The sequence below is a fragment of the Phycodurus eques genome, chromosome 15 (genome assembly GCF_024500275.1).
Source record: "Phycodurus eques isolate BA_2022a chromosome 15, UOR_Pequ_1.1, whole genome shotgun sequence".
Classification (NCBI taxonomy): Eukaryota; Metazoa; Chordata; class Actinopteri; order Syngnathiformes; family Syngnathidae; genus Phycodurus; species Phycodurus eques.
This window is the reverse complement of record NC_084539.1, coordinates 5,881,201-6,097,307: the sequence shown is the minus strand read 5'-3', so window position 1 is coordinate 6,097,307 and position 216,107 is coordinate 5,881,201. Positions and strand designations below refer to the sequence as shown.

The 216,107-nt window shown below is 39.9% G+C and overlaps 1 protein-coding gene across 6 annotated transcripts; it reads left to right on the top strand.

Moving 5' to 3' along the window:
* The first annotated feature begins 7,305 nt into the window (after positions 1-7,305).
* Positions 7,306-205,010, top strand: LOC133413359 (transcription factor 4-like). 6 transcript variants are annotated; one of them, XM_061697633.1, is made up of 21 exons: positions 7,922-8,053; positions 8,149-8,241; positions 8,487-8,525; positions 10,786-10,858; positions 65,251-65,306; positions 65,990-66,065; positions 105,922-105,980; positions 124,465-124,591; positions 125,951-126,000; positions 170,408-170,513; positions 171,420-171,568; positions 172,732-172,882; positions 178,666-178,736; positions 178,923-179,001; positions 182,525-182,604; positions 182,924-183,133; positions 190,046-190,178; positions 193,322-193,475; positions 194,995-195,224; positions 195,665-195,806; positions 200,095-205,010. In XM_061697633.1, exons 2-21 carry the CDS (start codon positions 8,170-8,172, stop codon positions 200,141-200,143), a joined length of 2,106 nt encoding a protein of 701 aa, XP_061553617.1. In that variant the 5' UTR covers positions 7,922-8,053; positions 8,149-8,169; the 3' UTR covers positions 200,144-205,010. The 6 variants fall into 6 exon arrangements, with proteins under 6 accessions (XP_061553613.1, XP_061553617.1, XP_061553615.1 ...); XM_061697629.1 differs by having other exon boundaries at positions 7,306-8,241; positions 195,665-195,840; XM_061697631.1 differs by lacking the exons at positions 7,922-8,053; positions 8,149-8,241; positions 8,487-8,525; positions 10,786-10,858 and adding an exon at positions 35,638-35,701.
* The last annotated feature ends 11,097 nt before the right edge of the window (positions 205,011-216,107 follow it).

Genomic DNA, 216,107 nt, shown 5'->3' with positions numbered 1-216,107 from the left:
ATTATTGAATTTCAACAATACTTCAAAAATAAAATGATCTATAGCAAGCACGTATTGGCGCAGGGGGTGTCTTGTAACACACAAGGAGCAACTTTTTTTCAGGGCTTTGATGCCTTCCTCAAGGGCACCACAGCTGTGGGTGTGGACCAGAATCCTTAAGATGGCAGGCATTTTTTGGAACCACTCGGCCACAGATGCCCTTGATATTATCCAACTTTTATATGAAAGTGGCAGATAATTAGTTTCAAACAATTTTGTTTAGTATATCCATCTAAGGCCGGCAAGGTGAACGACTGGTTAGCACATCTGCCTCCCAATTTTGTGGACCGGGGTTCAAATCTGCCTGTGTGGAGTTTGCATGTTCTCCCCGTGCGTGCGTGGGTTTTCGCCGGGCACTCTGGTTTCCTCCTACATCCCAAAAACATGCATGCTAGGTTGATTGAAGACTCTAAATTGCAATCAAGGTGTGAATGTGAGTGCAAATGGTTGTTTGTTTTTATGTGCCCTGCGATTAGCTGGCGACCAATTCAGGGTGTACCCCGCCTCTTGCCCGAAGATAGCTGGGACAGGCTCCAGCATGCCCGCGACCCTTGTGAGGATAAGCGGTACAAAAAATGGATGGATGGATATCCATCTAAGAAAGACTGGGAATGGAACCCGTGCTGCCTGCATGGAAGTCAAGCGTGTTTTCCAATACTACAATGGGCAGTCAAAAAGTAATGAGTCCAATATAATTTAACCTACTTATAATTGTATTTTTTTCCACAAATTTTCACGGTTTGTAGTTTAAATACTTGTTTGAGGGTTTATTTTTTATTTTGTTTAAATTTTGTTTAAGCCTGTCCTCTTCCTGTCAGCTATGTTGGAAATGAGGTCAATGTTGGATGCCCGTCAGAAGCCCAGAGCTGTGAATGATTTTTTTTTTTTGCTGTGGAAGGGGAACCACCACTAAATATTTGCAAAAGGTTGCAAAATGTGTATGAGGAACCTGCAATAACTTACAGTGCAGTCAAAAAGTAGGTGTCCAAGAGCCTGCATTGAGGGACCTCTGTGACAAGCAAAGGTGTAGCAGACCATCTTCAGTGGTTAATCTTGGGGATAGTGATAGGGTCAAGGCATTGATCAGAGAAGTTCATAACATCACCATTGATGACATCATGTTGTGTTAGCAGTGACGACATAACCCAAACCCTTACACATTTTGTGACCTTTTGAAAATGTTTATAGGTTGTTCCCCTTCCAAAGCAAGAAATTAAATTACAACTCTCTGCTTCTGATAGGCATCCAACAATGGCTGGGAGGAAGAGCAGAGATATTAAAAAAAGTTGATCTTTAATAAACCTTCAAACAAGTATTTAAACTACAAACGTTGAAAATTTCTGAAAATGTTCTTAATTAGGCGGCACGGTGGAAGGTTGTCTGTTTGTATGTGCCCTGCGATTGGCTGGCAACCAGTTCAGGGTGTACCCCGCCTCCTGCCCGATGACAGCTGGGATAGGCTCCAGCACGCCCGCGACCATAGTGAGGAAAAGCGGCTCAGAAAATGGATGGATGGATGTTTTTAATGATTAGTCAGTTAAATTTAAATTCGGCTTATTGCTTTTTGATTGCCCCTCATACCATCAGTGAATACTTAAAGGAGCATTATTTTCTGATAATTTAAAACAGTTTCCAAATGGCTTTTGATGTGTGTGTCCTGTGTGTGACATGATTTGTCAAAATATCCGAAAGATCAAGAATTACAGCACACTTTTTTAAGCTTGTTATTTAAGCCTCCCGATATTTAGCCTGTTTTAAGGGGGCGGCCCTGTTCAATGAAAATGAGCGACTGCTCACTCCGCCCACTCTACTGCAGAATCAATGCTTTAGTTACCATGGTGAAAAGTAGGGAGCTTGAACGAGGCAAGCAGCTTCTACTTGCAGAAGAGAAGCCCAGAGAGTAGAAAAAAGTGAGTGCCCGTAAAGACATTATAGGGGATCCTCTGTTTATCTACAGACATATGACATTTCAAGGTTATGAACGGCCGCAATTAAGAGTGAGAATATGAGAGGCACAAGAAGGTATGCTCAGGTACTTCCCTTCTTACTGATCTTCACTGAAATGTTTCATATCTATGAGCTATAAGTGTTTTTCATACACATACCGAAGATACAATACAGAAACCCAGCTATTTCTACGGCTCACATTTAAACTCATGTTACCGCTAAATGAAAGACAGCCCCAAAGAGGGATTCTGCCACCACCATGCTTAACTGTTGCTATGGTGTTCTTTTGGTGATGAGGAGTGTTGTGTTTTTGTGCCAAATATATCTTTACCTTGTGGAATTATGGCCGAAAGGTTCAACTTTGGTTTTATCGGACGTGAACAAAAGCTCCAAAACGCATGTGGGAAAATGTGTTTTAGTCCTCAGGTTCTTGGTGTTAATTTTTATATCACAAAATCTTTGCATTCGAACAGGGGTGTGTAGACTTTTCATAGCCACTGTATATATTTTATATCAACCTTGAATAAGATAAGTGACAATAAGATGGATGTTGTAAAAGTCCCAAAACAAAAGTGTAAAAGTGCAAAACGTGTAACTTGGACACCTTGGGCGAGGTAACCAAGTAAATTGTCAGGGCAATCTGAGTCAATTTTAAAAGCTTGAGATTGCAGCTATGTGTGTCATTTTGTCATGGAAGCAAACCTGAAACACATTCTCCAAATACATAAGTGGACCCATGCATAACAGCTTTCCCCCCCCTTTTTTTCTTGAACAAAACTGGTATTACTCTACTAATGGACGCACAATGAACAGAACTGGAGAATGTTTTTTTTTTTATTTCTCTGTGTGTGTTCCAACAAGAAACACTGCCTAATGGTCAAACGTAATTCACTCTTCAACTTGTTGGCTTAATTGGCCCTTGATAGTCTTCACTCATTTAAATACTTTTTAATTGCATGTTCTGGTCACAGCCACATGACAGTTATATGAGGGTGTACACACTTGTGCAACCACAGTATTCTACTCGTTCAGTATGACTTCCTCCTCTCAAAAAGATTATTTTTGTTGTGGCTCTAGTGGGTATAGGCCACATTTTCTATCGCAAAAACCAGGCATTTGAACAGGGGTGTGTAGACCTTTTATATCCACTGTATGTGAGACCAAAACTAAACTGTTTTACAGTAACTTCTATCAAGGATGATTTTTAGCTGCTCAGCTGTGACCCAGATGTGACAGACATACTTTGTTCTGTGTCAGACCATAACTGTTTGTTCCTGTTCTTTGTCAAGGTTAATGTGGCACACAGACTAAACGAGGATACATTGTTTTCATGTTATATAACTCTTCGCCCTGTTCACACGTTGATAATGAATAGAAGCAATGAGAGGTTGAGTGATTTTTTTTTCTTTTTCTATTTAGCAGAATCCGTCACCAGTTACAGTATTTAGCTGAATTACATCTAAATCTATGTAATCATCTGCAAATATTTAACGTTCACGAAGTTTGTGTATTCAAGTGTTGCCGTTATAAATGAATGATTTAAAATGAGCTCTGCAGTTGTTACCCTGACAAGTATTTTAGAGGTTTGGACCACAGTTGTGGAGGTCATGTAAATTAATGTGATATACACGAAAACCTTTAAGGTTGAACACAAATTGTTCTGGTATACAAGTTTACCTCTGATTGTTTGAAATATGTTTCCCCATGCGACATCATGGAAATAAAAGTCATCTGTTCCGGGATCCAACTGAGGTCATCATAGCATCTTAGCAGTCATACAAGTGTTCAAACAGGTTAAACAAAAGGTAATGCAAAGAAAGAAGAAAGTTAACCACTCTGCTTTAACTTAAAAAAAAAAAAAAAAAAGTGGGAATTACAATGGTGGTTTTACTGCTTTATATATACTGTAAGTCTGTCACGTAACCTTTAGTGTATATTATATTTCTTTGTCTTTGTCTAAACACCCCTTGTATGGGATATTCCTTATTTTAGAATAAGTGGGAAAAAAGTGTATTTTCTAGTATTTGGGATGTAATATTGTCTCTATGGTGCCTCAGTAAACGTGAAATATAAATTCAAATTGTCCACGCATTCATGAGTTCCAAATGTTTTTCTGTCGAGAGGCATGAAATCAGGTTATTCGAATCTTATCTACGTCACAAGCAAAGATCTCCGCTTTCCCTTCCTGCTCCCGAGCTAGCGCTGTCAACACAACAAACACGTGCTCTCACAAGTGGGTCTTCTACAGGCAACAAATCAGAGGAAAAGGGGCGGTCTTAGCCAAATATGGACAAAGCAGATACAAAACTGGGTCAAACAGAAGTAGCTGTCAGAGGGGCCTTTTTCCGGACACTCGTATGACAAAACCAAGGTTTTTTATTTTTTTTATTTTTTATTTTTTAATGAAATTGACACTTTTTACTAAGTCTTTTTACTAAGTCCATGTTTGAGAGTCACTTTGTGGAGGTCTAAGTAGCCAAACTATGGGACCTTTAAATTGACAGGGATTTGATATGTTAAAATTTCTGTATGACTAGAAAAACTTAATTGCACATGTACAATGAATCAATATGGACAAAAAATGAGTTCATGTGCAGCTCCTCATTATCACTTGTCTTACATTCCTTAGTGAGTTTAATGCATTGTAAGTAGAATTATTCGTATTGTGCAGCTGCGCCACATTTTCAGAGTGTATAATTTGTCTTTACTGACAAATGGAAACAATACAACAAACAAGGACAAGGGGCCAAGATAACCCTGGGTGGCTGTGCCTCTGTTGTGAAAAGTGTAACACAAAATTGACCAATGAACTGTCATCTTTTCATTTAGAAATTTGGGATTTGGGAAGTGTAGTCTATCAGTATTCAATATTGTAAGTATTTGTCAACGCTGATTTGCACGACTTCTGAAAAGAAAAAACAAATCTCTCAGAGGACATGATTAAAATACAATTAATCCATCCAGGAGTACCAAGACTGGACCTGTCAGACCTGTGACAAAAAAATATTATAATCCGAAATGTATACTGTATGTAAATATTCTAAAGGAGCTCATGGATCTCTGCTAGGGCCTTTCAACAAGTTGACATTCCAGTTTGTTTAGGAGTAAAAGCGCATCCTTTTCACATGATAACAGATAAGACTGACTTTATGCTGCCCATTATTTTCCTGTCTGAGAAACTTGCACATGCAGAGAGTAATTTGCTGAAATAGGTCAGTCACTTTCTACCTGCAGGCTGTTGGTGATCAGGCCAGGATGACGACACCTCTTCACCCCCCACCTACTACCTAAAGTCTACACAGATTTGGTTTTGTGCAACCATTATTACCATTTTGAAGACATAAATGGAGATGATTTTGTTTGCTTCGATCAAAATTTTGGTTCAGTAAAACTAAAGGAAGATACAGTATCTGAGCCTATACAGGCTTGCTGTGAGATACTTGCGCACGCCTGCTTCCTCGCTACCGTGTGAAAAGGTTTTCTCCAAACCCTGTCAGGTCATTTCCAAACCCTGTAGAGAAAATCTTGTTCCTTAGTAAAATGTACATAAAAGTCACCATCACTCTAGCATTAATAAACACAATCAATGCTTCATTCAAAAAAACTAAACAAAAAAACCTGCAATAGTTAGAAGTGTTGGATTTGTTTGATTCATGCCCACTACCTACAATACCATTAATCATAAATAGATTAAAACATGAACCACCCATGATCTACCTGTAATTTTGGTGTTTTATTATTAGGTTTTGACCAGCAAGGAGGTTTGTGTGCAAGTGAAACCTTAAGAAATGAACCTTTTATAACCAATGGATATGGGAAGCCTCACAGCTTCATTAGACCATCACTACAAACGGACTAAACCAAAGCCTCAAACGGACTAAACATAAGTCTCAGGTTATGTATGGGTCAGGGGTGTCCAAACTGCAGGTCGTGGGCCGTTTGTGGCTGCCATCCATTTGAAACTACTATTTCATACTAAAAATAACATTTGACGTGGCCCTCATCGCCACTAAAAACATTTAAATATATATTTTTTTCTTAAAGTGGAGGGGGCAGGGTGAAAAGTATGGGTGTCGAAAAAGTGTGTGTGCGCGTGTGTGTGTGTGTGTGTATATGAGACGTGTGACACCCATATCATTCATGGGCGTCACACCCTTGGCAACTATGACAACTCCTACTAAAAATAATTATGGTTTTTGGAGTAGTGGTTCTGAAAGTTTTTACACCAAGTACCAGCGAAAAAAATATTCAGCGCGCCAAGTAACACCATAATGAGCAACATTAAAATACATTAGCTTAGTAGGCCAATGTGTTTATTAAACAACAATGAGGTTTTATTCCTAAAAACTATATCTAATATTGTAAATATATTTGGACATTATTCAGTTTGAACAATAACTGTGCTTAAATATAGAAAAGTCAAAAACTGCAATTAATGATTCCATTCAAATGTATTGCACATAAAAGTTAAATAAAAATGATAACCAAATAATGGTTTTCAAAGAAACAGTTCTTAAACATTAAATGTAAATGTTTTGAATTTAAAGTTAAATAAAACTGAATTGCATTTAGGCAGTGCTTCTTTCGTGTACCACTAGAGGGTGCTTGCATACCACTAATGGTACTCGTACCATACTTTGAAAATCACTGATATTCTAGATATGCAAAGATGCAAAGACGCTATTTTGCAACTAGAAAAATAGCAACAAATCTCTTGATAGCGCCTCGGTGAAATTCAATTTCAGAAGCAAAAATGGTTTGCTCCACTTTCTGCTTTGTGTCAACATCACATTAAGTGACTGCTTAAAAAAAATTGCCACTTTACTGCACGTTGTTTTTATTTTGATTCTGAATGTGGATCCGGTTTTCAACTGCCCCACTGAAGTGGTGGAACTATTCTGGTGGAAGACAGCCCGAAAATTCCTGAAAAATACCAACAGCTGTATTGCTGCAGCAAGCTTAACCGAAAGCTGTGATGTAGCAGTTTCTCAAAAATAACAATGATTTATTTGAAAACAATATGATATAATATAATAATATACCTCTTGTTTAATAAATGAAATTTGAAGACTTTTGCCACCTCTAATCCGGCTTGTGACCCCCATGACGGTCCATGTCAGGCATTGTGTGTAATAGCAATCACCTACATGAAAAATGTCAGGCACTGCACGAAAAGCACAAATGATTATGGTTATGGTTATGTCATTTCATTTTCTCTCAAGCAAAGAACCAAACGTGGCTGGCTCGTTTAGGTGGCCAACGAGACTTTTTGGGGGGATTTTTTTGGTTGTTGTTGCTGTTGCCCCCCTTGCAGATTGTCAGCGCGTGCCTACGGTCGCAGCAAGCAGTTCGGCGCGATGGCGTTAGACGAGGACGTAAGCTAGGTGGCCGCACCGCCACGCGAATCACAGCGACCGAGGCTGCGCTGCCGCACGCGCATGGGAACCGCGCCGAGCGCCCGGGCATCTGCAGCACCCGCAGCCGAGCGGAGGGAGCCCTCACCCGGCCACCAGAAGCACACACTCCGCCCGGACTCTTCCTCTTGACTCGCACGCACACACACGCGCGCGCGCGTGCGCACACACGCACACACGCGCGCGAAGTGAAAAGTCGTTCTCCGTGCTTCTCCCCCGGCAGGCTTGCGAAGGTGTTTTAGTCGCTTTATTTATTTATTGGAATAATTTGTTCGAGGCTGACAGTCGAACCGAGGCGCTCGAACTGCGTCTGGACGCGGCGAGCTCGGACTCTTGGCTGGAGGGCGAGAGAAAACACACACAACAAAAACAGTCCTTTCTGTCACTTCTTCTTTTTTTTCCTTTTTCTTCTTCTTCTTCTTTTTTTGGAGGGGGGGGGGGGGTGTCCAACGACTTGAAACCGGCTCCTCCGCTCGCTTCCCCGCTGAGGATGAGAGGAAATTAGACGTGTCGATCGAGGCTTTGAGCTTGTTTTACTGGATTTATTTTGGCTGTGGCGAGCGAAGACCCGGAGAGGAGCGGAGCTGCGCGTAAAAAAAAAAAAAAAAAAAAAAAAAAAAAAAAGGAGAAAAAAAAAGGAAAAAGCGAAAGAGGTCTTTCCTCCTTTCTCCTCATCGATATCGCCATCCAGATACAGTTGTATCTATCTGTCTGTCCATCTATTTCTCCGTTTGTGTCCATGTTTTAGGGCCCGTGCGATTTTGCTAAAATGCATCATCAACAGCGGATGGCAGCTTTGGGCACCGACAAGGAACTGAGTGACTTACTGGATTTCAGCGCGGTAAGAACGTTATTTATTATTGTTTGGAACAAATGAGTGTGATGATAGGAGAGGCTGGAGATAAATGAAGCACGTCCTGTTAGGCTTTCACTGTTTACATTTGAACACTTTCTTTGATCTGGACAAAGTGTGTGTTTATTTAGAGTTAACTTAAAAAGTGAGTGCATATTTGTGATGTCTTTTTTTGTTTTGTTGGGATGTGTAGATATTTGTGATGCTGCATTAGTAATTTTGTTGTCTTATAGATGCGAAACAGCGATTTGAAAATGTTCCCATCATCAATGGTAGTATATCTCATTTTAAATCCTTCTTCCCGCTTTATGTGTAGCCTTTTGCCTATGATAAAAAAAAATAATGTTTTTTGTTGTTGTTGTTGTTGTAAATTTTCAATTACAATGAGTGCCACATTCACAGTGTAGACAATCGTTCAAATGCATTAAAAAAAGAAATTAAAAAATGACTTTTTGAGCATGAACCTGCGTGTTGCACATGTCCCGCTCGTGCAGCAGTCAGTGTTGCAAGCGCAAAGTTATAATCCCGCTTTAAATGGAGCCCCCACCCCACCCCCCACCAGTTCCCTTGGAATAAAAGCCTGTGGTGTGAACTTGAGGGACAGGAAATAGTGTTCCATGCTCTCGGCCATGTTTTCTGTGCCTCTACCTCCCTCTGGGAGCAAGTTTGGTCACAAGAGGAGGAGGGGGATGAGGGGTGGGATAGATACAGCCCTCTATGAGGAATAATAAACGGATTCTCATTAATCCTGGTATGAAAAGAAGATATGTCGGATTAGAAGGTGCAAAAAAGGGCAGTGGTGCTGCATGTGCAGAAATCCTTGAACAAAAGAAAATAAATGAATTTCAAAAATTATGAAAAAAAATACATTTCAAAATTACCCCTTAATGAGCACAACAATGCAAATGTCATAAGAAAGTAATATATTTCCATAGTTTACCTTATTAAATCAGTTAAACAGGTAGATCTTCATAAAACTTCTCCAAAGAGATATTCATGCATAAAAACTATAATGGGATGCCAGACTATAGTTTCAATTTCAAAGCCGTCAAATGTAACACACACGCTGAACCGCATTGCTTGTCAATGTTAAATAAGCAGTCAGAAGACTGCTACTTCATAGAGGCTGTGGCTCAAATGTATTTTTTTTTGTGTGTGTCCTATGGGACTGTTATTGTGAGATGTTCAACATTGCAAAGTAAGTCATGAAAACAAAAACAACAATTGATGATTAATTGTAATAGGATGTGCTGCCATTATCACAAGACACTGTATCGCACAAAGGTTTATACAAGTTATTATTCAAGTGTCAGATAAATAGTCTGAAAATTACAGTCATGCATAAAATGTATTATTATTATTATTACAAATGTAAGACTGTTGTCCTGAACAATTATATTGTCAAACACAAATGTACGTGAGCACATCAGATTTAATCTTACATTTGTGCTGTATAATGCTTCACAAATTACAAATTACACCGTACACACACTTTCAGGCCTCTGCCCATTAGAATAATTGAAAATGAAAAGTTATATTTGATATTTATTTTTAGCAATGTGGGTTGTCCTCATGGTTGACTCGTCGAAAATATGAATATATGAATAAACAAGCATTTTGACCAAATAGAGCGGCAAGCCCACCAATGTTTCTCCTCCTAGGACCATTAAAGCAGGCCGGACATTAATTTATGCGATCGTAGGTCTGTGAACGCCCACCAGTGGATAAAGTACTCAAAGTGCTTCTTTTGACAAGCAATAGACCCGCTAATAAAAATAATTCATCGCAGCTCTGTGGGTCATCGAACACCGGCGCGACCTCCGTCGCGGCCCAATTGGAGGCACAATGTCAACATGTCAACGTTAATCTTATCAATGACTGTCCATATCTGTCTCATCTCATGACTTTCAATTTATAATAATAATCAGAAAATACCTCATGGTGCATGTGAAAGTTTGACGCTGAGATAGCGCTCACTCCGGCCTGATGCTCCACACAGATTATGTATTGGGGGGGTCACATGATCTGTAATATGGTAAAGGCTCATAGTCACTGGTGTAATGAGACAGCTTGTAACATAGTCAGAGTCGATTTCTGCTTCAATATGCGTGTAGCGATCACTTACTGTAGATTACCTTCAAGTCAGATATTAGACAAATTTCAAGCGTTTCATTTCTAAATACAAATAAATAAAATAACAAATCACAGAAGTAAAACTGATAGTGAACTGCAGATTAATACGTTTCAATTTCAAGTTTTAGAACAGGCAAGTAGGGTGCTCATTTGTTACCGTTGTAAACATGTAGCCCTTGTAATTCAGTTCTTGTCAGAAAAAAAAAAAAGATGTTTACTTCTTAAAAAGCAGCTGTCACCTTTACATTTTGAGGCAAGGCCTGATCCGCTTTTTCCAGCCAAATGTCTCCCCGGTGTATTGGAATGAAGCTTTTCATATGTAGCTAGAGTCATTTTCTGCGTGCTCTTATTGGAGCCTCCGTGCTCTTGGAGGTAATGTGTGCTCTATTTGTCTTGTAGATGTTTTCCCCTCCTGTTAGCAGTGGAAAGAATGGACCGACCTCCCTGGGGAGTGGACATTTCTCCGGCTCAAGTATGTCATCTTTTTTCTTTTCTTTCAATGAGCTGTATGTTTTTCTCTCAATTTAAAATGCTCCCATGCACCTGTTTACTGCTGGCTTTACTTTTGTTCTGTGTGGGTAACCACGTTCTGCATATGTAAGTTTTGGGGGAAGGATATTTCACATTGTAGTTTTTTTTTTTTTTTAATTTATACATGATATTCCACGCAACAATGTCTTCTGATTATATGCGGCCTTTAAAACCACACTTAAGGAAATACTAATAGGGTTCACGAGTGGAATTGAGCAGCTACGACTTCGGGGTCACTTGCACAATCTGATTAGATCCATACAGGAGCTTAGGATTGAATTTACAAAAATATGTGTATTACATTGTTTGCCATTGTGGTGACGCAATGCATTGTACTGAAGCTTTTCTAAAATTGTATCCACGATATTAGATAGACACTATAACTGGTCAATTCATTCTCACCTGCGCACTCAAATAAGATTCAATTCAAGCGCTTGAGTTTCAGCTTTGAATGATACTGTCACACAGCTGTTTATTATTTTATTATTGTGGTATTTTACGGTGGCGTACTGAACTGCGTCATACTTAGAAGTGTTTCTTATACTCCTTTTGTATTGGATTTTATTAGATTGTATACATTCAAATCCACTGAAAAACCACAGGCGCTTTAATTCCAGATAATTAGTATAGTACATACTAAATGTAATATGGTGATATTATGTCGCTTTTTACAATTCGAAGGATCACTTTGGTTTTCAGCTGTTCACGTTCATTCCTGAGAGAGACATCCTGTTTTTCTGATTTGGTGATGTCACTCTTTCCTGCCTGTGACTGTACAGTGGGGATTAGCTCACTGTGGTTCCATACAGTGTGGACCTTGTGGTGTCAAACTGTAGTGAAACATGCTAGCACTGAAAGTGAACATTCGGTTTACGAAGCAAAACTGCATTTTTGACTTTCGAGTCAGGCTGTGAGTTGATAAGTTTGTCAGGGAACATTGTGCGAGTGTGATTGACATTAATGAGATAATTCCAGCACAGTGTGTAATTTATTCGCTTAATCCTATTTGGCTTTTGAGTAAAAGTGGTTAATTCCTTGTCTTCCATTTATACATTTTGTCATCATGCAGTAGGTGAGTCAGGTGCACTGTAGCGCTCAAATTTTTGATGCTCCTTATGTGTGCAAGTGATACACCGTTCACAATGAGCCACTTGCTCATTCATGCTGTCACTCTGCGAGTGGCAGGCAATAAACATTCGATATGATCTCTTTATCATTTACTAATTCAGGATGTAGCCAGCATATTACCAATTGAGAGTTGCGCGTAATATGTTTAGCTTGCTTTAAACAGCTCAGACGCTGAGATCAGTCCAATAAAAGTGCTGATTGTACCTGTTCTTGAACACAGTTGCTGCCGACAATACCTCCGGAACAGCTGCTTAGATGCAGAAGAACAAGAGCTGCAGTATGCTTTACAATCAATTCCTTTCTGTACCAAAAAGTAGATCCGGTCAAATCCATATTTCTTATTTCTTACTACGGGTACTCTATCTTCCTTCTACTTTCAAAAAAAAAAAAAAAAAACTACAACAACAACAGTATAACATGCTTTAAGAATGCTTGTTCGTCAATAAAGTATGTGCCTTGCGATTTTTTGTTGTACCTTTATGAAAGACTGTTGTTGGCGTATGGAAGATGGCGAGTAAGGGAGAGAGAGGAGAGGTCATTGTTTGGAAGTAGAATCCCTGCTTATCTGGGGTTACTTCCCTTTATCTTTTACCAGCACAAGGATCATCTTGGGAGGCACTGAACTTCTGTTGCGCAAAAAAAAAAAAAAAATCGCTCATCGATGTGTACATCTTGGTGAGATTGACTATGCGTAGGCCATTTTCGTAAATTGCTACGAGTTATTTCTTGAATTGCATCATGTTTCTAGCCTGTTTATCTAAGCCCTGGCACTCTGAAGTTTCTTTGGCCACATGGTTACCTATTTAGCAGTTGCACTCGATAAACAAGCATGAAAATCTTTTGAAATGCTTCGGATGAACATGAAGGATGATGCTCATTCAACGAGAGAACACTCAAACAAAGTTACGCATGTGCACGGGATGCTTTGTGTGGGCGCTTCTAGGAAATGAGTGGCCAAGTTGAGTTTTGGTACAAAAACTAAGCGTATGTACAAAACCTGGGACAAAAGTTTGTTGAAACAAGCAGGGCAAAATAAATCGTACGAAATCTAGTGCATACGAAAACAGAGGGTCCACGGTACCTCACTAAATTTGCACAATTAAACCACGGCTTCACGAAGAGGGTGAGACGTACAATTGTTTACCTAGGATTGTATTTATATTGCTAACACATTCTCATTGTGTCTGGTCTTAAAGCATGTGAATTCATTTGCACCTGGATGCACGAAGGCAACACAACATGCTAACATCCATGCATGGATTTCTCGAGGCAGTCAGTGAGCGTATTAGGGCCTTATACAAATGTTTTCATTGATGGATTAGACATGTCTTGTACACACTGATATAAAGTATGTATATATAATATCACACACAAACACACACACACATACACATACTATATATATTTACATACACAAAAACACAAACACACATATATATATATATATATATATATATATATATATATATATATATATATATACAGATGTGTATGTGTGTGTGTGTGTGTGTGTGTGTGTGTGTGTGTGTGTGTGTGTGAGGCGGCACGGAGGACGACTGGTTAGCACATCTGCCTCATGGTTTTGAGGACCGGGGTTCAAAATCCCGGCCCCGCCTGTGTGGAGTTTGCATGTTCTCCCCGTGCCTGCGTGGGTTTTCTCCGGGCACTCCGGTTTCCTCGCACATCCCAAAAACATGTGTGGTAGGCTGATTGGAGACTGTGAATTGCTCTTAGGCGTGAATGTGTGCGCGAATGGTTGTTTGTTTCCATGTGCCCTGCGATTGGCTGGCGACCAGTTCAGGGTGTACCCCGCCTCTCGCCCGAAGATAGCTGGGATAGGCTCCAGCACGCCTGCAACCCTTGTGAGGATAATATGATATATATGTGTGGGTGTATTTTATTTTTTACAATTTGCTCCACCAATACTCAACATCAATCAGAGACTTGCAGTGTCACATGTAAGTCATAAAATGTGACATCGTAAATCAGCTAACTTGTGCTTACTGTATTGTGCATTGTTTCTTTGAGGCAATTAAAAAGCATCAAGTTATAATTTGTTCCATAAGGAGGGTTGAAAATGATTCCTGGTCTCCAAAAGTTTGCATAATCCAGTTTGTAATGCTGGTCACCTAACTTGACTTTTACCGACTTCTGTTCAATATTTAATGGTTGTTCATTTGAGATTACAGCATTTCATTTAGTTGAAATAATAAAAAAATAATAATAAAGGATTTAACATCATGTAGATAAATGTCCAATTAGGCCAATTTTCTATTAAACCTTTGTGCATAATATTTGGAACACTGTGTCAGTTGGTTGTTAAGTCAGTGAGTTAGTCTGGCAGTTGGTACAACATCAGTATGAGCCCGCTTGCAAAGGAATTTTGCGCAGAAAGTAATGAATAAACTAATCATTTTCTGAAGTATTCTTATTCGCAAATTATAGTATTGCTGGAAATTATTTACTTTACCTGCTTTAACATGACTCACTATTCTTGAAGTTAATTGCTGTAACGAGACGTACTGTATGCAGAGCACGGTGATGATTGACAACGTTATGAAGGGTTGGTTGACAGCGGTAGACAGTGGATGACTCTACTGACCACTCAAAGAAGTTTACAGTGCTATTTACATTTATAAACGGATGGCATGTATGCGAGTTGGCATGTACCCTTGTACCCTTTTTGCCCTGCACGAAACACCTTATACAATATTATATAAACCAGCCTAATTAGCGCAATGTACATGTAGCATAATGTCCTGTGCCATATTGAGGGAAGCTGAACCCGCAATCATCCGAGCAGAAGGAATCGGTGTGGTTGAAATCTTTCCTGCAGGGTTTTTGCAGACAAACTTCGAGGTCATTTCTGTTGATCCTGCTCCTGTTCCTGAGCCATTTTGTTATTTTCCTAAAAACAGCACATTGCAGACGTCCTCTTTGTTTACTGCTTGTTTGTGTGCCTTGGTGTGGTTTGCTCCCGTGCCGCACATGCAAATGTGATGCAAGACAACAAATTTGATGAGTTTGGGGGGGAAAAGGACCCAGTTTTGGTTGCATTTTCAGCAGCTGTTATGCTTTGGTTTGCTATTCGGTGTCTATCTTCACCTTGGAATTATCTTCATGCACAAAATAAAAAGCAAACACCCAGCACTGTCACATAAATTTGAAACTACACACACAAAATCACTTTTTTTCCACCCACATGTACAAGATTCATCACGCACACACATTCTGCTCACCCCTGCTGTGGCTTTCTGCAGGCCTCGGCATTTTGATGAGCCCGGCGCTGTTTGTGAATGCAGCTAATTAGAACTCTATAGACCCACACAGCCATGAGAGCAGCAGTTTCCAAAGGAAGGGATGAGGCCAGAGGCTCGGACATGCTGACACTGAACCCGGTCCTCACACTGTATGTTTAGTTCTGCCCGGCAGTCATGACTTTGGTTTAGATTTTGGACAAGTTTTAGAAAATATACTGTTAAAGATGTGCTGCTCTGTAGTTTGACCCCCTAGCATGGGGCTAAATCATTACATGAAGAGTATTTTCCTTCCGCTATCGTTTGAGTAGATCTGTTGGATTGAAATACAACAAAAGTTCAAAATATCCAAATTAGAAAATATACAAAAACCTATTCACAGCTAGTTGCTCAAAATGACATTTGCATTTCACGAGTTCTTTCTCTTATGCTCAAAGATAGCGATAAAGCCCTGACTAATAGGAAAGTAGTAATTGGTGTCAAGAAAGTATGTTCAAGTGATGCTGTACATCTCGACTGATTTATAGCAAGATCTTTGTATGTCGAGCAGGAGCTAAGTTGGCCGGGGTTATTAGCGGAAGTTACGATGAGTTTCTGCCACATGAGTATGTTTTTGCTTTGCTAGGCTATTAAAAAGCTCAAGCTGTCATTATTGCTTGACACTTGCTATTTTGATGGGTTGCGATGGTGACATACAAGCCAGCATCCTTGCAATTCAATTTCATTTTAAGGCTAATGTAAGATGAGTTTGAAATGATTAAAGTGTTTTATGCTCATTGTTGTCACATATTTTTGGTTGAAACTATTTATTAAGACAATAATAAATATTTTTGGGGGTGGGGTGGGGGGGAGTCAATTACTTGGCTCGGTCCCTATCCCCCAGGAATAGTGAGGTTTTGCTGTATTTATATTCATATTTATATTTATTGCTATGTATACAAAACAACCAAACTTAAAAAAAATGCAAACTGCTCTCAAAGTAGATCACATCATAGCATGTGCATAAAATGTATCAGACGTGCGTTCATCCAATTATTTATTACATTACTTCACCGACGAACCGTGTCTGCAGTGTTTCTGATACAGTAAGACCGCTAACTTGAGTCGGTGAATGAAATCATCTGAATGTGTTGTCGCTCCGTGAGTCCGTTAACTTGATCTGTGGACTTAGCAGCAACTAGCGGGTTTCAGTACGAAGATTCGAATCATGTGCATGGGTGATTCAGAACACAAACAGGTCTAGAGTTGTCATGATGGGGGTTTGCACTTCCTGACTGTTGTCTAGTTCCTACTTTTTAAATACAAGCACTATACAACAGTAATTGACAGCTACCAAATATATTTCCTATATATTATGCCAAAAGAACTGTGTGGAGGTGTCAGACATTTGTCATGGAAACCATATGAACAGAAATACTGAAAAACAAAGCATATAAAGCAAATGTAAGGGAACACGTCAAACAAATTTACATTATTAGATCTGTTAAAGATGTATTTTTGACACTTGCAACAAAACTATAAATATTTGTCTGGGGTTCTTACAGCTTAGTGGATGCTAAAGTCCTCATATTTTGGGAAATCAATTCACCTTTATACTGTACACAAAGTCCCACATGACATCCTCAGCCCACGGACATCAGCAAGCAGGAAGTGGATTAACTATTTTAATTATTGGGAGATTTTGCCTCGTTGTTGTTTATTTTGGGATCATCCCTGGAAAGATAATGCACACGTCAAACTCTATGTGTGTTCCTAATCTCCTCCTGGATGAAGCCGTTCAGAGAGCAGCTCCACTGTGCTTGTCACCACCGCCACTCGTCTATTTCAGGTCTTGGCTGCTTTCGGTGTAACCCCCCTCCCCACTACCCCCCACCCCCTCGCCAACACCGTTCGAACCCCTCAGATGTGCCGTTTGTTTCTCTGTCAACAGTGTTGGAAGGGGACTGAGGTGTGTGAGTGTGAAAGTGTGTAAATGAGAGATTTGAGGAGATTTCACAGAATTGTGCATATGTGTGTATGTGCCCGTGGACTAAATGAGTTGGTGGAAAAGCAGGAGGTAAAGCTGAAGGAAAGACTCAGCATGAAATACATAATAAAAAAAACAAGATGAAGGAAAGCATAAAAGAAGAACCCAAATAGATATATATGAAAGATTAAATAAATAGAAACTACACTGGATGTGAAAGCGTTTTTCCAAATGATCTCAATTGGACCTGTGTAGACAGCAGTAGCTCACTCTGAAAGGAATTTGTCTCTGTGTGTGTTCAAGGTTAAGATCCCATTGCCGATGAGGAAATATGGTAACTGAGACTGGTTGTTGGCGAGGTGCCGTTTAGCAAGCCGGACGTAAGATGAAGCAGCTCCATCACTATGACGCATCTCCGTTTTTGTGCGGTGTAATGCATGTAAAACATGTGCGGGAAAGTAGAACTAAACATACAACATTTCATGCATTTTATCCTTGGGCTGTTAAATTTGCTTCATTGCACAGAAAACGTCACATTTGGATAAGCATGCACACTTGGCAGTTGCGGTTGTCGACTGAGTAGGACACACCGCACGATCATAGTGGAACCTCTGTTTACAAACATACAAACATAATTGGCTCTTGAACGGGGTTTGTAAATTGAACATAATTTTCCCATAAGAAATATTGTAAACATGAATAATTGGTTTCAGCCTGGACCAAATTCCTATTTTAGTAAAGGATTCTTCACTTTGAGCACAATACAAAGCTATACAGTTCTGTAAATAGAACATGACAAGGTGTGATCAATCAAACATCTCATTACTAACCGAGTTAACAACATCAACAAGCGGAATTGTCCTGATTGAAATGCAACCGCCCTGCCGGCCCGCACCCAAACATTCTCACAAAAAATTCCTCTGGTGCTTTCACAGCCAGTCGGAAATCACAAAACCCCTTAACTTGAACAATCAGGTCGCTACAATTATGAAGAATAAAAACTGAAATCCACTTTACCTTGACTTCTTGGCTTGCAGGTTCTTTTCTTGACAAATAGTCTCGCCTTTTCGCAAATGCTAGTCTCGGAAATGCTCTTACCCGTTCGCCGTTTTTCATTTATCCAAACGAGGACCAGCTTTTGTTCCAGAAGTTTCTCTCGGTGCTTTTGAAGATATGTCAGCAGCAACAAAAAAACTTTGTACTTTGCAATGCGTACGCCGTTGATATAATCCTCACAAATAGTCTTTAGGTTCACAGTGAGTCCCTCCCTCTTGCCACGCTGGCTTTTCTTGTACCCAGATTGAACTACCAAAATGCAAAAATAAAGGAAGAAATCAAAGCGTAAAACACCCAAAAAGTTACACAATGATGCGCTAAGCAAGTACCGAGCCATGACCCTGAACAGGAGAAGCAGTACAAAATGGATGGATAGATGGATGGATGGATTACCTTAGAGTCGTTATACGTTTTTGGTGGGGAAATTTGGACTCATGGAGCAGATTCATTTTATTTCCATTTTATCTTTTGGGGAAAATAAATTTTTAAATCGTCCCCTGCGGTAGCATATGCTTCTTCACACATCTGCAGAGAAATTTAGGCAGCCGTAGATACAACCGCGTTGGCATGTTGGATTTTTGTTCCTTTAATTGGTATAGCTTAGTCAGTCACAGTTTACAGCTGAGAGGAATAAAAAGGGGTTTGCTTTAATAATATATCCTCTCACGTTTGATTTGATACACTTGTACCGAAACAGATAATGCATTTCAACGTGGTTAACAACGCCCCCACCGCCACCCTCTTGTCTCTATTCAGTCAAATCAGCCTCCGTTCCGCCCGTCACTCAAACTCATCCTGGATGATCGCTTTCAAAATAGACGTGGCAGGCAGAAGCCGGTTGCTCAATACCTCACCCTCCTACCTTCTCTCTTTGTCGCCGAGGCTGTTAAATTGTCTTGTTTCCCTGGCAAAAACACCCAGCCATCCTCTTAATTGAAGTACGGATTAAGAATTAATAGGCGTTTTTAGTTATAATGGCAAATATTATGAGCTCCATTTGCTTTTCAAATGCTAATAATGACTGCTAATAATGACAGAGATTTCAATGTTCATGTCTGTGGCAGGGATTTTTTATTTTAATTATTTTTTTTTTGACAAAGCTCTGGAGATTGACGTTAGCTATTGCTTCAGCAAACCGACTTACTACTGAGTTGCACTCCATATGTTTTCCCCAAAGGCACACAGCTAAGACTAGTTGGGTTCCGCTATAGTTTAGAAAAGCTTCTTTTTTGTGTTCACTTTGGTCTGTGACTCAGTTAGATGAGACTCACTTGTCACTTTTGTGTGTCCTATCCTATATGTGTCAACCAACAGTGTTTTTTGTTGCCTTCTGATGCACTCTGTAATAGACGACTAAACGTCTCCTGTCAGACAAACTGTCAGTTTATAATTGCTGGTCTTCATCATCTTTTTTTTCTGGAGTCACAAGTGCCTTTTTTAGACGCATCTGTTGGACACCTGCAGTAGGTAATCTGTCGGATTTATACGCAAGCCCGTCATTAACTGTGGAGAGTGATTAGGGATGCAAGACAGGCACCGAAATTGAGTGCATAGATGTCCATACAATTTAGTGTAAATATGTCTTGCTGATGTGTAACGTACTTCACATTTCATTTCTACACTTTTTCTGGGACGGAAATAAATGTGATAGTTTGTGCATCAGGTAATGATTCCTTTCTGTCAGAAACACATTTTCGCCATTACACTGTCAAAATAGTAATAATACGCAGTGGGAGTAAACTTCTCGATCTCCAAACTTGAATATGACATGCACCTCAAGATCGTTCATATTGTATTATTATTTCTGACTTATTGTTGCCAATAGTGAGCAGCTTGGACAATGATCAATGTTCCCAAACAACTGACCACAGGGCTACTTTGTGCATTATTTGGATTCCCATGCACGTTCCTGGCAAGACACACCCCGCTGCAACATGATTGGCTCCTGCATTGCGGGAAGGGCAGGCTATGCAGATGTAACCAGACGACCATCCAAAATGTATACAATTTGTACGAAATAAAAACAAAATTTGTTATGGTTAGGTTTAGGGCTAGGGTGGTTTAGGATGGGTTAAGTTTAGGATAAGGGTGGCTTAAGGTTAGTGGGAAACAAATTAACGCTGCCACACTTAAGTCACATACTTCTTTTCCCGTCTGGAAGCAATAGGCCGTGTTTTACCGGGATACAGCAGCGAATCATAGTGCAGCGTGGCGTGTCCTGGAGCCAGTAATATTGGAGCAGAGCATGTCCTGCCAGGAACGCACGTGGAATTCCTAGTAACGCATCAGAAAATAGGCCCACGTGCATTTAGGGTTTCGGGTTTCTGACCCGGTATGCATACTTCGTTTTTCAGTCATTTATGGAAGTGAATGGGAATTTGTTAACTACGTTGCCGAATTTGTTAACTAGGTTGTCCCTTGTTTCTATTTCAAACTTGTGCTGTCCTGGTATCCATCCATCCATCCATTTTCAACACCGTTTATCCTGGTTAGGGTCGCGGGGCGCAGGAGCCTATCCCAGCTGACTTCGGGCAAAAGGCAGACTACAACCTGAACTGGTCGCCAGTCAGTCGCAGGGCACATATAGACACGGACAACCATTCGCACTCACATTCATACCGTAACTGAGTGGGAACTGAACCCACGCTGCCCGTACCAAAGTCAGGCGAGTGTACCACTACACCATCAGTGACTTCGCTGTCCTGGTAATGTACCTTAAATTCAGTTTGTAGCTAATTTCTTTTTTTTAGCTTTTTAAAAATGGCATAATGTGTTTTTGATCTTTTATTCTGCTTAGTCACACATCCTTCTTTAATTCAACCCCTCTTGTCATCTGATAGCACACACCTCTCACTCACCCCCTTTGATATCTTTATCTTTCAAAGTATTCAGTGCAACTGCAAAGCTGCAAGGCTAGATGTCATCAGTAAACATTCTTCATCCTCCTCGCTCTGCAGCCAATATGTGACGTCATGACAGGTTTGCACCTGTTAGCTCAAAACGGAAGCAGTTGCGATAGAATTGCATTCAGTGCCTAATCACCAAGTCCTTAGAAAATAGAGACTGTCAATGTCAAACAGCTTGGTTTGTAATTACACTAGTGCTAAGCAAGACCTTGCACTGTTACTCCTGTTGGCAATGTATTGTTTTTTTTTTTACCGTACGTCCACCTTTGTACGTGTGAACTTAAATACATCTTACACCTCATCCACTGTACATCAGAAAAAAATGAAAGAAATATAAGAAATGTATTTCTTAAGATATGAGAAAAATAATTTAGCCAGAGCAGCTGACTCCTCACACTCTCTATTTTTGTGCCCCATATACAGACCTCTTTATCCTCTTCATTGTCAGAGTTCTTCTCATTCTTAGAATTCCTCTACTTCCTCTTTATCTAATTGTTTTTATTTTATCTTGTTACTTATAATTGTAAAAAGTGCTCCTCATTCAACTTCATTATTATTTTCCTTTAACCTGTCTCTTTCTTCTCTTTTTGCCTAGCAAACTGTTGCTGACTTGCAGTTGTCCTCCCAAATGTTGCCAGTTTCTTGCAGGCAACTTTTGTTTTCTAAATTTAGAAACCATATTTTGTTTTTTTGTTTTCTTTGCAAAACATCCTGTGATCATGTGATGTTTTTGTTTTTTAATTCATTTTTACTTAGTATTTCCTTCCAGCCATCAACATCAACTGTTTCTTCCTGCTCTTATTATTCTGCACTTCCTTCTTAATCTTACAACAGTTGCAGCCATTGATCTCAGAGCAGATTCTGTTTGCTTGTGTGAGGTATAGTTTAGACAGAATCTGTCTAAAATAATAATTAAAAGAAAACAAAACCAAAAATTGAAACAAAAACACAAATGAATGAAGAAAATACAACATCAGCATCAATAACAACTTCAAATTGTACAGTGTTTCCAAATATAATGTTCCAAAAAAGTCAATCATCACATAAGCTGTCTCACTATAAAGGGTAAAATGTCACAGTGGATTTTACAATTTATAAAACACGGACAAATTATTGTTGTTCTCCTTTTTTTTTTTTTTTACTTGAAAGGGATCATTGAAGTCAAGCACAGAAAATGTTCATCATTAAGTTTGAAAAAGTCTTTGAACGTAACCATTGAATATTATGCAAAATGCACTGGATTAAAGTCCTTAGAAACTGCTGGCACATAGGACATGACTCACATTCTCCAATGCCTGTTTTACCGTTTTTGAACTTAAAGTGCAAGATTAAAAAAGAAAGCTTTGTTTCTTGATGAAAATACATGTGACAACTAACCCCAAAACATTTTGCCCCAACCTACCATGTTTGTCAATGCTAACTCTATCTTAAATTTAGCTTAAAACAGAAGCCTTGATCTCTCGTCTAACAAGCACACACATATCACTGCTAGGATTTTTATCTGGGAGAAGCTTATTTTAAAATATATAAAAAATTTTTTTTTTTTACTTTGGGTTGTCCAAAAAGGTTGATGGGCGCTCATCTCAGGTCACGATGTGTGATTCTCTTCTCGGACAGGGCACGACCCTCTGACCACGTTAAGGAAGAAAACTAATACCGTAATTTCTCGTGTATAATGCGCATTTTCTACCCCCCAAAAATGTCAAAAGTCAATAGTATGCATTATACATGGGTATAGGAGAAAATGAAAGAGACTTTCAAATTTTATAAATGTATGCCGCCATCTAGAGGTTATGAAATGCTGTACACTTTCATTTCACTATTCCACCGGCCCCTAGAGGTTATGAAAAAGTTTTACACTTTCATTCGAGTATGTCACCTAGAGGTTATGAAAAAGGTGTAGACTACACTTTTATTCCAATATGACAGGTGTACATCCATCCATCCATTTTCTTTACCGCTTATCCTCAATAGGGTCGTGGGCTGCTGGAGCCTATCCCAGCAATCTACACCCTGAACCGGTCGCCAGCCAATCGCATGGCACATAGAAACAAACAACCATTTGCACTCACAGTCACACCAACGGGCAAATTAGAGTCTTCAATTGACCTACCACGCATGTTTTTGGGATGTGGGAGGAAACCGGAGTACCTGGAGAAAACCCACCCAGGCATGGGGAGAACATGCAAACTCCACACAGGCAGGGTTGGGATTTGAACCCCGGTCCTCAGAACTGTGAGGCAGATGTGCTAACCAGTCATTCACCGTGCCTCCACAGGGGTAATATGACTCCATATATGTACAATTGTGCTCATAAGTTTGCATACCCAGGCAGAATTTATTGTTGTTTTTTTTAAATACAACTGATGATTGAACAACAACCATCACTTATTTCTTTATGGTTATGTTTTGTTCAATGATAATGCTTTTCTGAAATGCTTGACAGTTTAATTTGAATCCCATTCAAATAAAATTAAATGTGTTTCGCCTGATACTTCATGTTTTCTTAAAAGTACCCACCCATCTTACAAATTCTGCCTTGGTAATCAAAAATGAGCACAACTGTGTGGTTTCTTATTTACTAAATATAGGTAGGGCTGTGAATTTCAAAGTAAGAGCAAGTAAATAAAACTAAAGTATTATGTTTTCAAATAAACTGCTTACCCAGAATAATTCTTTGAAAAAAACAAAAACAAAAAATAAAGATAATACTTCATGTTTTGATCATATGGATAGAAGCAAAATCATGGATTGTGAAAATGCATTATACATAGGTTGAAGGGTTTTCCAGAATTTTGAGGTCAACTTTGGGGGTGCGCATTATACATGGGTGAGCATTATACACAAGAAATTACATTATTCTACTTTTTTGTTGCAACTTCTGGTGGAGAAGATATTTGCAATGTGACAGCTTACCCAAGTGACGACAAGCCCCGGTCACCCCTACTGAACCAGAATTAAATGTCAAGACAATTTATTTTCTCTCAGAGGGCTCGCCAAAGCTGCATATCTTGACATGTCTGTTTTCAAAAAAGCATTTATTTCACACATTCACATAGATTGTGAAAGGGCCAAACTAAAATATTTGCAGCGAATTATACCAACAAGTAGACGAGTAGATGGAACTTTTCTGTCTCTTGCTGAAGCCAGTCCAGAGAAAAGTACAAACATCCGCCCTCTCAAGAGAAGCCTTCAAATTGTATTTCTCCTGGGGCTACCTTGGTTCAATTTCATCTAAACCACATCTGGAGAAACTACCGATGGCATAATAATCAATTAACTGATAAAGAATGATGTTGACTGTGTGGATTTAATTGTTGATTAATTGCATTTTGAAGCACTTTAGGCATAATGGAGTACATTGAGTGCAACTAGCAGATTCACTTTTGATGCAGTTGGAACAAGTTTGTTGTCTATGAAACTACTTATTGACATCACTTCTGGGAAATTGAACCACAGTACATCCATGCTAAGTCAATTTCTTGAGGCTGTTTTATTCTGCTTAATATGATACTGGAATCAAAAAAGGCATTGAATTGAGACAGAAATCAATTTGTATTCAAACATTTAATATTTCAAAATTGATTGACTTTTATTTTCCTCAATTGTGGATCAATTGTACTTCTTCAAAAATTCCCAAAACATGTATGTTAGGTTAATCAAAGAATCAAAATTTCCCATCAGTGCGAGTGTGAATGATTGTTTGTCTATTTGTATGGTATGAATGACTGGCGACCAGTCCGGGGTCTATGCCACCTCTTATCAAAGTCTGCTAGGGTAGGCTCCAGTTACCTGCAAATAATATAGCACGAACAAGCGATGTGGAAAATGGATGTAAATTTGTTACCAATGAATCCCAGCGCAGGGCACATACAGAAACATTTTTGCAAGATATTTTATTTGTTCACCTTTTAGAGTGGCAGCAACATGGAAACAGTGTTTTATGACCCCGAAAATGATCACTCAATAAGTAGAAGGCTAACCAAACCAGAACACATTAAAATGCTTACAGCTTCTGCATGTTGCGACAGACTTCATCCATAGTTGTAAAATGTTGTCGATCACCATTCACCGAACTCCCAAACACATAGACACAAACAACAAAACAGCATATTTTCCCCCTGTCCTTTCTTTTTCCCTCATTGCATTATGATGGCGACCAATTCAGGGTGTACGCCGCCTCTCGCCCACAGTCAGCTGAGATAGGCACCAGCACGCCCGTGAGTCTCGTGAGGATAAGCGGTTCGGAAAAAGGATGGATGGATGCATTGTGATGGCTGCATTCTGTGAAAATAACCAAATGAAGCAACTTTTGCTTCTCTTTATCATACAGGCAGTATTTATATAAAATATACTGAAATATGATTTAATGACATAGTAAATTTAAGGCTTTGATACTGATATTTATCATTCTACAAACATTAACTGTATATAAATATGAAGTATGCAACATCATGTCCGTTATTTTGGAATATATCATCAACATTTTTTGTTGGAATTATCCAGGAATTATCCCTTCCATCAAAAATTAATTTCCCCCACTGTTTTATGCGTTTGACATCTACTGTATGCCGTTGGTTGATTGAACGCAAAAAGGGATTAAACATCAGAAGACCAGATCACATTTCCGTGTGTTTGTGAGGTAGAAAGTTAACACGACATTCCCCAGTTTTAAAGGTCAGAGGACAAAGATGTTCAAAGTTTTCTTGATAACTCTAGAACCCGTTTACAAACCACATGTGGCATTTCAAGGTGATTATATAGCAGATATACAGCAGTTAGATCGATAAATATGATTCAGAAAGCGCCTTCTGCCAGTGTCTTGAGCTTTGGCTATGTTCGCGGAGTGCTCAATACGCATAATAAAAATCTAATTTTTCAGCTAAACTTGACAACTTGCTGGAAGTGATGTGCATGTATTACATAACATAGAAACAATGCAATACACATAACGTCATAAACTATACACATAATTTATGACGTGACAGTGGATGCAATAGCGAAGCTTGGAGTAACTGTTGTCACAAGGTTCAAGTGAATGGGAGCAGAGGATAAGCCTAAACCACAAAATATCCCTCTCTTTTAATTTTCACCCATGTCCCCTTTCAGCTCATGTTACCTACGTGTGAGTGGGCCAACAATCCAAGGCATGGCGAATTCTTCTTCACAATGATTGTAAGACCCCAAATGGAAGTATCCAAACGCAACGTTGCTATGAATGCTTGGCTGCCTCAAGTCATGAGATGCCTTGATACCGACAAGGACCAATCAGAGCAAAGCTGTTTTCCATAGTTAAAGAATCGTAGCGATCCAATTAAAGCAAAGTTTATTTACATATTGAAAAAGGAAAAGGCCAACCAGAATAGCTTGAATAAGGGCATGCTGGGCATTTCCAACCCAAATTATCTTGCAAACACAATAAAAAGACCTCAGACATTATTAGACATAACATTTACAAAATGATGACATGGGACCTTTAAATAACTTGCAGGAAGAACTTGACTTTGTCACCGCTCTACATAAGTGATTCAGTTATTTTTTCCATTGCAAACTTTTCCGCTCTTTTTGTTGCTGTTGTTGGAGTTAGCACACAGCTGTGTTTTAAGTTGTTCAGTGTTTTTGAGTGGATAGGGATATTTCCGGTTTGATTTTTTAAAACAGAAAATGTAAGTAGAAAACAGTTCTGTTTTGACAGATATTTTTTTGTAAATATAGCTATAAGAGGTATGCTAAATATAACAACATGTAGTGAATTTGGATTTTCAAACTTTATCCTGATTGGAAATGAAGTACAATGAAAAGTATCATGATGTTATGACACTTTGAAGAAAGCACATGAAAGATGAGCATGTGCTAACATTCAAGGGGTTAATTACTGTGGGATCCAACATTTTGTTGCGGGAAAAATAAGGGGAAAGCAGCATGAAATGATGTGAAAGAAGGAATGGAGAACAAATCACATGCTGTCCACAACAGGGACAGATGTGATCGTACTTGGATATTTTTAATTTGCCCAGATGCTATCTTTTACCCAACTACATTTTACAAGATTCAATGAAAATATTCTGAATTTGAAATAACTGGACAGTGATTGCCTGGCGACCAGTCCAGGGTGTACTCCGCCTCTTGGCTAGAGCCAATTGGGATGGACTCCAGCTCACCCATGACCTAATGAGGACAAGCGGTGTAGAAAATTGATGGATGAAATAAGCTACATTTCATTTCAAAGTCAGCCATGAAACAAATATTCTTATTTAGGAGTGTGTATTGCATAGCGAATCTGTTCCTTGAGTGTAGTAAATGTACTAATGTTATGTACGCTGACTTGCCAGAGACACAGTGAACCTTCACACGACAGAGACTAGCAGATGAAACCATCTGGTTCAGAGTGAGAGGTGGGACGGAGCAGGGAAGCTGCACAATGGTTTGTCCCAGCTTTTGTTTTAGTCTCAGGCTTTGGCAGCGCTGGCACCAGAGTGGCATTGCCAATTCCAATTCCCTGTGTGTGTGTGTGTGTTTGTGTTGTGCGTGTGTGTGTGTGTGAGAGAGAGAGAGATTTTCTAAGCAGGCCCCTCACCCCTTTTGCTACACACACACAAACACACACTTACGCTCATGCACACTTACTGACATACATGCACACTCACAAAGATTGTAAATTGTCTGGAACACCCCAAGTGCCATCTGGTCCTGTGATGGGGCAGACAATGTGTGTGTTTGTGTGTGTGTGTGTGTGTGTGTGTGCGTGTGTGTGAAAAGAAGCATTAAACGGAGAAAATGAGAGTATATGCATGTGTGTATACGTTTTATGGTTGTGTGTATTATGTTGTGTTGTTATTGTTCATCTGTGGACACATAGAAGAGTAAAGATACAAACAAAATCAATTGATCACATTTATCAAATAATCGCTGCCTTTTGTGAGTTCATTTGGTTTTCCTACCCTGATGATGGTCTGGTATTTAAAATGAAGTGAAAGTAGTTTATAAATTATAAGGAAAAAGTATTTTTATTTTTGGAGGGTTTTCAAGATAGTTTTGTATGCACATCAAATTGTACGTGCGTGCGTTTGTGTGTGTGTGTGTGTGTGTGTCATCGAGAGAGACACATTGATCTTCCCGCTACATTCCATTCTCTCTGGGCTCTGAATAGCAAGAAACCCTCACTATAAACATTTGTGCTATTTTCTCCTCTTCACTTCCCCCATTACGCCCATAAAACTGATCCATCGGAAAAATATCCAGTTATGTTCAAACTGTGGGTGAGTCCCGTGTTTTTGTGATTAGTATCTCATAACGTGTAACTTGCATTGATATTTTACGTGAAAATGAGCATGAATAGTCGGCAAATTTATTAAAAATAAAACAAAACAATACAGTACAATACAATACTGCACTTTTTTTAAATTAAAATGATGTAACTGTGACAGGCTTCTTTATACACTGAATAATCTATAATGTGTTGACTCCATGTTAATGAGAGCGTTCATTTAAAAATATTGATAATTTCAGTTTGGTGTAGTTTAGTATTGGCTAAAACTAGACGCTGGAACATTTACTTCCTTGTGTTTTTGCCTTTGGTTAAAACCATTTTTTAGGAAGGGATTGTTTTATTTTCAGGGGTTTTCTAGGCTTCCATCTTTTCCCCCATTTTTCTAGCCTGCTGTCTGTTGGATGGCCATCGTTTGGCAGCTCGCAGCCATTCCAAGAACCAATTATCCAATAAATGCAGCTTAATGAAGTTCTTTCCCTGCTGCTGTGGTACTGAAAGCCAGAGGTGTAGATCTTATAGATTTACAACACCTAGGCTTTAAACCAAATAATAACCATTCAAAAGAATATAACACCTACTTATGGTAAACATAAATCAAATGTCATACGCAATTCTGCTTCACTGTCATGGATTTGCAACACAAATTTTATAGTAGAAAGCTGAAAAAGACAACTCAGTACAAATGTGAGATGAAAAAAAAAAACCAAAGATCTCAAATTGATGATTTCAGGTATCAGGCATCAGCTTAAAAGTCATTAGGAAAAAGTTTGTCATTTTTATAGAATTGATCCAAAGAATTGAAGGCAAAACAGGGTTGGTAAAACATTTGTCGAGTCTATGGAATTATGCCAGCTTCGGACCAAACTGCCTGACGCAAAATGGTGACAGACAAAACTTCCTCACAAGAAACAGAAACTACACAAACAGAAGGTCACATGGTGCCAATATTCATTGAACACATGGTTACTCCACCAGCTAGCTCATTACTGTTATTGGTTTGTAAGTGTATATTCACCTGAGGATCAGGGATGTCCTATAACGTACCATTTGAAAAAACAAAAACAAAAAAACTTGCCAGTCAATATAAACTGCAGTCCCAGAATGTGCTGAAACCAGCTGCTGCGTTGTGATGTAGCTGCCCCCTGCTCCTCTGATGTGTACTATGTGAAAATTATTGGCTTGCATGGGTCACTATTTGTTTATTTCTGTGTGCGTACCACTACGGGGTGGCGTAGCACTCAATTGTAAAAATGTGTTACGAGTTAGTGGGATAACCTTAATGGACGTTCCTGACAGGCTCCCTTGAGACTGTTTAATCAGCTTCCTACCACTTCCAAACTGTTCCTATTAGTTCTTAAATAGTAGCAAACTGAGTTAAGTATCGTTAAAATAATAGTTTTCTCACACACATAAATAATTTACAATGGGTATCCATAAATGACCTAAAAACCTTATAGTACTACATATGCTCCCTGTTCAGATATAGTATGTCTGACTATGTTCTGCACTTTTGCATATTTGGTCAAATTAAGGGCAAATCACATTAAACAACAAACAAATAATCTCTGGACTTTAAGACCACTTCTTCAAATTGTCTTTGCCCAAGTTCAAATGCTGTGTTCACACCTGCCCAAACAAACCACACCAAGGGGTTGCATGAACCAGAGATCAGTTCAGCCAAACTAAACAAGACATCGGGTAAACACCCTCAGATTTTTTTAGCCTTGAAAGGTGGTTGCATGTGCATGTGACAGTCTGACACATATTTGATTGATGGCAATGTCATGCTAAAAACATGAGCTTTATTGTGTTGCAATAATAGGCTTCTGTCTAAGTTTTTCAAACGCAAGGTTGGCGTCATAAAATGACAGAACGCTTAGAGGTCATGAGATCAGTCACAACAAATTGGGGAGACGTCTTTCATCGACTGCCACCTACGTTGCTGGTGTAGTGCAGTAACTTCTGCCATGTCAGCCTGATTTACAGAAATGTTCTCGGGACCTTGGTTGCTATGTGAATGCAAAACAACAATGAGCCACAAGGACTTGGTCCCAGGAACTAGTTTTGATGTACTTGTAAAGTACATTAACAGTCAGTCACTTCAGCACCAGTTTGTGAAATGCTCCACCTTCTGCAAAATGTGAGTAAAAGTGTGTTTGAACAGTCACCGATGATTTACAGTACCTTTTTGTCCTAGATGAATCATTTTCTTATACCTTTTTGTTTTTAAAAAGCATACGTCTGAAGGTAGCTTCACTATATAAATCTTCACTATAGGGCACAGCTGTATTTTCAGGAAAACAGGCGCTCCACTCTCCATTTCCTCAATAAAGTGTTTCCTGAATGGATGTTTAACCTGTAGAGATGGACTCTTATGGTTAAGTTTTGAATTCAACATAAATGCACAAAATATAACAAAAGTAAATAATAACAGATTTAGTGGGAAAGCTAAGATAGTTATTTCATTTCTACACCTTTTTTTTCTTACCTTGTTTCACCAGATCTTCTCATGCTCCTATTTAACAATGATTCATTTTAAGTTAGATTTGGAGTAGAGAGCAAATGCCTATTTGAAGAATAAGCCTTGAGGTTAGCGCAAGGGAGAGAAGCCAGGGGAGATAGCTGCTCCACTTACAAGTAAAGACAAACATTGTCTTCACAGTGTGACAGTCAAGCTTATGACTTGTTGAGTCTCATCTGTCTGTACTGCAGTAGGGTTTGTATTAATTATCCAACAAGAAATTTCCAAATCATGGACAGCAAACAAGTATATTCCCTTTTGATGTGCACATGGCCAACAGTGACCGGTTTGTTCCAACACAGCAATGCTAACACCTATGCCCACCTGAATATTCTTGGGTGACTTGAAGAGCAACACTTTGGCTGACAAATACTTTAACTTATCTTTATGATGCAGAACCACTGCTTCAGTGACGAGGCAGTCTGAATGGGCTTGAGAAAGATCATTGTCGTCTTATTATAATACTGTATTTAAAGGTTGTATGTGCATTAATTTCTGTAGTGATGAAACTGGATCATCCGAGAGGTCGTGACTGACTTCACTCCCCTAATCCATATTCAAATAGATCGAGAGGTTTGAGTTCGATTCTTTGAAACACATTTATATGTGAAATAGTGGTCGAGTAGGGGTCCATATTTGTCGTGGTACCTTTTGCCAAGGTTAAAGTGGTCCAACTCTATTCCCAAGATCTAAAAGTCCACTTTCAAAAGTCCAAGAGCAATATCTTTAACAGTAGCCTACCACCCTAATGAGCCATTGGACCACCTAAAGGAGACAGATCATGGAAAACTGAGTGAACATATTCTGCATATGCCACATACGTACCTGTATATGGATCGGCACGCAAATTGACAAGTGTAATTTGGTGGTTTAGTGCTAAAGTGCTGGCTACATGAGAAAAATACAACTGATGCTTTGTTTCTATGGGAGTTCACAAGCGCTTGGGACTCTTCCCACTTTGGACTTTTTTTTTACACTATTAACTCAGCAAGTAGCTCCATGACTGTCATGATAACAAAAGCCATAGTGGCCCAGCAGTAGAAAGGGTGCAGGGCAGTGGCTTTTTTCACATGCGATGGGACTGCACCCTCAGAACAAACACATTTCAGCAAGGCTAAAAAAAAAAGAGTGTGAAAAGAATGCTATAAATCTTGATCCTTGTAGTATTTTGATGAAATCATGTCACAGATGTTATTAAGACACATAGGAACTGTTTTAAACTGTTAAAACCATGCAAGCACCTCCGTTAAAGTAAAATGAAGTGCTGAACGTCATTTTGCCAAACTATTGCTTAAAAGTACAATAGTATTAGTATTTTCTTGCTTTAACTAGCTGCAACTCATAAAATCTCAATTATGCAAGAAAGAGCTGACACAGTTGCTTGTGTAGGGTATTTATTAACATAGTTCCAACCATATGAAGGCGTGTGTATGTCGGAGGCTGTGAGCAGCATGTGCACAGACGGTCTCATTTGGCAGTCTGTCCGCAAGAATGCAACCTGAGACCTACACACACACACACACACACACACACACACACAGGCATTCCCATAGTTCCTCACTCTGTCTCACACACACAGATGTGAGCCTTTTGTCTGCCCTAGACCTTTTTTTTCCCCTCCTCCCCCTCAGTCGTTGCAGGTGTTCATCATGAGGCAATAAAACAAGTAGTGACTGTTCTCCGTCCTTACTGTGCTCTAGACTCATACGGCGGAGACCCAGTCCTTTTCCAGATTTACACAGCTCGTTCTAATTTGGAGCCGTGCATGGTTGTGTATGTTTAAGTATTCAAGTGTCAAAGAATAAATGTAAAAAAAGTCTCCTTGAGCGCAACCATTCAATTACTTTTTTTTTATGTGCTATGATTCTTTTGTCTTTTATACATTTGATGATACAGTATGTGGAATCCTCGTTGTAAAGTCAAACTATCCCAGTGATACCGAGATGACTTTAATGGAGAGAAAATGCATCACTGGCCATTCAAAGGCAAAGAGTTCAACATACAGTAATTGCCAATGGGGCACTTTCAACCATCCATCCATTGCTTGTCTTCGTTAGGGTCGTAGATGAGTTGGTGCCTTTTCCAGCTGACTTTGGGCAAGACACTCTGGACTGGTAGCCGTTCAATCTCAGGGCACATATACACTAGACAACCATTCACACTCACATACAGACGATGCAACAAGTTTGAGTCTTTAAGCAACAATTTAGAGTCTTCAAATACACATAGCCTACAATGCATGTTTTAGGACTGTGAGACAAAGCTTGGTAGAAACCAGAGAAAATTATAAACACACTTGGCTTCAGTTTTCAGCAACTGCTTTTGAGCAGAGACGGGCGATGAGTTTGGGACCTTGGCCTTCATTGACCTAATCCACCTCTTAACAACTCCATCACGGCGCCAAAATAACGTACAAAAACACGACACGTATAACTATGTGTGCCATTAAAGGGGCGACAGACGCATTCCCCATATTTGAGGATGAAAGCCATTATTATTAAACAAAGACGCACAATTAACTTTATCTTCCAATACATCATCTCCAAACAACTCCAAACCTGTACAGACAATACAGCAGTTTACAACCCATCTATCCATTTTTTGCACTGCTTAACCTCACTAGGGTCGCGGGCGTGCTGGAGCCCATCCCAACTGACTATGAGCAAGAGGCAGGGTATATCCTGAGTTTGTCGCCAGCCAATCGCAGGGCACACATAGACAAACAACCATTCGCACTCACATTCGCACCTACGGGCAATTGAGAGTCTTCAATTAACCTACCATGCATGTTTTTGTGATGTGGGAGGAAACCGGAGTAGCAAGAGAAAACCCACACAGACACGGGGAGAACATGCAATCTCCACAAAGTTGATGCAGTATTTGAACAAGTTTCATCAGAACTAGTGAGGCAATATGTGCTAACCAGTCACCCCCGTGCCGCCCCAGTTTACAATCAATATCTAATAACATGACAAAAAAACATCGAAACTTAAAATAAAATACATTGTACTCACCGAAGATGCTGATGGAGATGCAGCAGACCTCCTTCCCCTCTGTTTGTATAAGCTAACTCATACATGCTGCTGTGTATGTGCCCCAAAATTATTTTCTTGGTTGAAAACAAAGCACGCAGTAATGTTGGTTGACCTAGCCCCACAAAGTTGAGTTTTTTTAATTTCATTTTTTATTATTTTTTTTCAAAGTGGCCTTGAAAATGAATTTTTAATCCTGTCCAAAATTGTCCTCTTCAGTAAATAAATTCTCACGCACATATTCAGCTCAACCAATCAGAGGACTATTTTGCTGAACCAATCAGAGGGAGGAAAAAATACCAACATGACTCAGCCTGTGTGACGGCGCAGAGTGGTGAATCTAAAATCTGATTGGTTCAACCATTTCAACGGTGTGTGTGTGTGTTTGACCTGGTTGATGCCAGCACTTTGGATTCTGAAGGCCTTGGCTTAAATCTACCCATCCGTCCATCCATTTTCTGTACCACTATATCCTCACAAGGGTCGCGGGCGTGCTGGAGCCTATCCCAGCTATCTTCGGGCGAGAGTACACCCTGAACTGGTCGCCAGCCAATCATGGCTTAAATCTAATTGGGCGGAAAAAAACAATTCTACGGATAGAGCACTGTACACAACTAAAACCAGAGCAAATGCTATGAAATGAAGACAAAAGAATGTTGGGAATAAATTAATATATCCATCCATTTTCTGAGCCGCTTATCCTCACTAGGGTCGCGGGCGTGCTGGAGCCGATCCCAGCTGTCATCGGGCAGGAGGCGGGGTACACCCTGAACTGGTTGCCAGCCAATCGCAGGGCACATACAAACAGACAACCATTCGCACTCACAGTCACACCTACGGGCAATTTAAAGTCTCCAATTTATGCATGTTTTTGGGATGTGGGAGGAAACCGGAGTGCCCGGAGAAAACCCACGCAGGCACGGGGAGAACATGCAAACTCCACACAGTCGGGGCCGGGGATTGAACCCGGGTCCTCAGAACTGTGAGGCTGACGCTCTAACCAGTCGTCCACCGTGCCACCTAAATATATATATATTATAATATATATTATTTTATACATATACATATATGTTTTATAATATGACATATATTATAATAGATATTATAAATAAACAAATAATTTAATTAACTTTTAGGTCAGTGCTCTGGATGGTGTTTCGGCTAGCAGAAAAGGGTGTGAAGGCCCTCACGGCACAGGACTGGTTTTGAGTGATGTGCTTGTTTGCCTATTTTGTTTGTTAGTTAGCTGGACTAGCCATTACACAACAACAAAAACAACAAAAACAGAAAGACAGAACATTTATCTGCATCTTCATTCCAGTCTGCTTGCTATAGGGGCAATGACCCACCATAGAGCTTTGGCTAAAAAACAAAAACAAAAACAAAAAAACTTACTCTGTGTGACAGTTGGCATCTATTTTGTAATGTTCATTAACGACACATACTGACTGGAATTGTATTACCCAAGTCAGACATGTTGATGATTGTTGTCAGTGTGCAAGACTGCGTGATGTAAAAACGCTTCACCTCACCTATCTTTCAGGAGAACCAATGGTAGTCCAGTTGATGGAGAAGTCGGTGGATTATTCTGCAATGTGGGTTTCTGTCTGACCTGTAGAATTGTCCCAGGATGGCACCATCTGTATAGGTAATAAATGTGGCTAGACTGCTTGCTCGTTTCCTTATGCTTTTGGATTCATTCTTGGCCATCAGAATCATAAGAAAGCTGTCAATGGTAGCGATGAGATGCATAGAATCTTGCTGTGTATGAAATAGAAAACACTAACATAAATACGGAAATAGCAGTTATTTTTCCCATCTAAATATACAAGAGATGAATGGATGTGGTTCACAGTATATTGCCTCTTCTTTATAAGATGCTATTGTCTGGAATATTGACAGTGCTCTGAACCATCTGAAAGCTGTAATGAGATCAAGTGAATCTTCCTGCTGAGTCTTTCTGAAACAGGCATGAGGGATGAACATGAAGATAACTTACATGATTTATTCTCAAACAGTTTTCAGTCAGTTTTTCCAGAGAATTACATCATGGTTATGTGAAGTTTTTAGATTTTCTGAATCCTGGGGGCAATTCCAAGTTTTAAATCATGCTATTGTCCCTCTCCAGACATGTATTATATTATTATATTATAGTATTCCAGCTGACTTTTGGTGAAAGACACCCTACAGTCTGGACGAGTTGCCAGTTAATCACAGGCTACATAGAGATAGACAACCATTCACATTCACACCGTCACCGAGTGGGACACACTAAATGAACCACTACACCATCAATGACCTACATCCATTCCAATTGAAAATATTTTTTTCTATTGTCCATATCAGTCATGGGCCCTTAGACTCTTCATCACATTCCCCTATGCTTACATCTTCCCTCTGTGTACATAGAGCATTGGGGTTGAATATGAATACAATGCAGTTGCCAGTGTTGTACCTGAACGGGTGAACTAGTCATACTTTGGGCGAACATTTATTTAACTGAGTTAATTTCTGCCTGATGAACGCTATTGAGAATGCGCTCTTTTTGGCGTCTGGTGACTGGTTTTCGAACGAAAGGTCATTTTCATTCAAGAGGGCCAGGTTTTGTTAGGGACTTCCAGGACAAAACCAGGCTGAATTACACTAAATACTAGCCTTCATATGTTGGGGGATAAACGCTGTATTTGGCAAATGGGAGTGAATGTGTTCTTTGTTACTCCATTGTAAAAATGGATTACGAGGAAAATTATTTGCATCAGAATGCTTTTGTTAAAACTCTGTACGTTCACACTGTCAGAATATTGAATTTATTTTGTTTTTTATCATTACAATAGAGAAGATAAAATATTGTTAATATAGTCAGCCACAGCTGCGAGGAATGCAGTTGTTTTCTTTTTTCACTACCGTTCCTGTCACACTGTGTTGCATGTTTTTTTTTTTTTTTTTTTTCTTGCACATTAAGGACAAAAGCCCTTTTTTTCTGTTAATTCCTCATTTAAAAAAAAAAAAAGACCATTCAATCAAGTTTTCCTCATGTTTTTGAGATTGTTGTGTGAAAGCTGCACCTGGGTTAGTGTGGACTGAATGGGTGGCAACAATGGGGGAAATGAAATGCCAGTATTTTGGGGGTAAAAGCCTGTAGCAACATTAAAAAAAAAATTAAAACAAAGAACTAAGAACGGCTTGATTTTTGAAAAGGCGAACATAGTTCAAAATTTGGAATTATGAACTATGAACTCAACTTGTTCATTTTCGGAACGGTGACCTGAACTTTGAATTAGTTCCCGTAGAAAATGAACTTTCCCAACACTGGCAGTTGCCCATGCTGGTGAAATTAGTATGATGCCTTTAGAGTAGCTTTTCAGTCATTGGACTCAACTGTTCCATGGTCGCGTTCGTTTTTTTGTTGCTTCTTTCTTAACAAGAATCCATTTATGGGACACACTGTTGTTAGAGTTCACTTTACCAGTTTTCCCCTTGATGGCTCTCAGTGTTCCCATACAACCGATGTCACAGATGGATTCTGTGCTTTTTCCCCCCCGTTGTCCTCTTGCCAAGGTTATCACATATTGTATTTACATATACTGTAAATGCTTGAATGGACCGATTGTGACATTTTAGTGTGGTTATTTGAGCAATCTTGTTTTTCCGCTACACACTAAATTAATATTTTTTGTATACTTCATAGCCTGTTCAAGACCATCCAAAAATGATATTCATACTCTGAAGCGTGACTCCTAGGATTAGTAAGATTACTATAATTTTTCAATTAATTTAATCATCAAAGAAGATATATCTTCCCGGTGAACAACTTGTATCTCTGATTCTGTGTTAATATTAATCTCTTTTTATTGTTAATTACAAGCAGACAAACACAGATGTTGCTGTGATCTGGTATTCTCTCCTTGCCACAGGTCTTGAATGAGATTTTTTCGGTCTCCATCCAGCTGGCTCGTGCCTGATTTTGACTCATCATATAAGCAATGGAGAGTAACCAGCTGTTTCATATAGCCATATTTATCACAAGGGTTGGAATGGAGACAGCTGTAACTCAATCCAAAGCTAAACGCAAAATGAAACTCAAAGTCATATTTTACAACGCACAGTTACAGGGATGGAATCCACTTAAAGGTCAGAGGACAAAGACATTAAAAATGTTCTTGATAGCTCTAGAACACCTTTACAATCCACATCTCCCATTTCAAAGTGATTATATAGTGGTTATACAGCAGTTAAATCGATAAATATGATGCAGAATGCGTCTTATGCTTTTTGCATCCAGCGCCTTCCGGTCTTCGGCTCTATCCGGCGCTGTGACGCAACACGAGCAAAACAGCCTGTTCATTCGGCGTTGCGTGCTATTGTTCCATGCTGTTGTTCCTGTCCTTGTATATTTGTCGTCGTATGATTTAGCGATCTCCCGATGATTTCTTGTGTGCCTTTTGGTTGTACAAATGGTTCAGGCAGTGGCAAGAGTTTCTTTGGCTTTCCAAGTGATAAAGGAATATGTGACCAGTGGATAGGGAAACCCCGGTGGCTTGAGCTTCGGGTATGTTCGGGGAGGGCTCAATATGCAAAATAAAAATCTCATTTTTAGCTAAATTACAGTTGAAAACTTGCTGGAAGTTACGTGCATGTATTACATAAAATATAAACATTGCAAACAAACTGACCCCATAACATCTTTGACATCTGACCTTTAAAAGCTGCTTTTCAATTGAGTCATCTCTGACAGTTGAGTTGGTTGTCCAGCACGTGTCCTGCAGGAACCATGTGCAGCACAGTTAAGTATTAGTGTTTTATTTCTAAAGGCCGTATTGCTTTGGTTCATTTTTAGATGGGAGAATGACCCAAGAAAAGCCTATTTGCCACGTCAGGGATTTTACATCTACATTATCTATTGGGCTTCCCTCAAAGGTCTTTTAGCTTTGCTGGCTGCTTGATTACTCTGAATAAAGTCTTTATATAATATGCTACTTGTTCTGCTTTCTCATACTTGGCATGTTTGTGGGTATAAGTGGTGATCTCACATGAATGCAGTTATTGTTCACCAAGGTAATTTGCACTTACTTGTGTGCAATCGTTGTGTGTTTGTTGCAGTGTCTACACCGTGTCAAGGTTCTCTTAATGGTAAAAATGTGAAATGTGAAACACCAGGTTCTGTTCTCTGTTAATATAATGACTTCGGTTATAAAGTATGACAGCCACGCACATGCACGCACACACACACACACACACACACACGCACACACACACACATGCACACACATATACGTACACATACTCAGATACACAGATGTGTTTCTACCATTATGGAGGACATTCTATTAATTTCTTCTCTAAACAGCTGCTTAACTAAACAAAACAAAAAACGTCACCTAGCCCCCATCTTACAAGAAACATAGTATGGAAATTTCCCTCAAATTAAATCTTTTGTTAAACTATCCCAGTGATCAAGAATGACAGCACACTGTTCAGTCTCTTGATAGAGTCCTATTTAAATCATCCTGTTTGGAGGGGCGTAGTCGTGTCACAGCTCACACTGTCCCGCTCTACTGAGGGCCAACGTTGCTCTGTTCCCATCATTACCATGTTGACCGGGGATGGCGCTAGACTTGGTTGCAAGTCATTACTTGTACTCAAGTGGCAGCCTCCGAGTCTGAAGAAAAAAGTGAGCCCCCATAAAGACAGTAATTCATTGACAGTATATTCACTCGTGGAGGTGGAACTACCACACCAAGCGTTCAGTTAGTGTTGGGATCCATGCATGCGGCACATCTCGCAGACAAATCGTCTTTTCATTTGAACAGGCTCCCCTTTCTTCAACCCTATATTTAATGACTTATTCCTTCCTCATATAGAAGATTATTACCACTGATGGATCATCTGGGTTCAGTGCACAAAATGTTGGAGAACTTAACACGACGAACAGTATTTCCCACACGTGGGGGAGCTGTAGAGTGATGCAGTTAATCCTGACTTGGAATGGAAATGGAACCTGTAAAGTAAATGCAGATAAGCCCCCCCAACTCCCATAAACACTCATTGGAGAAAATGGTTCAGTCAAAACAAAATTAATGTCACAGAAATTCAAAACCTTCATAACCCAACAGTATTAAAATGTGCACACTGTGTAAAGCAATGTGATGTCAAATGAAATTTTCAAAATAAATGAATGAATGTGACTTGGGAATTACCCTGTCACTGTGGCCAACAACACACGCACTCTCACACACACACACACACACACACACACACACGCAAACACACGCACACACACTTTGTGTTCAGCTAGAGTAGCAGAGCTCCAGCATACAGCGTGCCCTGACATGTGTTATGTGGTTTTCAAAGGGGAAGCCTTCACTTCAGTGTTTGCCAGTTTGCATGTGCCTATGATGGGTGTGGATGTTTTCTTGAGATCAATGAAGATATGGAGTGTTGCGACTTTTTACATAATACACACACTCACACGCACTAGTGACGCCTGTTCTTAGTCAAGTGACACACTCTGCCCTTCTGACATCTGGTCACTGAAAGCTCTGGAGGCCTCAATTTGTGTGTGTGTGAGTGTGTGTTAGGGCATGTGTGTGCGTTCAATTTACTGTCCCTTGTTGATGTGACTGTTGCTTGGCAATTGTGATCATGCATTGAAAACATTATTAGACCACACCATTTCAATGCCTTGTACCACTATAGTATATTACCTGAAGAATACAATGAACATTATAAAAATGCAATTCATTCCATAATACTTTATGTCCTATTTGACATGCTTGAGCTTAAATGTATTCCCGTTGATTTTGGTTATTATCAAGAAAACCATAGATATCAGCGCTTAAATTAAACTCCTATCAGTTATTTTTGTTGTCATCATTATATTTTTCCAAACAAATGTCAGCAATGTTACGACCCTCAAAGTTATACTCAAGTGGATAAAAATTCTTGCAAACCACATCACTAGGTCACTACAAGTTAACTTACACACACGTTAAAAGAAATGAGATCAACAAAAGCAATAAAAACAGATCAGCAAAGACCACTCGTTGTGACCACGTGACCACCCACACAGCTGTTGGCAGCCAATGACTCGAAAAAAGTTAGATGTTGGTTATTTGTGGCAATTTTATTCATGTTTTCATCTACACGGGAATCATTGTTTTATTTTATTTTATGCTATAGAAACGCAAAATTATATTTTTAGTGAGCGTTTTACAACTACGCTCCACCCATTGCTCGGCAAAATGCCTAATTTCCATGCCGTCGTTTCATTCTACATCATTTTTTTTTTTTGGTGCGTCACCAACTAGGCCAGCACAGGAAATGAATCAGACATTCACTAAATATAAAAAAAATAAACTTTTGCTGAATACAGCAAGCTGTTAGAGGAGCTGACAGGCTTAATCAGCATTTTGTCATCTCCTCTAATATTGGCTTGGGTGAAATATTTTTTTTCTAACAAAACATTCCTGAATTCCAGCTTTAAGTAGAAAGTTGCGTCTTACAAATATTTAAAGTTAAAATTTTGAGTTTCAAACTTTCAGTGGGTGTCCTTTCAGTAGTAATGTGTACATTACTAAAAGCCGTCATATTTCTGAACATTGCTGGATATTGATTGTGTCACTAGTAGTGAAGAGGTTGGACTTTACACCAATCTGATCGGCTTAATCGGTATCGGCTTTAATGTCATAATTCAACGATCCGATCAATGACGTCATTGATCGGCTCCGCAAAAGACATTTACGCCGCATCGCTGTTTTATACAGTATATTTGAATCCAAAAGCTAGTTTATTTTTAGCCTTGTCGCGTGTCTTTTGATGTACTACCTTCAATATCTCACAGCCAATAAAGTTATTTAAAAGAAAAAGATGTCGGCATTGTGGGACAGACAACACGTAATGCCTGGATCAGGCTACAAGACAAATTAGGTCTTTCACGATTGCACTATGTCAGACTACTACAATAAAATCTTCGCATCCCGTCTTTTACGATCAAGGGGCTTTAGCTTGTCAATTCAAATGCAACCGGATACACTCGTTATCATGGGGACGACACCGCGACGCATGTGTTATAAGAACAAAATGGGGAAAAACGTGTGGTTGTGGTCACGCTTGGGAGATTACGTTCATTTAAGGATTGCTTGAGGTATATTCACGTACTTTTAATACGGCACGGCTCGCGAGCAGGCAACAAAACGTTATGTAGCCTAGCAAGCTAGTGCTAGCACTAACGTTTGTATGTAAACATGCTGGCATTATGTCGCATCTTGCTCGAAAGTTTTGGTGTGTGTGAAGTAATTGAATTAGAATAAAGTAATTGAACTACAGTAAGTTAGCACCCATTATTTCTGTCATGTTGTGATGTTGGTTTGACCTAACTGATTCGAATACATGACCTGACTCGACTAGAGAATACTTTTGAATATACTCAGAATACAGTACACAAGTATGTACAGTCAATAAACAAATCATTTCAATAGACACATTGCTCCATCTTGTGTTTTTTTTTTTTTAAACTCGCTGATCGTTTTTTTTAAAGTCGCTGATCGGTGATTGGCTCCAAAAATCCTGATCGTGCAAAGCCTAGTTGTGGTAGAAGTGAATGAATTTATGCAGCCAGCATGGTTGCTGTCTGTGTCTGTATGCGCTCTCCGATTGGGACATGTTCAACTTTCCCCACTAGCCTGAACGAAATAAACTTTTAAAAATGGATCGATCAATGGATGAATGGATGGATGGTCACCCAATAATTTGTGGACCAGGCCCTTTCGTTGGACTATAGCTGCACATTCACAACAAAAAGCAATGTTGTGGGAATTATTTATACACAATAGTGCTCATTGTAGCTATTTTAAAAATAACAGCAGGCTTTCATAGAATGGAGAAACATTTAAGTGTGAATTAATTGGATCGCTGTTGTTTACAGACACACTTTATGATTCTTATCTGTAGTGGGATGGGGAGTTTTGGGTTTGTAGCAAAACAAATTGGTCTGATGGCAAACAAAGTGTAGCAAATTATTACTGAAGATGTTTACCTGTTTTCTTAACAAGCTGCATTCTCACTCTGCTGAACAGCTTTTTCTCGGTTGATTCAAACAGACCAAATTGTCGGTGTGTTCTTAGAGTGTGTTGCATGTGTCACTCCTCTGGGACCATTACGTCATTATTATCTTCTATTTTGTATTTATAGATTCGCACATCAAAGTAAATTCAAAATAATTTACTGACTGTTATCAAAGTGTTAGCATCAGTAGTAGGGGTGGGTATTTGGGAAAATGAATTAAAATCAACTTAAATGGGCAGAAGAATTTTCTTTCTTTTGGCTTCCTCCCACACTCCAAAAACATAGATGTGAGGTTAATCGTAAAGTATAAATTGCCCATAGGTGTGATTGAGGCTCACTATTTTAAATGGATTGTTTTTTAAGTGAGACACTGCATGGATGTTCTAAACTCCTGTTTCCATTGTATTGAACAAAAAGCCGCTACCGCTATATCAATAATCATATCCTTATAATCACTAGTCCTTCCCTGCTGAAGAGGAGTAATTCCTGTAAGTAGATTTCACTTGAACATCATCAACAAAAAAATCCTACTGCAACTGACCTCTAAGTGCCTGAGAAGCTGATACTGTTCAGCTTCAATTGATTTTCGAGAACTCCCATGGGGTCTTTTGGTGGCTTTTAAAGTACTTGCTGAGCAAACGAGAAACAACTTTGTTCCGAGATCTGTCACGGGTTTCATTCTGCTGTTTGCCTGTGCACACATATAATGCACTAGAAGCAATGGAGATAGTGTAGGCAGGTGCCTGTCATTATTTTCCCGTTTGAGTTTACACCAGCTGCAACCCGCCTCTTCGAGAGGTGATGACAGAAGGCTTGGTGAGGGGAGGGATAGCGAGGAAGGCAAAAGGAAGCAGCAGAAGCAGTAGCAAGATAAAAAAGTAAATAAAAGAATAAAAGGGAAGGGCTTTGGCTGTCAGAGGGAGGAACACTGCAGGGAAGCTGACACAGAAGAGACAGAGAATGACCTGTCTAACGCTCCATTAAAATTCACAAATTAAAGCAGTATTATCTTGAAATATTTAAAGGTTAGATGAATGTTGATAATGGATCTTGGCCGCCATTAAAATGTAATTGCTCTTTGACGCAGTTAGTGGAACTTGACATGACGTGCATTTGCAGCAAACACAGTGAAGGATTTTGGGAAAGGGTGACTGGTGGGGAGGTGGCTAAAAATCCTCTTCTAGCTGACTTCGTGCGAGAGCCGCGGTACATCCTGGACTGGTCGCCAGTCAGTTGCAGGTGCCTAAAAATAAGAAAGCGAAAGCTTAGTTTTGTAATTTTATATCAGCCATTGATATCTTGCTCTCTGGGTTAAGTCCTAATTAGGCAGAACCAGAACATGATGACCTCAAAGCCTGTCTTATTGCAGAGTACCCAAGTGTGCACCAATGACTAGTTAACACAAATACTTAAAGGGCAAGATAACAATGCTCAGTAGCAATACTTCATGTTTACAGAATATTACTCTGGTTTAGGTAGCTGAACTAGAAATAGTCCAGTGACCGTATAATATCCTTAGATTATGATATTGCAGCAACACTAAAATATATTAAAGTAAACTGCAGATACACTTGAAAGGATTTGGAGTTTGACAGCATTTTCAATGGGCCGGCAATAAAAAAAAATTCTTTAAAAGAACACTGGTTTGTAGTCTGTCATGGAGGAATTTGTAACATGAGGAGTTTGCAGGGTTTTGTGAAGAGTGACAGGTCTGAGCGTGATTTTTGAATTTGAGGAGCCTCAGCAACAGGTAGAATTTTCTCTGTACCTTTGCTTTAAGGGTCTTAAGAGAACTTTTTGATCACTTATTATTTTCATATCATATAAACATACCATACAACCATACAAAACATGCTCTTTTTAATCCCTGAATGCAACATTAGTTGTGGCTTTAATTAATGTTAGGACCTTTTCTGCAGAAAAATAAAATCAACAAGTCTGGAGAAACTGAGAATTTCGGCAGGCGCTATCTCTGTGTGTGTGTCGCTATTTGTTTCTTTGTGTGTTGTGGTGCTGACTTTGTGTGGGTGTGTTTGGCTGTTTTGGCCTGTGTGTGTGTCAAGAGGGTTGTTTGTCAGTGACTCTCAAAGTGCGTGTGTGTGCATTAGTGAGTGTGTGTGGGTCCCTACAACCTTGCACCCATACAGACATGCTAACTCGTTAACGGCTTCTCACTCCTCATTTCCAGAAAAGGAGGTGCCATCCAGGTGGCAATATCCCACGATGAACCTCTTCCCAGTCTGGAATAGCGGTCGCCGTTGGTAACAACCATGTCAGGGGATGAAACAGGGAATTAACTTTTAGGCTACATAGTGGATGGACCCTTCCATTGATCTCACAATATCACCCCTTAATAATCCACAAAAAAATAATTACGTTTCTGTTATTTCATTTCAAAAATCAGAATTCTCAAAGTCCATAAAGTGTCAAGTATATAAGAATATAGGTATAAGTATGTGTTCTATGAAGATGAGCTAAGCTAAAATCCAATTTCGACTTCTTCATCGACTGCTTCAACGATTTTGCGTTTTCCCTTGTATACTGTACAGTCACTCTGTCCTTTATTCACTTGATAAAAAAAATAAATAATAATAATAATAAATTAAAAAAATCCACAGTGGTGTTATTTAATGTTTTAAACTCTTCATCGAGATCTTGATATCAGATATCTTGAAGCTAAACATGCTTATGGTATATTGTCCATCGATGATCTTTTCAAGGCGGCTCGGTGAGCGACTGGTTAGCACAAATCTGGCCTCGCCTGTGTGGAGTTTGCATGTTCTCCCCGTGCCTGCTTGGGTTTTCTCCGGGTACTGGAGTTTCCTCCCATCCATCCATCCGTCCATTCTCTACCGCTTATCCGAGGTCGGGTCACGGGGGCAGTAGCTTTAGCAGGGATGCCCAGATTTCCCTCTCCCCAGCCACTTCATCCAGCTCTTCCGGGGGGATCCCGAGGCGTTCCCAGGCCAGCCGAAGGGTGTATTCTCACCAGTGTTGTCCTGGGTCGTCTCCGGGGTCTCCTCCCGGTGCGCCGTGCCCGGAACACCTCACCAGGGAGGCCTCCAGGAGGCATCCAAATCAGAAGCCCCACCCACCTCATCTAGCTCCTCTCGATGTGGAGGAGCAGCGGCTCTACTCTGAGAACCTCCTGGATGACCGAGCTTCTCACCCTATCTCTAAGGGAGAGCCCAATCACCCTGCGAAGGAAACTCCTTTCGGCCGCTTGTATTCAGGGGTCTTGTTCTTTCGGTCACGACCCACAACTCGTGACCATAGGTGTGGGTAGGAACGTAGATCGACCGATAAATCGAGAGCTTCGCCTTTCGGTTTAGCTCCTTCTTTACCACAACGGATCGATACAAAGTCACTGCAGTTGCTGCACTGATCCGCCTGTCGATCTGCCGTTCTATTCTTCCCTCACTCGTGAACAAGACCCCAAGATACTTGAACTCCTGCACTTGGGGCAGGATCTCAAAACTGAGGCCACCAAACTGGACCCCCTCTACGCCTCAGCTGCACCGAGAAATTCTGTCCATAAAAGGTAAGAACAGAATCGGTGACAAAGGGCAGCCTTGGCGGAGTCCAACCCTCACCGGAAACGAGTCCGACTTACTGCTGGATATGCGGACCAAACTCTGATTCCGGTAGTACAGGGACTGAACAGCCCGTATCAGGGGGTTCGGTACCCCATACTCCCAAAGCACCCCCCACAGGACCCCCCGAGGGACACGGTCGAATGCCTTCTCCAAGTGCACAAAACACGTAGACTGGTTGGGCGAACTCCCATGCACCCTCGAGGACCCTGCCAAGAATGTAGCGCTGGTCCACTGTTCCACGGCCAGGACAAAAACCACACTGCTCCTCCTGAATCTGAGATTCAACTTCCTGATGGACCCTCCTCTCCAGCACCCCTAAATAGACCTTACCAGGCTGAGGAGTGTGATCCCCCTGTAATTGGAAAACACCCTCCGGTCCCCCTTCTTAAAAAGGGGGACCACCACCCCAGTGTGCCAATCCAGAGGCATTGTCCCCGATGTCCACGCGATGTTGCAGAGGCGTGTTAACCAGGGCAGCCCAACAACGAGCGAATCTCATCCACCCCCGGGGCCCTGCCACCGAGGAGCTTTTTAACCATCTCGGTGACCTCAACCCCAGATATAGGAGACCCTGCCTCAGAGAACCCAGTCTCTGCTCCCTCATGTGAAGGTGTGTCGGTGGAATTGAGGAGGTCTTCGAAGTATTCTCCCCACCGGCTCACAACGTCCCGAGTCGAGGTCAGCAGCGCCCCAACACCACTATACACAGTGTTGATGGTGCACTGCTTCCCCCTCCTGAGATTTCGGATGGTGGACCAGAATTTCCTCGAAGCCGTCCGGAAGTCTTTCTCCATGGCCTCACCGAACTCCTTCCATGCCCGGGTTTTTGCTTCAGCAACCGCCAAAGCTGCATTCGGCTTGGCCAGCCGATATAGGCCCGATAGAACTCCTTCTTCAGCTTGACGGCATCCCTCACCCTTGGTGACCACCAACGGGTTCAGAATTAGGATCTGGCTAATTTTTTAAATATATATATATATATATATATATATATATATATATATATATATAGTGTGTGTTGTTCCAGTATGTACCAGTATGGCTGGTGGATGAAGGATCCTCAATATTTTGTAACATACAGTAGAACCAGATCAAAAACTATGAATGGTTTTCAATCAGATGAGTGTGGTGACCGTGGCCAGATGAATTCACTTTAACCAAATTGAATTATTTCGATCTGGAATTCTTGTTCTGACCCCATTTAAATTGTCTGACCTCAGCAGAAGTCCTTAACCTAGACTCAATGCCAGTCCTTGACTTGTGGATGCAAACAAGTAGTTGCAGACTGAATTTGGGAGAACAGGACATCATACCTATCATCTACTATCTGGCTTTGGGTGGTTTTAGAAAGTGACATCACTGATTGAAAAGCTATCATTTGATTTGTTTTATGGTGTTTAAATAGGGATTTATTTTTTTTAGTACAGTACTTGAGTAACATTTGTTTCATTATGGAACTTTAAAGAACAATTATTAAGTTGAATTTGTTTTTGGAAGTGATTTGTTGTTTTTTCCCCCCATCTCTTTTTTCCGTGATGTGGACTCAATGAAAAATGATATTATATATAATATCATTAAAAATGATATTATATATTATGATCAAATAACAACCTCAGATTCTCCCGAGAGCCACATGATTATAGCATGTACCCCTGATTACAACCTCACTCACAAAAGATGTCACTCCATTTAATTTAAAACACAACACATTTTTGCAACCAACTGTTATGAGGTACTACTACTACTACTGCTGCTAATATTATTATTATTATTATAAGGATAATAATAATAATGATATAACATTTATACTGTATACAACTTCTTTACACCGCATGCTGTAGGTAAGAGCGAGACACTCAGTAGGAGGAAGCTGAATCTTGTTTCTTCTTTTGAGTGATTGTGTGACTGATTTCTCAGTAAATGGGTGTTAATGCTGTGATGGTTTCGCTGATCTATTATTAGCAGTACAGGCTCAAGCTGATGGAATTCACCTGAGCCCCACTCTCACTTCCTTGTCGCCTACTCGAACCAACTAATGCCTCTGCCCCCCTTCCTGCACAGGTGCATATGAATAAATGTGTGTGAGAATTGCTAGATCCCTTCCTCAAAGATTGCCTATTGATCCTGTCAGACCTGCAGCAGCTCATTTGCCCTCACATTTAGAATGCTGGAGTCTGAAACTGCTGTTTTTGTCCAAGGGGAACTCATCAGGAACACATTGGTTTGTTTTCTTGTGCAGCCATCGTGAAATGTAGTAGATGCAGCAGTAGATTGTTTAATGACCCATGCAGCACAGTAGCACTGTATCAAGCATCACTGAACTGATATCTGGATTTAATGGAAACACAAATTTGAAGCACACTTAAACTGGTTCAATTCAAGTAGATTAAAACTTTAAAACGAAACATAGATTCTAAATTTTAATTTAAAAACTTTGGCAATTAGGTAATAGATTGACATGACACATTTGAGATATCATTTATTATTTGTGTCCTATTCAAACTAAAATGTACATGTCATATCATTTCATCATGTAATCTAATTCAGTCTAAAGCCATTTAAAGTAACTGTACACCTGATTTCCATCCATGGTTGCCAGTCAATTCTTAGGACATACAGAGACAGACAAACATCCACACTTAAAGGAGCATAAAGCCCCTTTTCCATTTTACAAGTTCTACCCCCAAACAGCCTTGTTCCGCTTCTCCATTACACTTTTTCGAGGCCGAGCAGTAACAATGACATCGCTTTTCAGAAGCTCCTCCAACCTGGTTCTAAAACACAGGCCGAGGAGGGCCGTGACATTTATTTAAGTGCGGTGACTTGTCACTTGCACAATTATGGCTTATCTAAAGGCTGCCGCACACCGAGCGACGCCATCGAACCCGCCGTCGAACCCGTCTGACGCCGTCGAACCCGTCTGAACTGTTGAGTAGTGTGCGTGATTTGGCGACTCTTTTCATGAGTGGTCAATCAGTCTGCCACTGGTTTTGCCATGATTCAAAGTTTGAATCGCTGTCTTAACGTTGCCGCAGATAAGCGTTCCCTCACGAGGAAAACACATTGTATATGTAAAGCATCAAATATTGTCTTACATCCATCAACACTTAACTATATCCATTCATCCATCCATATCCATTCATCCACCCATCAAAGTCACTGCAGACGCTGCACCGATCCGCCTGTCGATCTCCCGTTCCATTCTTCCCTCACTCGTGAACAAGACCCCAAGATACTTGAACTCCTCCACTTGGGGCAGGATCTCATCCCCGACCTGGAGAGGGCATGCCACCCTTTTCCAACTGAGGACCATGGTTTCAGATTTGGAGGTGCTGATTCTCATCCCAGCCGCTTCACACTCGGCTGCGAACTGCTCCAGTGAGATTTGGAGGTCACGGTTTGATGAAGCCAACAGAACCACATCATCTGCAAAGAGCAGAGATGCAATATTGAGGCCACCAAACTGGAACCTCTTTACGCCTCAGCTGCGCCGAGAAATTCTGTCCATAAAAGTTATGAACAGAATCGGTGACAAAGGGCAGCCTTGGCGGAGTCCAAACCTCACCGGAAACAAATCCGACTTACTGCCGAATATGCGGACCAAACTCTGACTCCGGTCGTACAGAGACCGAACAGCCCGTATCAGGGGGTTCGGTACCCCATGCTCCCGAAGCACCCCCCAGAGGACCCCCCAAAGGACACGGTCGAACGCCTTCTCCAAGTGCACAAAACACATGTAGACTGGTTGGGCGAACTCCCATGCACCCTCGAGGACCCTGCCAAGAGTGTAGCGCTGGTCCACTGTTCCACGGCCAGGACAAAAACCACAGGGCTCCTCCTGAATCTGAGATTCAACTTCCTGACGGACCCTCCTCTCCAGCACCCCTAAATAGACCTTACCAGGCTGAGGAGTGTGATCCCCCTTTAGTTGGAACACACCCTCCAGTCCCCCTTCTTAAAAAGGGGGACCACCACCCCAGTGTGCCAATCCAGAGGCACTGTCCCCGATGTCAACGCGATGTTGCAGAGTCGTGTTAAACAGGACAGCCCTACAACATCCAGAGCCTTGAGGAACTCCGGGCGAATCTCATCCACCCCCGGGGCCCTGCCACCGAGGAGCTTTGTAACCACCTCGGTGACCTCAACCCCAGATATAGGAGAGCCTGCCTCAGAGAACCTAGACTCTGCTCTCTCATGGGAAGGCGTGTCAGTGGAATTGAGGAGGTCTTCGAAGTATTCTCCCCACCGGCTCACAACGTCCCAAGTCGAGGTCAGCAGGGTCAGCAGCGCCCCAACACCACTATACACAGTGTTGATGGTGCACTGCTTCCCCCTCCTGAGACGCCGAATGGTGGACCAGAATTTCCTCGAAGCCGTCCGGAGGTCTTTCTCCATGTCCTCAGCAAACTCCTCCCATGCCTGAGTTTTTGCTTCAGTGACCACCAAAGCTGCATTCCGCTTGGCCAGCCGATACCCATCAGCTGCCTCAGGTATCCCACAGGCCAACCAACGGGTTCAGAATTAGGATCTGGATATTTATATATATATATATATATATATATATATATATATATATATATATATATATATATATATATATATATATATATATATATATATATATATATATACCATGTACCACGCCTCCATTGCTGAGCCATTCCCGAACCCGTTGGTGGACACCAACGGTGAGGGATGCCGTCAAGCTGAAGGAGTCCTATCGGGCCTTTTTGGCCTGTGGGACTCCTGAGGCAGCCGATGGGTACCGGCTGGCCAAGCGAAATGCATCTTTGGTGGTCACTGAAGCAAAAACTCTGGCATGGGAGGAGTTCGGTGAGGCCATAGAGAAAGACTTCCGGACGGCTTCGAGGAAATTCTGCTCCACCATCCGGCGTCTCAGGAGGGAGAAGCAGTGCACCATCAACACTGTGTATAGTGGGGATGGGGCGCTGCTGACCTCGACTCAGGACGTTGTGAGCCGGTGGGGAGAATACTTCGATGCCTCTGCCCCCCTTCCTGCAAAGCTTGTGATTAGAATGTACACGAACGTACGTACATGGCTGAGTACATTCAAATGAATGGAGCCAGCGAACCTCCTTTCAAATATCCACACCCTCGCTTTTATTCTCACACACACCCTCTCTAGCAACCTGCTTCTTCCTTAACTATTAATCTATCTTTTAATGGTTTAAGGAGCTTTTGTTCTGTGGTCAACAGAGGATGTGGGAGCATTTTTTGTCCATATTGACAGCAGATAAAATATAGCGAGATAGAAGGAGAGACGTGACACGAGCGCGTCACCTTCGTCTTTATCCCGCCCCAATCCCTTCCACTTTTGATTGGTGCCTGTTGTAATGGAAAAGCAACGGAGGCCAGGCTAGGCTGTTCTGGAACCTGTAATGGAAAAGCGACATTACAATCAGACCGTCATGGAGGAGGAACTGAACCCACACGGCCTGCATAGACATCAAGCCAGTAAACCTCTACTATATCAACAGCTTCCATCTGATATGGCCAGTCTTATATTTTTCTCGTGAGAGCAATTTCCAAGTTGCTTCTTCCATATGGGGTGTTTGTGTTCCCCTCTAAAGGGAAATTCTGTTTACCCAAGGCTGACTCTAAAAGGGGAGACAGTCTGTTGTCTCTCATGATGAGTGATGATGATAGTGGTTGTTTGGGGGTTTTGATATAATGCAGGCTGTCGTTGATGTAGACAGTTTTATTTACAGCATATGTTATACAGTACATATTTGCTTCTATGCTTTGTGTTGCTTTTGTGTGTTTTATGTTCAATACTGCCCCCGGATAAACTTGATTAAATAACATGTAGTTTTGGCTTGATGTTTTTTACATGGGATCTCTATATTGAGGCGGCACAGTGATGTGTGTTTTGCACATCTGCCTCACAGTTCTGAGGTGCCAGGTTAAAATTCAACCTCGCCTGTGTGGAGTTTGCATTTTCTCTCCGTGCCTGCGTGGTGGAACTGGAAAGGGGTTCACTATCTAGTCATTATTTTAAAATCATTGTTTTATTTTTTAAGGTTTTTATTTTTCTTTGCTGTTGGTCGTTGGTTGGTTGTTGCTGAGTAAGAAGGGCCGTGACTTTAGGGTGGGACCACAGGACGAGCCGATAGATGGCGAACCACTCTGGCTTGCTGCTCCGTCATGTTTACATGTGACGACAGGAGAAAGAGGAAGAGAAGGTAAAGAGAGAGATGGGTGGGATAAGAGAACCTTAGGTGAGGTAGTTCTGAGCTTTTATTAAGGATGAGCAGAGTCACCATGACACTATTTAAAGGAGTCAAATTTTAAATTGGAAAAACGAATGTTGTTTTAAGGGTCCTATTTGTTCTAAACACTATTTGTAGTCATGACATTTAATCGATCAGAAAAAGACGGGACGGGACAAGGCCGACAGGCGCGTTCAACCAGGCAGTGTGACTGCTTTGTGGTAAAGTGCCATTCACTCCTTTAAGCCTTCTGGGTGCAATACTTGGCCAGTCTTTAAACTTCCAGTGAATATTTATTGATGTCAGCTACAACTTAGATTCTTGACCAATCTTTTTGAAGTTCAAGTGATTATTTTGTCAGAGGCAAAACTAATCATTTGTTCATTTTAAAAGACAAGACTTTTGAAAGACTTACATTTGAGACAATACATGCGGTCAAACCACTCCATGTTGTTTTGGGTCCAATCAGTAGGTACTTGTCTGTGCTCTAAATATGAACTGATTTTGTTCTTCTCTCTGGCAAGGCACCCATTTTATCTCATGACATACCACCTAACAACAATGTTACAAAAAGTATGAATACTGAAAGAATAATGATCTTGTCCCAAATGATTCCCAAATGCACTCACTCAGTGTGAAATCTGGGCCTTTTTAATAACACAGAGCTGATTTACTGGTAGTAGATAGCCATGACCAATTATTTTTATGAATGGCAACAGGTGGATACACAGGTTTGCTGTACCTCCTGCCATCTATTGCAAAAGCATCTGATTCTTCTGCCTGTCACTATACGCAGCTGGCTTAGATAGATGAAAAATTATGTAAAGTATTAGAAACTGATACATAATAATTTTCTGACAAATTAAGTGAGAAATTGATAATTTCCCGCTGCACCCCTGAACTCACGGCACACTTTGGTGCCACGACAATTAATAATTAAAACATATCAAATCCAAGATTATTTGTTTCAAAGCTCACTGTTTGCATGTGGAAATATACTGAATTCTGCGACAGGTGTATTACCCACAAAATGAAGATTGTTTCTATTTCTATTGAATTTGTAGGTTTCAGATGCAGAAGATATGCTTGACAAAGATGTTTATTTATGTCCTTTCGTGATTAGGCCCTTTCTCCAAGCCATGACCACTATATTTGCTGACTTTCAGCAATCAAGGTTTAATTGCCTTTTACCGGCCCTCTTGTTCACACCTTGACAGGAGCAATCTTCTTCTTTTCAGTCTTATTCAAATCAAATTATCCTTCATTTTCACAAGGACCCTTCAGAGTTTCCAAATACTAAAACCCCCAGTTTGCAGCAGTTGACAAAATGTAGGTTTACCATTCTAGACATTTGAGTATAGTAGGTTAAAAGGAAGAGAGTGGAGGAGAAGGTAGGCTGTTTTTTATTTACCCGTGTAATTAAAAGCAGATGTCAAGGTACAAATTTATGAGCTTGTTTAACGCAGCCCAACTGTTTGCCGATTTACTTTCTGCACTTGTTGAAAGACCATTTCGCATCTCCTTGTCCAACCCTTGGACTCTCTCCAGTTTGTGAAAATGTCTCTCCTCTCTCGTGGTATGATTAAGCCTTACCTCTGCTTCTGTTTGCAATACCTCGGAGCTGGCAGGTGTCTGTGTGATAGAGTTTTACAAAACCAACATATACAAATAAACTCCGTAGTGGGAAAGAAGCCTTAATTGAATTGTCAAACACAAATCTACCCAGAGACTAGATCTCTGTTTTTCTCTAACTCTCTCTCACTCGCTTGCTCGCTCTCTCTCTCTCTCTCTCTCTCTCTCTCTCTCTCTCTCTCTCTCTCTCTCTCTCAATTTAGAGTCTTCAATTAACCTACCATGCATGTTTTTGGGATGTGGGAGGAAACTGGCGTACCCGGAGAAAATCCACGCAGGTACGGGGAGAACATGCAAACTCCACACAGCTGAGGCTGGATTTGAACCCGGGAGCTCAGAACTGTGAGGCAGATGTGCTAACCAGTCGTTCAGCATGCCGCCCCAAATGAATATATTAACTATTAAATTAGTGATGCTCGAAAAAAAACCTTACATTCACATCACACCTAACATGAGCCAGTAACACTATAATTAGGACCCTTTGACTGAGTGGGTAGAGCACTCATCTAGGATTTGGAAGATTGCTGGTTCAGCTGCTCTCAAGAAGCATGTTAGGGAAGATATTGAACAGTTGCTGCTAATGTTGTGTCCCTCACTGAACATCTCAACGTGAATTGACGAATGAGTTTGGGAACAATGGTCTTTTTCTTTTTGGTTTTTCTCAATTGCTAAAACACATTTCTTGAAACCTTCACCCACTTCACCTTAAACACAAATGCAAGCTACATTCACAAAACCCCAGACCTTTCCTGCGACACCAAACTATACACCGACTCAATCAAAATGGAAAAACCCCACTGAACAATCATAACACATGTATATAAAAGTAAAATGCAATGAGCACCTGCGTTTCAGATGGCCGTTTGGCAGACACAATCCTGGGAACACTCAGTTAAAGCAGCTTTCACATGTTTGAGTAGGCAATCAAGTTTGTGCCCGTTTTTTTTTTTTGCATGTGTAAAGGCTCAGTAATTCAGGCCCGAAATGTTTTATTGTTTTTAATATTACCATATTACTTATTTCCATACTTTTTATATTCGTTAATTATCTTAGTAGGTTATCCAATAGGTTTTGTGATGTGCCAGTCTGAAAGATTTTTATTCAAAATGTGCATAAACTGGAGGTTGACCAACGTCCCATAAGAAATTGTGTTCGACTTTAGATGTTGCACTACGAAAAAATTGGATATAAGCAAATGCTACTTCTTTGTTTCGGAACATACTCATTCAAATGGTTTCTATTATCACAAGTTCTCGTGAATTATTATTCTGCATGTAACATGCTCTCAGGCAGTAGCAGAGCTACCAAATGTTACGGAACATCCATGTTTTGTTATGGAAATCACTGAACGTTGACTCATTACGGTAGTAACACTGAGTGTACTGATATTGGAAAAAAATAAATAAATCCTGCGCCTGACATTACCGTCACGTCCACATTGAACAGTTGCTTGGCGCACGCTATTTTATTATGCCCGCTGGCTGCCAAGCCACAGAGGCGAATGTTCTCTTTGCGTCCGGTATCAGCGCATTGTAAGTCACTGATAATTACCTCCATGGTAGCGAATAAGCTACACTTATTACAATGCTTCTTACAAAAGTGTCACAAAGACAGGACCAGGAGGGGATAGACGAAGATGATGTTCAAGCCATGCTTAATTGCTAAGCTATCGTCACAAGCATACGCAAAACATCGAAATAAGAGATTTGCTGAAACACTACATTTGTCACATAGGCCTGCTGGAGACGTGTTTTCGTGGTGAGTAACCAACTGTGAACAACAAAATAACCAACCAATTAATACGTGTTTAGAGATATAAATATAAATTAATACACCTCCACACAGGACGCCATGTCTGAACCGGAAATTGATTAGTACGACACGCCACACGTCACTTCAGAACGTGGGTAGGTTAAAAGTATATTATTATTATTAATAAATATTTGTAATATGAGATAAGATAACCTTTACTAATACCGCAATGGGGAAATCTGAATCGTTTCAGCCGCAATTGTGGAAATAGGAAATATATTATATAAATAGCATGCAAGAGAAGACATGTACAAGTACATTGCACAAAATAGAAACCATAACTATTGTCCACACATAAACTATCCAATTCAGTCTATCAGCAATGTTATTTGTTTGTTTGCAAAATAGAGTGCTGAGTTTTAATTTTGACGTTTGAGATCTGATTCATCCGATTTAATAGACTTGCTTTTTTTGGGGGGGGGGGGGGGGGGTGATGGAACGTCGAAATCTCATGTACTGGTACTTTGATTCAGGCTGCAACTGCGTCCGCCATTACACGGTTGATGTAATAAAAACATTACAATGACAAATATCCATCCATTTCAACACCGCTTATCCTGGTTAGGGTCGCGGGACGCTGGAGCCTATCCCAGCTGACTTCGGGCGAAATTGGACTACACCCTGAACTGGTCGCCAGTCAGTCGTAGGGCACATATAGACACGGACAACCATTCGCACTCACATTCACACCATCACTGAGTGGGAACTGAACCCACGCTGCCTGCACCAAAGTCAGGCGAGTGTACCACTACACCATCAGTGACTATGACAAATATTGAAGCTATAATTTATTAACGACTGCGATTGGCTGGCAACCAGTTCAGGGTGTACCCCGCCTCCTGCCCGATGACAGCTGGGATAGGCTCCAGCACGCCCGCGACCCGAGTGAGGAGAAGTGGCTCAGAAAATGGATGGATGGATTTATTAACGATTATGATTATGACTGTCGCAAGGTAATGTTCTTGAAAATGTTTTGAAAATATGGAAATTCAGATAAATGTGGACAAATAGATTTTGTATATGTTGGCAGCTCTGCAGTACTTTGACACTGTGCTTCCATTTGCATTGTTTTCACTTACTACTTTTAAAAGTTTGCTAACTCTGCTTCTTTTTAGTCTCCGACAATTTCGCTTTTTTTTATTTCCTTTTGTTCCTCCGGTGGTAATGGTGTGTAGAGATCTAAGCCACAGTTGGCTCGGCTTCACATGGGTTTGTGTGGGGAGACGAGGGGGGTTGTCAAAGGAATCGGCTGGGCTTCTTATTCTTCCTACACTGCAGAGAGGGGGGAAATATAGAAAGGGAACGGCCCTGCTATTATCAATATTAATCTCTCTTTTTGGAACGGCATCTGTAGGCTATGAGTATTTAAAAAAAAAACAAAAAAACAACTCTGCTGATTCAAGAAAGCCATGTTTGAACTCGCTAATCTTTTTTTCCTCTACTTTTCGTGTCACTCCCTCCCATTCTCTCTTTTCCTCTTTCACTTCACAAGCTCCTCTCTCTATTCATTTAGTGTGCCATTAACTCTCCAAGCTGTTGTTTGTTTTGCTACTTTAATGTGATTTTTTTTCCAACACAAAAGCAAGAAAACAAGCAACATAAAATAGCACAACTAAAAAAAAAAATAATGTGTAGAATATGTGTGTGTGCGTGTGTTTCTGTGATTGTGTGTGCACGTGTGCTTGCGTGCATGCGCGTGCGTGTGTGTGCGTGTGCGTGTGTGTGTGTGTGCGTGTGCGCACGTCCGTCTGTGTGTGTATGTGAGGCCATTGGCACGAAACTTACTTGGGTCCAGATGTTCTAATTATAGAACAGTTCTGCTGCCTAATGACAGGAAACACTGGCCCCTGTGTTTGTGTGTGTGTGTGTGTGTGTATTTGCGTGCGTGTGTGTGTGCATTGTAAGTGTATTTGTGTGTGGTTGTACTTTATTATCGTGTGTGTGTGTGTATAGAAAATCAAAAGACATAGTAACACATTGAATGTGCATCAGACGAATGTTAATGCATTTCTGATCATTAACCTCTTGAACCCTAACTTCCTCCTTAAATTCTACTCTAACTACGTATTTTGTTTGACAAAACATGTTTGTGGTCCTAAATGAATCAAATGCATACGCTTCGCGTTCCACTTTGACATGCAATTTGATATATTATGCACTCAATGGCCACATAAGATACATGTGCACAATTTGATGCTCAGGTTTGAGTGACTCCTTATTTATCTGCATGAGAGAAGCAAATGATAAGAAACACCTTTTCAAAATGGTATGAACTGAAATTTCAATTGAATCTATAATTTCAAACGGTGGTAGATATACTGAACTGTGTGATCACAATAACAACATGATGACTATTACACACAAAATATCTTGATAGTGTTAATAAAATAATGCAATACATAGCACAACATATAAGAAGCAGAAAGTTTGCACATACAGTATGAAGAGCCAATAATGGATTTTAGTATGTTTGTAGTACTTTTAAAGTCAGTCAGTAATTTAAGGCCTTCCTCAAATAATTTGACTTTCTTTTAAATGACATCATTGACATTTGTATCTTAAACAATTTCCTCTCACATGTATAGCTACAAGGAAACTAGCTGATGGTCATAGCTTGCTTAATTGAAAAATCAAGTTCAACTATTAATACACAAAGAGGAAGGAAAAGGAGAAAAGATGAATAAAAACACAGATGAATTGAACAAAAGGATGTCGCAGATCATTTTAGAGTGAGCAAAGATAAGAAGGCAAAGAATGACATTCTGAACTGAGCATTGCGTCATCTCATACCCCCCCACATCCCCCACACACACACGCACGCGCACGCGTGCTACGAGTGGGATTGTGGGTGTCAGACAGTTTAAGCGGCTTTAAAGAAGAAGATTCAAAGACGTAATCTGACTCTTAATTCTTACGGTCTCATCTTCTTGTGTGTTAGTGCTTGTGTGAGTGTTTGTAATAACCCAAGATAATAATGTGAATGGGATACAGTGAAAGTACAAGACGCTTCGGTGACGCTCTAAACTCAATGAAATTGTTTTTGTTTTCATCCATTCAACCATGCTTCAATATATTTTTGCTACTGTTATAAACTCTTGGTAACAGGCAGCATGAATGGCCAAATGTGGAGCAACCTCCCACAGTTTGGAGGTTCTGGGTTTGAGTCTTGGCTCTGACCATTCGTGTGTACCCCGCCTCCTGCCCAAAGTCAGCTGGGATAGGCTCAAGCTCACCCTTGACCCTAATGAGGATAAGCCGTATAATAAATGGATGGCTGGATGGCTTAGCTCTTGGTTCTACCCGTTGTTTATTCTCTTGCATCAGTGGATCACTTGCAAAAACATGTCCACCTCAAAAATAACACCTTCAAAGTCATTTTGATTGTACAGTATATTAGCCTTTCATGAGTAGAAACACATTTGTGTCTTCGGTTATGATGACATCTAGTGTAGTGGTCTCAGGCAGGTTCTTTCGACTGTGTTTAAAGCTAAAATTAAGTAAGTTAAGTAGCTCAGGTTCTTAAACTTCTTAAACCATGTTTTTTCTTCTTTCATTAAAGTGCACCAACCATAGCCAGTGTTCTACTTGCACAGCGGCCTAAACAAATCATTACCTATCATCTGACAATAGTGGAGATTATGTCGATGAATTGATCGTAAGTAGCATGTAACAGGTTATAATGATTAAGCTCTTAATAACGAGTTGCATTCAAGACTGTGAAGAAAGATCTTTTACATTTTAGAAACTTCTCATTTGTTCAAGAACATTATTGCCTAATGTCAAAATCTGGACTGAGTGTCACTTGATTTCATTTGAGTTGTCAACAATGTGTCTTAGGAATGTCACTCAATGACAGTGTACTGTACTGTACTACATGTGTGTGTGGTGGGGGATGGTCCTGGCCCATAGTTACTTATCCTTGTAGAGCTTCTGGAGAACGAACGAGAACAGTGGAGCTACACATCTCACGCAGGTGCACTCACACGCACGCACCACGTACACACGCACATACACTTGATTTTGTTTGTTTTACATGTCAAAGAGACCCTTTCATCAGTATTTCATCCGCATACCGTGTATAATTTTTCAGTTCAATATACTGATACAAACATATGCAAACACACATTACACAATTATAAGTCAGAGGTTCATCCCCGAGGTGTTGGACAGGGTTGAGACAAGGGCTCACAAGTTCTTCCACACCAAATTCATCCAACAGCACCATTATGGATCTTGGTCTGTGCTGGAAAAGAAAAGGGCTTCGGTTAATGATAATGCCCCATCCCCCAAACAAAGTTTGAAGCATACAATTATCATTAATTTCATGGTAAGAATAATGATTTTGGCCGGCACGGTGGACGACTGGTTAGCACATCTGCCTCACAGTTCTGAGGACTGGGGTTCAAATCCCGGCGCCACCTGTGTGGAGTTTGTATGTTCTCCCCGTGCCTGTTTGGGTTTTCTCCGGGCACTCCGGTTTCCTCCCATATCCCAAAAACATGCGTGCTAGGTTGATTGAAGACTCTAAATTGCCCCTAGGTGTGAATGTGAGTGTGAAAGGTTTGTTTCTATGTGCCCTGCGATTGGCTGGCGACCGGTTCAGGGTGTACCCCGCCTCGCCCCCGAAGACAGCTGGGAGAGGCTCCAGCACGCCCGTGACCCTAGTGTGGATAAAGCGGTACAGAAAATGGATGGATGGAGGGAGTAATGATTTTGGATTCAGGCAGACCTCTTGTATTCCATTCACCAATCCATCCATGTATCCCTCCATTCCGCCATCCATCCATCCATTTATTTTCTATAGCGCTTGTGCTCATTAAGGTCACGGCTGAGCTGGAGCCTAATCCCAGCTCACTTAGAAGTCAGATACTTTCTGGATTGGTCACAAGTCAATTGCAGGGCACATACCTGTACTGTACAGACAAACCTGTTGACACTCACATTCACACCGATTTCGAGTCTTCATGTTTTTGAAGACTCGACAACCCATGTTTTTTGAATGTTGAAGAAAGACTGAATGTAAAACCAAGCAAAATAAAAGCAAATTCAAATACACAGACAGCAGCAATTGCACAATGTGATGTACAGTAGTTACATAATAGCACATGGTGTGTGTGTGTGTGTGTGGGGGGGGGGGGGGGGGTTGGAAGAGCTCAAAACAAGCTAGAAACAGGTGCAGCAGTTTCCGTCGCTAACTTTTTAAATGGAAATATTGGGATGGATGAGGTGAGTTGTATTGTTTGTTGCAGGGTGCTCCAGTCGGCAGACGATTGAAAAGAAAACTGACCAAAAATGGTGCTGATTTTGGGAATGAAGAGGTTAAGGAAACAGAGAGTGTGGGTATGGTGGGATGAATGGTGAGCAGTGAGAGAAGAGAGAGAAGTGGAATCTTAGCAACAAGTGTCTTATAGATATCCAGGGACCAGAAAATGTGTTTGCATGGGTGAAGAGAGGGCCAATTAATCAAGATGTACAGTTCACAATGGTGGGTGTTACAATAAAGGGAACTTTGGTGACAAAGCAGATGGCAGCGTGGTGTACGATGTCTAGCTTTGAGCAGTTTTTTTTAAGATGATCTATGTATAGTGTTCATTTTAACGCGACGCAGTTCGGCAGAATGAGTCGATGAGGATTTATTCCAGCAAAGAGTGCCTAATATGTTTTTGACTCCAGAGAGAAGAGTGGTTCTGTTGAAGATCATACATTGAGTTTTGCTTATCATTCTAACTCAGTCATTTAATGTTGAACCATGTAATAAAACCTCCTGGATAATTACTTTGTTTGAGGGTGCGATATATGACTTGTTGTCTTTTTTTATTTATTCGAATTGTTTTTTATACATCGGATAAGAGTGAATCTGATCTGAGCTGAGAATGTGACCTCTGACCATGCACGTGCTTGTAATCGATACTGAAAATCTGCTTTCTTTCACAAGGCTATAGTTGGAACACAAATGACATACATCATTTGACAAGTAGTAATTATCCCTATGCCAACCGTCCCTCCAATCCCCAGACTCACTCACAAAGTAATTATTTTACATTCAAACATTCTCAGCAATGACATACTGTACAGTACAATGATGAAGGAGGAAAGACCAGTTTTTGTTTCCTCAGTGGAAATACACAGAACGTAGAAATGCACACACAACACACACACACAAACACACGCACGCACTAGCTAACAACATTAATAGGGGTCTGTTTTGTGTCAGGCAGGTCTTAATATGATCATTGTGCGAAACATGGAGCTGTCTGTCAGTCTAAGTTCATTAACTGATGATAGATCACCTCCAATGTGTGCGTGTGTGTGTGTGTGTGTGTGTGTGTGTGTGTGTGTGTTTACGCGCGTGCATGTATTAGCGATGGCAAGAGAGGGGAGTGAGAAAAATCTCCATTTGTGTTTTGCCATTTGTGTGTACCCCCCTCTCCGTCTCTCTAGTGTAATTTATAGCCCTCAATCGGAGGCCTTATCAGGTCCAGGACACATGGACGCCTCCTTCTTACCGCCTCCTCCTCCGCGTCTTTTAACTTCTGCACACTAACTTGTATTTCTCCCACCTCTTTTGCACTCCTCCTTCTGCTTCAATCTGCTTTCCCATCCTCTCTATTTGCCGTACTGAATGATGCTCTCTCTAATTGTAAAGCTCCCCATCCTCTTCAACATCACTTCTGCTTCTAAATCAGCTACCTCCCAACTCTCAACCTATCAAATGTCTTTTGCTGATACTGTAGAAAGACATTTGGTTAGATACCCGGTGCCAAGATACAAACTGTTTGATGTATTTGTAACGTCATACTCTCATTATTTGCCAGTTTATATTTTCAGTCATTATAAATGCATATTAGGCTAATTGAAGACTCAGAATTATGAATTTTCTTTAAACTTAAAATCCTATTAAAATGTGAATGTGTGTGTGTGTGTGTGTGTGTGTGTGTGTGTGGTTGTTTGTCTAACCCAGGGGTGCCCGGGGGTGGGCCTGTTCTCAAAAATAGCTCACCAGTGATGGGACATTGTGATTTCCTAGAAATGTTGTAGAAATTACCATTTGAAATTAAAACACTTGCAGCGATTGTGAGACCTTTGCATATTGAACGGTTATGTTTCCTGCTTTGTTAAATCGTTTTTGATATTTATCGTGAGAAATTATTAACAGATGAATATTATTAGTAAAAACATATATCGTTTGTGTGCTGGAGCCTATCCCAGCTGACTCTGGGAGAGAGGCGGAGTACACCCTGAAGTGATTGCCAGCCAATCGCAGGGCACCTATAGAAAAACAGTGGTGGCTAAAGCTAATTAGTTACCAGTAGTTAGTTTTTTTCGAAGACAAATAGAGGATTAACTAGTTGGGCATTTGTATAACATACATACATCCATCTATTTTCTACACTGCTTATCCTCACAAGGGTCGCGCGTATGCTGGCGTTTATCGGGCGAGAGGCGGGGTACACCCTGAACTGGTCGCCAGCCAATCACAGGGATAACATAGACAGACAACTCAAATTCACACCTACGGGCAATTTAGAGTCTTCAATCAACCTACCACGCATGTTTTTGGGAGGTGGCAGGAAACTGGAGTACCTGGAGTAAACCCACCCAGGCATGGGGAGAACACGCAAACTCCACGCAGGGGAGGCCGGCTTTGAACCCGGGTCCACAGAACTGTAAGGCAGATGTGACAACCAGTCACCCACACTGCCGCTCTAATAACATATAATTAAAGATAAATTGAACAAATTTGGTATAACAGAAGTGTGTATCAAACTGGTTGCCCTTCACATTCATGAGTACTCAAGAAGTCACTCTCAATTAAAAAAAACTATCTGCCTGTGATTGGCTGGTGTCAATTTGGGGTGCACCCTGCCTCTCGCTCAAATACAGCTGGGATAAAGTCAAGTTCACCACTGACCCAACAATTACAAGTCGCATAGACAATGGATAGATGTATATATATATATATATATATATATATATATATATATATATATATATATATATATATAGTATTTTTTTAGTTCATAAATACTGTAAATGGTCCTGACAAATATATATTGTGACATATGCTCATATGGCCAAACCCTTGTTTTGCAATCTACCAATACAAAGCCTGTATGAAAGATTTCTCAGTTCAGCTTGAAACAGAACGGTATTGATGTAAATGAAAATAGAGACCTACATCTCTAAAATCAAATATTTATCATCGGAAGTGAAGGACATTTTAGTTTTCCAAGGTTGTTTGCCTGGAAGTATACTCCAGCATCATTCATGTGTGGCAGTGAATCAAACCTGTGACCTCTCAGTCAAGAGATTGACCTTTTCAATGCAGTGTGATGGCAGCGGGGATTAGTGGTCTGTGCGAGGCTTAAAGGTCCATTACATTTCATAGAGACATTAAAGGCTCTGCAATCATAATCAATAATGTTTAATGACATGGAGAAAGGAGAACTGATGATTTACTCTGATGTAGTTGATTACACGCTTAGCCTGTACACAGAATGTACACACAAGGCATACATGTGGCATGTATTGTGTGCAACAATGTTGTGTGTTTAGGATAAAAGTGAAGGCGGTATATTAATTATGTGGGATTAATGTACAGATGACTGTTTGTGTGAATGAACAACAAGAACCAAATGGCATCTTCTTATTAAAAATATTGCTTAATATGTGAGTAATTCCTATTTTCAATATGTACCGGTAAGTTCGACAAAAAGCCTCCATTTATAAATGCATTTTTGTATCCAACAATCCACCCATTCATCCATCTTTATGTATCTATGTTTTTAGCTTTTCTATACAATTTTTAATTGTGTGTGTTGTTTGTTAAACTTGGTCTCTCTTTCTCTCTCGCTATGTTACAGATATGGAGGCGAGAACAAGTGCAGGGTCATGGGGGAGCGGAAGTCGTCCTTCGAAGGTAAAAAACAAAACAAAACAGATTTACTGATAACAAGTTGATTTGACTGTTGTCATTAGGGCAATATGTTCTTATTCACTGAGTAGAATAAAGTATTGTATATAGTATATTATAATTAATGGGCAAAACAGTTGAGGCACTCTAATTATATGATTGATACATCAGGAGTTGGTTGGAACCCCCCAGTTTCTCCGGAATCTTACCTCTTTGACTTACAAGAGATTTTGGAGAATTGTATTCTTCAAACCTTCTGGGAATAGCTCGAGGAAGGTCATTTTCTTTTCCAGCCAGATGTGCCCCAGTGCACATAGCAAGGGCCATGCAGATATGGTTGAATGACTTTAGCGTGGGAGAACTTGAGAGCACTGACCCTGACCGCCCATCACCCATCAAACACCTGCAGGATAAAATAGAACAAATAGTTCGATCCAAACTCATCCAGAGGAATGAACCAAAATTCCTTCAGATGCACAACAAATTTAGGATTACAATGCAAAAACATGTTGTAAAGACCATACTGTATCGCCCCACGCACAATATGGTGAATTCCTCCAAATGCCTTTTTCCATTAGTTCAAATACAATAATACAGTGCTCCTACTGTTTATTGGTAATTTACTTCTCCTACTCGTGCTGTACCAGTATAGTTGTCACTTAATCTGTCTCTTTTCTCTCTTTATCCAGAGCTATGCGGAAGGATCTCAATACATCACATCACATGACAGCCTCTCACCTCCTTACGCTAACTCCAGGCTAACAGGTACATGGCCGACTGAGTGTGAATTTGACATTGCAGGTCTTTCTTGCTTTCAATCTATACATTTTGATGATAATGAGTGCAGCTATTTAGAGAATTATTGATGTCAAATGGAGCAGTCAACTCATCAGGCCAAAGGTTTCACTCTCTCGCTGTGTGCCCCACCCCGACTCCTGCCCCGGCGTGTGGAAAATGCCATGCAGTGTGTGCTCATTTACCCATGATGCAACATGCCTCTGGCCCTCTCGCCGATGTGGCGCCAGTTGTGAGCAAATGGCCACTGACACAGATAATCTGCCTCTCATTCCCGCCTTCTCTGGCTGTCTCCCTCTGTCGATCTCTCTCTCTCTCTCTCTCTCTCTCTCTCTCTCCCCCCTTACACACTTAGAACTTAATTACCTTTGACTGGATTCATAAAATATGGAAGATGTCAGACCTCAGACATCCATTTCTCCCGTAGCTCTTTTGCGCTCATGTTTTGGTTGTGGTTTATGGTCCAGTGTTGAAAACCTACACATTTGGATAAACAGGTGTTTGTATGACTATGTTATAGTCCTCTAAAGAGGAGTGAAAGGCAATGTGTTTGTACAACAACAGCATTTAGACTGATTTAACATAACTGGTGCTGTATTAACAATCACTGGCCGCAACATTAGATCGATCTGTACAATGTAATGAGAGCCAACACTATAGCTGCATCATAAATCCTGCCTTTAAAAGTATACTTGTACTCAGTTTTGTCAAAGATATTCATGTAACATGTTTCTTTTTGTGGTTGAAGTTTACAATGGGGTACAACTGCACTGAATCATTCTGAGAGCTGTTTATTACGTATATTGTGATTACCTTATACTAATATAACACATATCCAATAGCAAAGCTAGTGTCAATATTGTGATGTTGTCAATCAAAACTGGGGACTATTATCCTGTAGTGGCAGTGTCGGCGATGGGTGGGCATTCGGTCGGCCTGGGGGAGCACATTTTAACGCTCAAGTAATGCGTGCATGCATTGCACATGTGCACCCCCTTACCCCAAGCACACACACGCACGCACACACAGACACATACACGCACGCACACTCACTTTCAACACAAAGCGTGACAAAACACGTATTCAACGGCAATGCACTGGGTGAATTAAACACATGACTTGAGTTGAGTTTTTCTCTCTGTGACCAGTGTTGCTACAGTTACCTTGAAAAAGTAACTTAGTTACTTTACTGATTACTTGATTTCAAAAGTAAGTTAGAAAAAAGTAACTTTTTAGTTACTTTCAGCAGCTGCCAAGTGACGGGAATATCACTTATCCACAGTATAAAAAAAGCATTAATTTAACCGTACCGTAATGGGTACGCTTGGTAACTCTTTTGGGGGGGCACAGTAACTACTTTTGGTGGGCATGGCCCACGCGTCGCCGCAATGATGCCAACACTGTTTTGCGTCACAGTTCATGATACACCTATACACCTTAGCAGGCGACCGGTTCAGGGTGTACCTCGCCTCCCGCCCGAAGATAGCTGGGATAGGCTCCAGCAGCCCGTGTGTCTTTTTAACGTATTATTTCACACCCTTTAAGAAATTATTGGTACAATTACATTCATGGCTGTGACTGTTAACCTCACTAAAATCAAGGCACTGCAATTACACAAATGAATGATATTGCTTCAAAGAATAAAACAATTATAAAATTATTAAAATATTCATTTATCACTGACATTCCAACAGTGCTTTATCTTGTACCTTGATGTTAAGTACGCTGTACACTATGTATAAATATTGGCTGGTTGGTGGTAGTCTCAGTTTAGGGGACTATCACTTGTGTGCTTGTTGCTTGTGTATTGTGATTTTTGATTTACCTTTAGTTATTATTGTGTGTGTGTGTGTGTGTGTGTGTCTGTGTGTGTGTGTGTGTGTTAAAAGGAACCCCTTGAAAATGAGATGATGCATCCCAAGGGGCTTTCCTTGAAAAAAATAAATACATAAACAAATAATGCCCAATATAAAATATATTTTATATAGAGAGGTGGCAGTACCAATCTTTTTTTCGCGCCACTGACCATTTTCATGTGAATACATTTTTAGTTATTTACACCATACAGATACATAAACATATTATATTATACATGCACAGTATCTATTATTTACACACCTCGGTCGTATTCTGTATTCCGACAAGTGTTGCGACATAATGATAACGAAACAGTGGCCTAAAGTGTCATGTGTTGGTGCGCATTTTCTTGCTTTTATGATGACTGAAGCTCTCATCAGCACACAGTTGCTATCTGCGACTTACTGCGTTGTACACAATAATCTTGCAATGAAGCTTCACTTATTGTCGCTGCCCGTCACTGTAAAAAACGATCTGGATAGTGGTAAATATAATCCATGAAAATCAGATCAAATTCACATTATTATTTTAGATAGGTAAAGAACACTAAAATATAGGGTACATTGTACCTACACGACGTGTTTGACAACAGTAAAACGTGATACCAAGAAAGAAAAATTTAAATCTCCGTAAAAGCCATTGGTACTACATTATGCGTCACGTGACGTGTGCATGCCACACTGATTGGCTGACGTGCCATTGGCTCGTCAGTGCATGGCTCAGGTAGTAAAATGCCCCATGGGCAGTTTTCACGTGGCTCACATTCCATCCGGTGACAATTGATCACTCTGAATCGTTGTTAGCTAGCGAATCAGCACAAAAGCAAACAAACGACAAAGAAAAAGGCACTATATGGTAAAACAAGCTTAGCTAAAGATTGATCATTACTTAGATTTGTTCCTGCTTGTATTATGAGTGTGTTGGGTAAGGTTAGCAGGCAATATGTGCATTTCTTTTCAAAAAACCCTGTCTGTGGTTTGTATGGAAAACAACAAATTCTTTCTTGAGTTCGTTAATGTCGGAACCTGTTGTGGCTGAGGGGAGGATTTCTGTGTCGCAAAGTATGTGACGTAAATGCAATGTGACCCATAACAAGTCAATGTAGAAGTTTAACCTTTTTCGGATAATCCAAATAGTATTCACAATAGGCAATATTCCAAGGCTATAATATTACACACTCAATCATTTTTGTGATAAAAATACAATAAAACAAAAAACAAATTAAGGGATTAAAACCGATCCTTCTTGGAATGTTTGAAGGAAAACATAAATACATGGTTAAGAATGCCGACACAAGAAGAAATATAAAACTTTGACGTTCACTGAAATGATCCATTGTGTGTGCGATGTGTTTTGACAGTGTTGTGATTATACTATGTAGCTGCAGCGAGGAGGAGCATGAGTTAGAAATGGAAATATTGTATTCTTCATCTCCCGCATGGGAACCTCAATTTACTTCGATAATGATAACACTAAGAGACAGAGACAGCCGCTGATGTAGAAACACACACATGCGCACACAAACATGCACAGACACACAACACACACACACACTGTTCCAACATTGCATAGAAAACATCCTCTTCACTTTCCACTTGTGACTGTTCTCTGGTTCAGCAGAATAACTTCATTGTAATATCAGATTGTCTTCAGAGTCTGTTTGCTTTTCTGTCACTCTTTTACTTACAGGGCACTCTAAAGCCAAATACATTGTCTCAGTGTCAATAAACAGACCTCTGAAGTTTTGTTAAATCAGTGATGCTATTTCATCACAAAACAAATGCAAGAGGCCTTGTCTATTTCCCTAAGTGTAGGGAAAAGGAAAAAGCATGGTTGCATGGCTATCTTGGGAATAGTCCGGCATGAAAGTGAAAAGTGTTCAAACGTGGAGTATTGACTCAAATACACAGTGGTACTTTGACTTAATAGTTTAATTCATTCCATGACCAAGCTCGTAACTCGATTTCAAAAATCAATGTTTCCCATTGAAATTAATTGAAATGACAAAACACAGGCCCCCTAAAAAAAACTGCAATTATTTTTTTTTACATGTGTTTAATGAAAAATAAATAGCGCAATATTGTAGAAGAATATAATTAAACACAATAAAAGAAAATGCAAGGAAATAAACTGGTTTTCTGAAGTGTAATGGAGCCCAAAGTCACAAAGACACGCTGTACTATTTGTGTGGATGTGTACCTTTAAGGGGTTTGGCTTAGGTAGTGGTGTCAGGAACTAGAGTAAGTCAGGTTGGCTGGTTATTTCATTGTTAGCGTCTGCTCCTTGTGAGTGCTCTCATTTTGTATTTGTTTGTTTGACTCGTTGTCCTGTTCAATAAACAACTGAAAGTGCATCGGCAACTGGGGCTCTGCTTGCCCTCAAGTGAGGGCATTACACTACCTTAATTGCTCAACTGTTTTTTTTTTTTTTTCAATTCACTCAAGCAATGTTATAAAGACACAATGTCCATATTTAGATGTCAACCTCAATACAATAAACTTGGGGTCACCGAACTTTTTGAAACTGAGCTACAGTACTTCTTGGGTACTGATTAATGTAAAGGGCTACGAATTTGATACACATTTCGGAAGTATTTTGCTCAAGTAATATTAAATTATATATCATTATCAATAATTAATGATATGGACTTACGTGAAGATACTTATCATGTTAATGATTCCTCACAGTAATTATAAACAATCATTTAACAAAGCAGGAAACAGATAAATATGAATTTGCAACATTACTTCTGCAAGTGTCTACATTTTCAAATGATCCCAAATGATCAGTGGTGAGGTATTTTTAGGGCAGGCCCAGGCCCATGTGGTCCTTGGGGCTACCTGGTGGCCGCAGACACGTAACCCCTGCAACACACAATACCACAACATAGCAAAATATAAAAGTGTCTGTAACTCATGTGACCTCCTTACAATTGCACATTACCCTACATAGGATTCTATCTCTGCAGACAGCACATCTGCCAATTCTGGTGAATTTGGTAGACTGGTCTGTACCAAGCTCTGTGTTCCAGCACAGCGAGGGTGTGTCACAGCGAGGGTGTGATAAAACTCTAAAAAAAAAATAGAATGGGACAGAATTATTTTTTTTTTTTTTCTTACAAAAGTATGTATTGGAATAACTTTAATGAGATTTTTTTCCCTCTCCTTTACTGAGTGGCTATGTAGTTGTGGAGTCAATAGTGGATCGTTAACCAATTAGTGAGAATTATGTACTTTTACTTGAACATGCTATTTATCGAAAATTCATACTTCTAAAAGAAGAGAAAAATGCTGCACGATTTAATTGACCCAACCTGTATGTGTTGTCAGAATGAACACAGCCTCTTCCCCCTGGTCTTTCTTTGCTTTACCCACTCTAACCTTGTCTATCTTTCTTAACTCGCCATCCGATTAGAGTGATGTTATGCTCTAGATAATCAGCGGAGGGATTAGTGTCATCTCAGCGGCCCGACTAGATTAATCTGCTGTTTTACACATACCACACACACCACACACACACACACACACACACACACACACACACACAGAAACCCCCAGTGATCTAGCACTAAAAACGATGTGTGTAAATGCATCAAATGATGCAACTACATAAGTGTCTTGTGATGAAGTGTTGTGAATAACTGTTTTTATGTTTTTCTTTATTATTATTATTGGGTCTTTGTGTGAATTTATGATGACAGCTACACTGGTCATTTTCAGCAGTTTGTGGGCAAGTGGGAATTTATGTGTTTTGGTTTCATAATGTATTACATACATGTGATAGCATACGATCATTATGCAGTCTTGGATGGGTATTCGCATGTACTGTATGTGTTCACCATTTCAGTTAGTTGTTGCATGAGTGTTTGTAAATGTATGCATTGACTTGTGGATGCACTTCATGTGCCTGTGTATGTGGTTTTAGTTCATATTTAAGCACCATATATGTGAACGAGCTACAGAACAGGTGCAAGCCACCCCCTAACTGCCACCGACTTTGTAAACTTGGTGGTTTCATCTTATAAACAGTTCTGTTGGGAACACATTTTTGGAAGATGTCATTATTTTATAAAATGTAAAAATACTTACGCATACACTTTTGAAGAGGATGTCTTACATGTGAAACCATTAGTTTAATTTCAGTTGAGTTTAATGCTCGTTGACACACACACACACACAAGAAAAAAAAAGAGCTCACACACACGTAAGCAGAGCTGTCAAAGGGGCACGCAAACCCTGGTGCACCTCTTAAGATGGGGGCCTGAGGATGGTGCCTTGTTCAGGGGCACCCGACAGTAGCCAAGAAGCAGACTTCCATCTCTTCAACGACTATTACCATTTTTACATTTGTCTGCAGCAGCACTCACATCGTGACCGTCCTGGCTCCAAAAGTCCAAGTCCTTAGAGATGAACTACTGCAGCCAAAAAAAAAACTGAAGTACAATATACAGTAACAAATAATTTGACTGGTGTTGTACAGATTAGTTGTTATACTTCAGTTTTGTGAGTCAATAATATGATCCCAACCTTCTCAAATATCATTGTATTATAGATGATACACAGATTATCCCGTTAATTTACCACTAGATGCCAAATATTACTTATTGTTTGTTCAAATGCAATTTTTGTGAACAGGGCATGTGTTTTATTTATATTTTTTTTATTTATCAAAGCTATTTTATTTGTTGTTCTGCATTACAATGCCAATGTTCAAAATATTATTTGAGTTAATTGTTTTTAAAAAGGATGTATTTGCATTATTATGCACTAATATCACTATTAGATTTTTAGCAGTTAGCTCCCGCATTGATGTCTAATAGCAGAACGTTTTCTTATCATTGTATGAACTAAGGCAGGGGCGGTGGAACAACATTGAAAGTGTGTGTTTGTGTTTGGGGGGGGTGGGGGGGGCACAGTAAATTTGGGGCACTATTTCCCACTCCGATGGTTCGTTTTGCCCCTCCGAAACCAATCGTCGAAGTGGGGGATCAAACATTTTCAGGGGCACTTTAGCCGCTCTGAGGGCACTTTTGGCTGCACACATTTAGACATTGGGTAAAAAAGGGGCACATGGGTAAAAAGTGTGGGGTAGATGCGGTACGTTCCCCCCAGGGCCCCGGTTCCGCTGCCTCCAAAGGTAACGTGATATGACGTCAAGCTCTTAAAACATACTTTGCTATCTGCTAGTGTATTGTAGCACGGTAGGTTGAAGTCAGCACAAAAGCCTATTTTGGTGCAAATTTGTGCTGCTTTATACGCTATACTAGTTCATACAGCAAACCTTTTGTTTACATTCTTCTAACAAATAAAAGAAGAGAGCGAAGTCACGTGGTTTGTGGTGATGCATTTTAGCCTCCTTGTAATTTCTTACTGTATAAACCTGAAGCGAACCGAGGGGACACAGACTTTAAAAAATAAAAAATAAATAAAAAATAAATAAACCATGAACTGATTACTCAGTGAAACCTCAGTTTACGAATGGCCCCGTTTATGGACTTAATCTATCAAGAAAAAAATTACCCCGGTTCAAAGAGCACTATTTTCATTTTATGAACAGTTTTGGTAAGGCCACAGAAAGCTCAGTTGTGCTTTTTTTCACACCACGTAAAGATCATTGTCTCCATGCGTCGCACATTGCAGGTTTGATCATAATTTACAGTGAAAAATTTTATAAATGGGCATCTTTTGTATCCAAGTTGTACATGGGCAAAATAAGCCATCCATCTGTTGTCTATCTATGACAAACAACACACTGGATGCCACATCGGTCAATCACAGGTCACATGTAGACACAGAAAACAATTCACATTGACTTTCACACAGTCACTGACTGGGAACCGAACCCACCTTACCTGCATGGGAGTTAGGCAAGTTAACTGCAACACCATCAGTGGCTGGCTGTAATAATGAATAAATTGCTTCATCTCCAACAATTCTGTCAGTTCTGGTGAGTAATCATGTTTTGAAGCATTTAAGGAAAAATGAAATGAACCGTAGATTCATTCAACTCATTTGTGTTCAAGAACCACCATGATGGCAGCTACTTCGATGCAGAACTCCACTTTTGCAGGCATCATTAATCTACAGATACTGGCATCCGGAGAATATTTCACAGAAGTTCTCCCATCCCATTAAAACAACGTTGCATGGATGAAGTAGGTTGGGGTGCGAATCCAGGTTCCAGCCTTCCTGTGTGGAGTTTGCATCTTCTCCCCTTGCTCGTCTGAGTTTTCCTCAGGTGTCTCGGCTTCACCCCACATTCTAAAAACGTTCATTGAAGACTAAATTGTCCGTAGGTGTCAAAGATGGTTTATATGTGCCCTACAATTGGCTGGTGACCAGTTCATTATTTATTTATTTATGTACGTGTGGACAGTGTGCACATACATTACTCACTGTCAATAGACATGAAATATCAAAAAACAAAAAACAAACATGAAAACCCCCAAAATTGGGGTGCACAACAGCTAATACAGACTCATAAAATATACAATAAATAACAAGACCAAGAACATGCAAACTCCACACAGGGGACCCGGGTCTTCAGAACTATGAGGCGGATGTGCTCACCAGTCGTCCACCGTAGTGCCAACATCCATCCATCCATCCATTATCTGAGCCGCTTTTCCTCACAAGGGTCGCGGGAGCGCTGGAGCCCATCCCAGCTATCATCGGGCAGGAGACGGGGTACACCCTGAACTGGTTGCCAGCCAATCGCAGGGCGTAGTGCCAACAGTTAATCAATTAACGTGTTTTGAAATTTCTTCTCAATAGATGATTGAAATGTAGTCAACAGCCCTTCCCAATACAAACATTTAATTTTCAAAATGGACATTATTAGTTTTATTCTATACAGTATATCTTTGTTTTCAACTTGATGTCCGTTTTGAGATAGGCCCCATTGATCATGTGGGAACCATATCTTGTTCTTCAACTGTGTTGCATATTCTCATCAGGTTTGAAGCTGAATTGGATCGTATCCCAGGTGACTTTGGGAAAGAGGCAGGTCAGATCATTAGCCTATCGCATGGCACATGTAGACAAACAGCCTTTCACCCTGATATTCACAACAATGGGCAATTTTGTCTCCAATAGACCGAACATGCATGTTTTTGGGATGAGGACGTAAGACAGAGAACCTGGAGAAAATCCACACAAACATAAGGAGAACATGCTAATCAACACAGAAAGTCCAGAGCCTAGATTCAAATCCCGATTCTCAGGACATGCTAACCACTAGTCAAGTGCACTTTCTTTCCAGTACCATTTTAAGATACATTTCCTTTATGCAAATCTGAGTCTGGCTTGCATGCTATTATTAATTAAAGTTTAACTGTGTCTGTCTAACTGTGCTTCCTGATGATTGAGCTGTTTAAAGTGTATTTCTCCTATGGGCACCTTCTCTTATAGTATAATGCGAATTTCTGGCTTTCAGATTCATCTATTTTGTCCCACACTTCAGTCAGATGCATTTCAAAGATGACTGTAAATTGTCTTAAAGGTCAAGTATCATGAATCCAGACAACAATGTTCTATAACTAACACATGAAGCAGCCTTAAAGGGCAGTGCATTGAAAAAGCCCAATCCCGCTTGTTGATGTCGACTCCATCCTCTTCCCCTTATTGTTTTGCTGAAATGCAATGAGTCAGCCGCCTGTCTCACCTCTGTGTGACCTTATTAATGAGTGTTGAGCCATGAGGCTGGACCCCTCTGCAGAGGTCACATCTGTACTACTTTATATATAGAAGTATACTTTATGTAGAACTCTCTCTCTCTCTCTCTCTCTCTCTTTCTCTCTCCACCTCTTCTATTTCATTTCACGGTGTTGCTGTCTTCCATGCAAAACTGGCTCACCTGTCTCCATCTCTACCCCATGCACCCCTTACCTCCTACCCACGGCTGGGTATGGTGGTGCCAAGGTCATCCGCCTGTCGCTCCCTGCTGAGTCTAGGTCTCTGTCCTCAGAATGGTTGAAAGGAGGTCAATGTGGTGGAAAAAATTATATATATATATATATATATATATATATATATATATATATATATATAAAATGCATATATAATGCATAGATCATTTTACACATGAAGCTCTTTGAGTCCCAGGATGCACACGTCTGGAAACAATGAGTCCCAACCTGAGAACAATGAGTCCCTGCAACTTATTATCATGGTATACAGATACAGTAATCTTACACTATATCACGGTTCTTGCTTCGCTGTCCCGCTATGTTGCAGATTTTTATTACAGTTGTTACTCTATTTTTTATACTGTTTGTTCAATATTGTTGTGTTATCCATTGCTCTTTCACTCAATATATTATGTGCCATTAATATTTAATTTTTATTTTTTAAGGACATTGTATTTTCCCAAAAATTATCATGACACACGATAGTATTGTTGACGTTTTTTATGCCACTGGTATAGTGATATTAGTGCATAATAATGCAAATACATCCTTTTTAAGAACAATTAACTCAAATAATATTTTGAACATTGGCATTGTAATGCAGGACAACAAATAAAATAGCTTTGATAAATAAAAAAATATAAATAAAACACATGCCCTTTTCACAAAAATTGCACTTGAACAAACAATAAGTAATATTTGGCATAGATTAACAGATTACACACATTATTATACTGCCAATGAAGTTTCCAGTTGGTTAAGAAAAAGTGCAAAGCAACATTAATAATAGCACAACAAGTTGATCAAAACAACCTGTTTTGATTCAAGATTTGTACTACTTTTCAAAAGTCTGCAACCTCTCTTTAAATACTACTTTATCAACATGTTCAATGGCTACATCTCTTACAATAGGGAGAACCTTATACTGTATATAATGTGAGCAACTGTATTTCACATACGCTGTGACGTTTGTATTTGCATTGCTGGGCAGAGGGTTCCATTATTGCAAGGTGACAGGAAACGGAAAATATCTCACCGTGTTTTGAAGAAATTGGGTTGGATGCTTGTGTTTAAAATAGATTTTCTTCACTTTGATGTTTTAAATTGTGTCTTTAGTCCGACTTCATACAAATTCGACATACCAACTCATTGGTCATCTGGCTTGAATCCAAAATGTTCCCACATCGTTGAGGTGGCGTTAGGCTTTGGAAATAATTGCCGCTCAACTTTCTGTAACATGCAGCTAGCGGCTCGCCGTCAGAAAACTTGCATTTGAAAAGCATGTGCACAGACACACACACCCACACGCACACAAGCATGCAGACGACCAATCAGAAGGAGGGTTGGCAGAGTCCCGCCCGCCCTTCACAATCTCTGATTGATTTAGAGACCAGATGGGTTTCATGCGTCTGCTTTCAAGTCATGGAAATGTTTTTTTCTTCCTCAAATGGCTGGGCATACAGGTGGACACTGTCCCCCTGTTTTTTTCAGCTGCACTCTTATCAAAAAAAATGCATACGTCAGATTTCCAGCACCACGTCAGAATACTCATCAATACCTTTGCATCCTCAGACGTTGAAATGATCTTACTTTTATGCGTCCCTGCTCATTTTTGTGCATCTCAGATGCGGGACGCAGATCAAACGAGCTCCCTGGAATGTGTGTATAACTTAGCTGTCCTGTCAGGTTGTACTGGCGTTGCATGTTTATTTTATTTTTGCTTGTTTATTTTATTTTATTTAATTTTACACTGCTTCCGCAAATGGAAGTTCCTCGACTTTTCTTTCCTTCTTTCATCCTCACGACAATAGTAATGCGCAGTGACTGTGTTAGGTCACTTTGATGTGATAATCAGTTTGGTAATGGTAGCGCATTACTGTAGATTACCTGTTACTTAAAGAAATTGTCATATTGCATGTTACTTATTGGCATCATTGATTAATTGACTCAGTTTTGATTGTCTCTGACTAAAACGAAGCAACCACGGTCTCACTCACACACTGTTTGGAACTTAGAGTCTTTAAGTCGCTGTAGTGTATTAAAAAGAGGCTGCGTCTCACATGGAAATTGTCAGTGTAATTGGATCTGACATCCTAATCATAGGTCTCCTCAAGGCAGCAGGGTGGCGCGCGGAAATGTAAAACACTACGTGAAAACATCAGTTGATCGCGAAGCACTTCACAGTTCCTGACCCAAGGGAGAATCTGTCCTGGAGGACAGTATTTTGGGAAGAACTGTTTTTACTTTCTTGAGGAACTGTCAGATTATATGACCTCTTTTTGAAGGGAGCAAAAAAAGGAAACACGGCACGGTGCCTGACTGGTTAGCACATCTGTCTCACAGTTTTGAGGTCGCAGATTGTCCTTGCAAATCCATAATTTTATGATAGTTGTTTAGAATCCCATTACAGTAATCAGGTGTACCTAATGAAGTGTCCAGTGAGAGTATGTAAAATGCTACTTCAATTCAACTAGGTCTCCCAATATTGGTTACATTCCTTTGTTTTACCATGTCTCCGTCCATGTGGTAACTTTAGAGATAATAAAAATGGAGCAATTTTAAAATCAATGCTTACATTGTTTAGGGTTGTGGGCGGTTCCCGATTGACTATGCAGACATGGGTTATACCCTCAACTGGTATTCACAGGTAGTCTTAATTCAAGTATTAACCAGGACCAACCCTGTTTAGCTTCCAAGATTAGACAATATCGAACATTCAAGCAAAATTATATGCAAGATAATTATTTTTGTCCATGTGTTATTCTGTTTTCATGGATGTCAAAATCATGGACTGCAGGTAAAACGTATACAGTTGTCCTGCTGTCTTATATTATTGAAGCTTCATCTAAATATGGATTAGCACATTAACTGGCATTCACAAGCCTTTCTTTTTTAAAATGTGTCTTTCCACAGACACACTCACAAATATCCCGCATGCACACACACTTGTTAAAGTGTAAAGAGGGGCATAATAAAGTGAATAGGTTGAAGATGGACTGAAACAGCCGCTGCCACACACATTGATGTATGTTTATATTTCAGCAAAGATACTGTGCCATTTATGACATGACCCGCCCAAACCTTTGACAGCTCCCAGTATGTTTAAAAGGCCCGTGGCCTTGACCGCACTGGTTTGGTGACTGTGGTGTTTCATCAGCCAACAAGTGTCTTACCAATGGTCGTATTAAAGCTAAATATGACTCCTTACAGTACCACAGTGGACACATTCATTAAGAAGGCAAAGTCAAGGGAAACTGGGAAAGTTTAGTATCATCCTCAAAGATCCTTCCATAAGTCTGAGAGCGAATTGGGAGTCCAACCAACAATTTATCAAATGATAGGTGTCCACTTGACCCCCACAGCCATGCCAGCCACAAGCCAACTCTGGTGGATAAAATCGTGATTTCAGCACAGCAACAGTGACCGATACAAACATTTTATCACGTCACATGCTTTTCAGAGAGCAAATTGAACCAATGAATGATCTTTTAGAATACAGTATCTACATAGTCTGTCTCCCCCTCTTTCTACTTTCTTTCTGTCTGTCACCCATCCAGATGAGGCCCCCCGGAGACCAAGCTTGGGTCATACATGTTATACTCTGTGTGTTTATGGGTGTGAGTTTTAGCTGCCTTCATGTGTGTATATGTGTCCTTTATCTTTATCTATGCATGTCTGTGCTGTTATGTGAGTGTACAACGTGTGTTTGTGTGTGTATGCGTGTGTGTGTCTGTGTGACAGACTGTGAAATGGTGCGTAGTAGCACCTGGGCCCTTCAGTGTTGATTGATCGGCCTGGTCATGTGGAAGAGTCCCATCTGGCCAGCCACGCTACAGTATATGTGTGTGTGCGCGTGTGTGTGTGCGTGTGGCCGAGAGAACGTGCTTGTTTGTGTGTAAGAGGTGACAGAGAAATATAGAGATGTGCAGCCCGAAACAGTATGTTTATTGTGAGCGTGAGCAGGCGAGAGAGCTGGCGAGAGAAAGAGAGAGAGAGAGAGAGAGAGAGAGAGAGAGATGGAGAGAGAGAGAGAGAGAGAGCTCTTCACTGATAAACATGGCTCCCAAAGGCCAAAGATGAACTTTATTTCATCATCTGAGCAGAGCAGAGGCTACATTTACATTGCACGCCTCAAAGGAAAATACCCTCTTTCTTTTAGTGCCTGGAATCCTTTTCTCACAGATGGATTTGTATTGCATTGTACAGTGACGCTGGTGCTCTATGTACAAATGACACCTGTACAAAGCCAGTCTCATAAAGGAAGCAGTGTCCAACATCTTTAGTCGAATTTTACACTTTTTACACTTCAATGGAACATCCCAAGGAGTTTAAAGATAAATGCTGTTTTGAGTGCAGTGTGAACCATTCCAGAGAAAAGCTGACAAATTATTTTAAAATATAAAATGAAATTGTACACCTTAGGCACAGACACACAAACATGTAAGGTGGAATAGGACAGCGTATACACTGATTGGTCCTTTTGTTGGATACCCAAGCACAATTTTATGAGGTGTACATTTATGAGAGATGTATATAAAATATAATAAAGTAATATTGAGCCTTGGCCACCAAATAAGGTTTTCATTTGCGAATGTGAAGTTGTAGGAGTAGACGGACTTGCGCAGCCTTGTTTTACACCCACTGCTACTGTATATGTATGTTATATAGCCAACCGATGCTTAAACTGTTTAAAAGCCACACAACTTAATGACTGCTCACATCAAATTGCCTTGAGTCACATTCATATATCAGATTTAGGAGCGTGTCCAAAAAGATGAAACGCTTCCTCACAGAGTCTCTTCAAGTCTGAGTTAAATGCAAGTGACAGAAATTGTAAGCTGATGAGGGAAATAAAAAGAGACGGATAGAAGAGAAGAGAAAAGGACGAGTGCAGAGGGAAATGGAGAAAGAAATCAGAAAAAAAAATCAGAAAGGAAGACAGTGTTTATTTCCTGAAATGAAGCCAACTGATAATTAATGCTCTGACATCATGGTGCTCTAATTAAGCCTGGCATTCATTAAGTAAGGAGAAGGAGGGGTGTTCGTTTGTGTGTGGTTTTTTTTTTGGAAAGGGGGATTTGTATGGTCTTTAATGATGCACTTTTTAGACAATAGACAACAACAGAAAATGGTATGAAGGAAAAACGAACACGAGTACTGCTCAGCACTTTCAGCTTATGTTGAAAGACGTTTGCATCTAAAATTTACAGTGACTACCGCTTAAACTTTCCCAACAGAACCACTCATTTTTGTTTGACAGGATCATACCGCGTTGTCATCATTTTGCCAGATTGGCTTTACCTGTGGGAGCATGATATACAGTATGTTGAGCAAGGCTGAGAAGTTAATTGTGCAACAAACAGCTGATCATCTTAATATACAACCATTGATTGAGAATAATTTTTTTTGTGCTATTTGACATGAAAGTATAAAATGTTTCAGCACGTTTATTTTGTTGTTGGATGATGTTTATTCAGAATATATAGCGGTTAAGAAAAAAGCTACAACAGTTGAACTTCAGCGTGATTCAAAGTTGCTGGTCAACATCTGATTTGTTCGTATACAAACACATTTTTCTATAGAAACACGGTGGGGGAGAATTTCTACGGTTACACATATGCCTCACAGCCAAAAGCTCTGGGTTCGAGTCCCAGCTCAGAATTTCTGCGCAGTTTCTTTGCATGTTCTGTCTTGCGTGAGTCTTTTCTGTGTACTCTGACTTTGCTACCACAGTCCAAAAACATGTCTTAAGTTCAGTGAAAACTCAAATTATTATTATTTTTTTCTTCCTATATGTGAGCTGGGATTGACTGGTGACCAGTCCAGGGCATGCCCTGCCTCTTGCCCAAATTCAGTTAGGATAGGTGCCCACATTTAGAGTTCTTCGTTGAGCTTCATCACATTATGTGTCCATTATGTGTATTTTAGTTAGAGTTCAGTTGTCTAACGTATTTCAGGTGAATAAATATAACCAATGTCCCTATCCTAAAACAGAAGTTTGAAAGCAGACAAAGTTTAAAAAGGACAAGTAGACAATAAGAAAACAAGCCCCAGAATGTAACAGGCTGTGTACAGTATCAAAGGTTGAGTTGCAGGTTAAAAAAAAGAGACAATAAGTTTATAAGCCAAGTAATAAAAAGGTATATATGAAAGTAGTTTAGGGTCCCTATCCATTTTTTTGATCAGAGGATTTTGTGATAGCTAATTATCCATGGAGGGCTAGCCATCGACAGCTGCATTCATCATCATAAAACGTAATAATTAATGGCATTCCAACAAAGAAAAATATGCAAATGAGATCCACTCATTAGCATTTTCATATTCAGATCCCATAATGCTTTTGCTGACAAGGTTGTAATTAATGAAAATTCATGTCTCTTAGCTGAGGCCTAGATTGGATCGCATTCATTCGCAATCCCCCAAACGAGGAGTGGAGAAAAACACGACGGGGATCACTGCCAAGTTTTTCGGGAGATAAGAGGGAGGGGGCGGTGGAGTCATCGAGAGTGAGAGAGGGAGACAAGTAGAGAGGTAGACAGTCAAACAGACCCAGAGAAATGGGAAGAAGAGAATAAAATGGAGAAAGAGGAAGGCAGATGGCGCGAGATGAAAGCAAGACAGGCAGTGAGAAAGTGACGGATAAACAGGGAAGCAACCAGAAAGAGAGAGTGAGAGAGCTATATGGAGGAATAAAGAAAACACAGCTACAGAAAGTCATAGAAAAGAAAGATGAGACGTAAAAACTAACAAGTCATGAAAGACGGGCTTTAAACAAGATGATATCTGTATTCACTCACCTTCAGTACACTTGCACAATCGGTGCCATCAGAGCATATTTATCGAACACCAAAATTATTCTTGTGATTGTAATTTGCTGTGCAGTGGAAGTGCACTCAATCATAATTCTGCCAGTTTTTTTGGGTATGTCCATCCATCCGTTTTCTGTACCACTTACCCTTGGGTTGGGGGTGAGCTGGAGCCCATTCCGAGCTGAGTTTGGGTAGGGGGTGGGGTACACCCTGGACTGGTTGTCAATCAATCACAGTTCACATATTGACAAACAACCATTCATACTCACGTTCACATCGAAGAACAATTCAATTTTCATTCAACTGTAACGTACTTTTTTGAACTGTACTCAGAGAAAACCCGCGCAAGCACGGGGGGAGAACCGAATTCCCTGCAGGAAGCCTGAAGGTCTTAAAATTAGGAACACCTCAGTATAATGCTGCGTTGGTCTACACAATCACAAGGTTCACCGAAAATAATAAATCAATGCATTATCTATCTGATAGTGATAATTCAAACTGATTATTATGCTCTTTGTAAAGGCTCTGTTTGCCTGTCATATTTTAAAATGACGTTATGCTTCCATAGGATTTTGAAAAAAGTGATTTGAGACTATAATCAGAATTCCATTGAGTCGGCCCAGTGCAGGGGTTTGTTAGCAAATGGTAAAACGTATGTTTTAATAATTTCTTCATTTATTTTCTTCAATGAAATAAAAATAACTGTCAAGCGTGAAAAAAAATGTCTCTAAAATTGATTTGACTTAAACCTTATGGAAAACACGAGCAGAGATGCTGCAGCTCAACTGTGAACGCGTGTGTGTCTACGTGTGTGTATGAATTTGTGTGTGTGTGTGCGTGTGAGTGTGTGTGTGTGTGGTTCTAGTACATGTTCCTGAGAAACAACAGTGTGATATCTGTGGTCCATCACTTGAACGCTGCTAATGGTGACACCTCAACCCTGTAGGAACTTGCTATCGTCTTCATCGTGTCCCCTTTGTCAAACAATCATTAACAGATTTTGAAGGATGCGATTATGTCCTTATGATTAATGATTAGCAATCATCTTAAGGAAGAAAAAAAAGATGACATATATGAAACTAATATACATTTAAATGATTTGGGAGTGCGTCTTCATGAAGGAAATAATAACAGAATCACATAAATCGTCATTTCTGAAGACACGGCAGCACTGGCTATTTAAAATGTGGGCACTTGCATTGAAGTAGCTAAAACAAGGGGTGGGCATGGTAGAGTCGTCATATTAATCCATAGGAAGAATAAAACTACAGATTACACGGTTTCGGGTTTGTTCAGGTTAAAGCCGGATAATCTCGGTAAAGTGCTATTTCATTGTGGCCTTCAACCTCCTCATAATGTCTGCTTAGCGTAGAGAAATGAATGTAATACACACACAACTCTAATGATGTGCACAGTAATGATTGCAATAATAATTACTGTCATTTAGTGACATTTAGTGAAAGTTGATCGAGCTTCATGTTCCATGCTCCTTTATCCTGAAGCAGAACGTGAAAGTCAACACAAAGATTAAAAGCTCATCCTTCCTCATCGCGTATTTTATACGTGTGGAAAAGATTACAATATATTTTTCTGAGATGAAGTCGAGTGTGAAATATAAACATTCTAATAGAGGTTTTGAAATCACAATGTGCCACGTTCAACCATAAAGTCACACTAAGCCGGCGGAGGAGTCGCCGCTGTAACGGTGTTGGAATACTGATGTGTTTTGTTGCGTTGTGCGCGCGTGTGTGTGTGTGTGTGTGAAGTGTTGGCACGAGATAGCAGTTGCCCCCTGGGCCTTGCCAATGTGGCATTGCCTCCTTTGCAGCAGTATGGCACGGTCTCAGTCTTTGTAATGAAACTAACTGTGCTGTTTGTGTGTTTGTGTGTGTGTGTGTGCGTGTGTTTGTGTGCGAGCTGTGGTATCCCAAATTTTCTAACCATTTGATCTTATGAACGAACCTAGTCCTGCACTTGGAATTGAAAATGCACAGCGTGTGTGTATGTACTGTGTGTGTGTGTGTGTGTGTGTGTGTGTGTGCGCGTGCGTGCGTGCGTCCGTGCGTGTGCCCAAGTGTGTGTGAGTGTCTCCGAGCGTTTGTGTGTTGGATTGATCTTGACTAAAGTCTTTTTTTACAACAGTTTTGGAAATTAAACAGTTCTTCCTGTCCTTTGTTTTGGTCTTTCCTATACTTGTGCTCATTCATTTCCTCCAGTTGGCTTTCTTCTCTTGCATTGAACCATATATCCTCATATTATTACTCCGTTCCTTCCTTCCTTCCTTCCTTCCTTCCTTTGTCACCCACACTTTCCTTCTTTTTTCATACTTCCGTGCAACCTCCTTGTCTTTGGTGTTTTGTTTACATCACTTTCTTCCCCTCACGCCATTTTGTTTACCACCTCTTCAACACTGCAGTCATCTTCTGTATATTTCTTCTACATTTGTAGATTATGACAATTATCCCCAAATATGTTTCTTATGCCTCTAATGTTGTAGAGATTCAGTTCACCACTGTGATGACATGTGACTTCTCTTTCTGGCATTTCTGTTCAGACTTGTATGCTGTACTTCATATCAAATTAGTATTACATATGAGCTATTTAGCGAAAAATATTTTTTTGAGCATTAAATCTACTACTCTATCGTGTGTGTGTGTTCAAGTGTGTGCTTTTGAAGCTGTCCCGTTTGTGGTTTTGTCTAAACTGAATGTGTCTGTTTTGTCTGCACAGATGTTTCCTGCTGGAGGCTTTTAGGTAACAGCCTTAACAACCGCGTGCGTGTCTGTCTGTGTGTGTGTGAGTGTGTGTGTGTGTGTGCGCGTGTGTGTGTCTGTGTGTTTGAAAAAAAGACAACAAACAAAAAAACACCGCACTTTGCTGCATATTGCACCGTTCTGTTTATTCTGTCCACAATGGCTGGTTTGAATTCATTGACAGGTCCTGACTGGCCTGATTGCCTGCAGATTTTTGCCACGAGGCAACCTTACTCCAAATGCAGGGGTCCGGTCGTCTCAGAAAAATAAAAGCTACCAGTACCTCCCAAACTGAGAAATCTCACCTTAACACTATGGGCTCTATTTTGCAGACAGCGGATCTGCGGCGGGGCGCAAAAACCGCCGTATCCTGATTTCTGTGCAAGCACAAGACTCGCTGAGCAGAAGGTCGTTCTGAACTCCTGGCTGCTAAGACCACGTCTAAATCTTGACGCAGCTGGTCTAACGCGATTTTGGTGAATTTGATCGGGGCACAGGCGGGCAGATGCGCAAGCTCCACGGGCATGGTGGTGGATGTCAGACGTCATCCATTCATAAATATGTGAACAGCGGGCACATGAACAGTGGGCATATTATTATTGTTATTATATTTTTTTAAATCATCCCACTGGCAGGCACTAGGGGAGCACACGAATAATTGGGGGTTGAAGGGGCAGTCTCCAAATGCCCACTTCACGGAACACATTTGTGATTTTCCCCCATCATGCACCCGTGAAGTTCTGCTTGCAGTTCAGTGTAAACGTATTTTGTGCGCTTCGACCTCCCAAACTGGAGCAATTAAGTTTCTTCTTCCGCCATGTCAAAGGCTGTCAGTAAACCGCTACATTTAAAGGGAATGAGGGGAGCTGCTTTGATTGGTCAGGATTGAAGTCAGCTGTGATGACTTCCACAGCACCACGACTGTCCCTCATTTTGATGCGTCGTGGTGCGCTGGTGCACAAAATTACCAACACCGGGCCAAACCCGCCTCCACGCAGAGTTACGCCATCTCCACGTCCCTCCACAACATAGAGCCTTATATGTACTGAAAATGATTACTTCAATTTCTTTTTAAGTTTACTGTTCAAAAGATTTAAAGAAATATTAAGATGTTCTTCTTTAATTAAAAAGCTAAAGTTTTGTGAACTTTAGGCTACAACAGAGCAGAAACTGTATCAGCCAAATTGGAACAGGGGAATAAGCATTTTGGACAGCAGAGTTTTAATTGAATTAAGGCATGTAATCCATTTTCATTTTGTGTCTTCGTTTTATTCAGCTCATCTCTAAACTCTGTCCGGAGTTTGCTTACGTCTCTCTCTCTCTCTCTCTCTCTCGCTCTCTCTCTCTCTCTCGCTCTTTCTCGCTCTCTCAGTACCATATGGCGTACCATGGTACATTTAGCTTGTCACTGATAATGGATGGCCATGGAAGCCCAGTTTTGCTTTAAGCGCTAGCTTGCTGCTTGCCGTCTCAACGTACGTGCGTGTATGTGTGTGTTATATGATGGCTGCCGATGCTCTCGACTGTGGGATGAGGAATCATGAAGCAAAAGCAATACAAAAATTCCCTCACACGTGCTGTGTGTCACTCTGCTCACTTTTGAGTGGGCACTCCATTCACTTATTTCATGGAAGTATAGAGAGATAGAGATATTTTCTGGCTTATATTTTTAGTTCAGACATGTATTAACATTTTCATTCATCATTGGATAGATATTTGTACAATAACATCTATTGCACTTACTCTCTCTCAATATATTATGTTTCAGCCTGCCATGATAGGACATTTTTAAGGACGATATATTTTTCCAAAAACTATCAGGATAAACGTTAGTTGATGTTAATGTTGATGTTTTTTGGTTTTTTTTATTTTTTATTTTTTATATCCCACTGATATGATATTATAGAGCATAATAATTCAAGTACACCCTTTTTAAGACAATTCACTTTCAATTCTAAAGAGCATTGAACAATGGCATTGTAATGTAGAACAATAAATAAAATATCTTAAATAAATTTAAAACATATAAATAAATCAGACTCTGGCTCTGTCCGCAAAAATTGCATTTAAACTAATTTTAAACATTTGGCACATAGGTATAGACTCAATAACCCACTAAAGAGGCCCAAACTATTTATTAAAGCCTTCCAAATTTGAATGAATAAAAACCACACCATGTATGACTTGGAAAGCATAAATCATATTTAAAATAAGGCCCACTCTCAAGATGCTGGACTGCGATGTAAGAAGACCTTTACCCGTCAAGCCAAAGACACTGAAAATGAGCTCGCTGAAGTCAACTACGACCTGAATATGGATAACGTGTGCCGCTGTGGTTATGGTTTAGAAACAGTTAACTTATGTGTTTGTGTGTGTGTGTGTGTGAGTGTGTGTGTGCGTGTGTATGCGTGCGTTATGTGTGAAACACAACTCTAAGCGCTGACATTTTAACGATGTCGCCGCGGTACAGTGAGCTTTTTAGCTCAAGTCCTTAGCCCGCTAGCTCGTGAGCTCACCTGCTAGCGAATGTAATCAACAGTTAACTTTCCCTTAAGAGAGAAAGAGAGAGAGATAGCTACAGTATATATATGATTTTAAAACATTAAAAAATATATCACCAGTTTCTTCCCTTTATCTCTGTGTGTGTGTGTGTGAGAGATCAGTGATCGAATCCAAGACTCGTCCACTGGTAGAATTGTTTTGTTTTTCACTGGATATCCCTTTCTCATCATTATCACAAACAAATAAAGCACAATTGGAAAAGGAGAACGAACGCCTCCTCCCAAACGAAGGAGAACGAACGCCTCCTCTAGCTCTTTCTGTGTCCCACAAGACATGACATACACATTGTTGGTCGGAGGGAGTCACAGTGCTTGTAATCAAAGAAAACTAGTCTTGCAGTGGTTGTCCGAAAAAATATCAAATAAAATTAAAAATAATCATATCAATGTTCTCGATCAAAACGTAGTTTCTGACTGGGGCTTTTCTGTGTGGAGTTTGCCTGTGCTTGCATGAACTATGACCCCAGTCCACAAACGTATTTTAGGTTCAGTGGAGACTCGTAAATTGCCCACGTGGATGTGAGTTTAAATGGTTATCTGACTTTATATGTTGGCCCTGTGATTGTGTCAGCTGCTAAATTCCATTACTTGCTTCATTAGATTGATTTAATATATATTTCTAGTCGTTTTTAACTGTATCATGGAGAAAGGAGACTCGGTATATATAATATATAAAAAAAAAAAAACATTGCAAAATGAGACTTTTAATTTCTTTGATAAATAGTGAATACTCCGACAACATGATATAAATACATTTTTAAAATATTCTTTAAAAATGCTGACGCATCAGTTAGTGATTGTGTGTGTTGTTAGTGAAATCAGAATTCAGTCACTGCCAAAACATTTGGTCTTGACTGTACTGTAGTAGGCAGAACGGTGGTCGACTGTCCTCGCAGATCTGAGGACCCGGTTCAAATCCGCCCCTGTGTTCTCCCCATGCCCGCGTGGGTTTTCTCCGGGTACTCCGGTTTCCTCCCACATCCCAGAAACATGAATAGTACGTTAATTGAAGACTCTAAATTGCCCGTAGGTGTCAAAGTGAGTGTGAATGGTCGTTTGTCAATATGTGCCCTACGATTGGCTGGTGACCAGTCCAGGGTGTACCCGGCCTCTCGTCCAGAGTCAGCTGGGATAGGCTCCAGCTGGCCAACGACCCTAGTGAGGAGAAACGGGACGGAAAATGGATGGAGGTTCTGTACTAGTTTGTAATTTGATGAAAAGTCCAACACAATATTCTCAGTCTACACAGATTACATATCACTAAAAGATATTATACATGGTCAGAATAGACAGAAAACAACATTATTTTTATTATCAGACCATTCTAAACTGTTATATTACACTTCTATAGTTAGTTCCCAGCCATCATCCAGGCTAATTATATAGAGGAAAAAAATAGGAACATAAATATAATTGTGGTATGGCACAGGACTCTGAAAACATTACATCAGGCCTGCATACTTCTAACCAAAAATGTTTGTGAAATGCTCTGTTTTTCTATGCAGTGATGTCAAGCATGGTTTATTCGGTATGTCCAAAATAGAAGTTGTATTTTGCTCCTAAAAGCAGGATGTTGGGAATGCGATGATTGGGATCTAAAGTGACTTGTCACAGCCAAGTCATATAAAGTTGACACTGTCATGGTGGTCATTGCATGCAAGATGACCTGCCTCTTGTTTTGCATTTCTTTATTTTGAAAGCCTTTTTTACTTCATTCCTCCTCCATCCACTCTCACTCTGCTCACTGCTAGTTTGTCCGCCGCTGTTGTTTCCTCCTTTCATCGTTCTCTGCTCTTTCCCTCCAGCTGTGTTCTCCTTTTTCTCTCCAGCTGTTACAACCAATCACCTGCTCCCCCTCACACACACATACACACGCACACACACACACACACACACACACACGCACACACACACAACCACTATTAATTATAGATTATGTGGTATGAGTGCCAATAGATGAGACTAAACAAAAATGAAAATTACACACACACAAAAAAAAATACATTTCTTCTTTTTCATATTGTCGCTTTTGCTGCTTTCTGACTTTATATATAATACATTTTGTCTTAGTGATAAATGCATTTTGTTCATGCCATTTAAAGTTCACACTGAGGCCTACCACTGAACTTAGGTAGAAAGGGTCTGAGTGATGAGAAAAGAAAACTAAACAGAGCAATCAGGCTGACTTAGTTGCATGCAATGTTTCACTCCGAATCACTGCCTTTATGTCCTGACCGTTAGTTTCCATGGCAGCAGACGGGAGTAAAATGGTTCCCATGCATCCAGGGCAGTGCCATGGCAGTTGTTGGCACAGTCTGAATGGAACTGTGGGTGACCGGTTTAATTCCCGATTTATGTCTGTATAGGTTGAGAGAGCGGAGTGACACGATCAGGGAGTTCAGCTACTGCTAGACCAATGACAACATTTCTCCCTCTGTGAGAAAATAAAATGATTAATTTCACAGCTTCGTTCATGTTTGAACCAATAGCTGACTTCTTCAACAATTAGTAAAGCTCTAATTTGCTCCTAACTTATAATAAGGTACCTAGAGCGGCTCCAACTACCGGAGACACATTCCTTGTGTGTTTTTTGGACATACTTGGCAAATAAAGATGATTCTGATTCTGATTCTGATTCTCAACTCACCCATCTGCCGTGTCAAAAAATGTTGCAACTGTGCATTTATTTGCATGACATTCTTGTTCTCCTCGTCTCAGTCAAAACATTTCTGTAATACTCTAATCAGCGTACATTTTGGTTGTGACGGGTTAGGATAGGAATGTGTCCCCGCAGGTCACAACCAATGTATACTTTGACGAAGAAGTTTTATCAAGCTCATTACACTGTCACGTCAGCCCTGTGTCCTGCCATTGTTGTTCTGGACGTTTTTGCACGTCCTCCAGTTTTGCAGACAAGCATATTTTTGTGTTTAGTTTGAAACAACAACATTGTTTTTAAACACTTTACTTTTGAGACCAAACATTTACATACTATTAATATATCTATTCAATTTCTATCGGGAAAGCAGTAGTTCACTCTGGAAGGAATAGGGGCTTTTGAGACAGGGGGCACTGGTTAAAATTAAAAAAAAAATTAAAACAAATAATAACAATAAAATAAAACTAGAAATGGGAACTAGTTGTTGGAGGAATGCTAGTTTGCTTTACATTGCTAGTACTTAACACTATAGTGAGCAAACATCAGATGCAATGCCGTCAAGTCAAAATAAAAATATATATTAAAAAAATATATTCTCTCATTTATTGCCTGTCAATTTTGAGATATGCGGTTTCCAATCCAAAATGCCAAAGAAGAAAATGAGTGGAGGTTTAAAACTGTGCTTCATTAGAAATTATAGCAATCATCACATACCATGCAATAATGCTCTCTTGGAGCTGTGAGAAATACAGGTCGACAAATTAATCATCCGTCTTATAAATCTTATCCAGATCAGGGTGAGCTTGAGCCCTTCCCAGCTGAACAACTCAAGAAAAGATGGGGTACACCCTAGACTGGTCGCTAGTCAACCACAGCGCACATATAGACAAACAACTAGGCCTGTCACGATAACAATTTTTTGAAGACGATATATTTTCCCCAAAATTATCAAACTATTATTTTTTATTATTTATTTTATTTTATTGCTTTTAAATCAGTATTGTTGTTGTAATTGTTGATGTTGTTATTATTATTATTATTTCCTTTCTTGTTTCTCTCTGAAATTGTTTTTCTTTATTCTGTGATATGGATCCCTCTCGGTCTGAAATAAAGAATAAGAGCGAGAGTGATAAAGCAGAGCTGCAAGACTAGCCTGGTTTAGATGGAACTTTCAATTCTGATTGTAATCGGTTTAGAAGCCCAAACTGAAAGAAAATGCTCCATATAAAAATCTCAGTCGGAATAAATGGGCTGAATCCAAATGGTATTTCATTCGGTTTCACAGGGGTGGAATATTCCTTTTGCCAAACTGTTCAGAAGTAAATTTTCGAAATTCAGAATAGAGTCGGGAAAAGTTATTTCTGTGCATGCTTATTTTCGATGTAAATGCGCGGTCACATCATCGTTTACGCACAGCGTAAATATGGCGGCTCCCGACGGAGCCTGTATGCGACAGCGATCTTGTTTTTAACTACTTATTTGTTTATTTTTATCAAGTATTTTTTTGAAAACAAAAAGTAAAAAAAACAATACCAACTACTGTGCTCAATAGACGACGAGCCTCCATCTTGATAAATGACGTGACATTCACGACAAAGTGCGCATGTCACACGGCTGTTCCGATTAAATGTAGTGTATATACATGTAAACAGTTGACCAGAGATCTTCTTTCGAAATGACTTAAATCCAAATGACAAAAAAAGTCTCCACATAAACCTAGCTACTGTGTGGTTGCTCCGCTGAAAATGAGCCCTTCACCTGTCAATCAAACATACATTGACGTTAGCTGTCATCAGCTACTGGATGAATAACGTGTGCCACTGAGGTTATGCTTAAAAAGCAATTAACATTCTCGTGTTTGTGTTAATTGCGAACGAACTCACACAACAACGTGGAGCAAAGCGCAGATTTTTTTAACCATCATCACTGCTCATTAGCTCGCAGGCTAGCTTGTTAGCTCACGAGCTAGGTCATTAGCTCACAACAACAAACAGTTAACTTTCCCTTAAGTGTCTCTGTTGTGTGAATTTATGAGGTGCATATGGAGCAAGGCTGTTGAGTGCGGCGTATTGGATGGAGACAACACCAGCAAGACTGCACCAGTCCGCCGGCGTTTCATGAGTTAATGACACAGCCGTCCAACTCTGTCGGCTCACTGTGTGATCTGCACGCCGGCTCACCACAACAATGATCATTTATCGAGTCCGGAAAAACTATCGTGTCCAATTTATTTATCGAACGATAAGTCGATATAGTAATTATCGTGACAGACCTACAAACAACCATTTAAACATATGGGCAAGTTAGTTTCCAGTTAATTTAACATTCATGTGTTTGGAATGTGCATGGCGTACCCAGGGAAAACCTCCGTTTACACGGGGAGACCAACTCCACACAAAGAGATTCGAACCCTTGACAACAGGGCAGACATTGACAACTAACCACATTCCTTACACCTAACCATCGTCATTGGAAGATATGAAAAGCACAAATACAGTAGTAGAAAGTGACATGGAAAATCCTTAATGGGCCATATATCATGCTTTAATTTTTTGTTATTTTTTTTTTCTCCACGTGTGCACGTGGAGAAAAAAAACCTGACTAAAAACCAGGTGACTACCATCTTTTTGAGTTTCAAAATGTGCTTAGATGACTTCCCTCCTCCTCCTTCCATTCTTAACCATTCTCCTGCTGTCTGTTTATTTCCACCCTCCTCATTTCCCTTGTCAAACAACAACGTCAGGCAGTCTGTCCTGCTGGGATGAGGCTGCTCTGATCACCATCTCGCAATCAATGTGTGGGAACAGATATGTCATTATGTCCAGCCAGGTGGTCACACTGGAATCACACAAAGCATATCATGACTGTTGTGGTCAGAGGCTCTGCAACTGGAGTGACAGCCGTGCAGGTGTTCAAATGTTGCCACCTTAGTCTAAATGCAGGTATTAAGTTGGGAGTCATGCTAACACAACAGGGGCTGTATTAGCGAGAAATTGTACCGTGGACCACCAGAAGTTGAACATAGTTAATTGAAAATAGAATTAAAGTATGATTAATTCAGATTGGGTTCAAGTTTTATCTTTCGGAAAAAGGCTGAAGCGTGCATGATATATTTTAATCCTGCATTGTAAAAACAAAACGTGTAGGAAGCCTTATGAATCCCATTTTTTGGTCAAATGTCCTACCATGGCACTGATGGTGTAGTGGTACACTCGCCTGACTTTGGTGCAGGCAGCGTGGGTTCAGTGACGGTGTGAATGTGAGTGCGAATGGTTGTCTGTGTCTATATGTACCCTGCGACTGACTGGCAATCAGTTCAGGGTGTAGTCCGCCTTTCGCCTGATGTCGGCTAGGATAGGCTCCAGCGACCCTAACCAGGATAGGCGGTGTTGAAAATGGATGGATGGATGTCCTATCATCATCATTTCTATTTTCTTCTTTGGCCTGCCATCCATGACACAACTGGTATACAGTGGAACCTCGATTTAACGGACTAATAGCGGGAAGGGGCCGTCCCTTAAATCAGATTGACTGTTAAATTGAAGCACTTTGTTTTTGTGGCCAGTACAGTACAAAATTATTGTAAATAAATTTAAAGCTTTAAAATGTTTGAAAAGGTTTGTTTATCTAAACTTACCTCACTGGTGCATGAAAGGGGTGATTTTAGACTATTTTCTGCCCGTTGAATCCTAAATCCATTAAGTCAAGGCTCCGCTGTATTTCCTGATTTTTATTCACCTCCCTCATCACTATCTTAAATTTTTGGACCAAATTGACCTCATAATTGCGGTTGAATTTCCTGTTGCTTTGCTCAACTATCAAACCGTGATCTTTACATCTTTTTTGTGGGGGGGGGTTGAGCTTACATATTTACTAATACCAAGTTTGACACAAAACATATATTTGAGTCGTATTAATCAAAGAGATTGCAAAATGGACTGCCTAATGAGATACTATGAGCATGTTTGAATAAATAATCCAAGAAATATGATGATAATTATTTAAAAAAAAGATTCATAACATTAATCTGACATAAAGTGCAATAATCTGTTTTAATGAAATACAGTAATAATGTAAAAGTCACCAAACAAAGTATTTAAATGATAATAACAATAATAATAACAATAATGTTAATAAATAATTAATGTCTTCCTATAATACAAATAATGAAGACTATATAGTATTTTGAAATCAATCAAAGTCGATCAACTGACCAATGCTCAGTGACTCGTCACAACATAGAAATGAATGACATTGAATACTAGCACTTACAAAGGCACTAATGCTCAGTTTTGATTGACACGGCTGGAGAAGAATTAGGCCTAACAATATATTTATGATTTTATGAGCCCCCGAAAGGGATGTGAAAAAGCGCAGAGGAAAGGTTTTCCTCATGACACTTTTACGTGTACACACAAAGTTGTTACGTGAGCATGTAACGTTGTTTCCTGTGGCTGTATTTCAGTTCAACTTGCATATACTGTATCTTATTTCTTTTCTTTCTTTATTAAGAACATGTATCTTTGTTCATTTATCTATGTCAGCGACATAGAGTGACAGGTGGAACAATTAAATGCTCCTCCATCAGATGGCAGCAGGTACACTAAACCTGTGTATGCACCTGTTGCCATTCGTCCAACAGAATAAATCATGGCATTCTACGAGCTTTGCGCTCAAATAAACAGGCCCAGAATTGACGCTTGAGGAAGTCAATTCGTGAGTAAATTGAGACGAGATTATCATAATTTCAGTATTTTTGTGTGGTGGTGTGCCGGGAGATTTTCTGTATGTAAAATGGGTCCCTTGGCTCAATAAAGTTTGGGAAGCACGAGTTAGTTATTGACGCTGTCAGTCATGTGTGTTCCGCATTTCTTTAGGCTCTGTGGTGCACGTTAGTCTAAAATAATTAATTTTATCTAGCTAGTTTCTTCCTGTCCCTTTAGGGACTGGTTTGATTACGGTTGTAGTTTTCAACTTTTAATTGTGTAAATTCAAACCTTTCATTGTCCTCCCCCTCATGAGTGAGTCTGCTACCCTTAAATATTATTTCAACAGGTCATAGACCTCCGTATTCATATTCTGACTTGCTGTTACCAATCATTCGGTTAAAATATTGATTAATTATTAACTCTCTTGTCAGTTGTCGAGTACTCCGTAAACAAATACAGAGCAGCTCAGCCTCTGGTTAGCGAATGTCAGCTAGTAATATGCTTTTGGCATTATGTCAGATCTGTTAACACACTGGCGGCACGGTAGCCGACTGGTTAGAGCGTTTGTACTTTTTTATGTTCATTTTTTAGAATGGCATTAATTTGTGTTCAGTGTTCCTGTTTACACAACATCAAAAGATAACCTTGAAACTAAGGTAACATTTACAACAATTAAAAAAAATAAATCAATAACGTCTTAACATTACTATTACAAAATAATGTGACGAAACAGGCTAAAGGCAGGTGAACAGAATAATTGAGAAGGAACATTTTCAAGTGGGAACGTACAATACAAGAGAAGTACAACAGAAGAAAAGGACACGTGTTTAGATACAGACAGGTATGACGGGAGGAAATCAGAGTGTGATACTGAACCCTGGTGTCCTTTGACCTTTGCCCCCTCTAGTCTGACAGCACCTGACCCATCATCCATCTCTGCTGGGTCGCCCTTCCTCCTCCTCCTCCTCCTCCGCTGCCATAGAGTGAGACAGACAGGTTGAATGACAAAGGAAGACTATAGTTACAATTTCCACCTAGATGTATAAGGCAGACACATGGGACACATTTAGTAATCAAACTGGCTTTTTTTTAATATATATTATTGAAAGACTGAATGAATACATATGAGATTGAAGTAAAAAAATAACAAGGTAATGTGTGCACCAGATTGTTATATGGATAAAAAAAATATACATACATTGCATGTTTGGCGGCGGCACGGTGGACGACTGGTTAGAGCGTCAGCCTCACAGTTCTGAGGTGCGGGGTTCAATCCCCGTCCCCGCCTGTGTGGAGTTTGCATGTTCTCCCCGTGCCTGCGTGGGTTTTCTCCGGGCACTCCGGTTTCCTCCCACATCCCAAAAACATGCATTAATTGGAGACTCTAAATTGCCCATAGGCATGACTGTGAGTGCGAATGGTTGTTTGTTTCTATGTGCCCTGCGATTGGCTGGCAACCAGTTCAGGGTGTACCCCGCCTCCTGCCCGATGACAGCTGGGATAGGCTCCAGCACGCCCGCGACCCTAGTGAGGAGAAGCGGCTCAGAAAATGAATGAATGAATGCATGTTTGGCAAAGGAATTTGGGAGGCTCGCTATATCCTCCGAAGACATAAAAATGCTATTTATATTATTTAAGCTGCTATCTTGGTGGTCTTGTAATATCCTGTAAACAGATTATTAATAGTATGAATTTAAAAAAAAAAAAGAACAAATACAAGCTACAAAATACATAATGACAATACCAATATGAGTTCCATTTTGGTTAGAGCAATGCAGTTTAGTATGATATTCTAACATTGTAACACAAGAAGCAGATCAATTGTGATGTGATGTAGTCAGTAAATGGTTTTGAATGCAGATTTCATACGTGCTCTATTGTATATTTGTTCTAGCTTGTATGGCATGTCCTAAACATGTCTGCTTGAGTATGGTGGGCTTCAAATGCTTCTGAAGCGCTTCTTTGTAAAAATACCAAGTGTACTGTAATGGGTTAGTTAGTTATCCATCATAGAATTGTAATGTCACATTAGGTCAACAGGCTCAGTAGTGAATAATTACTGTATATGTTATATTGACTACTACATGAGTCTCTGTCTCTGGTTTAAATAGCTATGACAAAATGATTATATTCTGAGATAGGGACACAGAAAAGTCAGCTAGACGTTACCTTTCGTATGCTCCACTCCTACAGAAATACCCGCAGAACTATTATTGTGCCTCATAATGACTCAATAATCAAAATGTCCCAGAATGTGTGTGGATGAATTCTGGCTGAAGTCATGATACTACCTTGTTTAAAAAAAATAATAATAATGTTTTTAAATGTATGTGCACTCGCTTGTGCAGCTTGATCTTATTGTCTTAATAAGGTGCCCTTTAATTAACAGTAAATGCACTGTGTAATTCAGCTGAGTACTGTACGGTGGGTGTGAAGGCTTTGCCTGGCATCATGAGAAGAATGAGCCCACAATCCACCTGACCGCACCTCATTTAACGAGCAACGCATGACCATGAGTGGACAGATGGGTACAAGTTCATCACCAATTAAACAATGCCATCTTCAAGTAAAAAAAAAAAAAAAAAAAAACTTTGTTGGTAGAATAAATATGCTTTTATAGGTCAATAATGTATATGATTAAAAAAAAAAAAAAAAATGGGGGGGATAAAATTGACACTCAACCAAGGATAAACCATCCTAATTAGCACCTCCATTAATACCCGCTTTGTGCCTATATACTTATATATTCGCAAAATTGTTTTGTTTTTTTATACCTGTCAATTACTGGATTCACACTTTTCTCTAAATCCCCACTAAATTGAATTTACTTTTGTGATTCAGTAGCTCGTTCTTTTTTTTTTTTTTGCTAAATCCTGCTAATAAAGAGCCAACATAAACTCCTGCACATGGATACAAAAAAAATATAATTTCAAAATCTAAGTGTGAGAATTTGTGTCTTCCCAAAAATAGAACAATGTGAATGTGAACCAAAATATACATTACATTTAACAAACTTAAAATGAAGAAAACTATAAACAAAATAATCACCACAGAAATGATTACAAAAAAATATTTTGTAAACATGAAGCAAACAAATGGATGTTAATTCTTATCTTAGTGGTTTATGCGAGAAGGACATTTTGTGAAAGGAGAAGGGAATTTGTTTTCAATGTATAACATGCTGTGCTCCTGTTTCAGGCCTCTTGTTAATGACATGAAACGCTTCTAGGTCACAACGGTGCGTATTTATTTCGTCAGACTGTGTGAGTGCGATGCCTTCTGCCGTGTGGCCCGCACTGCTCATTGTGCTGCACTTTAATACTTACCATATTGTGCTGCTAATTCAAAATTTCACACCTTTCCTCTTGTTGCTACCTCTCTCTTTGTCTCCCCGCGTCATTTCCCATCCGTCGCGAGCGCGAAGACAAGAGCAAATGTGTTAAATCCATCTCTCAAAGCCTTTTCAATTCAGCATTAGCAGTCGTCATCTGTCTGGTACACAATGCGAGAACAAAATTTAGCATCCTTTTTCTTCACTCTGCTGCTAAATATTGTCTCATCAATAATAGACTCCAAACAAAGACAACAAACATTTAGTTGTAGGTAATTGTGAATGTTCTACGGCAGATTTTATCCTTTTTTTGTGTGCGTGTTTTATTGTCTTGTGAGCATAATTCGAATATGTTGCTTTGTTTGTTTGTTTTTGGAGAAACAAAGGCTTAGTACCTCGTGGATGTTAACTCCAGATGCTATTGTAGCCACGGTTTGGGTGGAAGTGCTGCCCAAAATCCTCAAGACAAAGGCAATGATTATGGTGAGGAAAATATACACCCTGGAAATATTTAAATCCTTTGAAATGTTCATTCAACAACAATTCTGAAAGGACTGGGGGGCTAACATGGACAAAAAAACAAGGCGATATCGAGAAGAAAAAGGAAAAACCACAGCAACACAATAGTCTTCCAAAACCTCCTGCAGAGTTTCAGGTGCCATGTTTATTTCCCGCCCAATAGATCAGAGCAAACCAAAGACAGATTGATAAATTCACGGACGGCTATGAGCGATGCCAAATGGAATCAGACCCCAACCAAAGTAAATGCCATGCCATGGATCGAGAATAGAGAAGGAGAAAAGGGAAGGAGGGATGTAAGGGTGGAGGGGGAGAGAAGATTTGGGGCGCTAATGCCAGCCTTATGCGTCTTTTAGTCGTTTCCGCCGCCGGGGCTTGGCACCGACGCGCCACTGTCAGCCCGCCAACAAAAATCTGCAGTGCCTGCCGCATTTCAGCAGCCCTGTTTTGTCTGAGAGCAACACACAGTGACACATTACCACCCGCCATACACGTGATGGTTTGCTTTCACAAAAAAATAATTTTTGCGTAAACTCATGTGTGATTCAAAATCAAGAAAAACTGTTAATAATAAATCATGTTATTTATAGATTTTTCAAAAATAGTTGTTTTTTTGTTTTTGTACTTGCATTGTTTTTTTGTCATGCTTGAAATACACAATGCTGCTTGAGAAAATTTCATTTGAAAATAGTTGGAAGTTGTAGCGTGGCCTTGTTGGCCACCTCATTGTTGTTGGTGTTGTTTGTCCATTGTTTCCTGGTTGGAGGAGGGGGTCGATATACATGTTAGGACGGGGTTTGGATAATGTGGGCTTTTTGGCGCCGATGATGCGGGGGGGGCTGCTCTTTGGGCCTCTCTCACACTAACTGAGAACAAGTGTCATGGCGGCTGTAAAATGTTCTAATTTGTCTGTCTTTACTTGCTCATGACACAAATGTTTGACCTGAATGTGTGTTTGAGTTTCTTTCAACTTTTCAATACAAATACACATACTTTTGATGTTTCTTTGCTCTTCTAATATGGAACAATGTTTGGCATTTCTTTCACTCTCTTTTTGGACATGAGTGACAAAATTGAAAATTGTAACTGTAACATTTTTTTCTCAACCAGCGTTACCTGTTGAGAGTTTTCTGAGGGATAGCAGAACACCGAGCTGCTAATGTACGGTATATATAAGCAATCCATCAATTACCACTGTAAAAATTACATATAGCCCGTATGCTTTTTCATTATTCAATTTCATCAACATGATTTCCATTTAGCTGTGATAATTATTGCATTTAATATGAGTTGATGTTTTGGATGATGAGAGGACAAAGATCACAGAAAGATTGTCTTTGAGAGCATTTCTAGTTTGGATTACTTCAATTTACCACAAAACAAACACTTGGTGGACGTCTGAACTCTGCCACTCCAGAGCAAAATATTGGTATTGTGTCACTTGAACCATGCATTGTAAATGCAGTCTCTCTCTCTCTCTCTCTCTCTCTCTCTATATATATATATATATATATCACTGTAAGACTTTCGCCAGTCAGCTGAGATAGGCTTCATCTCCCCGGGACCCTGAACAGGAAATGGATGGAAATTGGATAGATCAATGACATCCTCTTAAATAATATTGTGGCCATATCAACGGTCTGATGCGGTGTGGTTGCGGCGTGGCGCGGCTGAAGCGACAAATGGGCAGATGTGAGCTGGATGCTGTGTCTCTTGAGTCGTTCTAGACGCTCGTATACGTTCATCTGTTGTTTGATGTATTCACTCGCTCCAATGCCAAGAGAAAAATGCCTGCTAGGAGAATTCGGAGGGGAGAGGGTGAGGGTGGGGGTTGGGGGGTGACGTCTGTTAGACCAGGGTTTCTTATCGGCCGTCGTCAGTTAAATTAACGTTGATTCCAAATAAATGTTATGCTTTACGTGGGAATGCATACATGTATATGGAATTTCAATTGCAGCGGTACAAAAAGAGTTTTAGGGTGTCTGCTTGTATGTGATACACATGTGACAGTGTGTGTGCGTGTGCGCGTGTCACTACCTTTTGTGTGTGTGTGTGTCACTACCTTTTAGACTTTGTGGAAACTTCTGGACCGGTGCCCAGCGATGTCATGGAAACGCTTGAATCGCTCAGAATGATTCATGTCTGCGCAGAGCAACCATCACACCCTCCCCCCCATAGCACACACACACACACACACACACACACACACACACACACACACACACACACAGGAAGAAGGAGTCAAACCCTTCCTCTATCCATCCTTCCCCCTTTAGTCTACTTTTTATTTTTTTGCCGTCCTCTCGCCATCCTCGGCAAATCACACTATTAGTCATATTGTTTATGCAAATAAACTCATTATATTCATGTCAAAAGAGATCAAGTCTTCGAAATGATTCCTTTCACACCAACAAAGACGACGTATCTCTCAAGCTCGAAAAGAAAGAGTCTCGACATTGGCTTTGATTCCGTGAGCAACTCCATCCTGCAGCATCTTTTTCTTCGTCCCGATTCAGAGCAATGAATGTCAATAGACAATAGATGTCAAACAGGATCGAGGAAAAAAGGGGATGCAGTACAGTAATAACTTGATTTGTTGTTGTGAAATTGAAAAGTCAAATTGGAAAATAAAACTATGACTATGTGATGGAGTAAAATAACGAGGTAAGGTATTTTTTCCCCCCAATTGAAATAAAATATTTATAACAACCATTATGAATTTTTAAAAATATATTATCCTTTATCCAATTTAAAAAAGTCAATGTACTGTACTGCTGTAAAAGTGAGTACAAAACAAACGAACAAAAAACATACAGTAACTGAAAAATGTACTATTTAAGAAAAATAGACGGAAATAGTCAAAAATGAAAATTTAACATCATACAATATTATCTGTTATCATCATACGAATTAGAGATACTGGAACAGTTTTTTAAACAAATAGTTCATGTTTTATTATTTAGACAGTAAAAGCAGGCACAAGCATGAGTTCAATCACAAGTCCTCTCATTATTCTCACCATCATTTTCTGCAACTTCCTATTTTTCCAATACTGTAGTACAATTGCAAAAGGTGAACATTACAAAACATTCACGCAGATCAGCTAAAAACATCTTTACATTCCAAGTTCATTCAAAAGTGAACCGCTGTGCATTTATGTGAAATTTCAAATGAAAACAATTGTCTAATATCTGTAATGTAATGTTGCGGACATGTCGCATTTATAAAAGCATCTCCGTAATGGAAGGCCTGTCCAGAGAGCTTGTGGTGTTAGCTCATAGCCCGGCTGAGTATCACGGTTCCTCTCAACTTGCACTGGAACTTATGTGTCTCCCGGCATAGTGGATTAGCGGGGATTTGGTCCTCATTGCTCACCGACTTTTCTATGGGCATTACACAGCCCAGCGGACTGACCTCCCCTCCTCCACCTTTTGTACCTTTGCAGCCAACACACTCTTAACAAGCAGTGCTCTCACCACAGCCAGTGAGATTGTTTGGGTTTGTTGCCAGGGGGGGGGGGGGGGATAGAAAAGTCACCACTGGATTCCCTCGAGAAAGAGTAGCATTTAGCAAAAATCGGGTTCATAAAAGGATTTTTGAACTTGGCAAATATCTATTATTTGCGGTTTTCGGCTCTTATAAGGTTTGGAAATGGACATTAACATCAAACAGAAATGTCATTGCTAGTAAACTACTATCTAAAAGTAGCTCTAAATAATGTGCTTTAGTTAGTGACTAAGTCGGGTTCAGTTTCACGACAGACGTTTCATCTGTTGACTATCTTCCTTTTTAATATCATTCTTAGCCCGCTGTATGTTATGTACTGTATGAATATGACATCGGTCCTTCTCATTTTGAGCATATCACACTGTACAGTTTGCAATCTATGTATTTGTATTTGCTTTTATTATGCTTTGCGTTACTCTGCTGTCTGCTGCCGGGTCGGCGTTGCAAATGAGAATCTCAATTGCTTACCTGGATAAATAAAGGTTTAAAAAAAAAAAAAAAAAGATTTTGTTATTAACATAGAGCGGAACCTCGCTTGAAAGGACTAATAGAGGGGAGGGGTAATCCGTCCAAATCAGATTGTCTGTTCAATTGAAGCACTTTTTAAAAGTAAAAGTTGAATTTAAAAGCACAGACATTTTTTTTTCAATATGAAAGTACTGCCTGATTGTTTCCAGGAGCTCACACTTCGTAAATATTCTTGAGTGATTATTCAGGAATCTTTGAGGTCAGCCCCCCCCCCCCCCTCCCCCTCCACCCCAGTGTACAGTACGTTTATAATCTATATTATGTTATTTCAATTCCTGCCAAGCCTACGATAGATGAGTCTGCCACGGAAAGATGATGATGTTTCTTGAATGGGGGACATGATTCATTCATGCTATGCACCAAGTTGTTATGTGCTAGATTTTGGCAGAGGCACAGACAAGTTGCTAAGCAATTTCAGTTATTTCAGTTGTTGGAGGGGTCTAATTTCCATAGATCACAAATAGTGGTTTGGTTTTTGTTTTCTGGTTGTTGGACTTTGAGAGTCATTTATGAAGATACATCTAAAACTCCATGGTCCTCCTTTTGAGTTGAAGTTGGTGAATGGCATTCTGGGTTTGACAATACAGTAACAGTTTGTTTTTGTTGTTGTCAAGGATTACTTCTTAGAAATACATTTCTCAAAGACGACCTTGATTTGTCCAAGAGCATTCTGAGGTTTAATAAAGTAACCATTTGTTCAGTTTTAACCTTTTTTACAAGGCTGGGTAGAATCTGAAGGAATCTAGAAATGTCTTGTAAACAAGTTGGGTACAATTTGAAGGACCCCAAGAACATCTTTAAGTTGCTTTATATTGAAGAGTGAATGAGACCGACGCCACTTGAACTTTAACCATGTTTTTGTTGTATTATCTGTTTTCTCTGTTTTGCTATCTTGTCAGTTCTATCTTTCTTGTGAGAAAAAAAAATATTTGCTTTGTTTTATTTATAATTATGAAGTACTTGGCAGTTGGTTTTACTTTTTATTCTTTCTTATTTTGGAGTACAGTATTATAGTTTTTTCTCCTCTATAAGGTGTATAATCAGTACAATGTAGACAGAATTGTTTTGCAGATTACAAAGAAAGAAAGAAAAACACTTCCTTGTGGGTTTTTAAACTATTCCAATTTTCATTTGACAAAATCAAGATAATGGAAAGGAACAAAATAACAAAGGAAAATTTAAGGGCCTCACATTGTAAATAAAAATAACACAGAGATGAATTTGAATGGAATCCTCATGTTGAAATGAATGTATGAATGACGCGTTGTGATTTTTAATGTAAAGGTACTTGAATGTTTCTTCTTTCATCTGGTATTGGGAGGTGTGTGTAATTGCATCTATATGTACTATCTGCGTGTGTGTGTGTGTGTCTGGTCCCAAATCGGCATTTTAAGATGCCTCTGCTTCTTCTTCTCATGGATATATTTCTGCACCCTGCAAAAAACACATTTGTCGTGTGCACGCGTGTATACATGGCTATACTGTATTGTGTATTGCACACATTTACATGTGCGGGTCTGTGTGCCAGTGATTGTCAGTATGTGCATTTGTGTGTGGTGTGGTGGGAGAGGGTGGGGGTCTTTGTATATGTGCCAAACCAGTCCAGCTGGCATCAGTGGTAGCTGAAGCTGAGGCCCCTGGATCAGTCACACACACAACAGCACACATGCACACACATGTACACACTGTCAACCACATTCCCACTTTCTACGCCTCTAATTATCAACCTCTTCTGCATCGACTACCGTGTTGGCGTGTATTCAGCTCCATCTATACATGCCTGATTCAAACCCTTCACCATGTACACGCTTCATTTTCCTCCACACACGCTCACTATAAAGCCCCTTCATTTCATCGCGTATGGCTGCGCCAACCACAGAATGTAATTACACACTAGCACTGGTTTGATATTTAGACTGGCTGAAGCTTTAAGGTTTTATCCAAAAAGGTTTGCGTGGTAAAAATAGGCTTAAAGTGGTCCCACAGTTCCGAGGAGAGCAGAAACGCCTGTTCAGAAGCTTGAGGGGAAATTAGCTTTTTTTTTTTTTTGTCAATGCGCTGCGGTGGTCTGCACATGTTCTCAATTCATCAGATGCCTCTGTTTGCCCAGACACACACACTCAAATTGTGTATAAAAATGGTGGTCGGTTACCTGCCAATGGTGTACCTCTCTGCCACGTGTGATCAGTACTTGGCTTACATTTAAGGAGTCAGGGGAGAGGTGGTTGTCATTTTTTATGTCAACAAAATATCACACGAGGGAGGTCGAAGCTTTTGGAACCTACACACCTTGCACATAGATTACAGAGTGTAATTTCCGCAGTAGAAATGACATTTTTGTGAATATATTTACAACAAAATGGGAACCAAGGTATAACCCCTTTCGTCAAAAATAAAAATGAGTTAGTGTGCCTCGTTGCATAAAGTGACTATTTCAACGAGAATCTAAAAAAAGCACTCTATACACATTTTATGAAACAACAGATCGTACACAGGAATAATCTATTATTCTCTCGCTATTTTATTTTTGTTTATTCGGTTCAGGTGTAAATAATTTCTTAAGAACGTACACTGAAAATACAGTTGCAACAAAACATATCTTTTGAGCACATGCAACAAACTATTGTTTCCCCAAATTACATACAACATGTCATCTTCTAACCCTGTTTTCTTCCGTCTGTCTGCAGGTAAAACAGAGAGGAGTTCATACTCGTATGGGAGAGAATCCAACCCGCACTGCCACCAGGTCAGTGGTTCTTCAAATGTCACTTTTGTAATAGAACAAAGCTAAGTTTTGTATTTGATCCTGTATGAAATAGTATAGGATTGTATGGCTTCTTTTCTTCTTTTTTTCCCTTTTTTTAATTTATCTAAGGTCTATGAAATTACACTCGTAACTTTAGTTTAACCTCAAAAGCTCACGTTTAAAACGTGAAGAAGAAAAAAAAAAATGAAATGGAGTGCACAATCCAAAAGTCAGTGACAAAGACCAATCATAAAGGTTGGGACAGCAGGACCACAAATAATTAATGGGACTACACAGGAGGGCTACAACAATCTAAAGGAATGGCTAACAAGACACTGCAGACAAAACACTGCAGATTAATACACAATTAACTCACAAAAAAAACAACCTTGGTGAAGGTAATGCACAGCTAGCAGACAGTATCATCTAACAGGACGGCTTCAAGACTGAAGTACTGTACAAGAAAAAAAAAATCATGCTCAAAATCACGTATGCTTTCAGTTTGTATGATTGTATTTTGTTATTAAAAATATTGTATTTTGTCACAAATAGTATTGCATTTTATTTATGCAGATTTCAATGCTAATTAAAAAAGTAAAATGAAAGTTTCACATAAGTACGCAGCAACTTGTTTTATGTAAATCATCCATATAGCACCAAATAGCAACCGCTGCTTTGTTTTTATTTTTTGTTGCTGACAGAAATGATAAACTTCATGACATTGAAAACATCATAAATTGGGCATGAATGGTCATGGAGTATTGTTTTAAAATGAGTCTTTCTTCATGGCAGGTGTAGAGATGACTTTCGTAATATAAAAAAAACCAAACAAAAAAATCCGCTCTGTGCTTACAAACTATATATATTTTTTTTATTAGAAAATAAAAATAGATAATTCAGAAAATATACAGACATTAATTTGATGTTACACAAGGTTCCATCATAGTCGGGCTGTCCGCGATGTTGCCTGACACCGATGTTATGGGTTTAATCAATTAAAGCTTATCAAAGGGATGTATGTCCTTGTGAAAGTCAGTGGAATGAAAAGATGTTAGAAAGCGTAATGAATTATGTATTATATCTCCCTTTTCAGAACAGGTTTGTGCTTTGAATGAAGCTTCATTGATCCCTGAGGGACATTAGATCGTTTTATTTAACCACTCGGTAACTGCGAGATACAGATGTCTCTCTTCACTACACCTTTCATTTGCCTTTAATAGTAGAAAGTACAACAATACGATACCCAATAACGGTGCCAATACAACAGATGCTGCTTGAATTTTGAACATACACAATAAAGATTTGTTTTCCTTCGGAAACTTTGGTTGAGATATTGACAATTTACCATTAGCTTTGGCCACATCTATGAGCTGTATTTGAAGGAGTGGCGTAGCATTATGACGGACATAATCGTCTTTCGAACACAGCCTGCAGCAACTTAATTTGGACACTCCCATTGAATTTGGACACTCCCATTGTCTCTCAAAGCAGCCAGGCAAGAGTAGAACGAAAATATTTCAAGAAAACGTTCAAAAAAAAAAAAAGTTCTTTGCAGTCCTTTTAATGACGAAATCCAGTTATAATAAAATTGTTGCAATAGTAGCATCTATGATATTCATGCCCATAGTTGCTGCATTCTTCAAAGGGAACAAAAAATTTAATTTAATTTGGCAAGATGGATTCCTGCGTTAACGAACCTTGGTCTTTTTTCTCACAAGTGCTTGTGCTGCAATTTTTTTTCAGTTGGGTTAATAATAATTGTTTATGTTGGAGATTTTGTGCAGATAACTGTATTTTCAAATTTAGCCGGTTTTGAAATTTCAATCCCATGTTGTGGTGGGCAGATTTAAACATCGATTCATTGTGCAAGTGACAGGAGTTAAGAAGAGCTGAGCACTCCTCTGGCTGTGTGCCAAGACACGAGCGAGTGATTTACGTGACATGTCTCAATTATATCAATTTTTATTCACCCCAAATTAATTTAAGGAGCCCGGGTGTATAGAGACCAAAAGTGGCTATTCATTCCCTTTTAGTCCAAAGTCATTGGCGGCGGCAGACATGCTGCTGCTCTACTCTTGTGGCTTGACTCTTTGTTGTCCATGTGCGTGCAAGGGAATGTACATATGTACTGTATTTGTCAATATTGCTACATTACATAATTTTATAACGTTAAAAAAAAGGCATGATATGGCACAAGCCCGTATACCTCACTACGTTTGCTACATTGACCCGGCACTGCTCTTCCATATTCCACTTGTTTCTTTCTGCCAGCTTTACAGTTTTTCGTAATTGATTATTGATATACATTAACCTTAATCAGAATTCTTTACATCTGAAGCACGAATCGCTCAAAAATCCGTTATTTTTCCCACCCCTAATTGCCAGTGTGGACTCTGAAGCATTCGTAGGGGTCTTCTGATGTCAGGGTATAAAAAGCTTTCTGCCTTTGGTTTGAGCTGTCCTTTGTGTCTCGAGGACATGGTATGGCCTTAACAAGCTCAGCAAAAGACTAACCCGCACACACAAAGCACAACGAAGCTTTGTGTCAAGTTTTATACTAGAATCATTTTCACATATTGTAGCAGAGTGTGTATATTTAGCTGAAGGTATTAAATGTTAACACGGCTTTGTTTCGTTTTTATATTTTCGCACTTCTGCTCATTATTCTTTTCTCAAGAAACCCCTTTATGGTCAATTTATTAGCCCAAGCTTGTCAATTATTCTGACAGCAGTCTTTTATCTCTTTACTTAGTTTTCTGTTATGCACAATGATTATTTTGATAAGATAGCTTGGTATATGGATAGATCATTCCCAGTCTTTCACGTATCCATCCGTCCACACACACTATGTATCTGGCCATCCATCTACCATCCATCCATCAATCCATTCAACCATTAATTCCTCCATTTATCACAGATGCTCAGATATTTTATTTCAGGTACAACCACCTCTTATATGCAGCTGTGGCCTTTATGTGGGGTTACCACAAACAGTAAAGGACAAAAATATGAACTAAATCAAACATTACTGCAGCACTGGCCATTTTCCTGCTGAGCTGCTGTCAAATTATCCTGCCGCACAGTCTGAATGGCTCTTGATGGAAATTGTTTGGAAATGGCAGATACATTTACATGCTGGGCTGAAGTCCAAAATCCTCTGGCTTCATCCTTGGCTGTTAGTGAAAATTCTGTCCTTGTAATAAAGGCAAGAGGGAAAGAAAAAAAACGGTAAAATAACATTTAGAGGAGAAGATGAGCTCACATGGTGACAGCTGGGAGATTCAAATGACTTCAGTTTAATCTGGAGTCAAATAGATTTTGTACTATTTGAGTTTTGGAGTTAATTTAGCTTTTAGTTTCACACTTTGGCTCCGGTGTTTGTTGAAGATTGTCAAAGGTTTTTTTTTTTGTATTTATTATTATTAGTAGTAATAATACAACTTGCAAACTCAACACATCAAGGTCCCAGAGTTGTCCCTCGCCACAATAAATAGGCAAGACGTTTTCCGAATGGTGCTTCTCTTTGTTTGTCGCTTGGTACCAGCAGACACCATTTGCAGTCATCAGACACTGCCAAAGCGATGCACAAATGAACACAATAACAGCTCATCCGGCTTGCCAAGGGCGCTGATATAAGATTCAAAACTTGCTCTGGTTTTGTCCGTCTGTAGTTTATGTTCATAGATTGGAACATGGACAACAGAACGACAAAATTAGACAAATAATAGCAAGATAACATCTATCTTTGGTTTGTTGATTGCGATTCAGAATTGCTCTTTTGGTTGCATTCCTCTGCTTCATGTTCTGATCTTGTTCTGAAGCTCCTGCCTTCCCAAAGGTTCAGGAAACTCTTGTTTCCCCTTGAGATCTTTGGACCCAATTCTATGGAACATCACTTTGGCAGACGCTTACCAGTCAAGCTTGTTTACAATACATGTGTCGTTTACAGTCTGAAGTGAAACTCCAAACCTTCTCCCTACACATACCTTCTTGCTGTGAGGGAGCAGTGCCACTTGCAACTGTGATTCCTTATTTTTAACATTGTGAGAGATTGTGCCAGTATTTCTTTGCTGTTTGTGTACCGTTTGTGTATATTGTAGTTTTTTTTCATGTGAACAGAGACACTGTCAGGCCTTTCGTATAGTCCTATAGTTTGAAATGAGTGTTGGGGGCTGGGAAATTTGAACCTTTGCCAAAACTAGGAGCCCGAAAGTACCCCATCCCCCTGCCCCCCTAAAAATGATCACACCGTATTCAAAGACAGTCCAATGTTGGCTGCGTAGATTTTGAATATTTACTTCTATTGCTTTATTACAAACTTAACATTCCAGTGTAGCTCAAATATTTAGTTTCAGTGTCATGATCTTCCATCAACAAAGAGTTTATCCATCTTATTGCCGTACCACTAGTCCTCATTAGGGTTTGGTAGATTTATCCTTGATCTTTCTTTAATCCATACAAACAAGTACCATCAAAAAGCAACATGAGCTTTTTTAAAAATATATATATTATGTGAATCAGCTGATTCTTCATTAAAGGCAATGGGCCTGACACAATAGATTTTAAAAGGATGTTTGCAAAAAGGCTCAGCGTCTCTTCCATGCCAAATAAATAACATATACATAAATGGTAAAAACACACAGAGGATTTTGTCTGTTCAATGTTTTTCCCCAAAAAATAGTTCAAAAATCACAATCACTCCATTTACCAATTTAATCTCTCTGGACTATTCAGGCTCATAAAGGCATAAATGTATGTAACTTTGGTGTGGAAACACGTAGGATTGTAAGGTAGACCTTTTTGTCCAACGTCAGACCTATTATATCGACAACCCAAAAATGTTTTCCTCCATCTTCAACCTCACTCGTAATTGTTAGGCTTCCCAATATCTTTCTCCATATATTCATGTATCCACACACAGTACATACACATCAATACCCTTTAATCTTGTCTGAATGATGCTTAGAGTGTCATGTGTGATGAAAATGTAACACCATAACAGTAGTTTATATGTATTGTAAACATTTATGTTTTCCATTATTAACCCAGTTCCCAGTGGTGTGCTGCCTGTGCTTTTTGTTTAAATGTACAGTAGAGACATGCGGCTATAGTCAGGGTTGTGGTGTACCACGAGGTTTTTCTCATATCACAGAAGATAAGCCAGTACATAAAATGGATGGACGGATGTAAATATTAGAGCCAGAAATGGCAAAACACAACTTGTTTTTATGCACCTAAAAACAAAAAGTGTGAGGCGAGGGGACTCTGATATGGGGCAGCATTATTAAAGGGTGACCATTTAGCAATTGGAAAATGGTTTTGACTTACATCAGTCATAAAGCAATCTTGAGTAAAGAATAGAATCTCCTTTCAACTCCCAGTGTCTAAATATGATTTTACAATCATTTGTACAGGAGAAGGTCAATGTCTGTACTTTTCAGGGCCCAAAAGGTACAGGTACAGTTATCTAATTGCCACTTAAATCAAATAACCACTTGCAAGGATAAAACAGCGTTGGACGAGTGATTATGAATCTAAGCCTACCCCAAAAACTGGACATTATGATTTTGTATATATTTAATTTCAATGCTATAATGCAAATTGAATCCCTCAGGCCAAACTATCAAAATTGTAGTTTTCACCTAAACTCCCTTTATTATATGTGCACTGATTAGTTCTCCTTGGGGTATTATCAAAGTTTGTCAAAGAAATGGACTCCGAATGTAATTGTCAAAGACCTTGGACCAATAAGAATGAGTGTGCAGACATACTGTATCTGCAAAATCAGCGTCGTAAGCAGTTGTTAGAGAAATGCTTTCTTTGGTAAATTCTGAGGTGAAAGATGCTTGTTCATAACTACAGCCTGTCAATCAACCTGCCAGTTGTAGTCATCATTATCAACTTGTATTTAGTTCACTGGTACTTTCTGTCTAAAAAGAAAAAAGGTGTCACCCCTAAGAGATTGATTGACATTTTATTCTCTAGTCAAGCAGAGTAAAGAGGATGACACGATCACGTCAGTATTTTGCTTAACCAGTGTCGTCCAGGTTAACGTGAGTAAACGCCAGAGCTCCCCCTGGTCTCTATCTCAGTGAAGCCCTGTGATGTATACAACATCAAACAGTACACACACACACATGCACACACGATAGAACAGCTGGGAACGGACACAGAACATAACTGAGCTGTCATGGCTACACTCCAGAATTTGCTCACACGCAGACACATTTAAAAGATGAAAAGACACACTGCCACGCATGACTACTGCACTTCCCTTATAGAAATGTGTATTTCTGCATTGATTCTCACAGACACACACACACACACACACACACACACACGCATACACTAACACCTTCACAAGACTAAACTGGTCTTGATCCATGACTGACGGGTTCTTATCTGGCACTGATACAGCAACAGCATCCAAGCGCCAACACACCTTGAACTTCCAGAAAATTGGTTTGAGATCCGGACTTGGCAAAGTTGTTCAAAAGAGCCAAGTGACTTTAAACTCCATGACCCTTCACTGCTCAGATCTATTTATTCCAAGGCTTGTAGTAAAAACGTCATTAGAAACAACCACAGAATCAGATGTCATGGTTTGTCAGAGAGGTAATCATTCAACAATGCATTGATAATTTAGTGAGCAGTTTGTACTGATACACAAGTTTGACGCTTTATACTGACGGCAGGGATCTCATTTAATGTGCGTCCTGCGTCGCAGAAGCACGGAAATTAGCGGGGACGCATGAAGTGACTCTAATCTGCGTCCGCCGACCCACGGCTTAAAACCCTATGTGTGTTGGTGAAGCGCTTCCACACACAGCGGATCGAAGGAGGAATACACTCAAAGTACGAATCATGTCGTGGGGGGTGGTTATCGTTCCGTACAATGGACACGGCAGTTTTTCTCTGGACTCGATACATTTTCATTGTAGCGGTAACACCCAAGGCGCTCACGACGCAGCAAGTCTCTGGTAGAACGGCGTTTGGTCCGTCGACGCACGCAACTGCGAAACTTTAGGGAAGGTTAACTATTTATTGCATTTGCTAGCCTGCAAGCTAAAGAGCTAGCAAGCTAAGGAGCCAAACAGCTCACTCGACTGCAGCGACATTGTTTTAAATGTCAGTCTTGCGTGTGCGTTCCCCACATAACACACACACACACACACACATGTGTGAAAGTTAACTGTTTGTTTACCATAACCACGCCGGCACACGTTATCCATATTCAGGCAGTAGTTGACTTCGGTAAACCAATTTTCAACATCATTTAATTGACAGGTGATGGTCTCACAGTCCAGCAGCTCGAAGGCGGGCCTTATTTTACATTTTATTTATCATTCATTGAATCAGGTAAAAGTTTATTGTGATATAAAATCTCTTTTTCAAAAGCCAAGAGGCAGCAGAAAGTATACAGGTCGCAGAAATTATACAGTACATACTGTAACACAACAACATTCATACTATAAATACAAATAAAGAATAAAAAATAACAATGATTTTAAAATGTATGACATCTGATTCAGAAACAGTTTTAATTCATTCAAATATGGCAGGTTAATGACTCAATACCTCTGTGGCAAATGTTTAATATTTGTTTAAGTGCAATTTTTGTTAACAAAGCCTGGGTCTGTTTTAGTTATATTTTTTAAGATATTTGATTTGTAGTTCTACTTTACAATGCCAGTGTTCAATATTATTTAGAATTAAAAGTTGTTCTTAAAAAGGATGTACCTTGATTATTATGCTCTAATATGATTCAGACAAGGCGGCACGGTGGGCGACTGGTTGGAGCGTCTGCCTCACAGTTCTGAGGACTGGGGTTCAATCCCCGGCCCCGCCTGTGTGGAGTTTGCATGTTCTCCCCGTGCCTGCGTGGGTTTCCTCGCACATCCCAAAAACATACATGGTAGGTTAATTGACGACTCTAAATTGCCCATAGGTGTGAATGTGAGTGCGACTGGTTGTTTGTTTGTATGTGCCCTGCGATTGGCTGGCAAGCAGTTCAGGGTGTACCCCGCCTCCTGCCCGATGATAGCTGGGATAGGCTGTCATAAAATTCTGCACTATAGCGGGACTGCGAAGCAAGAACTGTGATATCGCAGAGGATTACTGTATCTGTATTCCCCGACGATAAGTTGCAGGGACTCATTGTTCCAGGGCTGCGACTCATTGTTTCTAGACATGTGCATCCTGGGACTCAAGTGTAAAACGATCTATGGACGGGTATTTTGTTTAATAAGGTAACCAAAATATATTGCCTTTGGCCTAATTGCCCTACCTTTGATAAATAAAAGTTAAATAAATAAATATATATAAATGAGCGGCACGGTGGACGACTGGTTAGAGCGTCAGCCTCACAGTTCTGAGGACCCGGGTTCAATCCCCGGCCCCGCCTGTGTGGAGTTTGCATGTTCTCCCCGTGCCTGCGTGGGTTTTCTCCGGGCACTCCGGTTTCCTCCCACATCCCAAAAACATGCATTAATTGGAGACTCTAAATTGCCCGTAGGCATGAGTGTGAGTGCGAATGGTTGTTTGTTTCTATGTGCCCTGCGATTGGCTGGCAACCAGTTCAGGGTGTACCCTGCCTCCTGCCCGATGACAGCTGGGATAGGCTCCAGCACGCCTGCGACCCTAGTGAGGAGGAGCGGCTCAGAAAATGGATGGATGGATGGATGGATATATAAATGAAAAAATAAAATAAATATGAAGCGCTCTCGGTATGATGCAGTGCAATTTTACCTGTCTTACAGTGTCAACCAAAGCTAAGCTTTGCCTTTATGAAGACAGAAATTTAGTTCATTTACTTTTGCTCATCCCACCATTCTTTTTCTGTTCTTTCTTTACCCTTTTTTTTTTTTTTTTTTTTGGCTCAATACCTCTATTGTCTTCTTCACTACCCATTGCCCCTCCTTCCTCTTTTAGTTCTAATTGCATGCAGAAAGCTGCCAGATATGGTGAGGTGTAATGTGCTGTCTGATTCCTCTCTAAGTGTTCTTAAATGATTGCTATGTGTTTGTCAAGCCAAGCATTGAGTGCTTATTAAGGAAAATGCTTTGAACTGATGTGTGTGTTTGTGTGCGTGCGTGCATGCGTGAGTGTGTGTGTGTGTGCATGTGTGCGTTTTTGTGTGTGTGTGTGTGTGTGTAGGGTAGGAGATGGCACACATTGTCACTGTTGTGTCAACCCCTCACACACCACGGTGTGCTTATGCGACATCAACATTTGACTGCCACGTTCAGTATTCTTATGCAGTGCACTTATTTTTTTGTCTAAGTTGGTTATGATTGATTTCAAGAGCTTATCTTGTTTGTTTGTTTGTTTTTTTGTTTGTTTACCTGTCTTGGCTCGGTCACAGGAAGTGTTAAGTGATTTGTTTAACCTTCATAGTTGTACAGCAATAAAAATGCATATTTCAAATTAGGCAAGGGAGTAGTAGTTGATTATTTGATCATGAAGAATAATTGTGCCTTAAAGCTTTTGAAGCAAAATGTAGTGCACTACGTGGCTGCACCAAGCACAGGCACTATTTTTCAATCTCAACTATTTATTGCAGTCTGAAGAACAGCACAATATTAGCTATAACTTGCAGATAGATCGATCGATCGATAGATAGATAGATAGATAGATAGATAGATAGATAGATAGATAGATAGATAGATAGATAGATAGATAGATAGATAGATAGATAGATAGATAGATAGATAGATAGTACACTGATTCTTGTTGACGAACATGTCAACATGTGAAAGCAGTCAAGTAAAAGTCTGTTCCTTGCTGACGAAACCGCACTCCATTCGCCAGTCTGTGTTAAAGGTATGTAATATATTGCAATATTTAATGCATCCATCCACTGTATCGTCCAATGTGATATCTATGGCAGCCCACTTAGGCAGCAAACTAGTGGGGTCTGGGTCAATTGTGCCCTCTCTTGGTTACTGCCAAGCAGTGAGTCTTATTTTACTGTCATTTTGTCACGAAATACCCTCGGTGAACTGATCAGTCAAATTGAACACATTCTAATTCAAAAATCAAATGAATCATCCATCCACTTTCTATACCACTTCTCCTCATCAGAGTCACGGGACAGCTGGAGCCTCTCCCAGCTGACTTTGGACGAGAGGCAAGGTACACCTACCTGGTCACCAGTCAATCGCAGGGTGCATACACACAAGCAACCATTCACAATCGCACCCACACTTATGGACAATTTACAGTCTTCAATTCACCTAACGTGCATTTTTTTGGGGGGATGCGGGAGGAAGCCAGCGTATCCGAAGAACGTGCGAACTCCACGTGGGAAGGCCCGGGCCGAGAATCAAACCCGAGACCTCTCGACTGTGAAGCAGATGCGCAAACCGCTACTCGACTGCACTACCATTGAGTCAATATTAATTTAGATTTTCTCTTAAACGTTCAATTCATTGTTGTTGTGTCAATGACTGAGGTATGATTTGTGGTTATAGTGTCTTTACCTTCAGTCCATTGAGTTGTTGGTTTCCGCTGGTTTGAATTTCGCTGGTATGCATTGGGGTCTGAATCACTCAAGAATGTGTGCATGTGTTTTATTGCGTTTGTGTGAGTGCGTGTGTTTGCTTGTGTGCATCAGCTGGAGGAAAGCTGACATACAGGTGTGTCGGTGCCTCGCCAGCACTTCCTGGTAATTAATGGCTCTCTCTCTCTCTCTCTCTCTCTCTCTCTCTCTCTCACACACACACACACACACACACACACACACACACACTATCTCTCTCTTGTCTTGTTTTTCAGGTTGCACAGTAATTGATTACACCTGAGTGGCTTCTATAGTCACGTAAAAAGTGGGAATGACGGGAGAAAGACAAATTAAGAATAATATAATACTGTACAGTAGACAGACTACACTAAGCATACACCTGTAATGTTGTTAAGCCAAAAATGAAAATGATTATTTTATTTATGGAGTTAATTGAATTAGTCAGTAATAAAAAGTGTATTAATAAAGTCACATGACGACTCGAGTAAGGCAATTTTAGGACTTTACTTGTTTGGTTAAAAATTATGGAAGACTTGACTTTGACTTGCACTCCAAAGCTTTACAAATAATTCTGTTAATAGGTGAAAATATTTTTGTGTCAATCATGCAAAACTGGTAATCCACTGCATGTTAAGATGCGCAGTACAGCAGCCACCAAAACACTTAAGAGTATTTTATTATATCGTGACAGTAATAGTGTTACATACATGGTGGCTGTAAGCACTCATGCAAACATTGGAAAAAACATTGTATGTAACATGTAATTTTGCAGATAATGTAAGTACATGTAATTTTTTTGTCATACTCAGTTGCTGTTGATTGAAATTGTGCGGATGTAAATATACTTTTTGTGTAATGATCACTGAAAAACCATGTTATTATCATTCTAATATACTGTGTAATATCACAGACCAAGATTATATAATTTGATTTATGACCTGCTTGACAATTTGGGATTGCTTGAAATTTAAATGTGAAGACTTAAAACTTGAAACTTGCACATATGTGACTTAATCCTACCTGCGGTATTTAATATTGTGGCCAAAACATCCATCCATCCATTTTCTGTACGGCTTATCCTCACTGGGGTCGCGGGCATGCTGGAGCCTATCCCAGCTATCTTCGGGCAAGAGGCGGGAAACACCTTGAACTGGTCGCCAGCCAATCGCAGGGCACATATAAACAAACAACCATTCGCACTCACATTCACACCTACGGGAAATTTGGAGTCTTCAATTAACCTACCGTGCATGTTTTTGGGATGTGGGAGGAAACCGGAGTACCCGGAGAAAAACCACGCAGGCACGGGGAGAACATGCAAAACTCCACACAGGGGGGGCCGGGATTTGAACCCCGATCCTCAGATGTGTGAGGCAGAACATCTTATTGGTCTGACAATTATTATCTATTAATGACAAATATATCTTTGCTGATCTATCAGCCAGTGATGTATAGTGACAGGCAGAATGATTAAATGCTCTTCCATTAGATTGCAGAACGTAAAGTACCTGTGTATTCACCTGTTGCCATTCACAAAGCAGAATAAATCTAAATCAGCTTTGTGTTCAATTAAACAGGCCTAGATTTCACACTAATTCAAAGTTGTAATTAAATTGAGACAAGAGAATTATTATTTTTGTTTGGTGGTGTGATGTGTTTTTTCTCTAAAATGGGTGACTAATAAATGTTCGGAAACTGGTATCCCCCAAAATACATGCAAATTCTCATGAAATGTTTTATATTATTACTGTACAACTGATTGACTTTGGATCTCCATTCATGATATGGATTTTTCTTTCTTTTTTTTTTTTTTACATACTGTAGCTCCGAGCTTTTTAACAATGACATTTTGCGTGTCCACCTTCATGTATTGTTTAACGTTTTGAGCTAAACCATCAACGAAATATGTTTCACAACACAATGCTTTACAACATTACATTTATTAATAATGACCTATTAGCTGAACTGTCATTAAAAACATACGCTTTAACTTTTGATCATCCCTCCCCAATTCACTTTGTTATGAAGACAAGCAAATATGGTGGAGAACAAACCTAAGGGTCGTTACAGTGATGGCTGTAAAAATATGTTCAATCGAACCCCAGGAGTGCTGCGAGTCAGTCTCAGGGGGTTGGTGGAGGACAAGACACACAGTGTGTGCTTAAGTCCTTAAAAGTCTTTTCACACTGTATTTAGCAGGACGCAGCGCGCCGTAAACGAACCCATTCTTTGTGTCTGTGTTGCGAGGCCGCGACAACGGAACGGTAAGTCAGTGATGCTCAAGGTGGGTAATTGCCGTAGCAGCGCCACGCCTCATGTTTTAAAACGTTCAACTCAGAAGCAGCGTCACTGTAGCGTCAGACGGCGCATCCAATAACAGAGGGGTTGGCGATTTAATTTCAGAGCGCTAACAGCAATAAACAGAGATTAATATAAGCCTAGATACGGTAGTACGTTATAGCAACCAGCTAAGTGACATGCCTTCGTGGCAGCCATGGTGGATGGGGCAACTGTCCCATCAAAGGCAATGCATGTACATTGAAAATAAATTTGAGTGTGCCAAATTCTCCCAAAATTTTCATAAGGGTGACATTTTTGGTCAACGGCAAAGCATGTGCTATGAATACAGAACATTTGACAAAAAAGAGACAAAAAATATTCTTACCTATGAAAGGTTATTCACAGTTCTCTTGTTGTGATTGTACGGCGTTGTGTGCAACTGTATGCAGCACAATGTGCAGGCATCCTTGTTATTTTGGTTTTTGTGCAGTTCACAACAATTATAACTTATATCTTTTTTTTGGGGGGGGGTCTGAAATTCATGTTTACTTGGTTTGGAATTTTGTGTGCAACCTTTTGTGCCCCAATAAAATATATACCGGTTTGAATTTGAAATAAACCATATTTTAGTTTTCCAATTACGCAGGGTTCCGTGAATGCGTGCATGAAACTTGCAGGGTTGAGTATCTCCAACAAGGTTAAGAACCAATGAGTTCGAGGCATATTTGAAATGTTTGTCAATTGTCAAATTGGAAGACCTTTTCATTGTACTTAAAACAAAACAAAACAAAAATTCATCACAAAAATTCACTTGAAATTCATTATTTCAAGTGTTGCAAAAACTTAACAGACTGCCACAGCTACTTTCTTGTTGGAAGTTTTTATTCCTCTGACCAAACCCAACAATAATGGTGCCACTTAAACAAGTATTCTCACTCCTTCAGCAAGATGACAAGCCTAATGACTGGAGGTCAGCTTCACAGAACTCTGCAAGTTGCATTCAGCCATATGTCTTGATGAATGTCATGACAGAGACACTCCTCTGTGTCCCTCTCAGTGCGTCTGTCTGCAGCCCCATCGCAGCCTCCCTGGTAATCGATCTTAGTTAATTTCTTCTTTGTGAACAGCAGGCCACAAAAAGCTCTCAAAGAAACAGACCCCACTGTTTTGTATGTATTATGTGTATTGTATATGCATGAGCGTGTTACACTCATGCATATCCCAAATCTCAGCTAAACATTTTGGAACACTGGATGTCAAACAAGAGGGTTGCTCAAACATTTTTCAATGACAACATTTATAAGCGCAAATGAATTGGGTTAGTTTACATGCACTGGGTTAAATTTGATCTTTGGCCAAACCTTTAACAGTGGAGATTCAAATCTTGCAGGATGGCTTTTTTTTTTCTTCCCAACAAATGTTATTTGTGAAATACTGGAAATATACTTTTAAATTAGTAAGATGAGTATTTTGTTCGTCTTTAAAGGAAAAGAGAAAGACTGCCTCACAAAAACAACAACCATGCTAAGTGTACATAAATTAAAGGGATTTAACAACTACGAGCATTCACGGTTCTAATTGCTTTTTGTTTTTGAGGATACCAGATTGAGTGAATGTATTGTCTGAGCTCTATGTCAAAAACTTTTATTTTTTACAGTTATGAATTTGGATTTGTTTTTTTTCTCCCCTTATTTGTGAGAGTGGATTTTATTTCCAACTAAATAGTCTGTTTGTGTTACCTTAATTTCTAAAAACTCCAGCAACACAAATGCAATAGTCCGGTTTTTTTTCCAATGCATGTGAACAACTGTTTGGATGTGATCTGGACACGTATTAAGCTGGCATGCTAAAGATCAAAACATGACATAATTGACTATTTTTCTGCTTACTGTTGGCATGCCAGCATAATCGGCATTCATGTTTTACATGAATATCATGATCATGGTCCACATGCATGGTTCTGCACACTAATTGACAAGAAATAATTTGGTGGCTTGGTGATGATGTGCTGTCTCCACACGTGAAAATAGAAATAGCTCACTTATTAAAGTGACTTATTCAAGTCACTGCGCGTTACTATTGTAGCTATGAGTGGCACAAGGCAAACAGAATCTCTTCGAGCTTGCAGAAGAAAAAGCATCAATGACCAACAACAACTTACACAGTTGGTAAGCCACAAAGACATTGTACATCATGCCATGTAATGACACATTGTATATCATACAACCCACAGTCAGGGTTTCATAAAATAAATTGATGTGACGTGCGCGGCTTTACCGTCGCGACACTAATTTCCCTTAGTAAAAACGGCTACAAAGTTCTAAATATTTAAGTTCTTTATTTCCACATTATGAACGGAGTTACACTGTCATGTTTACCTGCCCTGTGAAGGACGCAATGCAATGCATCATTAATAATTTAGTCTGGATCGCTACCTGGCCACATGGGTTCTGTACAGCACTGCAGTGTTTACTATGCATTAATGAATAACCGTGAGTACACTGTTCATTGAGTTATTTAGATTGTGCTCATTTGTCGCACTCCTTCAGCTTATGTAATTTATTTCGGCTCTGTCAGGAATGTGATCGATAGCTTCAATTAAGTTCTTTGATGTTCATTTCGTTCATATTATGTGTCTTAGGCACGTTTGGACCATAATGTGTTCATATTTCTGCCAGTTAAGAATCTGTAGAGAAGTGTACTTGAGAATGGTGTGCTTATTTAAATGTTTAAGTACTTATTTGGCATGTCAAGTATGCACCAAGTAGCTCATTTAATGTAGCTTCAAGCTATGCACTCATATTTAAGTTCCAGCTTCATGGTAATGTATTTCTATAACTTGTGTGCGCGTAGGGTGTATTGCCAAGTAATTCAGTCATTTGTAATCACATTCTGTTACTTTAACATTAAGTAATGTTAACTAAGTTACTTTTTCAAGGTAACTCCGGCAACACTGACTAAAATCTGCTTTCCGTATTTGAATTGGGGAAGATGAGCGATCCAATCAGAGCAAAGCTTATTTACGTGTCCTATATAATGAGAAATTCGACCGTTTCAACTGCCACGTGTAAAAGACCAACTAGAACAGCTTGAAAAAAGATATTTTGGCCATTACCAACCCAAAGGATCTTGTATACCCGATTAAAGGACATCAAAGATTATGATTTTTTAAAAATGATGGCACGGGACCTTTAAAACACCTGGGTACAGTTTTAAGTGATGGTGGAAAATGCATGTACAGTATTTATGTATGTATCTTTAACGCAAAAGGAATTGTGGCCATAGTTGCAGACTTAATTATTTATGCATGGTTAGGACTTACTGATCATGTGTTCATGTCACATTATCAAGTAGTACAGGTATTGTTTTCATTGAACTTATGAATTGATTTCAGAGGGTCGGGAAAACTGAGGATGGATGAATTGTACTGTTATGATTCATGTTTTGGATTTAGTTTGCAGTGGTGTTTGCAGGGATATATTTTGGCTAACTCATTATTTTGGCTAACTCATATACTGTAACTACAGTATATGGGAGGCTAAAAACATACACAACATTTATCAGTACAATATAATGCAGTTCTGCACCAATACTGTATATGTACTGTACCTAATATTATGGGTAGTGCGGAAACGTTTTTGTGGCAGTGAAGGAGCACAAGGAAAAAAATAATTTGATGTCAAAAGAATCCCAAGGTTGCTGTGTTACTGTGTCGTAACTTTAAATGACTGGTTTCACGTTTTTAACACTTCACTCCACATCGGCATTAATGAAGTGAGGACAGTATATTGCAAGTAGGGACACGGAGACATGCAGGTAAAGAGAGACAGTCAGACAGACAGATGGGTATTTTGTCTCTCCTCCAACTCGTCTAGTTGCCAGGGCGACCGTCTGGCCTGGCTCAGTGCTCAAGTACAAGAGGGGAAAAGCAAAAAAAGAAAAGCACCACAATCAATGAGACTCTTTTTGTTTTAGTGGGAACCCCCTTTTACCCCCAGATGACACACAACAGTCTCACGGCGCAAGATGACTGAGATTGTGTGTGCGTGTTCGTGCTTTTGTGTCTGACTCCTTCTTGTGTGTGAGGCTGACTTTATTTAAGACAAGGACCCTTTTGTTTTAAGCAGGAGAATGGCACGGAGGCCGAGGCTGGCCCTGTAATTGGTCTACTCAGACCCTGTTTAGCATGAGAAAAGCCTTTCTTGGCCCACCAGCGCCAAGCTAACTCTTGTTTTCAGCCACAGAGAGGACGGATGTGCTGATCAGAATTCAGATGAGTCTGAAAAACATCCACTACTACCCCACAAATACAGTCCTCCACCCTCTGATTTATACACACTGCACGCTAATTACTTGACGACAAAGCTGGGGGGGGGGGGATCTACCATTTAACTGAGTAGTGGAAGAGTCTATTTACAGAAGAAGCAAGGGGGGTTACTTCTCTCTCACCTCTTTCTTCCTCACTAACTTTTTTATGCCTCTCTCAACCAAAAAAAAAAAAAAACGTTCATCCATCCATCCTTCCTATTTTGTCTTTTCATTGTGGCGTCACTCCTCCACTGATCAGCCCAGCCGGCACTTGTTGCTGCGGAATGATTGAACTTGATTAGCGCAACAATGTGAGAGCTGTTTGCAAAGTTTGAGTCGTGAAACAGGGTCACAGTTAGCGAAGGGAGGCGCAGCACAGAGGACAAGTTAGAATCTGAGTCTCTCCATTGAGCAGCATGATGTTGCAATCACGGAGGTACTGTAAATAGCTTCGCAAATGCTAGTTTGTTTCTATCGTTATGTGCTTTTACTTTTCTAGATATCCATATTCTACTGTATGTCGTCTTTTTTTTACTTACAATAGTTTTTGGTTTTTGTTCATTTTTAACTATCTTATGATTAGTTGTCGTTGTTGCTGGGGTTGTCATTGTTGTCATTGTATTGTCGTGATTATTTCCAAGACTTTGTTTCCTTTCATTTATTTTCCAGTTGTGTTCATTTACATGACTTTATTTTAATGTCTGAGAGTAAAATCCGGGCAAGGGAACAATATCAGCATTGGTAAGAGAGGTTTGCGGCTTTGATGCCTTGCTCAAGGGAACCTCAACAGTGTGAAGGATGCAGATTGAGATCTCATCAGCAAGCAGTCCATCTACAGAAACACTCCACTCAGAACTTCCAAATTCAAAGTGTTCTGGGTGAATCGGCAGCCCTAAAAAAAAAAAGTTTAGCATTTTGCCAAATACTTTCGTACAAAGCGCTTTCATGCAAAACTGGTTGTAGGTGTCTCAGATTACCTTTACAGATGAATATAGTTTATGTATTTATTCAATGAATGTTTTAAATTTAGGATGGGCACCACTATATTATCGCTGTTATGTCAGATTTCTTTTTTCTGGGTCTGGGGGAGCAGTCGCGCTTGTTGCTTGACTGAAAACTATGAACTCAGAGTTCCAGTGAACTTTTCTGAGTCAAAGGTCAGAAATTTCCAATTTGTCAGTTTTCGGGAATGTAACATGAGGTACTGCCGCCTCTGAATATCTATGATAATAAAACTTATATGAGTCAATATCTTTGCATTTATGTAATACAATTCTTAGATTGAAATTTACACTTTTTTTTTTTTTTTTATTGGATACAAAACTGTTGGTTTAACACACCCTCTCTTTGTGTCCCACTATGTGTCTGGAGCAGTCAGTATTGGGCGGTGAGATGGGTTTGGGGAGTCCTGGTGCCACATCGCCCACCAAGCCACCCAGCCAGTACTACCAGCACTACAGCAGCAACCCCCGCAGGAGACCACTGCATATGGACTCCATGGGTAAGATGGTGCTTTTTTTTTTTTTTTATAAATGAGCATTGTACACACAAAAGTAACAAATTATAGTGTTGCATCTATATAAAACAACTGCAACATAAATGGTGTAGCATAATTTATGTCACTATGGTTACCTTCAGGTGGCCATACCTTGTGCTCTAATGAATTTTACATAATTGCATTGCATTTTAAGATTGGTCTGTATCTAGTCAATTCTTTTTCAGAATGAATAATATTTTGTGTTTAGATAACCCATTCATTTGGTTTTTATTTTTTTTTAAATTATTATTAGAAGCAAGTGATGCATTGCCGGAACATTTCGATTAAGAAATCAGATATGAAGCAAAAACAAATAATAAAATAAGGGGTGGTGTTAAAGTGTTTTTAACAACTGCAATTGACCGCAGCAATTGAGATATTACCTCAGTCAGTTGGTAGCCATATACTATTTTTAATTTAAAGATTTAAAAAAAACAAAAAAAACTGAAACCCTTTGTTTTGTCTTTTCCAACTTTGTGATTTGATGGCTTTTTTGTTAACATTTAGTGATGCAATAATTTAGACAATAATGATTTCCTTTTTTTTTTTGTTGCTAATTTTCCTTGATTTGATTTCATCTGTTACAGTTTTCCTAAATAATGATTTTAAAAAATCACTCCAATGTTTCAATGCAGTGTAAATGACCTGTCAATTATGCTATGTCAAACATTCTCACCTAAGTTTATGTGCCCACTGAAAGTAAAAAAAAAAAAAAAAGTTTGTGTTTTATTTCTTTCTTTCTTTCTTACAAACTATTGATTATCTTGTGTTTGTGAGGCCACCATGGCATTCTGTGGGTAGGTGTTTGAAAAAGGGAAAACATTCATGACAATAATGCTAAAGTGTGCCCTTGGTAATGTTTGCCTTGATAGGACACAAAAAAAACACACACACACACACACACATTGCACGCACGCACAGACACACACACGCACACACACACAAATGATCCTGGGCCAATTTCCCCCCCAAAATTTTTCATTTTTCCATCAAAATCTCCCCTTCCCAGTTAATGGACTGCTCCGTCGCTCCATTTGAAAGAATAGAAAGCACAGTCGTAATACAAAATAATATAAACATAACCTCTTTTTTCTTTTATCAAAGCAAAAGGGGAAAGAAAAAGTCTTTTTGTAGTCTGTCTTTTTTATTTTTCCGCATCTTATTTTGCTCCCATTTTTTGCAGCCATTGTCAATACAGTGGCAGTGCCCTTGCTCTTTCCTCCTTGCCAGATTGATTGAATCCAAACAAGAACTGCCCTTTTAAAAGAAGTTGAACCCTCATTTATTTGTTTATTATGTTGTTGTTGTTTTTCTTCCTTTCAGAAATTCACACCAAAAAAGTACGGAAGGTCCCTCCAGGCTTGCCGTCCTCAGTAAGTGATAAGAATCCTCAGTATTATTGCTGCTTTGCAGTTGTGTTATAAAACAAGTCGCTGCTGATGCGTTGGTTTATAATCACTGAGCTGCTTTTGGAAGAGAGCAGCAGAGGTCTGTTTTGGTGACTTGAATGATGAGACAGGGCTACTTTTTATTGGTTGGGTTTAAAAAAAAAAAAAAAAAGGACATTTATATTAAAAAAAAAAAAAGACATTCTGTTGCTCAAATTAAAATCATAATCTGTAAGCACAACACACACTAATTTCACAAGTTACTGTAAGGACAACAAACTGCATTTTGCTGTTGGCTTTTTGTTCTTCGAGTTCAATGTTGTTATTCGTGTCAAATTTAACATTCTAATTATGGATGTATCCATCCATTTTCTGCACCTTACTATCTTTCAATGAAATAATAAGGTATAACTTTAAGATTTAATTTAAAAGAAACTTACTTTAGTGACAGACTCTGTGATTGTATGTTTTTAAAGCATTGTGGGTTTAGGTTTTTGAGCTATTAGCCCCACAAATGCCTTGCTTTATTTAGATTTGTTCCACAATTACTTGTATGATGGAAGATCATCTTGTAATCTTGAGACGAGACACAGTAAGCAGTTTTAAGCAGGTAAAACATACAGTTTGACTTTTTATATGCGGAAAAGCAAGCAGAAAATCTCATAAGAGATAAATAATCTCAAAGAAATGAGTCAAGACTGATAAATGTAGCGCTACTGGAACTAAAGGGAGCTGCTGCAAGATTTTTGTCAAGAGAGCTTTGCTGTTGTTTCTCATTTTAAAGGCGTCTTTATTTGGCCTTGTGACTGCTGAAAACAATTGGTTTTATTTGAGCATAAGCAGAGTTTTAATTTCCCCTCATTTTTGCTTGTTGAGATGTGTTTTGTTTGTTTTCTCCGTCAATCTCGCTCGTAAAGTTATTTTTATTCTCCAACACTGACCTCATTAATCATCACTTAGCGACTGCTGAATGCGCATGGTGTCAGCTGCCTATTTGGCTCAGCAGGAGTCCGGCTTTCTGTGACCTCGGCCTGCTTTGTCCCTGCTTCCTCCGCTCCTTCCTCTCTGGGCCTACATCATTTGTGTGTGTGTGTGTGTGTGTGTGTGTGTGCGTGTGTGTGCAAAAGCGCAGCGGAAGCGCAAATTGTTTCACATATTGATGCTTTTTGCTCTTGTGTAAGGAAACACGCTGTTTATTTGTTCTCTAATCTAATTTGGTTCCATACAACTCGACACTCGTAACCTTGACTGGACAACAGGAATATTCTGGAAGCTCGTTGTTACTGTTTAGAATGTAAGAAAGAGCTTCTGTCTCATCTGTCATCTCTACACCATGTCATTGGCACGTTGCGCTTGTGGCGCCATTGATTTTCGAGCCAAGGTTTGAACTGCGACCTTGTTGGTTCAACGCTATCTCTTAGGAGGAACACTTTTTCTAAAATCCCGATAGAGTTTGTCGTACGATCGTATAACGACAGAAATCTAAACAATGAGTAATGCTAGAATGTTACAAATGTGTTTTTCAAGAAACATGTCAATGGTAAAGAAGCTTGCAATATTGCATAATATTCTCATGATAATTTAGTGAGAAATTGACCCAAAATGTTCAACACTATATTATGGTTACAATTAGCCTATTATCCAGCATAAATGTGCTTGTATTAATTATGTCTGTGTACATAACCAAGGAATTTGCCACAGACATGCTTGACTAAAAACATTTTGCCACATTAAAAAAAAACTATCAAGTCTGGTGCTTATTTGGTGTTGTTATTGCAAGATCAATTTTTTTTTAATCCAAATAATGATATTTACTAATAATTAGAGTGCATTGTTTTTTGTTGTTGTGAGAAATCCTAATAAATGTTTGTGCATAAAAGCTGAAATGACTAAGCACGGTGACCACTGAAGATTACCATGGTGGACGTATTTATGGCCCAAATTTAGTGACTAGAATTAAAAACAATCACGGTAATCTTAAAATCAATCTTTATCTTAATCTTAATATTAATCTTAATCCAATTCTTATGGTGAAGACATTGAATTTTATATTTGATATAGAAGAGAATGTGTCGATCACACATTACTGGTGGTAAAAGCTTGGTAGGTTGTGTGGGCAATGGAGGTTGCCTTTTACCTTTGAATTTTAATTCAGTTCGCTTATTTTTCCAGTGCTTCTCCGCACGCTTTCTTCATTCTTGTTTGTCAATTTTGGTTTGCTGAGTCAGTGATTTACTTTGAGAAACAATTAAAGTCATACACGAGAGGAGAGCGTGGGATGTCTTTGTAATCAAAAGGAAATTAGGCATCAGTTGCTAAAATTAGAACGTTGCAATAGTTGTTTCAGTGTGCTTCGCTGATGGTGATCAGAGCTGAGACATTTTTGAAAATGAAGAAGGGACAAAACATAGATTAGCATGCGAAATGGCCAGCAAGAATTCATGAAAGTAATGTCAATAAATGCAACAGAAATCTACATTTTGTCACTGTTATTGACTTTATTTTTTTATTCGCTCATTCTTTACCCTTACCCATACCTTTATATTCAAATCTGCAAGGTCCCAAATCTCAAGTGTCTTAACTCTTTGTAATAAGTCTTTAAATTTGACCTTTGAAATGATACATTTAGTGACAGAATCCAGGGATTTGTGTTGTCCAGTGAAATATTAGAAATATTTTTACACTCGATTAGAAATCAGTGTGTGTGTGTGTGTGTGTGTGTGTGTGTGTGTGTGTGTGTGTGTGTGTGTATATATATATATATATATATGTGTGTGTGTGTGTGTGTGTGTGTGTGTGTGTGTGTGTGTGTGTGTGTGTATGTGTGTGTGCGTGTGCGCTGTATGTCATCTCTCTCTCTCTCTCTCTCTCTCTCTCTCTCTCTCTCTCTCTCTCTCTCTCTCTCTCATATGTGGGTTTGTTTAAAGTTGACAGCGTTAATTAAATTAAGCCAGGTCTTGCAGACGGCACAGTAGGACAGCCAGTGGTCCACGGGTGGAAGAGGGATCGGCGGAAGGGTCGCGTGTGTGGGGGCTGAGGGGCGGTGGGGGGGTGGATGGGGTGCAGTACAGATTGTTTGGTGAGCCGCCCTGCCCCCCTCAGGCAGTTCTCGGCATTACAGTTGCGCGAAACCCCACTAGTCCAGTGGGCTACTGAATTGAAGCTTGGTGATAGTTTATAATGCTTTCTGTTCCCATTTTAAGAATTGAAAAGTAACTCATGAATGACATGCATCCTTTATTATTGTTTGATACTATGAATCACCCATTAAACTAATTAAAAATAAGACAGTATGGAGTGGAGACAGTTTGAATCCTGTGCATGCAGCTTAATGTTCACAAATCGAATGTGAAAGCGTGCACAGAAACCCAGAATGGTCCTTTTGTTCAGTCACATTTCAAACAAACCTGTTGAGAGAAAAGGCACCCCTTTTTGTCTACAAGCAAGCGCATCATACTGTATGTATGAAAATGATAGATGGAAAATCAACTTCGAGCAACTTCAATTTTGCATCAAATGATTGGCATTTGGGTGGTGGGGTTGCTGTCAAAACCTACACATAACCACACACAATAAATTGCACAATATTGGAATTGTAGTCATAGTGCTATAATTAATGACTGTACCTTAATTCATCCCTCACTAGGGTCGCGGCTAAATTGCACTATGCCATCTGACTTCGGGTGAGAGGCAGGGTACACCCTGGATGGGTTGCCAGCCAAGCACAAGGCACATATAGACAAAGAAACATTCGCAGTCACACCTACGGACAATTTAGTCTTTAATTGACCAAAGAAACATGTTTTTAGAATCTTGGTTAAAACCCATGCAAGCAAGGCGAGAACATGCAAACTCCACCCAGGGAAGTTAAGCACTCCACCGTACCGCACCTTCATGTATCTATTAATTCAAACTTCTAGACGTTGTTGCTGTTTCATGCACATTTTATTGTTTCGTATTGTATCTCCATTTGAAGCTACAACTGTCTTTCAAAATATGAAAGGATACCTCCATCCTCCCATCCATCCATTTTCTATAATGATCACAGGTGAGCTTGAGGCTATCCCAAGTGACTTTGAGCGAAAGGCATGGTGCACTCTGGACAGGTTACCAGTCACGTACGGGTGCTCATTATGTCTGTGAACCATGCTGAAGTTAGCCTGTTGTGAGTGGGCGGTCCTGTCTCATGCAAATAAGGCTCTGTTCACCTCGCCTCCTGTACTGTGGGCCAATGCAGAGTACGGCTTTCGTTACCATGGTGACGAGTGGCAGGGCAAGTGTGGCTACTACTTGAGCCCTGCGTCGAAAAAAATAAACTAAACACTGTGAACAGCAAAGCGCATGCAAGCTGCGATAAAGACAGAATCACTGTATTTTCGCTAATTGGGGCAGAACTTCATCACCGCACTCCATAGACTACTATTTGCATACCAGTCTCTACGGCCCAGTACTGTGGTTGGGGCCCCCGATGTAAGGTCCTCACAATAGTCATCAAGGTCATTTCCTTGCCTTTACCTTTTCCCCTCTTGGCTTGATCCACAACTTTGTTCTGCAATTTTAGCAGCTTCGTGTTCTATTTGCTGTTCCCCATTAGTGTGGCATTATCTATGTAGCAGACACTGGATTACAGACGTATTTGTCTTGTAAAGGTTAAGTGCGTATGCCAAGAATGGATTACAAAACATGACCAGTAGCCAATTGCCTGAGGCTCTCTGACCTTCCAGGGCCCCAAAAGACATGTTGTTATATATGACTAGCGGTAGTTTGTGGTAATCTGCTGAAATCAATCACAATAAACTGGAATTTCAAAAAAGCCGAAAGGGAGATCCTGTATTTTTTTTTTTTTTAATCCTTAAATCAGACCCCATGGATTACTGTGCAAACTGAACGTTGCCTTTAATGCTTTTGAATGTAATTTGTGCTCATATTAGTTTTCATTAAGTCTATAATCATATTTATCGTAATAATTGACAGTATATATATAAATATTGAGAAGTGATTAAATTAATGTCGTCAAAGAAATTTAAAGGGTACATTTCTTCTCATATTTACGATGCCGAATGATGTGTGTAGTCGTGGACACTCTTGCTTTTGTTCTCCCGAGAATTTAGTTGGAAAACATGAGACATTTTTTTTTTCATCAACAAGAGCATCACTACACATCCAGGACCTCCTTAATCTATCCTGTAACTACACACAGTACAGCACATACTGCACGTGTTGTGGAAACGTTTTCTAGTATTTGCTTTGCCACTGAGTGGTGAGGAGGGAGTTGTTTTTTGTTTTCTTCCTTTGATAACAATGTGTAACTTGAATAATCTAATTATGAAAATGTCTTTGTTGGACACAGATTTCTTAATATTTTATATTTAACACAGAGTACTGACTGCATTGCAAAATGCGTGCATGTAAATGTATGCAAATTGTCTGATCATTTTAACCGTGTTGTTTTTGCTAACATTTTTGTGTTGTCTGTCTGAGTACTCGTTCCTGCCAGTTCTCTGTCTTGTGGCACGGTGCCATCAGCCACTAGTCTTCCATTTGCACAGCCTATTGGGTACGACTGGCATATACAATGTCCGCCTCGCCAATGTGTGACAGGACCAGGAAAATGAATCAGGACTACTCCATCCATCCATCCATTTTCTACACCGCTTATCCTCACTAGGGTCGCAGGTATGCTGGAGCCTATCCCAGCCATCTATCGGCGAGAAGCGGGCTACACCCTGAACTGGTCGCCAGCCAATCGCAGGGCACATATAAACAAATACCCTTTCACACTCACGGGCAATTTAGAGTCTTCAATTGACAGACAGACTGACAGACTGATGTATGTTTTACTAATGCGACCCACCGAAGTGATTGGAGTGGATTTTTGGCCTGGTTGACAGATTGTTATTGAAAAAACATCGCTAAAAATTCGTTTTGGATTTTTAGGAAAGCATCTCAGTCTGTAGATATTTTGTGTGCTTGTGTCATCCAAACGGACCTCTCTCCCACACACATATGCGGTATAAAGGCCGGTCGCACATGTGAATCTTCACTGTGCGTTCCTGTACATGTATTTGGGTGTAGTATCAGGCAGACGCATACACGCACCACCACATAGCAAACCGTGCTTGTCGTTACATACACAACTCCTGCTCAACATACATTGTCTTCTTTTGAATGTAATATACTTTACTAATGATGATGATTAGATATTTGATTTATCTTTCAGTTGATTATCCTGATTATCAGTTCTCAGTGAGTGTTACCTTGTGCACAACACCAGCAAGTATTCAGAGAGTGCTGCCTGCTGACAGCTAATTGCTCTGTGATCTTAACATGACAAGCTGTCAAAAGCTGTTTTCGAGAATTTGTGATCCGAAGGAAGAAAAAAAAAAACATGAGATCACTTGTTAAGCAGTTGATGTTGTTTACAACTCTAACTGCTTGTTCAAATATCTGCATAAAAACATTTGAGTCCCCGGTTGGAGGGTGGGGTGGGGGGCTGATCAAAAACTTATGAGTATTGTGTGGACCAAAGAGACAGGTCAACTTTTTAAGTGTGTGTGTGTGTGTGTCGAGGGGGAGGGGCACTATATTCTCTGTGGGTGCGCATTATACACGAGAAATTACGGTATATGTAAATATCTGTGATTGTGTGGGTTTTCTTCAGGTGCTCTGACTTCTCCCCACATTCCAAAAACCGCATAGTAGACTCTGAATCTTCCAGCGGTGTGAATGTGAGTGTGAATTGTTGTTTTTGCTGCGTATATGTGCTCTGCAATTTGACTGGTGACCAGTCCAGGGTGTGCCCTGCGTTCCGCCCAAAGACAGCTGGGATAGGGTTCAGCTCACCGGCGATCCTGATGAGGACAACCGGTATAGAAAATGAAAGGACAGATGTTATTTTGCATTTAATAGGAAGCTGTGTGCCACATCTGCAACATAAATCACCTGAGCGCTTCAACTTCAACATTGATGAGCTTAATTTTACACAAGGAGGACAGTCACGAATGGGAGAGTATAACTTACAAATGGCCTTCGAGTCATTAAGGTTTTATGATAGTGACAGTTTGACCCTGGAATGTATTATTTCAATTTTTATTGTTTCCTATGGCAAAAATCAGAGGTCGATCATCTTCTCAGAACAGATTGTTAATTAGTCCTCATAGGTTTAACCATATTAAAGAGGACATACGACGGGAAATGTACTTTTTGATATATTGCATACGGATTGTTGGATCTCTAGAGTGCCTGCCCACCCATCAAGTGTGAAATTAAATAGCCAAGTAAATATTTAGTATGATAATGGTATAATGATGTCCAGTTGAGTTGTCGCCACGGAGGTGGGGGTATTCATGTTTGGCAATGGCATGTGCCACAGTGCTGGAAAGTGTGGGCCTGTTTCTATGATGAAGTGGCGCTTCCACCAGGGATAATGCAATTGAATCTCTATAGGCGCTCACTTTAATTATGTGTGTGGGAGTGATGTGTTTAAATTAGAATAATATCAGCATTATATCAGCTTCTAATAAATGACTCGATGGCTTGATTGTTGTTGTGCCAGCAGTAAGTAAGGAAGGTTTCATTTATATAGCACTTTTTAAAACACGGCGTTACAAAGCGTTTCGCAAACACATAAACATGCAAAATTAAGAAAGAAAGGTTAAAATAGACAAACATATGGACAAAGTAGACAAGGACGCAAACATGACACCAAAAGTAATCAACTAGAATAAAATAATAAAAACGTTAAAAACGGGACATGGGATCAAAAGGAAGGTCGACGGAAAAGCACGATGATGACATAAATAAGATTCTAGGTGTCGTTTGGACAGTCCAAGGATTCCGCAGATCGAGTGTGTTGGGTGGGATGAGGGCTGGCTCACTGCGTGAGACAGATCTCACTCCTAAAACCAGCTGATTTTCCCCTGGAAATAAATGATTCTTCATCATTTGGGTATTTGGACGAAAACATGCCAATCACCTGATATTAAGACACCTTGGAACTGTTTAAAATTGGGGGGAAAGCATAACATGTCCTCTTTGATGTTAAATGTTAAATGTTGTGTTCCATTGTACGAAGCTTACCACACAGTAATTTTTTGAAGCGATTTTAATTTTCTTTCTTAGTGATGCTTCAAAAAACACAAAAAAAGCACATTGAAATGAAAAATACTAAGAATCTGACTGGCTATAATATGTTTTCAGGTTACTGTGGTTCACTTGTAAATCTGTATTGTTCTTTGTTGTTTGGCGTAAGCATTTCATTTAGCCAGCAAAAGTGGATTATTGCTCTTTGTGAGCTTTCACACCACAGCAGCCCTCATTCGGACGACTAGAGGTGTGCCGGCGTCAGCATCGGTGTCTGGTGTGGCTTACAGTATGGCTAAAAATACTCAGACAGCGACATTGCTTTCAACACAACATGCTGCGTGGAGTGTGAAATTTCATCCCTGCTTTCCGGCATTTCCTCACACTGAGTCTGTCAATCACAATTATAGCATTTGTGATTCGGTTGGGTTGGTTCCCCCTCAAAAAAAAAAAAGAAAGCAACAAAAAGAAAAACATAGGGATTTTTTCTTTTAAGTTTGCGTATAGGTGAATATGCGGGGCTCCGTACGGTGACCGAACAATGAGATGATCCTTCATCAGCCGCTAGGATGTACAGTTCAAATGCGTATCCACCTGTTGCCATCCCTACTACATGTCAGCCGTGGCTTTTTGCTTTTTGTTCAGATTTCACTACATTCTGTGAAAAGATCATCATTATTTCAGTATTTATTCTTTTTGTGACTAATTTTTTAGTTTATTTTTTTTGGGCGGTGTGCCGTGAGATTTTTGTGATGTACATATGTGCGCCGATTTAATAAAGGCTTGGAAACACGACTGTAGAAGCAGACAAACTATCTCTTGCACACACCTCTGTTCAGTGAGTGGGAATTGCGCCCGCTCTGGCTGCATGAAATTCGGCCGTGTGAACCCTTCCACCAGTGACCTTCATCGTATAACCTCCATCTGTCCGTTTTCAATTGCGCTTGTCCTCATTAGGGTCACGGGTGAGCTGGAGCCTATCCCAGCTGACTTTGGGTGCGAAGTGGGGTACACACTGAACTGGTCGGCAGTCAATGGCAGATGATTAACAATACTCACAACGCTGCTGCTTTGTCAACTTAGAGCGGAGGACTTGCTGCCTCACACAGGAAAGAAAGGACAAGACATTGGCAGCAATAAAAGTAGGGCAGACACACACATAAGGAAAACAACAGCACAACAAATATTAGGAGAAAGGTTTATTGACGATTCACAAAATTCCTATGCATCAGATGATTCTCTGCACGCTAATGACATAATATGCATTACGTTTTCGCAAATAGAGAAATGTGTTTTGTCACAAACCAGAAAAAAAATAAAAAATAACATAACACGCATATACTGTAATTAACCAGCGCATGCGCATTTAACATACATTTCCTTTCATTCAACAAGCTACTAGAGGAAGTTGTATTTTGAGTTTTTTTTTACTTTTTGTTAACCCCCACCATAGCATTTCCCCTCCAGTTTGTAGAATTTCTCAAAACGTTCCGTTTGTTAGGCTGAAAGGAAAATCACAGAAAAATCACCATAAGGGCTGCTTTGCATTTTTAATTAAGAAACTAACATATGAATATATTTGCATATTATTGAGTTGCAGATTAAATCATGCATACATAATTAGCGTGCAGCAGCGTGCGTGCGTGCATTCGCCTCTATCTCGGCTCTGAGCTTACTGAGTTTTGCGGTGGATGCCACACGCGCACACAAACACTTTATTGAGACTCTCAAAGACTCACTTCACAGACACACGTAACCGCCCTCTCCAAACACGTTGTGTACTCTCTTCCACTCTGTTCAGTTTGTATTTTGACGAAAATCAGCATCTGATTTTCGGCATCGGAACTAAGGTCATACGTTATTTTTAAGCCTGATTCCAGTCGAGCGAGAAAAAGCAAAACACAATCTTCTTTTAGTTGTTCCGTCTACTCATCTTGTACACTATATAAACTAATTTATTTAACTTTCCGTGTCAGACATTATTCTGCCACCAATTAATGTCATCCATTAACATGCTAGCACTACTGTAAAATATGGACAATTTCTTATTTGTATTAAACGCACAATTCTCCTACTAGTAAATACACCGTTAATTACATAACAATCGCTTTTTAGTATTTTCATGCGGTTTTAATTAAACAACTCCTGATTATTTTAGCTTCAGGTAGAACCTCATTAACATGCTGGATTGGATTTCTTGTGACAGCCTGACAGCTACAGTCAGCCTACGAGCGCCACCGACTTGGATGTATGCATAACTGTATTAGTCAACTGCTAAACTCATTTGCACAAAACTTTGTTAAGGGGCATAGTATGAACCGAGGAAATATATTTACAGATTTAAATCCAGATCCAGGAATGTTTTTTTTTTTTTTTTATATAATTATTAAAAACTGCTCAACAGAAGATGGCTAACTGAACCGGCACCTACGTGACAAAAGGTTCGGCCTAGGAAGAGATCTGTCCTCGGGTTTTATTGAACTGGCAGTCAAAGCTTAGTTGAGATCATTGATTCTCAACTAGTGGGTCGGGACCCAAAAGTGGGTCGTGAAACCATTTCGGGTGGGTCGTAGTAAAGTCGTCAAAAATAACAGCGGATTTTCTGTTGACGATGGTACGGACATCCGACTTTTCCAGGTTCCAGATGGGTTAAAACATGTTTCCCGGTGGTACAAAAAGGTCCCTCAGCTAGCGTCATAGTTGCTGTTTTTTTTGTTTTTTTTTTAATTGGATTGTTTTATATCTATGGCCTAGGTAGTGTTTTTCTTACAAATATGTATTAGTACTGCATTAGCATAGGTAAGTGAAAGACCGTGGTACGTTCTGACTTGCATACAAATTCGGGTTACGTCACCATCAGCGGTGACATATTTTACGTGTAACCCGGTCGGGTTAACATTCGTTTAACACGCATGCATGACAAACGCAACTACTCGCAGCATTTAAACATCTTAAAAACGGCCTCGGTGTTTTTAATAGCGTAATTCAGACTGTTAAAATGCCACTGTTTGGTCTGCATCTTTAATTTCCGAAAAAGAAGACTAACTGTTGATGTTGCATTTTCGTAAAAAGAAGAAATCAGTGCCAAGATATTCATATTTGTACATGCAGTTGTCATGCTTTCTAATAAGGTGCCGTGGAAGGCACTTTGAACATGTGAGCATGTATTTATTTTTAACTTGTGTAGTTATGGTTAAAAAGTAGGATATACCTGTGTTTTCAAAGGCTATTTTTAAACAATAATATTCTTTATTGTTGTTCACTTTTGTAAAAGTGGGTCCTGACTGAGCGGCAATAGGAAAACGGAGATCTCAGGGTGGCAACAGTTGAGAAGCACTGGTTTCGATTAAATCGGCAGTTACAAACTACAGCATTACGATCAGCGCTGACTCTTGTACTGAAAGTGTGTCACGAGTAGGCCTATAAAACACATGCATATGTTCCGTTGAGTTAAGTTATTCACTGTCAAGTCATAAATGACAAAAACATAACAATAAAAATAGCACGACAGGTTCCTTCCTACCCTCTCCACTTCAGTGTGTGGGGATGTGGAGAGTGTAGGTGTCCGTTTGTGCAAAGTTGAACACAATGAGCATGACGAGGAAGGTCTGGAGCCTAATCACATATCAAAATCAGATAGTGTACTCACAATGCTGTTTCCAGAACGAGTGAGACAGACAGCTAGACGTACACTAAAGAAACTCGAAAAACAAGATCACTAGCATTTAAAATATCCTGCAAATCCCTTTTAGGGCTATGAAATACATGCATATTTGTAATTGGCTGTGATTATTTGAGAATAACCGTCAGGTCAGAAATGACAAAGGAGCGCAGCATCGACAACGTGATCGTACACCAACTTCTCCTCCTTCCGTTTACCATGAAAAAGGCCAGTTCAGTTCGCTCTGTTTGTTGGTCTGTGAGTTTTAGTGCTTCCAAAGGTGGAGGAGACAACAATGGGGGAAGACCAAACAAAAATAATTTAAAAAGCAAAACGAGTGCGAGATCAACGACTGAGCGACGTAATAAGTAGGAAAATCCCTTTGCGTGAAATCAGGAGGAAATGTGAGATAATTCCATATGGGATTACACGTCATTTTCTGACCAAAGAAGAGAAAGATGAGGAAGGGGAGGAAGAGAGAGCATTGGGGGATGCGGGGGGTTCAGAATGAACCAATGGTGAAGCAAGTGGAAGAGTGAGTAAAAGTGGAGGATGCTGGAATTGGAAGAAGAGGACAGAACATGAGAGGAAGCTTGGGAGGCTGATCAGGAAGGGAGAAGTGAGGGAGAAGCAGAAGAAGAGCATGTCGAGGAAGCGAGTAACAAACGGAAAGGAAGGGTGTGACAAAGTAGAAGCGAAAGCAGGCAGATGAGGGAAGGTGGGCAGACAGGAAGACCGAGTTTGAGGACCCCTTACTTCTCTTTGGCTGTGCTGTCTGCTTTTCCTCATCTGCTTACTTTCATTCTTCCCTTATTGTCCAATACTTGCATTTTCCATCTGCCTCGTCCTTGTCTTTCCTCCTCGTTGGTCTCATTACTATCAATTCTTTCCACTTCCTTTTTTCCACTCAATTATTTTATAAGAATGTATTTTCTCCATCTCTCACTATTTGCTTTTCCCCCCTCATCCCGTCTTCTCCTCTCCAACTTCATCCCTTCATTTGCTCTTTTCCTTATTTTGTTTGACTCTGTCGCTTTCATTCCTCCTTTTCTGCTCCCATTTTGGTCTCTTTGCCCTTCTCCTCTTCGCTCTTCTTCATCACTCCTGCAGGTTTGTTGACCAAGCAGCAGTTAGACAAAATTGAAAATGCGTCTGCGTATTTTTCCTCGACCGGTTCCCTTTTTTTTTTTTTTTTTTTTTTTTTTGCTTTCAATATACTTTTCCTCTTGATCTTCATTCCTGCCTCCCTCCCTCCATCGCTCTCTTCATTTCCCATTCAGTCTGGTTGGGTACAATGCTGGGAGGCTGCCAGTGCTGCAGACAGATGGTCCACTTATTAGATGTGCATCAGCCCTCCCTCCCCTTCCTGCAGCTCGCGTTTTAATCAAATTAAAGCCAAAGGAAGATCGGGGAGCGATGGAGAGCATGAGTGACAGAGAAGGGGTTTGAAGAGGGGTTTGGGAACTCGGCTAGCTTGTTTTGGACTCTACTATGTGTTTTAATAGGATGAGTGATGATAATATTAAAATGAAATTTAGGGAGACTGAAACCCTGTCTTGTCTGTTGTGGTGATTGCAAGTACATCTGTCTTCTGTTTGTCTCCAATTTTTACATCCATCGTTTTTTTTTTTCATGTAGTCATTCTGCAAAACCCACTAATTTTCCATGTAGAAACCGTCTCTTATGTGGCTCCTTTGCCACATTTCGGGTGATGTCAAAGTGATGCCATCATCATTATGTAAGCTTGGGAGGTGACTGATATGAAGCCACTGCCACACAATGGAATTACATGAGGCTCCTTTTGGGAAAGTTTGTATTAACGTGTTTGAATTAAACTATAAGAAGTCGCTATAAATTGATTTTACGTATCGATGCGTATAGGTAGTGTAAGCGTAAGCATCTGCTGCTTAAATTTAGCGCAGCTTTTCATATTTGAGCAAGTCCCTGAAGCTCAATGCAAAATCAGTGCATCTGATGCACATTATCAGCTTCTCAGGGGCATTTGGAGAGAAACAGGGAATGATTGGACATGAAAAAGCTAATAATATGAGGAGCGAAAAGAGAGAGTGAATATAACGATGGTTAATTGTACCAGTTTAAAATTGGACAGGTTGTGTTGTCAACTGCGGTGTATGGTTAGGAAGAGCATTTACATTGTTTCTTACTACGTGATGTCGATTATCAAACAAGAATCTTGAATTTCCAAAAGTAACGTGTTGTGACTCTGAGGTCTGTGGAAATGGCGGAAGCAAATGATTAATGTTTCAGTGTGGCTAGTTAGTTGTCCCTCCAAAGTTCAAACTATGCTGCTTAACAGGACATGGGTCATCATGTTTTCTGTTGTCTTTCAAAAAAAAAAAAAAACATCCATGAGAAATAAATTGAGATAAAATTCCTTATAACAAACTTCAACCATTATCATAGCTTATTTTCTGTACATTTTAACTGAGATTCTAGTGCAAAAAGATGTTTGCCATTATTAATAATAAAATATAAAACAATTGTGCATTGTTAATTTTAATGACAGTGACAGATGTTTGTTGGGACGTGAATAGGGAGATTATTTATAATACTGTCAGATCATACATATTGTATTGCGGAAAAACTATCGAGACATCCATATTGTTTTCCACTTCTAGGTAATTTAAATTTCCGATTCTTTGGTCATCAACACATTTTTGCCTTTTTGCCGTCCTTGGTACGCTTCTTGGTGGCTACTGGAATAAGTCTTCCAAAAAACATACAACACATCAAATCACATTTCCCCCCCGCCCAGACAAACGTGCATGTTTCAGTGGGAAAACATATCACATGTGGTATGAATAGCTCACGCAATTTTGGGGAGGTAAAACGATAACAATCCTTTATGTTGTAGTAACAGTAAGAAGAATAAATTCAAAAAAATAAAGTCTTATTATACATTAGAATAAAGTCTCCCTTCAATTATCACAAAAACATCTGACCATTGGAAATTGATCATAAGCTTGTTTTAAACACTCCTTGACACACAAAGTTTGTCTGAGTTGTTAAAGTAAAATAAAAGGTCATTCAAAACAATCACTATGCGCCATCATTGTGCCCAAAACGAAAACAACTGAAAACAATCATTTAATAAATAAAACAAAAACAGATGGTGTTTCACGTTCCCAATGGCATTATGGAATCTGTTTTGGACTATTTTCTCCTCTCAGTGAATCGGTTTAAATATTTGTTGTGAGTAAGTCAACAAACTGCGCCATTTTCCTATTAATCACATCCCACCTATGCCCGCTGATATTCCACAAGACAGGGTAGACCCTTAAGAGATCCTCTGTACGCCACATTAATAAACAAGATTAGAAAAAGCTTCATAGGTTTCAATCGCACTGAGTAGAGGGTTCGAAACACAATCAAACGGAACAACTTCATAGCAACATTTAAAGGGTTAATCCTTGGTGCATGACCCACCCAGCAACAGATTTTTATGGCACTTGGTAAGGACAAACTAAATAACTCACTAATGGGGATTAAAATGTAAAAAAGTGAATATAATACAGAAATCAAAAAAGAAAAGAAATATTTGCACACCTTAACTATGTAAAAAAAACAACAACAACAACAAAAACGCGGTTCATGTTAAAGAGAGCCGCATTTAACAGATACTAGGAAACATGTTCAAAAGTAGCAATCTGTGCACCCAGTCGCCATCATAAAACCTTTATTAAAAGGGCACACAATTTTAAGAAACATTGTGTCATGCAAACGGGTCATTCACGTAAGTTAACCATTAATATGTAATGACAATTATACACTTTCTTTAAGTGACAAATTATGAAGGTATAGAGTTGCCACTCAATGCTGACAAATGTTCAAAATATCCAAACCAGCTTTAGAGGTTGCACTGTATTTTGTGGCTAAAGGAACATTTTCATTGCATCAATGACAAATTAGCTCGTTTAGAAATATGATGTGCTTTCTGCCCTAATATGCTGCTCACATGTTATAATTTTTTTTAAAGCAGTAACAGCGTAAATAGCACTTCCTGTTGACGACAATAAAAATTTTTAAAAAAGATGCTAATGGCACAACGTAAATAAACATGGAAACACTTCGTCATTAAATAGATTCACGCTTATATTACGAGTCGAGATCACATAATCCATGGGTGTCAAATGTATGGCCCAGGGGCCAGAACCACCCTATCAGGGGGTCCAATCCGGCCCACGGGGCAAGGAACCATTAACTGCAATTTTTCAATAAAAGTAACTGTTGTTGATCATTTCTTCCACCGGAGGGCGCACTGACGACCACTTAAATGACCACTTACCACTCAAATGACATTCTAAAAATGGCTGTTACTCAGGATTGGACTCCAGATATGAACTCCAAAGAAAACCTACTTCATATCAAATGTGCTGCCACTTTTGCACTACAGTTCTGTGAAAATGAGTACGGTGCCTCCTGTAAAAGTATTTGAAGAATGCAAAATATTGCAAAATGTCAGGCTTCTGTTCAAAAGAGGTTGTTTCGGTGGAACCCTTTTGTGTTTTGTTCATGCACATTTACAAGACAGTGGATAACTGCACATTCTTTCTAAAAGGTTCCTTTTGTATGGTGTGATGAGTCCGCTGAGGTTGTCAAGATTTCCAGATGGATGTGGAAATTTACGTTAATTTGAAATGATTTCTAGATCTTGTTGTTTAAAAAAAAAAAAAAAAAGTCGGCTGTAGCTCCGTTATAATCTGTCAATTGCACGTGTATAAATGCAAAACTGATTAATACGGTTATATTGTTGAAATTGCACTCATTTTTGGTCGTAAAAAAATCTGATTGCTCATATGATTTGTCAAAAAAAAAAAAAAAAAAAAAACGCAAGGAGATTATAATCAAACCATTGGAATATTTTCCAAATGTACAAAACAAAATGAATTGTCATTATTCATAGCGTATGAAGCCATAAATATAATCGGTATGTCCCACTTGAAATCAAGTAGAGGTGAATGTGGCCCCTGAATTCAAATGAATTTGACACCCCTGCTGTAGTCCATAAAATTGCACTGACATATTACATTAATATGTAATATATTCTTGTCTTCTTTAAATCTAATTAGGCTTGTACGAGACATCCAGTAGCTCCGGCATGTGGACAAAATGTGAAAACAAAAGTATTGAATGCATAGTTCCAATTATTAATATGAAATCTTAGCAAGGGAAACAGGATATCTTTAATCTACAAAATAATCAGATAATAATAATAATCAAAATTATCCAAAAAGAAGCACATTCCTAGAGACATTAAATCTATTTTTAACATGAAAACTTTTTTTTCTGTACCAGGCCTCTGCTAATATTAAAACAAGGGATGGAATTTAGGAGGAAGAGAAAACAGTATAGTATGGAAGAAGTGGATAAAAAAGTTTCATAAAATAGATTGGAAAAGCGAGGAAGGGGTGGTAAAATGGGGGGGGGGGATCAACGAAGATGATATGAGAATGAGAAGTGGGAGGGCATGGAGGCTGTTGTGGAGAAAAAAAGGAGGAAAAGTTGGAAGAAGGGATGGATAAGATGAGAGTAAAACAGGAGGAGGTGGGAGGTGGATTTATGGAGAGGGGATCAAATTAGGAGAAAACAAGCGGAGGGGGAAGTAGGGGAGAAAAGAGAAAAGTGGGGAAGAAGGAAGAAAGTGCGAGGAAAGAAGGGATGAAGAGGAGTGGGAGACGAGGAGAGTGGAAAACGGTAACGGCTCAGGTCAAAGGCGGCGGCGAGGCGGGGAGGTGCTTTCCACATTTCGCTGGAAGAGCGGAGGCAACTTCGTGCGCGTGCGCGAGGACCTGCGTGCGCGTCCTCGCCTGCGCCCACCGATGAGGCGGAGGAGGAGGAGAGGATGGGAGGGGAGGGGAGGGGCACTCCGCGCTCTCTCTCCCTCCCCACTTTGCATATTCCACGCGCCTCTGCTCGGCCATATGGGAAAATGCAACTGAAGGAATTGTCGGCCGAAAAAACACAGCGAGAAAAGTTAGCGCAGGCCACAGGGAAAAGAGGCTCGGGCGGAGAGCGGAGGCGCGACGACAGCACGCGACCCAGGACCAGTTTCAACGAAACCAACACGCAGCGCGCCAGCGGGGGAACAAACGCTGAAGGGGAGAAGACTTGCTTTGGGTGTTTCTGCGGCGGACAGGAACAATGTATTGTGCGTACACCATCCCGGGCATGACAGGCAGCTCACTCATGTACTACTACAATGGCAAAGCGGTAAGTACTCTTCCGTCTTCTCCTTTTTTTTACCCCCCCCCCCCCCCCCCCCCATTTTCCACCCTTTTAACTTGCATATGAGCATCTGGGAGGAGGAAGGAGGAGAAACGAGGCGTGAATGCGAAGCGACGCTCCAACTTCGAGCGCGTCAAGGTGCGACCGCCACTTCCCGTTGGCCCTCAGTGTTCATATTGGGACGCGTTCAAGTGCGCGCGCGTGCCTGCCTGCGTGCGTGCGTGCGTGCGCGGCAGGGGACGCATGGGGACATGACGCACAATATACAACGTGCGTGCTCATTTAACAATTTTGCGCATCAAGCTCGCAAAAGTCACCACCGAAATAATCCACCGCGGAGATTTATTTCTCTTCTCTCTCTCTCTTTTTCCCTCTCTCTCCATCACTTGTTTCCAATTATCCAAATGGATGTGCACATCTAAATAGATAAGAGTCTTGTTAGGCAAAGGGCGCAATGGTGCTCGTGGCTGTCAAACTGGAGCGACATTTTTTCTAGATTGCATATTTTGATTTCCTTTTTGCCTGAAATCGTCAGTGAAGATGAAATGAAGATTGCCATGCATTCAAATGATCATTATCAGGGCTTGAAATGCATTAGTTAAATGCGACATTTTATTTGTATTTTTTTTTCAAAAGCACTTATCAAAAATAATAGTTATTTGTTACCCTGTATTTTATTGTATCTTTATTATGATTGTCTATTGTTGCTTGTCATTACACGTTTTTCTAAGAGCAAAAATAAATACACATAGATGTGACATTTTTACAATTTTGTAATTAGAAAAAAAAAAAAAAAAAAAGAAGCCCCTAATAACGTTATGAGGTGTTCGAACTCTTGTCAGGTTCCCCCATTCACCCTCACCCCTAAAACAGAACGCGAAGGAGGTGATTTAGGGCAACGGGGGGGGGCAGACATGAGAATCGTGAATTTCACGGCTTTCTCGAAAGGAGCAGCGATGACTGCAAGGTTGCGAGGTCAATTAAGATGGAAGGTGGTCATTTTCCCCAAATTCACCTGCCACGGGAGTGTTAGTTCTGACAGCATTTGCTGCACTTCTAACTTTTCAGGTTAAAAGTAAGGAATTTTTTTTTCCAACTTAAATCAGTCATCCCCAAAAATAAATGTGTCCAAATTTGCTTTGTAATGCACTGACACAATTTTGCCGTTAATACGGCCCAAAAATGACTTGGAAAAAAAGATGACCATATTTAATAAAACAAAAATGTCGGGCACAGAGAAAATGTGTTTCATGCTATGTTTGAAATACATCTCATATTTATCTCTACGAGCAAATGTACATGACACTGGTCCGACGTGGATGTCTAGTCTCATTTCATGAAGGTGGGCTATTTTATTTTTTTTTAAATTTTTTTTATTTTTTTTTTTACATAATTTCCGTTGCCAAGCGTGTTAAACTCCAGCGAGTGAACTCAGTGGGGTTCCACAAAGCCTCCGTTGTCTGAACACTCACCAACACTCAGCCTCTGTATGCTTGACGCCCGGCAGGTCTTCGGCCTCCACCAAGCCATCGAATACTTCGGTTCTTGCTACGTACGGGCCACGGCTTCTCCTGCTTTTTCTCCCCCTCTTTCTCCTTTGAGTTCCCCGCAGCCTCCTTTTTATCTCCGCGGCTTCTCTCGGTTGTAGCGCTCTCCAGCTCAGCGCTGCCACGGGGCTCGGTGTGGCACCGCTTTGTTTGGTGGCTGGCTGTCGGATGGCACATTGTGCCGACGGTCTTGATCCAGTGCCAAGCTCCTTTCTAGCCACACTCCCCCCCCCCCCCTACCCCCCTCCCCGTCTCACTCTCCCTGTCTGTATCACAGCTTGTTTACACTCCATGTCTGTTGGCAAAAAGTGAAACACACGAATCAGGCAGAGAAACACTGTGATAACCAAATGTTGTTTGTCTTCTTGTGTCCTGTATATTTGGAGGTTTTCGCAAGGCCAAGTTTTGGGTTTGGGCACAGTGTGGCTGTGTGGAGGCGAGTCTGTAGTCTGTGTGTTGTGTAGCGTGGGGATGGGGGGTGGGGGGTTCAGAGTTGTCGGGGGGTTGAGAGAAGAGACAGAAATGCCTGGACGGATGTGCTCCAGCAGCCGTGAGCCGGGCCCGCAGAGACCAAACGCTGAAAAGCTGGAACTGGGGCTTTGGCTTGGGAGTGTTTGAGTGTGGGGGAGGATAGGCCAGGAGGAGAAGAGGAGGGCGAGGGCCGAGGCCTGCGCTTCGGTTCGCGGCTGTCAGCTCGCTAACTTAAGCTCCGGCTGCTTAATGAGGCAACAGAAAGCTGGGATAAAACAAAAGGCCTCATTTAAAACCGGGCCGGCCAGCCGGCTATTGTTATGCTAACACAACATTTGAATATTCAGTAAGTTTTAATTAGGAGGGTCCCGAAGAAGCCTGCCAAAATCTTGCAGTCCGCTGTCACTGTCCTGCTAGAGCAAAAAAAAAAAAAAACAAAAAAAAAAAAACACTTTAAACACTTTAAGTGATGATGTTGCACGCCGGCAGTTTACTTGCTGCTTTTGTTGCTTTTTGGCTCTCTCCTTTTGATAATCATATAACAAATATGTTTTATTCATTTATTTCAAATTCATGTTACCTAGAATTACCTTGATCACATATCTCTACCGAAAGAGAAATTACTCACATCAATTGAATGTAAAAGTATTTATATCCAAATTTTACCTTCCGGTCCCTTAGTCACTTGTACTTGTTAAGAGAGAGGTCAGAGGTCAAGGGCAACCCCTCCCGATGTGATTACTTTTTTTATGAGATAAATAGATGAATTGAATCACAGACATCAACTAACAAATATGAACAAATAAACAAAGCTAAAGCTGCTAGCTTTGAAATCCTTTGCATACAGGCCTCTGGCATATAATAATAACAATAATAATAATCGATATAATAAGCAGGTATTATATCGATAATTATATACATCCGCTCATTTTCTATAACTTCTTATCCTGTTTAGGTGTTTTAATTACTTTACATAAAAAAGTTTTGGTGTGTGTGTGTGTGTGTCTGTCTGTGATCGTCATTATGTACTTATTGTTTGTGGATGTTATGTGCATGGTAGGCTGGAATTAGATCACTGCATGTTATACAGACTTTATAAACAGAAACATTTGTATGTGTATGCGTGCATGTGCATGTGTGTGTGTGTGTGTGTGTGCGCGTGTGTAGGCCTCTGACTCTATTTGCGTCCCTTGTACTGGGTGTACCAGTCAAAACAATTGTCTTTGGAGAGTGTGTATGCTTTTAAATACACACCTTCCTAAATATGCAAAGTACAATTTGAATAATCCAGCATGCGAGCACACACGGAAAATAGCGACCATAGAGAAAGAAAACTGGATGATTTTATTGTTAATGTGTGTTAATGTTTCTGTTTGTGCATTCTAATTCAAATCAGTGGATATTTGTAGTATGGATAAAAGCGATGTCACTCATTGCTGAACTTCTTTTGACAGCATTGTGTGTTTTGTAAATTCAGCCCTGCGTTTTTCAACTGGGTCGTTTAGGTTTTCTCTGGTGTCTTTAAGATTTGTTTTAGTTTCTGTGTGGAGGTATTGCACTCTGCCCCCGGTTTAGACAATAATCCTTCGGCATTAAATTATCTGACAGTGATGCTGCTGATACAGACAGTCACACCAAGTATATATATTTTTTCAATATATTCAAGAAGTTGTATTTGATTTGAGGATATATTGTTCTGATTCTCGGGCCTCACTGATTTTTTTTTTTTCTTCTAGTTGAAACAACTCACCAAACAGATCAGGTGATTATTCAATGTTTATTTTTAGAGGGGTGAGACGTTTCTTCCCTCCCTTGTGATTCTGTCTTCTCATTATGACTAATGTCAAGAAAAGGGTCATTAGGAGATCATTAGTGACATCTAATTGTCAAATCTGAATGTCAGTCTGACTGGTGATGTCGGAGATAATGAGACTTCTTGTTCAATCTTTTTTTCCTCTGTATTATTAATTTGCATGGAAACCGGAAAAAGATGATGATTATTATTATTATTATGATTAACACATTTTCTTTTCAATACCAATGGTATTTTTGTCATTGCATTATAATGAATTAAATCCATTCTGTGCGGATTGTCCGCTCGATGCAGGCTGTGTAATGTGTCACTTCTCTCTCTCTCTCTGTGTCTTTATAAACCCTTGACTTTAATGTGTAAGGTCACTGCTGCCAAATGACGTGTGGCATGTACACACACACACACACACACACACGCACACACACACACACACATATATACGCACACACATCTTAAGGCAGGGATGTGACGCACGAGTAAATGGGATGAATGACAGTTGCATAGCCGAATAGAGCAACATTATTTGGAAAGCTGGCAATTTCCACCTCCAACTATCCAATGAGAACAGAATCTCTTTCTGCGAGTGACGGGTTTGATACCCAGTGACTGACTGAGCGCCTGCCAGCTCGCTCAAACCTCTGAAAATCGAGGTCATCTGGCAGACAGACACAGGCAACAGCAGAAGCAGATGATGATGATGGTTCATTTGGCTGGTTGGTTGAGTGTAGATGCACACAGACCATCATCGTCCAAAGGACTTTTAACAGCACAGAACTAGCCCTCTGCAAGCCCAGTGGATGTCATCAGACCTGTTTTTACCTGCTCAATGTTGGCTCCAACGGTCTGAATTTGGTCTGGTTTTGTTTACCAATAAGGTAGGCAGTGATCAGAGATGTTTACTGCGGGGAAAAGCTGATTCTGGACCTGATTAAATACAGCTTTTAATAAATGTATTACACCTCCACCCGATATACACAAATCATCTAATGATATTTTTTATACTAATATATAATTATTTGTATTGTTATCCATTAATTTTCCAATTTTGTGTTTTTGGAAATAACTTTCTGTAACATATGTACTTGTATTTCTGGGATTGACACAATCCAGAAATCTAATGCTGCTTACACATGTCGACTTGGTCTTATTTTTTAAAGTCTCATTCTTGAATTACTGTACTTCGTTTTGTTACTTGTCCACTTCAACATAGACCTTCTTAGACTGGTTTACTTTTGTCTACACTCCAAAATTAATGTCAAAATTAATTGAAAATCAGTTTCATAATTCAAGCATCACTGTCACCCCCCCCCCCCCCCCCCCGAGATGTTTTATTTGTATACAATTCTTCTTTTGAATGAATGTGCTAGCAGTTAAAATGTTCCAGTTAAATCACATTTTGTTCTTGACAATACGTGTAATATTAATACTTGAATACCATATTTAATATCACATTTGTTAAAAATTTTGATATCCAGCATTTTCATACTGCCTTTAAACTAAGGAGAGTGTGGACACGATGCTCATATATGTACTAAGCACAAGCTGTGCTGCGGGAAAGCAAGCTTAAGTAAGTTAAGATTTTTGGCTCAAGAACAAAGCGTATGTGTCTCTTTGTGTTGCTCGCAGTGTGGACTTCGTGGACAACTACACACAAGCACGCACACATGAAACATTCCCAGTATTTATTGTCGACGTGGAAAACGGTCCGCTTATTGTTTTGTTAAGCATACGTCTGTGTGTTTTTGTGTTTGTGGGTGTGTTTAATGGGTCAGTCATGCTGTGGCAAGCAGTTAGAGAGCCTGCATGGACTCACAGATAATCACCGGACAGCTGTCACACTTTAAATAAAAACAACAAAACAGTAACGTGCTGCAGCACAGTAAAACGGGACGACAATGTAGATGCGTTTGAGCATGAAGTCAGACAGGTGCTGCCTACCTGCATCTAGATGAGTGCCTAGATTGGATCAGAGAGAAAGCCATAAAGAGAATGAAAATTCAAAAATTCTGGAGATCCAAAGTGTTGCACTAATCAGCTCTTTGATCCGATTCCTTTGTTATTCCAGCGTGGGCCTAATAATGTAGTCCTGATTGTGTTGCTGGCAGCAAGTGACCGTCCATGTGTTGGCTATTAGGGTGTCATAGTGGCTGTTTAAGCACACTGCAACTGAAAATAGCTTGCTGATTTTATGGGGATTTTTTTATATGATTTAACTGGTCGACCGTTTACACTGTCAAATGCAAGAGCTAACTCCGTCCAGCCAATATACCTTTCAGTGAAAATGCAGATCCAGTTGTGAAATTATTAAATCGCTCTTTGTAAAGTATTCCTTAGCGTCTGTTCTCACACTCTTAAAAAATGGGAGACTATCATTTCACATCAATTTGAGGACCAAAAAAAGAAAATGTTCTTGCTCGCACAGTTTTCCGAGTAAGAGGAAAAGTATGCTTGCTTCAAGCAATTTGTCACGATGTTGAGGTTTACTGTAAAACAAAGGAGAATGAAACATTGCACATTTAAGTGACAAAATGTTCAAGCAAACCTTAAAGTACAACATTGCTCACACAAATATATTCTCTCTGCTCTGCAGGAACAATGACTATTACTGCAGCTTAGTAGGGGACCTTCTCAGCCCTACCGTCTTGCTCTTGTTGCAGCACAATGTTGTACGACACTGAAAACGTGCAACACCAAATTTGAACTTCCCTTGTATACTGTACGTAAAAAAAAAAAAACGATTGCTTAAATATCTGTGGTATAGTAGGGGCACAAATGATGAACAGCGACATAGCGGCGGTTCACTGTATACTGTTCCAAACTGTATTCTGTTGAGCGCTACTTAACTGTAACGCTCGGTGTAAACTTATATGTCGACTCCCCGGCCAATAAGTACCACCTGGATATAACCTTGAGCAGTAACCTCAATATGAATATCAGAAAGAAAGTACAATGAATTCAGAGGCACTGTTCACGGCAAATGGAAATGCCAATATTCTAATCCTTCTCAACCTTTTTATGGATCGCTATTGCAGAACAGGATCAGAATCAGATGTTCGGAAGAACCATCCGCTCTCTTTGAACTAGTTAAGGTGTGTGTGATTCAAACTGTCAAGCTCTTGGAACAACCTCTGTTAGAGTAAAGTTAGAGCATCTCTAGAGAAGTGAGTGTCATATCTTTTGGCTTTCATTCATCAATTTTACTCCCGTCTTTTCTCCTAAATATCCAGCCCGTTCGCTTGAATTTCGGTGCACAACTCCATTCCATACCCTTTTTCTTATTGCTTCTGGCACATATGACGAATGCTCCAGTCCAAGCATGAGCAGTCTTGACGTTTAGTCTGTCTGTCTGTCTGTCTGTCATCACCATTAAAGTGAGCAAGTTCTTTTGAAATGAATCATGAATGTGGTATGAACACATCCGGTGATGTAACCCAGAAGCCGGATGAGCTATTAGCTGCACAGGCTCTCTCAACATGAAGAGGTCAGGGGTTAAAATCCCTGCAAGACAAAATGATGGAGATAAAGGATTAAATGTATTAATGTACTGTATGTTGGTATGTTTATTACTTCAACTTTCTCTCTTTGTCTGTTGAAAGTGGAGAAAGTAAATACACTGTCTACTGAGTAAATCACCACAACAATGCATTTTGACACTGCTTTTAAAATGAGCATAAAGTTGTTCCTTTTGGTCCAAACCAACCTTTCTTTTCCTCCAAGATGATTGTCAAACGTTTGCTGATCTGTTTTTTGATTGGGATTTTATTTGGCAGCCATCTTAGTGTCAGTGGCATCTGGTATGTGTTGCGAATGCTATGGCTGCCATGTTGCCATGGTGAATGAGACTAGGGCACAAGTTGCCAGTCTGCGTCACTATGGCAATGGGTTCACTGTGACCCAGCATCTCAGGGTACAGCTCACTACTCCCCACTCTCCTTCTGCTGTCTATTCAATAATTGACGTCGCGGCCGCCATCTTAGCGTTTGGCTGCGTTTAGTTGCCTGCCAGCACGTTGCCTTAGCAACGCTGTTCTCCCGACCTGGCGCTCCAGTGACACCGGTCACCTTCTACCACGTAACTTTTTAGAGCTGGCATCCAAAAATTAGATTAAAAATGCCTTGACAACCGCTTTAGAACAATGATACTTGTGTCAAATCAGTAGCGTGACAATATACACGAGGAGTGAATATTGATACATTTTTGGATGTATGAACCAATGAAAACATTGTTCACTTTTTACATACATTTTAAGCACATAGAATTCGGTATGTGATGTATTTGTGTTTGCAGATTATTTTCCGAAATTTCAACTAATACATATAATATACCTGCATTTAGACAAATTTACTAAGTGTTAAAGGCAGAAAAAAAAGAATACAAGAACATAAGACTACTATTTTAGAGAATATAATACTCCAGCAGGTGAGAAAGTTATTGACAACCTGTAGCACAATGTGCGTGTTTGTGTGCACACTGCCTCTCACAGGCTTCTTCTTACCCTGACGGCTTCAACTGCTGGGGAGAGCAGAGGGCTCATTGCCTTCATGTCCTGCAACTGGTTTTTGGTGGGTTGGGTTGTTGCTACATTTCAACGCACCTCCTCGCACGCAGACACATTTTCTCTACTGACATGCTGGCATTTGGCCTGAAAACTAATCACAAATAGATGGATGAATTATTGATTCTCAAATAAGGAGTCAAAGTCCAAAGGTGATTATTTTTATTATATTTCCATTACACACACTTATGTGCACTGTTTCTTACTTATCTCAGAATATATTCATTTTAATATATATATATGTGTGTGTGTGTGTGCGTGTGTGTGTGTGTGTGTGCGTATGTGTATATATATATATATATATATATATATATATATATATATATATATATATATATATATATATATATAGATAGATAGATAGATAGATAGATAGATAGATAGATAGATAGATAGATAGATATAGATATCAGACAAATACAGTATACCCCAAGTGATCTTAAAATGGTGTATTAAAATGGTGATTGGATTTATTAAGGAAAAAAACAATTTAAAGTTACCTGGCCCAGTGTGAAAAAGTAATGGCCCCCTAAACCTAACAACTGTTTGGGCCACCCTCAGCAGCAACGAATGAAATCGAGTGTTTTCTTAACTGGCAATGACTCTTTCACATCTCTGTGGAGATATTTTGGCCCACTCTTCCTTGCAGAATTGTTTGGATTCAGCCAGAATGGAGGGTTTTCAAGCATGAACTGCCTTTTTAAGGTCATGACACTGCATTTCAATTAGATTCAAGTCTGGACTTTCACTAGGCCACTCCAAAACCTTCATTTAGTTTTTTAAGCCATTCAGGAGTTGACTTGCTGGTTTGTTTTGGATCTTTATCCTGCTGCAGGCCACAAACAAATGGCTTCACATTCTCCTTCAGGATTTTCTATTAAAGATCAGAATTGATGTTTCCATCAATCACAGCTGGTTGTCCAGGTCCTGATGTAGAAAAGCAGCCTAAGACCATCACACTACCATCACCATGTGTGACTGTTAGTAGGATGTTCTTTTTCTGAAATGCTGTGCTACATTTACGCCAGAAGTAACGAGCCACATACCTTCCAAAAAGCTCAACTTTCATCTCGTCGGTCCATATAATATTCTCCCAAAAGTCTTGGGAAACATTCTGTTTTGTTGCTAAAGTAAGATGAGCATTTATGTTCTTTTTGGTCAGCAGTGGTTTTTGCCTTGAAACTCTGCCATGGGTGCTATTTTTGCTCAGTGTCTTCTTTATTGTTGTGTCATGAACACTGACCTTAACTGAGGCAAGGGAAGCCTGCAGGTTTTTAGAAGTTGTCCTACTGTAAGTTCCTTTGTGGCCTCCCGGAGGAGTCATTGCAGTTCTCTTGGGTAATCTTTGTAGGCCAGCCACTCCTGGGAAGGTTCACCACAGTTCCATAATTTCTCCATTTGGGGTTGATTGCTCTCCCTATGGTTCGCTGGAATCCTAAAGCTTTAGAAATGGATTTTGTTAACCCTTTCCAGACTGATGGACGTCAATGAATTTATTTATTGACTGTTCTTGAATTTGTTTGTATCGTGTCAATTTGTTTCAGCTTTTTTCAATCTTTTGTCCGGCTTGATTTTGTCAGACAGGTTCTGTTAAGTGATTTCTTTATTGATAAGGTCCGGAGGGAATTGGGCTGTGTGGGCAGTGAAAATTAATCAAAAGTTGTAATTAGCCACAATTAATTCGTGATTTAACAAGGGGGGTAATTACTTTTTAACACAGGACCAGGTAACTTTGAAGATATTTTTTTGTTAATAAATGAAATCACCATTTAAAAACAGCATTTAAAGTTTTCTTGGGTTATATTTTCCTGATATATACATTTGTCTGATGATCTTAAACATTGAAGTGGGGAAACTATCCAAAAATATAAGAATTTGAGAAGGGGGCCAATACATTTTCACGGCACTATAGTTGTCTGTTCAAGATACAACAAGTTGATTGTCATTCTAAAAAGAAAAAAAAAAAGATCAGCAACGTGTTTGCTTCTCTTTTGATTTACTTTGTATGTTCTGATCATTTGAAATTTAGGCAAATAAGCGCTAGCATATTTAGTCATGTCTTCATTAACTGTTAGTAAAGTATTTCTCGTGAATGTCTCCTAAAACAGCTATTAATGTTGACTGGTTGCCAGTATAATGCTGTATACCGCATCGCTGTGTCCGGTTTTGACCTTTATGCATTATTCATCTTTGGGTCACAAGTTTGACCTTTTACATGCTCTCACATCTAAGTAACCTTGAACAATATGTTAAATATTCCTTTCGAGAGGTCTGAGATTTGGGGTTTGAATCCTTGCTGTATGGAATTTGCATTTTCTCCCTTTGCTCCTATACATGTTAAATTAATAGATTACTTTAAATTGCCCTTAGGTGTGGATGTGAGTGTGAATGGTTGTACGTCTGTTTGTTTATACTGTATGTGCCTTGCAGTTCGCTGGCAACCAGCCCAGGGTGTCCCCCATCTCGCGCCCGAAGTCAGCTGGGATAGGCTCTAGCACACCTTTGACCCTAATGATGATAAGCAGTATAGAAAATGGATAGATGAATTATTTACATAATTCGAATGGTACTATGTTTAAAGCATATTGTCACTTACTGGAGATGACAGGAGCAAATAAAGTGCTGTCAACATTAAGCAGTGCATCTCCACATCAATGGAAACTACATCCTCAATAATAAACATGAATTCTTCTTTGAAACTGTCATTCAAAACTGAATTCTTTATTGTTTGTAATGGCATATTTTTTTAGGTTTAAAATCTGCTGTTTAATGCTAAACCCTTATCATGTCAATGTAGACCTCTGACCTTGCAAAGAAAGTGACAGATGGAAAAATGCTCTCGGTTGCAGCTGAGGTCCACATGGGAGGACTCTCTCTCTCTCTCTCGCTCTCTCTCTCTCTCTCGCTCTCTTTCTCTCTCTCTCTCTCTCTCTTGCTCTCTCTCTCTCTGTCTCTCTGTCTCTTTCTCATGCTGTGTGGTCTCGTCTGTTTCAGGCCTGATTATGTCTTTTCCTGACTTGAATTTTGCTATTTATGAGGTCAAGATCCTAAAGGAGGAAAGAAAAAACCTCCAAACTGGCCCAGATGTCTTCCTTGGCTATTTTTAAAGGAGCAGTCACACATGTGTTGAACTCTTGATCCTCTGTCACAAACACAAAGTCCCTTTAGCCCCAGTGCACATCTGAGTGTATTCAGCATAGTAACAGTGATAAAACCACCTGCAGGTAGTGTTGCAGTAGTATAAAGTGTAGTAGACTTGACTTTGTGCGTGTGTGTGTGTGTGTGTGCATGTGTGTCTATGTTTGTGATTGCGTGCCTGTGTTTGTGATTGCGTGACTGTGTGTATGTATGTGTGTTTGAGCAGTTTTCCTGCTAACAGTTGCTGGAAGTCATCAGCATGTGGTAGTGATTAAATCAAAGGAAATTGGTGAAACAGAAGTGGGGGAAAAAAAACGTCTGTGTGATTCCTTTGCCAAAAAATGTCCTGGTGGTTGAAAGAAAAATGGGAGCCTAATAAAATGAGTATGGAAGAGTCTTGTAAAGAGCCATCACCTGTGGCGAAGTGTTTTTGTTCTCCGGCCTGAAAAGCAGTATTCACATCCATCCATCCATTTCCCGAACCGCTTATCCTCAATAGGATGCTGGAGCCTATCCCAGCTATCTTCGGGCGAGAGGCGGGGTACACCGTGAACTGTTCGCCAGCCAATCGCAGGGCACCTAGAAACAAACAACCATTTGCACTCACATTCACACCTACGGTCAATTTAGAGTCTTCAGTTAACCTTCCATGAATGTTTTTGGAATGTGGGAGGAAACCGGAGTACCCAGAGAAAAACCCATGCAGGCACGGGGAGAACATGCAAACTCCACACAGGCGGGGCCGGATTGCATTCACACACAGGATTAAAAAAAAAAAAAAAAAACAAGAACACACACACACGCACACACACATAAATACAGCAAAGTTCTTACGTGTGCCAGACATGCAAAACCACCTCGTTACTCACCAGCACAGATGGAGAAGGCATTCAGACACACACTTGTGCACATACAGATGTGGAAGAGTAGTTACACACACACACACAAACACACATCTACACACACACGCACGCATGTGTTCATATTTATGATTTGGAACAAAGACAACATGATGAAGCTCAGCTAAAACTTGAATTAACCTATTAATAAATTATACTGTGGTATGCATCTAAAATAGGTAATGAAACAGATTTTTAACTTTGCCATGTTTGTGGGAGAGCTTGTGAAGTTTATGGAGCCTTTGGTGCGCTGAAAAGCCACAGTGTGATTCGTTATTTCCTTCCTCTGATGGGTATTTCGCTCCTCAGACACTCTCTCTCACACACACATTGACACTCTCACTCCGAGAACCCTGGCTATTTCCTGTGTCAGGGGGATATTATAAAGTCACATTATGTTTGCTATGAGCTTCCATATTCCCCACTTTAGTAATCGTGTGTGTGTGTGTGTGTGCGTGTGCGTGTGCGCGTGTGTGTGTGTATGTGTGTATGCATGTGTGTGTTGAGAACAGACCACTCAATCTCCTGAGAAAAATGATGTGGATGGCCCTTATATCTCACTCACACACACACGCACACACGCACACACACACACAAGAAATGGATGTGTGGATGTCTTTTAGAGACACAACAGAAAACTAACTTTCAGTTGAGATGCTTGTTTGTCATCAATTTAGCTGGCCAGCATCTTTGTATGTATTACACATTCTGTATGTTTCATGTGTTACCGTAATTTCTCGTGTATAATGCACAGTCATGTATAATACACCCCCCAAAATTGACCTCAAAATAATGGAAAACCCTTCTACATAGGATTGATTTTGCTTCTGCCCTTATGATCAAAACAAAGTATGACCTGTATTTTGTTATTTTTTTCAAAGAATTATTCTGAAATTACGCACTTTATTTGAACACGTAATACTTTCCTTTTGTTTACTTGCTCTTATTTTAAAATTCACAGCCCTACTTTTATTTAATAAATGAGAAAACACAGTTGTGCTCATATGTTTGATTACCCAGGCAGAATTTGTAAGATGGGTGCAATTATTTAAAGAAAATATGAAGGGCCAGGTGAAACACATTGAATTTATTTTAATGGGATTCAATTTAAACTGTCAAGCATTTCAGAAAATAATTATTACAAAACAAAACATAACCATAAATAAATTTTCCTTTTCCCCTATACCTATGTATACTGGGCACTATTGATGTTTGACAATTTTTTGGGGGGAAAAAATATGCATTATACACGAGAAATTATGGTAAGTGGACTCAGATTGTAACAAAGTAAAGTACAATGACAAGCTTCCACAATGGTCATGGTGTCATCAAAGTAATACATTTCCATTTTCATTGAAATCTGCAGTGACTTGTGGTGTAGTGGTCACTCGCCTGCCATGCATGTTGCATGGGTCGAGTTGAGAGTGTGAGTGCTCGTGTCTTTGTCAATATGTGAATTGTGTTTAGGCCTCCTTACCCCTGGAGTCACCTGGAGTAGCCTTCACCTACCTGTGACCCTGAGTAGGATAAGATGTACTGAAAATGGAGGCATTGAAATTTTCATAATTTATAGTTTGGCAGCTAATTTGGCCAGATCTTAACCTGTGTGCTTCAGTCGGCCTTGATGCTGGAAAAAAAAGCATAAATTTTGTGTCAAACAAATGGGTGCTCTTTTTTTTCTACTGTTTTATGCCTAACATAGGTCAATATGAGTCATGTGACCTCGTTTAAGTTTGACATCTATGCGGCTCGTCAATTGAATGCCTTTGAAAATGGAACCGCTTGCAAAACGGGTGGATTTGAATTTACCGTCATTGTGACGTAGTTTCGTCAATTAATATTCGAACCCTGCCCACTTCGTGTTTGGTACACATCCATTCATTTCAAGAAAAATGGCTGTGTGACAACGCGCAGCATCTTGTGCAAAGCTTCGCAATCACCTGTCAAATTAAGACAAGTTGAAGAATAAATGGCTTCAATTCATTTTGGAAGAAATTGCAAAGCATTTCAGAACTAGAATTGTGCTGTGCTTCCTGGAGGATGACTTCGTAAGCATGAGCTTTCCCCCACTGCTGGACGTGCATTTCCAGGTTTTGAGCGTGCGACCAGCCAAGCAACCGTCACCAAGCCATGCTAACGCAGTATATAAAAGTATACATGAATTGTGGTTTACAATAACACTTAACTATTTTTAATAAGGAATAATACAATAACTGCGGATTAAATAGCGAAGCGTTTTGTCATTGTCACCGAAATGTGAGTGAGCAATGAATGCTGTGCACCGGTTATGTTGAAGTGACATAACTAGACCAGCCAATCAAAATATCCTCATCTCATCTCCCAAAATGTGTTTTCTACAAAGGATGCTTCTTTATTCTCATGCAAACTTACTTTTTTGTGGGAGAACAGGTTCTGAGTCAGGGACCAACTGAATACGAAGATATACTGTACATAAGTATAGGTTTGTATCACACTCATCCACGTCCACAGTACATATAGAGAAGGCAACAGAAAGCACACACATTCCCTGAGCTAATGTGTGTAATTAGTGGTCATTTTAAACGGTGCAACGTCACCGGCTGTCTGAATCTTTGATGTTCTGGAGGTTGGCAAGCGAAAACGCCATCTTGAATTCATTTACTATGGTCTACAATATAAACGTGCACCACAACTGCTCCTACTTTTCACTCCGTTTCCTCTTCTTTGCGTTAATTTTAAGAGATCTGTTCAAGTTGCTTTATTATGGGGCTTTTTGGCTTATTATAGCTTTTTTGTCTTTCTGCAGAACAATCTTTAACTTGTCCACTGTCTCTATTCTCTGATGTGAGACACTACTTAGTAGCCTTTTACCGAAAATTTACTTTTATAGTACCATAATATATAACAATTAAACTGTAAATTCGACATTTATACCTTGGATATGAAGTGTGATTGGGTATAAATGCCATACTCTGACACGACGTTTATAGTTAGCCTATGCTTTATCTTAAACAATATGCAAATATAATATCTTTGTCTTGGCAAGGGCTGAAGTTTCTGCGCTAAATTGACTCTCTTAGATGAACGGTGAACACAGATAACGTTTAGAAGGAATCGAAGGTTTGTGAAACTGACAAGAAAAGGAGCTGCTAAATAGGTTACTGGTGCTGGAGAACACCACTAAATAATAGATAAACAGTCTGGTGCCTCACGAGAGAGGAGGAAAAGGGTGGGGAAGGCGAGAAGAAGCAGGATAAGACCTTCGAACCTCCATCCATCCATTTTCTGAGCCGCTTCTCCTCACTAGGGTCGCGGACGTGCTGGAGCCTATCCCAGCTGTCATCGGGCAGGAGGCGGGGTACACCCTGAACTGGTTGCCAGTCAATCACAGGGCACATAGAAACAAACAACCATTCGCACTCACAGTCATGCCTACGGGCAATTTAGAGTCTCCAATGAATGCATGTTTTTGGGATGTGGGCGGAAACCGGAGTGCCCGGAGAAAACCCACGCAGGCACGGGTAGAACATGCAAACTCCACACAGGCGGGGCCGGGGATTGAACCCGGGTCCTCAGAACTGAGAGGCTGACGCTCTAACCAGTCGTCCACCGTGCCGCACCTTCAAACCTTAACAAGCAATTTGCTTGTATTGTTGCTATTTTCAGTGAAAGTAAAGCTCAGTTTTGTTATTTTATAGTAGCCCTATATAGGGGGAAAAACTAAATTGGGAAACTTAAACTGGAGCCAGCCAATCGCCTCACTATAAGGCAGTTGAGCCATGTGATTCCTCCTTATTTATTAGATGACAAAAGGTAATGTTTAAAGAATGAAAGTAAGTGCAACAATTAATCGACTAATCGAAAACTAATTTTTTATCAAATTAATCGACAACTATTTTGGTAATTGATGAATCATTTACAGATGTTGCTTAACTTAAAATTGTCCAGTCCTCAGAATTTCAGTCTCTCAACAGTAAATATTCTCTGATTTCTGTAGTCCTCCATGAAATCAGGCCGATTATCTGTGTGTTTAATCACAATAGCGTATTTTCAAACATCTGCTTTTACTTTGCAAAGGAATGATCAACATTTTTGCCTGCTTTCTGACATGTTATGGCCCAAACCAAGATCAATCCATTTGAAATAATGTCCTGTTTTTGAAAAAGGGGATGGAAATTTAAAAGTGTTTTATTTTATACAATGATTAATTACAAAAAACAGAATCGACAGATTAATCGTTGATTAAAATAATCGTTAGTTGCAGCCCTAGTAGTGAGTGAAAACTGAAAAAGTAAATTCCATCGATCGATTTTGAATTCCGCTTAACCCCACTCAGGTCACGGATAAGCTGAAGCCAGTGGCGTGTAGTGCATTATATATATATATATATATATATATATATCCATCCATTTTCTGAGCTGCTTCTCCTCACTAGGGTTGCGGGCGTGCTGGAGCCAATCCCAGCTGTCATCGGGCAGGAGGCAGGGTACACCCTGAACTGGTCGCCAGCCAATCGCAGGGCACATAGAAACAAAACAACCATTTGCACTCACATTCACATCTACGGGCAATTTTAGAGTCTTCAATCAACCTACCATGCATGTTTTTGGGATGTGGGAGGAAAACCAGAGTGCTCGGAGAAAGCCCACGCAGGCACAGGGGGAACATACAAACTCCACACAGGTGAGGCCGGATTTGAACCCGGGTCCCCAGAACTGTGAGGCGGATGTGTCACCATGCCGGCAAATTTTTAATCATGTCCGATAGTCGTCCGTCTTTAAGGTACTTGTGAAAACCCCAAAGAGTCCCATTGCGATAGCAGCAGGACAATCAGAGGATGGGAAATTCACCCAATCAGAGCGTGGGGAAATGCAGCCATACGGCGAGAGAGAGACTAGTATGCAACGAAGGCAGAGAGTGACGTGAGAGTAGTGAATATGACATCTGATTGGTTAAGAAAGACAGCCACTGTTCGTAGTGCCTATTTATCCTAAGGCAGCGGAGATTCTGAAGGCCCCAGGCAGATTATACTGACATGGCAACACACAGAAACTGAAATCTGATTGGACAAAAAAAATCTAAAATGACTGGAAACCTGGACAGTGAAGACACAAGCTATGAAATGAAGACAAAGGTCTGTTGGAAATAAGTTAATATATAACCATATATATTACTATATATTTGGTATAATATTGTAATTATTATTATTATTATGATGAAACATAATTTGAAACATCAATTCCTAACCCACATACACTATATATATATATATATATATATATATATATATATATATATATATATATATATATATACCCTTATCCACTGTATGCTGTAGTCAGCTCTCCTCTGCTCACTCTTACTTGTGTGTCACACCTTTCTACTTTGGTCTCGCTCTGTTGCCCCCCTACTGTTTTCTATCTAACTCGCCCCCCTTCACACAGGTGCAGAATACTTAGAAACATACCCATGCACACACGGGCGCACACACACACACACACACACACACCAACGCGCACACACACACACACACACGGAGTCCACTTTTCTTCACATAGGGGGCTCTAATCAATCCACAGGAAGCTGAAGCTCCACGAGGAGAGAGGAAGAGGGGGATAGTGTGTGCGCGTGTGTGCGTGTGTGTGTGTGTGTGTGTGTGTGCGTGTGTGTGTGTTTTTGAGAAGGCTCCGCATGTTTTCAATTACTTACACGTATTTTTTGCAGATGTGAGTGTGTTTTTTATTTTTTTATTATTATTATTATTTTACCCCTCAATGTATTTGATTGCTTCCTGTCCTGTTTTATCACCCATCGCCTAATTTTTTACCAATAGCTCCTTTTTCATATTTTAAGCTTTTACAAATTAATTTGCATGCTCTTTAATTTCCTTCTGCTTTTCTACTTTGTGTTTTATTTGTTTCTTTTCCTTTCCAAAATCCTCCTCATTCTGGACTTTTTCATATGGATTCAATTAGGCAGGCATGCTCAAACTGAATGTGTGTGTGTGTGTGTGTGTGTGTGTGTGCATCTGGTTCACATTAGCCCAATTGCAGGTTGGTAGAATAAAGGGCTCGGCATAGCTCGGTGGGATTTCCTTCCGCTTTCTCACAAACACGTGCTCATACGCACACGCGCTTGCGCACACAATTTTTCCTTCCATGTGTTTTGAATCTGGGACATAATTAACCTTCAGAGGGCTCTGAGACCATGGCTCAGATCTCCTCTATAAAAATACATCTAAAAAACAGCTAGCCCCCAAAAATATGTTTGATCTGTCTGCGGCATGTTTGAGTCACTTAACCATGTCTGCCTCAGGTCTGGTTCTGAGAGCAGAATTATGGTGGGGAGGGGGTGATGAATGAGACAGGTAGACGGATAGGTCAGGTCAGTGTCCTGAGGTACTCGAGCCTACAGAGAAGAAAAGAAAGGGGAAAAAAAAAGATACTAAACTAATGCACTTCTGTTCAGATCTGGCCATGCACTGTTTGTACCCCCTGTGGTGCTGAAATGTTTGTGGGGGATGAAAGAGAACGCAGCCATTTAGGAATGAGAGGCGGAGGACAGGCAGGAGGATGCAGAGAGGGAAACAAAGAGAAAAAAAAAAGGGATCGGCACAGGTGCAGCGGGCTGTGTGGATGTGTGTTATTTTGTGTTTTTGTGTGTATATGTGTGTCTGTCAAGAGGTTTCGTGACTGCTCCTTTGAGTGTTCACATTCCAGCACATCTGCTTTGGATGAAGCGTGGTAAAGTATGTGTGTATGTGTTGTGAGAGAGTGAGGTGATTACGAAAGACAAGCCGTCTGATTTATACTTTGTTTGCTGGCTGTGGTAATGTATGTTTAACAAAGTTTTGTTTGTTTTAATTACATTTATTTCCTATATATATGACAAATAGATTTGAGCTCCAAACAGGACTGAATGATTGAATCCAGAAAGAGAGTTTGTTTTAAGCACAAAAAGACAGATGAGAAGGTTTAAGACATTGCAAACACGCACTCCGTAACGTCTGTTTTCACAAGAATTTAGTAAGACTTTAAACAAAAAAAATAATACCTCAAAACTTGGGAACAATGCTTGCTGCGTTCCAGAAAATATGAAGAAATCTTTAATTCCAGACCTCCAACTCGATAAAGTGCATCGGAAGGCTGATCAAAGTTCTACTATTGTGTAAACCGATTTACACCGACGTCACCGAGATGAAGAACTGTGGCATTATACAACTGCAATCTCCGTTGTGATTGTGAAACATTCATTAAAAGATTGTATAAACTACTTTTATCTGTATTTATCTGAAGAGATAATGTGTATGGAAATTATTGTAAATGTATGTATAAATGTATATTAACTGCATGTACATTAAGTAATTAGGTAAAATAAAAAAATAAAAAAGGGAGCAGGGGCTGACGATAACAGACAGTCAGCATATTCAGCATGATCTCAATATACAGTACCGCTAATGCTAAACAAATGCTTGTTGAGGTCATGAGCCATGTTTTGTCTTCGCTTTCGACTGAAACGCCAACCTTGAGGAGTTCCAAGCTGTCTGGAATGCAGCAATCGTCCAGTTTGAAGGGAAAATGGTGAATACCCTTTTATTAGAAATGTTTTTATTTAAAATTTTTGTACTCAATTCTGTACTAATTGATGCTAATACCTTAGGAAAAGCCATAATTGCAACCGATTACTTTGCGATCCACACAAAAGACGATGAAGGCTCTCATTTAGGAATCAGCTTTTTTTTTTTTTTTCAAAGTCTTGTTCTTTTAATCAAAGTAGACGAGATGAAGACAGAGGTGGGTGAAGAGGCTGACGTGATCCTCCAAACATTAGGACACAATAAAAGAAATTCTAAAATAGTCCCAAAAATTCTAGACCAGAATAATAATTTGCCAAGCGCCAACGTGACACTTACTGTCATGAAAAGTTAAAGTATCACTCAGAAAACTGTTTTGTTTTCACCTGTGGTTCAGATTAGTGAGCACACAGCTGGTTGTTGCTTGTGTGTGTGAGCCCCAGAAGGAATCAGTTTTCAGTGGAATGTGTCTTTATTTTCTCCCGCCGTTGCCTAGGGCGATGCTTTGATGCAATCTGTGATGTTCTGTGAACACAGGTTTTACCGGGTTTTATTAGGCTTTGTATCATTGGTCCGTCATGGGGTGCAACAGGTTGAGCTATCATGAGTCCATTCAGGGAATCGCTTGTCTTTTTGCAGCGCCTCGTGTTTTTGCCCTTATTTTATTTCTGTTATGGACAACAAAACAAGAATGGCAATCATACTGACAGTCATAACTGCTTTGATGTGCTTCAAAGGAGTAGTTTTCAGAGATCATCATTCTGAACATTTACATGACAACAACATTTTGGATTCTTTGAAAATGGATATAAAAGTTGTTTTGAAAGTGACACTTTCCATGTGCAGTAAATGCTGAAAACGGTAGTCCGTTGAAATGGAGGACGTGAGCATGCATGTTCCATCTGGGCTTGTGATATCCCAGTCAAAACAGCGATTGTAGAACACGATGTTATTGTCGTGTTTGTGCTCCTCGAGCAAAGTTTTCATGTACTTTACGACTATTTTCTCCAACGAAGACAGCCTTCATTTGCATATCACATACAGGGTATGCAAAAGATTGTTCTGTGCAGTTGGTTGTAGTGTTTCCTCCAACTACTGGCCTGGCACACATTGCGCACCGTTTTCAGTCATTTTTGCAACTCCAACATTACATTATTCTTATTCTTTTACACTGCTTTTTGAAGCTGGTCATTTTTCACCCTTCCCCAGGTCGCTGTTCTGTGTGAACAGCACCGACACGGAATGTTGTGCGAAGCAATTGTTAGTGTCTGAAAAGTACTGCATATCCATCCATCCATCCATTTTCTTTACCGCTTCTCCTCACGAGGGCCGCGGGCGTGCTGGAGCCTATCCCAGCTATCTTCGGGCGAGAGGCGGGGTACACCCTGAACTGGTTGCCAGCCAATCGCAGGACACACATAAACAAACTAACCATCCGCACTCACATTCACTCCTACGGGCAATTTAGAGTCATCAGTTAACTTAGCACGCATGTCTTCGGGATGTGGGAGGAAAACCAGAGTGCCCGGAGAAAACCCACGCAGGCACATGGAGAACATGCAAACTCCACACAGGCGGGGCTTGGGATTGAACCCCGGTAAGTATGGCATACTTCACGGCAAATGCTGTTGCTGACGTCGCCCTGCATCTATTTATCAATTTGCTTCATTGAAGCAAGAAGTAGGCTCTGTCACATCTCTAATGCGTTAAACTAACATCAAAAAGATTTGTGTTTCATACTCATTACAATCTGATTCTCAGCTGATTTGAAGTCAGCTGGAACGTTTTTGGGTGTTTAATTTATTTTAATGGTAAGGGTTTCTTGGGTTAGAAAATTGATGGGTTTAATTGATGGGTTTGTGACAATCATCACTTTTCATGTAAAACTTTTTTTTTTAAATGTACACAATAGAGAACTATTTAAGTTTATCATTTTCTTTTTTTTCTTGGTCACATTTATAATGTTGCAATGTTCTGTTTGTCACCTATTTTCCTCAATAAAACTCAAGTGATTCTTGTGATTCTATAAGTCCATTTGGGGGTGACTTTGTTACCTGTGACTTGAGTTTCCAGTGTGTTTCTGTAGCAGGACTCTGACTTTTCATAAAACGATTATTATCCAGCCCGGGAAATATTATTCAGTTAAAACAATTCCATTTTGCAGTCTGAAGAACAGACTGTCTTGTTTTGTTGAACAAGACACTAATGTTTTGTTCAACAATTATGTATATTTCACTTTGAAAAAAAAAAGTATCTAAATATACTCATCGAACTTGCATTTAAGAACCCAACATTTGCTGTCTTAAAATTTGACATTCTGAATTTGAAAGGAAAATTGTTTAAACAATACCCGTAACAATGTTGTGCCCCGTCTCCCGATCCGCAAAAATAAAAAATACCTGCAGACGATCTACCAAGGCTACCTTCGATCGACCGGTCGATCGCAATCGACGCATTGGGAACCCCTGTTGTAGTGTATGTCTGCATTTAAAGAGTACTGGTTGATGATAAATTTGTCTACATTTCTTTTATTATGGTTTTTTCCATTGTGGCTCTTGATTTTTTTTTTTCTGAGGTCTTACGTTTGCCAGCTATGAAAGAAGTGACAACACGATTAAGAGCTTTCTGACTGGTTTTGGATCCGCTTTCTGTGGGAATACTGATACTGCTGCTTTTCTGTGTGTGTGTGTGTGTGTGTGTGTGTGCTGGAAAAGAGTCTGTTATTGGGTCTCTTTACATTCTTTATACTTGAACACACTCTGCACCTGTTTCTGTATGTCCCACTCACACACAAATCACATTCTTTCGTCACCAGTAGAAACAGCATATTCAAGGGGAAAATATGTCTCTGGGACATCAATTCAAATACTTTAAGCACAGGAAAAACATGTCCCTGAATGTGTGTTTTTTCCAATGGCGTTCTTGTCAATAAATGTGGTTTTATGATCAGAGACTTCAGTTCTCACCGGAGAAGAGAGGAAGGGGTTTGAGGGGTTTCAAGTTCAGCTCTAATCTCAACTACAGACTGTGTGTGTGTGTGTGTGTGTGTCTGTGTTCGTGTGTGTGTGTGTGTGTGTGTGTGTGAGTGAGTGCGGGCGTGCACCGTGTGCATGCATGCACTGAGTATGTGTGATTTTTGGAAGCAAAATAAAAATTTTGCAGAAGCTCTCACAGTCGTATTTATTCATCTTTTATGGAGTTTTTTTTTTCTTTTCTGCTTTGTGTGTATAAGGGTGCCTTACCACCTTTAGTTCGTTTTCTCAGGTCCAAATCAGTTAGAACAATGTACCTATCCCCCCCGGTTCGATGTGTGGTCACACGCTAAAAATTTAAAGCATAACAAATTGCGTCACAACAACCCACGTGACATTCCTCTCTTCTTTGAATGGTCACGGGAATGTAAAAAGGAAGGTTTGGTGTAGCGAATAAAGCAACACTGATCCACACAAAATTGTATAATATATATATATACAATATTGGAGTTTGCATGTTCTCCCCATGCCTGCGTGGTTTTTCTCCGGGCACTCCGGTTTCCTCCCACATCCCCAAAAAAATGCGTGGTAGGTTGATTGAAGACTCTAAATTGCCCTTAGGTGCGAATGTTTGCACGTATGGTTGTTTGTTTAAATGTGCACTGCGATTGGCTGGCGACCAGTTCAGGGTGTAGCCCAAAGATGGCTGGGATAGGCTCCAGCACGCCGCAACCCTTGTGAGGATAATGCAGTGCGGGAAAAGGATGGATATACAATATTGCTAATGTTGTTGTGCTACTGTGCACACAGTGTGTCCTAGAATACAAAACAAAGAGTCATGTAATGCAGTGGTCCCCAACCTTTTTTCGGGCACAGTACATGCATGGTTGGGGGTGCTGACTGACTTTCTCGAATCGATGACCACCGCACCAGTACTTATTTGCTGTGTTCACACAAGTCCAATTGGGGGATATGAGCTAGAGATTGATTCTCAGACATCACCATTCTTGGATGTTTTAGTTGCTATAGAAACTGAGTGTGGTACAAATTAGGTACACTAAGAAATAGTTGAGTTTTCTGTATGTATGAGAATGCTTTAGCTGCAAAATTCTTTTCACATTTTACAATAGCATAAGGCTGACAGAGGTTGAATAATTCATCTCATTGGTCTTAACGGGTCAAAACTCACCCGTGATTACTCAGTAAAAGTGACACCAAATCCACATCATCAGAAAATTTTTATTATTTATGTTATTATTTTCTAGCTGTTATGTAGGCTGCGGTCACAGTTCACTTTTCAATTTTATTTGAATGCTGATTTTTGAAACACGATATGAAAACAATGTTTTGACTTTCCATTCCCTTGCATGCTGGCAATACCTTTATGTGTCAAGACCATGTTTGACCCATGATTAAAGCTTGTTATATTGGGTGTCAGGGTCGTACTAATCCTCGCTTTGTTCCTTTGCTACTATCAGAGGGGCTTATATGTTTCAAATTTCATCTCTAGAGGGTTCTGACGCAACGCCACGTAATGAAATCACATATTAATAACTCAATGGAGCCATTTGTTTCATCTACTTTTACACCTGTGCACGTCTGGCTGTAGCATAACTTTAATTGGATCATTTAACCTTTAGACATTGTGCACACCACTAATCAAAATAAAACAGGACCAGTTCTCCCTTGCAGCCATAAAAGCAGGTTTTTGCAGTACAAAAAAAAAAGAAGCTTTATTCTTTATGTGGAAAGATGTTGGCAGATTTTAGTTTTAAGCCATTTCTGTTTTTAACACAAAACAGATTTTTGTAGTACCCCCAAGTGTTTGTTTTATCTTTAGATCATCTCTCTGTGTTTCATTGTTGCATCTGTACCCCATTTTTTCTTGTATTCACATGCAACCTCAAAAGTTCAAAAAATAGCAAGCATGTATTCCTTTTATAAGAAGCAATTGATCAGGGTTAGCTGGGGAGGGAGTTATTCACTGGGAGATGGAGCGGGGGAGGGAGGGGGGGGGGCTTTGAGTGGAGAGATTCTCACAGTTGTTCCAGAGCTTGCGTCATCCAGCACGAGCTAGTGTCATGGCTGAGTCTTTGCACGCTATATACACGCACGTACTTCCAAGCACGCATAAGCGGAGGAATGTAATAGGGAGCCCCCTTTGTCTTCTCATGTGGCCGCTGCGTTAGCAGGGAAGTACGTCACCTATTTTGAGTGATAACAGGCCTCTACTTCTCCGTGGAGTCTCACAATTGACAGTTTTGGTGTAAGACCGCCTCTCCCCCTCTGAGAGGAAAATCACTGCTTTGTTCCTCATTTGCACATCAAACCAGACCTGAGTAAGAGGAGGGCACAAAACATGTTGTGACAGACAACAAACAAGACAAACACCGTGTTAGTAAGAAGTAATGGGTAGGTCATATAGGTTAAGTGAATGGTTACAAGAATTGTGAAGGAAATTATAAGTTAAACAATGTATTATTTTTAAACTGTTCGCCATGGGTGTGTTTAGTGCACAAACCCCTACTTTGAGACAATAATGTTCAGTCCAACAAACTCCACAAATATGAACATTGGTGCCACTTATCCACTTCAAAATGAATGTGGCATTCACCAATGTATGTTTTCGTAAGAACATGCCACAGAATATTTACGTAGTTATACTGCTATTTATATATTTGTATATTTAAATGTCTATTGAAGTCGATTGCATTTGTGTGATTCGGCAGTTCTATAAGGTTTTAAATATCATGATATATTCCACATTATAATAACTATATTTAAGTTTAAGAACTTTTTGTCAATACAACTTTGTTTTTCTTAAGAAACAAGAACATATGGAACAGTGAATCAAGCCAAGAGATTAGGCTGTGGAAATATTGCATCTGGGCTGGTTGTGGTTTACAACTTCCCTGGATGTATTTATGGATTCACACAGTTACCAGATTTAAAGATATGAAGCAGTATTTTAATTGAGCATCCCTAATTTTAAAATGATCACATAATGCCAATAAAAAAACAACAACAACTGAAAAAGGGCATTTTATCATTATTTTTAGTCAGTGTATGAAATCCAACCAGGATTCAGTCAGAAATAGTGAAATGATAGTTCTCGATCATTTACTGTGTGAACTGTTGTCTGTCTATGTGCGGCATGTGACTGACCAGAAGTCCAGTTCGTAATCCACCTTTTACCCGATAGTCAATTCGCATTAGTCAGTGGTATAGCATATTGATGAATGGATGGATTGATGTGTTGATGTGTGTTTTCAGTACACCAAGCACAGGCCCCAGAAAAGTGCGTACCATTAAGACCGCCTTTAGAAACGAGCGTATTTATGGATGTGTCAATCAAGTATGGATGTCTCAATCGAGTATCAATCATGTGTCAGCACACATACTGTACATTCTGCGTCACAGTGATCATTTCTGACACGATTGGGTATTGTTTTGCAGGTATACGCGCCATCTGCCAGTACAGCTGACTACAACAGGGATTCACCTGGCTATCCCAACTCCAAACCATCGAGTGCTGGCTTCCCAAGCTCATTCTTTATGCCAGGTACACTTATTGAAGAAAAAATGGAGGATCATATTCTGAAAAGAATATTGATCTGAATTTTCCATCTCCACAGCAATGGAAAATGTTAGCTGAAGTCAAATGTATGAAACCTTTTTTTCTTGAGGGGATTTGTCATGCGCTAAACAAAACAGAATGTGTTTATTTGTACTTTGTCGATCAGAAATATGTGTTAATTAGGTTATTCTCAAACATTAGTAGGAAACCTGGGGTTGACTTTACTGGAATGCTTTTTGAAATCGGACAATTACACAAAGTGGTTCGGATTACTGCATTGCATGAGGAGCAGATGTTCTAACATATTACAAGTTGTAGTATCCATTCCATTTTCTTTTGCTATATGTGGTCAAAATGTGTGTGGTGTTAATGAATAGACAACAAATGGCTAATACCATATTATGCCTGCTGCAGAAGCTTAGAATGTCAATCGTGTTGTTCCTGCTTATGCTTTCAGGGGCGGGAAAGGTGAAAATTTTGTGTCAAAACAAGGGAGGGGATTATTGCATGTAATCTGCTGGGACATTGGCCCTCATTCACAAACCATTCTTAAAAACAAATACAGAACACTCCAAAGAATACTTGATACATGATTGCGGAAAATAATTGTTTATTGTATTTTGACTGATTCGACAGCTATTTTAAATGAATATGCAGGATAGTTATAATGATGTGTGTAGTATGACTATATTACAAATCTGTACTGTATGTATATTCATCATTATTTTTTACTGTATTTAATCCCAGTGGGGTTTTTTTATTTTATTTTCTTGCTTATTCCGCAGTATAGATGATTTTTAATGTGCCTTTAACTAACCAGATGCCCCCCCCCCCCAAAAAAAGACCACGCTTATATATCAAATGAGCCATTTTATTGTACTCTTTTTTTAGATGGTCACCACAGCGGTGACCACTGGAGCAGCAGCAGTAGCAATATAAGCCAACAGGGTTACCACAGCAGCATGTTGGGAGGGGGGAACTCTGGCCATGGCCCCTCCCAGAGCTCCTCCTATTGTGGGGTTCATCCTCACGACAGACTGGTGAGCCCAGATCTTATTGACTCTTTACAACCACCAAGGTCTCTGAAGTTTTCCAAACCCTAATTTAATCATCACCAATATTGTCATCATCATCATCATGTATAATACATTCTATTCTAGCCCAGTTTCCGACTATTACTAAACCGTAATTCACTCACTTCAATTATGGTTTAGTTCGCTTTGTAATTTTCCTGTCACACTTTTTTAGCACGCTTCTAATAGAGCAGTGTCTCCAACCTTTATTGAGCCAAGGCCTAATTTTACACTTCAAAAATCTCATGGCACATTACCGAGCAAAAATATGTTACAAATAGTGTTTACAGTACATATATATATATATATATATATATATATATATATAATGATTTGCTCACAAATTGACTTAGTGTGAAATCTGGGCCTGTTTCATTCCGAATGGCAACAGGTGGGTACACAGGTTAATTCTACACGCTGCCATCTAGTGGAAAAGTATTTCTTAGTTGTGCCTGTCGTTCTCCATTGCTGGCATAGATAGATGAGCAAAGCTACATTGCTTGTAGTAAATACATCTAAATATTAAGACCAATTCATTGAAATGGAATTTCCCATGGCACACTTGATGATCTCTGTGCAGCAGTAGAGCGGTTGGGAATCATTGCATTATATTTAGTTACTTCACTGTTGCAGTGGAATGTAAGAGGGGTGTGGGAAAAACTGAACTGAACTGAACTGTTCTGCCTGGTTGAAATTGCGGCTCGACATCTAAAAAAGAATCAAACTGAAAAAAAAAAAACCCTCCACTCATTATTTCACATTGATGTGTTAGGTATATTTAAAGTGTGCTGTCATTTGGCTTTAAACTCAACAAATCAAAACAAGGGTAAAAAAAAAAAACAAATCAAAAGGATGGGTTGTTAAATGTTATTTGTGGCCTCACTTCAAAACAGCAAAACAATTTTAAATTGTCATTTATACTCATGGTCTTTCAAAGTAGACAATTTGAACAGTATTATTCGCTGATCGGGGAAGAAAACATTCATAACCTACATCTTTGGATTTACTACATACTTTAAATAGCTTCACTTTGTTCAGAAAAATGACAAAATTACACTTGCTCCGTGCACTTATGTGAACACTTTATTATTCAAATGAGCTCCTGCCTTCTTTTGGACGTTTCTGTTCAGAGCTACCCAGCACATTCATCAGCAGACATCAACTCCAGCCTTCCCCCCATGTCCAGCTTCCACCGAGGAGCGGGCAGCGGGAGCGGGACCAATCACTACAGCACCGCCTCTTGCTCCACTGCTCCCACCAACGGCACAGACAGCATTATGGGTAAGACCTCTGATCATAGCCTGACCCTGAACCAATGTTGCAGCTAACTGTCAAAGATAAAACTTCAAAAAAATACATGGTGTAGATCAGTCACGCACTGGACTCTTTGCACGTAATCTCTTACGTCGCCAAATGACGGTGTTTACAGAATTTGCCCAGACGTACATTGTCTTTGTAGTCCTCCTCCAAAGCACCCAGCCACAAATTAGCATTAAGGTGTACGCCTCTTCTTACATACACGGATAGGAACAATTAGTCCATATTCTTACAAACTTTGTGGGTACATTAGATTTAGATGATCAATATGCTCATAAACAATCCAGGTTATTGATAAAATACTGTATTTGTGTGGTAATCTGTTATAATATTATGAACAGTTCCAGTTATTTAGGTAGATAATATCTAACATTGTGTTCTATGTATATATAAGTTTTTTTCTTGTTTTCTGTGTCATTAGTGTCAAATAAAGACAGACAGATAGACAGACAGGGGAAGTGGCTTTCTGCTTCAGATCTATGAAGAAGTATGAAAAAGCTCACAATGCAAATGTAGGGCTGCTTAACATTATGGGTAGCATTTTCCCATTTTACCGCATATAGCAGGATCCGGCCAATCTTTGTAATAAAAATTTAGTGAGTTAATTTCTGTTTGAGAGCAATTTGGATGAGGATGTGCACATTGAAACACATCAATGTTCATAGTATTGTTTGTGTTGTTTTTAATAGAAAAAAAATCTTTTTTTTAAGGCTCATACTGAGCTGTTTACTCAAGATGACGAATACAAGGCTGTCATAGTCAGCCAAGCTGGAAAAGGGTAAACCATATGATGCGCGATGGATATGTGCAAAGAGCCCATTTTATGACCAATTGGAATGGCATATTTTGTGGCTGGTACTCCGAACATTGGGCGAACAGATTTGGAATGTATCGTGTAATCTTGTAGGCAATTAAAAAAAAACAAAAAAAACGCAGCCATTGAAAATAGTTATTTTGTGTTTTAACTTAATTTCCGACAACTTCCATTCACTTGGATTGTTTTTAATGACATGGATACAAATAAATAGATTGAAGCTCACTAGCACAGGAAATAGCAGGCCTTCCAAAACAGAATTAATTGCAATGAGAAAAACACTTCATTTTGTCTCCACCTTGACATCTACACACATGCGCACACACTTACATGCACAACATGCCATATGGACCCATTGCTTTGAGTCCAATAGAACAAATAGGCAAGCAATAAGAAACACATTTAAAGTTTGTTTTCATGAAAAGACATCTGCAACATTCCAGAAAGTTATTGCGAGCGTGTGTGAGTGCACAGGCACACACACACACACCTACACACAAACACGCCACACACACACACCCACGCGCACATTCATAGCTCAATGTAAGTGATTGGGAAGGAAAGAAGTGGGCGAATTAAGAGAAGGGCAGAGAAATGACGCAAAGACCGAAGTGAAACTTAATGTTTGTCTAAGACCTTTCAAGATGGGTAAAAAGTCCAATAGTGTGTTTTTCCTTCCAACTCCACAGTGTAGCATGAATAAAGGCTCAAATCAACCACCGGCATGAATCCGGCATGACAAGCAACGTAAATCTGCGCGGAGGCAGGGTTAGACGCAGTTTGGTCATTTCTCAGTCGTATGAAAACCAGAATATTTAAAAGAGGGTGGTCTGTGCCACTGTGGAAGTGAACACAGCCAAATTCATTCAACACCAATCAAAGCGGTTTCCCCTTTAAATGTGGCGCAGTGACAGTCTGGACAGAGACGTCTCTTTGCGGAAGAGGACGATGCGTAATCGCAGCAATTCATGCATGACTCGAGCATTGTCACTGCTCTTGCTTGGCCAGAGTGGCAACAGATAATGTGAGCGGGTACCCTTATTAAACACAGAATGAGCTGGTGATAACCGCTGACAACTTATGTATGTCGGAAGACATCATGTATCAATCCCCACCTCTGATCATTCGTGTGTCCCCGCCATAGCTGAGCCGGCCACTGGGATGATTTAGGTGTCACCCACAACAGGAAAAAATGATGTGGGCAGGTGGGAGAATTTTTACCGCTGCTGTTTATTCTATCAATCAGAGAAAAGAGCACTCATTGAAATAAAAATAAATGGTTTGACATCGTGTCAAAGCCCACAGAGGAGAATTACCATCATTTCTCATATATATTCCCCCCCCAAAGAATTGCCAAAATTCAATAGTTTACCATATACATAGGTATAGGGGCAAAGGGGGGTGGGGGGGATCACATTCTATAAATGTATGCTACCATCTAGTGGTTATGAAAAAGCTGTACACTTCCATTCTAATATGCCACTGCCACCTAGTGGTTATAAAAAAGGTGTAGCCTACACTTTCATTCGAATATGACAGGGGTACTACGCATGACTGCATATATGTATATATGTACAGTTTTGCTTATAAGTTTACATACCCTGGCAGAATTTGTGAAATATTGTTTTGTTTTTATTTTTTTTATGGTTATGTTTTGTTTAACGATCATGCTTTTCTGAAATGCTTGACCATTTAATTTTAATCTAATTAAAATCCATCCATTTTCTGAGCCGCTTCTCCTCACTAGAGTCGCGGGCGTGCTGGAGCCTATTCCAGCTATCATCGGGCAGGTGGCGGGGTACACCCTGAACTGGTTGCCAGCCAATCGCTGTAATCTCATTAAAATAAAATTAAATGTGTTTCACCTGATTCTTCATGTTTTCTTTAAAGAATTGTACCCATCTTACAAATTCTGCCTCGGTAATCAAATAAATGAGCGCAACTGCGTGTTTTCTAATTTACTAAATAAAAGTAGGGCTGTGAATTTCAAAATAAGAGCAACTAAATATTATTGGGGAAAAAACTAACAAAATACAGATAATACTTCATGTTTTGATCATATGGGTAGAAGCAAAATCATGCATTGTAAAAATGCATTATACATATGTAAAAGGGTTTTCCGGAATTTTGAGGTAAACTTTGGGGGTACGTATTATACATGGGTGCGCATTATACGCGAGAAATTAAGGTATCTTTAAGAGGAGGACAAGCAATTATGGATACCCCTATTGCAAGCATTATTGGGGAGACATCATTATACATGCAGCCAGCCATCTTCAACCACAGCTCCCGTAGAGGTGCACTTGCTTCCATGGAACTATTCTGGGGAATGAATGAATGAATGATTCGCGTGTTCCTCCAATCAATGCGGATCACAGATTATTCGCGCATTGATTGAATGAAATACTTTGCTGTTCATGTAGCTGAATTTGTTGTGCGGTGCTGCTTTTATTGAAATGTGGGTGAAATCTATGGCTTCAAAATGTTTCGGAGACCTTTCTTTAATTTCAGCTTGTTGACGAAGTCTGTATGGCAACTGGATGTAAATTACGACCAGGTAAATAATTGCACATCGGCGCGATTCAGCTCAAAGTGTTGGATGCAAAATGCCGCATACTATATGTCTACAATCTGTCGCTAAAATGTCCCGGTGGCCAAAAGTCCCAGTGACGACCAGCTTTGGTGACCCTCTCAGGGGATTCTATTTGTTAGGTGCATTGTTCTACCACAAGGTTTTGTGTGTATGTATGGTCAGAGCTTTGTGTAAATTTATGTACATCCCCAGGCATAAGTCCAACTTGATAAATCCCGTACTTTGAGTGGAAATGTTCATACGCATGCTTTACGCACACTTTTGGGTGTACGCACACTCAGTCAATGAAAGCCCTGAATTGTCATTCAGCCGGGCACGTGTCAAAGGAGACACCCTGGTTGAGCCGAAACGCCCAGCTTGGCACAGACCGGTCTGCCACATTGCCATACACGAAAATCTGGATACGCCATCATTTACGCTCTGTCAAAGATGCACTGTCTACGGAAATAGAGCCCAGAGACTCAGGATACTTTCAATACCTAAAAAGCGTTCAATTATGTCATGACAGTTGTGTTTCTTTTAGTGAGTATATATAAAATAAAACATATAGGCAGATAATGCAACAAGATTACTCCTTTGTCTTTGAAGAGATCAGGTAGGCAGACAGAAAAATGCCCTTTTCATCTCCTCCTTTGCGGCTATAATCTCTCATTGATGAAAAAAGATTTCCCCCCGCATATGTTCTACATTTTGCGTCAAGTCTAGATCGGAGTTCATGTGTGAGGTTTATGGTGGTAATCTCTTGGATGGTTTACTAGGCCAGTAGTGAGGCATGAGTAAGATCCCAAAACATATGCTGCTTCCTGACTCTCACTGTTCCTGTCTGACTCTCTTCTCTTCTCTTGGTCTGTAACTGCTGAAAGAAATCCAGTCCTGCCAATCGCTTTAATGCATTCATTTGCCAAGAAATATTATATTTTTCTTTACACACTGTATGTGTTTCTGTATGAGCCTATGTCTATCTTGTGTGTATGAGCGTAAACTTTCCATCTGCTATCTGCTATCAGGAGAGATGAGTTGTGAGCATGTCAGACTCTATCTGCCTGCAAGTGTGTGCGTGTGTGCGTGTGTGTGTGTGTGTGTGTGTGTGTGTGTGTGTGTGTGTGAGAGTGGAAGTTCATCTGGTACATTGAGGTCAGATCCTTCCTTTCTGGCATCAGCACACCGCAAGTGTGCGAAACAGATTTGGTTGTACAGTCAATCCTTGCTATTTGCGAGGGTTAGGGTCAAAGATCCTCCGCAAATGGCAAAAGTATGCGAATAGGAGACACCCCCATAGAATATTTTATAATTCTCCTTATTAACAGTTATTATCTAAAACTCTTTTAATACAATTTTAAACTAATTATAAAATATGTACACCCATAAATGTACAGTACCTATAGTGCCGGCATAGGGGTAATTTTATAACATAGAAGCTTAAAATTACACACTACTGTCTTCCCTATTGCTGTTTCGTTCTTCTTTATGTACTGTACGCTCATTCATGCCATGATGGCAAGATACCGATGCCTCACTTTTTTTCAGTTTGAGCATATATAGGAGGTTTGGGCAATATCTTAGGGCATTGCAGAAAAAGCACAAAAATATGTGGGTCAGTGCGAATAGGTGTGTTTTACAGCAAATATTTTTAGTAATGTTCTGCCGAAGTTTTAAAAATGTAAATAGCGAATCAGAAAGGATTTATTATTCCAAGTTTTTAGACACACAGTTTAACATATTGTGATTTAGTGTACTGAAATGGATGCACATTTACTGTATATTACAGTGAACTGTGCCAAGAATGTGACGTCACAGTTTGGTCTTTTTTTTAGAAGCTTTAGGACAGGATGTTTGATTGTGTAGAGCACACTTTTGTTGGATATGTAGTAGGGGAGTGGATCTCTTGCGACCTCATGATTTGATTACAAATTTGATTTGATTATGATGAACCGACTGGTTAGCACATCTGCCTCACAATTCTGAGGACTAGGGTTCAAATCCCGGTCCCGCCTGTGTGGAGTTTTGCATGTTCTTCCCGTGTCTGTGTGGGTTTTCTCCGGGTACTCCGGTTTCCTCCCACATCCCAAAACCATGCGTGGTAGTTTAATTGAAGACTCGAAATTCCCCGTAGGTGCGAATCTGAGTGCGAATGGTTGTTTATTTGTATGTGCCCTGTGATTGGATGGTGACCAGTTCAGGGTGTACCACGCCTCTCGCCCGAACATAGCTGGGATAGGCTCCAGCACGCCCGCAACCTTAGTGAGGATAAGCGGTACAGAAAATGGATGGATGATTATCAATGGATATTTGTGTGTGTGTGTGTGCGTGCGTGCATGCTTGTGTTTGTATGTGTTACAGCTAACCGAACACAGAGTGGGACAGCCAGTACCTCTCAGACAGGAGACGCCTTAGGGAAAGCACTTGCATCGGTAAGTTCAGCACAAACACACACACATACCTATAACAGACATTATTTTGTCTCTCAATAATATTATATTATTATCCACTCCACTATTTTTTCCATAATTATGAAATGTGCCATACTTCAATTCCTCTTTACAGGTTTTGCAAGCCACTTAACTCCCCTTTCCTGTTTTTTGTTTGTGTTTCTTCAGATCTACTCCCCAGACCACACAAACAACAGCTACTCATCCAATCCCTCAACTCCAGTGGGCTCCCCGCCCACCCTCACAGGTAGAAACATGACGTCCGACATCCGGCAAATACACACCGACATCACAAAACAAACACCCAGAGAAAGGAGAAACAACGTTTTAGTCTTTATTTCTTTTTTTATATTAACATTAGGACTCGACTGTGATTGACTGGAACTTGTTTCAAACCCCGAATCATGTGATATCAGATCCAAACGAGATTGGCATCAAATAAAACTGTAACAATGCATTGAGCTCACCTGTTTGTGTCTTTTCTCTCCGTCTCTTCCTCCTGCTCCTTAAAGTGAAAAATGACTCCTAATAACAATTGTGTTGAATTTGGCTCTAATTGTCGCAGCAGCATACATCGTTTTATATTCCTCCTCCGAGCCTTGTGACAGATAGCTTTAATTACGAGCGCTACTTCGACAAATTGTTCACAAACCTACAGGCTGTATGAGCATGAGCTTCAGCCTACCCCACAATACCCTCTTCCTCCCCTCTCTCCCCCTCTTCGTTATTATAGGTGGTTGGGCTCCTGCTTGCATAACCATAATTGGTGTTTATGATCGTGTCAAAGTCGCTTTACTTTTTACAAATTAGAATTGAAACCTATTAGTGCAAACTACATGCAAATTGATATCCAAGGCTAATAATGCTGCAAGGGTGTTTGACAGTGTTGGACTGAAAACAATTTACCCTGGCGTTTAATAGATATTTGTATTTGCACATGAATGTACCCAGGTGACTGTATATTAATTATCATGTGGAAATTAGCATGTCATCTGAATAAAGGCAAAGGGAGAACAAACAAGAAGGGATACATGGGCTAATGAGATGATTTCAGAGATATGAAGCCAAGACCAAGGCTCAGGACAGTGAGGAGTTGCACCGCTATAGAAGTGTAAGAAGACAAAGCAAAGGATGGGCAAACAAAAGGGAGAGATACAAGTGCTGTGCAAAAGAGGAGGAAATGGAAGTGGAGGAGATTTAATGAGGCCGCAAATTAGACTCTAAGACAATAGGTCTGTTCCACTTAAGTCAACTTCCAATCCAAGTATTACTTCCACTGTAAATTATTGATGCACTTTTCTGTCACGCAGTGTTTTAATAGCAAACGTAACATATGACCTGGTGTTTGGATACCTCTGCTTTGTGATCGCTCAATCTTAGTGACATGTATACATCGCATCATTTTGTCCTAATTATTGATTCATTGTGTACCTGTGAGCTTGCGACACAAAATTTAAGAGAAATTTGCTGGGTTTTTTACTCCTTGTTGAATTATGATGAATTTTAAATAGCTTTTGTACTGCTGCAGTAAATATTTGAGGTACTGTACAACTATGTGATGCCCCTACTAGTAATGTTACAATGGAACTATAAACAAAACTTTATATTATGTTAATGAGACAACATTCTGGTTCTGGTAGTGCTTAATCTTCTTCTTGTTTGATGTCATAGCAGTGTTTTGCTGTTTGTTTGTTTTTTTTGGGGTGGGGGGGGGGGGGGGGGGGGATCATGAAAAAAAAATTAAGACCGTGGTAAATTTGTTCAATAGCAGTTTCTGATTTTGGTTTTCCCAATAAAGACATTTTAACTATTTGTATTGTAGTTAGAAGTACAATAAACATGAAAAACACAGCTATTGATAGGTAAAAAACGTGAAGCTGAGAGAAGATGGGACATCAGTCAGAGCCATTGCACAAACACTGACCAAAAGAAAATGGGAAGTTGATAACAGGAAATCGTGATCACCTTCTACTGTTTGCCGAGACTTCATGAACAAAATTAGTGCAGAGGCTACACAAGAGGATGGAAACCTGGGTTCGAATGTGGTCTCCAGCCTTCCTGTGTGGTGTTTGCATGTTCTCCCTGCACTTATGTGGGTTTTCTCCGGGTACTCCAGTTTCCTCCCACATTTCAAAGACATGCATGTTATGTTCATTGAAGACTCTAAATTGTCCTTATCAATTCAAAATTTGATTCCATCCATCCATCCATCCATCCATCCATCCATCCATCCATTTCTCCATACCGCTTCTCCTCACGGGCTTGCTGGACCCCATCCTTTCTATCTTCGGGCAAGAGGCGGTGTACACCCTGAACTGTTCGCCAGCCAATCACAGGGCACATATGTACAAACAAACCATTCACACTCACATTCACACTTATGGGCAATTTAGTCTTCAATTAACATAACATGCATGCTTTTGGGATATTGGAGGAAGCTGGAATATCCGGAGAAAACCCACGCTGGCACAGGGAGAACATGCAAACTCCACACAGGCGGGGCCAGATTTGAACCCGGTCCTAAGAACTGTGAGGCAGATGTGCTAACCAGTCGGTCGCCGTGCCGCCTAATTTGATTCCCCTCTCCAAATTAATTTGTAAGCTACTTGAACCAAAGAATAATACTCTCAAAGCCTCATGTTAATGTTAATTCAACCAGTGTCTCTCATCTCACTCTACCAGTTAATGAGACCTGTCGATTTGGATATAACCCTTTCAGAGTCAAAACGCAAAATTTGTTTTGCGGAGAACACATGCTAATCAGACAATTATTCTATTTTCAAAGACAGACATCCTGATATTTTCATAACTGTTAGGAGTTATGATGAGGTTGTGTGTGTTTTATGTTTAAACATCACAAGGGGACGTGATGAGAGATCTCTAGCATGTAAAGTTTTGTCTGTTAACATCAAACCTTTCTTCTTTGTACATGTCATCAATAATCTACACGAGAGATGGACAGAGCTCTATTATATTATACCATCTAGCTAAAATAAACACAAGTGTCCAATAATGAAAAAAATAATAAAACACAGGTCTAAGAACATCGCGTTTGTTGATGAGAGGGAAATCTGATGGTTTCAATGGCAGAAAATACAAAAGATGTTCCAAATTGAAATCTTTATTCGAAGAACAAACTATATTTTTGCTGCAATGCTGTCAACAATTGCAGTAAAAAAATTAACTGCCTTGCGTACAGTAATGGAAGTAGCACTACTATGCCATCGGAGCCTGAGGTCGTGTGTCAACATCTTCATGTTCAAATGTACAGGGCATATGAAGTAGCTGCCAATGACTTTCGTTGAGAAATATTAACATGACAACAGTCAGAGTCCGTTGGGCAACTGAAAACACTAATTTCAAAGGTACTGATGACATGCTAACTTTTTTCGCTTGGGGAACTACACCTACATACTTTTTTTGTTTAGTTCGAAAGAGTCCTACACTAAATGTTCTGTTTTTCTCTTCATGTTTTTCCTTTTTGATTTTACATTTATGCAGTAAAATAGGTGGGAACATTTTGATTTTAACCTCAGCTGATTACTGTCAAGTCGTGGAATCCATTGTGTCTGTAGCGTTTCTTTACAAAACAAACACTTGAAATGTGTTGTGAACATTTTACAGACAACCACTGTGTCTACTGGCCTTTTCTTCGTATTTACTGCTGCTCCGTTTCATGTAGATAATTATATAGATATCTTTCCTGCATTATAAAACATTGTCCAATTATCTTCCTCATATTTCTTGACATTTTCTTTTTTCTCTCCCAGCCGCCAGTTCAGCTGTTTGGTCCAGGAACGACGGGCAGGGAGCATCGTCGCCAAACTATGAGGCTCCACTACACTCGCTGGTATGCACACCCACACCTCCACAGAGTGTCTAAAATATATATGAGGTGTTTCTTAAGAGTTTGACTTCACACTTAAGTGTATTTTCGCAGTTTTCCCTTCCAACAGTGAAACATTTTTCACCCATCACAATTCTGAGAATAGGAAAATGCTTCAAAAGCCAACAACAGCCTTTTTCAACTCGATTTGTTGAGAAAGTGTTACTCGGTAAACAGTATTCTGTCCTGAGCTATTTTCAGAAGTTTGTTTGGTACGCTTGGGAAGCAAGCATGATTAAGCTCTGCAGGGTTTTCAACCCCTTTCTTTTTTTCCAACCTGCAGCAAAGTCGCATTGAGGATCGTTTGGAACGTTTGGACGATGCCATCCATGTACTGCGAAGCCATGCTGTAGGCCCATCAACAGCCATGACCAGTGGGCACAGTGACATGCACAGCCTTATTGGGGCTGCACATACGCACAACGGCGCTATGGGTTCTCTGGGAAGCGGCTACGGGACAGGACTGCTGTCAAGCAACAGACACTCACTCATGGTAGGACCTCAATGATGATGGTTTTGTATAAATGGATCATACATCGGTCATGTGCAAAGGTGGTGAGCCGTCCACTGATTGAATAGAAAACATGAAGGGACAAGTGAGTTTTGTCTTTTTATGTCCGCTTGAAACAGTAAACAGCTGTGTGACATAAGGAGATGTGAGAGGGTTTGTAGGAGAGGAACGTTCCGAAACGCATAAACACTTTCAGATGCCTGAGCATGTTCAGTCAGGCCGGGTTTGTTTATTTTTGTTTCTGCACATTCGCATGTGTAGACACACATATGTACCGAGTATAGCATTACACCTTTTCACCTTTAAATGTCTGTTAACAGAATGTGACATTATCCTATCCTCCTCCCCTGTTAGGCTGTTTATGCAATTTTGTGGTGACTATCTGCAGTTTGGTTCTTTGTTGTGGTAATGATGCCATTGCAGCCGCAATTAAGTGGAAGTGTCTCAGCAGACAACGTCTGTGATTAAATGAAACGTCCAAGTTTCAAACACAAAACTAATTCTAAATATCACACTGATCCTCCTAGTCTCCTTAAAAGTTAAAACTTTCTGTCCGTTTGAGTTGGGTTCAGCTCTCCATTGTTGACTTGGTAAGCACAATCACTTGTCTTGTACTGATGGAATACAGGTCAACGCGAGTTGACCATTAGTTCGGTCCCAGTGATTGACCTACTCCAAGGAGGTAAGCTTTCTGGCGAGGTGTGCTTTACTGTTGTGTGTGTTTGAGGAATTTCCACAAAAAAAGACACAACTAAACCAATTTCCACAATAAAAGAGTGTTGAGCAGAGGAAATGCACACACAGGAATTTGTTTGCACTTTTGTTAACGGCTTTGGCAGAGGTATTGATGCTAAATTGTAATACACACGGAACACTCAAGGCACTTGGTGACGTTAGCAACACTTTGCACTGTCCTCTATGGAGTAGTTCAGGAGCTTTGTCACATTCCCACTGGTCTGGGTGGTAGTATTTACTTGGAAGTGTTTTCTCTTAATGGAGAACACCTGCTGAAGAGGCGTGTGCATGTGTGTACGTGTATTTGTGTGTGTCACCCAGGTCTCAGTACTGCATCTTTGTCTCAGACAAACACGTTTTCTCGTCACCTCTGTCTTTATTCCAACTAGTAAGCATATTGCTTCTGTTGTGTACATAATGTTAAAGATATGTGTTCCGGTTTAAAATGATGAGGAAGCACAAAGCTCAGGCTGGAGAATCACCTAAACACCTGGTGTCCTCATCACAGATGTCTCTGCATGATAATCTGCCCACAGTGGGTGTGGTTTCGCAGAAGAACGTCATTGCATGTTATGTCAGTGCTCGCTGAGGTGCATTGTTGAAGTCGGCACAGGATGCAGCCATTATTACCTTGCTGCTTTTCTATGGTTGATTACAACATAATCGCAGGAATTGAATCACATGCAGCAGTGCCACTTCATGAAAAAAACAAGCGCTGCTAATTTGTTATTTACAAAAATTTCCTGATATCGGATAACCTCGGATTATTTATTTATTTATTTATTTTTTTAAATGTATCTATCAGATATTTGCCAATGCAGCAGATCAGACTCAGTCAATGCAAGCCTAATGTCATTGAAATGCGCGGATCAGTGATATACTGCACACACACACACACACACACACACACACACACACGCAGATGCACTCGCACACATACACGCACACACAGCTGTATGTAATTTGACTTTGTTTGGGAGAGACGCCTGCAGACTGAGGTCATCACTCTGGGAAAACAGGTGGCAGACGGATGTGGGTGAGCGAGGAGAAAATGAGAGACTAATACGTAGCATCAACTCAACATACATACATGCATACGTACATACATGCATACATACATACTGTACATATTAAACTACATTTGACATATACAGTACAATACAGAAATACCTTATACCACATTGCTCATAATTTTGGTTCTTCGTCATACATTTTAAAATGCAGTAATAGACTTGAACACTTCCTCTTAAAACCACAATACAAAAGGACTGAGTTAAAAAAATGCAATATTAATATGTACAGTATTATTTCTTTGCGCAATTACACTGAAATGTGAGCAATATTATGACCAGTGTTCTTGCTTTATTGCTTTAAATGCATTCTTATAGGTTCTAAAGCAAGGGCGTCACACTCATTTTTGTCTTGGGCCGCATTGTAGTTTTTGATTTCCCTCAGAGGGCCGTTAGAACAGTGAAATGTTTAATCACCAAATCATATAATTAACATCACACAACAAATTGAGGGATAACTAGTTTTGAAATCAAGGATAATAATTTGTTCAAGTATTGTTTAATTTACTGTAGAAGAAGGGTTTGGTCACAGAAAAATGCAATATCTCAACGTTATTGTTTATTATTATGACAATGGAATTTGGGTAAAGATTATAGATTTTAGCAAAAATCACAGAAGTTGACGAGCATGATTAGCTTTCGCGGGCCACAAAAGATGATATGGCGGGCCGCATCTGGCCCCCAGGCCTTGAGTTTGACACCTATGATCCAAAGAATGCACTGGAATCTTAACACGTTGTTAAACGCCACGATTGCTTCCACGTGTGCTCTTATCTCATTGGCCTCCTAAATGAAAGCACATGTGAGATGTTCATAATTAGCTACATACCCGGCCAATACCCATAAATGGACATACATGTCTTGAACAGGTTGTCAGGACTTTGTAGGACAACGTCCATAGTTGTAGTCATTGCGCATTTTTTGTTTTATCTTATATTCCTGGAGATCATTACAGTCAATACAGTAAGTTAAACAACCTTTATACTTGTATAATACAACATGGGCTTGAGTCTCAGATTGAACAAATAATGTGCAAAAAGCTGAACACTTTGTGGGTCGTAAGAAAAAGCAAAAATTTGAGATTATTATACACTGTATGAAAAGCTCTATTCCAAAGCGAGACGAATTTAAAAATGATCAATCTTCCCATTCATTAACATTCTACAAGGTCTTTTACACACAAAAAAGAGAGTAGCAAATATAATAATGTGTATAGATGTGAAAATTCTGAATTACATATTTATTTACATATGGTGACTTCTCATAGGTAACTGTTTATGTAACGAATAGTTGTTTCCAAAAGACCCAACAGAAAATGTGAAAAATACATTACATACTCTACATGTCATACCATTGGAAAATGTCCCTGTTTTTTTCCCCCTAAATGTGTGCATGTTTTTATATGTATGCACGCACACACACACACTCGCGCACGCACACACACACGTGCATGCATGCAGATGTAGCAATAGCAGGTGTTTTCCCTCAGTTTGCAATGTTGCACAGAGGACATATTATTCTGCAGTTTGTATGCAGATAGGTAGTAAAAAGGTTAGTGTGGCTTTATCCATCTGCTGTATCTATCTGGCTGCCATTGTATTATTGACCATAGCTTTTACCCAATAGCCTCACCCCTCTATAGGTTTTGGAATTTCACATTATTTGATTTTTCAATCAAAACCCTGCCACCATGACCGCTTTTGTCTGCCCTGTCTGACTGCTCAAATATGCTTTTTTTAAAAAATCATCTTCTATTTGCTTGATGCCAGTGTTTTATTCAGCATAAATACTAGTAATGGACATTTGACAACATTCCCTTGATCGAGTAAGGGAAACATTGCAATTATTTTAATAACTAATAATGTATATATATATATAAAAAAAAAGATATATGTTTAGAAATTGGTTGAGCCTGAATCAACAGCACCTCTGCTGTTCGCAGCCAATACTGCATTTTGATTTGCCTCAGTTAAAGTGCAGAGATGTCATTAATTAACAAGCAATTGGACTAAATTCATAGTGACCACTTGATTGATTACTATCTCCATCCCTAATAAACATAAAAGGTATGAAACAATACATTTTTTTTTAGATGTCATACCAGCAGGGAATGGTACATTCCTTTTAGAAAAACTTGTTGAGTGCGGAGTTTATGTTAGGTGTTAGTACAAGAACCCATCCGACTTTAGATGGTTCCCCCTTCGGTGCCCAAAACAAGACGTTTGGATCGAGCAAACCTTTTGTGCAAACATATTGAGGGTTGACAAAATGACTTGCAAAAACAAATGTGTAACAAAAAAGTTTGAATGATACCTCTCTTCGATTCTATTGTAGTGCACAAGCAGAATTATCATTTGAGGGTGTGGCTCCAATTCATGGCAACAATGCACACCTCTCAAGCAGCAGATCAGTTTGTGTAATTAATTTATATTTCTCACTGCCGTCTGTCTCCTCATCTTCCCTTCCTCATTGAACTAAATTAAGGAAGAGAGAAGGAAGGCTCGTTAAAATATAAAAGCCCTCCATTAAAAATGTACGCCACCCTCTCTTTTTCCTCGCTGCTGCCGTTTTACATTTGGGAATCCAGGCAATGATGAAAGGCAGAGATTGGAGGGACGAAACGACAGAGAGAACGATGAGTGGCAAGTCATAAATAAGGGACACGCACATGCACGGATGGAGAGATGGAAGACAATATAGGCGAACGCTGAATAACACTCATCATGCCGAGCGACGCATGGCCGACATTTTGTGCTTCAAAACATTTTGTGCACGCAGCGAGAGGGGACGTTGGCATGTGGCTGGCAAGACCTTGCTGTTAGCCAGTGGGATTAACAAACAGACAGGGGGGATTTGTTTTTCAACACAACTTTCTTCACACTGGGGTTACAATTCAAGCAATGCATCCAAAATCCTAAAACACTGACCGCTTTAAAAGCCCTAATTAATGTAGGGGGGGGGGGGATAAGAGACTTATTGGCCAAATATACCGTATAAATATTCATATAGTTCATGATGATCAGTTGGTTTGATTTTAAATTCTACACATCTACAAAGCTACTGTTGCAACTGCTCTGCTTGTTGCCAGTGTGGTCAAAATAACAATATTTTTTAAAAGATATTATTATAAATATTGTTATTATTTTAAAAATGTCCCTCGAAATGGTCTCGTTTTCTCCTTCACCAATTCATTCTTTACGCTCAGTGGCTGGTTTGCCCAATGAGTCGACTCTGCCCTTGGGATAACAACAACCTCTTAGGCTTCGACTGCTGCCCACTAAATTAATCACAGTAAATGAGCATGGTTTGGGAATTTTCTTCAGGGGGCGATATTATTATTATTATTATTATTATTACTTTTATTAAAATGTTAAATAATTATAATAATAATACTGGAGCATATAAACATCAAATGTCTTGATATCGATATTGCTGCGCAGACAACAATAAACCAAAATTACCTGCAAGGCTCTGCAGACAACATTAAACCAGACCACAAGTGGGCCTAGCAGTATTAGACTTAGCTAGCAACCAATCTTAGCAAACGTACATTCAAAATTGCAGAGAAACATGAGGCGTAAAAAAACATGAAACTATTTCAAGTTTAAGGATTTGTTTGCACTGCAGTGTTGGAAAATTCTCATTTACAGTAACTTTGTCTAATTCCAGCAAACTAGTGAGTTAAATTTGACAAGCTTGACGCTGCCATTGTTCCTCACGAGCTCTGGTATTAAAGAGAAGCTACTGTGCATGTACAACATTTACTGTGAATCTACACGTAAAGATTTTTGCTCTTCCAGAGCGGAAGCAGGTCACAAATCAGCCAAAACATCCAACGAAACAAGTTGACTCACTAATAACCATAAAATACACACCTATTTATAAATATTTTTTATTTTATAATTTGATTTATTTTTTGTTTTTGTTCATGTCTTCTTGAAAACAAGAGCCTGCATCTGTGACACTGATAAGGTGCCGCCTGCATGTACAATATTCATGACATCGTGCGACATGAATCATTAATTGTTTCGCTGATCTTGCTCAAAGTAAAACAAAGATATTTAAAAGTCGGATTTTAAGACCAATCTCAGGGAAAGAAAGCTGGCATCATACACACACACACACACACACTTAAACAGAGCCCATCTCGTGCCAAAACAGTGAGGCTGGAAGCCTCTTGGTGCCCTGGGAATTAGAAATCCCACAATCAAACATATGGACATTAAGATAATTGTCAGTGTGCGTGCGCGTGCGCGTGCGTGCGTGCGTGCGTGTCCGACAGATGGACAGGAGTCAGCCAAGCACACACATTCCATTCACACACGTGCACACTACGCACCGTACGGCCCCGCAAACACCAAGGAACAATAAAAGACCACACACAAGTCGAAAACATACATGTCACGACAGGCAGACATGATGGGACAGTAACATACGCGCTGCCTTGTAAATTTGGGCTTTTACAAAGGTAGATAACGCCCTCAAAAGGCCAAGGAATGAACTACAACACTAGGGAGAAAAAGGTTTTTAGCTCTTATCAGGGTGTTATTATTGATTTTTGTCCACATGCTGTAGATGTGGACAAACTCATACAAGAAAATACATTTGTATGGGAAAAAAAAAAAACAGTACCCAACAACACAAATCATAATAGGTGAATTGTGTCTTTGTGAGGCAAAGAAACAAAAATGAGAATGATTTATTTATGGCAAGTGAATATTTACAAGTGTATCTAACATTTAACTGCTGTGTTAAATAGGAGATGCTGAATGATTTGTTTTACTTTACCTTTTATGACCCAATTCCAACACACACATTACCATAATTCTGTCACACTGGACAAAAAAAAAAAAAAAAAATATATATATATATATATATATACACGCTATTTTAAATCCTACTGGTAACTTAAATGTTGATTAATAAACATAAGCACGATTTACTAATACTATTTACTTTCCAGAGAGTTCAAAGATATAGTTCCCTGGTTAAGCAAACTCGTGAGGCTGAGAAAGCGCATCTTCTCTGGCCAAGCAACAGGTTAATTTTTATTGATTTTTATTTTTTTCATCTTTTGTCTGTGTCATAGGTGAGCTCTCACAGAGAAGACGGCAGTATGGGCGCTTTACGTGGTGGACACTCGATGGCGGCCGGTCAGGTGCCACAGCTGCCTTCTCAGTCAGCCACCTCGCCAGACCTCAGCCAACCCGACCATTACCGTGGTACGTCCCACCGTGCTCGCGAGAGAATACAAATCAACCCAAATAATCAGAAAACGTGTGATGTTTTTTTTGTTTTGCATTTTCACAGTGAAAGCTATGAAAATGATCAATAGCCCATAAATAAATTGCAAAAATTTTGAAGGTAAACAAAAAATAAAAATACAGTCGAGACATACATACATGTGCCAGCATCATACCTTTCTGCATAACATTGGAAAAACACTGTATTAAAAATCTGTTAAATTTTTTCATGGGAGGGGTGGAGGTGAATAATTTGTTCATACAGTAAATCATCAAGTTGAGAAACATAAAATCTAACTTGAAGATGAGGTCATTCCAGGCAGAAGCAGACACACGCTAAATCAGATCTCAGCTAGCAAACTTCACATTTATTGAGCACTAAAACACTAAATACAGTAAATATATGGTATGAATATGGAGGAGGGAAGTGTATATGAGCACAATGTGAAACAAATTAGCCCTGAGCTCTTTTTAAAGGCTGCAAATGAGTTTGCTGGCAGCAAAGTTCAGCAAGTAGCAACCACAGCCAAGTGTGTAATGAGGTGAGAGAGAGTGAAACACACACTCAAGCAGAAAATAAGAGAGACGTTGCTCCTCATTTTAACACACACACACACACACAGTGTGTTGGAGGTGTTCAAGGCCGTGAAAAAAAGGATCTATTAAATGTTTTGGCAGCGGGAAATACCGCCAATTCAAAATCAGTGAGTCCTTATATGTTACTTATTTTACATCATCTAATCAACGATGATTGGCTCGCAACCAGTCCAGGGTGTACACCACCATCGCGCCCAAAAGGGTTTGGGATAGGCTCCAGCTTACCTGTGACCCTAATGAAGACAAGTCGTATATAAAGAGGATGGAGAAGAGAGACCTGTTTGGATGACCTGTTTGGATGACTCAATTTATTTCAGTAGCTACATCGTTGATATGCTCAAATATTATATACACTGCAAAATATTAAAACATAAATTAATATTAGTTATTTCACTCTTTGTATTTAATGCAATGAGATTAAAGGTATTGAGATTATGATTATGTTATGGTCCGCATGATTTATTTTAATGATATTTTTGTGGAGGGTTTTACAACAACACTGAAATATTTCATATTCAAACAGTGCTTAATTTGTTTAGTAGCTTGTGGGACAAGTGCTCCATTTAAAAAAAAAAATAGGATTTGCAATTTCAAAATTAGACTCAATTTTTTCTTAACAATCATGAAAACTTGGAATACAAATGTTAACCAGAAATTGTTCATCACAAAAGTGGCTACACATGATTCTTGATAGTAGAGTAAAAACAGTTCAAACGAAAATGACAACGTGTTGAGCTGCACTGAAGAAACAGTTATTAAATATATCACAAATCCCCAAATTGTTCAATGCGTTCAGTCTGCTCCCGTGTCTGCATTCATTCAAACATTCAGAAGCACAAAGCCGCTTTCACATTAAGCTCATTGAAATGCATCTATTTGTCCACAAACTAACAGTAATTGTACTGACGGACACACGCAAGCCAAACACAGGCTGTCACTCAAAAGTGAACACAAAATGCCCCCAGTCAAGCAGACTGAGATTCAAAATGGCCGACAGTTGGTGGTGTATGTGTGGTAAAAGAGGAGACTGTTCTGTGTTGACAGAGAATTTGGCAGCCTCCCAGTTACCGATCCATACAGACGTCAAATAAAGACTTCACTGTTCTACTGAGGACAGAGACCGACAGGAGGCTAGAGTCACATTTACATTTGCACAACAGCTTGCACACTTCCAATTCGCAGGCAAATTATTTTTTCATAATACTCTCCTTTTGTTAAACATTTACGATAAATACAACTTTCGCTAATTCTAGTAGTAGTTATTTTTAAACTGAATTCTAATATGTTGTACTCTTTTAAATTCTCTTTTTTTCTGTTACGGATCATACACATACATTGTCAGAAATAATACCGTGCGGAAAATATGACTTCGTAGCATAAACAAATACATGTCATAAATAGTACCCATAATTTTAATAATACCCATCCATCCATTTTCCTCCGCTTATCTGCGGTCGGGTCGCAGGGAAGCCCAGACTTCCCTCTCCCCAGCCACTTCATCCAGTTCTTCCGGGGGGATCCCGAGGCGTTCCCAGCCGAGAGACGTAGTGTCTCCAACGTGTCCTAGGTTGTCCCTTGGGCCTCCTCTCGGAGGGACGTGCCCGGGACACCTCACCAGGGACGCGTCCGGGGGGCATCCTAACCCAATGCCCGAGCCACCTCATCTGGCTCCTCTCAATGTGGAGGAGCAGCAGCTCGAGTCTGAGCCCCTCCCAGATGACCGAAATTCTCACCCTATCTCTAAGCGAGAGCCTGGACACCCTGTAGAATAAACGTATTTCGGCCTCTTGTATCCGTGATCTTGTTCTTTCGGTCACAACCCACAGCCCGTGACCATAGGTGAGGGTAGGAACGTAGATCGACTGGTAAATTGAGAGCTTCGCCTTTCAGCTCAGGTCCATCCTCACCACAACAAACCAATATAGAACCCGCATTACTGCAGACGCTACACCGATACGCCTGTCGATATCCCACTCCATTCTTCCCTCTCTCGTGAACAAGACCCCGAGATACTTGAACTCCTCCACTTCTCCTCCTCCATTTTAGTCATGCATTTTACAAAAATGTAAGCACCATCTACTGACTCCAAACTATTTGTTTTCATTTATTTTGTAGTGGTGTTCATCACTGTGAGTGTTAAAGCTACATATGCACGATCAAACCTGAAAGGGGCACATTTAAAAAAAGAAAAGAAAAAAAATAGATTCCACAATCAATAAGTTACCATGACGTCAAAGTTGCTATGGGGTTAAGGAACACATTACTTTTATAACATTCGGTAAACAAACATACGAAAAAATGTACAGATTAAAAAAAAGAACTACTAATTGATTATGAGGATTGATCGTAATTTGGAGTTTGGCATCATAGTCTGCAAAATTGTTGGAACAACCAGATGCAGCAAATTATGTCAAAAAAATGTCTGGGGACAAGAGAAAATGCTTCTTCGACCTTATGAGAATGGTCTTCAATGTACTCATTAGCCATTTTGAACCAATTAGGAAAACCTATTTTGCTCTTTGCAGCTTTGTCTGGAGGCCTTCAGGGCCAGAGCACCTCCTCCATCAGCTCAGAGATCAAGTCTGAGGATGAGGGAGATGAGAACCTCCTGCAGGACTCCAAATCCCTGGATCCCAAGAAGGAAGACATTGACAGCAAGGATCTCAAAGGAATTGATAGGTCAAGATCTAGGTAACCCGCCAACCACTGAGATGTTCACTTCTATCAAAACTCCTATTAGGCTGGTTTCCCAAATCACCTCAGTTCTGAGAGACCCTCCTGACTTGGCAATTGCTATGATTAAACAAACCTCTTGAAGGAATAGTTGATTGGTGAACTTAACTTGGAATGTATTTTCTGAAAATCTTCCATGGTTTTCAGAGAAGACTTGAACAAAGAAGGGCTTGAAGTAGTGAGTGCATTTGGGACCCAGCCTCTAGACTTTGATGAAGTGACCAAGTGTGATGAGAAGCAGCTAAATAAATCTACTAATACTGAGACATTTTGCTCGAAAACCACCAGGCAGCTCTGTTTTTGGAAACATGGCCGCTGCTAATTGATTTGAGTTAAGCCTGTGCGTTTGGCAGAGAACCTCAGCAGCGCTGGTGAGACAAAACAGAGGTTTCTGGAGGACAAGAAGCTCTTGTTTGATCCCATTCGTCTCTCCATGGTCTTGAGCCTGGTTTTAACTGTTTCTCACACAGCAGAGTAGAACCCACCCTCAATTTTCTCAAAGAAGTGCTACGTTGCATTCAGGCGATTGGAAAGTTGCACCAAAAGATGTTTGATCACAAGCCAAGGTGCAAGCTCCACTGAATACTTTTATTGTGACTGACTCTGAGGATAATAATACAATGAATGGAACTCTGAATTTACAAGTAGTAATACAGTAAATCATACAATTCACATAACAGAACACAAGGTAATTAAATTTGACATTTTCTTTTAAATTTCGATGTTTGAATAATGTAACAGTGGGACAAGTGGGCGACTGGTGAGCACATCTGCCTCACAGTTCTGAGGACCTGGGTTCAAATCCGGCCTCGCCTGTGTGGACTTTGTATGTTCTCCCAGTACCTTGCGTGGGTTTTCTCCGGTTTCCTTCCACATCCCAAAAGCATCCATGGTAGGTTAATTGAAGGCTTTAAATTGCCCGTAGCTGTGAATGTGAGTGTGAAAGGTTGCGATTGGGTGGCAACCAATTCAGGGTGTACCCCGCCACTCGCCTGAAGTCAGCTGGAATAGGCTCCAGTGCGCCCGCGATCCTAGTGAGGATAAGCAGTTTGAAACATGGATGGATGAATAATGGAACACATATTTTCCAATTTAAATAAACACTGACATTATCAATGCATTTGAACAAATCATCTAAAATCACAATATTTCCCACCCAGAATGCAGCTCAGCAGCCTTCACTCCTCCAGTAATAAATAAACTGTTAATTGTGATTTTCTTTTTCACTTGGAGGTTAAATGAAATCAGAACCATTTGGATCCCAAACCCCAGAGACTTGATATACATGATGATGGCGGTCATGACAATGATGATGTGAATCAATAATTTCACAATCTCTAGGTTCTCTTCACCATTGAGTGAAAAGAAAAGACCTCAAAACTAAACTTCCATCCTCAAATCTTACTCCCATACCCCCACCCATCACGTCCTCCCTCTTTTTCATCCACATCATTGGCCACCATAGCAACAACGACGATGAGGACCTGTCTCCAGAGCAGAAGATGGAGAGGGAGAGGGAACGGAGAATGGCCAACAACGCTCGAGAGCGTTTGCGAGTACGCGACATCAACGAGGCGTTCAAGGAGCTAGGCAGGATGGTCCAGTTGCACTTAAAGAGTGATAAGCCACAGACCAAGTTACTTATCCTTCACCAGGCCGTGGCAGTCATCCTCAGTCTGGAGCAACAAGTCAGAGGTCAGTGTACTATTTAGTCGGAAGCGCAAAATTGGACCTCACTATATAATCTACAAATGTGACCGCAAATGCATTTACTTTGATTATTTGAATTATTATTAAGGGATAATGCGCGTCCTATTTTTTTAATTTACATGTGCATCTCAATAAATTAGAATATCATTAAAGAAATAGTGTAATTCCAACTCAGCCACAAAGGCAGTAAGTAACTTTGGGTGATGCTGCTTCTCAGCAAGAAATTGTACACATGCTGTATGTCTATTAAGAACTAAATTAGATATTCCGAGGTTAGGCTGGTAACACATACTGTGCCAGGAGAGGGCAGCAATGCCATCTTTTGCCAAGATTGCTGCTTCTTGGCTTCAAGGTCGCCATTGACTTGCTGATTTCATGGCGGATGAATAATCCTTCTGACAGTTTCTGTCTCCTCCGATTTCCAGAGAGAAACTTGAATCCGAAGGCAGCCTGCCTGAAACGCCGTGAGGAGGAGAAGGTTACTGTGGCATCAGACGGGACTCCCCTCTCACTCGCTGCAGCACACCATGCCGCCATGGGCGATGGGTCAAATCCATTGGGACAAATGTAAAATGCAGCAACATCTTCTCCCTCATGAATGGTCAGAAGATTTCACTTATTCACTAATCTGCTGTTGTACCTTCAACTTAAAGCCAAATTGAATAATTGTTAAAATGTCCAGAATAATTTTGGCTCGCAAATAGCAATCTAAAAAAGGAAAATGTAAGTTATAATTCAGACAGACTTTGTCTTTGGGCCTTTGAACAGCTTATTGTGATAGATTTTCCAAAAAGAGAGCGAGAGCTACTGTTAATCAAGAAGGGCAGAAAATTACTGAATATGCACAATATCCAAAGCAGTCCAGAAAATGGCATGAAATTTAAAGAGACAAAAGCCCATATTCCAAAATGTACACCTTTTAGTTGAATGAATTTATGCTGTTCAGTTCCTGATGTGTACAGAGCTGATGATACAACAGCTGGACAAAAGAAACCAGACATGATTTAGTTTCGGTCTGGTCTAGGTACATTGTAACAACAGATTGGCAGTAAGTGTGATTTTGATGTGTGACTTTGTGTTCTGTCATTATTATTACTGTTATTATTGTTTTTTTTAAGCTGAGAAACTTTTGTTGTTGTTCTGTTCTTGGCTGTGCAGCCCATTTTCTACAATCGTCTACAGGTAATAGAAAATAAATAAATAAATTAGCCACAGTCCAAATATTCACAGAAAGTACGGGGTCCCCTCACTTGAGAGCTACAGTCACTGGTCATAGGTCTTAGCTGGAAACAATTTCGGTTGTATGCTGACCCTTGCCTTAGCCCATTAGTCGTTTGACTAATTTAGGCCTGGTACACACATAAGTATTTTTCAAATCTTAAAAAGATCAGACATAAACAGTTTTGGTCACAGTGTGCATGGTGTGCAACAACCCGGTAACACAAGACGCAACATCGAAGAGGACACGCAAGAGCAGAAAATGATGGTTTTGGGACTATTTTTACAGAAAATTCCTGAACTAAAAAAAAAAAAAGACAGTGGAAAAAATTGCCGAGACATTAAATAAGCACTCTCGGGTTTCCAACAGCTCCACGATCTGGCCGTCCATTTCTGAGGTCCACTGGACTTTGCGTTTCAGGTGTGTGAACTGTGTTATTTTACTGGTATGCTTTTATTTTGAAGGTCTGTTGAACCCACTTATAGCAAATAAATCATTGGGTAAGACATGTTTGTTTTTATTTACAGCCGCTTCCTCGTTCCCTAGTCAGGTCGCTTCTTGATTGGTTACATTCTGTTTTTCCGTCCCACTTGTATAGCGCCTTTCTAGGCACTCAAAAACGCTTTAGAATTGCAGACATTATTCAATTACTCAACGGTCACACCCTTGTGGTGGTAAACTACTTGTGTAGCCACAGCTGCCTTGGGGCAGTCTGACGGAAGCGTGGCTGCCATTCTGCGCCTACAGCCCCCGCCGACCACCACCAAACATCCAACCACATTCGTTCATAGGCAATTTGGGTTATTATAGGATAATCTGAGAAGACATAATATGGTCCGGTGTTTGTCATCTTTGCTCGGGAAGGGGAAATAATCCAGGACAAAAACAGCCCGATTGCTTTTATGTGTGTACCGGGCCTTGGGTGACATAGGCTTGGGTTATAGTTTTGTTTTCATGATTAGGGTCTCACATAGGAGTGGTAATCGCAGAGTAAATCTCTATTCAATACTATCGGAATATTCTGTTCAGGATAATGACAATCTCCCATCGAGTTATATGTTGGGAAAATATACTTAAATACATCACAATATCTATTCAATTTAACATGAAACAACATTGATTTGAGGTGAATACAAAAATACACTTTCGCAATCTCATAAAAAGTTTATTTGTCCAACACACCCACATATACAGTGGTCCTCGGTTTACGTCGGTACCAACATACAACGTTCTGAGGTTACGAACAACACACAATGTTTACACATGATTACAAACAACACGCAATGAATATGTTGTCATGTAGCACAAGAAGGCAAGCTCAGTCATTACTGTACTGTTTTCATTGGATCGTTTATATTTATGTACTAGAATTCTCGTAATAAAATAATTACATAAACATAACTATAACCCTGTCATAAACTGAGGACCCTGTGAATATGCATAGCTATATTCTTTTGGCTTTATATATACAATGGGAGGAATGATTTGTAATTGATTAAATTTCTGCATAAATTGCTCTTTATATAAATCACAAGAATAAACATCCATCCATCCATTCATCCATTCATCCATTTTCTGAGCCACTTCTCCTCACTCGGGTCGCGGGCATGCTGGAGCCTATCCCAGCTATCATCGGGCAGGAGGCGGGGTACACCGTGAACAGGTTGCCAGCCAATCGCAGCAAGAATAAGCAGTCTGCTTAAAATAATACCACACACAGAGTTATATGCTTTTATATTTTTATTAGGGCGGCACGGTGACCGACTGGTTAGCACATCTGCCTCACAGTTCTGAGGACCCGGGTTCAAATCCGGCCTCGCCTGTGCGGAGTTTGCATGTTCTCCCTGTGCCTGCGTGGGTCTTCTCCGGGTACTCCGGTTTCCTCCCACATCCCAAGAACATGCAATTGAAGACTCTGAATTGTCCATAGGTGTGAATGTGAGTGTAAATGGTTGTTTGTACCCTGCGATTGGCCGGCAACCAGCAATTGGCCGGCAACCAGTTTAGGATGGACCCCGCCTCTCGCCCAGAGTCAGCTAGGATAGGCTCCAGCACACCGCAACCCTGTTGACGTGGTGTGGAAAATGGATGGATGGATATTTTTAATAGCATGTAAACATTCAAGGACATGGAGGAAAGTAAGAGAAGCCTTTGATGTAATGATTGCTTGACATTCGTTTGGCAGCAATAATCTCAAACAAACGTTTTCTGTAGTTGCAAATCAGACGTGCACAATGATACACAATGTATTTTGGACCATTCCTCTTTGCAAAAGTGTTGCATTTCAGCAGAATTCCTGGAATGTCTGGTGTGAATGGCTCTCTTGAGGTCATGCTACCGCATGGGTTGAGGTCAAGACTTTGACTGGGCCACTCCAGAACACATATTTTGTTCATCTGAAGCAATTTGTTGTTGATTTTCTTCTATGTTTTGGACCATTGTCCTGTTGCAACACCCATGCTCTTTTGAGCATCAACTGTGTGACCGAGAGCCTCAAGTTCCTCTGGAAAAGATCTTGATAAACATGTGAATTCATTTTTCCATTGATGATAGCAAGCTGTCAAGGCCCTGAGGTAGTAGAGCATGCCCATACCATGATACTCCCTCCACCATGCTTCACAGTTGCGATAAGGTTTTCATGTTGGTGTGCAGTGCCATTTGTCCTCCACACATGGCGTTATTTGTTCCTCCCAAACAATTACATTTTGGTTTCATCTGACCGCAGAATATTTTGCCAGTAGTGCTGTGGAACATCCAAGTGCTCTTTAGCAAACTCCAAACGTGCATCATGTTTTTTTAGGACAGTAACATCTTCCACCTTGGTGTTCTCCCATGAACCCAGTCTTGTTTAATGTTTGACTAGATTTGTCAACATAGTTAGTGGCATGTACTAGTACTTTCTGTAAGTCTTCAGCTGACACTCCAGGGTTATTTTTTCCCTAACTTGGACTTTTGCGCTGTGCACTTGCAGCGACCTTTACAGGACTGCCACTTTTTGGAAGAGAAGCAGCAGTGTTGAACTTTCTCCATTTATTGACGAATCGATAAATGGAGAAAGATAGACTTTTAGAGATATTTTTGCAACCTTTTCCAACTTTATGGAACTTTATGTATAAAGTCTTGACCTTAACCCAATTGAGATGCTGTGGCGTGACCTCAAGAGATCTATTCACACCAAACATCCTAGGAATATTGCTGAACTGCAACAGTTTTGTAAAGAGAAATGATGCAAAATTCATCCTAATAGTTGTGCACGTCTGATCTGCAACTACAGAAAACGTTTGTTTGAGGTTTTTGCTGCCAAATGAAGGTCAAGCACTTATTAAATCCAAGAGTTCACTTTTTCCTTCCTGTCCTGTAAATGTTTACATGTTGTTTTTAATAAAAATGTGAAAACAATGGTCTGTGTGGTATTAGTTTAAGCAGACTCTGTTTATTCATTTTATTTATTCATTGATTTAGATGAAGACTACATTTGATGGCCAATTTATACCGAAATTTAAGAAGGGTTCACATATTTTTTCCTCCCAATGTAACATAGAGTATACATACATACCTGTAAATACACATCATCATCATCAGCTCCATTCTTGATTGGCAATGTATGTGTGGTTTTTTTTTTCTTTCTCTCTCCAGGTCCAAGGTGCCAGAGTTCATCAAAATGATGAGTGACCACTTCCTCTGACAGTGTTTCTACCCCACCCAAGTAATCAAACAAACCCATTGTTGCTTCAACTAGACCAATCAAGATTCTCCGGACCAATCAGATCGGCCTCAGTGTTTCCTCTCACATCTTCTAATCCCTCCTCTTCACCTTTGCCTGCTTCTTCTATCAAGAAAACAAACTGCAAAAGTCAGAGGTTGCTTTACAGCTCCAATTGAAGTGAAATTCTACTTTGTGGAGATGTTGGCCAATGCAACATGACTATTTTCAAGCAGCTGTTTGTGGGAGATTTTTGTCATGAAGTTACTGCAAAGGAAAAAAAAAAAAAAAAACCTACGGACTGACCAATCATTTTAGAAATTCTTCTACTTTTACAACTTTTACCATTCCCAGTTTTAAAGGACATTTGGCTTCTATATAAAATATAGGTAGCACTGTATAAATAGAAAGATATAGAAAACCAACAAAAAAACCAACTAGACACACGGAGTGAGCAGTATAGGGAATAGGGGAGGCTACCAAAACATATCAAGAGCAACAATGTGCAGCCTCAGCATGTCTCTGACTGAATGGCAAACTAATGCCACACTGTGGATGAAGCTGTGCCTCATGTCCTCTTGGATGCAAAACAGTCAATTAGATAAACAAGGAGAAACAACACAAAAAAATAAAACAAACACTCAAAGTTTCTTACAGGCCACAAGCATTCACAGATGAAGTAAGTGTGTGTTGCAAAACAAAGCATTCTTAGGATACTAAAATCTTTGAGATGGAAATGGTAAAAAAAAAAAAATACTTTTTAACCCTGAAAGACATCCAGTAAAAGCAGAACTCTACAAATTCCCCTTCTCAAACAGGTCAAAAGTAATATCTAGATGTTCACTCATGTTCAATGCAAATAACCATTTCAACGATATCATAACTATCCCTCCATTTTCTATACCACTTATCCTCCTTAGTGTCATGGGTGAGCTGGATCCTATCCCAGCTGACTTCAGGCAAGTACACCCTGGATTGGTCGCCAGCCAATTGCAGCATTTCTTAACCAGACTACAAAGTTAGCAAGACAAATTTAAAGGGGCTGGGTTATTTCAATCACTGAAAGTTGGGAAATAGCATAAAGAAAGGAGAACTCATACAGTAATGAAAAGAATACTAATAAATTTGTCAAGCAGGTTTGTTGTAATGCAAAAGCTGATTATCATGACGTCTACAAAAAGATCCCAATTTATACAGTATCTTTGCATCAAAGAAGGCCACAGGATAGAAAAACACAAGCTGGAATAGGGCTGAGCAATGAAGTGTATCTTATTACACGTTATGCACATTCCACAAATACGCCACTCGATGGATGCAACTATGAGTGCTGAGGAAGTCAGACCGGGTATAAAATGGACCAACTTCCATAGAGGTTTCAATGGACAAAGATAATATTAAATCACATAGAGACAATGGTGATGAAGCGAGGGAAGGCAAACGAACAATCATCAGTGTGGGAGTATCACATGGATGAATAAATTCCCACGCCTTGTTGATTGGTTCTCAATAGAACCACTAAGCTCATTAAAAGGTAAACCCACTCACATTTCCTGAATACCTACAATTAGTGGTGTTTTCTAGTTAAAGGTGAGTTAGTGTCACTGTTAAGTTGTCTTTATGTCTGGACCATCAGTCCACATGGTCTATGTTAACATGCAGTACAGATCTTTGGGTGCTACTCATGTTGAAGAGTGTCAACTCTGATAAAGCATTCCCATCAGAAAAGAACAATCCAATCCCAAATTTCATGCAGTCCAGAGTTGACTGAACATCTGGCGCTCTATTTTCGTAGACAGCACAACTGCTGCAGGGCACAAATACCGGCGGATGGTGATTTTTGTGCAAGCGCAAGGCTAATTGTACGTTTGCCAATTTGGCAGACCGGTCTGCGCCAAGGTGTGCGTTCTGGCGCAGTGAGGGTGTGTCTTTTTATGTATATACCGTACATAAAAACCTAAAGTAACAGACTAGAAAGCAAAAAAGATTAACTGATACCGCGCTACTTCTTGTCTCATCATCTGTTTCCAGTCCCCATTCGGGTTGTGGATTTCTTTTCAATTTTTGGACCATATTTGCTTTCAATTTTAATTAAGACCGTCAAACTGTTTGATGTAGAGGGGCCCGCTGTGCTTTTTAGCCTGCCACTTACACTGACAAGTCCTGCGATTTTTGTTTTTGTTTTTTTCCATGTAGAATCATGGACATTGTCTGAGCAGTGATTTCAAGTATCAGTACGAGATACTGTACTGTATTTTAACAGTAGAAGTCGTGGCCTGTGCCTGATGGTATCAGGTGGCATCGAATGTCAAACAGAGGTCAATCCTTTGGTAATAGACAAGACAAACTAGAATATAATTTTATTCACCACTAGTTTTAGATATTTGAAAGCCAATATGTTTTCCCAGTCTCAGTGCTGTCCTTTCTGCTGACCCAAGCCTTATGAGCCCTAAGATTGAGGTCTAGCTCCCCCTCAAGCCCTAACCCCCAGAGTGGTCCAACAGATGCAATTTGAACATTCACACTTCTACCAATGTGCCTTTTTAGAGTTCATATCATTGGAGTTGCCAGAGGAGGACCTTGTCTTTCATAGGATGCAAGCTTTGGGAAACCTGTTGTTGGTCATTAGGTTCTATGCAGTCAGGTTTTTGTACCAGACCTGGGAATTTAAAAATAAAAAAAGGTTGAAAAAAAAGAATTGAAAAAAAATATTTTTGGGATTAAAAAAAAACAAACAAAAATAAAGTGTATTTGATGTACTGTATGCTTATGTGTAACTAGAGCGTGTTCTGACAGACACTTTTGATTTAGCAAAACAAGCCCTCGTTCCAGTTCTCCCTGCCCCTTGGAAGACATCCGTTAACCTGAACCAAGCCCAGTTTTCATGGTGAACGCGTCTCTTCTTGTAATATAGCTGACCAACTTTTTATCAGTATTTGATGGGCTTTTCCTTGAGCCAATGTAGTCTTCAGTACAACGTGTGTGGTTGTATGTTGTAAAGCGCTTTTGTTTTCTTTTTTTTTATGAGGAAAATGATTTTCTTGTTAACTTTAATTTGTATGTTCTGGTTTACATGTCTATTACAGAAAATGTAAGAAAAATAGAAATAAAAACAAAAATGAAAAAAATCAACACAATTTGCTATCATTAGTGTTGTTCTCTGACAAGCGTCAATTTTGACACAGTTAAAATCCTACTCAATCAACAAGAAAGCACGTAAACTGGAAAATAATCTATTTGAATAGATCAATTTATATATAAATGTATAAAAATATATACAGTATATAAGGAGGGTGATATTTTCCATTCTTTTTTTTGTTTTATTTTAATTTAATTGATTTTTTTTATTTTTGTTGCAAAGGAGTGTTTGTTTGGGGAGGAATTATTTTTCCAAAGACTGAACTATCAGGCCCCCAGTGTTATAAATCATCAAATGACTCTGCTATGTCTTCTTATGTTGCCATGACAACCTCTGCCTCTAACTAATATGGCGCCCCGCACAGGACAAAATGGCACCGGAGGTCCGACACCTACACTCGCTGTTATTCATCATGGCAGTGACACACAGACATTGTAAATTGTATGCAACAAAACAGCAAACCGAACCCATATTTTGAAATTGTGTATGTAAAAGTTATATTTTTACATGTAGATATTGTTATTTGTGTTCTTAGAAATATGTTTTTGTTTTCTTCGAGGGTTATTTTAAAAAAAAGTGTGTTTAAAAAAAAAATTGTCATATTGAAATCATTGTAAGATCAGAAATTCCCATACTGTTTTTTTTTTTTTTTTTTTTAAATCATGCTGGAGATGGTAGGGATGTTCGGATAATGATGCTGATGAGATCAAAACAGATATACAGTATGGTATTTGTTCAAATCCCCATGCCTCATAATATGTCCATTGTAATTGTATTTTTTGCAGCTAAATGTGTAAATAGTCACATCAATTTCTGTGAGGTTTCAGTGGGGTGAGGACTTGCCTGTGAGATGTGATGATGAAGCTGTTTTTAATAAAATAGTATCTGTCTGGTTACAATAGCCAGTTGCCAACTCTCCATTGTCAGTGGTACACATTACTGTTGTAGTTGCAGACCAGTGGAAGTTTAAAACACATTATTGTCTGCATTTGCACTAAGAACAACTTCTGTCAGAGCCAGCCCATGCCATTTTCATTTGGTTGGGAAGAAAAATACATTCTTCTACTTCGTTGTATAAAATTTGATTGTCTTCACAACAGAACCTTGACTGTGTATTGAATAACACTGAATTTAATTTATTTGAATTGTTGAGAAAAAAAAAAAGCGACCTGATGTACCCAAAGAATTGCATTTATTTCTTCAAGATGTAAATGAAAGAACACGATTCAGAATCAAGTTTTCTAAAAACATTGGAGTTTTCTAATATAAATGAAGACATCGTCAGCAAACAATCATGTCAGCTATTTCCCCCCAAAAATATTTCAGATGGTGTGCAAGGCAGTTTCAGTTTGTTTTCAGTGTTTTCCATTACAATTGACTTTTGTGTCAAAAGGCCATGCTGCTTTGAAACGGACCTAGGTTGGACGCTAGGATTGAATCTGTCAGTGTAAAATAAATGTTTTTTGAGTAATGTTATTTTTGCAACATTGAATTTCATATTTTCTATTTGTTTTATGGTCATATCATTTCACATTATCGTCATTTTATGTTAGCCCTGCTGTTTCTATTAGCCAATGTGTTTTTATTTTTTTGTCCCTCCTTGTTGTACATACATATCTCATTTCTCTTTTTCAGTGACTGTGCCAAGAGCTTTGTAATCTGTTACGCTGTACCAGTTTTACTGCAATAATGAGTTTAATTCAAAAATCTCAACTATTGTCCTTTGTTGTCACAAAAATTTTGAAGCAGTTAATACAATGAATTATGACACAGTAACATTTAACTGAGCAAATGCATATACTATACAGGGATATGCGAATCACTTGGATCACACTTTTTAAAAAGGCAGTTTTAAATATGGTACACGCAATTACCGTATTTTCACGAACATAAGGCGCACCGCATTAAAAGGCGCAGTCTCAGTTACGGGGTCTATTTCTGTATTTAACACATACATAAGGCGCACCGCACCGTATTATTGGGCGCAGGCATGGTAAAACATACGCTAGCTTAAAACATACGGTAGCATGCATGCACGCTAAAACAATGTTTTTAAAAAGAGCAAAACTGAGTTCGGTTGTACTTTATTGAAGTATTTAACAATGTACTCACGTTATTTTTTGATCAATCCTCATCCATAAATCCATCAAAGTCCTCATCTTCTGTATCCGAAATGAACAGCTGGGCAAGTTCTCCATCAAACATGCCGGGTTCCCTCTCGTACTCGTCGGAGTCAGTCTCGTTGCCGGGGGGCTGTTCAGCAATGATGCCGGCTTTCGCGAAAGCTCGGACAACAGTCAAAGCAGATAGCTTAGCCGAGGCATCCACAATCCACTCACATATGATGGCGTAACTCGCCCGGCGCTTCGTCTTCTTGACTTGGTGAAGCTCGTTTTCCTGCTTCCTCCACCTGCGAACTATGGATTCGTTGATCTTGAATTCTCTTGCGGCTGCTCGATTCCCATGTTCCTCCGCGTAACTGATAGCTTGCAGTTTAAACTGTGCTTCGTAAGCGTGTCTCTTCGTAGGTGCCATTTTCGGGGGTCCTTAGCCAAACCGATGTCGTTTTGCACAATGCACATACCGGCGGTGTATACCTACTGGGGGCGTGGCTTTAGCGTCCTCTTTCACTCGCACCTTCTCCCTTTAACGGCCGCATGCTGTCCTCAGTCACGTCCGACTTTCCTCTATATAAGTAAATGCTCCCAGTCAATCAAGCGGAGCGCTAATCAAAGTCACACATTTACACATTTTGGAACTCGGCGCACACATAAGGCGTGCCGCATTATAAGGCGGCCCGTCCATTTTGGAGAAAATTAAAGACTTTTAAGTGCGCCTTATGGCCGCGAAAATACAGTACATTTTTGATAGGTGTATTTTTTCTATGAAAAAATCCCTCCATTCATCGATTTTCTTTAGCGCTTATCCTCACTAGGGTCGCGGGCGTGCTGGAGCCAATCCCAGCTATTTTCGGGCGGGAGGCGGGGTACACCCTGAACCGGTCGCAAGCCAATCGCAGGGCACATACAAACAAACAACCATTCGCACTCACATTCACACCTACGAGCAATTTAGAGTCTCCAATCAAACTACCACGCATGTTTTTGGGATGTGGGAGGAAACCGAAGTGCCCGGAGAAAACCCACACAGGCACGGGGAGAACGTAAACTCCACACAGGCAGGGCCGGGGATTGAACCCCTGTCCCCAGAACTGTTAGGCAGATGTGCTAACCAGTCGCCCACCGTGCCGGCTCTATGAAAAAATAATTTAGATAATCTAAAAACGACATGCAATGCAATAATTCTTGGGGATTTTTATTTATTTGTTTACTTATTTATTTACTTTGCTTTATGCCTGTAACTGAAGATAGAAACTCTAGAACAAAAAAAACAAATCAACAAATCTTGAGTTTTATCAAACTTTTGTACTCTAAACTTACCTTAGAGTAACTTGGGAACTCTGAAACCTAAGTTAACTAAACGTAAGAGACAGGAGAATTTAGTGAATTTGAGAATACTCTGATTACCTTAGGGTTCCACTGCTGAGCTCTTAATAGGAATCCAGCAACTTCACAACACAAGTCCTGCTGTATTAAATACTGTGTAGTAGAATTAAATGGTAAATGGACTGCACTTATATAGCCCTTTATCTACACTATCACAGTACCCGAAGGAATTTACAAAGCCTCACATTCACCCATTCACACACACAAACATACACCAATGGGGGGCTGCTGCCCTCCAAGGCGCTGCCAGGACCACTAGGGGCAAATTACGGTTCAGTGTCTTGCCCAAGGACATTTCAACATGTGGACAATTGGAGCCAGGATTCGAACCAGAGACCCTTCGGTCACTGGAAGACCCGCTCTACCAACTGAGCTATTCTGACTGCCACTGCAGTCATTTTATATTTCGATAAAATATGGATTATTTTGGATTACGCTATAGTAATGCCAAAACATATCAGATTGATCGTTGTGCATAAAGTGCTTTCATTAATATGCCACAACGAGCAAGATTAAATAATGTAACAATTTATGGGTTATATTCTGTAAAAAAAAAAAAAATATATTGTCTCGCATCGTTTGCCAATTGCTCAACAATACAATTGCTGTAAAACATATCAGGCTGATTGAAAATGAAACAAAAGTGGAATGTTAGGCAATGGCAAGAAGATATTAATTATTTTAGTATGTATAAAAAGGGACAGCCAATAGCGAGTTTCCATGCTGAGAAGATGGCAACCGTAGGAAGAACGAACAAACCAAGATTGTTTTGAATAGGTGCAATACTTAACGGAAAATCTTATTATTGGTTTGTAATGAGCGAAGGGCAACAACAACTTTGATTTTTATTGAAAAACAACAATAGGGCTATGGTATTAATAGCATGCTAGCTTGCTGTGTTTAGCTAATTGAAGAAAGTTAGTGAAGCAAAATGAGCTTCAGGCTTGCACTAAGGACTATATTTTTTGTTTGGGAGTAAGGTATAAAACAGAAGGAATGTAAAATATAAGAAAGCTATATGTTGCAGGCATATTTGTACTGTATATTTAATAATAATAATGTTGCTGACTACTTCTACTTTAATATTGGCAGTCGCCATGACAATGTCCTTCTAGTGATGTCACTTCTACAGGGTAAAACAGACCGCTGTTCTGTTTTCAATCTTAGCTAAGCATATAACTTCATTTGGTGTGCTGTGCATAACTGTGCATAACTAAACAGGAACGAGTTCAGTCATTGCAAAAATAGAAGACCAATTTTGAGTACAATGGGACTGTGCAACATGGCCATTTATATTAAGTGTAACTAGAGGACTGAAGATCGAGAGAACACTGACATTACCAGTACATTAATTTATTAACTCACCATTGTGATTTGTCTCAAGGGTTTATAAAATCTTACAAATGTGTATGGGACCCCAAGTTGAAACTCCAGAACCTTTGTAATATGAGGACAATTATAAAATCTGCTTTTGGCAGCAAACAGCTGTTGTATGTGACATCATGTCATCATGTTTCCAAGGCAGTACATGTTCAACCAACGACATCTGTTCTGAAATTGGAATAAGAATCCAGAAATTGACAGAAAGGTGGAGCTCTGACCTTCTATTCCTTTTCCTTTTACGTAGCTTCTGCTGCTCGTCTCTTTTTCCGCCACAATACGGAACATTTGAAAACCACCTCATAACGCCACTTAACAGATAGGGAATTTACTGTGTGATTAAGGGAAACGACAACAGTACAACATTTTTTGTTTGATATCCCTATCTTTCTACATTGACTGTTGTTTTCTGTTGGACAAATGCAACCTGAGCCAAGTAGTAATACCAATACTAGGTATCACCTTAGTGAGACAAAAAAAAGAAAAAAAAAAAAAACTTTGAAATTATTAACAAGATTAATCAAAGTTCAGTTGTTTTTTTACAGTAATGTTTAAAGAGGTATCAACAAAAAACAAAATCAATTTTAAGGAATTTCATATTGCAACACTAATCTGTCATGAATTGTTTTAGATTAATGCTTTTAAATTTAAATAAGAGCAGCACATTGGTGACTGCTTAGCACATCCGCCTCACAGTTCTGAGGACTGGGGTTCAAATTCCGGCCCCGACTGTGTGGAGTTTGCATGTTCTCCCCGTGCCTGTGTTGGTTTTCTCCAGGTACTCCGGTTTCCTTCCACATCCCAAAAACATGCAGGGTAGCTTAATTGAAGACTCTAAATTGCCTGTAGGTGTGAATGTGAGTGCGAATTGTTGTGTATAATGGTTGTTTCTTTAATGTGCCCTGCGATTGGCTGGCGACGAGTTCAAAGTGTGCCCCGCCTCTCACCCAAAGGTGGCTGGGATGGGCTCCAGCATGCCTAGTGTGGATAAGTGGAACAGAAGATTAATGAATGAATGAATTTAAATAACAAGTTGGTCACTCCATAGTCTTCCGTTTGTATGTTTTATTTTATTTTATTTAAAAAAAAATTGTTTTTTACATGCCTGGCTTGTCCACTTTCAAGGTACACGAATTCTCCTGTAATGACTTCTGACACATCCTCCGTGCGTAACCAGCTCATGTGTGTGCAACCGCCAATTAGGCATGTAACTCATTGAAGTCTGAGGATGGCTGTAACTTCTGGAGTGTGGAGGTTTCCTGAGATATGTGAATGCCATGGAAATCCATTTGGAAAATACAGTCTATCACACTTTAAGTTTGAAATTAACTTATGTAACGGATAAAGAATTGAATTGTTGCCAATTAGACGTCCGCACCACTGACGTGCCCCATGCATGTGTACTGATTCTGTATGAAATAAAGCCAATAAAAATAATCTAATCGCAATACTGTGCTCATGACCTAACACGTTTGGAGGTCCATCATAGAAAAGCAGGTGACCCAATCGATATCACTGGTGGCCTGCAACCATCTTGTGACCACAGACCACAAGCGAGTCACGTAAACATATTTCACAACCAACATAGATCAAATCAAATCAAATGCTTCAAAATCTAACTCCCCATCGTGTTATTAAGATGGCTGTGCTTTTAAACAAACTCTAAGCCACCATAAGCATGTTTCAATGCTCCTTGCAGGTGAAACAAAAAAGCCCACTGGAGCTGAAATGTTTTCGCCAATTGATAGAATGCCCCATAATATATTTTTTATCATTTTATGTAAATCTCATAACAAAGGAGTTTGCAAAAATATGTTGTTAAAAATTGGTCCACTTTGTTAAAACTTTAGGTAATAATTTGCATATTTATCTGTCCCTGTTGAGTTGTCCTCAGCTTGATTCAACATCAACTCTGATTTTGTGCCACTGACAGAAACTCCTTTGTCATCCATGGGAACTCTTTTCAAACATCTTCGAGGCATTTGTGCTGCAAGCAATACGAAATTGAATGGACAAAACCCGTTTATACAGGGTGATTGAAAAGTAACTCCCTATTTTAAAATATGTTATTTATAGGTTGTAATATTTTTCTCAATTTGTTTGTGTATATTTCATGATGTATGGGAATTAAATAAATAAATTAAAACGACTATGGAAGAACTTGAAGGGTAAATACGAGATGTCTTCCATCCCACAAGAGTTCCTTAATCCCACAAGAGTTCCTCAGTTAATGCGGTTGCCAGGCGGCTTGAGAAACCGGTGGCTAATGCTGGCGCCCATATCGAATTTTAAATAAAACTCCATGCAATACACTTTCTTCTCATGTTAATTTCTTGGAAGAATTATAGTTCAGAAATAAATGATAAATACTTAAAAATAAGGAGTTACTTTTAAATCACCCTGTATATGTGGAACTTCATCTGCAAGCACTACCTCGTGGGATGGCATGGCTAACGTGGAAGACACACGTCCATTAAATAATATAATATTATATATACTATATTTTCAGAGGTGTAAGTGGGCATAAATACAGATGTCCACATACATTTTGGTGATAACTGATTGCAGTTTTGGGACACTAAGCGACGTAAAGCTTTTGACACAGAGACCCTCATCAGTTGTCCTATGTTATGACAGCCAGCAGTGTCCATCAAAGTCCACGTCTGTGACTCAATTCCATCATACACCCTACAAAAATATCTTTATTATCCACAAGAACTATTTTCAAACATCTTAGAGGCATTTGTGACGCAATCAATACAAAATCTAGCTGATGAAACCTTTTTATACATGCGGAAATGAATCTGCAAGAATAACCTCATATCAAGGAGGCATTTCAACAATAATTTTTTTTAAACAAGTCTTTCAACATATTTCACTGTCACTATTTTAAGTCGTTATTGTATAAAAAAAAACATATTGACTTTCAATATAGGCAAAAATTACACCGCAGAATACATAGTAGTTCAATGCGGAAATGTCATCGGCTCCTGGTCGTTACGTGATGGGCTGTGACAGGCTGTGACGTGTCCAAATGTGGGCAGGCCAAATTTTGGCTAAAAATCAAATATTTAATCAGAAAGCAAGTCTAAAATTATGACTGAGTCTATTTTGGGGGTAATTGTTTTCTGCAGGCATCATTTATAAGTCCAGAACTATGGAATAAGTGCCAATAATTAGAAGATGAAATAGGCCATTTAAAAGGTGAACAAGTGGTAGGGGGATTTATTTAAAGTCATGTAAACCACTTTGGGTTCAAATCCAGTCTCGCCTGTGTGGAATTTGAGTGTTCTCCCCGTCCCTGCGTGGGCTTTCTCCGGGTACTCCAGTTTCTTCCCACACCTCAAAAACATGCTTGGTCGGTTAATTGAAAACTGTAATTTGCCTGTAAGTGTGAATGTGAATGCGAATGGTTGTTTGTTTATGTATGCCCTGCGATAGGCTGGCGACCAGTCCAGGGTGTACACCGCCTTTCGCCCAGAGTCAGCTGGCATAAGCTCCACCACACCCGTGACCCTAGTGGGGATAAGCGGTACGGAAAATGGAATGTTATGAAAAGTGATACACAAATAGTTTGATTGATTGATTGATAATACTTGGCAACACTGATGAGTTTTGTTGCTGCTGTCAGCCAAAATATGATGTATCTTCTCACTATAGTCCTGAAATATAACAGCACCAGGGCATAAAATTGCTAAATAAAATAAAGTAAGGGTTTTACTTGTAAGTGGGCAGCTGTAAATGCAAGTTGAACTTTTTTGTTGTTGTTTTTATTTTAATTACACGACATTACATTACAGCCGTGGCCCAATAGTTAAAATCATCGCCTGCCAGCATGGGGGACGGAAGTTCAAGACCCTGACCGGATCAGCCGCCAACATCCCCCGGACACAAGGCTGTGGTGTCCTTGAGCAAGACACTGATACCCCAAACTGCTACCCAGGCACTACAGCTGGCCTCTGCTCCAGTGTGTCTATCCCAGCTATCATTGGGCAGGAGACGGGGTACACCCTGAACTGGTTGCCAGCCAATCGCAGGGCACACATAAACAAACAACCATTTGCATTCACATTCACACCTACAGGCAATTTAGAGACTTCAATTAACCTACCATGCATGTTTTTGGGATGTGGGAGGAAACCGGAGTGCCCAGAGAAAACCAACGCAGGCACGGGTAGAACATGCAAATTCCACACAGGCGGGGCCAGGGATTGAACCCCGGTCCTCAGAACTGTGAGGCAGACGCTCTAACCAGTCGCCCACCGTGCCGCCTTTGTCAAGCGTAATTCCTGAAAATGTTGATTCATCTGAGACACCTGACTAAATAAATGATCTGAAAGTGGTAATCCCATTGAGTCATCACGTTCAAGATCAAAACAACTGCCAAGAATCAACTGATTTGTCACAGAGGTCATGAAGGCATCAGCGGAAGAAACCGACAAAGCACTTTTTTCAACATTACACAAAAGCAAGCTGTTTGTCTGCATATCTGTTGAAGTGAATCAGCCAGCTATCTCATGTAGCGATATTGCAGCAGAGGGAGTTATCCGTGTGAGTAAAGGTTGTCTTTGTAGGACGCTCCCATTTTCAGAAATTCACTCCAGTCACACCCTGAACCACAGGTGACACAGAGCCATATCTGTAGCTGTATAATGCTTCCTTCCAATGGAAGGAAGCATTATAATACAATAGGGATTATTCTACTCAGCATTCAAGTAAAAAAAAAAAAAAAAAATGCCATCAAATTCCACTCTACAGTCAATGTGTTTATGATAAACCGTGACTATATTCAAACCTACCACATCTTTCTTCTCCTCTAAAGTTAAAGGATGATCACAATCGGTTCTGGGACATTGGTCTCTTTTTTATTTATTCGGCACTGGAAATAATTGTAATAGAAATAATCCATTTCATGGTCAAAATGTTGGGAATATAAAACTTTGTATAAAGATAATGTTATAAGGCTAATATTACGATGTAAAGAAAGAGGTAAAGTAGTCTGAACTCTAATGACAAGAGTGTAATGCAAGAGTGCTTTGTGTGGAATATACTGTATTCCCCGCCCACCCACACATTTTTTACATTCTTACTTGTTACATACAGTTACACCCATAAGTATTTGGACAGAGACAGTGATTTGGATTTTTGGAGTTTCTCTACATGCAACACCCCAATCAATTTGAAACAGAAAACTGTCAAGAGAAGTTGAAGTGTAGATTTTAATTTATCCAAAGTGCCTCGATTTTTAGGTCCTCAAAGTATAGCACCGTAGTTATTAGTCCTTCAATGGTTGCCTGGAATCTAGAGTCCATGGTGTATGTACATCCCTAAATTCTGTGTTTACTACAGAGATGCCACCAGGCCTACACTGCAACCACCGGCAGTTGCTGCTTGTTTGTGCCTCTTGCTGCCTTCACGTTTGTCTTCAGTAAAGGAAATGTATGTTCCATTAGGTTAAGATCAGACCACTAAGTTGGTCGACTTCAAAAAGTCTTCACTGTGTTTTTACTGCATATATTTTGTCTCATTATCCATCTGCACTATGAGCTGTTATATCGGTTTTGTAGCATGTGGTTGAACGTGACACACATGAATGTGTCACACCTTCAGTAAACATCAGTGAGCATGTTCTATAAGCAGCATTGTATGTCCATGCCATTGTGCAGGCCTCACTCACAGCTTGGGTTATCTATCCAACCAGTCAAACATTCCCAACCAAACGTCCCCCCCCAAAAAAACACTTTTTATGCAGTATGTTTGGTTTACTGAATTTTGTGATACTGTGGACACATTACAGACATTGTCTCAAATTACTGTCTTGGACCAACACCATATCCTATAGCTACAATATTCGTAAATATAAGTGAATGAAGTAAGTGATAACAAATTATGCATTCACTATAAAGTAGTTTCTTTGAAGCTATGTCACGTGAAATGTACTTCAAGACATTGCTTTAACTTGCAAAGAAGCAAGAAGGAATGAATTGTTAGCAGCGCAAGGTATCTGCTGTGTTAATAGGTGGTGTAATTAAACCGCGCCCACACCAGGAAGTGAATTTATTGAAATAATCTGAACTGCACACACAACCCAAAATCACAGAGTGGCGCTGTTTTGGAGAATATCACTGGCCGCTGTCTAACAAAAACTTTTGGGCACAACATCCGTATCATTGCCCCCACCATGTTTGACTCTCAATGTTGTATTCTTTGGATCATTCTTTTCCTTTCCTCCTCCCTACTTTTTTCTTCCCATATTTTGATCAAGGTTATCTTGGTTTTATTTGTCCAAAGTATCTGCTCCAGAGAATGGGTGGTTTTTGTCTTTCTTTTTTTATGTGATGATTTTGGCAAACTGTGGTGTTTTTGAGTCAGTTGCCATTTGTGTAGACCTTGTCGTAAAAGCCCACTTATTTAAATTCACTGTGAATGTGAATGTGTTTATGTTTGTACTGTACCTACCTTATCAAGAGTTTTCTTGACTAAGTTATTATGCTTTTGGTTCACAAAGGAAAGGATTATGTGATAATACGAGTTAACATTAGTTGTCGTCCATGAAAAGGAACTGATGATGTTCAAGCGCAAATAAATATAATAGTCTTCAATGGAAAAGTTGGCCGTTTTATCTCAAGCTAATCAGTCTTGATTTTCATTTTCTGAAGATGAAAGTGAAGACATCAAGAACAAAAAACAAGCAACATGTTTTGGTGGCTGCAGTGAAAAACTGGCAAAGCATCTCTAGGAAGGAAACGGGAGAACTTGGGGGGGGGGGGTTGAATAGAAATGTGATACAATAAATTAATATTGTACAAGTACTGCATGGAATTCTTATTTGAAATTATTCCTCATATGTTTCACGTGTGATTACACACATATGCTGCAGTGGTCAGTACGTGTCTGAACATACCACAAAGTGGACGTTCCAAGAAGACGACACCCAAGGTGACCGCACCGTTTCGTCACCCTGTCAGTACTTAGGTACCGTAGGCTGTCTTCTTCAGATTTGCAGTTACAGTTTGCATGATGGCGTCACAGTGGTCGGCTGGTTAGAACATATGCCTCACAGTTGTGAGGTCCTGGATTAAAATCCGGCCTCTTTGTTTGGAGTTTGCATGTGCCCCCCGTCCCTGTGTGGGTTTTCTCTGACTACGGTTCAGAAGATTAATGGATGTGTTTGCAGAATGATATAACAGCTCTCTGACCAGACAGACAGACCAGTGTCTGGTCTCATAGGTATCTGGGAGTCCTTATATGACTGCCCTTCACTGTCACGTGTGCTAGAACCTGAACATGTGGAGGAACGTTACGTTCAGCAATGAGTCCAGATTCTGCCTACGGCAGTTGGATCATAGGGTCAAACTGTGGAGAAGATGCAAAGAACAATATGGTGATTGCTGCAGAGATAGAGTAACATCTTTTGGTGACTGCAGTGTAATGGTGTGGGGCAACATCTCCCTCACTGGAAAAACAAGGCTGGTCATCATTGGAATTAAGCAAGCTCAATGCATAGAGCGATCCAGAAATCAGGGAACAGTAGCAGGTGGCGATATCCAGATATTCTGTAACCAGCGGCAATCCCATAGCGCCACAGTCTGGGACCAAATTCCATGGACCAAGATGAAAACTCTTGCACCTACAGACAGGGTTTATCAGAGACTACCTCCACAATTTGGGAATTGAGACGATGCAATGATCTGCTAGCAGTGTTGACCTTAAACCCATTGAACACTTGTGGGATCATCATGGATGTGATCATGTTGGCTGACTTGCGACGAATGCTGGTTGAAGAATGGGATGCTATACCACAGCAGTGTGTGACTAGTTACTGACAAGTTAGTGACTGTCATCATGAGTAGGTGCCAGGCTGTGGTGGCTGTGTATGGTTCCTCGACATGCTACTGCAGCTCCTGATTGTTAAATGAATACA

Coding starts and splice junctions, on each gene's coding strand:
- LOC133413359 (XM_061697633.1), top strand. CDS start 8,170: ATGCATCATCAACAGCGGATGGCAGCTTTGGGCACCGACAAGGAACTG. Junction 65,307..65,989: donor GCGGAAGTCGTCCTTCGAAG/GTAAAAAACAAA, acceptor CTCTTTATCCAG/AGCTATGCGGAAGGATCTCA. Junction 195,225..195,664: donor TCTGGAGCAACAAGTCAGAG/GTCAGTGTACTA, acceptor TCCGATTTCCAG/AGAGAAACTTGAATCCGAAG.